General features: G+C 38.8%; 7 protein-coding genes across 23 annotated transcripts; 3 read left to right on the forward strand and 4 right to left on the reverse strand.

The window, feature by feature from the left end:
- Window positions 1-4,487: 4,487 nt before the first annotated feature.
- GPR88 (G protein-coupled receptor 88) lies at window positions 4,488-5,573 on the reverse strand. Its single transcript, XM_075037556.1, has one exon. The coding sequence runs from the start codon at window positions 5,571-5,573 to the stop codon at window positions 4,488-4,490; it is 1,086 nt and encodes a 361-aa protein (XP_074893657.1).
- Window positions 5,574-9,305: 3,732 nt separating this feature from the next.
- On the reverse strand, window positions 9,306-78,044 carry CDC14A (cell division cycle 14A). 5 transcript variants are annotated; one of them, XM_075038775.1, is made up of 16 exons: window positions 77,643-78,040; window positions 77,007-77,097; window positions 65,957-66,032; window positions 58,360-58,452; window positions 50,332-50,411; window positions 41,492-41,558; window positions 39,221-39,283; window positions 35,878-35,965; window positions 33,759-33,989; window positions 30,638-30,776; window positions 27,719-27,875; window positions 25,206-25,321; window positions 24,579-24,626; window positions 23,107-23,235; window positions 21,818-22,140; window positions 9,306-11,124 (listed from the first exon to the last, which is right to left on the reverse strand). In XM_075038775.1, the coding sequence occupies exons 1-16, from the start codon at window positions 77,746-77,748 to the stop codon at window positions 11,111-11,113; spliced, it is 1,821 nt and encodes a 606-aa protein (XP_074894876.1). In that variant the 5' UTR covers window positions 77,749-78,040; the 3' UTR covers window positions 9,306-11,110. The 5 variants fall into 5 exon arrangements, with proteins under 5 accessions (XP_074894876.1, XP_074894881.1, XP_074894879.1 ...); XM_075038780.1 differs by having other exon boundaries at window positions 77,396-77,643; XM_075038778.1 differs by lacking the exon at window positions 77,643-78,040 and adding an exon at window positions 77,370-77,390.
- A 3,243-nt stretch (window positions 78,045-81,287) lies between these two features.
- On the reverse strand, window positions 81,288-90,286 carry EXTL2 (exostosin like glycosyltransferase 2). 4 transcript variants are annotated; one of them, XM_075038786.1, is made up of 5 exons: window positions 90,062-90,286; window positions 88,307-88,377; window positions 86,561-86,988; window positions 85,093-85,163; window positions 81,288-83,933 (listed from the first exon to the last, which is right to left on the reverse strand). In XM_075038786.1, exons 2-5 carry the CDS (start codon window positions 88,309-88,311, stop codon window positions 83,442-83,444), a joined length of 996 nt encoding a protein of 331 aa, XP_074894887.1. In that variant the 5' UTR covers window positions 88,312-88,377; window positions 90,062-90,286; the 3' UTR covers window positions 81,288-83,441. The 4 variants fall into 4 exon arrangements, 1 of the variants encoding a protein (XP_074894887.1); XR_012652019.1 differs by lacking the exon at window positions 90,062-90,286 and adding an exon at window positions 85,912-86,002 and having other exon boundaries at window positions 83,776-83,933; window positions 88,307-90,055; XR_012652018.1 differs by lacking the exon at window positions 90,062-90,286 and adding an exon at window positions 85,912-86,011 and having other exon boundaries at window positions 83,776-83,933; window positions 88,307-90,055.
- A 553-nt stretch (window positions 90,287-90,839) lies between these two features.
- SLC30A7 (solute carrier family 30 member 7) lies at window positions 90,840-133,008 on the forward strand. Of its 5 annotated transcripts, XM_075038781.1 has the most exons (12): window positions 90,840-91,023; window positions 91,223-91,324; window positions 96,943-97,058; window positions 102,927-103,035; window positions 104,527-104,614; window positions 106,292-106,418; window positions 107,354-107,509; window positions 109,097-109,147; window positions 111,306-111,441; window positions 123,252-123,342; window positions 124,386-124,535; window positions 127,913-133,008. In XM_075038781.1, the coding sequence occupies exons 1-12, from the start codon at window positions 90,944-90,946 to the stop codon at window positions 127,958-127,960; spliced, it is 1,254 nt and encodes a 417-aa protein (XP_074894882.1). In that variant the 5' UTR covers window positions 90,840-90,943; the 3' UTR covers window positions 127,961-133,008. The 5 variants fall into 5 exon arrangements, with proteins under 5 accessions (XP_074894882.1, XP_074894883.1, XP_074894884.1 ...); XM_075038782.1 differs by lacking the exon at window positions 96,943-97,058 and having other exon boundaries at window positions 102,922-103,035; XM_075038783.1 differs by lacking the exon at window positions 96,943-97,058.
- DPH5 (diphthamide biosynthesis 5) lies at window positions 132,911-157,349 on the reverse strand. 6 transcript variants are annotated; one of them, XM_075038792.1, is made up of 8 exons: window positions 157,153-157,349; window positions 156,296-156,475; window positions 152,302-152,426; window positions 148,955-149,063; window positions 138,233-138,353; window positions 136,083-136,122; window positions 134,937-135,040; window positions 132,911-134,047 (listed from the first exon to the last, which is right to left on the reverse strand). In XM_075038792.1, exons 2-8 carry the CDS (start codon window positions 156,428-156,430, stop codon window positions 133,824-133,826), a joined length of 858 nt encoding a protein of 285 aa, XP_074894893.1. In that variant the 5' UTR covers window positions 156,431-156,475; window positions 157,153-157,349; the 3' UTR covers window positions 132,911-133,823. The 6 variants fall into 6 exon arrangements, with proteins under 6 accessions (XP_074894893.1, XP_074894888.1, XP_074894889.1 ...); XM_075038787.1 differs by having other exon boundaries at window positions 157,146-157,349; XM_075038788.1 differs by lacking the exon at window positions 157,153-157,349 and adding an exon at window positions 156,681-156,737.
- On the forward strand, window positions 156,785-209,995 carry LOC142035976 (putative oxidoreductase YtbE). Its single transcript, XM_075038794.1, is given in 9 exon segments — window positions 156,785-156,933; window positions 173,247-173,334; window positions 195,425-195,516; window positions 200,711-200,893; window positions 201,432-201,491; window positions 203,528-203,629; window positions 209,046-209,087; window positions 209,704-209,781; window positions 209,784-209,995. Coding segments are annotated over 9 exon segments (753 nt in total). The 5' UTR covers window positions 156,785-156,852; the 3' UTR covers window positions 209,811-209,995.
- A 3,276-nt stretch (window positions 209,996-213,271) lies between these two features.
- Window positions 213,272-217,654, forward strand: S1PR1 (sphingosine-1-phosphate receptor 1). Its single transcript, XM_075038795.1, has 2 exons — window positions 213,272-213,584; window positions 214,832-217,654. Exon 2 carries the CDS (start codon window positions 214,964-214,966, stop codon window positions 216,101-216,103), a length of 1,140 nt encoding a protein of 379 aa, XP_074894896.1. The 5' UTR covers window positions 213,272-213,584; window positions 214,832-214,963; the 3' UTR covers window positions 216,104-217,654.
- The last annotated feature ends 70,704 nt before the right edge of the window (window positions 217,655-288,358 follow it).

Here is a 288,358-nt window from a genome sequence, read left to right on the forward strand (position 1 = left end):
AAGGTAGCTTTCTTAGAAGTTAAACAGTCACGAGAAAAGCTATTTTCACTGCCATTTGGGAAAGGGACTTCTGAATTTAAAGAATAGTGCAATAATCTAGATATGTGATTTAAGATGAAATAGAAAGCTAAAGTATATGTTGTCACTTTTTTCTTTAATGAAATGCTACACTTAAATGTCTTCATTTGAAAATAATCTGTATGTGGGTTTTTTTAAAAATAGCATCAGTTTGGTAGTTAGGAAAAAAAGGTTCACAGTGTGCTTATGGCTGACTGAATCTGGAGGTTAGCTAAGATGTTATTTCTGCTTGTAAGTCCAGTAACGCTGTTGAATGCAGTCTCCATAAGAATGCTGATGCAATTCATACCTTTAGTTTTTTTTGATTCCAGAGGTTAAAGAAAATTTGGTGGTGTATGGAATGCTTTGTTAAAAGAAGAAATTGAGACTACAATTGCATGTTTTTCTTTATTAAGAAAAGCATAGAATTCTGTTTCCTCACATATATAAAGAATCAAATAATTTGAGACAGTTTATTTCATCATAATCCCAGGCCTCTTTTGGCTTTCAGACTTTTCTCTGTCTTGTTTCTCAGGACCACACTGTTAGTGCTCCTGTCATGCTATCCTTATCTCCTCTTGTTGCACCTTCCTAGTTTCACTTTGCTGCCTGTACTTTTTTACGCACTTTTGTTTAGGGCAATGATTGTCCAGTTTTGGTGGAGGCTCATATTATTGTAGCTACCTGATTCCACAAAGCAGCTCTATGGCTTTTTACAACTATCTTAAATTAAGGGTAACTTCAAAAGATTTAATCAAAACTGTAACTTCACTAACACCCTCTGCAAGCAATTTTCACAAATAACCATATCACAATTTTACCTTCAAAAAGCAGGTCCCACATGTATTTCTGCATGGACAAACATAAACTGAGTGGCAGATTTACTTAGGCCATAATACACCAAATGGCTGTTTTCAAGCCACATCAGTACCACCGGCCACAATTTGTCCAGCCTATTACTAACTCCTAGCTGCTCTTGTTTCCAGAAGCCCTGAGAAAATAGCAAAGGAATAGGCACCTATTGCACATGAACAATGTGGCTGATCTGCACAACTGTATAATAAATCCAGTGCTTTAATGAGATCACACACCTCATCTAATATATGTGAACCCAGCTGACCAGCCATTCTAGGAAGGGCAGCTTTAGGCTGTGCTCAGACAACTTGCTTAGCACAACACCAGAGCAAAGCAGCAATTCAATTCAAGCATACCTTGCTTGAATTGCTGACAGGATTTCCCATCATCTTGATTTATACCTCTTGAAAGATTGTTTGGTTGAGACATTTTAAAGGATAATTGGCAACATATATCCCTTGCACCTGTAAATTAGTTGTTTGAGCATGACAGAAATTCATATCGAAGAAAAGTTGCCATTAAACTAGCAGTGGACATATTTGAATCAGCTGTAAAAGTAAAGCATAGATGCCAAAAACTGAGAGTCAGATCAATTTTCTCAACCAAGAAGCAGTACCACGGAGCCAGGAGAAGTTGAGCTAAGCCGAGCTTCCATTGCAATTTACCATGGAGTATTTACAATGTGGAAATACAAAGAATATGGCTGTAGAACAAGGCATACAGGACTTTTCTGAACAGTAATTTCTCAGAGAAACTGATCTTAAATTGAGACAATTACTCTTTCTTAATTACTTTAAATTAAAATTCTTTTCTGCGTAATGCTATTTAGGTCACCTGAGTATATTAAAACAGTCAAAGATTTACAGTCAGATGTAATTACATCAAACTTTCCAAGGGATTTCCAGCTGTTCTCTGGAACTAATGCATAGCATAAGGATAGCTGACTGCAGTTTTGTACATGATAGCATTTTTTTATACATGTTTGCATCTAAAATGTAGTCTATATAAAATACAGGCATTTCAGATTTAACTTGCATGCTACTTTACAAGGGAAGAAGCCCAGAAGTTCCAGTTATCTGATGTTTGGACATTGAATTCTGAAACAGGTTATTGCTTTAATTCCAGACTAACATGTTCCATAGCCAAAAATGGGGGGCGAGGGGGACATGTTGTCTAATTTTTTGTTTTAAAGTTTGTTCCTTTGCTTATGGGCCCAGCACTGAGCTTTACCAAGTGTCTTCAGTTCCTTTAGCCATGGTGGGAAGTGGTGATGTGCATCCTTTTGTGGGTTCCAGCCTAAGGATTACTTTATAGTAGAACAGGGTCTTACCCCTGGATGGCCCTTGGTTTAGCTTTATTTTGGCAGTGATCCAGAGTATTTTCCGGAATTGATATAGGTGTGGTTGGAACAGTTTTCCTTCTCCATTTGCTGCAAAAATCAAGCAAAAGCACAGTCACTGTGATGAGGATCAGAAGTTACAACAAGGATATAGTGGCTCCTCTGGTCTCCAAGATATGTGCACAGTGTTGATAAAAATAAATCTTGCATATCTTGTAAGTTCATGTTTCCTTGCTAGCCCTCCCCATCTTTCTGATGCTGTCACTCAGTGGCACACTTGGTCTCTCACACTGTCTCCAAGATGGAGGAAGAAGCTCTCTGTAAGCCTCAGACTCCAGGAGACTTCTCTTACTTATCCACAGGTCCTTGCAAGTGGCTAAAGCTGTTTTCATGTTGATACATTTTCAGGATGTCAGGATAATTATTTTTTTTTTCCTTTTGAGGCCTTGGTTCCTTGTCTTTGTCAAATCCTGACCTCAAGAAGAATCTTTTCTGTGATGATGGCGAATTTTTTTATTTAGAAAAATAAAATATTGGTATGGATATTTTAGATACATCATTGTATCACTGATGCCTAACAGGTCTTAGACTTGGGAAATAATGAAATTCTTCCCTTCCTTTTAAAGCAATTTCTGTTGAAACTCAAACCCCATCAGGTAAGGCAAGCAAAGTGTGGAGCATTATAAAATATGGCCATAGGGCCTTTTATGTTATACCCGTCATGCTTGTCTCTTCCTTGTTATTGTCCCATCATTCAAACATCCTCATGAGAGCTGCCAAGCTCGTATTAGCATCTGTCACCCAATGCAACAAACTCTTGTGAAGAAATTTCCTATGTTCCCATGTGTCCGTGCTTCTTCTCAAGATGGCATAATTTAGGTGGTACTGCTCACGGATGCCCATGGATTCAGAAAAGAACTACCTTCTTCCAGCCTTTTGTGCCAAAAGGCAAACAGAGCGCTAAGTATCATCACCACAATAACAACAGCAACTGTGTTGGAAAAGAAGGAGGAGGTGGTCAAGCAACAGAGAAGGAAACACAAGGATTTTAGGTCCATTCTTGGGAGGAATGAGGCTGCAGCACTCACCACTGCAGTTTGTTTCCCTTGCCACCCCCAGTGCGAGGAGCTGTCGCCTTTCCAAATGCCACACAGAATCTGTCATTTTATATTTAGCAGAGGCTGTAAAAACGCACTTCAGCAATACCGCATTTAATAGAAACACAACAAACTGGCAACTGAACAGGTGACAAGGTTAGATGGGCGACACTGGCCTCCATAATGCATTGTATTTTATCAAGTGCATTACCATAAGCAGAGGCCTTTGTCAAAACAGGCCTTATATAAAGAGCTTTCAAAATAAAATACCCAAACCAGATCACCACAGAGGTGTATGTGTTTTTCTTTTTAACAGTTTCCACAGACATCACCATCTGGAAGTTTGCCGGGGAAGGCTGAAGGAGGGCCTTGCGTGGAGCACAGAGATTAGGTAACCCGGAGGAAAGGAAGCAGTTCCTGGTGGATTTATTTTTGGCGTGTGCGTGTAACGAGACACTCGCCAGTTCTTCACAAGTGAACCTTGTGTGCAGGGAGCTCACTTCGAAGAATCACTTCAAATGCTGAAAGCATTACAGGGATTTTATAAAACCAAACTTGCAGTAAGTCTCAAAAAAGGCTGTCTTAGGTGCCCGTCTCATACCGAAATCTTTAAAGCATAACAACAGTTACGTACGTTGCCATATTTACCAGTTATCCCAGATTTCCAAATCCACCCCTTTGGGCTGAGTCCTGGCCGACACCTGGGGGCGGGCAGCCGCCGTGGGCCGGAGCGGAGCTGAGGGGGCGACGAGGGCCGCGCTGCGGGCGGGCACCAGCCCCCGCCCTAGCGCCCGTCCCGCTGCCCCGGAAAAGCAGCCGGCGCCTCGGGCTGCCCGTCAGCGCGGCGAAAGAGGGAGCGGGGAAGAAGCGCGCGGCGTCAGAAAGGAGCAACAGGAGAATGTGTAAAGGAAGGAGCGCCAGCAGGGAGGGGGCCGGGGCGGCAGGAGCAAGGGGACCGGGCCTCGCGAGGGAGGGCGCGGGCGGCTCGGACCCCCGACGTGCGGTGACCGCCGGCGGGGAGGGGCCTGAGGGGCCGCGGCTGCTGCCGCCCGGCGCGGGACGGCCCCGCGGGCGCCGCCAGGCGGCGGGGCGGGGGGACCGCGGGCGGCCCGGGGGCCCTCGCCCTCCCCCGCGGCCCCTCAGCGCGGCGCGGCGGCGCCGGAGCTGCCCGCCGTCCCCCGGCGCCGCGGCAGCTGCGGGCAGGGCGGCGCGGCGGCGGCGGGGCCGGCGTCAGCGGCGGGGCGCGGGGCGGCGGCGGGGCCCTCGCCGCGGGGCAGGACGGAGCGGGCCGCCCTGCGGAACTCCTCGCTGCGCCACGTGTAGAGCAGGGGGTTGAGGGCCGAGAGGGAGCAGAGCAGCAGCCAGCTGGCGGCCTGCAGCGCCGGCGGCGCCGGCCGCAGGAAGAAGCCCAGGAGGCTCACCCACACCAGGGGCTGGGTGCCCAGGAGGAAGACGCAGCAGAGCAGCAGGACGGAGACGCTGCTGAGGCGGCGCTGGGCGCGGCGGGGCGGCGGCGGGGCGGCGGGGAAGGGCAGCTGGTGGAGGAGGTGGAAGTTGAGGACGCTGACCCGCTTGGCGCTGCCCCGCACCCGCCGCACGATGCCGAGGTAGCAGTGGAGCAGCAGCGCGGTCTGGCCCAGCACGGCCAAGGCGAGGAGCAGGGCGGTGTAGCGAGGGCTGCCGTCCGTCTGCCGCGGGGGCGGCTGCTGGGCAGAGCCCGGGGTCCAGAGCCCGGGCAGCAGCGGGACCAGGAGCAGGGCGAGGGCCCAGGAGAGCCCTATCATGCAGCCCGTGTGCCTCCGCTGGTAGAGGGCCTGGTACACGCTGGGCAGCTTGGTGATGAGCACGTACCTGTTGAAGGCCACCAGCAGGTGAGAGGCCAGGGAGACGGTGAGGCCGAGGCCGAGGAGCCCCCCTCGGAGCAGCCGGTACTCCGCCGAGCGAAGGGAGGAGGAGTTGAGAGGCAGCAGCCCCAGCACAGCCTCCTGGGGCATCCACAGGGCGCACACGCTTAGGTCTGCCGCACAGCCGTTCACAATGAAGGCATTGCTGGTAGTCTGCAGCTTCTTGAAGGAGAAGACTAAATAGATGACCATCACATTGGATAAAGTCCCTGAGATAGCCAAGACTGCATAGAGCAGTGACAGGAAGATGCGAGTCCCGGAGGAGTCCTCCCAGAGCAGCAGCAAAGGTGAGCTAGCACTCCAGGAAGAGGCGTTGGGCATCTCGCTGAATGCAGCTCAGTTTTTACTTCTCCCTGTAAATCCCATCCTTGTCTGGGTCAGAAGATCCTGCTGCAGGAGTCCCCCACCAAGCATAAGGGAGGATGTGCAGCTGAGGGACTAAGGCAGGTTTCAGTCATACAAGCTGCAAGAAAACACAGTTTGCAGTAACGATCCAGAGAACAGCAGTGTCCAAGGCAGGTAGGTAGCTAGAGATCCCACAGATTGTAGCTAGCGAAGGTGGGTCCATAGGGAGCAGATGGCTGTTAGCAGACCAGAGCACGACTGAGGATTCTGTAGCTGTGAAAATGCCAAAAGCAGCAGCACCTTGCAATCAGCAGCAGAAACGGCAGCAACTGATACAAAGCTTTGCAGTTTCTCCTGTGCCACAGTACGTACACTGTATATCATTCCAGGAACATTCAGCCCTTCCACTCTTCATGAATTATTCAGCAGATTTTCAATTTGTTAAATCAAGAAGAAAAAAAACACCAAACCCTATCATGCTCCAGAAATACTGCAGCTACACAGTCTGACTCTTTTTCTCTTTGCCTTACCAGTTTCCTGGTTCTAACCCATTTACACAACTTTCATTTGCAGTAAGCTTTCAAACCAGTATCAGTCACTTCTGTCTGAAATACAGTCCATTTACTGTAGAAACTGCTCTGCTAGCTACTTAAACTGATTTTTTCTGATCTTATTTTTGTTAAGAGAAAGCACACCATGCTTCTGCAAGCTTAATTCTAGAACTGGTCTATAACAATATACTTTTCAAATTAAATCTTTCAAACACAATAGGTACACAGATCCTTGGTAAGATAGTACTTTTTTGAGAAGCTGGTCCTCAATCTAAATATTCTACATTTCTTCATAAAACTCAGCCTGTCGCAGGCCACAGGAAATCCTGCATCGCTAACCTGCCAGAGGTGAACGCAGGTGTCAGTAAGTACACAGATAAAACAGAATCAGCACAGCATTTGAAACAGTCTCACACCAAAATTCATTCAGAGCACAATTTCCCACAAAGGTGAATGACAGGTTCTTAGGCAGACTAAAAGCTGGTTGAAGAGTAAGGCTTAACAGTCCCTTCCCAACTTGAGGAGAGCAACTGGAGGGATTCTCCCAGTAACTCTATAGTACTTTACTCAAACAGGGACAAAATGTTAACTGTCCTTACCCTGGACAAGATTTAGTAAGAAACTGAGTAAAAGAACTTGCATTTCCTCTCAAAAGCTTTCCGGAAAAGGAAGGCTGATTAATTTTGTGGTGGCTTTAGGAAAAAAGCAGTTTTTGCAGGTGAGTTATATGCAGGCTACAGAAGTAAGCAATCTCAGCTCATAAGGTATGATCTGTATATTGACGAAAGATATCTTTAGGAGGTGTTTTTACATATTGTTAAACTCACAATGCTAACAAGTAACAATACCAAAATAATATATTAGGAGGTAGAGTTACAATTTACATTCTTTAAGATAATGAAGTTAATATGTGGTAAAATGGATTATTTTGTTGCAATACAGCACATCCTTTATTTGACAGAAAGGCTCATGTTTGCAATTGACAGGACTATTGATCCAGATGTGGATTTGTTACAAACACGAATATCTGTGCTCTTTTTTAATTAATTAGATTGCTCATGTGCTTAAAAACATACCTGAGTGATTTACTTGATCAGGCCCTTAATTACCATTTTTTTTTTGCCTGCTGCACTTTACAGTGTAGATCTAATCAAGTGTCAAACCTTTTGAGGCCTTTCATTGTTTAGCTGTCAGTAGAGAATAGTTATTATAGAAACTAAAATCCTCCTCTTTCTGCAGTACTGCAATTGAAAAATATCTCTAAATCTGTAACAAGAAATATCTCCCTAACCAAAAATCTTCATAAAGCATACTTTAAAGAGATGATTAAGAGTTTCATAAGGCATTAGCCACAGAATCATAGCCCCAGTAGAGATCTCTAGATTTATTTAATCCATCCTTACATATTTATCAAACCTCTTTTTAAGGAACTCATGTGCTACAGCTTGTTCTCCCAGAACAAGATATATTTATATATGAAACAACAGAAATGGTAAAGTTCAAGGATAAGCGAACAGAGGATATGAAACAAATTTCAGGGCATTTCTTAAAAGCTACAAGGTTCTAAAGACCTCCCTGACCATTGTCATGGTTTAACCCCAGCTAGGAACTAAGCACCATGCAGCCACTCACTCACTCCCCCCCCCTCCAGTGAGATGGGGGAGAAAGTCGGGAAAAAGAAGTAAAACTCGTGGGTTGAGATAAGAACGGTTTAATAGAACAGAAAAGAAGAAACTAATAATGATAATGATAACACTAATAAAATGACAACAGTAGTAATAAAAAGATTGGAATGTACAAATGATGTGCAGTGCAATTGCCCACCACCCACTAGCCGACACCCAGCTAGTCCCCGAGCAGCGATTCCCCGCCCCCACTTCCCAGTTCCTAAACTAGATGTGATGTCCCATGGTATGGAATACCCCGTTGGCCAGTTTGGGTCAGGTGCCCCGGCTGTGTCCTGTGCCAACTTCTTGTGCCTCTCCAGCTTTCTCACTGGCTGGGCATAAGAAGCTGAAAAATCCTTGACTATAGTCTAAACACTACTGAGCAACAACTGAAAACATCAGTGTTATCAACATCCTTCTCATACTGAACTCAAAACATAGCACCGTACCAGCTACTAGGAAGACAGTTAACTCTATCCCAGCTGAAACCAGGACAACCTTTCACTGTCCCCAGATTTTTTGTTGTTGTTAAGAAGCTGATTGGTACTGAATAGTAGATATATTTATCATTCATTTTTAAGAACAAAAAGTATATTGTATATTAGCTGGCATTTACCTATTTCTTGTAAGAAATCAAAAGAAGTTAAGTCTAGAAAAAGGCTAAGGGAGAGGTTGATTCCTACATACTAGAAACTTTTAAATTAGCTGTTCTTCCTTTATATTTACTCTACACATCCAAATCACCATCCATTAATTGAATGTAATGGCAGAAGCCTTTTATTGTGTTTTTAGATTAGACTGTCACTAGAATTTGGGCAATTTCTAAAGCATCTGCTCTATTGCTGGCTTTGCCATTCCTTTAGAGTGGCTGTATAACAGTTATATACTGTCTGCAACATCTATTGCAGTACAGATTTATCTGACAGGAATATTAAGCACTGTGGATAAATAATCATGCAACACAACAAATTTGCTGAAAATCAGCAGCAGAGTTAAACAATGTTAGAACCATTTGTGACTTGTTTTTAATTGAAGGAAGGATAACAAGCTAAATGAAAGCATGATCTTTTAGGTTCTTACGGACAAAGACCGTGCTGTTAGTGAGACTAAGAAACCTGTTGCACATGCAAGACAAGGTGTATTACACCTTTAACAAGGGTCCTTGTCCAGGAAAAAAAAAAAGTTTCCTCAATTCAGACACAGCTTTTAAATTATGTTGTTTTGAAATACAACCTTTACATCATAATACCAACATGTTGATTAAATACTTGATGTTATAAAAAGCAAATACAAGAAGGTTAGCTAGAAAGATCAGTTATAAGAGATACCTATCATACTAATGTCTTTTTACAACATCATCTTATTTATAAATACACTACATACTTTAGAAGAAAGGTGGTTACTTTGGAGAGCTAGTCTTCAATTAGAGATCTAATCATATTAGTTTACATCAAAAGATCTAAGTTAGAAAAGCCAAGAAACAAGGAAGCTGGCTGATATAGGCATTTTATTATCAATTAGCTGTCTCTATACATTTCAAAATTAAACAATATTTTATTAAGGAAAACTATTTATAACAAAGTACATGACAAAATCCTTTATAAGAGGTAGAATTACCTTACCATTAATCTATAATTCATATACAGTATATTGTATATATATGCACACACATATGCTACTTTGTGTGTGTATATGTTACATATACACAGTTGTGAAAAAAGTACAGTATTTGCATGTAAATTTTATTCAGTGATTTATATAGCTGCTCTCAGTATTGCTTATTAACACTTTCAGTACAACTTTCCATAGCAATTTGTGATCTGATCTTTTTAAAAAAATAATGTGGCACTTAAGATTAACTTCAGTTGTAAAGCAAATGCAGGGCATTCACAGGTCTTCAGGAACAAAGACTGACAATTCAACCAAGTTTTATTTTAAAGTTTCCATAGATATCAGAAAAACTCATAGGTAACAAATCTGTTTTGTTTTTGTCTTCTAAATTAGTAGCAAATCGAGTCGTCAGAGCTGCTTACATTTTTTTTGCTTACTATGCACTTGGAGAGTTCTGAAAATTTTACACGTGATTTCTAGTACTTCACTGTAACACCACTTCATTCTAAGTCTCATTCCTGATCACACCTGATTAAACTATACCTTAAAGAGCATCTTTACTGACAAAAATACTCTGTGATACAGGAGGTTACATTAGCTGTATGTTTTAACAATAGTTTTCAAATTAAAAGGTTTATGAAGCGTCCAGTTGGTAAGTGAAAATTTAATATACTTCCAATATTTGGTGTGCTTTGCTAATGAAACTGTACACATACTGCCAGCTGTAGGTTAAAAACATGTAAGTATGCAGCACTGCCAAATTCATTGTACATGCACATTCTTACCAACTTAAATTTGGTCTGCCTTCATTTTTGCAGTATATATTGCATAGCAAAATGTAACATTCTACATTGAAAATGTAACATTCTACATTGAAAAGAAAAGTTAAAACATTCCTTTAAGACAAACTGAAAGAAAGTGTTAATTGTACAATTGAATCATCAGATAAATTACTTTCTCTTTGCAGTGGAAGATGTAAGTTACATTACATCTCAACAAATATTTTCCCTTTATTTTTCTTTCATAGTGTTTCCTTATGAAACATTAGCAGCTGAAAGTGGAAAGCAGACTACATATCAAGTGCTTTCAGTTGATAGTGTAATAACTAGTTTCTCACTAGTTAGACTTCCATTAAGTTACCAGAAGACCAATTAGTGAGAAAGTAATTACATTGGGCTTTAAGCAATAATGATGGACCCATAAAACAAGAAAAACATCTTGTTCATAAAAAGATTTTCATATCTTTGATAAACATGTAAAAATTCTTTAAAATACACATTTTTGTAGCAAAGTGAACACTAAATTAAAATATATTCTAATTTTTACATAATTTATATATATTGCATACCAAAATATTCTCTCAATACATATTTTAACACTGTACACAAGTTAATAAATGTCTTAATAAAACTCATTAGAAATATATTCAAGTTGTCTCAACATTAAAAATTTAAATCCATATATAACATGGGGTAATAATTTCCATAAATTCAACATCAGTGCATCTGCAGTAGTCATTAACAAGAAATTTCTGCCTGTTAAGAAGTCTCCTGTTGGTGTTAAGGTTTTAATATGTCTTGTATTGAAGATTCCTCCTCTGAATGAGCAGCTTCCTTCCTTAAGTTCTTCAATTTCGAGGTCAACAGGTTTCACCAAAGCAGCAAGACTTTAGTACTGAACATACTCAGACTGAAGGGACTGTGCAGAGAAGAAAAAGTGATTAAAATTCACTGGGGAGGTTATATTTGCATATAATGTGCATTTTGCACTTAAGGAGTAGAGGAGGGACAGGAGGGAGAAAAATAAATAGAGTTGGAGGGGTATCTGAATCTCTGCATAGGTAAACAAAGTAACGTAGAAGAAACTAAAAAGCTACATACAGTAAAGTCCAACCTTCCTGTATCTACACTTACTTTTCCAAACCAAATTCTAGATATTCTTGAAGAAAGTGTTACAAGTCCTTTAAAACACCACCTTAAAACGATACCTTACAAACGTGTTGGGAAAACATACAATTGCAGTTACTATAATTGAATTGTTTCCATTTATCCTGAAGGAGATTCAAAGTGCTACTGTAAAAAATACAGCACACTTTAGATGTTGATTCAGGTAATGACATAGGAAACATATATGGTGTAGCTAATTACTGAGAAAAAAAGCTACAGCAGCACAATTATGCACATGAATAAATTTATGATTACTAAAATCAGATGAAAATGAAGCACTGCAAATGGTTCATCTGGATTAGCAAGCAGTCAGTATAATTAAGAGGAAAGCACAACCTGGTCTACTGTATTTATTTACATTTCTGGTTCTATTGAAGTCTAAGGTTTTATGATAAAGTGATTAATCAATTTAGACAGCATCCAAACATTTTATTACCTCCTATACAGATGTGTTCAGGAAGTCATTCTGATGAATAAAAAGTCTTATCTGAGAGAGCTCTTCACTGTACTAGTATGGTTATAAACAAATACCAAGTAAAAAAAACCAAACCATATTTTAAAACTGCATCAATTCATCAGAATTAGAGAACTACTGTAGAACAACATGAATCCCAAGAAAGCTTAGAACCTTGGAGTCTTCTCTTCCATTTTCCCACTATTCCTAACTAGTCACTATAGAAATGCTCTTTGGCATCCATAGTGAAAACTATTAATAGAAGTGCATAATAGATATGTAAACCTTTAGAGCTCTAACTAATACCACAAGCCCACTTTTTTTCTGTATCTTAAGTCTCAGTGTACACTTCCAAAGTTTTCTTTTAAATGCATTTTCACATCTTGAAAATCTGAGACCATCTGGATATTCTTTCCTAGGTTGAAAAAGAAGGGCTGTCAGCATAGAAAGATTTGAATACCACTGACTAAAAAGGGTCTGTTTTTAGTACTGAATGGATTCAACAAGAAGGGTATAATTTAATAGAAAATACTTCACCATAAAACTAAACATGTAACAGGTATTTTTTCATTATAGGCTCAGAATCACCATGGAATACATAATCGTAGAAGCTTATTTTTACCCACTCTGTTCTCTAATCATCATTCTGGATTATTAGCTTTGGTGAGAGCATTTATTATATGTGTAAGAGTGAAGCAGAAGGAATAGCCCCTCATTAATGAGCACTTGAAACTTCTGCTCTCTTAATGATCCTCAAAGCTTTCTCATTTTCAGATGTGTATTTTAACAGTCAGAAAGATGGTTACACTTAGAGCAGTATTTGAAATGGATCCTTCAAAACTGATTTCTAAGTAAAGTTAATTAACAAACATTAAAAAATGCATGATGTTTAATTATATACTCTCATATGTTGTATAGTAATAGATTACTTTAAGCTTGGACAGATGAAAGATGACCAGAAAGCACTGTACACTTTTGGTGATATTGGGAACAGCTAGCATTAGTTGACAAAGAACTGTAACAGCAGCCCTTTACTTAGCAGACAGTAGTAACCAGGAATTCTACATCATAATTTAAATAAACAAATAAGCAAACCAGAAATTAAAGATTCTGAAGTTGAAACTAAAATTGTTAGGAATACAAGTTACAAAAATATGGAAAAATATTAATAGCAACATATAAAAAAGAAAAAATATCCATGCAGCACAGATTGCTTGGAAACAAGATAGCATGTTTTGTTAATTTTCATTACAGATGGGTAGGCAGGATTTATTTTATTTATTTTCAAATTAAGAAGTATGTTTTTCAGTGTACTGCCACCCTCACCATAGCTCTACTTCACATAGCAATGATTTCTTCCTAATGTTTCAAAGCCTTTTCTGAATACAGGGAAGAATTAAATCTAAGCAGCATGTTTTCCAGATTAAGATTAATTGATGTGACTTCCCATAAAATTATTGCTAAAAACATGGTGATAGCCATGACAACTGAGCTGTTGTAAAATATACAGACTAATTTTTGAGTCTCAAAAATTAAATTATAGCTGGGCAGGGTTGTTTGGTTTGTTTTGGGGGTTTTTTTGCTCTTTTGCAGTTAAGTGATTTGTGATTTTAAATCTCTTCATGTTGACCAAAGAGACTGACTGTAATATTTCAAAGCCTGTAATTCTGATTTATTTTTTTTTTAAATCTTTTGAGGAGTTTTCTATTTTAAAATTTACATCCCTACCTCCTATTTGCAGTGACTCGAAGTATGGCCTGTGATTCTGAAAGCTTTATTGAAAACAAAAAGCCCTAATCCACCTTTACAAGTCATATGCTGGTATTTAACAAAATCTTAATTAAAACAGAGGTAAGAATAGAAGGAAAAAATAAAGAAAAGTGACTGCTGAATTGCAATGATGAGAATATAAAATCAGTTGAGTAGAATTCTCAATGTGTACTCCTGCACTGGTCCCATGCAGTGTAAAGCTTGGCATTTTTTACCTAAGTATCAGACATTTAAACAAAGAATTAAGAATTAGATAGCTTCACTACAGTTAATGATATCTAATAAACTTCATGCTGAAGCAACTGCTTAGATCACTGTCAGCTTTCTTCTTCAACAGGTGGCACGGAAAGCCTCCTGGAAGAGAAAATAAGCCACATATCCATCTGGGCACTAGAACCATATTCGCATGCATTCAACTTCAGGACCAAGTCAGCTCTGAGTTAACTTTTAAGAGGGAACAACCCTATAGCATTTAGGGCTATTTGTTAGGACTTGAACATGCACTTTTCCCAGATAACTGCAAAAAGTAATTTAAGTTTTTGAATTGTGTGTCAGTGCTCCCAAAGCATTGTTGCAGCAGGCAAGAATTACCGTGAATACACAGGTTCTACTAAAATAAATTAGGCTATCTTAATAGAAAATGCATACACACTTGAAGTGATCCTTTGAGTCTGCTAAATTTACAGATCAGTAAGATGCACTAGTGTTTGTCTCTCTTTTTGCAAAGGCTGTCCTATATTCATTAATGATAAGTTCTTATTAAGAAAAACTATTCTACAAGTATAAAGATCACATATATGAATTTTAAAATACTGCTACACTTATCAATTTTTTGAAAATTTTCCATCTTGCCAGTTTCCATGACTAGCTATAGAATCAAAAGGTGACTCATCTTAAGACTACCCAGTTACATACTCCTCAATAAAAATACATGTTACAGAGTGATATTTGGATTTATAACTGAGACAAGGGGAGTCCAGCTCCCTAAGAAAGTAGCAATTATGCATATTAAGGCACACCAGAAAGTGAGCTCAGATTTGGAAAAAGGGAATGAGCTGGCAGACAGAGAGGCAAGACAAGTGGCCAAAACAAAGGTAAAAATAGAAGGGGCTTTAATTCCTGATAGGCAAATCTCCCTAAAAGGTAAGCCAGAATATACCAAGGAAGATCAGAAGCTTATTACAGATTTAGGAGGGTCATATAATGAAGAAGGATGGGCTTATACCCCACAGGGAAAGCTAATCATTCCCTCTTGCTTACTGTGGCATTTGATATGGGAGGAACATAGGAAAAAACATTGGGGAACAGAGGCTCTGTATAATCATTTGATAAGAGAAATTGTGGCTAGAAATTTATACACCACGGTGAGACAGGTGACTCAACAGTGTGGTTTTTGCCTTCAGACTAATCCTAAGAATACCCCCAAACTAGAAATTGGCCACATTGGAAAAGGCAATGGGCCTGGACAACAATGGCAAATTGATTTTACAGAACTTCCAAGAAAAGGGGGCTATCAATATTTATTGGTATTAACTGATACCTTTTCAGGTTGGCCAGAAGCATTCCCAACAAGAACAGCTAAAGCTCGGGAGGTAACTAAAATACTGGTACAAGAGATAATACCACATTTTGGGGTTCCAGCAACCATATCTTCTATGACAGAGGACCACATTTTGTTTCAAAAATAGTACAACAAATAATCTGCCATTTGGGTATAGATTGGCAGCTTCATACTCCATATCACCCCGTCGAGTAGTCAAGTGGAAAAAATGAACCACTTAATCAAACAGCAAATTGTGAAATTAGGACAAGAAGCAAATTTGACACGGCCTCAGTCTCTCCCTTTAGCCCTTCTGCGTATACAAACAAGACCAAGGGCGAAAGAAGGACTGAGCCCCTTTGAAATTCTGTATGGACAACCCTATGGGATACAGAGAGGGGTGTCTGTACAAGCAGGGGATGAAATTATGACTTCTTACATGGTAGCATTAGGTAAGCAACTTAATAAAATCAGGAAGCATGTAGCAGGGACTCAAGGGAGAGGTTTGGATGGGCCCATACATAAGATACAACCAGGAGATTATGTGTATATAAAGTCTCTTACAGAAAAAACTCTGGAGCTGCAGTGGGAAGGACCATTTCAAGTATTACTTACCTCTTTCACTGCGATTAGGATCAAGGAACAGAGCGCCTGGATTCATCACACCAGAGTGAAAAAGACAGCCATAACTCCATGGAAAGTCACCACAAAACCCGATGGACACTTAGTTTTTATGTGGTAATATGGGCAACCATGGGGACAAGGAGCATAGCATGGGATGGGAATGTGTTTATTCAACTCCATGAGAGTATTGCAAAAATAGTGAATCAAACTGATTGCTGGATATGTTCTCATTTTCCTAAGGATCTTGGATGGGGCTACCCCGTAATTGCTACAGTCTTTTCTAACACCTCTGTGATAGCAGCAGCTTTTAATAACATGTCGCTCATAATGAACGCTGCTGCACCTATGTTAACCAAGAGAGACAAATAGAAACAGACCTCTCTCAAATTTGGAAACAAACCCAACTTTTACATTTAATGTCACAAGATGACACTTCATGGGGATTCACTAAGATATGGGAAAAATTAACCTCCTGGTTGCCAAATTTGGCATGGTTGAAGCAATTGTTTGTCACTATAATAATCATCATTCTCTTGTCTGTGGTCCTTTGCATAGTGGTTCGATGTGGCTTTTGGTGCTGTAAGAGTATAGGAGAATCTTACAGTGAATGGAAGAAGAATCAATTACGAGGGAAACTCAAGTCCAACAAATACTTTGAGAGGATGCTAGATAGGGAAACAATGTATTAGAAGTATTAGGATTAGATATAGTAAAAGAATTTACTATTTTCTAGAAAAGGGGGGACTGAGACAAGGGGAGTCAAAAGAATCTCAGTAGATATAATAAAGGGGGATGAAAGATGATGTTTAGTGCTTACATTGTTAAAATTAGCTGAGGCAGAGACAATCCTTGATAAGAAGAGCTGGTCCCAAGAACCAGCCAATGAGGCAGAGACAGTTCCTGATAAGAAGTAGGAGCTGGCCCCAAGAGCCAGCCAAGACTGGTCTTGCGGCTTGGGTGAATACCAAGAAACCACTGAGCCTGTGCAAGAAAAGGGGTTACTAGCGGTGACGAAGAGGAGTCATCTATCTTCATGTCTGCAACGACCAGACGACCACCATAAGGAGGCACTGCGCAAGCACAGTTGAGAGCAGACTATGGAAATGACCTCTCGGAGCTAATTTTAATATGAAGCGGGGATAGGTCATGCATATGTATAGGCGTATTGTGAATATGTAACACTTGATTGTATAAATTTGAAGCGAACTGCCGAGTCAGGTGCGCACAACTTTGGTGCAACTAATCCCCCCGCCCCGTGCTGCCCAGTGCTGAATGAACATACCTACTTTACAATCTCACTGATTGTGGAGTCTGTTTTCTGCACTTCATAACTATTGTAAGAACAAAGTAAAAATCTTATTGTGGTATCTTAAATGTGATTATACTCAGTAAAAATAGTTCTGCAAATTATAATTGCAAGAGATTCTGTTTAATGAAAACATTGATATGTAAAATTTGGAAATAAAATATTTATTCTATTTGGGTAGAATGGCAAGTTGTCTATTCTAAGAAAATCAAGTTTTTCTTCTAGTTCATTAGCATACAACAGCATAAACACAATAAAAAGGAAGTGGATTACAAGCTTACACTGATGAAGGAGAAAAATCATTAGGGAAAAATATATGGCTGACAAAACCAGGAAGTCATAGTCATGGTTATTTTTTGTTTGTTTTAAATGGAATGTGGAACAATAGTATTAATAATTTTTTTTAAATGTTTCATTATGAAACAGGAAAAAAAGAGTACTGAATAACTTGCTCTTCCATACTGGGCAGGGGGAAGATGTACTTGCATTGCATAAATATGAAGTTCCCAATTTCCTCGCTAATGAGATTAAGGAACATTAATTAGAACTGAAAATTTACTGTCCTAACCATTGTAAAATGCTCCTGCACCACTCATGTTGATAGTTAACAAACTTAGAAAGAGAAATAAGATTGATAAGGTGATTTTCTAAACTAGAGTACTTATACAATTACAGATGGTTAGCTTGATATCTAACTCAGGTAAGTAAGATTCTGCTAATAAAAAGAAGAGGAATATAATTCATATCATTCAAGAGTTGTTTGATGAGATAAGTTAAATGAATAAACATAACTACCCATATATGTAATAAACCTCTGTTAGGTACATTATCTGATGTGTTCCAATTAGAAAAGAGTGCAACATAATACAAACACTGCAACAAGACTAAGGTTTGGCTGTCAAGACTTCCAAGCAATTGCAGCATTTAAAGCAGTGAAGTGGAAATCATTAAACAGAATTCTGTTGTTAACAGAATTCTGCCAGAACTGGTATTAAGGCTTGATGCTGCTCTGTATTTTACTCATGAGCTTAAGACCACTGATGAATATCACCAAAAGCAAAATAGCTGGATGGCAGCGGTTGAAGTCTTCCTTGGTTGGTTAATTGGTCCTATTAAGAAGAGGAAAGGGGGAAAGGAAAAAAAAAAAAAGGAAAAAAAAAGGACGATGCTTTTCCACAGAGTTCCACATTAAAAAAACAGGGAATGCAGGACATTGGACTAAAATACAAGTCATTATCTTGGATGGCAAGAACTCTTTTTCTTTTTTTCTCCCCATGAATTCCCAATGCATTACAGTTCAAGAAGGTAACACAAGCTATGGATTTATAGGCAGGACAGCACTGAGTAGCAGCTTCCTGGACCTGAAAGATGAATGTTAGAGTGCTGCATCTATTTCTTGAAAAGGGATTTTCAAAAAATGTAAAGGATTCGAACACTTTCCAAAAGGATCTTTGAGCCAACTTAGCTTATCAAAAGACAATCAGGTTGAGATAACTAGCATGAAATATCTTCATGACAAGAAAATAAGGTAATAAAGGACTATAACAGTGACATAATAAAGATATACAGCAAAATTCAGATTAAAAGTGAAATGATTTTAAGCATGACTGTATTCAACCAGTGGGACTAATTATCAGGAAAAATTATATTGTCTCCAAAATAAACCACTATCAAGATGGATCTGTATTAGCCAGTAAGTCAGAGGCTCACTACCAGACTGAAAGCATTCAGAGATTAAATGATCAGATAACCTACTTGTCTTAAACACTGTGACATCACAGTAACTGCACTCAAGTCAGTCAATTGTACATAAAATGGGTAACAATTTAGCGCACTCGACTGTGATTGTGACAAATGCACAGGGCCATACAGTATACATGCAACATTCAGGACAAGTTTGAAAAACATCTTCCAAGCAGGAAAGCAGTTTAACCATTATTATATTGAAATAAGATTACTTCACAGGTAAGTCAGAAACTTGTATTTTGCCACATAGACTTTGCATGGCATGATTCTTCTTAAGAAACGCTGCTTCTGCCATCACATTACATAAAATCTTTTTTCTCTCACCTCACTCTTCCAGAGAAGACTGGATATAGCATCTCATTTAAAGATCTTGCTATATTTGACTGTGTATAACCTCTACTCCTCATCAGCAAATGATATAAAGCCAAGAATTGTTCAGAGGTTATACCCTTACATCCTTCCATGCATTACTAAGTCATTAAGATAGATAGGAGGAAGATTAAAATGTTCTTAAAGCAGGAGAAATGTGCATTCTAGAAAGCTACTTTTTCTGCAAAAATGTTTCCCATTCAACCTAAAAATTTATACTATGCCTAACATATTTCATTTAAATCACTGTTTTAAGTCACTTAATAGTTTTAGTGCAAGAGAACAAAGGCTCATTTCCCTCTTTACCAATAAGGTATTTCTTCCCCTTAGGGCTCTGCATGTAGGTTTACATACTTATGCATAATATGCAGCTGTAACTAGAATATGGAGCAAAACTCTAAGAATTGCTGCTGGCAGCATATCATTTACAGAAGGTACAATACAAAGGAATGGGAATGAGTTGACCTTCCAATGAATTATTGTTCAAATACATTAAATACGAGACAATATTGAAGGTGAGAAACAAACAAACAAAAAAATCACTTTACCACTTAGTCAGGTGAGTGATTGCTCTCTGCCATTGCTGGTGTATTGACTTTGTTTCCAGTATATTCAACTGGAGTCTCTGTCAGTCCTCCTGAGGACTCAAATTCTGTAAGCATGTTGAATAAAAGACTGGAAACACCTAAAAAGGCTGACTTTCCAGAACAGAATCAGAATTCCTGAACAAATGAAAGACTCCTGGATGTGTCTTAAAACAATTATGCTTAGCTTTTTACCTCTCTCCTCAACTCTACACCTGGAGGAATTAAACCAAATTAGTCAAACTAAAACAGTTCTCTTGTTCTAGAACTGGTTTAATCATAAGAAAACTGGGAAGGTTTCTATATCCAACTCGAAAAAAAATTTCCATTATATATAGTTTACCTCAATCCCACGTAGCAGGTAAAAACACAGCCAAACTAGATGGGTAAAACAACTTCAAAAAACTGAAAGGATGTGGCAATATTCAAGTCCCTTGCAGATAAGTTACTGCAGATGTTTAAAGTAAACTTTAAACTCAAATTTAAACTCAATGCAGAACACTCAGTGATCCTAAGATCATGGAATATTATAATTTATTTCCAGATAAGTTGTAGTGGATAAGAAGCTAAATGTACTTTCAAACAAGGAGTCTGAATACATCAAGTACTTTAAAGAGTTGCTTTAGGTCAAGCACATCCTAGCACAGTAACTCTACTCCTTTTCCAGTGGAAGTATCCATTGAATTTAAGGGAATACAAAATCAAATTTCCTCAACTAATTTAATTTTCAATGTACTTTGTATACTAGTTAGATTTCAGGCACATGTGCCATTTAATTCCACAATGGAATGAGAATTTATTTCCTACTGTCATCCATCCTCAGAAAGTGCAATTCATACTCCCAAGCTATAAACATGTGGCTTCTGAACTGTAAGTGGTGCCACAACCAAGCTATTAACAAGAGGGTTAGATCCCCCACTTTTTCAGGAAAAAGAAAACACAACCCATAAATGATCTTTTCAGCAGACATCCTAGTTACGTGCAACATGTGTATTAGTTCTTTTAAGACAGGGGACTCGCCACACTCAAAAAAAACAGTAGCAGGTATAACACTAAAACTTTATACTGAAACAATTTATCAGTGGTAAGGAAACAGAAAAGAAAGGTGTAATATTCTGAAGTTAATTTTATATGAAGGTAATTTTATTGCCAGCAGCTAAAAAAATAAAAATTGGAAGTAACAGTACTACTAGACAGAGGCTGACAGGTTCAATTAATTGTAGGCAATGTATTCTACTAGAAACACTGCACTAATTTATATAATTAGTAGGATATCAAATCTTTGGAAAGCAGATAGTTTAAATTTTTTTTAGTTTTATACTAGTAAATGTTTGGGGTTTTTCCCCTAAAATAGCTGAAGTTGTTTCTGATTTCATAACTGAAGTTTCTCTGCATTTTGTATAGAATCACTTTTAAGTTGCATTAATTTATCCATGCATCCTCTTTATACAGACTCTTCACACAGAAAAAGGGCACAACATAAGCCCAATGCAGCTAAGCTGTTGAGGAATGAAAGCTAAAATGCTGAGACCATCAGAAATATCTTGCTCTAAAATACTTCTCACATTTGGTGTTAGAAAAGGACTAGGTTGCAAGTCAAGTGGACTCATCTTTCAAATAAGCCCTGTCTTTAAGAATGCTGTACCTTCCATTAAGTATATGTACAAAGGCCTCTTTAAATCTGTTACTGTGTGAAGATTAAGATACATAATAAACTTATAAACTATGCTGTGGATAATTTGAAATAAAAAAAAATCTAAAGCGTAAGAAGGTCCATAAAAAAAGATATCAGAAAAGGTGTTAGCTTAAGTTCAGGAGTGATTTATTTTCATGAAGCCTCCATGATCTAGGTGCTTGAAAGAGATGGAAAAAAAGCAGCTGAAATGATAATTACTTAAAAAGGTAACAGACAAAGGTGCTGTTCAGAAACATTAAAGGAAGGCAGAGAATTATGCTGGGTTAAGGGTTTTTTTGCAACAGCTTTGCTCGCAGAAGCAAGGAAGATAAGCATCAGTCAGATGCCTGAAAGTGCTGTTGTGACTATGAACTTACAGGAATTGATTGAGTCTGGTATCGTGCTGGAGGAGTTGTAAGGCCCATAAAGGAAGGTTGATGCGTACTCATCTGTCACGGTGCTGTGAAAACTGGTTTGGCTGCTCAGGTTGTTGCCACTACTGCTGTTTCTGTTGTATAAGTTGTTGTTCAGTTCATGGTTATTTCTGTGAGACAGCTGCAAGCTGCCATTCAAGTGGCTGGAGATATGGCTTACAGAAAAACCTGTCCTAGAGGACGATGATGTCATTTTGGTCTCATCATCATCTGAAGCAGCATACAGGTTCCCTAGAGAACTGGCTAGCCTGGAGTTTATGGAAACGCTGAATGGAAAAACACATGCAGGGGAAAAAAATACACACAAGGTATGTACAGATATATACAAAAAATAACAGACAATTCAGAAGACATTAGGTGAATAACATAGACCTTTCTGAACTAATTTGTGTTTGCACACAGGTTCATCTTCTAGCTCTTTAATAATGAAAACCAGAATTCTTTGTCAGCAGTTCCCAATGTTTATTCAAGCACTACCATGGCCAGCTTTCACTTCTATCAAACCATATGCATGTGCAGGAGATTGTGTTAAAAGGTTTAGGCAGTGGCTGACCTACACTGAAGTACTTTCTGTATATGTAATAGTTTAAGAACTCCTCTTCTGTTTCTTGAAATTAGTAATGTGATACAAGTCTTCAGGTAACCAAGAAGTAATATGATAAAATTTGAGATTAAAATAGGGTGTCCTGAAATATGTTTTTAAGTTAGTTATTTTCTTCAAGTAAATATTTGTGCCCAGAAGTTATTAAAAATGCATCAATTATTCTAAATTTCATTTAACACACATAATTACTTAGTACAATAGTAATAATGGAATTAAATAGCAATAAATCAAGGGCTCATAAAAATCATACTAATTACCACCCAGTATTTTTCTGAGATTAATAGTATAAAGACTGGTGGGAATACTTGCCAAACTTCTATAAAATCAGATGAGTAAAACAAAAACAAAAAACCCAAAACAAACCCAAAACCTGAGCAACATAATACTGTTTCTGACTTGATATAATGCCACCAAAACCCTCATACCAGTACTATAGGTTTTGGGGTTTTTTTGTTTTTTATATCTGCAGGCAACTAAAGTTTGGCTAGTGGAACAGCAAATCACTTTGTAAGTAAATTTGAGCCTTCTTACACCCAAGAACTGCAAGCGCTTCATAGACTGCATATGTGCTGAAAACCACTGTAGTATATAGTAAGTATTTGTACCAAAATGAGAAGAAGAAAAAAACCTTTTAATGTTAGAGCCTGAGGATGTGGGAATTCTGCTTATTCTTTCTGCAGATGGTGAATTAACTGCCATCACTTTGGAGGCCTTCAGAGGAGACATGGATCCTTCTGTGCTACCTGAAGTATTCAGTCTAAAAGGAGTGCAGAGTTTTAGTGAGAAGCAAGATTTTTATAATTGAAATATACAATCTCAAACACATACAGTCTTTCAATACATAGACTAGTATTTTAAAAAGTGGGAATTCTTGAGTCTGAGTACTGAGAACTCACCAGCAAATGCCTGTTTTCAAATATTTTTTCAAAAAAACTTTTCAAATATCCCACTCCCAAGTTTTTTCCCTGCTGTACCCTATTATACAGTTACAGGCTACTTTTCACCTTGATAATATGTGAAGACTAAGTATCCATTTTGTATCAATTTTATTATAAGTTTGATTGTAAATTTTAAATATTGTAAATTTTAGAAAGAATACTTTTTGTGCTTATAAAGCAAGTACGAGTGGGAAAAAACCCAACACTAGCTTTCATAAGAACATCATTTCCAAATGCCAGCAAGAACATTTTTACAAAGTTGCACAGAACATACAGCTCTTTCTAGGGTGGGACTCTTAATGACCAAATTTTTCATATTTTGATAATGAGCTGTAAGTATGGTACACTGGACTACTCAAAAATGTTAGCATTATAGCTGTCCTTACTAGTTTTTTAAAAACTAATAAACAAATAGCCTCACAGTAGTATGAAATTCTCTCCATCCTTAGACCAGGGGCTATTAATATGATCAGCTTGTAAAGGATGAAAGACCTTGGGTACAAGACTCCAACTAAAAGCACAGAAGGAATGACATTGAGCAGGAATAGTTTTAACTCCACACTAAGAAAGAGTAAACAGACATCTCTCCAAGGTTAGACATCTGGAGTAATCCATCTCAAAAATCCAGGTTGTCACAAGACTGAAGAGAATGTGTTCTTTTCAGCATTAATGCTTTATAATGACAGATCTTTTGTCTTACATGTCTTCTAAAAAAAAAAAAGTACTGATTGTATCCACTAAGTAATACCTCCAGTTCATCTACTAAAACACACAGGACAAAAATTGTGATACACAGACAATATGTAGCCAATTTAGGCTTTTGACACAAGTATTTAATTTTACAGAGATAAAGTGGTTATGAGTTAATTAGTCATCCTTCATTGCATAACAGCACAGATATTAGAAAATGTGACTGAGGAAATTACTTGTATGTGCTAATTATCTATTAAGAAGAATTCAAGGTATCCCCAAAGTAGAGCTGTAGACCTCTGTCCATTAGATTTCCCTGCCTGCCCCCCACAGGTGTTTAAAAAAGTTTGTTACCTGCCACTTCTCAGAAGTCTGAAATTGCTAATCAATTGATGTGGAAGTATAATTCAAAACACTGAAAATTTAAGACCTGAGTGGTATACATTTAGAACTATAATTTTAAAGTTAATACCTGAAAGGTTGCGATAGTGACCTGGTGTGCAGTTTCATGTCTTGCAACCTAAAGAGACAAAAGCAGCAATCTTTACCAAACAATAAAAAGCTTCTCCTCTCCCCCAAAACATACTTGCATGTCTCATACTGGCTTTAAAGTACAAGCCTAACAAGAGTTAATAATTATTGACAATCATTATTTTAATTTAAGGTTAAATAACAGAGAGATACTCCAGGTTTATTTTCAAACTTCACATTTTTACTGGTTCTGAAAAATTCAAAGTTTATATAAGGAGTACAGAAAAGTAATTATAGAAAAATAACTAATTTCATTGAAGAATATTTTGTTTGAGACATAAGTTTTAAAATGCTAGATAGATATAAATTTGAAGGGTTTGAATTTTTTTTTTTTACTTTCTCTTTTACTGCTACATAATAAGTAGATATCCTGAACAGGGAGACGGGGGGCAGGGAGGAATTCATAAACCAAATCTGCAATTAATACATACATACCTAGAGAAGTTTCCACCACAGAAGGTGGTACAACTAGTACCACTGCCTTAAAGAAGGCCATGTACTTGCCATAAAGATCTGATAGCACAGACTGAATTTAAAATTGCAAATTACCTCAGAATAAATTAATTACCTCAGAGCTCCAGTTGTAGCAGAACATGGCCGTCTCCGACTTTTTAAGGCATTAAGCTTATCTCCCTGCGTAATGCCATTCTGAGTTTCCACACCTGCTTTGTCTTCAAAATCATTCTGGGAAACACAAAGTATGCAAGCAAGGAAATATATCAAATCCTTAGGAGTAGTGCAGTTTCAAAGTTATCAAACACCTCCTTCACAAAGATAATAATTTAAAAGGCTAATCTACAGTCTTCTGCATACATGGGGCACTACTCCGTCTTTCCATAGTTCCAGTAAATTAAATGTGTCACTGTAGGCGAATGCACATTCACAAGAGGCTTTTTTCAGAATCTGACCTCAAAGTCAGTTCAGGATGCTTGAGTCTAATGCCAGTATTTATTTAGCTTCAAAGGCGGCTGTTTTTATAGCATGTAAACTCCAACTCCTTCCTCCCTAACTATTTTAAAAGTTATCATCAATGTGGAAGGGAAGCAGTAACACACAACTTTGTGATATGCACAAGATGAGAAAAAAATTTAGATAAAGTTGTGTGTCCTGCAAGAGAAGCTAAAAATCAACTTCCCTAAATTACTAGATTTTTTTAAAAAATAAAAAGTTCTCATGACTTCTAGAAAAATAATTTTGAAAAAAAATTCCCTATGAGAACTTAATAAGGAATATAGGAAGAACAGATTTCAGAGTTTTCTCCTACTGCTAGCTTTAGAAAATATTATAAACTCTAAGAAATATTAAAAGTGTATGCCAACACTGTTTAAATGCCTATTTATAATTTCTGACTGATCTCAAAATAGACTTTTCTAAGTCCCAAGTATTAAGTAGAGACAGTATCTTAAGTACCAGAGGAATATGAAAGTTACACAAAGCAAGAAGAGAACTGTGATTTTTTTTTTTAATTGCCAAATGAAAAAAACTTATACCAACGATGCTTCATTTGACCTCAGATTAAATATTTGTATTACTGCGGTTCCTATTGTGCCTAAGTGACCTCGCTGCTCTGCATAAAACAGAACAAAAGTTTCTGCCATTAACCAAGATAAAAGATTGACAGAAGTAATACAATAGAAGTTAATCAAATTATGTGATGGTCCAAGTGTTGCATTAATTACAGGAAAATATAAATATTTTACCTAGATTTCATTGAACATTATATGCTAGGCCATTTTAACCTATCATTCAACTTCAGTGCTGATAAATTTTGTTTCACTGTCTTCACATGCCCAACAGTTACTGCATGTAGCTGTTCTGTCCTCTGATTCTTAGACCTTACACATTTTTGGGACTGGGAACATTACTTTGTTTTAAACTTCCAGAGAGCCTAGTATAATGAGGTCTTGAAATATAACCAAATAACCAAAGAAATAAAGAGGTAAGTTGAATGTTTTGAAAACTGAATGTTAAACAGCTTTAATATGACATCTGTAAAAAACTGAAATACACATATTACGGACAGGGTCACAGTAGAAAAAGCAGCACTGTGGATTTATATTGTGAATCTGTACATAAGCTGCTACAGTGTACAGGTAGTTGAGTTACCTGCAAGTAAGTTGCTTTAAATACTGGAAGCAGTAAAGCTGTAGTAGTAGCTCAGATTCAAAAACATTACTTTTACCATATAGCTATGTGCCAGCTGTTTTCATTAGGCATACAAGGTCATCTCTACACATTGTTACATTCTCCAGTTAGTAATCTAGATATTTAACTTTACACATTCCAAGCCACAAAATGAACTTCCAGAAAGGAAACAGTACCTTTACAGAAATGCATTCAAGGTGCTCTTCCAGATTATGACAGATCACATGATAGATGGTTATTTTAATTTATAGTAATAACTAACTGAAGAAGGTGCCTACTACATCCCTGGTCTTTTACATCAAGTAAAGGATTCCATCAGCAGCATAAAAGCTCTTTAGTTATTACAGAGCTAAGAGAGGATTAATCAAATGCATAGTTCCTCTAAACTGCTTCTCTCAGATACTGTAGGAAACTACAGTTTAAGATTTTTACTAGCCCAGAAGCAGAAGTATGTTCACTTTAGTTTGCACTTCATGTCTGTGCTTCCAAGAAATAATTGTAAGGTCCTTACCCTAAATCTATACATCACATCAGTAATCCATAACACTGTGATAAAGGGATGGAAATCTACACACTCATGCATTATTAGCTAGAAACTTGGAATAAATAGATTTCCAGGAGGAAAACTGATTTTTTTTCCCCCCGTTCTCTAATAAACAACTGAAAACCCTGAAAGAATGACTTGAAATAATGCAAACCTTTTAAAGTTTGCAAAATGATCTGTAACAGTTTTAAATACAACCTAAGCTTTCTCTTTTCTTTGATTTTTTTAAGAGTGGAGATTTGTTCTAATTATGACCTATAAAAAAAGTTTAGCTGTGAAAAAGCAATCTAGTACTAATAAAAGCCTAAAAAACCCTAAAAATTATCTATAGCTAGTTATTAAATGATCAGCTCTATCTCTGCTTGTTTGAAATTTTTCCTACGAACTCTTACCTCCCTGTATTGATCCAAGTCTTGTACTTTATTCAAGCTGTCACTGATTGAAATGTCATTCAAGCCACAAAGAACTCTGTTAATGTTTCCATCAACTACTCGTTGTTTCTGCTTTGATCGGATGAGATCCCCCTCCAGCCATAACATTGCTTGCTTCCTTTAGGATACAAAAGCAAATCAATTCATATCAACAAATCTGCATACACGTAAAAAACAATATGAAAACACACTACTCTTACAGGTTGCCAACACTTGAATCTTCTGTACATCTTCATCTGGAAAAAAAAAATTGAATGTCTATCATAAAAAAAAAAAAATCATCATTTTCGATGGTTAAAACCAACAACCACCCACTCCCCCCCCCCCCCCCCCCAAATCACCAAACAAGTCTGTAGCCATCACAGAAATGTTACAGGTACTAAAACTTCATTTTACAAAATCCTACTGGGAAAAGAGATTAACTAAACAGGAATTTGCAATGGTATTTTAAAGGCTTTTAAAACACAACTTAAAAATTAATAAAAAATAATGCTTTTATATATGTAATGTGTAGACTAAATGATGATACAGCACTTTCCAACTTATTAGGATGAGTTTTGTGTATACAGATACTGTTTAGTAAAACTACAGCTGACCTGCACAATGGAAGTGGTCATAATCATGTAAAGTTGAACAGGACTCTAGTGTCAATTTTCAGAAAATGAAAGATTATATCCTACAGACAGGTGGTAAAAAAAATTAATTGCTACAACATGCATGGGCTAAGCAGGCTTTTGTTGATGAGATGGCATTGTTCCTCAATAAGAAAAGTTTGCTGGGTAGGTACCAGTCATGATAGTTCCATCCAAGAACCGAGACCCTATTACATATTATTGTAGCAAAATTAAATTCCTATACTGAACAGAGAAAAAAGAACGAGGAATTAAATCAGGATATACTTTCCCTGGAAACTTTTCTTTGTTTGAAAACAAAGTGTTACAGCAAAGCTTAAGAGGCAAGTAGTCTGAGCCAACTGTCTAAACTTGCTCAGTAATAAATGGGAAAGGTAAGCATTTCCAGAAAAATTTCACTACGTTCCAAGAAAACAGCAAGAGAAGGGAAAAGGAGGGGGTGGGGGGAGAGGGAGTGCCACTTTTTCCACCTAACAGAAGTAACCTAGAAAACATGCTTGAATTTAAATACCTTTGAAATCTTTCAAGATTAATTGCATTCATAGTAACAAACTGATTCAATACATACTTGGGTGGGAGAGTCTCTACAAAAAAACCTACTTGCACCTCCCTTATTAAACCTCAAAGAATCTAAGAGATGAAGCTTTGACATCTATGAAGGTTTGGAAGATCAAAGTTGCAAGATTTTACCTTTTTGTCAGATGCAACTTTGCAGCCCTGAGGGCAAGATATTTTATATTAGAATAATGCAACTGATGTTAGCTCCTTCTTTCTCAACCCCATTTTGACACTACTGGTGACATTGCTTGAATTTTGTCTGATTGTCAAAACAGGTATCTATTGCCATTAGGACAATAGAAAATTCTTACTGAACGATACTACAGCTCTTAGCTATGAATAATGTAGGTATGAATGAAAAAAATCTGAAGGATCTTTCCCTATCTATAAAATCAAACCAAGTATTTTTACACAACTGCAGAAAAGACATGGGCCCTGTTTTTCCTATCTTTCAAGCAAACAGCACTTATTAATCACACTATGTACTACCTTTCTCTCTTAACCTTGCTCTGTTGTGAGAGTTATTTTTAAGAGTGCATCATCCAAGCATCAGCAAGGTGTGGAGAAGTTTACTCTGCCTTCAGCAAGCACTTGCGGTTTGTGAAACTTTGTGATTCACAGTATTTTGAATAATGGTGGCCCACCTCTCAAATAAAGGACTGCCCATTCAGTTGCACTGGAAAATAGATTAGAATTCTCATTCATGCTCAGTTTCTCTTACAAATTACAGTAATACTCCTCCTTTCTCTGTGATATCCTATGGATCTTAAGATGCAATGTCAGTGTTTGTTTTTATTGTGTATTTACACAGTATCTAGCAGAGCTGTTGCATTCTCTTTTTTCCAAAAAGACATACATTTGTGGTGGATTTTCTCAAAATGTTTTTTCTCATAACAGTGAAAATGCCTCCAACTAAATATCATCACGGTGTCAACTCAAAAATATCAGCATAACTACTATAATAGTAAATGCACAATGTAGAAACCACTATGAAAGTACATCACTGAAGCCAGTGCAATTTTGTCATTCATTTCCAGTCAGGATCAAACCTTGAATCACCCATTCAAATTATCTGTACATGAAATGTTCTCGACCCAAAGTATACAGTCAATTTTGAGAAGAAGCTGTATTAAAACCATACATTTCTTTTGCTAAAGACTATTGTCTCCAAATTAGAAACGCTTCATACATTATGCTAGGAATCTGACAGAGATCATAAGCTGTCCACCACATACTTATTTAATCTTTAGTTACAAGAAAGAAAAAAACATATCTGTTATACTGTTGTAAGATTCATTTTAAGTGTGATCACAGGCTATATATGAAGTATATAAAGTCTATCCTTTCTATGTTAATATTTTAATAAATCCTTACTGTTGAGTTAATCTTTTGTCCACATCTGGACTTTACACTTCCAACACATTTGTCTTTAACTCCTAAATCCCCTGGAACACAAACATGCAGCCTTGAGACCCTCCGCCCCGTAAGGTGACAAAATGTGTAGCACTCCAGAGAAGACAATTGCTACTAAGTCTGATTTCAATCCCAAATTAACTAACCTTAAATACACTGCAACAGGCAGTAATATACGATGTCAGTAGACAGAAAGTATATTCTATAAATAGTGCAAGATGGGTAATAGGGATGCAGAGAAGCAGTTGATTCTTAGTAGCAAAGAAGGTATACATACTCTTCCAAGAAGTGTTGCTGGGGTCCTATAATAGAGCCTGGTCGACATACTCTTATCCAAGCAATGGCCTCAGCATGTGAGAACTTGTAGTGTTTCATTATGTAACAGGCAATCAGTGTCCCTGTTCTCCCCAGGCCAGCTACAGAAACACAAATATCAACTTTCATATAAGAAGTCACGGGCATTTCATAATTATCAAATTAAAGTATGGGATATGAGAAGACCTCTTTGCAATGTTATTCACCATGTTAATATTTGAAGAAAGAATTTTTGAGTCAGTATCCCGTTTATCACATAATTGGATTTCAATGCTGTAGATATAAGAACAAATATATCACGCTTATAAAGTTCACAGGATTGAAGAACACATGCAACAAGTGATCACTCTTGGCACTGTATTGGGTCTGGCTCAGATGGAGTTAATACTCCCCATAGCAGCCCTCGTAGCACTGTGCTCTGCATCAGTAGCTAGAAAGGTGTTGATAACACACCAGTGTTTTGGCTATTGCTGAGCAGTGCTGGCCCAGCATCAAGGCTGTCTCTCCAACATTTCTGCCCCCCCCCCCCCCCCCAATGGCAGGCTGGGGCAGGGCAAGATCTTGGGAGGGGACACAATCAGGACAGCTGACCTAAACTAACCAAACAGATATTCCATACCATATGACATCAGCTCAGATATAAAAGCTAAGTAAAGGGAGACGGAAGGGGGGCATTTTTGTCTTCCGGAGCAACCACTACGCGTACTGAAGCCCTGCTTCCCAGGAAGCGGCCAGACATCGCCTGCTGATGGGAAGTAGAGAATAACATCATTTGTTTTTCTTTGCTGTCGCCCACAACCTTTGCTTTCACTTTATTAAACTGTCCTTATCTTGACCCACGAGCCTTTTGTTATATTTTCTCCCCCCGTCCAGCTGAGGAGGGGGAGTGATAGAGCGGCTTTGGTGGGCACCTGGCATCCAGCCAGGGCCAACCCACCACAGGCATGTATACAATTCTACTTCAAACAGGGTTTTTTTTGGTGTTTGGGGGTTTTTTTGTTTGTTGTTTTTTTTTTTTTTTTTGAAAAAAAGGCTGTTATTTAAAAAAAAAAAAGTCACGACCAAGCTGGATACAAACTTCATATTTATAAAATCAGTAAAAAATAAAATCAAAGTGCCTTTGAGAGGCCAACACACATACTCTACCAATCACAGTTCAAATGCATGCAAATACATATGCATGCACATCACAATAGATAGCAGCATGTATCCTCTCAGCCAGTGGCTTTTTCTTTTTCAATCAGTTTTGTTGTGAAACCAACCTGCAAAAAACTATGCACTGCTATCTGTATAAACAGCAATGAATGTTGGCCAGCTTATAATTTCATATATCAATAGCTTAAAATAATTTAACCCATTGCCCCCCAAATCATAAACTAATCCTGCTTTTAAGGGGAGAATAGAGACAGAAAAATTAGCTTTTACTATCAGACAAATCTTTAACTATAGAGTAGGAATTAATCTCTTTCTAGCCCTGTGTCTCATCTACTAGTGAAGTGTCTCTTTAAACCTTATTTTCCCACAAATACGATATTTGCAATTTACAGTCTCATAGTGGCCAGCTATTGTTTATGCAACAACAACTATCTAAATGGAAACTCTAAGCAGCCAGACATCCTTGCTGACAATTCTGTACACAACTACAAGCTCTTTACATTTAACTAATAACTAAACCTTGCTGTGACTTTTTGGAAAGATGACTCAACTCAGGTAAAAGGATGAAGGTAAAAGTTCACAAAGAGTAACATTCCATAACTATATATTGGAAGACTAGCTCTGAAGAATCATTTAAAAAGGGGAAGTATTGTTAGAGAGAGAGTTTGGGGCTTGGAGTTTCGGTTTGTTTTTTTTTAACTGCAAAAGGAACGCAACATGCAAATAGATAACCAAGACCTGTACTATGCTAAATGTACATCTGAGTAAGCAAATGGTCTCTGAAAATTGCAGGTCACATCTACCAACTGCATATATTGCTAAGACTTCAGTTCTTTTCTCTAAGTTCCTGATAACATACAAACTTTTCATAGCAACCCTTTGCATTAAACCATTCTATAACTTTTGAGACAAGCAATTTCTGGTGTGGAAGCTGTGCTTGGAATAACTCTGCAATAAAACTACAGACAATACATTAACTCTGACTTAACTGTTGATTTAACTTCATATAGGCTTATTTAGAAGGGTGTAAAAACCCTAAAAAGAATGAGATTGTTGGTTTGCTTATTAAATGGTCAGACGAAAGACCAAAAATACTTCAGTTGAGCAAGCACATATCTAAGTCACTAGAGAAGTATATTGTATTCCTTTAGCAACTAAGCCTGGAGAGTAACAATCTACTCCTGCTAATCGATAGTTTATACTCTCATTTAATCAATTAGCAGATGTCCAGCTTATTAATGCCAGAATTTCTGGGTTCTAGCCACAGTAACAACTTGTTAGTAAATAAACTTATTTATCTTTGACATGCATGTTTATTGTTCATGGAAAAATTATGAATAGCACTATTCTTGTTTCAGATCAGCAAGACTTTTGTCTCCACAATGTCCTTATACAACTCTAAACATAAATCAAGCCGAACCCTTCAAAGCCTTTGTTAATCATTCTTGACTAAGCATGTTTTGTGTATTTTCTGGCTGATTTGCTGAAATAGGCTGGTTTGAAATGCTGGCATCACAATAACTCACATTAACTTGAAATGTGGAAGTCATGCTCCACAGAAAAACATAGAACAGTCCAAAAGCACAAAGAAAACCTTTTAGTCTTTTGCATTTCATAGCCAATTATCATAATGCTGTGAAAGCATAATGCAAAAGAGAAATCTCTGTCAACTAAAACTCAGGCCTTCAAATGATATTAAAAAAAACCCAGAACAATGAACAACAGATTGTCAGTTACAGTAAGTAGTAGTGTAGGATGAAAGAATTTAATATGCATATGAAAATAACAAATATTTGTCATATACTTAGTCAAGTATCATAAAGCAGTATTTCACAACCAGAAAGTGTTATTTTTTAAATGTTTTATTTCTGGAAAAACTCTATGGATTTATACTTATTTTGAATGGAGAAATAAATAAGTGCACATACCTTTACAATGTACAGCAACAGCACCGCCAGCATTTTCACATATGTTCAGGAACCTCTGAACTATACTGTCACTTGGTGTGCTTCCATCTATGAAGAACAGGTCATAATGCTCAAAACCAGCATCAGTAAAGCGTTTTGCCTCATAAATTTTTTTGTTTAGTCTTATGATTGTTGTGACATTATGTTTCTTGAAATAGGGAAAGTAGGCTTCAGGTGCATGAAGAGGATAACCTATAAAAAAATAAAGCTACAATCATTTGATGTCATAGATGAAGTTCAAAGTCCTACTAATCAAAATTGCCCCCAAAACCTTTTTTGAATAACAAACATGCTAATACTGAAAATGCTTTAATATTTTATTCAGAATAAACATGTTAAGTGATATAAAAATTGTCCACAAAGTGCTCATGAAGACCACTATAATTAAAAAAAAGGATCAGAAAAAAAAAGATTGAAGTATAGTATATGTGAAACACTATCCTGTTTAGCCCATTCCTGTCTCCAAGTAGGGTTTTATAGATAAAGCTAGGCACATATATATGAATTCAGCCTTCCAGAACAGCTGTTTATCTATAGTCAGGCTGCAGATCAAAGAATAAGAACATGCTTTAAGAGGAAACACTGTGTTTATGAGGAAAATAGATTGGTGATCTATACTATGGACAAGAGGAACAGTCAAAGGATAAACTGCAGTACCAGAAATACTCTTGATCCACTGTGAAGTAAAAAAGCTTCAGTGCCTTTATTCAGTTGAGAGACAAAAGGATCCTCTAGATGAAGGTGGGGGGGCAGGGATGGAAGTCAAATACCAACCACACAACTGTTTAGGACACTTTCACCAAATAGATGTTCTCTGTCAATGAGGGTGTGACAGAGTGTGTGTACATGCACACATGGTGACAGAGTGTGTGTACATGCACACATGTCTATAGGATGTATGTATGTAAAATGTAGTTTATTCTTTTTCATTAACAATTAAGTCTTATAAACAAAAACACAGGAACAACATAGCTACCACAAAAATCAGTTCTGTCATTGAGCAGACTCACTGGTTTATTTCCATAATTTTTATTCCTGTTCAAATAAAGTCCAAAAGCTTCCTCACAAAGCATGGGTAATTTCCACAAGTCATATATGTATTAGTAAATGCAATTAGAGTCACAACAAATGAGAAAAAAGTAGCTTTGTAATGTGTACTTACACTCACCCAGGTGAGGCTTATTTGTAGCCTCATAACTGGATTTCAAGCATTAGTGTTAATTCAGTAATTTTCAGTTATACACATGTTAAAAATAAAACACAGGTTTTCCAAATTCCATGGAAAAATTTAAGTAATTTTTGAATAAATTCTGCAATAAGGGACTGGAACAGTAATTGCGGGAGAAACCCAAACCAACCTAAATATTTTCTCCTTTGATTTTGTTTAAATCTTCAGTGCACACTATGCAATTAGCAACATTCCAGACATAAAGGAAACCTAGGAGAGCGGGGGGGGGGGGGGGGGGGGAGAAGAAAAAGGGGGTAGATATTCAGAAAACATGCTCCCATAAACAAAGTGACATGCCACAAAGAATAAGATGAAATTCAGCAAATACCTGACAGTAGTTTTTAAATGACTGACTTTCCTTTTAGCTGGTCCGCATCTCTACTTACCCTCCGTCAGTCAAGCTTCTCTTTTTTATTCCATTAGAATCACATAGGTTCTTCCTATTATCCCAAGAATCTTCATTCAGTAGTAAAGGCAAGCTTCTTCTAAAAGTCTTTCCTGGCCTTTTTTACAAAAACTCTTAACACAGTCTCCTTTGCTTTATGCAACTCACTTTAATTCTGCATACTTATATCAGGTGTCAGGTTCCAGGAGAAAAGTAAGGGACTTTAATTTCTCAGGCACTTTGTCACTGAAAGTCCCTGACTGTAAGAATTTAAATTCTTCTAGCAAAAAATTCCAAAACCTTTGGAATTAAGTTCTATGATTGTATATAAAATGTTCACTGTATGATTATTTCTGAAGATGAAAATTAATCTATAAACCTCTATTAACTTCTGCTCATTTGCTATGACTGTTTAACATGCTGGAAAAAAATAAGATGATAGAATAGCATTAAAATATACCCCATACCATTTTCAAGTTTGCTTTTTGGGTGTGGTCCACTAAATGCCAAAAATTTTCCTGGAACAATCCAGTTGAAGTCACCATTTTCCACTCTCTATAAAAATTTCAGAATAGCAAGAGAAAAGCATTTTAATATCTGTACATACAAGTTTTAAAAAAAATTACTCAAGATTTTATTTTACTTTTTACTATGTTCTTGCTACATTAAAACAAAACACTTCAAATGTAATTAGCTAGCTTACCTATATGGGACAAACTAACTAACCATAAGCTGCTTCTCAGAAATCTCTTAATAAAATCAAATGCAAAAAATTTTGCTTCAGCTTTCCAATAAAAGCAGAAAGGTCCCATATCTAAGATATTTCTCCCTTAGAGGGTTCATCATTTTAAGACACCTACTTATAACAACAGTGACAAACACCAACATTCTTGTATGTTTAAATTAAAAAAAAAAAAAACGAAAAAATAAAAAGAAAAATGCTTCCTTGTAAGGCACTGGCTAAAAAACCCAATTCACAGAAAACAAATTAAAAACCAATTAGCCTTCAAAAACAATTATCCTTTCCCTGTAGAAACTGAAATTTACATATTGGCATAAGCTCTGATGAGCCACTAATCACAGAAGCAAAGTACAAGTCAAATAAACTAAATTAAAACCCCCTCAAACTTTCAAACTATGATGTTTTGCATTTCTTACTCACTTTTAAACAAAAACTTCAAAAAGGCTCTGCAAATTCTGTCAGTGCCAAAATTGGAAGCTTCTTTGGAAATACATAACTAAAGTTTAAAACTGCCTTCTTTATTTTTAATTGAAGAGTGCCCATTCCTCATTTGGCAATGCAGTTATTCTCAGCATGACTTTTAAGGACATGGCACTCAGTTCAACTGCATTATTAAGCTTGTGTTTTTAGCTCTCCGCTCATGAAAACATGCTAATGAGTGAAAAGTTCTGATAATGGACATTACTGTAATCAATTCACCAACTGTTTGCTTAGCTAAGCCCATTAGGCTTGCTCCAAATGTCCTCACACAGTGAAAACTCCTGTAAGTTAACAAGGTTGCATGAGGACTAGTGAACCAATCTTACTGCCAAGTCAGGACCCCTTGCCCCCTCAGATTTATATCACAGACTGCAATCTCAACATTGTAGCATCTCTACCCCCTTTAAGGAAGAAGTCCTGTTCAATAAGTTAAAAGTACTTTTGTATTTGTATTACCAGGTTTTTTTGTGAATTAAGTAGTTCTTTATAGTTACATAGATTATTGTGAATAATTTAAATTTTAACCAATCTGAACTACACATATATATGTATATATGCTCAACATGCAAACATTATTATTAAAAAAGAGAACTTGAGTATTTTACATCTAGTCCAACAAAAGGGGAATTAGCTGTCTTGATAAAGTAGTAAGATGAAAGAACTATAAACGTGAAATAGAATTTCCTTTAGCCTGCTCCATTTAAGTCTTATGCAACTTTTCTCCACATAACTACACATTTACAGACCTAACGTAGCAAAAATTTGGAACACTTAAAGATTTAGAAATTTAACACAGGACATATCTAAACACAGAAAACTGACCACAATGTGTAAAATATCAGGAGACATACCAAAAAATGGACAAAAAATTAAAGATGATTCCAAGTTCTTCCTTCTTAAACTCAGACAGTGGGCAGCATACTTTAAACATCATTCACACATACATAATTTTCACAAAATGAAATAATGTTAAGCATTAAAGAAGATAATGGGATAGCTTTAGTAAATTATTTTAATACTTTTTTCAGGCAGATTAATGTCTACTGTATGTAAGAATCCTAAGAACTCCCAACCATAATTTGTTTTTAGAACAAACATTTTCCATTGTACATAGAGTAAGCAAAAAGCAGCAATTTCATACTTTAAATTGTAGATACTGTTCATTTAATTTTGGTAATTCAGCAAAGGCTATATCAATTTGTCAACCTAATCATTATGGAACACTACAGTATACAGAAGTCCTTCTACAAATGCTTTTAAATTTTGTGAATAGCTATATGTTATAGCATGCCTATTGCAGCCAACATCTACTGTACAGATTTGTGTTGTAAATTAAGTTTTTCCACTGTTTATTCCTCTCCTGACTTCACCCTCTTTCTTGAACATTTATGAAGCAGTTCCTATAGCTGTATGTATTTCAGATATGTTCTTGCTTGTAAAACAAAATAGTAATTTATCAAAGGTTACAAAAGTTAAGAAGAGTAATTATCCTTAAAACTTGTTTGATATTAGAGATATTCAACTTACAATATTAAATTTTAAAATGGACACTTTCAGACCTCGCAAATTTATTCTCATTATTTCCAAGTTTTCTGAAAATTGCAATAGCAGGGCTGGGGGGAAGAATACTGGCTACAATAAAGTAACACAACTCTAAAAAGAGAGTTAAATATATATTCAAATATTTAGTATACCTCTAGTTTATATATCTTTCTCCTTAACCAATGTAACTGCAGGAACTTCAGGGAGTTCCAAAGACAAGGTCCAATACAACTACATGGTTGTCACTGACTTCAGTAAAAACCCTTTCCCCTCCTTTAAGTGTGGGAAATGGTAGACCAAGATCATGCAACTATTCTGGACCAGATATATATATAGACACTTTCTGTGCCTGTGATTTCCTCTGTAAACAGCCCAGTTCACAGGTGCAGCATGGGCATATGTTAAAGGTTCTCTGCAGCAATATAGCTTGAGATAATGGTCTACTACTAGCAGGTGAAGGTGTGTGTTTTACAAAGTCCTAAAAGCATCTAGAGTCATCCAGAGTATCTATTCTTGAGTTGTAAGAAGGTTGGCAGAACAATGAATGACATCTGTTTCTGGGAATTCATTAGGGAAATATTTTGGATGTATTTCCATTACTGGAAACCCCATATAATGCAACCTTACTAAAAAAGCTCAAAATACGCTTAATCTATGTGGCTATAAAAAATGATCATATATTTGGGACTAAGCATCTCAAGAAGCAGCTCAACACGTGTTGACAGAAAATACAGATTCTGTGGGTCAGGTGAGAGACCTTGGATTGTATCCTGGGGGAAGGTTGGGAAAGCATGAAAGAGGTCCCAGAAGCCAGAAAGGCTATGAGAAAACAGTAGACTTACGTGATGCACCTAAATTGCAAGGATATTCATCCTGCCTGTTTTTCACATACAGCATACAGGTTTGGATGTACATACCTTACATATGAACACTGGGTTTTACTTGAATTAAAATGTGTTTCCAGTATGTTTTAAGTTGTGGGATAATGTATATTCTAACTTATTTTAACTAACAAATACATTCAACTCACTATTAAATGTACAAACCTCATAGTGTTCATATTCATCCACATCAAATGTCTTAAAGTCAAAAAATCCATGCTGCAAGGCCTAAAAGGCAACAAGGTGTCAGTTTATACTGAAATATGATATATGGTCTCATTTTATAATAGTGCTTTTGAGAATCAAAACTAAATCACTAAATGTTTGTGCTTTTGGCTTATTTAAGCCTCTATGTTAAGACAACATTACCTTTTGCACAGATTAACACCACAGACAACAAAAACTCCAACAATGTCACTAAAGCATGTCAGGCTCATTATTTCCCCTTCAAAGACATTACAATGGAACATAAGGTTGTTGCATATCACTTAAATCCTAAAATTGATTCTCCCCACCCTGCTATGTATGTTTTATTCTGTAAGGCAGATGACAAATTAAAAAGCAATTCCCTTTTTGTCATATAGTCATTCAATGATTTCTACGCTGAATACATTTTCAAGCAGTTGGACATAAAATAGAGAACATTAAGAGTTTACTGATTTTCTATACTTAATATGATACTCTCATTTAATCACCATAATACCCAGGCAAAATGGCATATACAGAATACAGTACTGTGTATAACCTGTATTTTATTATTTGCTTTTAATATACATTCCACTGATAGAAAGAAGTTCACTAGACTACGTTAGACTGTATTCCTTACAGGATTGAAAGAAGTCAAGTTTTGTATTTGATTACTGTACTATTACTATATATGCCAATTTTGTACTAAAGATTTGTGCATAATACCATATTAAAAGCAATTCTATGAATAAGGAATTCATGCCCAAATTTCTTCCAAGGAATAGGTGGAAGACAGTTCTGCAGCATATATTTATACTGAACCTACTGCATTCTCAGAAGTCTAGATATTACATGACATTCTGGGATTAAGGTGTGATAAAAAACACACCACAGATCTATGATTTAAAAAGCAATAATCATCAGTCTGCCATTATTTGCTACACATAGAGCACCTTTTTTAAGACAAAAAAAAAAAAAGCTTTGTTATAGACAACATAGGCTAAATGATTGGACCTGTCATGAAACCTAAGATACCGAGAGGTTTGTCCGAACAGCTAATTTTGAAAAATGTATTTCATTTAAGCATGGTTGCCTGGCTGCACTCCAGAATCTGTAGGCCCCCTGAATTACATGTATATGATATGTGTGCATGCAAACACCAACCTTATCCAGATAGACTAAGATTTTACTTTGGATTAAGGCATACAGTTTCTGCTCAAAGTGGTTTTATCTCTGCAGGTGAACTGGACAAAAATTCAATAATAGATTTTATGGGAACAAAGGAAGAAAAACTGATTCTCAAAGCCCTTTTGACGTGTTTGTTGCAGATAAATTACAGTGACTGCACTGACTGCTTCACAGAGCTTCAGGATCCGTAGAATGCCATGCAAATTAGAGTCTTGCCGTTAACTGACAGCTCCTTTCCCACCCCCACAGAACTAAAAATATTAAGCTTGATCTCTCTTTTTTCATTTTTTAAGAAACACTTGTTTTGCCATACTTACAAACAGAATATAAACAGTCTATAAAGTGTCTGTACAGAACTGTTCACACAGCCTGCTCCCTTCATCAAGTTCAATGGGAAATGATGAACAAAATTTAATCTTTGCTTATAGTATGAAGTATATACTATAACACAACATTGCCAATTAAGACGTGAAGTAACATTTTTAAAAAAGCAATATTGGAGTTTAATATTGCCCAGGATCAGGACTGTTGAAACTGACATATCAAAACACTAGTAAGATACATTAGTTTTCAATTTTTTTCAACAATTCTGAAAAGATTAGTGTCAAACACTGAACCAAGTGTTTTGGGGGTAAGTCAGGGCCAAGTACATGCAAAAACTGCTCAGATTAAATCACAGTATACCTAGGTGTCTGTCTCATTTGACTTTATCAACCTATGTTATTCCCTTTTACCAACGGTTATAAATTATCTATTAGCAGATCTAGTGCACTACCTTGCACTGTTAAGAACTGCCTCCAGACAGGTCTGGTGCATTTACGCATTCTGATTCATAAGGTGAAGTTCAGAAAGCTCTCAAAGGCCAGGCCAGCCACATAGAAGTGTAACCTTCCATTGTCACTACTCAAACACAGACCTCAGTAACTTAGGTTCATGACACCATACTAGTCAGTCACACACATTTTGCTTTGAAACCTTATTTTCTAAGGTATTTTAACAGTATTTTCCTTCACCTTTTAAAAGTCAATTTAAATCAGTTTTGCTCAGGAAAAGTGTTATTACCTTATTTATTCCCTGTAAGCAGTCCAAGATCGTAAGACTGTATGTGCAGTTCCCAAACGAAGCATCCCTATAGATTTAATACAAATTAATTTAATATACACAGAATTATTTTAAGAACTCAGGGAAAGGCAGCATGCAACAGAATATATTGAAGTTATTCAGTCCCCTCTGAGAACTCTGAATTAACGTTCAAAGACATCTTTTTAGAAGCTCGTTCATGCTAAAGGACCCCCCTACCAAAGATGTAGCTCAGTGTAAATGCAGTTAGATACTGCAAATTATTTTAAGTGCATATTTTATATCAGCTAACTACATGCCCTTTACCAAATTATTTCTGGTGTCCTGGAAGAGGAAGCTTTGCATCACTTCTCAATTGTGTAAGGATAGTAGCAAATAAAACAAAACTTGCTTTAACAATTATTCAAATCTTGAGTTACACTGTCTATCAGGGAAAGGCAAACAGACTACTTGTTTGGATTTCGTATACAGGCTCTCATTTTGATGTCTGATTACAGATGTGAGTAAAAATTATCCAGATATAATTAAATTTAAAATTACTTGACCTCAGTTCTGCCACTATGCAAATAACAATTTATCTTTAAAAGATGACTGGATACCCCAAAGCAAACATATTCAAATGATAAGAGACACCAACATGAAAACAAATAACACCACCAAAAAAATAACAGCAACAAATGCATTGTGGAAAAAAAGAAAAAGTACTTTTCAAAGTGTGCTTCAGACCAGTTTGCATTTTAACAAAATTCTGCCTGGACAGATAATTTCCTAATCATTCATTAAAGAAATTTTTTATAGTTTTACTCTAAGCTATGTTATCCAGAGTGCTAAGAACTGTAATTTATTAGAACAGAAAAATTTCAGGTTTCAGCCAGATACATCTTTAATCTGTAACTGATTCAAAATTTCAATCTTTCAATGAAAAACTTCCCTTTTTGATAGTCTACTCACTATAAGCAGTATGATATTTGTTATATTGATATGCTTCTTCAATCCCAAGTACTTCTAAGAGTAGTAGAGCAGTTTTGAGCAAGCAATGTTCATAGACAATATATTTAAGAAAATAAAAGCTACAATTACGGCAGTGTCATATTATAGGCAGCTATAGAAAAGCTTTCAAGCTATTAGATTATTAAAAAATACTTAGCCACAATGTTTTAGAATGGGAACTTTGAAGTGTGAATAAGCCTCAATATCCAAATCCAACAAAGAAGTTTTTCAAAATGAAAAGCCATAAAGTATTTTCATCACATTAGATAAGCAGAATCCAATCATACCAAAGCTGTAAAATATAAGCTTTACAGGCAATATGTTTTTGACAGGGGAAAGTTGGATAACAGATCATTTTAGCACAAAAGCGTTTTAGCAAACAAAAAGGTCTTCTAAGCAAAAAATCTTAAGGCCCCAATGGGAACATGTACATAGCAGAAAATCTTTAAAAGCTGTTACAGTTTTCTGAAGGTGACAGAAACAACAAAACCTAAACCAATGCAAACCACAAAACTAAGGATTTAGAGAAATATGAATGGAAGATAGGATTGTAGCAGACATGTTCTATATTACATGTTATTTTGCTATAGCAAGAATACGACTTTTATTTTATCCATCTGTATATAACTACTTCTTCAACCGATAAGGCATCTGATACTGCAGTACGTGAAAACAATACTGGCAGAAAAAGCCACATAATCTCTAATCCATTAATAAGAAGCAATATGAGAGCAAGAGAGAGAAGGGAGAGGAGAGAGGGAGGGAGGACATAGAACTTGACCTCGATGTACAAGATAAGCCTATCACAATTCCAGGTATACACAGTATTCTTAGCTACAGTTCCCACAGACAGCTATTACCAGTGACTCCACTGGATGCTGGCAGCTAACATCTATTGCCTACATCATCCATGCCTCAAACATCTCATTTTTGTTGCTGTGCACCTAACCATTAAAGTAGGTGTACTCTGACTGGAGAAAACAGCTCTGCTGACACTTGCCATCCACACACAGTGAAATAACAGAAAGACCAAAAGCCAGGAAAATTCCAAATAGGCAAAGTTTTAGAATGAACAAATAAGCTGTTTAAACCTAATCCCAAACTCCCAGAAACTCAAAGAATAGCAGTATTCTAATGTTTTTTTAAAGAAATGCAACACTGAATTAACATCTGAAAAACTCACACCACCATCTATCTTCTGTGGCAGAATGCAATAGTGTAATGAAACCATAAACAAACACTAGATATGAATGACAGTACAGCATGGTAGTGAAATAACACCTGGAAGCGGTTGCGTAATATTACCTAATGCTTCAAGGGAAAGCATGATGTTTGATGAACCATGGCAAATACTGAGCGTAGTATATCAGACCTTGCCATAGTCTCTTTCTCTCCCTCTGCCCCTCAAGTATTTTCTGGTAAGAAAACACAAGCAAATCATAAAAGTTCCTTCTACCGTAATTTGGAAAACAAGAAAATGGAACAAAACCCATACATTTTTTTTTCCCCTTAAAGCCACAGCCATTTTTATTTTAGCACTCCCAATCCTTTTCAGGATAAATCCAGGAATATATTTATTTTTCTTTTCTAGTTTCCAAAAGTACAGCTGGCTCATTAGAATCAATTCCATATGCAAACCCTTTTCTGAAACTTTACTGCTTTATGCTCCAGAATCTTAAACTAAGCTATCTACAGATATTAAATTTCAGGTGTAAGAACAAAGAAATTAATCTGGCAGAAGTTTTATGTATAATCCATGAGGACTCTGCATGCTGGATCCATTGATATAGTAGGGCAATATCTGAAGTACAGGTAAAGCCAGTGCTTGTGGACTCAGTATTAGGAGATGAAACCCAAGTTACTAGTTTCAGAACACACAGCAAGCAACAAAATGCACTTTACAGAGTTGTTTTAAAAATTAAAACAATGTAAAAAAAAAAGTAGTTTATGAAGCAAAGTTGCAGTTTACTTACGAAGTGACATTTTTTATATTCAATCTTCCTATCAAATAGATGTTTTCATATTATTCCAGAGAAGTGTTAGTATTCCTTTAGAGTTCAGAGCATTTTGCAGAAGTATTAGAGAGGACAGATGCTTAATGCCAATCTTACTGCCAACTACACATCTAGAAAGGCCTTGAAATACTCAAAAGGCAAAGATTAAGAGTTTACCGTGACCTGATTTCCTGAATGTTTTAAATAAATTAGTTGAGTAAAATATCTTTCTGTTTAGAGGGAGTTGTCTAAGGTATTTTAAGGCACTGATTATTTTGATTCTTTCTTTGTTAAAAGCAAAACCAAAACAAGTCTTCCCCCTCCCCCCGCCCCCGTCACCTAGATAACTTCCTCCAGGCTGAGTTATCAAGTTCTTTTTCTATCCCAGAGAAATCTGTCAGAAGTCATGTCAAATCATTAAGTAGCTTTGTAAATATTTAAAAACCAAATTTGATCTTATTTTCTGAATCCTCCTGAATTAATGCATTTACTGGAGAAAACTAAATAATTAAAAACTAATGCAGAACAGCTAGTTCAATTTCACCATTCTTTGTGTCAACCCATCTTCCTACTGATTTTGTATGAGTTTCCAGACCACGGATAAAAATATTGGATACTGTCAGAACTAGTACTAATCTTTACAAAAACCCTTTTAGAAATACAGCTATTCCTATACCGCATTGACATGAGAAGTCAATTTTACAGCACGAGGTCCACCAACATGCATTTTCTTTCTACCAATGACAGATATATTGCAAAAGTTTTAGAGCAATAATTAATACTAATTTTAGCTTGCATAAAATGCAATCGATTCTGAATGGGTCACACACACTTTGTACCACAGTAAAAACAAATGCAAGCACTAACAGTTATGAGTAAGAGCACTGTAAAGAAAAAATACCTTTACTAACCTTGAAGGAACATATAATTTTAGATGCAATTAAAATTAATTCCAGACATTCTTCCTATTTAAACTTATTCTTATCCTTTGTTCACTGTACATAGTCGGCATCCTATCCTACAGAAAACTAATGTATGTGCTTACATTTAAGACAGTAGTTGTTTTTAATATACTAGGACTACTTATGTGCATACAAAAAACTTTTAGATGTTTTCACTGGTGGAAGCCAAGCAATTTGGATTTCAAATGTTACACCTTTTTGTTCAACTCGGAAGCCTGTGTTTAAAAAAGCATAGAAGAGAAAGGAAGTCCTTTTTTCATTTCAGAATACTGGAACAGAGCACATATAGAAATCTCCTTCACAGTTTCACAATATAGGTGCTCAGACTTCTGTTGCTGATTGCATTATGGTATTATTACAGTCTTTTAAGGCCAAATACATAACCACCTTGATTTTCAAAGTGTTTTACCAACTATTACCTGATAGTACTCTATTTTCTTTCAGAATGAGAAAAATTCGAATATTTCCATGAGATACAGATGTAGTATAAATCTGAGCCAGCATGAGAGCTATAAATCCCACATCCGATTTCAGTTACTGTAGCTGACCTCAATACTGCATAATGCTTTCCCTTTCACCAAACCTCTAAACACTGTCAATAACAGTTTGTTTCCCCAGCACTTGCCGATAAAGAAATAAAACCCCAAAGCTACAAACTAAAACCTAGCTCTGAAATTCATGTCTTATCTACAGATTGAACACAATAGCACTAAAATATATTTGCTTTTTCTCTTTAATAGAAAGCCAATACAAAGTAGTTTGAAGTAATCTAAAACTTAGTTTCACAATAGGAAACTAGTATTTATGATAATTTTAAATGGTGTTGGCACCATTTTCTTAAATGGAAGTGAGAAGATACAGTACAAGATCTTCAAGAGAATAGATCGTCACAAAGTGACAATGAATCAGCAAAAAATAAGATGCAACTGTCTCAAAGACAGTAGTGCCTTATCCTCCTGCTTTGTCTTTAGTTTTTCCTATTACAAAAACAAGCCAAAAAAACTTCCATGTATCTTTTAAGAGGGGTATTCTGATTTCCTTCCACCCCTGAACAATATTTGCTGAAGCTGTCTTTAAATGAAATACCAGCTGAAGATCTAAGCCGATTAAGGGTTTTTGAGGTCACTGAGCTAGATGAAAGTAGATCAGTTTCCCAGTGATCACTTCATGTAAACATACCTCACTACTCCAGAAAGAATCTGACAATCCTGCAGCTTCTGCCTATTGAAAGTTGTCTATTTTTTTTCCAAATAGAAGACACTTTGGATATCAAAACCCAAAACTTCTTAAATAGTGTAGCTGTTAACACCTAACTGATCATTGCTTACTGATAAACCCTTGCACTTGAAACCAGAGATGAGCTATATATACCATGGAAGTTACATAACATCCAAGTTCCGGGGTCCAAGAATAAATTCAAGTCAGTAAGTACTGAATACCAATGATCAATATCTCAAAGTATTTCCTTCCTAGACTTTAGAATGGGAGAGAGGTAAGACATTTGGGTTATATTTTTCATTGTACGTAAGAGTCATTTTAGTCCTTTTCAAGACATTAAAGATGTGGAAGGAGTGCAAACTTGCTCATAGCACCAACTTGCTTGTTGTATAGCTTGATGCCAAGCAGATAGACTACCTAAGGCAGTGCTACTGCTTCCAACATAGGCTTATTTGCTTGAGCCTCTGTATCATGCTGCATTTTGCACCAGAGATGTCTCAAATGTCTTAGAATGGACAGGGGAAGAAAATCATCCCAAAGGCCTTGGAAAACCAGGGAAGGAGAAATAAATTATTTCTTCCTCATTACCAGCTAATCTAAGATTGTCCCACTGCGGGCCCTCATCAGATCTACTTGCCTTTCTCTCAGCCCCTGTAATTCTTAAGCTCCTCATGCATCTGTTCCAGCCTCTTCCTATGAATTCAACCCCCAAATATCTCCTCCCTAACTATCAGGCTCCCCATTTCTTACCTAGCCTCCTATCTAGTCAGGATCCTTCAGTTTATTTCTTCGGTCCTCTTTGTCTCACTTCCTGTACAGCTAGATTACACAGCCTTCTTTCCCAGCAGGACAAACTATACCACAGGTAACAAAATCTGCTTAGGCTCTAATCCAGTGCCAAGACCTGACAGAGTCCAAAGCAGCTCCAAAAGAAACTTAAGTGCTTTCCAGCCCCACGTCACGTAAGAAAGAATGCTCAAGAAATCAAGATGTTTAATTCTTCTAGCAAAAGCTTGTAAAACTATATTCCTTCTAGAAACAGCAAGACTCTGCTCAAGATTGCTTCCCTCCCATCTTCTAAAATAGCCAAAGCTGTGTGTTAAAAAAAAACCAAAAAACCAGAACCCCCAAAAATGTACCAAAACCCATCCATACCACACAAAACCCCACAACCTCCCAAGGAAGCTTTAGTTTTAGTCAATCATTTATTTCCCAGCAACACAGAGCTTGAAACACACAGACAAAGAATGCAAAGGATTTATGTTTCAGAAGACTGCCTACTCTATCCATTGATTGACCTCTTCTCCTGAAGCTGACAAATGGAATGAAGCGATTATAGTTTTGTAATCATTTTGACAACCCAGACTGCAAAAACTGAGTAGTCCCTTTGCTGGACGTTGCCTTCTTCAATGTTTTCAGTTAGTATTCTCTCCTCTCAGAAACATGAAATACTCTTTGTATAGAATATAAAGTTATCTTTGGAAAATCTTGCCGTTTCTCATATTTTTTGACCCCTCCTTTGCTGATCCCAGAGGAGCCAACTATTCTATTCTGGAATAGAATTTTATGAGTTCAAACTCACAAGGATTTGCTTTGAATAATTACTTAACACTTAAAATAAAATTGTTTTGTGTCATTAAATTTGTTACTGTGGTTCTTATTGGCCTCACAAGAAATCACAGAGCCAATTACTTTCACTGCTCCCTACCAGTCGAGCAGAAACACCATTTTTTATTATTATTACAAATATTATCATCATTATTATAAGGAACTGGTTGCAAGGCAAAGGTCTATAGCCTTTGGTTTGAGCAAACAGGGTCATATGAGACCATTCTGCAAACACATCATTCCTCCCAATTTTTCTGTCTTAGTTTTGGGATATGACAACTAAGGTTCTTTGCTTTGTCAGAACCTCCTTCCTACACACCTTAATCTTTACTTTGGCAGGGGACAAAGGAACCTAAAGATACAGCAATTTACTATAATTCCAAACAGTATATTTCTTTAATCGGTAAACAAGATACAGCTATTCTCAGGTAACACACATCCTCCACTACTAAGAGTTTTGCTTAAGCTTAAGATTCTAAAAAATGTAAGTCACTTTAGTATTAAAAGCTCTTATATGAAAGAAATACTCCTGCCAAAGTTGAACCACTGAGAATCTGCTATGAAAGGGAGAATCATGTTTATTTTTTTTAGACTCCACTGAAATGCTACATAGAATCCCCAGAAGGAAGGGAAAGACTGCAGGGAAATACTTCACTTGTTTCCCCAAAATGATAAAGAGACAGAAGAATGTATTGACACAGTTTCTGTGCTCAGAATAATAGCGTTTGCTTCAAAGAACTTCTTGTAGCAATTTTCCAATAGCTGAACCTTCTGTAAATGGAAAGGACCAATGTAATTATTTCAAACTGGGAGAAGATCAGGAACCAAAGAATCTAAAAGGTGGAGAAAACTATTCATTATGCTTTGTTTAACTTAGATCGTCACTCCTGTTTTTTATATAGGATTTGTAGATGTTAAAAAACCCCACTGACATGTTTAAAATAACTCATTTTTTTAATGCATTGTACCAAGTATCTTTAATTAGCTGAAAAAAATAGGGATATCAATAGCTCAGTAAACTTCTTGGGCTTTGGAGAGCTATTGATGACCAGGTCAATCTATATACTCTCTGCCAAAAAAACCTATCACTGATTTGATACCTTCTTTAAAAATCTGTTCAGTGGTTTAAGATTTCATAGTCAAACTGGTCTTTACATACAAATCTACCATCCCAACAGTTTACACTGTATCCGGCTCCTGTACAAGCTATGAGAAGACGGACCATCTGATACTCCTTTGCTGAGTGGCTGTAGAATCAGATGAATTTGATATAGACAAGGTAGGTCTACATTTACAAACGCATTGGCTGACAGTGAACACTACTTGTAAAATGCTGACTCCCCTAAAAAAGAAGATATTGACCTTCTTGCAGTTGCCTTCTATTGCCATCATTTACATAAAAATAGTGTGAGCTATTATCACTCATAAAGCACAAAGGCATTTCATGGTCCACACCATGAAAAAAACCCTGGAAGTCTCTTGATTAGATAGGCATGATAGCTAAAACTCCTCAGACTCAAGTCTCAGTATGACCTTAGCACAGAGAATAAAGACAGATTGATAGAAATTATCTCTGATTCATTGAAAACAGAAAGGCAAAGCAATTTAATAACTCGAACATCAGTACTTGTTCTGTAAAATAGAAAAAATATAACAGCATAAAATCCCTTTCATTCATTTAAGTCTAGCTGGTTAGGTACTAGGTAATTTAAAAAATCTGAATTATTTCCAAATAGTAAAACATGATACATGATGAAGAAAAGTTTTAATTGCTGAATCACAAATGTGCTAAGAACTGTTTCCAAAACCTGACATTTTGCAAGATTGGGAGTCTTACTTAAGACTTAAATCAATCTAAATGGCTTTATTACTCCAACACAGAGCAAGTAATTCCACCAGAAGTAAAAAATAGTTTTTCTGGAGATCAGTCATTTTTATACAATGTCTGTATCAGACATGAAACCCTTTTTTGGGAAGGCAATCTGAAAAATTTATATTCAGCAAATTCCAAAACACAAAAAAGTTAGGCCCATTTCTCATGTTCACATACCTAAATGGAAGATATGGTGGATTAGATCCAGACAAAAGTGTTCTGTAAGCTTCTTCTGGTGTTTTCTTCAAGTATATTACCTAAAAGAGATGGCAGGAGAGGATAAAAAAAATCAGCCCTGAGCCTGAAAAAGTCATTAACTACATGTAAGCTTCCCCCCAGCCCACTAAACTCCTAAGAATGTATACTATGCTCCTTCATGACCAACTCCTATTACATTTACAGGTCAGAAAAGATGTACCTACACAAAGTGAAAGATTCAGAAATCAACAGAAACTGGTATTTCTGTTTTGTGTCATTCCCCTCCTTCAAAAAAAAAAAATTAATTAAAAAAAATAAATCACATGGTGCTGCAACTGAGAGACTTTAGACAGACTCAACATCATACTAAGATGAAAAATAGGCATCTATACTAGGAGTTCTCTGTCCAACTTCAGATAAGTCAAAATATTATCACAGCAGACGACAAAAACATTTCTCCACCACAGCTCAGTGGAAGATTTTCCAACACAAATATTTTTTGATTCTTAATTGTCAATATCAAACTACAAATTAACAAGTGGAACCTGTTACTATGAGACCAACATATAGTTAGTGTAACACCCTAAGACAAGGCTCATTCTGCTATTGCTGAACACTATCAGCTGCATGGGCCTGAGTAAGAAATTAGAATACAACCACATCTTGTTGCATTTCAGTTTTGATTTGTACAGTAAAACTGGTCCTTAATATAAATCTAATTTGGAATACATATTAAGCAAGTGCATTATTTACATAAAAAGACTTCATCTAGTTTGGAGTGGCATATTTCATGCGCACAAATATGTTTTGCAAACAAATCCACACAATATTCCTAGCCATTTCCCCCCAACTCACCTTACAACCAGCCCCTACATGGCTACTTTTTAGCTCTATGCACATTTAACTCTTGAATATAAAGTATTCTAATAATTATTTTCTTAACCAAGACATAGGTTAGCTCCCGATCTAAAAGCTTTATTCAACTTTTGACTTGAGCACATTAGAATATAAGGAAGTGGTGGTCACTCCCAGAATATTTGCAATTTGCTTTACGTCTAGAGTCATGAATTCTTAGTATTCTGTAAGATGTCAACATAGTAGGTAGATTTTCTTGCATTTCTTCCTCAAGCATGGACAAGGCAGACAGAAAAGACAAGATAAGGATAAATCAAAAAACTGACTCAAGTAAAACAGCCTAAAAACCTCTTTGCCATGACACAATGAAAAGAGAGTCCAGAATCATCTGTTTTCGAACTACCACCTATTTCACTGCTTTGAACAACTCGTCTAATTTTGGACCAAACCCCTCTACACAAACTGATTTGCCTTCAAAAGATAAAATTCCCTGACATGGAGTTGTACTTCAGTCTCATTCTCCAGCATTGCTGCTCCACTCATCATGGTCACACTGATAGCATGGAACAGTATAATCAGTACCCAAAAAGACGAACAAACCTCACTTATCTTCAAATGTTAAATCTCAATACTGCAGCAGTGTCAATATTGCTGTTTCATTTAGCAGAAGTGCCCAACATGTTTCTCAAAATTAATGTCCCTGTATTTGCCAGAACTTCCATATTCCCCCCTCCTTAATCTCTGAAAGCAATGCATCCTTTCCACCAGCAAAACAGACCACAATTTCTATATGAAAACCATTCCATTTATTCTGTGTTATCAGAACAATTGTTTCTAACTCAATTATTGGATTATTTGTTGTTGGGGTCAAACCAGTGATTACTAATATTGGAACAGATTGAGAGATTTACTTAATGGATAAATGTATTTACTTAATGCAAAAAGTAGAGTGGCCCATTTCTTTTTATTTTTAAGCAGTAACAGTCTATCTACAGCAATGATTGCTAACTAATGGTACCAACTTCATGTTTTCAACCCCTGCAGCATAGCAATGCTATTCTGCTTTCACAGTTATTTGTAAAAGACTCTTTTAGTTTGTGACTACTTCTTCACATTTCTTTTATAGTCCCCCTCACCACAAAGGTTTTGCATTTAAGAACAATACATCCTTGCAATTGATTTCTGTGGGGTGTATTTCAGAGAAAAATACTGATTTTATTAATGACAATTAATGTCAATCACATCAATTAGCTTACATTTAAAGCCTAAATTCCTGCTTATAGTGAAAAGATCCTTAGAGGGTAGTTCAGAGGACTTCAGGGAAAGATGAGTTTCCATCTTACACAGTTAGGGTGTCAGAAATCTGAAGTAGGGGCAAATTTGTACTACATGAATGTTTTCCCAATGCTGTAGTTTTTATTTCACAGAAGTTATGGTACTTCAAAGCTGTTTCTGCTCAAGAACCAAACACTGCTAGTTGTCTGTCCACAAAGCTCATAATAAAGACAGCAGGATGGAAACAGGAAAAAGATATTAAGAACACAAAAGGAAGGAGGAGAGGGAAAGAAACACTGAACAGAGCTCCTGAAAAGTCAAAAGTATTGCAGATGTCAAGAATAATGCAATAACTGAAGGAGGAACGATAATGAAATGGAGAAGGAAACACTACAGTGCATGCCTTCAGTACTTAAAAAGTAGTGATATCCATTAAGAAAAACTGAGGAGACCATTTTCTGACTCATCTTTATCAATGAAAACTCAGCAACTGAAACTTAGCTTCATTTTTTAATCTGATGAATCTTCAGAGTGCTTTCATTCTGCAACATATACAAATAAAAAAAAACCCCAAACACAAAAAGCCTGTTTTGACTAGTTTGTATAAATTGAACCTGTATCTAAGAAGTAATGTGAATAAAAGCCTTTAAAAAAAATCACTTTCCAGATAATAACTATAACAACTATTTTCTTACAAGAGTTGTTTTACAAGGGACAAGGTTCTCCTCCCTTTCCCTACTGTCACTACTGCAACTCATATCATGTGGCACTGCTACCTGTAAAAAAAAGACTCAGCAAATACTGAAAATGTTCAAATTTTTCTTTCTCTAACATTTCCATTCTTATGTTCTCAACTTCCTGAATAATGAGGTGGTTGAAAGATAAAGATCTCTACAGTTGGGACACTATGCAGGCACACGACATGTAGCAATACTGGCCACATACACAATGCCAAGAAAATTCATACCATATATCCTAAAAAGTTTACAGAACAAAAAGGGAATTAGTATTTTGCAAGTCCATCTTAACACTCATCCACAATATTTCAACTACAATTTGGATTCATCTTGTTCCCACCCATACCTGCCTTTTTCAAATTAGAAGTATAGGGAACAGAACCACCCCAGAGCTGCTAAGTTATCACAAGAATTCTGTGAAGCCCATCTAAAGCAATCTGAAGGAAAGTGTTGCGTGAAACAGCAGAGGCTGTACACACTGCAGTAACTGAAAAGCCTTTGTACTTGCTGACCCTCCAAGGGAGGGATTATGGATTTGAGTAGTGTGATATGCTTAGATTACAAGAGAACAAACCCTTAAAGCTTCAGGTAGGGCCGAGAAGTCTAATTCATATTTTTAAATTAGGGAAAAACTCTACTGCCAGCAAATGACTGAACATGTCACAGTAGTTCACTATTACCCAGTCATTTGCTGTAATAAAATTACAAACTTAAGAATTCAACAGCTTTTCTCCCTTATTGGCCTTATAGAAGTCTAATAAAAGCTGTTACTACCAACATACACACTTAAAGTAATCGTGAGACAGAAATATGACCCGCCCATCTGCTGTCTACAAGGAAAAGGAAAAAGAGCTCACTGGATCTCTTTTCGGAGTTTGCCACAGTATGAAAGCATTATGTTTCACCAGGAGTGCTCACAAGTCAGATTTTGGTCCACTAATCAAGTTTTGATCTTTGAAGAATTGCACGTGATAACTACTAGGTAGACTACTAGTCTTCTACAAGGGTAGAATTAAAGCTCTAGGTTTACCAGGAGGAGCAAGTGTCATACATATATGTTCTCTCTTCCCCCTGCCCTATTTCTCTAGAAGTACAAGAGCAGTCACTTGTACAAACACCCTAGTATTCCTCCTGCTCTTCTCCCCCAGGGAATTCAAACCTTACTAGGTAGCAGAGTACACAACCAGGTAGGGGTTCCTTGGTTTCCAACCAGAAAAGAAACATAACAAATACCTTAAGAATATGGAAAGAAGGACCCAGCCCCATTCATCCATATGTTATCAGACAGGAGAAAATGCACTCTCCTTCACAATTTCTCCAAGAACGAATTCTTTGATGACAAGTGGGGAGTTCATGTAATCACTTAAGTATAATTCAGTTAAACCTGCTCCCTTTCACCCCCCTAGAAACTACTAGGGACAAACTGAGTCAAACCAGACTACTTTAGTTTTGGTATGCATGAAAGTACTTGTAATACTACTTTAAAACAATTTTTAGACTTTTTTTTTTTTTTTTTTTTTTTTAAATCAACTGTTGTGGAAGACTACATGAAAAATCCTAACAACTAAAATAAGTCTCCAAACAGATGAAGGGAAAAACAAAGCAATGCTACCTTTAAAATATTCTCTGTGGTGCCTGGTAAGATTTTACAAAGCCTAGTAGCACCATGTTTCTGACATCACTGAACAATATGTGTTCTAGTCTTGGCCTTTTAGGAGGAACCCCGAACTTCTCTGTAAGATCAGTGAAGTCCGTGTGTTTGTTCTTCTGTTCTTGTAACACTTTAAATATTTTTTCTTCTTAATCTGAATTTTATGACAGAAGTAATCTTCGCAGAATTCTTAAAAGCAAGGGCAATAATTTAGCAACTGGACACGATTAGCCCAAATGTACTGAAAGTCCATTGTAAAACCTGAAATTTAGAAAACGCATCTTCTTAAAATGTGACTTAAAAACAGGCAAGCTATTGCCAATAAAGTTTTAAGACTTAACTTTCACTTAAATTTATGACCCTCATTAAAGTATTTTAATAGCTATAGGGTATTTCAGTATAACATGTCTAAGAAGCTGTTTAATGGAACAATCTAAGTTGCATAACCCCCACTGGAAACCCATTCCTAGAACCTGATCCACAGTTTTCCACGTTTCATTTTACACTTAATATTTTAACACCAGGACAAATAAAACAAGACTTCACAATTAACTTTCATACATTGGTAGAGTTCATAGCTATAACACTTTCTGGTCTCAAAAAGCTTGTATAATCGAAGAAAAGACATAAAATCTAGAAGGCCTTAAATCAAGGAGTATATCTGTATCTATCACAATTTGTGATATTCAAATTGTGATAGATCAAATTGCCGATTACACACAGTTCTTTTACTGAAGAATACAATTAGATTCCTTCAGGTCAGGAATCACCCTGTCACGTAACCCAAGAGCGTACATCTACTGCATCCGACTGAATGTATCATTTACAGGTAAAACACTCCAAAAATGCAAATATTATTTCTTGAGTGTGAAATGAATATGCCTGGATTACAAAAGCTAAGCTTCTGCATTTAAAAAACAAGAATTAGATTATTAGGTAGATCATAAATAACTTTTTAGAATAAACAAATATTCATTTTATGAGTTTATTGGCATTAATATCAATCATAATAGAACAAGGTGAATGAACTCCCATAACACTTGCAAGTTTAGGAATATACATCTATAGAAATATTTCTGGGATGACATACTTATGTAACATATTGGATATCTTTGTGCAAACTGTTTTCCAACGTTATACTAAGTTGAGATGAATTGGAAAGCGACCGTAAGGTGTTTTCAACAAGAGAACAAATACTTTTTTTGTACTGGTAACACAGTATTAGTAAAAAAAATATTCTTGGTACACAGTATGTTCAATAATCAGAAGATACTTAAAACATCTACTAGTCTGACAGGAGAGTAACAGTATCAAATGCAGATGTAGATCATTTGCATGTGCTAGCAATTAAGAGCTATAAGCAGCTTAAAACAGCCTAGGGTAGGGTTAAATGTGCATGCAGTTGTGGCACACTAATTTACCTTATTGTACACATAAGCTACCAACTCCTTATGTGATGTACCACCCAATACCCATTACAAAGTACACACAGTCACACCACGGTACGCATACTATGTGCTCCCCATCTCGGCTTTCTTTAGAGGGGTTTCTGCTGCCCTCCCCCTGCAGTGCATGCGCTTATCCTAGCTTTACCTGCTGAGCAGCTCCTTCAAATAAGGACTACCAAATATACCAGACTGTTCCCATGTTTAAGTCTTAAATACTGTAAATATGGCATAGTCTTACTTAGCTGATCAGTCCTCTACTTGGAGGTCTGTCTTGCACCTTATGTACCTCCTCACTTTTCTGTTCCTACAACCTGTCTTTGCAAGAAGTTCTCTTTCAGTAGCATACACTCCTTGGTTCTAGCTAATACTGATAAGGGCCTTTTAACCCCTTATCCAGAGAACCGCTACTTAGTTGAGATAGTCATATAACAACAACTTCACAAGGGGAATAAAAAGATAATCTTATCCTCTTCAAAATGCCAGTGTTCTACCCTTTGCAAGGCTTCTAAGATGTATTGGAAGGTGAAGGCAGGATCAGACAAAAGCAATCCAGTGAAGGCAATTAGATGTTGTAATCTACATATGTGCTAGATGAATGTTCTCTAGCTATAGGCTTAATTAGACCAGCTTTAAAACACAAAGTGAATCTTTCTAAATACAGACTGGAGACACAATGATGCGAACAGAAAACAAAAAGCAGTCTGAATGGAATGACTGAAGTTCCTTTACAAACTATAGTATGGGAATCATTACTAAAGATGCTACAATTTAGACAGATTTTGGATCTGAAGGGACTGCAAAGCTTATAAAGATATGCTATCAAATTTGGAGGCTCCTTAAACAGAATATAAAACACGAAACTGGAAATTTATTCCAGCATTATTAAATATAACCTTGTATGGTCAAAAACTTTAACAAACTTAGAATGTTCTAACTCATTTGTTCTTACTATTTGTTTTGCAGAGTTGTTCCATCAGGTCTACTCCCAAGGGTTAAAAATCTAATCCAAAGATTTTTGAAATTTAAACTTATCCCCAATTTTTTTCCAAATTCCAATCCCCAATCGTTAAATTGAAACAGATCTTCTTTCTCAAGAGCATTTACACACTATCCCCATACTTGTACTAAAACATTTGGTTTAATTACAAGAATCTGCAACGTAAATTCTTTCAATATTATCATCTGCGTTTATTTAGCTTTGCTATCAGCATGACCTCAGGCCTGAAAGAAATACACCAGCTTTCACACAGCCTAAAGCCTGACTTGACAGACACTTCCAGAACTCAGCTGACCACGTGGATGTCAGCTCAGGACCAGCAGCTTGTTAGGTTGAATACTTTATCAGTGTAAAACATGCTATCGCAAACACTCTTCGAGTTTTCTACAAGAGTGCTCCGCTTCTGGGCAGTAGAGCATGAACGTGAAATTGAAGTTTGAGCACAGTGCTATGAAGTGGGTGTGCAAGTGTCAGCTTGGGACTATCAAAACTTACATGATATCATAATAAATTAGGCTTGTGTAACGACGACAGCCCTGTGTATTGCATATTATCTGTAATATCAGAAGGCTGAAATCCCTCAATTTTTCCATTATTCTGGGTAGGCTATGAAAATTAACTGAGAAAATAAATCCATCTAATAATCACTATGCCTCTGGTCTAGTAACTTTAAGAAAGGCTGTGCGAAAAAGCTTTCTTCCTCCCAGCATGAATCTCACTACTACCATGAGCAGCAATTGATCCCGAGTGCCAAGCTTAGAGGTAAGTTTGTGGTTTGCATTTTTGACATTCAAGAAAATGGTATCCTATGGGAAACATGCACATGATCTGCCAAAACCATTCCCTGTGTAGTAAAGTAAATGGAGTTAAGTGCCAAAGACAGGGCCTCCCTAAAACTCATACAGCAGAATTTTCAAAGACAGCTTAGAGAAGAATCAAATGATAATCTGCCTACCTCCCTAAAGGACCATCCCTTGAGTTGCTATTTTACACATAACAGATGTCTCTTAGGTTAGAAGTATCTATGTGATAAATAATACTTACAGCATATGCACCTATTAAAAATGCCGCATTTGCTCGTTTCCGCTGGTCAAAACTAGTATAGTACACTATCTTCTTTCTGGATAGACTGAAATACTGTTTAAATAAAAAAAAAAAAAGACAGCATATTTACTGAGAGACTAATACACTTTAAAAATACTTTAAAAAGTCATTTTTTCAAAACTGAAAAATAAGTCAGAAAAAATTCTTATAGAGAGATTCTTAAAATTAAAGGAGACAAAATTACTGATACTATGAACAATCTTCTTACATTATAGATAAGAGTGCAGGGAAACAGCTGCTGTACCAGGACAGATCTCTTAGTTTTCTTTGTGAAAATGTCCTATAAAATGCAGTTGTACCAAAACATTCAATATAAAATACTGGAATTTTTTTTTTCCAAGTTTAAATATTTGAAAAATAGGTATGAACATTGATTAAAGACATTGAAATTTTCAGACTAAAACACCCTCCTATATGTTCAATCTCTTCAGCACATAATTCTGTGGAGAAGAGAAAAACTGAAGCAATCAATCTTATAGGCATTTTACAAGTTAAACACCACTCTTCCATCTATACTACTTAAAAATGGAGTGACACATCTTTATAAAGCTTCAACAGCAAGAATTTATAAAAGAAAATAAATGATTGCAAAAGTGAAAAGCCTGAAAAAAAAAGGTTAGGCAGAGACAAAACTAGTAACACTTGCAATTCTTCTTTAAGAAGAAAAGAAGCCTCTGTCAGAATCCTGTGGACAAAACTCCCATTGAAAACAAGACCAACAAGCACCAGAAAAAGAACAATAATGACAAACTGCAGCAAAACTATTTAAAGCTAGAGAGAGATAAAATTGTCACTTAAAAATGGCAAGTTGGAGAGTTTATTGCCTTTTTTTTTTTTTTTAGCTTAATGAATTACTACACCTTCGTTATATTCTGCAACACTGTCACTCATGTTTTTCCTGACAGTTTCTGCAGTACTACTACAGTTGTGAGGAAGTCATCAACAGACATACTGGATTCTGCTTCTAAATATTTGAAGTGCATTTCTATTTTTAACAGTTGCACATTTTGTAAACTGCTTTTATACCAGTGCTGCTGTTACCCACTTCAGGTTTTTAACTCCAATTTGACAATTCTAATTTACTTTCTTTTCCTACTCTTGGCACTGATGACACTTGGGGGTGGGAGATAAGGTAACTGCTGCAGAATTGTTTTATTTAAGTAGTGCCAACTGTATTTCACTTCCACAAATCTGTAAACATTGACTCTCATCTTAAATCTTGATGCAAATCTTAGGACAGCTTTAACCACAGAATCAAATTTTGCAAAAAAAAACCAAATAGCTTATAAACTCAGGAGAAAACCGATGTATGTAGCACAGCAAGCATCTTACTCCCACCACCCCCCAGGAACAGCACCTTTAATAGCAGTTCTAACTGTACATTCCAGCCTGGTCTTATTACCCACAACTTCCATAGGTGGAACGAGTGAGAGTTTACGCAACTGAGTATATCTAAATAGGACTGTAACTCCTCAGATAGCTGGTTGCTGTTGATTGGAAGAGGTCATCTCTTGAGACCAACAGCAACATCTCCCTCAGTGTATATGCAACATACAAAGCGCAAGTAGTTATTTAATTAGTGAAGGATTCAATTATTAAAACTTGACAAAATTAATGCTGGTATTTTAAGATCCCTCCTTTCTTCTCCCTCCTCAGTTTTTTAATTTTAGTGTTCTCTGACTGCAATTCCACCCATAATGTGTAGGTGGGATAAGACTACAGGAGTTATGCAACTTCAATTATAACTTGTTGACTACTACTTCTTTTAAAGCAAAGTTCTTTCCAACAGTTTACAGTTCACCTGAAATACTATTTTAAACTGCAAAAAGCATATTCTGGTAGCTAGCCAGAAGTAAGTTCTATGTAATAAGACCATATTTCTTGTTTTATTTTATGGAATGGGTTCTTTTATTCATATAGGTATGTCAAGTCATTCCAATTTTGAGACGCTTTTGTACCTGAAGTAGCCAAAAAGTGACAGTTCACCTTAAAAGTTCCCCAAACATTTAAATGAAAGCAATGTATCATTTTCATTGCTTCATTTTCAAAATGTAAGGGTTTAATCCTTATAAGCCATATTGCTATATGAAACATTTAAATGTTTTTTGAATCCTGACTAAAATTTTAACAAAAAATCAAAACCTGACATTAATTAACAGCTTACAGCATAGCAACCAGAGGAAAACTCCATCAGGATTTTACTTTTCAGAAGCCTATAAAACCAACCATTGTTTTTATTTGCACGAGTTACAGAAAATCAAGTTTTACAGTCACTGTTTGCTAAAGTGTCAGTGCAAAGCCTCTTTTAACATTAACACACAAATTCTCAGCTCAGTACACTTTCAATATCAATACTAAGCTATATGATCTATTTTTAAAAATATTGATTTTCTGACCATGTTTAATAAGCTAAGTCTATTCCTTTGGCTAGGTTCAATGATAACAAGTGCTAAAGACAGTTCTTTAAGGTGACTGTTTTTACAGCTCCAGAGCTCCACCTGAATGGATTAGGGCTTTAGTTCCCTTAGATATTGTGCAACTCAGAAGAACAAAAAAATGTTTCAAATAAGAATTCTTCAATACAGGTTGTCTACAGGATAGCTATAGTTAGAGATAATATAGTAACACAGTTACAAATAATCTTTTTTCTAAAACAAAACTAATACATGCACTATTAAGCACTAAAGATACTTGTCCTTACCCGTAAGAAAATTTTAGCAGTTTCAGGCATCATTAAAAGATACAAGGTAACAACATAACAGAACAGTATCTATCAAGATACATCCCCGAAGAATATACTTACGGACAATCTTTTGAACTAAAAGCAGAGGTTACATGAGAAGTGTGGCAGGTTTTGTTTCAGGTGATAAAATTAATAATTCACTGGATACATGAAAGGGTTCCAGAACAAATTATTTTCATTGTGAAATTACTGTGTTTTTTTTTTTATAATATATCGGTTCTTGTTTCTCGAAGACCTCAAGAGAGATTTACTTGCACAGAAATTGATGACAGGCTTAGAAGGTGACATTGTGGACAATTACTAGATTGATATCTGTTTAGAATCACCAGAGTATTTGACAATATTTTATTCAATAGATATGGTTTAATATACTTGCATTGTTCAAGCAAGAAATAACTGCAATATGTTTAATATGCCTGGATCAATGCAAATACTATTTTTATATATATACACACACAGGTATATAGATCTAATGTCTACATATAAATAGCAGTGAATACAAGGCTGGCAAACTGTTGATGGAAAATGATGTATTAAAACATGTACACACAACCCTGCCTCAAAATCTAAGCTGTCCTAAAGGAGATGCATGCAAATACTATAATTCCATGTGTACGCCCAGCAGTTTGTTTATATTAAAACAAAAATAAACCAAACCCCTCTGTGATTCAGCAGCAATGCAGTTAGCATATGTGAAATGTTAACCCCATAGTGCATAAGCCTGCCAAACCTTCCCTCTCCTGCCTTTGATCTTCTGTACTTATATCATTTATCTCAGCAACACTCCCTCTCTGATTACCCATCCTTCTAGATTTATTGAGATTGTGTAAGTCTAGACATACATAAAACACAGCAGGTTTTTTAAAAGCAGTTTTTATGAAATCAGACTTGTTTAAACAGAAGAAAACAATATTTGTTTCATAAATGAATCATGGTTGCTTAGTCAAGCATTTTTTCCCCAAACAGAACTCAAAGAACAAGTAGGAAGATAGCACGGCCAAGCATTTTTTTCTTCCTGTTGACTTGGCTGCTCAGGATCATTTCCATAGCAATCAGCAATCAAAACATTACAAATATAACAAGGTCAGAAAGGTTTTCCTGTAAAACATAACTAGGACTTCAGCTCCAACTTTCTCAGCAAATGGATATCTGAATAAATTTTTTGGCTCTTCAGAACAGAACTACTTACTGTTTTTAAAATCAGTCAGCATAAAGTTACAATAGTTTACTTTAAAATATTGGTCTGCCATTAGTGCATTTCAAACTGGTACCCCTTCTCCTTCCTCACCTGTCCCCCAAGAAAGGAGGGGAAAGCAGAAGGCTGCCTCCATGCCTAATTCCTCTCCCAAAACAGAAATAGATATAGCTGAAAGACTTGGAGGAGAAATTTTGGGGGTTGGTTTGTTTTAATGAGATCTTATACTCTCATTTCTCCTGTTCCTATTCATAGAAGTTTTAAACTTAATAAAAGCCTAAGTCTTAAATTCCTTTTGAGACACCACATACACACAAAACCCATCGTGTTCTGTGAATAACATTTTTGTGCCACACTTTTAAAGACTCTTTTCATAAGAAAAGTACATGAAGTGCATACCCAACCAGGTATACACCAAATCATGGCAGGAGTCATCTGGGCTTAAGGACTGTGATTGCCTCAGGGTCCCAAAAGCGTTGCAGTGTGGCAACAGCAACCATCCTGCAGCAGAAGCTAGATTTCCAGAGAATTATAATCTGCAGTGCCTTTTACTTCCCATGATCAGCCAACTCCTGCTGTTGATGAGGGGCACAGTTACCCTTAATGCAAGGGTATGCAAACAGCAGGTTGCACAACAGGACTCTTTCTCCATGTTATTAGTCCTATCAGCGCTTCCCACCTCTGAAACACTGATCACAGGCTGCCTACATGTCCCCCTGGTACCACATGAGACTTGCCACACTTTTGCTGCTGCAGTTGCTCATTGCATCAATGCCTTGCTGGCAGGTAAGTCACAGGTCATGAACTTGTCTTACACACACTTTCTGCATGAGATTTCTCTGTCCTGTTCCTGACCATCTGTACTCTTCACTTAGCACTGCAATTATGTTTGCTTTCTTCAAAAAATAGAAAAGTTACATTAAAATGACATCACAGTTTGCTAGATCAACCCTGCAAGTGCTAGAGTTACTAATACACTTTCAATTTGGCTCCCTTGTGTATTTTTCCATTATAATATACAATCTTTGTATCACCATGATTACAAGCCATTTATGACAAGCAGCTTGCCTCATTGAATGCAGATGATGGTCTTATAATAAGAATAAAGTCTGTAGAGACGTTCCTGTTTAATACTGAATCGTTTAAAACAAACAAACAAAAAAAAAACCCCAAACAACCAAGTCCTGAGGTATTTATTAGCTGTGTTCTTATTTTCTGGGTGAAACTCTTGGTACTTAGGGTCCAGTTTGAAGGCATTCTAGTTCAGCTATAGAAGTATGAAGGTACACTTCAACAGTAATACACAAGACTGTATTCAGGTCCCAAACTGATCATAGTCTCAGTTTGAATCTAGAAAAAACAGAACTAATCTCACTAGCTCTCATTGGCACAGTGAAAGTTAGAATAGTAGGTTTATCATTGGTTCTTCTCTGGAGTAACCGCTTTACAAAGCAGGCATTCTCCACAGTCTTTAACTCAAATGTAAGGTCAAGAACAGTAGAATTAAGGTTAAAAAAAAAATAATAGATTCTTAGTTGGGTGAGCATCATTGGTCATGTGTTTGAATGGGATAGTGGCACTAGAAAATAGGCTGGTAAGAGAACGTATTTATTTATAAACTCTATTTAGTGTTAACACAGAAATGGCAAATCCAATGTTTTCCCAATATGAACACAGGCATTCAAAATTAGAAATATTAGAGTTTAATTTGTAACTGATTTTCTGTACTAAGCAGCAATGTAAATTTTCACTAGAAGCACTTTTTTACAAAAAGGTTATAGCAATTCTAAAAACCCCTCAATTTGCAGAACCTCCTCTTAAGACTACCTGACTTTAAGTCAGCACACCCCTGGAGGCAGCAGACAGCACGAATCAACTTGCACAATGGTTTCATTTGTGCAGCAAACACTAGTCCCAAAACATAATGTCATTTTTAATACAGGAATCCTCTTAGCAGTGGCCAATGTTATCGCATATGCTGTCCCATTTTCCCCTTCTGTCAGTGACAGCTCTAATATTTTATATTTCTATAGATTTTAAATGTCATATTTAGTAAAGAGTCTCCTTGATATTTGCACACAAGTGATATTAACTAGTACTCTGGAATTAAAACATGTTTCATTTCTTGCAGTTGATAAATTTTCTATATATGCTGCAAACCAACTTTTCCACAGGCATTTGGAGACTAGGTTAAATCTATAGCTATGCGCTCAGTGTACTGAGTCTTGCTGGAATGGAGTTCGGTTTTCTCCATAGCAGCCTGCATAGTGCTCTGTTTTAGATTTGTGACTACAACCGCATTGATAACACACCAATGTTTTAGCTATTGCCAAACAGTACTTGTACAGCATCAAGGCCTTCTGTTTCTCACTCTGCCCCCACAGCAAGTAAGCTGGGGTGGGCAAGATGCTGGGAGGGCACATAGCCAGGACAGCTGACCCAAACTGACCAGAGGGATGTTCCATACCATATATCATCATGCTCAGCAATAAAACTGAGGAGCAGTCTTTCTAAATTAGCAGTTGCTCAGAGACTGACCAGGCATTGGTCTGCTGGTGGGAGGCAGCGAGTGACTGCCTTTGCACCATTTGTTTTGTTCCCTGCCCCGTCTCTCCCCATTTCTTATTCCCCACTTAAATTGCCTTTATTTCAACCCACAAGTTCTACCTGGTTTTGTTCTTTTGATTCTCTCTCCTGTCCCACACTGGGCTTGGGACAGTAGAGAATGAACAGCTGCCACATGTTTAGTTTCTGGCCAGTGTCAACCCACACCAGGCTTGTGGTTTTATGATGGGACAGTGTTGTTAGAACAAAATTCAGTCATGGTGATCTTCAGAATTAACTACTGCGTTTACAGATTCTAGACAACTTTATAATAAAAGGACCAACACTTTGCAGTCAAAAGAAAAACTAATGTGGTATCCAAAGAAGATAGCAAAATTTTCTATCTTTAGTGAAGAGCAACTCAAAATTGCCTTGAATCAGTAATCATTATATGGAAGTAAGAAAGGTTCTACAAATTAATTGATAGGGAGTGACACTTCTCCAAGACAGACAGAAGGAACGATTTTTATATGTGTAAAAACACATTTCCATAACACTTATTAGAAGCAACATTTTATTAAATTGAATGAGATTTAGAAGTTTTAAATTTTCCACTGAGTGAGACTTAGTTCAGATAGTGTGATTTCAGGGCCCATGTTTTGTTCTTCTTCACAGGTGTGAGGTTTTTTTTGTTTGGTTGGTTTGGTTTTTTAATAGCTGTTTTAGTTATTCATACTAGCATACCCATGCTGCAAACCCATGAAATATTCAGTGTGGTTTTTGTTACTATTGTCTTGAAACTGTAAGGTTACAAAAAAAAAAAAAAAAAGATGAACACAGCCTTCAGTGCCTCACCTACTAAGCAACAGTGACAGCATATTCATTTTTTTCCATTCTTCAGAGGGCAAAGAATTCAGAACAAAGAATAACCCTAAAGCTTAGTAGTAACTATCTAGATAATGAGCACCTAACAACCACTTTCAAACTGGATGATACATTTTAGTTGAATTTCAAAACACAAAAATATAGGAACATTGTTTTTAAACAAAGCTTACCTTTAATTTCTTATTTAGTTTACAGCAGTATCTATATAACATTGCCAAATTTAAAGGTCCAAAGTCTCCGTAGAAACTGGGAGAAAAAGAACAACAACAAAAAAAGTGTTATTTATACAAGAGCTAAGCAAATTTCAACATGAATGTTGTTGATAGTTAAAGCTGCAGTAACTTTTGGGGGATACTGAGTAGCCAATATATATGCTACAACAGATAAGCCCTTTACTGATTCATTTAAGAGGAAGATAGTAACAATGAATTTGAAAGCATTGGTAGCTTCAGTTTAAGATGCTCTGGTAACTACCCTTTCTGTTACATACGGACACTAACTACAGAATTTTTTCTTCATCCCATGATATCCAGTCTGGTTTTGGCCAAAACTACAGAGTGAAGAACTTCAAGACATGATCTACTCCCCTTTAAGCCATGTTGATGTCATCCTAGATAAAGGTTCCGCAACTGCTGAATATGAGAATATCTTATTAGATACTATGAAGAATAAGCCAAATAGAATTTCTTATGGGTAGCAAAATTTATTTAACAACAGCTGTCTTGACCTCCGTCTGAAATTCATTTCTTTGTATCCCATCCTCCACTATTACATACACACTTTACATATGTTCCCCCCCCCCCCCCAATCCTCATCTCTAGGCTGTTCTTCCAATTTATTATTTATTTCATGTCTTCTGATTGTTCTTGTTTCTCTCTTCTAGATTCTTCTTAAACATTCATATTACCTTTGAAGCAGCAATCACTGTCCTTACCATAAGAGCTAGCAGCAGTAGTCTGTACAGGAAAATTATTCCACAATAAAATTAAGTTCCTGGTAGGGATTCACAGTGTTCTTCCTAGCTAACCCTTCATATAGACACCTTTACAAGTAAGAGCAGTCTTTATGCAAGTAACTTATTATGAGACCTTCTAGAACTTTCTCCTTCCCCACCCACTGTGCAAGATTGCTCAAAATTTAAATTGCAAGTTTTCTCCAATATTTTTCCTTTTTGTGTAGAGAAGTCTTAATCTTGATGGTCTATGAAAATTTGTTGATGCACACGTTATAAGTTACAGTGAGAATGAACTGTAACTTAAACTGTTTTAATCTGCTCTGCCTTAAGTCTTTAATAAAGGACACAGGACACTTCTTGCTTATTGACAAACAAAACAGGCCATCAGCATCTGAATGTGTATTATTTGGGGAATGACAAAAGAAAAAGGTAACTATGTTCTATGACTTCTGGGCTTTAAAGGAGGGAAAACTTACTAAAATCAGATGATAGAACAGGTGGTAGTACCTTTCAAGCTTTCTTCCCCCATGACAGAGGGTTTATTTTTCAGGAAAATTAATTACGTTCCAGTTAAACACATGAAAACTTTTACTTTGAGGGCAGCCAAACATTGGGAAGAGGTTGTTCAGAGATGCTGTGGAGTCACAACCCAGTTGTACAAGGCTATGAGGAACCTGCTCTTGTTGACCTTGCTTTGAGCCTGGGGGTTGGATTAGATGATCTCCGGAGGTGCCTTCCAGCTTCAGCCATTCTGCTATTCTAAGTGGACACAACAACAAAGTAGGAGTTCCCTATCCTTTTGGTGCTTATAACTTTACTAATATCTTCCTCCCCACATTCTCTCAAACAAAAAAGCCAAGCCCAGTGCAAAAAAAGACAATTACATCCAGGACAAGTAGCCTGCCTGCCACACCAATGCTATTTCAGTATCAGCTTCTTTACAATTTCAAACAACAACATAAATGTTTGTTAAGATTCAGTTCAACCCTTCAGTACAAAATGCTATGACATAATGCTTAATTACAGAAACTCATTAGCTGGGTCAAAGACTAAGCTGTCCAACTATTAGGACTTTATATGTAGGGTACACAGAAGTTAACTCACTCAAGGAAAAATTGCAGCAGCAGTAAAGCAGAGTTTAACTTTAGAATTCCTCATCTTTTCTTAGGTAAGCCTGCCAGATATGGTCAACAGTTATAGCTATTTTTAAAACAAAACCATCCATACAGTTTTAAAAAAAAATTCTAAGGAGGACACGTATGAGTTATGACAAATAAGTTAAAGCTGGAACTCTAACAACACTAGAGTTAACGTAGCTTCTAGAAAAGCTACATAGAAGGCTTACTAACACATCTTCCCATTCTGCTGCACTAACACCTGCTCTAAATCAAAACATGAACCCTATCTTGTTCCATTAACTTTAGAGTATTATTTCACACAAATATATGATGGAAGAGTAGAATTTAGGATTTTAAGATTATTTTGTGAAAAATACTTTTAAAAGTATTGTGAAAAAGTGTGGAATATGATAGCTACTAGAATACAGAACACTTTCTTAAACCAGTGTGAGCAAAGTAGCTTTGATCAGCTCAAAGACAGAACTGAATACATAGTTCATCTAAAGTACTGAAGAACTACAGCCATGCTTTCAATAGTAAGTTATTATTACTATTAATTTCCTAGAAGTACATCAGTACAAAGTCATATATCCACTTCTACTTTTCCATATGATTAAACTCAAACAGAAGTGTAGGAAAAGCACATTAAAATGAATTTACAAATCAATTTATTGACAACAGACAAATTAATTACTATTTTGGTGGGGATAAGGATAAAATACATTTGAGTCTATCCATGAAGTAATTATATTTCTACAAAATAAAGCTATTCAGATTCCCTTGGCCACCAAGCTAAAGATGTAAATCTTAGACCAACTATTTCTCCATCACTTACTACCATTAAGTATGCTGTGCTTCTCTTAACACAGTGGGGGAAGTATCAGCGTTTAAGATTCTGGTACTAACACTGTTTGTCTATGCTGCAGGAACAAGGTATTTCTCAGGATCCAAACACAGTCATAAAGGAAAGGCACTTTTGGTCACTGTTCCACCAGCATTATTACCCATAAACCAAATACTGGCAATTCCCAAGTTATTGACGTAACACTATGTAGGCAGTATAAACCAGCCATTGGTTTCACTGATAAAACACTGTGGTAGATATGTGAGGGAGAAAGGTTGTTATATGTATAATTTCAACTTTCCCCACTTAATGCCTCTAAACTGGAATAAGCTTGAAAGTCCTTTTATTAATGTGTTTAAAAGTGAAACAAGTGCTTTACAAACCTCCAAATCAAAGAGTTTTCTGAAATACAAAGCTCTGTATTGAAGTCAATGAACTCTGATCTACAAAACCCTTTTTCAGTTTATATCCTTAGAACTAAATACACTTTGACATGTTTAAACAGAAGGGTTTAATCTTATGCGCCCTCATTACTTTTAGAGTAACAGGCCATTTTTGTACTTGAATTAGAGACACTTGATCCTGACTTACCCAGAGGATTTTCTTCTTAAGAACAGAATTTTGACAGAGTTAAAAGTAAGTGGAAGATAGGAAATGGGGGCTATGAGGAATAGCGAAGAAACGACATACCACGTTGTCATCTGAACAAAGAATTTTATCTGACAAAATTTGAAGATAAAAAATGTAAAAGTCATTGAATCTTCCTATATGATACTCACTGATAACAATCTACCCAACACTATTTTAATTCCATCTCTTTTACAAGTAACAGGCTTCCTTTGTATCTACATGTTTTAATAAGCATTTATACCCAATAAGAAATCAGGATGCCTCTGATGCTTAAGCCAGTTAAGAGAGACAGTGATTTACAATGGAGGTGGGAACCAGATATGAGGAACAGAAGGCAAGTATAGTATTAATCTACATTTAATTATATTTTGTTTTAAGCAAGTACTTAGATGATAGTTTAAATTATTCTTCCCCCTCATCCCATGGAAACTTGCTATCCTTATGCTTCTCAAACTAAGCAGCAAAACCCCAGAATATACTAGATGAATATTTAAATATTCTACTTCAAAAATACTACCTGGAAGCAGAAGCATAGGTTTCTTGTACCTGTATTCTCCTTAGAATAGGCTCCGAGAACCACTCCTTCCTATCAGTTCTTATAGCTATTCTATAGACATTATATGTCTGAGGTATTTGCTGTACTGTATCATAGGAATGGTCAGCCACCTAGAAAGGCCAGCCCATAAAGAGCTCATTGGTCTACGCTGTCATGCGAGCAGTTACTGTACATTCTTCCAGGAAATTTAATGGTGAAAGAAATGTAGTCCACAACTCTTTAGTACAGCAACTCAAGTTGTTTCTGACTGCAGTTCCATGGGATGCCACGTGAAGGTGCCGTGATTCAGCTCAAGCCTTGGGCACCTCTTCTGAATGCTAAAGTCACTTTTTACTAAGCATTTGAATACCACTGACCCTAGTACAGTAGAAGAACAATAAACGGCTTTTGTATCTTGAGATATTGGATGGAGTCTGGTTATGGTCAATGAAGGAATCCTATAGCCTGGCAGACTTTGAAATGAATTGATAACCTCCACATTAACATCACAGTCAATCTATTTATGGCCAAGGTATCAAGTTATCTTTCAAAGATAAATTGAACTATTTATACTTTACCCCAGAAGCATGATTCTTTTTCCTCAGATGAATACACCAGAGCAGTAGTTTTATACTGCCATTCACTTACAATTTTGTGATATAGCAACAGAGGTACAGATGAAAGGATAGGAGATTCCTATCTGAAAAGCTATTTCAGGATTCTTTTCTTCATGACAGACCAGTGTAAATTCAGTGTTATTGCTATGCTGAACATGAGGGTATGCACGCATTCCTACCAGGGTGTAGGCATTTCCAATGGTCTGAATATGGTCCAAAGCCTAATTACCATATTGGGAGGGGGAAAAAAAAAAAAGGAGAGATCCACCAAGTCAGTTCTAACAATGCAATAGTGCTCAGAGGGGATGATGTTACTTGCACGGCAGCTTACTCAATAATTGGTTTAGTAACTCGAAAACAAGTTTAAAAGTTTAACAACTGCAATAATTTTCTGGAGTATTACCCCAGAATTAGAGTACAACTACTCCTTTAGGTAGGAAGCTTGCCTTCTTGGAGACTAGCAACCATATAAAGTCATTTTTCTGCCAGAAAACGAGCACTCCAAGCTTGCAATTACTCAAACCAAAACGTTAACCACAAGAACTTCAGGAACTAGCAGAAATACAGCTTCCTAACTGCAAAGCTACACTAATTTTTCAGCATTTTACAAAGATCCAGCTTACTATTAAAATAAAGCAATGAGAGTGAATTGAAATAAAAACATTCTCCACTTGCTTTTCTCTCCCCCTTTCCTAGGCTGGATGACTGGAATCTTCAGTTCACTGCATCGTAAGGCCCTTGGTGCATGTGCTCTGAATCTAGTCATTAAGCAGTACAAGAACCAGCTACTGCAAAAGTGGCCAACTGGCTACTATGGATAAATGCTTCAAATCATAAGCTCAACACATCTTACATGCAACAAAGTTTCTGGATGAAAGCCAAGAGGATCAGCCCACACATACATTACAACCTAACTACTGGTCAGGAAGTGTTACCTCTTCAGTATTCTTTCTCCAACTTCTGTTTCCTGGAGTGTGTTTCTCCTTCCTACTTCTCAAGAGCACGAAAAAAGGTGGGATGCTCAACAGCACTGTCTACCTGCTTTAGCCCCATCAATTCCAGTAACACATGAATTGCTAGGAGCTTTCTTATCTGGGCTGAGACACAATCCCTAACACTTATTACTACTTAGAGATTGCACACTTCTGAGTGGACAAAGGATGATACAGCAAATATAACCCTAGAAATGATATATCACCTCACTGCCTGCATCTGAAAGTAGGAATAATGCAGAGGCTCTGGATTATGCAAAATACCAGGTACTCACTCCATTTCTCCTTGAATGTTCCAAATCCTCCTCAAGATCCTGATTCTTCAAAATCCAACAAGAACTCATAGATCCAAATTATAGAAAATTAAATAGCTATTCCAGATATATGCATTTTTGATACAATGCTCTATGACGTCAAGAACAAAGCATCAGTGAAGAGGTTCTCCTATAAAAAAGTTTCCCTATAGAAGAATCTTCAGGTCATGTTAAAAACCCACTCTCTATGGAAAAAAAAGTCATCTTAACAGAGGTCAAGTTTCTCATAAGGCGTTTCCTATATCAAGCTACACTCCTATCCAATATAAAACTGGAGGCCAGAAAACAGATCTGTTTTATCCTGGTACCCTTTTTACTGCAAACAAAAAATCCTCCATACTTTTGGCAACTGCTTTTATCTTTTCCATATGCAGAAGAGAAGACAGATATGGTAAAGCAATGTGCAGGTATAAAATTCATGAAACTGTTGGACTGGAGAAAACAATGCATGTGTTAAGGGATAGCACTTTACAAGTTTCAAATATTATATATGTCAGTAGTTTGTGCCTGAAGGAAAAATTGACACTCGAGTTCTTAGATCTTCTGATTTTCTTGTTTGCAGTGAATTTAAAATCTCTCATTTTAAGATGGAAAACAAAATAAAGCTGGAGTACTACTCTTAATACTCATCTGTAATTTTAGACATACAAAAGCTTGTATTACTATGAGGTTTTTCTGCTCTGTATTTACATTCACACTGATAGAAGTTAGAAGTTGGGAAATTTCCTAATTTATTTTTTTTTGGACTTCAGCTTACTATGTTGTCTTGGTCATTCAATAGTCAGGTTCCAGTCTTCAAAAACTACTGATGTGAACAAGGAACATCCTGTTCTCCGTGTGAAGTGACAGCTCTGTTTGTTGTAACACGGCTAAGTTTAAGTTTTCTTTTTCCTTTCAAAGGATATAAACCACAGAACAATGGAGAAGTTCAGGTTTCCTATGCAAGTACTGTTACTGGATAGCCACAGAAAAGCAGCATTTAACCAAAGTACAAATAAACAACTTAACCCTTACTCTTCTCAAAGGAAGGAGAAACTGCTTCTTTGTATATACACATGCAGTGAAGGAAACAAGTCCTACAAGCCAAAGTCCAAACAGTAGTTATTTAATATTGTTGTAGCTAAGCATGTGAGAGTTTTATTCTACTGCTGCTCAAACTCTAAGAAGCAGCTAACATTCAGACTGCTGTGAAATGGGAAAGTAACATACCATGGCTTGAAACAAAGTTTTAGTGTAAAACATATCAGAGAATATCATATTACTTTTACAGCCGTTCACAAGATGTCAGAGACTAGATCTGCAAAAGCTGTTTATACAAGAGATACAAAGCCAGAACAATTGACTGAATAAAAATATTAGGATTTATGAAAGTTGCCATTGTAATTTATCAGTAACAGATTCCTGGTTTTCATTATCTAAATTTTAATTTTGTTTGAGAAAACTACTCAACAATAAAAAGAATATCAAAAGTCGCTTTGATAAAAATATGTGAAAGCCAAGTTAACCAGTCAAGTGTAGTATTCTCAACCCAGATCTGTTTACTGAAAGGTGAAACATGAAAGACGCTATTCTTGGAGAATAAAAAGCTTCTTACTAGTGCCTAACTCATTAATTGAGGTCTTGCCAAGGCAAGGCTTATCTATTTGCCAAATGACAGTCTTCATCAAGCTGGATTATTTCTCATTAACTCATTTTTCTTGAAGTAATAGCTACCTGCACTACATTACCCTGAAAGACTGTATTCTCTTATAAGCAGTAGTGGAGACTTTTTCAGGAGGGACCTCAGAAAGTTTCAGAAAGAGACTGACAATCTTACAGAAACAACAATCAAAAACAAGAATTCAGAAGTGGATAAATTCATTTAGGTTCCTTGTTCCCTCAACTGAGGAATTTACATACCATTTCCCTAGCATAATAGGTTCAAGGTTAAATTGCAGCACATTTAACTGAAATGGTGACAGTTCTAGTAGCGAGTTCCTAGTCAGCCAGCATTTGAGATGTTGTTAAAAGCATTTAAGCCTATCTTTATTATTTTTAAAAGTGTGAATGTTTAAATAAGACAGTGGTATGAATTCATTAGAACAGCTGACAACTTCAAGTAGAAACTGAAGGCTAAAGTACTCAAGATTACATAACCACACTTCATGTACCATTTAGCGATAAATCACATGATAAGCTGCAAGAGCAAGTCAGGTCAAAACTTCCAAAACCATTAGATCTAGCACTACAGCTGTCTGTTTAATAAATGGAGTGTACTATTAATGTACACTATTACTTCCTTATGTCTCTTTGAGAGACGAGGAAAAAAAAGGGAAGCAAGGCAGTGAGATTTTAAGTACTATGTGATCCAATAGCATACTCTCTGTAATCAGACAACCCCAAATCTGCATATTCATGAGGTCTTCAGATCACATATTGCTTCAGAAAAGCAGATTGACACCTCAGTAAAGTCAGTTAAATAAATTTCTGTAACACTTTATACTTAAGCATTATCACTAAAATTAACAGAATAACAGCCCAAAGAAAAGCATTTACTTCCATGCACAATGAAGTTATATTTGTCTTGTCACTGGAATGATGCATTTAAACATAATTAAGTCAATAAACAGTTGTATTAACAAAATTACTTATATACGTCACAGGTGCTGAGGATTTTGTGCCTGAGTCAACATCTCCTATCCTCCTCCTTGTAACAATCTGAACAATCCATTTGATTAAAAAGCAGAAGTGGCCATGAAATTGTGATCAGCAAGAACAGCACAGGCAGGCCATTTTGATGAAGACTCTGGAAACTACTGCTCTGAGCTACAGCACTTCAAAACTCACTTCCAAATGTTTATTTTGCTATCATGTAACAAATATTTCTAATCACTTTCTCAGAAAGAAGGCTGCATTTTTGAGAAAATGAGCAGAATATCCGATCTGGTGTATTAAAGTTACACTCCACTACTACTTACACACAACCCTTGACGTCAGACCCCTCACTTTGCTGTGCAGCCTGTAAAACGTAACAGACTCATATCTGGCTTGCTGATAAGCATAAGGAAGAGGAAAGCTATAGTAAAATCAGTATTTCCCCAGGAACCAAGAGAGTTGCATTCTATTCCTCATTTTGTCTCTAGCTTTCCAATTTCAGAAAGATATTAAAAGGTAACCCTATTGACACTTGCTTTTACTTCCCTGAGACAACATAAACTTCCTTGGAGATGAGAGGGAAAAGAAAGAGTAAAAAACAAAAATAAAATCAGGCATGGTTTTACTACCAAATATTGCATATATTAATAATGATGGGTGCTGCAATATAAGTATCAGGGGAAAGTTTAATAACCTAACTCTTTTACATATCAGTGCTAAAGAAAATTCATTCATATCACCTGGTGACTGTCACTTAATTTCTACCTCATATTATGCTTTAGTATTTTAATTTGAGAGCACAAAAGGGAAACTACTATTACAGTATCAGATATATGATAATACATTTAAAAAAGGCCACATAGATTAGGAACTATCAATTCAGAAAATACACCATGAGTTACATGCCCAAAATTTTTAGATGCATCCTAGAAGACAAAGGGAAACTTTGCTTCCTTCCATTATCTTGTAGTTATATCTGGTATAAAGTTACACAACCTGATATGTGGTTAAGAGGTGACTGGGTTAAGGAGTATACTTACTGAATTGCCTTTACACATGTTAAAGAAAATTACTCCCCCCCCCCCCCAATTTCTCTTTTTTTTTTTTTTTAAAAATATGATACTATCCTCACACAAAATACCCCAGTTACAGTCCTTGGTTAGTACAATCACCTGTAACTAACAGTACAAAACTGCTCCCCCTTCCCACCCTCAAGATCAAATCCCACATAAGATTCCTTCACCCTTCTTAGAAGCATATTAAGAGTTAAAAACAAAATACCTCAGGTCAAGCATAACACAGAAGTCTTAGAAGAGATACAAGATCAAATTTTTCTTTCATTAAAGAAAGTGGAACATATTCATGTAACACAAATTACTAAGGACCTTCTCCAGTCAAATTCTGCTTTTAATATTAGGTCAACGTTGCCTTAGGGTACTCCTGAGGTCCCTTCCAATCTAAATTAGTCAATTAATTACAGAAACTACTCCCAATCCAAGCAGTTCATTACAAAAGTCAACTTTGGGAATGAATCTCTAGGAACTCCAGCAGAAGACATACAGCTTAAGATAATGAAGACTCAAAAATGTGTGTAGAATAGAAACCCTAAAAACTGTAAGCTGCGCATAGAAAGTAAGCTAGAAACCAAGGAAGATCGGTTTACACCTTCACAGAAGCAGTACTGAAGTCACTGGAGAAGGGAAGGAAGAATGGTTGATGCTCACAAGTTTAATTCATATGGAAAGAAAGTTATATTTAATATAAGACCGTATTTTTTGTTTCACCTGTGCTGCAGCAAATCCCTTGTCAAGTGGCTAGATATATCATCACACACGAAACAGCTGATCTGGAACACAGTGTAGGGCAACTACTTTTTAACCACAGCATAGAGCGATTACTTTGTTTAGTGCATTTTATGTCCTTTAATAGTATTCACAACTATAATCAATTCTACTTTTGGAGGACACTGACAGCACAGAGAAGGTCAAACACATGAAGCTTTTACTTCACAGAAAATACTTTTTCTGCTGTTTTAAAGCTACAAAAGCCGACAGGAAGTGCTGTCTCAAAACCTTCTGCAGACATACAAAAAAAGGTGCAGATGTTCTTCAAAAGCACATTTAAGCTTTGCATTCTCATGGTTCTGTATAAAAGATGATCACTTCATACTCTCTATACAGGAAAATACATATAAAACAAACTATTGTTTCATCTATTCATACCAAGTATGAGTCTTCAATTTAAGACACCACTTAATAAGATGTAATTAGTCTTGAGATCTTCTCCACCTTATAAACAAATCTTACAAAGCTCAGATATATTTCCCCTAGCTCAACCACAATTTAAGCCATTTAACTGGCCTCATAGCTGGTTTTGTGGGGTTTTTTGTTGGTGTTTTTTAATAGCAATCTTGTTAACTAGTTTCAGCTAATGTATAAATGTATTTAGGCTAACTTTATACTTGTGCTTTGTGCAAGTAGCTAGATTGAGCAAAAATACTCCAAACAGTATTAAACTGTGTTGGGAAGAATCTCAGGCAATCACTTCGAGTATGCAAAACACAACAGATCACAACACTTACTTTTCATAGACCAGTTCCTCATCGGTACAAAAGTAGTGGGTATTTACGGTACTTTTCGGTTTATTTCGTAAAGTAGCGAAGTACAACCGATCTGAAAGACAGATTAGGGCAACAGCGTAGGACTGACAAAGCAGACCGCCACTTCCCCCCGCACGGCCGTCACCCCGCCGCGGCCCGGGAGCGGAAGAGGCACCGCTGCTCCTTTTTCTCCTGCGTGAGCGGTGGCGGGAGCGCGAGCGCCCGCTCCGCCCGCGGGCCCTGCCCACCAGGACCCCCCGCCCCGCTCCGACCGGCCGGGCACCCCTCGGGAACGACTTCAGGAGGGCGGGGGAGATTTCTGACCCAGAACACAGCAACACATACCAACAGGTGCCGGCCCCGCTTCTTACCGGAAAAGAGAGAAGGAAGGAACCGCTTAGGCGTGCCCCGCAGCAGCCGAGGGGCAGGCGGCTGGCGAAAACCGCAAGGCAGAGGGGGCCGAAGCCGAGCCAGGCACGCAGCAGAGCCCACGGAGCCGGGGGAGGGAGGAGGAGGGAAGACGGGGAAGAAGCCAATGGGTTTCCTTTTTGAGGGAGGCTCCGGCGAGCGGGACCCCCGCAGCCAGGGGACGGGGAGGGCTCCCCGGCCCGTTCTCACCTTTCACGAACTCCGAGGCTCCCCCCAGCACTTCGGAGGCGGCTGCCGCTGGCTCCATCTTAAACAGGGCGCGGAGCAGCGAGGCGCGGGGCGGCTCCGAACTCATGGCGCTCCCGGGCAGCCCCGGCGTGGCCAGGGCGCGCTCGCTGGAAAGCGACCCGTTGCCCGGAGGGGCCGCCCGCCAGGAGCGCCGCTGCTGGGAGCGCCGCTGCCGCAGCCCGCATAGGAACGGGAGCGGAGACGAAAACTAGCTCCAGGACGCGGCAAGCCGCCGAGCGAACAGGCGGGCGGGCGCCCGCAGGGACTTCAGCTCCGCTCCACCCCGCCCCCAGCCAGGAGACGCCCCCGGATAAAGAGACAGCGGGCGGTTACCAGGCGACCGGCGGCGCTCTAGCAACCGCGTTACCGAGCCTTTGTTTCGCCCGGCCCGGGACCGCGACGTGCGAGTGACTGGCCCCCACCTCCCCCCCTCCCCGGCCCGGCAGCCCCGCCCTCCGCCTCACAGCGCCTAACCACCGGGCAGGCAGCCCGCCAGCGCCCCTGATCCGCCAGGCAGCGGCTTTGCATCCGGCATAGCTCCGCCCTCCGCCTTAGCCTTGCTCTCACGCCCACCTCCCCGTGGGACGCGGCCCTCTCCGCGCCTGGGCAGCGCCTCCGCGCCGCGCTTTTTTTCTCCTCTACCCCCGCACGAGGGCGGCCCGTGGCAAAACGCCCCACGGAGACAGAGGGGGTCTTGAGGTACAGCTCGCAGGCCCTGAGGCAACGGGAAGCAGACCTGAGCCGGAGCTAGTACCTCAGCAGTGCAGGTCCAGTTCAGGATGGAGGTGAGCGAGCCGCGCAGGCTGGGCGGGAGGCCGCCTCAGGGGAGGGGAGAAGAGAAGGTAAGGGAAGAAGAGAAGGGAAGAGAAGCGCTGCGCTGGCACAGTTCTTTCTCCTCCACCTGGGACACTTATTAATACCGGACCCGGCGCGGCTGGGTCTGCACCACCTGGTAGACAAACAGACTCACCAATCAAAAGCTGCTTTCCTACATCTCCAGCCAATGAGCGAGCGGTGCCTGGTGAAGAGAGGGCTGGTGCCGGGCGCACATCTCGAGCGGGGTTCTCCTCAGCCGTGTTGCCTCCCGCCCAACGGCCGCACTCAGGCGCCTTCTTTCCCGCCCGCAGGGGTTGCTGTCACCCGCTGGGCCCTCCTTCCCTCAGACGAGGAGTAGTATATGCCTGGCGGCGGCGTCTGCTGAGGAGAACTGAGGGGGAGCAAGATCTCGGGGAAGCCGCTTGCGAACAGAAGGGGAGGACGCGCACCCCTATCGCAATAGAGTTTCTTAACGCGCTGGTTCGAGCTATGGGCTCTCGCTGTTACTGAGAAGTCATCTAGCAGTGAAGAGTTTCACTGCTGTCGTGAAGCTACACAAAATTACTTGTAGCTTGAGGTTTTAGAAAAGTGAAAGATTGACTTTCTGGTGGTTCATTTACAAAAGCTGAATTAGCTTGTAGTCTGCAATTAACTTACTGCCAAAGAAATAGAAGCATTAAAAGTGTTAGAAATGCCTTTCTTCTACCACCCTCCCCTTTAGAAAGAATTAGTAAGTGCCAAACAGAGCAGATGGTCCATCTCTTTTTTACAACTAAACAAGGAAAAGGTTGCAAAGCAGAGGTACCTTGAGGAGAAAAGGATGCTATTCTCCCCCAAAACAAAAAAACCCACCCTCAAAACATCTTAAAAAATTAATACAAAGCAATATGAAGCCCTGAGGTCCATATTATTATCACCATGTTTTCCTAACACTATAAATAACCTACTATAACTACCAGTTCATATAAAATTCTAGTGTGTCTGCAGATGAGGCTAAACATGACTGTGAAACACTTTTGACTTCAGTTTTTAACCTAGTGTCATAAACACTGGATAATCTCTAAAGCCATACAAATGCAGAAGTAGTACAGAAAACACTTCTTTTGTGCAATTGTTTTGTAGTAGCTTACTTATTTTTGGTATTTCTTATAATTTGTACCCATGTTCTTAACATTGCTCTTTTTTCCTTTTTCTCATAGCTCCAGAACCAATATTCCTGAATACAACTCTCTTTGGGCCTGGTCCTGTAAACTGAGGTAACAAACCTTATTTTCAGTAGCAAGTACTATTCCATAGAAGATGCTTGCAAGACTGAGACCATAGTCTTCTGTAACAGCAAGCTAAATAAAGGTTGTTGGACAGTATTTGCTTTTCATGGAAATCAATGTGTTTATCTTTTCCTGTATTGTTCTACAGGACTTTCACTTGTATTTAACCCTTAATTAAATAAAATATTCCATTTTTTAATTTAAAAGCAAGGGGTAGAATGTCCTGTGTAAGAAAAGCGGTATCAGTGTATTTTTTCCAGAACCATAGTTTTTTAACACCATTTTTTACTCAAACTTTCACTACAGTTCAATGTAACATACATTTCTAAGTCTCTGCTGCACTCTACTTGAAGGGACTTTGTATGAGCATACTCAAATTAGCTTTAACAAAGCTATCTTGAGCAACCAAGCAAAGATAGAGCCGCGTAACAGGCTAGCTATCCAGTATCTAGAACCCCCAGGTACATAGTTTGCGTTAAAGCCTATTATTTGTAAATCCATCTAGCTAGGCTTGTCAATATAGGAGGCAAACAAGACTAGAAACTGAAACTCCACTGTCAAATGTTGTTTGTATACTGCTTATATACCTTTTGCAAAATTACAAATACTGTTTTGGTTGCATGCAAGTTCTCACTTGTGGCAATTAGCTAGAGCCTTTGTAAGAATAGAAAACACTTAAAATAACCTTTCTTTTTCCCTGTAAAAATATGTACAAAATAACCTCCACATTTTTTCAGTGCCAGTATTGTCTCATAGCTATTAGTACGATTATCTAATGAATTTCACCTTGTAAAATGCTAGCTTTAAGAATGTTTTTACCTTATACAGTTTTGTTTTTGTAATCAATTCCAATTACTATTTTTAACATTTGATGATATCAAGGCCACAGTGACATCTTGTGGCATTTCTTTAACTGTAAAGAGCAATTTTCTTATAGTCTTGCTGCATTTTAAGACTATATCCTGATTTTTTAAATATCTTTTAGATACCACTTTTAAAGTTCTGTGTTGCATAAACATTAATTTCTACAGAACATTCAGAGGTGGTGATGAATCTGTTTAGACTCCAAAATATTTCCAAATGACATCCAGATAATCTCTTCGAAGAAATCATCACATGCCTATTATTTTCTTAAAAATATAAATTCTCAGTAATATATTCCATTAAAGGATCTTAAGGCATTGTTATAGCCATCAAGGGATAAAAAGTTACCGCCTTTAAAAAATAAACAAACCAACCCCTTTTGGATCCTATGCACAATGAATTATGGCTAGAGCTCAAGTCTTACCTTTGAATTTTCTTTGCTATCTAAGGCTAACTGCTTAAGGCTGTGTTTTTTAATGGCTTTTTTTTCCTCATGAGTGGGCCCTACCTAAATTCAGTGAATATATGTGCCAACAAATACACTTTTTTTAAAAAATGAAATCTTGGTGCTGCTCACCTGTATGCAAACTGTGAGCTTACTTTAGATATCTAACTGAAAAACTTAGTCAATAATCTGAAAATAAACACATTGCAAATCTGTTTTATGTATTTTATTTGACAATAGTACAAATTAAATTTACCAGTATAATAAAAGCCTGTTCTATTAATTCTTTCACTTATACAGAAGAACAAAAAAAACCCCAAAACCAAAACTCCTTCCCCCATACAAAGAAACCAATACTAAGATTTGGCTAAATTGACAGTTCATTTCACATTTTAAAAGTAAGGTAAACAACATCTTGAGTTTTAAGAATTCTAGTTGATACTGCACAGAACAGAAACTACAGAAGACCAGTACTAAATGAAATGCAGTAAATGACCACTAGGAAAGTTGCATTTCTGGAAAGAGCATAGACCTGTTTGTATAGTACATATCGCTACAGCACAATAATTAAGATCTACTTTTCACTATTACAACAAAATTAAGCAGACTTTGCATTGCCATGTTAAGATCGCTCTTTAAATCTTACAAAAGTACTAGGAAGACTTCACTGAACAGAAAACAAATCTTTAACGCTGATAGTACAAGGCAAAAGAATCCTCCGTTCCCCCAAAGAAACCCAAAGACTCACACCCAGATTCAGCCCTGCTGTAAAGAACTTGTCACATTTTTCAACCCCTCTTTGTTCAGCTTACTACCAAAAAAAAAAGATAAAATTATACACCATTTGTGCAGATGCTATTTGTGTACTAGGCATTAGCTGTTATTGATTGCCCATAGACACCTCTGAACTAAGAATCAATTAAAAGCTGATGCAGATGAAACTAAATCTACTTTGGATGCCAGATTTGATTCCTCTCTTGTGATCCAGGAAAATCGCTGTCTTTTGTTCTTTCCTCCATACCACAAAAAAGTTATGTAACTGCAACAGAAAAGGTTTGTCCTGTCTATGTTAACACATTTCCAGAACTATGGAGTCCCAATCTAACAAAAGCTATTAATAATAGCTCTGTTTCTTGCTATAGGTGAAGCCAGGGAATTCAGAGACTGATAATAGTCCAGCCCTATCAAATACCACTGTACCTTAAAATGCTTTACCCATTCATTGCACATTTTAATTCTGTTGTCATAGCCACCAAAAACAGATGAAAGGAAGCAAAAAGTAAACACTCATTTGAAAGAGTAGTTAAAAAACCAGTAGACCTGTAATATTACAAAATGTACATTCTGTAATAAATGTAGAACAGCTTGCTCTTAATAGGAATTGTAAATAAGACATTTTTTAAAAGTGAGGATTTTCTTGGGCACATTTTTGTAACAATGTACGTGCAAAATAACAAAATAAAATTAAGTACTAAAGAAAGTATTAGTAAGTAACATCCCATCCACTTCTTCTGGCTGCTTATGTAAGTTTTGTATTTCATGTATTCATGTTTCTTACATTTCCAAGTACTAGGTTTTACCTTTTAGCTGCTTGCAGTGTTTCAGCAACTCTAGGCGAATAAATAATAGGATAAAAGCCACATCAGAGATCATTTTCCACTATTTCAGCAGTAGTAGATATTGGAGGCAATGGTTTTAGAACTATCTGCAACTAAGGTGAGGTACTCTCTTTCTGGCTTGCTTTCACAGCAGCTTCAGGAACATCTCAGAATACAGAATAGCTTATATACATACTTCAAAGAGGTTTTATACAGGAGTCTAGAAGCCTGGCCAAGATTTTACTATACTCCTTCTATAGTTTCACTGGGGACTGGGTAGGAGGAGGTGAGGAGAGGAGATGGAAGGCAAGGAAGCATCTCAACATACACCTATCAAAAATATGCCTAGACCTCATTTGACTAGATACATATATTTAAAAAAAAAAACAACAAAAAACCAAAACCAAACACCAACCCCCCAAAACCCCAAACAAAACAAACAAACAACAGAAGCACTAAAGGGTAGGAGTGCATTTTTGTCTGCATGTTTCTGAAGAACTGGCCTAATTAATTGTAATAGCTTTTCAGGTTTTAAGGAAAGAAGATGATTTTATTACAGCTAAATATTAGTATATATTCTTTAAGTTTTCTCAGAACTTACCTTGGAGAATTAGTAAGAAAGGAAAAAAAATACAAAAAGCCATATGGAAAAAATTCAGAGGCTATAAATAAGGACAACCAAGATTCAGTAATTACACCTTCTTCTCTCCTTGAACTCAGTATAATTCACTGAGTATTGTTTAACATCTAACCCCTTCAATTCATTGGCTTACATTTTATTTTTGTGATTGGCATAATTAGGAAAACCAAACTGAGAAATCATGATATTAGAATATTTTAAAGGCATGCCATCATAAATATTAACCAGTTTATTTACACAGTAAGATCTCTGTAACAAATGCTCTGCTCGGTGCCACATTCCAGAATAGCCACTGTTAGTGTCTTTTTCTAAATTTCTTATATCAACAGGCTTCACAAACACTCCTGAAGGCTTACCAGTATGCTTGGCTACGAGAAAATTCATGGCAATATCATCACAATTTTGAGTTTCATCTATTAAGGCATAAACAGCTTCTGGCTGTCTTTGAAAGTCTTCTAAATATCCACTATGAAAAAATGCTGCACCAATAAGAACCATAGAATACTGATCTCCATTTCCAAACCCAGGATTCTGCAATTCGAAGCTGCCATAACTGTATACACCTGAAGGAGTAGAAATGTGCTTTCTAGGAACAAATCCCACTATATGCTCTGGAAATTGCTGAAAGAAAAAAGAAATTTAAAGCATCAAAATTAAGTCCACACTGTGAAATATGTGCTAAGTATTTTCATAAGAGAGATTTTTTTTTAAATGAGAGGAGCACAAGATTATTGCCAGGAAAGAATGAAAATTGCTGGCATATGGTCCTTTGATCTGCATAAATGTTGCAATTAAATACAGTTTTGCAAAACTGACACAATATGCCTCATTCCATATCATGTAGTGCCAAGAAATATCTATCCACAATTTCCAGCTGTGTATTTGGCACTCAAAGTAAGTTTACAGACAATTTCTCTCAGAGATAAAACCCACACAATCTTGTTTTGCAGCCTACTAAAATAAATTCAGCAGTCAGCAACTTCAGTGTTCTTGTACAAGAAGAGTTAAAAATTTGAAAGTTACAGATCACAGGTGTAGCTATTATTGAATATTTTTGTGTCCTGGTTTCAGCTGGGATAGAGTTAACTGTCTTCCTAGTAGCTGGTACAGTGCTATGTTTTGAGTTCAGTATGAGAAGAATGTTGATAACACTGATGTTTTCAGTTGTTGCTCAGTAGTGTTTAGACTATAGTCAAGGATTTTTCAGCTTCTCATGCCCAGCCAGGGCACAAGAAGTTGGCACAGGACACAGCCAGGACACCTGACCCAAACTGGCCAACGGTGTATTCCATACCATGGGATGTCACATCTAGTTTAGGAACTGGGAAGTGGGGGCGGGGAATCACCGCTCGGGGACTGGCTGGGTGTCGATCTGCGGGTGGTGAGCAATTGCCCTGCGCATCATTTGTACATTCCAATCCTTTTATTACTACTGTTGTCATTTTATTAGTGTTATCATTATCATTATTAGTTTCTTCTTTTCTGTTCTATTAAACCGTTCTTATCTCAACCCAGGAGTTTTACTTCTTTTCCCGATTTTCTCCCCCATCCCACTGGATGGGGGGGGAGTGAGTGAGCGGCTGCATGGTGCTTAGTTCCTAGCTGGGGTTAAACCATGACATTTTGCAATTTCTACTACTCAATGCTTCAATCCTTATAAAATCTAACTTTATAGCTAGAAAGTCAATGGTAAAACATTATGATATAGTGTTACTCTAATTAAAACCATTAATCTCAATTGTAACTCACAAATACTGCCTGTCAAGGTGCAAAACATTACCTGCCAAACAGAAAAGGCAAAAGCAAGGTCATGAGCACTGACTAGTGTATCATCATCCATCATTAAAACAGCTGAAGGGAGAAAAAAAAAAAAAAGAAAAATTTTTAACTTATCAAAAGATTAAACACATGAGCACAGTATGTAGCGCAGTATTTGACAAGTTAGCTGTGAAACTTCTATAACTATTAAGCTGAATTGCAGAACTGAATTGTAACTCCTTAAAAGTAGATTGAGAAAACATATTTAGATTTCAAAGCTAAAGCAAGGTTGCAGCTTTGTAGTAACTATAAGCAAACCTAAGTTTTAGATTATTTGCCAGGCTCTAGCAAAGCTCAGCAACCTTAGATCATCTGTAGTACAGCTGGACAGATGTGTGTTGAAAAACTTGGGAGTGTTTGGCAAAGCAACTTAAAATTCTACTAATCTTGTGTAAAAATACAACTAAAGAGTTAGATACCATTCTTTAGTGTATGAGATATATACGGGATTCTTAGTATAAAATTTTACCAATCTCCTCACCACTTGCAAGTTCTAAGTAAGCAAGCTTAATAAATCGCACAGGCAACATTCAATATGATTAACTACAGAAGGAAGAATCAATGCCTTAAATTTTAGGCAAAAGACTATCAGAAAGTGGAAAAGGAAAGATATTCTTAGATCAGAATTCCAGATGCATTAAAACTCTTTAAGTTTACAGTCAGAATAAATCCTATTACAGTAAATAAAACACTTGGCAAGTCGAAGTTTCTAGTGTCTTCCTAGAAGTCATGGGTTTTGAGTAGCAAGGCATGTTAGGAAGGGGGCAATAAATAGAATTACCTTTACTAATCATGAGTAAGGTCAGGTCTGTAATGCAACATATGGGGTTTTTTTCCACTTGAAACAAACAGGACTTATTGTTGTGCTTCTCCTGAAAGAGCTTAGGAAGAATATTTAGATGAATAGCCAAAAGACTGGGGAAAATACTCTTAAAAAGGATGCATAATTTGAGATAGACAGCCAGACAGCTAAGGAGGGAAGTTTCTCTGAAGAGCAGAACATGCTTGAGAACTTAGTCTTAAAATGAATGGATTAAATCAAGTCTTTACCAGATGACTTAAGTCCAGATTAATGCAGAGACTCAACAAATACATGCACTATGAATTTCAGTTTACACTGTAAAGGGAGGAGAGGCTGAACTATGTATGTTTGCCTGACAAAGGAAATGGAGAACAGACACAGTTGCAAAAGCCCATGAAATGCATTTGACATCCCTCTTTTTTTCCTTACTCTTCACTGACAGCCTGGTAGTGGTGGTGTGCATCTGGTATCATAACAGGTTTTCCCTTCTATATTACCCACATTCTATTAAGTGGCCCAACAGATCCATGGATTTATTACACAGTATAACTCAAACTATCTCTCTTTTAGCATTCAGATTTTAAGTGTGAAAATAATCTTGGTAGTAGCAATATGAATGGCTGATTACCTTTTGTTTCCAGCTCAGGGAAATTCTGGAGTCTGTTCCTCATGCGATTTACAGTTTGAACTTTAAAGACAACAGGGACAGGATGAGGCCCCAAGGAATTCCACATTTCCTCTGGTATCTTCTCACCAATGTTGTTCCACACAACAATTACTTTATGAAGGTGGGGGATGGCTTGATAATGATTTAAAAGCTTTAGCAGTAAGTCAGTTCTATTATATGTCTGCATAATAAGAGTAAATGAATCCAAGGCAGACTGACTCTGGCTTTTTGGTTCCCTTCTCAAATTGGGCATTTTGTCATCTTTGATATTGGGAAGCAAAGCTGTTAAAGCACCTGCCACAAGAAGCAAGACAATGATCACCACAGAAGTGAAGTGTAGTAGGCGGATTCCCATAACTCTTCCTGGAAGCTTACAGAAGTGAAAATACCTTTAAAACAAGTAACAGGAAAGGAAAAGTCATTAATCACATGTATAGTTATCTCCCTTACTTGAGCAAAACTCCCACAATATTAAGTAGATTTTTGTTTAAGTAAATAAATAAGGAGCATTTTAGGACTTGAGCCAATTACTTTCAACTATCAAGACAGATACTTCTGGTACTCAGTTTCTATGTTTACTTGCTTTTCACTTTTTTTGATTAACTTTGGATTTCATCGTTTTGTGAAAATGAATCTAGAGTAATTCTTTAACTCTAGATTGTTCATCATCTCTTATTTTCTCAGTGCTGCATTTTCGATTAAACATCTACATACCTCACCAAACCCATCCAGCTAATTTGTAAAATCAGAATTAGATTGTAAAATTAAATTAGAAAGCTAATTTGTACAGAGACTCAGTATTTTCAGCATTGCAGGAGCTCTGCCTTAGCTGGGAAACAAAAGGGAGAGAAGGTGCCTTCTCAAGAGCTCTGGCAGAAAAGGAGGAAGTAAGATGCTCTTTCTTTTTCCATTGCTGAGGCACTGTACACAGAAGGAGTGATCTTTACCACTGATTTGCTGGACATTTTGTCAATAGTTTTTATATCTGCTCGATAACGGTTATTAATGTGGAAAATATGATTCTGATCATACTAAATGAGGCTACAACACAGGTGGAGCAAAAGAAACATGCCAAATGGAATAATATGGGAATGCAACAACATCAGTAACAGCTTGTCTGCTAAACCTAGAACTCAGCAGAAACTGGAAACATCAGATGCTAGGTGCTATATATCAGCTAACTGGGGGAGCAGCCTTAGTATAAAGCAAGGGTTTCTTGATCCTCCTGATTTTGGAACTAAACAGGAGCTCTTAAAAACCAGCTCCTACAAAGGTAGCCCTGACATTCATGCTGCTTAAGTAGCACTCCCAATTCTCCAGACATTTATAAATTGTCAACTCAGCAGGATCCAGCAGCCACTGCATTCCACAGTTTGCCCCTCAAATGTGTCATCCACATCTCTTCTTCCTCCTTTACTTGCAAGATTAGTATTAATTGAATACAAGATGAATATTCTAAGTCTAACTACTAAACAGTTACTCACGTATACATATTACTCATGTTACTCCATTAATAATTTCTAAGCTTTCAGCAGGGAATTCGGATCAAATTAGGTGATCCAGGACAGCCCCATCAATTACAATTTTTGAGAGAGTATCTCCGTGTTTTTTTCACAGAAGTTTTGATCATTTTTTTCCAAAGTGCATATACCATGCTTGAAAATATGAATGTAAATTATTTTAGTCTAAAAAAACCTCTCAACTTACCTCATTGTTGCCAAGTAGGATTGTTTTTGCCCCCCTTGTTTTTACAGGACAGTCGTTGGTGATCTTTGAATCTGTTGGAAAGTAAAGGGACTGTAGAACTGAAGATCAACAGTTACCCCACATGCTACCCAGCATTCTTTTACAAGTAAACTTTCCTCTCAATTAGTGATTAATGTATGCATTCTTGGCAATCATCCAATCCCTCTTCCTATCGCTCAGTTGAGTAATTGTCTCTGCCTTTCAATGAACACTCCAGAAAGAAGTTATTACACCAGTTGGTTAGAAAGAAAAGCACAGCATATTCCCCTGCTTGTAAAATTGTCACTTTTTGCCAATGCAGTGTCTGTGTGTTCCATCCTTAGGGTCAACTACAGAGATACACGTAGGTCTCCAGAACCTCACAGTCTGTTGCTTTGTTCACCAGGCACCACTAAAATACATATTTGGCTACCACAGTCAGGTAAGTAGTCCCAATAAAATTATTTTCTTTTCTGGCTCATCCCCCTCACACTCTCCTTCCACTAAGCTTACCAGTTGTGTTAGAGGTTTAAGACACAGCATTTTGTTCTTCCATCTGGTTGGGCAGCTTGGCAGAAGGGAAAGCAAATATGAGTGTAAGCACAAACAGAAAGGATGAAAAAGATGCAGGACAGCAACTTAAGAAACCTGTGTCTGTTAAGGCTCCTAGGTTGTTAGAGGAATTATTGTTCTTTAAAACTAGTTAAACAAAGAAAGGGAGTTTTTATTTTGGATTTAGGAATGGTACTACGAAAGCTTAGAAAACGGTAATTTGTTGAACTCGTTGAATACTTGAACCTATGTTAAATTTCTTAAGACTGGTTTGTTTAGGTTGTATAAACTTGCTGCTTAAAAATTTGCATGTATACCAATCTGAATATGCCCACACATGCAGGTCTTCCCAAATTTGAGTTCCAGTTTTACCACGGACTTATTTTGTGAGGCTGGAGAGGTCACTGAAACTACTTCCAGAAGATCATCACTTGTTCTGGTTGCTTCATTTTATAGGTGTAAACAATCATGCCTGACTTCTAAAAATGATGGGCAGCAGTGGCTACTCAGCATTTCTGAGGTCCACCATATCTTGGTCACTCGTGCTTTTAAAAAAGGTGAACCTGAGATTCTCTTTCCCCAGTTACAACCTAGATGCAACAATACTTACCAATACTACTGTAATGACTAATTAGTTAAAATTTAAAAGCATACTTAAGATGAAAATATAAATGTTGTTTACTGTGGTTATGAGGCTTCCTGGCTTTCCATACATTCTTGCGTTTACTCACTTGCATACAATTGGCTGTAATGATAAGCAAGGATGATATTATAACATACACTTTTTTTAAAATAAATGCCAATATAAAATCTTTAAAATTAGCATCCTGGCACTTTCCAGTAAGAAAGTGCCCATCAGTTTTGCCAATTAAGTCACGAGACTGCAACGCAAGATTAACCTCTTCAAAGAATTCTTACAATACCCCCTGCAGAGAATACCTCTTCAAAATAAAACTGAAGAAAATAAAAACCCTGTGTCAAAATACAGTACTTTAATCCTCATTCCAAGAGAATGACTTCTTGAAGGGGTTCCCCTCTCTTCGCGGGCAGCACCTCGTACTAGCATTTCATAATAATTACGTGCAGCCAGGCTGCAGAAGGGAACAGCTTCCCCTCCCGGGCAGAGCACGCCGTCCCCCCGCACAGCGCCCAGCCCGGCCGCCCCTCACGCACGGTTTCACTCACGTTCAGGAGGGCGCCGGTATTGTCGCTTGCTTCCCCAGCGGTGCGGCGCTACCAGCGGCTGTGCTGCGCTCCCGAGGCGGCACCAGCAGCAGCGAGCGCGGCGGCAGGCCGCAGGGCAGAGGAGAGGAGAGGAGAGGAGGTGCCGGCCCGGCACCCCGCGGCGCGGCTCGGCTCAGCCCGCCCGCGCAGGCCGCTCGGGTGACTCAGGGGCGGCCCGGGCTCGACCGCCGCAGCGCTACGGCGGCGGCGCCGCCCAACCCCGCTTCCTGTGAGGCGGCCCTCCGCTTCCTCCCGGCAGGCCCCGGTTTGTAGTTCGGGGTCCTGCCGCGGGCGGGGACTTCGCCGCCGCCACCGCTCCCCCCCGCGCCCGGCTCGGGCAGGTCTGGCCGCCACGCAGCTTCCCAGAACGCGGCGTTACGCCGCAGCCTGCGTCCGGCCGCGGGGGGCCGGGCCGCCGCCCCAGACCCGTACCGAGGGCTGCCGCAGCAGCTGTGCCGGGAGCACCGGGCATCGTAAGCAGAACGCGGGCGAGCAGCTGGCGCGGGACGGATGAGAATTCATATTCTGGCGTTTGGTTTGGTTTGGATTTTTAGGCGGCCGCGGCAGCTCGGGCAGCGCGCGCTCAGCTCCGTGTGACCGGTACCCCGAAGCCCAGGCCGGTACCGGGCCGAGCACCGCCCGCCGCCAACGCCAACCCGGGCCCCGCCCCCTGCGCGCGAGCGGGCCCGTGGCGCCACGCCCTCGTCACCCCTCGTGCTGTGGCGGCGCGCAGGCGCGCAGTGGGAGGCCGGAAGTGTGACTGGCGTGTGGGCAGGCGGCTGGGGGAGCGCTCCCGCCCCGTCTGGCTGCCCTGCCGGCCGGGCGCGCCGCGGCCCCGGCAAGATGCTGCCCCTCTCCATCAAGGACGATGAGTACAAGCCGCCCAAGCTCAACCTGCTCAGGAAGGTGTCGGGCTGGTTCAGGTGAGCGGGCCGGGCCGGGCCGGGCGCAGCGGGGGCCGGGGCTGGGGCCGGGGCCGCGGCCGCGGCCGATCCCCCGCGGGAGGGACTGGGGAAGGCTGATGCCGAGGGCGCCTGGGCCGCCCGGCGAGCCGGTCCGGCCTTCCGCCGCTGCCCTCCGCTGTGCCGGCGGCGGGTGACCCGCTGTGTGCTCCGTGCGCAGGTCCATCCTGGCGGACAAGACCTCCCGTAACCTCTTCTTCTTCCTCTGCCTCAATCTCTCCTTCGCCTTCGTGGAGCTGCTTTACGGCATCTGGAGTAACAGGTACCGGGGCGGGGGGAGCGCGGCGCGGGGCGGCCGGCGGGGCGGGAGCGGCTCCCAGCGCGCAGGAAGCGGCGCCTCCCGCCGCGGCCAGTGCCACGTCTGCCTCTCGGCGAGGCCGGCGCCGGGGCCATGCGGCCGGGCCTGGCCTCCTGGCCCGCCGTCCGGAGGGGGCCGCTCGGCAGAGCGTTGGGGGCTGCTGGGGAGCTTCCCCCGAGCGGGAGCGCTCTCGTGGGTAGCGACCGGCTCTGTCACCCCCTCAGCCGGATCTCAGGGGGGAAGCGCTCCTGCGTGGGGGCGCGACTTGGCGCGTGATGGAGGAACGCTGCTTTGAAACTGGTGTCTTGCTGGCCGTGCTGCTCGGCTCTTTGCTGAGGAGGAAGCCTGGCCTTGGAGTGAGTTACGGGACCCGGGGGTTGTAACCGTTTCGTGACTGCCGGTTGCCACAGAGGTCCTTTGTCTGGGGACGTGGCTTCATTTGTAAGTTGGTAGCTGGGTGGCAAAAACTGGCAACACGCCAGGCATCTATGTCCCTGAGTGAGAAACTGGATTTAACACATCCAGGTATAGCTAAGTGGTACTATATAGCACGTAAATTCACAAAGGTGGAAGGAACAGGTGGGTCTTGACTACATTGCTACTGAAAAATCTGTCGTAAAATATAAGCGGGAATGCAAAATAGCTTCAGTACTGATGTATGGTGTACAGGTAGAGAACAGACAATGGTGGTAGTATATCCATCATACTTTATTCTTGATAGCGAAGTTGTTTGATGGTGGTATTTTTGTCTCTATGTCAGTAGTTCAGTTCAAAGTGGATTGGCATGGGAATGTCATTTGTCATGGTTTAACCCTAGCCCGCAACTAAGCACCACACAGCTGCTCGCTCACTCCCCCCCACCCAGTGGGATGGGGGAGAAAATCGTGAAAAGTAGCAAAACCCGTGGGTTAAGATAAGAACGGTTTAATAGAACAGAAAAGAAGAAACTAATAATGATAATAATAACACTGATAAAATGACAACAGCAATAATAAAAGGATTGGAATGTACAAATGATGCGCAGTGCAATTGCTCACCACCCGCCGACTGACACCCAGCTAGTCCCTGAGCAGCGATTCCCTGCCCCCACCTCCCAGTTCCTATACTAAATGGGACATCCCATGGTATGGAATACCCTGTTGGCCAGTTTGGGTCAGCTGCCCTGGCTCTGTCCTGTGCCACCTTCTTGTGCCCCTCCAGCTTTCTCGCTGGCTGGGCATGAGAAGCTGAAAAATCCTTGACTTTAGACTAAACACTACTTAGCAACAACTGAAAACATCAGTGTTATCAACATTCTTCACATACTGAACTCAAAACATAGCACCGTACCAGCTACTAGGAAGACAGTTAACTTTATCCCAGCTGAAACTAGGACAGTATCCACCCCTTACTCTATACCATTGACGTCATGCTCAGTTCCCATACCTTTAGTTACATCCTGGTCAATCATCGTCACCTTTCCATCCCTTTGAGATATGAACAATGAGATATATATATATATGTATACACACACAGAGATATCATTCCTTTAGTTTATGAGTTATGTTCATAAAATGTTCGTTGAGTTCATTTAGTTCCTGACTCTGGGCTCCATCTGTCATACCAATCTTTCTGGGCAGGAGGGATGGTGCAAAGTCCTCTCAGTCGGTAGAGAAGAATTGGGCTTCAGTGTGGTGTGATGAGCCGGTGACATTCGGCACAGCAGGAGGATGGTGTGCACCGTTGGATTGTTGCATGCTGGAGTCAGTGCTGGTTCCATCACTACTGTGCTTTGCTCAGTTTTATCACAGTTCTTTCTTGCTTGATCTAAGTAATTCTTACTATAGTACTATGGATATAGTACATAACAATTATAGTAATGATAACATACAGTAGCAGGGTTATATAGCAACTAATATCATACAGTTTAATTCTGGCTATTCTCACCCAAAATCACATGCCCTTGAGGCACACGTCGGACTTTCCCATCTTTTCACATCACCCACCAAGTGCTCCCAGGCCCTTGAGCAAAAGCAGTCCCACGAATGAGTTTACCTTTACCTGAGGCAGGAGTAACCCAGACTGTCTTCCCTAACATATTTTTTATGTGCACTACAGGGACTTTATCCCCTTCTACAGTACGTAAAAGTTCTGACTGGGCAGGGCCACCCTGATTGGCAGATCCTCTGGTGTTGACTAACCAGGTAGCTTTTGCTAAATGTGTATCCCAGTGTTTGAAAGTTCCACCCCCCATTGCTCTCAATGTAGTCTTTAACAGTCCATTGTATCGCTCAATTTTCCCAGAGGCTGGTGCATGATAGGGGATATGATACACCCACTCAATGCTATGCTCTTTGGCCCAGGTGTCTATGAGGTTGTTTTGGAAATGAGTCCAGGTGTCTGACTCAATTCTTTCTGGGGTGCCATGTTGCCACAAGACCTGCTTTTCAAGGCCCAGGATAGTGTTCCGGGCAGTGGCATGGGGTACAGAATATGTTTCCAGCCATCCAGTGGTTGCTTCCACCATTGTAAACACATAGCGCTTGCCTTGGCGAGTTTGTGGGAGTGTGATACAGTCAATCTGCCAGGCTTCCCCATATTTATATTTCAGCCATCGCCCTCCATACCACAGGGGCTTTAAACACTTGGCTTGCTTAATTGCAGCACGTGTTTCACATTCACGGGTAACCTGTGCGATAGTGCCCATGGTCAAGTCCACCCCTCGATCACGAGCCCATCTATATATTGCACCTCTTCCCTGATGGCCTGAAGTATCATGGGCCCACCGAGCCATAAATAGCTCACCTTTATGTTGCCAGTCCAGGTCCACCTGAGCCACTTCAATCTTGGCAGCTTGATCCACCTGTTGGTTATTTTGATATTCTCCAGTGGCCCAACTCTTGGGTACATGAGCATCTACATGACGTACTTTTACAACCAGATTCTCAAGCCGGGGTGCAATATCTTGCCACAGTGCGGTAGCCTAGATGGGTTTACCTCTGCGCTGCCAGTTGCTCTGCTTCCATTGCTGTAACCACCCCCACAGAGCATTTGCCACCATCCATGAGTCAGCATAGAGATAAAGCACTGGCCTCTTTTCTCTTTCAGCAATATCTAATGCTAGCTGGATGCCTTTCACCTCTGCAAACTGACTCAATTCACCTTCTCCTTCAGCAGTTTCTGCGACTTGCCGTGTAGGACTCCATAGAGCAGCCTTCCACCTCCGATGCTTTCCCATAATGCAACAGGATCCGTCAGTGAACAGAACATATTGCCTCTCATTTTCTGGCACTTTATTATACAGCGGGGCCTCTTCAGCCCATGCCACCTCCTCCTCTGGCGACATTCCAAAATCTTTGCCTTCTGGCCAGTCCGTGATCACTTCTAAAATTCCTGGGCGACTGGGGTTTCCTATGCGAGCCTGTTGTGTGATCAGTGCAATCCACTTACTCCACGTGGCGTCAGTCGCGTGGTGTGTAGAGGAGACCCTCCCTTTGAACATCCAGCCCAGCACTGGCAGTCGGGGTGCTAAGAGGAGCTGTGTTTCGGTACCAACCACTTCTGAGGCAGCTCGAACTCCTTCATATGCTGCCAATATCTCTTTTTCAGTTGGAGTATAGCAAGCCTTGGATCCTCTGTATCCCCAACTCCAAAACCCCAGGGGTCGACCTCGGGTCTCCCTGGGTGCTTTCTGCCAGAGGCTCCAGGTAGGGCCATTCTCCCCAGCTGCAGCATAGAGCACATTTTTAACGTCTTGTCCTGCCCGGACTGGTCCAAGGGCTACTGCATGAACAATCTCCCATTTAATTTGTTCAAAGGCTTCTTGTTGCTCAGGGCCCCATTTAAAATCATTCTTCTTCCGGGTCACTTGAGAGAGAGGGCTTACAATCAGACTGTAATTTGGAATATGCATTCTCCAAAACCCCATGACACCTAAGAAGGCCTGTGTTTCCTTTTTACTAGTTGGTGGACACATAGCTGCTATTTTGTTGATAACATCTGTGGGGATCTGACGATGTCCATCCTGCCATTTTATTCCTAAAAACTGGATCTCCCATGCAGGTCCCTTGACCTTACTTTCTTTTATGGCAAAACCGGCTTTCAGAAGGATTTGGATTATTTTCATCCCCTTCTCAAAGACTTCTTCTGCCATGTTGCCCTATACAATGATGTCATCAATGTATTGCAGGTGTTCCGGAGCTTCACCTTTTTCCAGTGCAGTCTGGATCAGTCCATGGCAAATGGTGGGGCTGTGTTTCCACCCCTGGGGCAATCGATTCCAAGTGTACTGGACGCCCCTCCAAGTAAAGGCAAATTGTGGACGACACTCTGCTGCCAGAGGGATTGAGAAAAACACATTAGCAATGTCAGTTGTAGCATACCACTTGGCTGCCTTTGGCTCTAGTTTGTATTGAAGTTCTAGCATATCTGGAACGGCAGCACTCAGCGGTGGCGTGACTTCATTCAGGCCATGATAGTCAACTGTTAGTCTCCACTCCCCATTAGAATTTCGCACTGGCCATAGGGACTATTAAAGGGTGAGCAAGTTTTGCTGATCACCCCTTGGCTCTCCAGTTGGTAAATCAACCTATGGATGGGAATCAGAGAGTCTCGGCTGGTGCGATATCACTGCTGGTGCACCGTCATGGTAGCAATTGGCACTTGTTGTTCTTCAACCCTCAGCAACCCCACAATCGAAGGATCTTGAGAGAGACCAGGCAGGGTAGACAACTGTTCAGTGCCCTCCATCTCCAAGGCAACTATACCAAATGCCCATCGATACCCCTTCAGGTCCTTAAAATACCCTCTCCTGAGATAGTCTATGCCAAGGATACACAGAACCTCTGGACGAGTCACAATGGGCTGTTTCTGCCATTCATTCCCAGTTAGGCTTACTTCAGCTTCCAATACAGTTAACTCTTGGGATCCCCCTTTCATACCAGAAATACAAATGGGTTCTGCCCCTTTATAACTTGATGGCATTAGAGTGCACTGTGTGCCGATGTCTACTAGAGCCTTATACTCCTGTGGGTCTGATGTGCCAGGCCATCGAGTCCACACAGTCCAATAGACCCGGTTATCCCTTTCCTCCACCTGGCTGGAGGCAGGGCCCCTCTAATTCTGGCCAGAGTATCCAGTATTCACTTCTAAAATTGGCTCAGAAGTCCCTTCAAGAGGATCAGAAATAAGATCAGCCCTTCTACTCTGTTTGGAAACTGGAGCGGCATTTTTTCCTGGTAGAATCCTCTTTTGTGGTGGTTTTTCCTCGCAGCTCACGTACCCGTGCATTTAGGACCGAGGTGGGTTTTCCATCCCATTTCCTCATGTCCTCTCCATGATCACATAGGTAAAACCACGGAGCACCTCATGGTGTGTACCTTCTATATTCTCTCTCTTGGGCAGAGGAGACCTCACACCTAATAGCTGAGACATTGGTCCTTACAGGTGGGGAATAGGACATATCCTCTTTGAATTGCTGGAAATCCTTGGACAGCTTCTCCACAGCCAAAATGCAGGCTTGTAGGGAGGAGGAGAGATTTTCTTCGTATTGACGGAGTTGGCAAGCCACTTCATCCACTGTCGGTGCCTCTTTGTCTTTCCAGGTCATTATTGCCAGTGAGTTGGCGTAGGACGATGGCGCGCTCCGTACAAACTTCCGCCACATGGGTCGTGTGCATTGGACTTCGTCTGGATCTTTGGGTAACCATGGGTTGTCCAGGTCATAATGAATCGTCTCTAGCACGGCTAATTCCCTCAGATATTGGATATGTCTTTCCATGGTGGTCCACTTGGCTAGATTGACATATAACATCTTCCTTAAAGGGGTGTCTTTCCTTCACACTTGACAGGAGTCACCTCCAGAGGCTGATGGCTTGTGTTCCTTTTCCAATTGCATTGTCAATGCCACCTTCCCTGGCAAGCGATCCCAGCTGCTTGGCTTCCCTACCTTCTAATTCCAAGCTATTAGCCCCATTGTCCCAGCATCAGAGGAGCCAGGTGATAATATGCTCACCTATACGGTGGCCAAAATCTTTTCTCATATCCCGCAGCTCACTCAAGGATAGGGACCGGGTTATTACCTCTGGTTCTGCCTCTTCCTCCCGTTCCCGTGATGACCCTGGTTCACCTTCATCCTTTGCTAAGTGAACTGATTTTTTTGTATATTTCTTTTTCTGTGTGGGGGCAACTGATACTGATGCAGGTTGGTCTGCATGTTCAGTTGCAGTATAGCTCACCGGGTTTTGGATAACCGCAGCGTCTGTTGCCAAGGTTTGGGTAGCAGCAGTGCTCATCACTGGGGCTGGAGGGACCACAGTGCCCATTTCCGAGGTCTGGGTAGCTGCTGTGCTTGTTGCCATGGCTGGAGGGGCTGCAGTGCCTGTTGCTGAGGTTTGGGTAGCCACAGTTCTCATCACTGGGGCTGGAGGGGCCGCAGTGCCCATTGCCAAGGTTTGAGTGACCGCAGTGCTCATTGTTTTGTTGTTAGGTCCAGAGACCTTCTCTTCCCCTTGAGGGTACTGTGTGGTGTTGAACAGGGCTCGATAGGCATGGGCCAGGCCCCAGCACGTTGCAGTGATTTGTATCTCTCTGGAGCTGCCGGGGTGACAGCATACCTTTTCCAAATATTTTACTGGTTCTTCTGGATTCTGCACTTGTTCAGGGGTGAACTTCCAAAACACTGGAGGTGCCCACTTTTCTAGGTACTTGCCCATATGACCCCACACACCCTGCCACTCATAATTATCCAGCCTTGGGGCAGATCTCTGGGTAATCTTCTTAAATAGTTGTTTAACCTTAAACAAGAGCTGTACCACATTGATGAGCATGCTAATTCCTAGCAGTAGGGCTAGGACCATGCAAGTCTCAACATCCCAGGAGTATTCAAATTTTTCAAAATTCTCAAACACCGTTGTAACTGGACTGAAGGAGAAAGGAGAAGGGAAGAAATGTACCCCACTCATAGACTGGTTTTCCAAGGAGGAAGGGTAAATGGTGTAATTATTAATAGTTTCCCACAGATGGCTCCCGCAGTATAAAGGTGACAATGCTGAGTGCAAATACCAGATTAATCCCACAACCGATGACTTTATCATACCATAAACCAGTGTTATACAATACATCAAAGTGAAAACCTTAATCCACCTCCCACGGATGATAAGCAGCAGAAGAGGGACTACATGCAGCAAGCGAGGTGATAGACAGAACTTTAAAAACAGAGCAACAACTCTAAGAACACATAAATCAACATAATGACCAGCAACTATTAGACCAATATAATGAATGCTTATAACAAATTTGTTTTAACAAGCTCTGGTCAGGTTTGTTGTTATCTCAACCCTTCGGGCCCCATGTTGGGCACCAAAATGGACTGTCGTGGTTTAACCCCAGCCAGCAACTAAGCACCACGCAAGTGCTCGCTTAGCCCCCTCCCCCCCCCAGTGGGATGGAGGAGAAAATCGTGAAAAGTAGCAAAACCCATGGGTTAAGATAAGAACGGTTTAATACAATAGAAAAGAAGAAACTAATAATGATAATAATAACACTGATAAAATGACAACAGCAATAATAAAAGGATTGGAATGTACAAATGATGCGCAGTGCAATTGCTCACCACCCACCGACCAACACCCAGCTAGTCCCTGAGTGGTGATTCCCCGCCCCCACTCCCCCCAGTTTCTATACTAGATGTGACATCCCATGGTATGGAATACCCTGTTGGCCAATCTGGGTCAGCTGCCCTGGCTCTGTCCTGTGCCACCTTCTTGTGCCCCTCCAGCTTTCTCGCTGGCTGGGCATGAGAAGCTGAAAAATCCTTGACTTTAGACTAAACACTACTTAGCAACAACTGAAAACATCAGTGTTATCAACATTCTTCACATACTGAACTCAAAACATAGCACCGTACCAGCTACTAGGAAGACAGTTAACTATCCCAGCTGAAACCAGGACATCATTTAAGCCCAACAGTGTGTCCTTCCATGTGGAACTTAAAGTAGTCCTTATCAAAAGCTGTAATATGGACACAGATTACTGGGACTCTTCATCACGAGTTTTAAGTCAATGCTGCAATGCAGATTTGGAAACAGTTCCATCCTAATATTTATCACGTTTCTCTGAATCTCCCAAACTGTACTATAAAATCCTTAACCTTGATTACAGTAGTTGCTAGTGTAGTACTAGTGAGAATACAGTGCTATCTTGGGCATAGACTGTATCATGGCAATGTGCTAGACCAGCTCGGGTGTGCTTGGTTTTGACTTGCATGTTGATTCACTTTGATTCACTTTTCAGTTGTGTGAGGATTATTGTACACGTAGCCAGTCTACTCGAATATGGATGTTTTTTGTAATAGCTCAGAGGATACAACAATTTTTCTCAATGGTTCAGTTATAAAGAGCTTTATGTTCATGTGAGTTTGTTCCAATGTCTTTCTTTTAACTATTTTTTTTTTTATAGCGTGACCAGAAATAAAATCTGTACCAGAAAAGTCCTGTATGTGAGATAATGAAATGGAGAAACTGAAGTGACACTTCCGAGAAACATGTCACTGAAAAATTGGGCTTACTGGAATTGACAGACTCTTATTTATTTTTGTTCATTATAGAGATTAAGAATTCAGATTTGTTGGATAATCATTAGTTGGGCCTCTTGTTTCTATTTCAAGTCACTAGTATCAGGTATCTTTACATTAAGCCTAGATTTTGGGCTAGAACAAAACAGTATCTTAGCAAGTATCTCTTTCGTAGACAGGAGTAGCAGAGAATATGATGAGGAATGCCTTCCGTCAAAGCAGATGGTTCATGCCTTGGAAGAACAAACACACAACAAGCAAACAAGGAGCCCTATAAGGAAAACTATTTCATCAGTTTGAAGAGCACAGCTCCTTTGCTCATCACGTGAGAGATGCAGAAACGGAACGTTTGTGAAGGGCATTTCCTGTATCATCTTGGAGCACTTCTTTATTCCACTGTGGCCTGTCTTGGGTATGGCCAGTGCCTGATGCCACAAGTGTTAGAAGCGTCATCTTGAATTCTGTTCTCTTTTGCATCCTTGATGATGTCAGTGAGTGTAAGATAGTAAGGCTAACAGGCTGATATGATTATTCAGATGATTCTTCCCTTGACTTCCACAGACTAAGGAATTTCTTTTTAATTGCGATTCTGAAAAGTACACTTCTATCCGTTTAAATTTAAGCAGATTGCTGTGAGTTCTTTGGCTGGGATATTCTTATCTCAAAATCAAATCTATGATTTCAGCCCCCCAAATTTTTGTCAGCAAGTTCTAAAAGTCTTCAATTTTAATTATTTTTTTTTTTTTAAATTCTTAATTTCTTACATTCTCCTTAGCTTTTGTTTGCCAAGTAGGTTGTTTCCTGAACTCATGTAGCTGTTTTGTCATTTATATGATCCCTTTAGAAATACTGTGGTATGTTGATGTTCCTGAAGCACGGATAACAAAACTGGATATGGTATTTTGTGAGCTGAGAGCTTGTTTAAAGTTGAAATCTGCTACTTGGGCTGTTCTGTTTTAAAATACTATTATGTGCATACTTGTGTAATTTGATTTCAAATTTGTGTTATTAAATCAACTGTGGAAGCATCCTCATTTAGACATAATCTGTTTGAGTACAGGGTTTCTACTAGATTATACTCTGGATGATGTGTTCCAGTTCTAATGGAAGTTCTTCATATATCCCATGTTGCTAGCGGTTGATTGGATCGCTTGTTTACTTTAGTAACTAATCACTTTGCACTCAGGTTTTTTAAGGTGTCGTTAATTTACAGGTCATGTAAAAAAAAAAAACCCAAACTTGGATGAAATCAGATTGGCCTCTTACTAGGCTTCCTGTCGTTTGTGCAGTTGAATCAGTTATAGCTGTACATACAATACAGAGTATGTTAATGCCATGTGGTGAATTGTGCTGCAGACACAGTCTGTACTGACCCCTGTTGATAAATCCACATGCCTCTGGCTACTTGGAGATGTTAGCTTAGGTCTTGAAAGCAGCACAGCCGTTTTGCTGTTGCACCTATGGTAAGTCTTGTCTCTGTGAGATTTGAAGGTGTGAGCGCAGTGCCATGACAACTTGCTGTATGATTTCTGGTTCTAGACCTACTATGGGATTTTGTTTCAGTAACGGTCCTTACACAGTCTTCTCTTTCCCAGCAGACTCTACAAAAAAACAAAAAAAAAACCAACAAAAAAAAACCAAAACAAAAACCCCAACTCAGAAACCACTAGCTATCTCTGTTTAGCCATGCTTATTCCTTCTATTTCATAATCATTACAAATTTAGGGTTAACTGTCACCCTAAATACCTTCTGTCTGAATGTTTGGTGTGTTGTGTGGTTTTTTTCCCCACCAGATCTTCCTTAATGCTCAGAACCAAACCTAAAATGAGCTGTTTCCCTGGGGATGTCACCTGGTTTTGGGGAGGGGGAAGCTGTCGCCTATACCCTTCAAGAATTTGATAGGGAATTCTGTTGTGCTGCTTCATAGGCATACAGCTAAAACCTTTGGTCTTCCTTTAAAGTTTGTTCAGAATGACTTCATCTGTTTCCTGCTTTGGTGGCTAGAGCACCTAAGGACAATTTATCATACCATCACCCTCTGCCTTAAATGTGTTGTAGTTGTATGTATATATACCTCTGTATGCGTCCATAAAGTATATATGTAAATCTATAGAGAGCGCAAGACTTTTGTTCTCTGTCCTCCAGACCCACTCCTTCCACAGTTGAGTGTTTCATCTGAAACGCTTCAGATTAATCTTGAAATTTATTTCAGTCAGGTTGAAATTGTTTGGTTTCTTAATGTGAAGTAGTTCAAACTTTGGTTAATGAAACTTTGTATTTGACTTAAGTGTGAAAAGGTGGCTATCCTCTAGAACTTGTTAATACCAGTAGCTGCTTTTTGTTCTTCAGTTTCTAAGAACTGAGCTGTGTACTTAATTGTTCTTAGACAACCAAAGCATTGGGGAAATGGAACTTTTAGGACACTTGTAATAACAAATGCTCATCATTACCTCAGTATCAAATGTCTCTTCAAATATGAAGCAATTTTTGTGTTTTGATGCACACACTTCCTTGCAGCCTTACAGAACCTGTTTATGATTAGTAGTTTACTAAAACTTGGCAACTGTTGTGCATGGTGTTAAATCCAGTTTACATACAGCCTACAAACTGATACAAGTTCTCCTGACCAGGTAACTTGTGAACTAAGTTAAGTTGCTTTGAACTTTGTAGGGTAAAACATCATGCTAAACTTTTCCTCTGTGTGTTAGTCAAGCCTGTAGTTGTGCATTGGTCATTGAAATAAACCATTTAAGAAGTGGTCTTTCAGCCTTTGCTTCCTTCAGCTTCTAGATCAGAGAGGAGTGTGTCTGCTAGTCAATACCTTGCAGCTGATAAGGCAAAGATTTGAGGAGTGAGGATTTCTCCTCTGTGCTAGCAAAACCACGCCTGAAGCTTAGACACCCAGTGTATTCTGCTATTGTGTAAAAGATTAAATGCAAATGCTGGTTTTTTTCATACTGAACATGTAGCATGTGGAACATAACTTTTTTTTTTTCTGTTCTTTTCCAGTTTAGGTCTAATATCAGATTCTTTTCATATGTTTTTTGACTGTACTGCTTTATTGGCTGGATTAGCAGCTTCGGTTATTTCAAAATGGAGGTCAAATGATGCTTTCTCATATGGGTAAGAAACTTCAGGCCGTTACCTTAATGTATTTTAGTAAATATCTAGGTAGTCATTTTTCACTGTATGAACAAAACCTCTTTTTGCAGAACATGGAAAAGCTATGTTGAAAGTGTGGGTTTTTAAGGTGAGTTATGTAAACCTTTAAGTTAACATCCCCTTAGAAATAGTAAAAATGTGAAGGCATTGCTTTTGGGGGGCAGATTTATCACTTCCAAGATCGCTGTGATCATACTAGTGGAAACAAGTTGCACAGCAGGAAGTTGCCCTGCACTGTCATGTGCTAATGGCACCAGTGAAGTTAGAGCAGCCACATCATGGGGCATCATGAGTTTGTCCTCACAGTGCAGTGAGGTTCATTACAGGGAATTTCAATCTGCTGATGCCCCATGTCTTCTTTGGAACAGAAAGTTAGAACTGAAAGGAGTTCAGTCTCAGTGATGCTGCACTTGAGATTATAAGCTATGCTTCTCAGAACCAGCAGGATTGAACAGCTGTGACTACCATTAACACCGATCCTCAAGGCTGAGGTATATTGTCCCATACCAACCTTCATGGATAGAGCTGCTGCAGCTGGTTCTGTTTCAAGGGCACTTGGTTCCACTGCACATTGCAGTTGTGCCCTGTAAAACAATACTGGTGATACAATATTATTAATTAGTGATACTGATTAATTAACAGCAAATGAACTATAACATGGGTTGTTGCATTCCCCGTAGCATTACTGACCTGAATGTCAGGATTTAGCTTCAGCTGTCTCACCTAAGCATGGATCATGTAGTTTGAAACTTAACAGCACTGTTTAATTAAGGTGGAAACTCCAGTGTGCCTAGAAATCAATTTAGGAAGAATTGATTGTACCATGAACTAATTGCAGTGAAAGCAGGTTCTGTATTAATTACTGCTATGCATTTAAACAGCTGGTGTTCCATTTATTAGAGAATGGCCACAATTTATTAAAGTCTGATGTTTGCTACATTGGAATTACATGTTATTCTAACGTGGCTGATTTTAATTGAAAAAATTTCATAGCTGAAATAATTATTTTCTTCTCAAAACTTTTACTAAAAATCCCCCTACCAGAGGGGGACTGAATTACTGTATGGCTGTTTGATATTCAACAGAACTTTATATCAGCAGACTTCGATTACATCTCATATGCTTATCTTTGTGGCTTCGAAGTATAAGTTTATACCATAACTTCCAGTGCAGAGGATCTTAAATGGGTAGATGTTGACATACTGAAAGTTTTCTTTCATCTAGATCTGGTAATGGCTGATCTGGATTAGGTAATTTCTGTGAAAATACAACATACTGAATTTCAAATACTTATCTGTAGTTTATATACTGCATCTTCCATTTAGCAAGCCCCTGTGTAATACAACTGTTTGAGATCTAGAAGACTGTACTGCAGTCTCCAAGTTCCACTTTTAATTTTCAGCATTTAAATGGAGGTCGTAATACCTGTTATTGCTTTTTTGTGTCTTGCAGGTATGTTCGAGCAGAAGTACTTGCTGGTTTTGTAAATGGTTTATTCCTCATCTTTACAGCATTCTTCATTTTTTCCGAAGGTGTTGAGGTATGTTATGAAGTCAGTTACACTATCAATTGTCACGTTTCTATTTGTAGAGCATATTTAATGGGGAAAAATGGAAAAATTGAAAAATACTGGTTAAAAATCTGTGATTTGAACAGAGAATAAGGCCATGTGAAATAGCTGTTCTGTGACAAAGAAACCCAGCTTTTTCAGTGTATCTATACTAGCTTCTTAAACAGTATATTTTGATTGTGTGTTGTCACCAGGACATGTGTAAAGACTCAGTGAGATTTACCTTGTCCTTTTTTCAACCAGTTAAGTATGTCGTAGGAAGTTCTTTACTTCTCATTGTTAGACAAATGAGTCCAAGAAGGAAAGGCCAAAACTAGTCGTTCAGAGGACAGAAGTTAGTCATAAGTCACATTCTGTGACAAAGTTGGACTAACTCATTAAAGAAAAAGCATTATCTTCCAAATCTTGAAGTCTAATATAAATGGCAACTAGTAATAGCGCTAACATTTACAAGGGCACTTTTCTTGAATTTTTTTTGCAAGATGGTTCAGGTGATTTCAAGATTAAAATTTAGCCATCAAGGGTGTCTGCACTGAAGTGAGGTAGGATTAAGAGTAAAATTGATAACTGATTCTAATCAGCTTGCATTAATGCTTTTACTTTTTAATAGGAGGTACACTATAAATATGTTTAGACTTCTATTTCAGAATACATTCTAGTGTGGTTTTTAATTAAGAGAGAACTGGGAAGAGCTTTCAGGAACATATCCTCTACATAAATAAGACTAAATACTTCAAAATCAGTATAAATTGGGCTGAAATTGCCTAAAAGCTTGGGAAAACTTCACTCCAAATCTAGAAACAGCAACAAAACTTACTAGAAAAATTTAAAAACTATTACTGAAAGGGTCAAGGGTAACGTTGAAACATCATTCTTTTCCTGCTGGTCTTGGCTCCCATGCTTAGTATTCCCTTTGCTTGTGATGGTGACTTCTTTTCTCTCTATCACTTCAAAATTTTACATCTGCTGGAAGTTTCATTGTCTTGCTATAGCCTGTGCCTTTCATTCCTGTGGACAGATGGTGAATGTTCCTCTCCCCTGTCAATAGTAATTTACGCTCTTCAACACAGCTTCAGATGCAAATTGTGTTAGGCCTATAATGTCTCATTGAAAAAAACTTAAAAGAAAGTAGGGTAAAAAAGAATTTAAAAAAAATAATCTAGATTTTATAATTTTTTAAAAAATGCCACAATTTGTTCTCAGTCTTAATTTCATTCCCCTTATCCCCTCACCCTTCTATGGTGAAAGGAAGAAATGGCATTCTAGACTCTTAGAAGTTGTTTGGATGACTTGAGCGATCCACGTACTACAACAAACTTAAGTGTTTTCATATGGTGTTGAGCCACATCCCACAGCATAATGAAATCTTATGATAAAAGTTAGTTAGACTATCAGAATATTCTACTTTCACAGCTTTAATAAATAAAACTTCAACTTCAGATAGTAAGAATTAGTCTGTGTACCATCCCCAAAACTGAAAGTACTGAATAATTTCTAATTATGTCTTTATATATGCTTGTTTGTATGAGAATGCCTCTGTATCTAAGAAGTTTTTTCAGTCCCTTGTAATAAAGTGAAGAGATTGTAAAATTCTACATTTGCTTCTTGGTTTGTTGTTTTGGGGTTTTTTTGTTTGGTTTCTTTTAGAGAGCACTTGAGCCTCCTGACGTGCATCATGAGAGACTTCTTCCTGTTTCTATACTAGGATTCATTGTAAATCTAATAGGAATATTTGTTTTTCAACATGGAGGTCATGGGCATTCACATGGCTCTGGTAGGATGTCTATAATTTTCCGTAGTTTCCTTTCTTGGCACCCTGTGCTCCAGGACCTTATAATCTTCCAATGAGAACCCTAGTGTTAAATTCTAATGTATTTTTAGTGGGAATCCTAGCCAAATGTATTTGTGACTTGTTGCAATATTGACTTTTATTTTTTATCACTAGCTCTAGTACGTCGCTACTGTACTTTTCATGTTAATACCCATTAACTGGAAGACCTAGAACTCCAGAACCTGCTTTCTGAACATGCACTGTTCTGCACCTTATTGGAAGAGATTTGCAGAGTGTCTTTTGGACAAAATTAAGCTGGAGTTAAGCAAGGTCTTGGCTGGAAAATTTACAAAACAGTGTCTGAACCAAATTTTAAGTATGGAATGATTCAGCTTCAGGTGCTACTCAACTAAATGTCTTGAATTTAAATGCAGAATTTATTTGCCTAAATATATATGGTAAACATTTTGGGTTTGTTTTTTTTCTGCAAAGCTAATTGATATCTCTTTCAGCTTAACACATAAACTGATACAGACTAGTGGAAGAAAATAGTCTTTGGTCTTTAAGCAGCAATTTAAGCTTGAATTTTTAATGTGTGAATGACAGCCAATTCCTGGTTTCTTAAAACAGCTATTTTTAATGTGCTTGTATCTAATTATGTGTACATTTTTCAAATTGTACTAGAAGTGTAACACAACTTGTCTCAGAAGTGGGAATGTATAAAAGCACTTGACTTCTCAAACCAGGTGTATGTTTTATACAGCTGCACAGCATAGATTTGGATGACAAACAGCTTGTGTTAATTGTCCTGGCTTATTTAAAGCCATACCTTAAGATGACCTAAAAGATGAATAGGTTTTGAGTAGCTTAGAAACAAATGTAAGCATAGTTTTATTCAACACTTAAATTTATACTCTGACTGTGATATTTGTTTATAGGGCATGAACACAGCCATTCTCTATTTAATGGTGGTCTTAGCCATGGACACAGTCATGGAGGTCATGGTCACGGCCATGAACATAAACATGCCCATGGACACACTCATGGTCATGGCCATAGCCATGGACACTCTCAAGGTCAGGATTATTGTCATGGTAAGTACTTAGCTAATGTCATAGACGGTCTTGACTCAATTTAAATTTGCTATTAATAATTTACTGAAAAAAAAAAAGAGAGGATACTGGCAGCTTGTTACGAGCGTACATGGAAGTAGTTTCACTAAATGTGGTGTGCTATGCCACTGCCATGTTTTGTGGCTCATTTTGGTAAATGCTGTTTCACTTGCAGTAAGTTCAGTGTTAGTTTTTAAATGTTTTGCTTTACATACGTTTTTTGAATGTTCACTGTAATGTTATGTGTTGGTGAAAGATAAAACAGATGTATGGTATAACAATATAATGAAATTAGTTGAGTGCTCTGTTTCAATTTTTCATTAAAAACAATAGACAAAATTAAGCTGCTTTGCTAGTGTTCTCCGTTTGAATAATTTTACAGATCAAGATATTAGGAAAGATGAACAAGCAATTTTGCTTTGGATAGTGAGGGATTGATATGTTGTACTTGGTTTGTGATCTGGGATACAAGATTTTCCCTGTCTTGTGTAGTTGTAATCTGTTTTAAAGCTGGTTATGAAAAAGGTACTTGGAATCTTAGCTATGCTTAGATCTTTTCTATAAAGGCAAACAATCTGTGAAGAGACATCCATGCAAAATATGATCAGTAACCTTCACTATAGGAGAAGAGACAGTATGGTTACTACCTATTTGAAACAATGCAAATGAAAGCCTTATTGTAATGCAGGGTTGTCAATCCTTCCTGCCTAAGCCATAAACTAGAATCTGATGTGACTGAAAATGTGCACATTCAGAGCAGGGAATAGTGTGGTAACTTGCAGACAGGAAGTGACAAAGAGTATAAAAATATTTACTTGTCCCTTCTATTTTTAGTAAAAAATTGGTGCTTGTTTTCCAAGTGTTCTCCTGGAGTTTGGTTGGAAAGAAGGAACTGCCCCCTTCTGCCTCTTCCTTGCTCTCCCCATGTCCCCCACCCCAGTGGAACAGCGAATGTAGCGATCTGTTTTGTGCAATTTGATATTCAAATCAGCTTTTGCTTAAATTAGTATATATCTTCACTAGGAGTCATTTGCTATCCTTTAACAAGTTTTTCTTAAAATACTTTTCTGACATGTTCCACAAAGGCATTAATCTGCTTCAATGAGAGGATTTTTTTACTTGATTCTACCTTCTCCAAGTGTTATCCTTGTTGTTTTACATTAGGTATAAAATGCTTGCTTAAGTGAAATATTTCTGGTTAGCAAATTTATTTGACCTTACTCTTCTTGCTTGTGTGTATTGCTTGTATTCTTGAGGGGGCCTTACTTTGCTAAATACTAGAAAGGTCTTATTTCTCAGTTTGTTTCCATTAAGAAACAGATATTGAACTTTTAATTTTTCTAAATACATATATAAAATCTGTTGTGTAAAGTGGTATTTTCTTTTTTAAAAAATATGTGTTTTAAGACTTCTAACTTAATTGCTGCGTTAAAAAACAGTAGCTAGAGTAAAGGCCAGTCATTGTGAGCACCTCGTCTGTTCAAGAAATTTAGAAAGGAAGACTATAACAGAATATAACACTAGAGATAGCCTTTGTGTACATTAATATGCCAATAATTGTCTTCACAGATGACCATTCTCTTGAAGGCATGGGTGGATCCAGTAAACAGATTTTACAAGGTATGATGAGAATAAGTATAGTGGTTTATTAGTTTTATCATGGTCTGCCTGCCTGTGACTGTTTGTCACACATCTGTTTTAGAGGTTGCCTCTGGGTAAACGCTACATTTTTCTTAGAGGAGCTATTTTATGAAGTCCCCTTCTGCTGTAAACAGAACAGTGCCATACACTGTGCATGGCTAGGCGTTGCGACTTTCACTGAAATCCAAATGTAGCGCAGTGTCAACACAGTTTGAAAGGGAGATCCTAAAAGCAGGGATTCAGCTTCTGTTCCTGATGCTGAAAGATCAAATAATAAAAACATAGGAAAGAGTGGTTAAAAGCAGAAACCTAAGGAGCCTAATTGCAGTGTAGGCTCTGGAAAGTGAAAAACAGTATTATTAATATAGAATGTATTTGAAAAATGCAGATTGATATAATTGTTAAAATATACCTGAGCTTAAAACTTGCATTTCATCAAGCTATTGCAGTTGGTTTAGACAAGATGATAATTCACTCTAAATTGCTTGAAGGAGTATTGGAGTCCATGACCTCCTGAGCATTAGTGTAAATAAATTACTGATAATTTAGATGTCAGTTTTGAGCTTTGATTAATTTTTTTTGAAGTGTTCAGAAGTTAGAGGGGAGAAATTATGTAACGTAAGAGATAGTAATTATTTGGCATACCCAAGTGTACATACTGTTTTATCTTATTGGATGAATTTCTGGCTTGTTTGTAGTCCTTGAAAATGAACATTTTCAACCTCTTCCAGAATTTATAGTATACTGTATTACGTATATGTATACTCAGTACTTCACTAGAAGATATTTGAAAGTCAGTCTTTTCATGAAAGGCACATTTTAATTGAAGCACATTAAAAAGACTCAGTTTTATATAATTTTATTTTAATTTTTCAGTACTGTGGTGGGTTAGCTCTGGCTAGCAACTAAGTACCCAGCAGCTGCTCTCCCACTCCTGCAGTGGGACAGGGAAGAGAATTAGAAGAGTAAGAGCGAGAACTAGTCTTGGATTGAGATAAAGTTTAATAAGTGAAGGGGAAAAAAAAAACCCCTGAGGCAAAGACAATTGCTCACCACCTCCCACCAGTATATCAATGTCCAGGAAGTCTCCGAGCAACAACTATTTTGGAAAGACAACACCCCAGTTTTATTGCTGAGCACGATGATATATGGTATGGAACATCCCTCTGGTCAGTTTGGGTCAGCTGTCCTGGCTATGTGCCCTCCCAGCATCTTGCCCACCCCAGCTTACTTGCTGTGGGGGCAGAGTGAGAAACAGAAGGCCTTGATGCTGTACAAGTACTGTTTGGCAATAGCTAAAACATTGGTGTGTTATCAATGCAGATTTAGTCACAAATCTAAAACAGAGCACTATGCAGGCTGCTATGGAGAAAACTGAACTCCATTCCAGCAAGACCCAGTACAAATGTAGACTTGGAAAAATCACTACAGAGCTGATTGATAGTTGTGTGTTGTTTTTGTGAGGAAGGTTTATGTGAGTCTGGACAATTGTATTCAAAAAGCTGTTTCTGAATGACTGTACCCATCATTGCCAGCAGAGAGCTCCAAAGGCTAAATTTTAGCTAGCTGCAAAGTGCTTGTTTCATTGTCTTTTAAGTTAGTGTGTTATTCTTCAAAGGAAGAGTGAAGTTGTTCATGTCTGCAGTATTGTTTGATTCTCAAAATCATTTGTCTTGGATTTCTTTGCCAAATAACTTCTGCAAGATATTGTCAATGAAACATAAGCATCTTTCAAAGCTTTACAGAGCTTTCTCTTAACAGTCTTTCCATCTTATACAGTACTTATCATTGTCTGTAGGCATCAGGGAACATGAGTTTCTTTAATGTGGGTGGGTATTGAAAGAAAAAAATTGAGCTACATCTGTTAATCACTGCTTAAGTTGATAGCCATGCCATGAAATAGCCCTTACTGCTAAGTGCACAAAATAATGTAAATCCTTCAAATGCTCTATATTCTCCAAATACGTTGAAATCCTGTGATCATTTTGTGTGTGTTTGACCAAAAATTGACCACAAATTTAACAAGCATAAATCATGTTGTCTAGTTCTTGCAACTCTTCTTCGTAAACTGTCTTTGAAATACTCCCATTAGCTTTCAGAATACCAAGTTGTACTGATATCAATTAATCTCTTACAGGTGTATTTCTACACATTGTTGCAGACACGCTCGGAAGTGTTGGTGTAATCATATCTGCTATATTGATGCAGAACTATGGTCTAATGATAGCAGATCCTATTTGTTCAATGCTGATAGCACTACTTATAGGTGTAAGGTAAGTGTTGCTATCACTGGCATTTGGTAGTATTTTTTATGCTAGTTACAGCACAAATTACAGCTCAGAAGAAAAGGTTTGTCTGTTATGCTAATGACTTACAACATTTGCTTTTCTTCCAAAAGTGATGCGTTACCTCTGTTCCATACAGCTGTTCTGGTGTGCTCTTACATGAGCTATCTTTCTTTTCCTTTTCTACAGCTACAGCTTTTGCTCCTAAATCTGCATATTTTACCCCTGTTTGCATAATACTACAAAAATGTCTTTCAGGTTCAAACTGTAGAAAGCTTCCTCTCTGTTTTTAGTGCATGCTTATATAAACCAGTGTACTCCAGTAAATGGAGCAGAATGGCTTCAGGGCAGTAGAGTTGAGCCTGCTGGCACAGGATGTGCCCTTGTCCTTGACAAATCAAGGCTGGTAATTTTTTTATTTTATTTTTTTTCCCCAGCGAGAACCGTTTTTTCCTTTGTATTCTGAGACATCCTTATTCCTTTTAAGATCTGATAAAAATGCTTCAAGTAGTTCTGGGCTTTCCCAGTTGTTACTTACCAAGATCACTGTAAATGTGAAGCTATTTGAATTAGACTGGACAAGCAAACATTTAATTCAGTGATGCTGTTACTGAGGTTTTTCTGGCAGCAGTTTCAATGGTGGCATAGGGCAGAGTGCCACAACTACAGTTACAACCTAATAACTGAACACCTTTGTCTCTTCAGCAGTAGTGAGTGTCATCTGATTAACTGCAGCTACTTGTGTTTATACCATATATGGCATCTTTATACTCTATGCATGGCAGCGTTCACAGAATTATTGATGTGAATCTCCCTATTTATCAGAGTAGGGCAATATGCATCAGACACTAAATGCCCACAGAGATCTGTGTGCTAGAGATCACTATTAAATTACCACTTTATATTAAACTTAATATTTTTACTTAAACCTCTTGTAATTTCATAAAGGACAAATTATTACAAACTAATTCTATTACTGAAATCTCGAAAAATGGGAAATAAAATTTGCAGGTTACCAAGGGGAAAGAAACTATTGCTGAGGCAATAGATGAGTAAAATACAGATTTCCATACACTTTGTATTTTAAGGGTCTAGCTTTGTGTACAGCAAAGCACATGTGGAGTACTGATCCGAAAATACCATGTGAATGAGAGTTTTTTTCGTCCATTTGTACAGAGGTTGGATGAAGACTACCTTCCATAATAGAGGTTTCATAATAAAGCTGTTTATAGGTCTTCTAGCACAGTTAGGAGGAACGTCTGAGGTCCATGTTCTGTGCTGAAAATGCTGGAGAAACTCACTGTTTGATGTGTCTTTTGACCTGATACCAGACCTCAGCCTGTAACATTATTGTGTTGGTCCACAACACTATTAATGATCTCTAGAATCATTATGCTAACTGAATGCAGTCAGCTGCATCATAGTCAGTAGAAGCAAGCCTGCATTTCTTGCAGACTGACACATCCTGGCACAGCAGTGGAGCAAACACTAATTGCGTGGCGGGGTGGTGGTGGGGGAGTGTGTGTTATTTTTTGTTTTAAGCAGTCCTACAGACAACTACTGATGTTTTTGCTTGAAATGCACTTAAATGAGATCATAAACAAGATGACTGGCAGTTTCAGGTGGATGTTCTTTGAGAGCTTGAGTCCCCTTTTGTGGTGTTTTGCTTTAGTAATCCTCATTTACACCTCTGGACATAAAACCTTTGTTTATTCTGCCTTATTCTTCACTATGCTTTGTGTGTGAAGTGCTCTTCTAGAATTAATGCAAGAGGTTTTTCAGATTTTCCCGTAAGGTGATCTTTTGTAACAATAATATGGGGGCCAAACTGACAATTGCCAGGATAGATAATAGTTTTGTCCTTAATCTTTTCAGGTCACCTAAATCTAACCTAGAGAAAAGATTATACTGAAATTTTGTGAAATTTAATTTGAGGTGGAAAACATTGTTTGCAGAAAGACTTTAAACTCCTAGTAGCAAGAGCTGTGCCTAGTCTTTTTTAAATTGTCTATTTGCTGATGGGGTGCGTGTGGGTTTGAGGTGGTGAGGAGGGTGATGTTCAGTATCTAGTACAGGGATTCCTGGCCACTTCTGTGGGCCTATTTGCAGCCTTGGTAAGTAACTTTTGTGGGGGATTTGGCTTTAGATTAAATAACTGACTGCCGTTTCAGAGGAATATTTGTCAATTTTACTTGTGCGAAGTAGCCCACTCACATCCCTTTTACTAGTTAAACCAACTTTGATAAGGTGGAGTGGGATAAGAATATATGTGTGCCCCAACAAGCAGACCCATGCATGTGTGTTTAAAAATCAGGATCTGTTCTTTGTGGCTGTAGAAAAGCAAGCATAGTTTTGAGGCAGAGATGCAAAAGCCAGTCTGATGAAGTTGTCCAAAAGTTTTAATGCTGTCTGGGGACTTTCCCCTAGTTGGGACTGTAAAGCTTTGCTGCTTTCAAATAGGGTTGTGTAAAAGCTCCAAGGTGCTGTCTCTTTGTACAGGACTACATTAGCTGTTTGGTTTAAATCTAAATAGTAGTGTATTTTCATGCTGGTCTTCCCAAGCTCTTTTGCCTGACTCCACATTTTAAGTATATGAAATTGTCCATTTCTGTTTTAATTAGCTGCTTAGACCTCTGGTTCTACATTAAACGTATTAGTTATAAACTGATGAACTAGAGCAAGCAATACTCTTCTTTACTGCTGTTAATGTTAACCAACAGCTCTCAGTGAAAGTGAAACCTTGAGCATGGATCTTCTTCTATGTCTTTGAGTACTCTGAAGCTTTAAAGTAAAGCATTGAAATGTCAAAATCTATATGGAAATGCTTTTGCTCTTGGCTGTCAACTGTTATTTGGGAGGGAGACTTCTTTCGTAGGAGAATGTCTTTTTATGTATGTGTGTATCTTTGAGCTCTTGTTGTGCTGACCTTCTGTCACTTGTTCTCAAATGCCACATTACCATATTGGATTACGACTTGCCTGTAGTACAGGTGTTCTTCTGTCATCACGAAGGTATCTTAGGAAACAGTTGTGAATATTGCAGATGGCTCCATGAGTGTAAATCTAAAGTCATGGTGGGAGAGTTAATTAACAGAATTAAATCCTGTTAATTTTTAGATAATGAGGATGCACTATTGTGAATGTTACAGTCTAGAAACCCTGCTGGTTGTATATGAAAATAAAGTTAACATAGAGCAAATTATTTTGATAAAGTTGGAAATTCCCAATAAAATACAAACTGATAAATTAATTTTTACTCATGTTAGTTGGCGGCTTTCTTCTCTAAGGGAAGAATCCTCAGACCAGTCTAGATTTCACTATCAGTTTGCATCTGTGTTTAGTCTAAGTAGTTAGTAGGCTTTCCAGCTGGAACAAGCTTGCATAGAGATGAATTAGGACAGAATTGTAGATGTAAATTTAAGGCAGGAGTCTTCTATGGGATAAACACCCATCTTGTAAACAGTATAATAAGGTACCTGTCGTGGTTTAACCCCAGCCAGCAACTAAGCACCATGCAGCCGCTCACTCACTCCCCCCCCATCCAGTGGGATGGGGGAGAAAATCGGGAAAAGAAGTAAAACTCCTGGGTTGAGATAAGAACGGTTTAATAGAACAGAAAAGAAGAAACTAATAATGATAATGGTAACACTAATAAAATGACAACAGTAATAATAAAAGGATTGAAATGTACAAATGATGCGCAGGGCAATTGCTCACCACCCGCCAACTGACACCCAGCTAGTCCCCGAGCGGCGATTCCCCGCCCCCACTTCCCAGTTCCTAAACTAGATGTGACGTCACATGGTATGGAATACACCGTTGGCCAGTTTGGGTCAGGTGCCCTGGCTGGGCATGAGAAGCTGAAAAATCCTTGACTATAGTCTAAACACTACTGAGCAACAACTGAAAACATCAGTGTGTTGTCAACATTCTTCTCATACTGAACTCAAAACATAGCACTGGACCAGCTACTAGGAAGACAGTTAACTCTATCCCAGCTGAAACCAGGACATACCTTGAAAGAAGTTTTTGGATTCCTAAGTTTAAAGAGTAGTTTTCTTAATCAGCTGGACAATCTGGGGCACTATCACTATTGGGATTTGGGAAAGATTATATTCTTGCGGTATGATGGGTATTATTGGAAGTGTGTATTCAGAAACATGTTTGAATTATTTTCAACAAAACCAGGTTTATTTTCTGATGCTGAGCTTTAGGTATATCTATTTAAAAGAGGAATTCTTGTGGTAAAAGTTGCAGGAGGAGCAAAGATAATGGCGTGACAGTAGTTAGGTATGTGGGTTTGAGACTACAGAGAATCCATTTTGTCTTTAACAAATTAAAGACATGCCAAACATTGGCATGTTTTTTGGCCTGATGAGAGATTGTCATAGGAAGATCTAAGTAATGCATTAATGTGGTACCATGGTATAACTAACTCGCAGCTTTTATATCCTGTAAAGATACTATGATGCAAATAGTACAAAGTAATCTAGAAAAGTAATTAGATTAAAATGGAAGAATAACAGATGTTGAATGTGGTATCCATTACCAAGAACTTTCAGGTTCCCAACTCTAGCTGCTTCGTTACCTGAGTATGTATTGAAATTTTCTTCAAATGGAAAATAATTATCTCACTGAATTTTGTCTCAAATTGTACAAAAATAAATACTTTGCAATTCAATTTCATAATTTTCCTGAAACCGATGATTAAACATAGTTTAATTTAAAAATATATATCAGTAAATATACATTAGTATGTTACACTTTGCATGTCCAAGCAAATATTTAATCAAAATGTGGATATCATAGTGCACTTACATTTTTAGTGTACTTTAAGGTCATGAAGTAGCTGTTGCAATTTATTTATGCCATTGCAGTAAGCTGTGTTTTGTTGAAAGTCTGATGATACTGTGTTCATACAGGCCATTAGATTTTAAATACAAAATGCATACATTTTAGGAATGTGTATAGACACTTTGTGTGGTCCAAATGTATCAGGCAAAGGCATAAGCTGTATAGAGTTTGTTTTAATTTACTTAAACTGTAAAAGTAATGTTTTTGATTCTTCATGTACAGTTAATGTTTGATATAAAAAGCTGAATGAGGTGATGGTGATAAGATGCCTTTAGAGGTTCATGAGACCCTTTGAGAAGCATTTTAATAGCTTGCATTTTAGCAAGGAAATTTTAAAGAAAAAACTACATGAAAAATGAAAGACAAACTAAAATTAAGAAATTACTGTCTAATTGGTGAATTTAGTGTTTAATACTTGGTACATTTTTAGTTGTTTGAGGGTTTAATGAGTTTATATTTTGTGCTTTTTTTCTGAATAAAATGTGCATATACCACTTAGCCTGATAGTGGTTTGGCTTCAATCATGTATCCTCCAAGTTAGTTGCTTAATGGTCTGAGTTTGACTTACAGAGTGTGCAGGGCATGGGTAGGCGGTAGATTTGATCCAGGGCTCTTTCTTTTTTTTTCTTTTTTTTTTTTTTTTTTTAATCTGTATTCTTTCTAGGATACTATATATCCAAAGAGGGAATAAAGGCAGAGCACAAATCCTTATTCCCTTCCGTGGAACTATGTATAATAAACCAATAGAATATCAAAGCAGTTGCATGTGAGTGCAGAGGGGAATCGTTGCTCTTTATCCAAGATTGCTTGTGTCTAGATGAAATAACTGTTCTTTCATTTTATCTTGAGTGTTTGCTAGCTTCAGTGTTGGGCATCTCTCTCTGATTTACTTGAGTCTTGCCTGTTCCTATTAGTGGGTCTTCTGTATTCAGTTTTCTGAAATGATGGCAACACTTGCCAAAAGAAATCACAAAAATATTTGTATAGGATGACTAAAGAACTTATTGTTGCCATATAAAGCTGTACAGCCTCTAATTTGAAACCTATTTTGTCTTGTGCAGATGCATGAAGGATTGAGCAACACCTCTTCAGAGAAGTCAAGCAGTGCTTTTAATTCAAATGGTTGAGACTTCCTGTAGACATGTCTAATTAGTGCAAATTGTCAGCTACTGACATGGTCGCTCTGTGTTGCTCCTGTGGTCCTTCACTAAAACTGCTCTAAGATGACACATTCTCTGCCTAACTCCTTGTGAGTTAGTGCAGAACATTCTGGTTGGACAGTGAAAATCCAGTATGGGATTCTTCTGAGGTTGTTTCCACTGACAAATAAATACACTTCTAAGCTTAGTGGAAGCAGAAATCGGGTAGTCCTTGCTAGAGTATAGAGAGGTAAGATTAGTTACTTCCCTTCAGTAGACTGTGACTGTCTACATCCCAGTAAAAGCCTGTCTTTAGTACAATTGTATAGAAATATCGTTCATACCTATTACACCTCATGCTTTGAAATTTTACCTTTTTGAAGGAGGAAAAATTGCCTATATATTACTGTTCTGATATAGAGAGGCAAAGACATGAAGTCAGATACTTTCCACTTTGCAAATTTTATTGTGCTTTTACTTGCTGTAGAAAGTTGTGTTTTCTCCATTTATTTATTCATCTGTTGAACCTTGACAAACAGAGGGTTTGGTAGTTTGTGGTTTCTCAATTGGAGGGCTATAGCCTGTAATCTTTTAAAATCTCTGCATCATAAATCTATGGCCAATTCTGAAGGATGAAGGCGGGGGGGGGAAGGGGTTGTAGCTCTTGAGTATTCCTGGAGGCTACCGCTAATATCTGATGAACCTTTCTTTGATTACTTTCTGTACTATCTCATGCAAGTGTCCATTAATTATAAAGCATAAATAGGACATGCCTAAAAGATGAGTCTGGTTTATAGCATTTTGTTTGAAGTGTTTTTTTAAAAAAAGACTTGACTATTCATGGTTGTTCAGGTCGACACAAGTTTTTTTTCCAAGGTGTTTTCCTCATAATTTAATGTGCCTGAATCAATAAAGAATTTCTCAAGTCTCTGAACTGCTTTTAATATTTAAAGCTAAATGTTCCTTTATTTTTTTAGTCTTAGGATTCAATGCCTTATTCTGAAATGTTGAAGCAATTTTAGTATTTCAATCAGCTATGTGAAATTAGTCATCAAGCAAAAGCCACAACTCCAGTATAAAGCAAGAAGTTGTCCAAAACCACTATTAGAGCCACATGTTTCTAGAAAGGCACCATAGACTAAATATGATACTAGATTGGATAGAGCATGCAGACTACATATTACGTGGTCAAAGAAATGAGGCAATTTACTTCAGTCATTTAGTGAAGTTGTTTCCATGGATTACATCATTTTTACATAAAGTCTAGAACTGCTTGAGCATGATATAAAAGAGCTTTGGGGGAGGACATGCCTGTAACGTTTGGGGTATATACCTATAATGTTTGGGTCATAACAGTATAAAAAATTACTTTTTTAAATGAAGTGCTGAATTCACTAAGAGTCAGAAAGAATGTTCTGTAGGAAAACTCCCCCAAACTAGCATGCTTGTCATTGGTGGTGTTTTGAGCCATCATTGCTAAATGGCATGCCTTTTATTTACAGGGTAATGGTACCTGCCAGCCTTGTGTGAGAATCAAAGTACTATGTTACTATGAGAACAGTCAATTTAAAATTGGAAAAGTAAATGTTGAACCTGTGATCCTTGTCTTGAGCAAAGCCTGCAGTCTGATTAAAATTGCCATTGCCTAATAGAAAAATTTTATTAAAGTTCTGAAATAGACTGACAGTCTTGGCACTGCAGATGTGGATGGTGGCTGGAAAAAAAAAAAAGATTTTGAAATCTGGCTGTAGATTTTCAGCTATGGTATTTGAAGAGCCATCGCTGGTCCTGAGTCTTAGCAGTGTTTGTTTACCTTCCACAACATCTGTCAGAAGTATCCTCTATTTTCTATAGTGCTGAGAGCACGAAATGAATTTCCAGCTGTGCTCTGACTACAATGACTGTGTAAAGGGTTCTTCACTGCGGAGTTGTTTTCAGCCTTTCTGTCCAAGATCATGACAATGCCAGAGTCTTGCTAGTTATGACTACAGAAACAGTGGCATAAACAGGATGGGACTGGCATGGGTATGAGTGTTATCTGAATGTGATGCAAGTTGATTAAGAGTCTGATGCTTTCGCTCTTCATTGTTAATCAGGCCATGTGTAGTAGTGGTAGGCTGGATATATGAGACTTATGTCAATGGCTTTTATCTTTTTGAACACCTTTTGCTTCCTCTTAAACAGTGTATGTGAAAGTGTGATGTGCTGCTGACTCATTTTGCACACATTAGCTGCTTTTGATATTATGGCTTTTGTAGAAGATATGTTTATGTCCCAAGTCTTGTTGTGGGTTAGCACCTCGTTCAAATTCCATTGTCTTGTAAAAGTGTGATGTTTTAGATTCAAGGCTTGGTAATCAGAGACCATTGGAAAATTGCATCTGCTTTTAGCAGCGAAGCTTACAGACTGCTTATGCATGAAAAAACTCTCCACTTGCTGAGCATTCAGCATTATTTATTTTCCTCAGTAGTCTTTCTATAGACCAAAAAAAGGAGGGGAAATACCAGTGCAATAGTTGTTGCAGAGACAACCACGTGTATTTTGCAGTAATGACTAATCCAAAAACAGGAAAGCTTGGTCAAATTCTCTAACCACATTTTCAGCCTGCTTGGTATCATCATCTTTCCTAGTGTTTTCTTCAGTCACATGAGATGGAACTAATCTTTCTAGTGCCTCGTGCTGATTAAGTAATACTGGTTTTTAGTTAGTTTTTGAGAAAAGAGCATACTGTGTGGCATTTAGGGTTTTAATTAAAGGTTTTTTACTTCAGTAGTATGCATGAAACAATGCAAAACCTGAGACATCGGAGAACTGGATTCTGTAGTTTGTCTTGTTAGTTTGTCATGTTAATTTGTCTTACCGTAAAGGACAAACTTGTAAGATAGTGTCCCTTTGGATGCAGAGATGAGTGCGTAGGCTTCTGTGCTCTAACTGCATTTGTGAGGGCATACTGCATCGCTGCTGCTCTCTTTTGGCCTTTTCAGCTTTGCAAGAGATAAATTTGTAGCTGAACAGTATGTCTAAGTTAGAGGAGGCAGATGTGAACTGGGGTATGCTTCAACTGGCACCTGTAGTATCAAGCCACATCCTGATTTACTTTTATTCTTTGGACCTTTAAGATGTTGCTGTTTCAGTTAAACACCATGGCTTTAGCATTTTTGTGAAGTCTGGATAAAAGCATAACTTGTGCAGCTTTACTGCTAAAAACTTGCACAGGAGGTTTCCCTCTTACAGCTTTAGCATAGAGCCATTACAAAAACATGACTGGGTGAAATCTTGCCAGCAGGGAGACTATCTTTTAAGCTGTACCACCTATCCTAGGAGTGGAGTGTCTTCCCCATTCACCTTTTTGTATATTAGTTGATTTTGAGGTAATGGTTCCAATATGTGCTCCTTTAAACTGCACCCCATGGCCTGGCAAGGAGAGACAACCTTTGGTACTTGTACACACCTTGCTGATTGCATAGACTTAACCTTGGAAGATAAGTTTCTTAGGCAACAAGGTTTTCAGAATGAAGCAGATCTTAATTTTAAATGCATCTTTAGCTGAAGAGCTCTCTAACAGGATTTTAACTTCCTCTTTTCAATATGCATCCTGTTCCAGAATGAATTAACCAGTTTCACTGACCAAAACTGTCTTTGGAATGGGTTAACATGCCTCAACCTGCTAGTCTTAAATCTCCATAGGCTGTCTCTCCAAATCTCCTACTTGCCAATTCATTGCCATTCTATCAGATAATGTACATCTGTTTTATCAAATAATGTACATAAGTTGTGCAAATCGGACATATTTTGGTTAGATTTCTTTCATGGATTTTTTTCACTCTAGTGGTATGTTCCAATAAAAAGGCAAGCTCCTACATTCTCCATTCCTTTAGTCCTTTCCCTGGGAAAAATATGCAGCCTGTACACGTGTGGTTTTTGAAGCCTTTGGATGCATATGTTAGAGGGGCCTTGTTAAATTTATGGGCATGGAGTCAGTGTTCAAAAATCTTGTATTCAGTTTGCATCCTGGACCTGTATATTGGTCTTTCAAGGTTTTTATTAAGAAGAAAACCTCCATTTTAAATAGTGAGTTAAACTGAAATTAATTCAGCAATGGAGTATTTTGGCAGCTCCAGCTCCCTTTGTAATGCTTGTGACATGGACGTTATTTAGTGAGATGGGTCCGTTGATAAGAGAACCTTTTTCCCTAAACTTTTGTAATCCACTATATGTAGAATGTGAGGCTCCAGTTAAGCTTCCTTTAGACAGATTGACAGTTATTGCATTGCTAAATGTTTAATCGTCTTGGTGACAGGTCCAGTTTAGGCAACTCCTGCCCGCTCCTAATTGCTTCTTCCTGTTTCTGAACCAACTCCTCAGTAGCAGTGCAACTGTGTGAGGCCACATGATGGAGTGCATCAGGCACTGAATTTGGCTGGAATAACCAGTGTGCCTGCAAGTAGACTTAATTTTAGGGTGGTGGTTTTTCCAGGGGTTCATTAGACAAGGCATGCAGCTTCTAACTCTCTCCCACCCCTGGCTAAGCATTAGCCAAGGAGTGAGCTGAGCAGTCAATCAGCCAGCACTGCTTCCATGTACAAATGGAATCATCTCTTTAAAAATGGAAAGGAATGGTTAGGTCATGTTGTTCAACATCTGCAAATATACAGCTGGTCTATGCAGTGCATTCTACATCACTTCATGAGATTTTAAACAAAGCTGCTGTGGTTTCCTTTAACAGACGGCACAACTAATGTCCAACAAATATTTTCTGGATGCTTTTTATCCCATCACTATATACTCCAGCTGTGATGGCAGTGCTGAACATTGAAATTCAGCTTATAATTTCTGAAATATATCATCACTTTTGGTCTAGAGTGTGAGGTGACTTACATGCTCTTGAAATTAGATTGCTATTTAAGTTTTAGTGTTGGGCTATAGATATTTGTCATCTGCTTGAAAATTTTAGGATGCTCTGAGCCAGATGTGATGTGCTAGTCAAAAAAAAAAAAAAAACCACACACACAAAAAAAAGAAAAAAAAAACAAAACAACCCAAAACTTAATAAGAGTATAAATTTTTAGTGGTACCTTCAGGGTATGGGCTTACTGGTCTCCTGGTGTTATTAAAAGAAGAAGAAAAAAAAAAGAAAAGGAAAAATAATAAAAAAGGGTATTAGTGTGATCTTAGTTTGCTGATTAAACAAGACCATTTGGCCAGGAGGGAACCTCTAATTGCTTCCAAATGTTTAATCCTTGAGCTTGGATGAGACCCTACACTTAGTTCACTTCAAGAATATGCTAAGTTGTCTGTTTCTGACAAATAACTTTGTTATAGCTGGACTGGTCCATACTAATTTTGTTTTATCAACTCGCTATTATTGTCTTAGTTCATAAGAAAAATATGCCTTAAGCCAAACACAAAAGCAAAAACCATTTCAGTTGCATATTTTTATCACTGGTTGTGAGTGATTGCCATTGAAGTGGGTTTTGGTTTTGAGCAATACTTATCAGCTGCTTTGTCAGATAACTTTTAAGACACTAAGAAATTTCATCTCAAATCCCATGATTAAACTATTAAGTCTTTTGTGACTGTCCACCAGTTGTCTCTGTGGAAAATCTGTGGGAAAAGTAATCTTGCCTTTAGTAAGATACCATAGCAATTTTGTCAATCCTTTTATTTTCTATATCAGGCAACTTTCTTAGCTTCTGGTGGAACAACTAAAGAAAAATTATTCAAGAGTATTAAGGAGTATTATGTTGCTCTTTGTTCTGCATCTTTTGAAAACATAATAGTAGCTAACTTCCTTTTTTCTTTCCAGTATTGTTCCACTTTTAAAAGAATCCATTGGAATTCTGATGCAGCGAACTCCTCCTTCCTTGGAAAACGCCCTGCCTCAGTGCTACCAGAGGGTGAGCTCTTAGGCCGTTTTTGCTTCAGATCAAGCTGCTGACTGAATGAGCTTCAGCTGTGTGTATGAGGGTATTTTGTGATGTTTTTCCAGTAACGCTTGTGAAATGTTCCTTAGATTATACAAATGGAGGTACCAGTTTGATTCTTATCTTTCTGAAGTCCTAAATTGTGTATAGCTTCAACTCAGTTTGTGTTTTAAAATGTGCTATGTTGGTTTAGAAAAAAAAAATCCTGGAGCTTTTCCTCTCAAGGTACTTTGTGCTGATATAAAGTGCATGTTTTTCTGTTTCGTTCAGCTTTTGTCCCCCTCAAAATCTAGTTCTTAGTAAAGTGGGGTGGAGTAACATTGGAAGTGTATTTATAAGAATGTAGATTACTCTGGATTTGACCTCTCCTGGTACTCTCGTTTAACTTAGATAAGTTAAATAAATAGGTATTACTGTGTCATGACCTGAGCATTGAAGCACCTTTGCTTCAGTTAATAGAAGAAATAGAAGTTAATAGAAAGCACTTGTAGGAGTACCATCTTTCCTCGGGAAGTTACAGGATTGTAATCGTCATGTGGAGGGTTTGCTAAAATTGGACAGAGGAAGAAGAAGAGTTTTGACAGGACAAATCTAAGCCCTCACAAAATATTTGCAGAAATATTAATATATTACTGTTAGTAGTTAGAATCTCTCACAAATTGTTTAGTGGGAAAACTCCTGCATTGCAAAAATTGCTGTTTTAATTGAATGCCCTCTCAAATTTAATAACTGTGACTTTTCTCCTTGGATACCACTGTTTTCAGAAATGTTTTCAGTTAGATATATGTAGAATGTAAATGCAGCAAGATATAAAATCATGACATGTACGTACAATCTGTATGTTTTCACCTTCCTTACTATTACTGAGATAGTATTAAGGAATTTAAGTGAAATATCGCAAATTGCGCAGTTAGCTAGAATTAGAAGAATGCATTGGCTTTTATAATATTTTCTGTAAAACAGTACAGACAATCATTTTCTGAAATATATTTTTAAAAATTTGACTGTATTTTCAGGTGCAGCAGTTGCAAGGAGTTTACAGTTTACATGATCCACATTTCTGGACCCTCTGTACTGATGTTTACATAGGGACTTTGAAACTATTAGTAGCTCCTGATGCTGATGGAAGGTGGATTCTAAGCCAGACTCACAATATTTTTACTCAGGTATGTCTCATCAGCAGAAATCACATCTCAAAGCGTAAATTGCCTGTCACGTGATGTGACGACGTAATTCTTATCAAGAAAAATTAAATGTTTCTGGTTTTGGTATCAGTATGTTTTGAAAAGCTTCGCTGCTCCAGCTGTATAGAACAATTTCAAAATACTCAGTAATGTAGATGGAATTACTGTACCTCTCTGCATTATTTTTTTGATGCCACTTAATGGAAATAACAGCTGTAATTGTCTGAGGTGTATCAAATTAAGTTGAAACCCTATATTGACCTATGAGGAACCAAGAAAATAGATGAGGCTTACCTCAAGATACAGCTTCCGACCACAGACTGGACCTACTTAAGTTTTTCATTGTGCTGATGCTGTATTTGTCATTCATTTCTATCCCTCTAAGAATCCATGGTCTTTGCATATTTTGTCTTTTAGTAATATCCATGCTGTGGTGATGTCGTGGTTTAACCCCAGCTGGTAACTAAGCACCACACAGCCTCTCACTCACTGCCCCCCCGCTCAGTGGGGTGGGGGAGAGAATTAAAAAAAAAGTAAAACTTGTGGGTTGAGATAAGAACAGTTTAATAGAACAGAAGGGAAGAAACTAACAATGATAACAATAATAATAAATGGCTTGGAATATACAAAACAAGTGATGCACAATGCAATTGCTCACCACTTGCCAACCAATGCCCAGTTAGTCCCTGAGCAGCGATTCCCACCCAGGCCAACTCCCCCAGCTTACATACTAGACGTGGCATCAGATGGTATGGAATACCCCGTTGGCCAGTCTGGGTCAGCTGTCCTGGCTGTGTCCCCTCCCAAATTCTTGTGCCCCTCCAGCCTTCTTGATGGCTGGGCATGAGAAGCTGAAAAATCCTTGACTTAGTCTAAACACTATTCAGCAATAACTGAAAACATCAATGTGTTATCAACATTCTTCTCATACTGAACCCGAAACATAGCACTCGCTACACCAGCTACTAGAAAGAAAATTAACTCTATCCCAGCTGAAACCAGGACAGGTGATCACTAGTTAAAACGTAACCATCAATTGTCATGTTGTATATGACCAGTATGTTCCCATTTATTTCCTTACAGTTATATTTTTTTATATAGATAGTGATGTATTTGATAGCACTTGTAGCTGATATGAAATGCTGGAATTCTTGTGAACAACAGAAACTTTATTAGAAGTTGATAGTTCTTGCCTTAAGATTAAAAACTTATAAATTTCAGAAAGACTTTTCTGTTGCTTCCTTATACTTTTAACCATGAAACATGAAATTCAGTTTGGCTGCCTATCCGGTATAGCTACTGGATGTGAATGGTTTACAAGTAGAACTTAGAGTCTATTAAGATAAAATAGAAAATTTCTCTCCAAGCAAGAGAACTTTGTGAAGAATAAAGCTGGAAACTTTCTCATACCATGCAGAGCCAAACATCCTGGTTTTATCCTTGACGTTGGAGGACTGTATTTGAAAAAACTATTACATTTTTCCATAATGTCCTTTCTGTGCTTTTGAGTAATGGAGAGTTTTGTAGTTGAAAAGGAGACAAATATTCCTGTTTATAACCAGTGTTTTAGGTAACAGAATATTATTAGCTAAAGGGTAATATTTTGGAGATATGTAAATTACTGACTTCTCTAAGTGAGCTGGACAGTGAAGAAAGGGAGCTTCTGATCAGGTATATTTGATACTGTAAATAAAGACTGCTTCTGTCAACAGGTTAATTGGTGCTTGCATAAATGTTCTTTTCAAAGCTTTCTACAGTGGGGAAAGTCTGTGTGTGCTCACATGCACATTCTTTTCCTTGTTCTATATGTTGTCTTGGCCCACTGCATTGGCAGGTTGCGTATGTGATGGCTTAGTGAATTTTTTATGCATCTGATAAGTGCCCCTTTTACTAACTGTTTTACAACATCTATTAAAAATTCCAGACTGGATGGGGGGGGGGGGGGTGTGGTGTTATGCATCTTGCCTACTAAGTTTCTGGACTTTCAGGAGAGACACCACTGATGCCAACCCTACAATGTGCTGCCTGAATTCTTTTGAACTCCTTAAAGTTTAAGGAATTTTAAAGTAGTCAGTTATGGGGAACCCAATAAAAATAAACACAGGTAATTGTTTTTATGTTAGAGACTTAGGAAAGGAGGATTTGTTGTTACAAATATTCTAAAATCAAACTTTATGAATAAAATTTGGTCCTTTTTGAGATGTTCCATCACATACAGCTTTAGATTATTGAGTAGGTAGAAATCAGTCCGTTTGGCTTATTCTGCAGACTGAGTAGTTTGAAATTAAGGGATATTTTTGGGGCAGGACTATACAGAACATCCTATTACATTAAAACTAATTTTACATCTCAAGTCTCCAAAGGATTGCATTTTCCAAGGGAGTCATTAGCTCTTCAGCTGTTTTGTAGCTGTGCAGGTATCAAGAGTCATGTGTCTAGAAAGGGAATTGGGAGAACAAGGTCTCTCATTTTTCTTACCTGACCTATGGTAATAAGCGGAGGAACAGTTGAAACAAGTAGAGGTTTTTCTCCTTAGTAATATTGGCCTTCATTAATCTTAATATAATTGATAGTTGTTTTTGCCACTCAACTGAGCAAGTTGATGATAGTTGAAGACAATATGATCTTTAGCGGTGTTCAGCCTAATGCTTCAAGATCACGTTGCATAACCAGTGACCATCACAACATTGTTGCTGGCCTGCCGCTGAGGTTAAAATTAATGACTAAATGATGTTTTTAATGCTGTTTTATACTGAGTGATGATAAAACTAAGCAAGTCCATCTAAGCCTAGTTTAATAGGATTTCTGAGGAGACAAATACTTTCGTACAATTCACATACGTTTACCAAAAGTTATTTTAGTGTGTCATGATGTCATGTAAATTCACTGTAGTCGTTGTTTCTTGCTAAAATCTTAAGCATAGAACTGGTTCGAATAACAGATCCCATGTTACGCTCTTGTGCTTAGCTCCATTTTAAACTGACAGTTTTTCAAGCAGCTTGCTTTTCAGGAAGTTAAACTTGTACAAAATAAAGAATTACTTTTGTGCAGTTTCACGTACGACAGTTATTTAGGATGAACCAGACAAGGTAATGTAGCAAAGCTAATGTTGATATATAATTAACATATGTGCACTTGACTGTGTGAAGAACTATGTATTCATACAGCACTCTCAAAGTTTGTAGGTTTCCAGATTGCCAGTATCTCAGTGAATTATGTGTTAAATGTGGAAGATGAATTACAGAAAAATAAGATGCTGAGGTTTTTGCTAGGTTACTTACTGACATGGGCTGGTGTTCAGGTCAGTTAAATTGCTTTGGCCTTACAGGTTTTTTTCACTCTCCTTCTCTTTTCCATAGGCAGGAGTAAGACAGCTTTACATACAGATTGATGTCGCAGCCATGTAGTGAATTTCTGAAATCGTGCTGTTGGACCAAAGTTTTCTGTACTGTAATGGTATAACAACATACTTCTCAAGACAGAGCCTGCTACCACCACTGTTCTGGAATTGACTGAATAGATTTTTGCCCTCAGGCTATGGATGGAGTTCACTTCTAAGGAGCGGATATTGAATGAAGGTTATGGATTTTGGGTCTTGTCTTTTTGTGGCCCCTAAACTTGTACGTTTTTGAGGGTTTTTTACTTACTAAGATTGTGGTACTGGAAACCCTGTCATGTCTTCAGTAAAGCTGCTGAAACCACTGCTTATTCCCATAAAACCAGTGTTATCAACAATTGGAAACTTGTTTTGTAGATAATGTCACAACGGCTGACATGCTTCAATATAATTCTATGTTTGTACAATTGTTTGTACTTTGCAAACTTAATGAACCAAACCATATTGGGTTTTCAAGTGCCTTCTATATCAGGAGAGGTATTTGCCAGCATAAATATGGAGCATCAAAGGGTTTTATTACTTTTACAAATATCTTGTATGCAGTCTGATTATTTACTAGTGGTGTATGTGGGGAGGTTGTGTACTTGCCTAACTGTAGATGTTAGACTTCCCTTATACTTGCATCTTACCAAACAGACAGAAAAATTCTAAATGTAAAAGGCAAAGCTGTTGTGAAGAGACTTGCTTCCAAAACAAGCTGGATATTTTGTTCCACATATCTTGTGGAAATTATTTCAGTCAAAATACTAGGTTTAACTCTAATTCTTAGTCTCTTCATATTGTTGGGAGTAATCAGACATTACATGATGCTACTCATGTTCACAGTCACTGAAACAACAGGCAGCTGAGGGAAGATGCTGGTGATGGAAGCAATGCTTGAAGTTTATCTTCCAAGTTATGTGGCAGGAAAAATTAAATCCCTAAATTGTTTGTGAAAGCTTAAATCTCCTTGATTTTAATAGGTTGTAATAATTTTTATTAAAGTGATTGCCGAGATAACTTTTGCCTTTCCAAATACTGAAAATAATTGTTCCTGGTGGTAATACCTGAAATGAAAATAAGGACCATGGTTCATGCTGTTTAAGGTCATGCTTTTTCCAGGTTGACAAGTCTGGTATTTTTTACTATCTTACTATCTGTAGCCTTGTGTGTTTTCATGGGGGGGAAAAAAAATTCTTAGTGCAGTAAGTAGGTTTTTTCCCAGAAACATTAGTCTGTCATATTTTTCTAGCATTTATAATCATAGTACGCTTCAGATCAGAGCATTGTTTTCAAAGACAATCTGCTATACTTGGTATTACAGATGATAATTCCACTATGCTGTAGTAGTTAACTTAGTAATGGAAGATTTTATAAGAGGACATTCTACAAACAGAACATTGTGGTATAAAAAACAAACCAGGCCTTCTTCTGATAAATCATAGCCGCTGCTGACTGGTATGGATTTTAAGTCTGGTACCCAATATGTGCTAATACTGAAATCAATGCCCTCTGAAGCTGACAATGTCTGTGTAGTAAGTGCTAGGCACTATGAAAGTACCGAAGATTCATTTGCAGAAATGGTTTGTTTGCTACTGATGTTGCTGAATTCATGATCGAGATGAAGGGTTTCTTGCATTCATTCTGTCGTTCCTATACAGCACCTGAATTTTGATCTCTCTTCATGTGAAAACAATGGTTGCCAAATTGATAGGTGGTTCCTGAATTTTCCAGATGAGATAATGAAACATGAATGTTGATTTTGTACAAAGCTTGGGGGGTCTACTCTTGTGCTTGGAACTGAAAACTGGGTGTAAAGAAAAATAGCAGTAAAAAGCCTCATACATGTTGCTTCTGAGCTTTACAGTCTCTTCTAGTCTTCAGATCCCTCCTTCTCCCTACTGCTGGTTTCTGATCCTGCTTGCTTCTCCTGGGGATGCAGGTGCAGAGTGCCCTTTCAGCTGGCTGCACTGTTCCACATCTCTCTCTTCTGGCCTCCTGCCTTGGCACCCTGTAGGCTCCCTCCCTGTCTCACCTTGCAGATGCTCTGCCAGGCCTGGAGTTCCTGACTGGAGGATGGGATCTGAAAGTTACATGGCACAGGGTAGGGTGCAAGAATCTGTCAAGCAGATTTGAGTATTGCAGTTTAAGATACCGTTTGCTTATATGTTCACAGAAAAGGTAATTAAAATATGGTTGTGACTACAGGGCGGAGATCCCTCATTGTTTTGTAGTATGTCGTGTATAGACTGCTGCTTGTTGGTTGACAGCATGATTGCTTGATTTTTTATTTTTTTAATAGTTAATATTACTGCTATTTGAGGCTAGAGAAGATCAACTGATACCACTTTAAAGGCAAGCATCAGCCAACTTCATTGCAATTATGTCATGATCCAAGAGCAGGCTTTGGTTTCAATCATTTTTATACCAGCACGTTTCAGGACCAAGTATTCCTGGACTTGCTGAAATACTGTAGTGCTGCCCAAATTGCTGAGCTTGGCTACTATTTTAGTTTTCTTAATGAAAACACAACTGCTACAATTTGTTTCCAAGTGAGAATCTGCCTGAGTGGCAATCAGGTTTGGTGGTGGTGTGGTTTTTTGAAGATGTACATCTACAAACTTTTTAAATATGGGAAATTGAGTGAAAAAGCCTATAAGCTGGTTATAATTATGCAATATTGGTTTTAATAACTTCTGACATCTTTTTGTTGCTCATTATGATTTATCTGACTGTTGGAAGCATATGTACAAGTGGGAGTTTTCTAACCAAGATAGCACTTTCTTCATTATTTTTAAGGACAACTTGATTTTTTTATAGTAAGTGTATCATTTGTTAAATATAATTGAGGATAGTGTAGGGAAGTCAGACTCAAAGTAGACTTTAAGCCTTTTTAGGCTTTCTGAAAAAGGGTAAGCATCACAAAATTCTACAAAACACAGCAGATGACATGTCCAGTAGGTAACTACAATCACATCTAATATATTGGTAAACAGTGTGACATCTGATTTATTTTTTTCACCTACTAAAGGGAATACTTGCTCAGCTTTTAGGAGAGTACAAATCATGCAGTTACAGGTGCAGCTTTTCTTATCCTGAGAGTCAAAGCTCCATTATTTTGTGTTTTGCTAATTACCTAACACTTGCCTGCTTATGTAACACTTTGCTTTTACCACTTCATTGGCGCTGCATCGCATCATTTAAACTGACTGATATCCAGAGATGGATGAATATCTACAGATTATCTGCTAAAACTCAGCTTCCTGGTATCCAGTATGGAATTTTGAACCAAGTTTTCCAAGTATGATTTTCTCATGTTTTCATGTAGCTGGTCTATCTTTGTGGGGTTTTTCTGTGACTGAAAACAGTAACGTACAACCATATCGTCCCAAAGAGCAAGCCTGCAAACTGCATTATTTTTACAGAACCTACAGCAAAATAAGAAGATACAACAAGAGCTACAGAGTGTCTGTATTAAAATGCCCCAAATGTTTGTCATGGTAAAAAATAGTGGAAGAAAACTACTCTTAAGAGAATGCACAGTGAAGACTGGTCCTTTGTAGGCTAATCCTGTTAAGTCTATACATATGGGTAGACTTGTTCCTTACATCAGTAGGGCCCCTACAGAGAGCTAGATTACTTGTGCGATTTGCTTAACTAAGGCAAAAAGCGCTAGTCCAAATAAATGACTCTGCTTTTTATGTAATACTGCTTACTAAAACGGAAGTTTAATTGTATCATTAGTAAGAGCTGCTGACACTATTTTTACGTAAAAATTGAAACTGCTGCTACTAATAAAATGGACCTTAGTGACTCTTAACATTCTGAATTTTTTTTCTGAAGAAGTAAAGCTGGGTTTAAAGGTGAAGGAAAGAAGGGTATCTCTTTTTAACTGTTGTAAGTGAACCTGTGAATGTAAACAAGATACAAGAGGGGAGAGAAGCTGCTGCTGAACTGCAGTTTTCCACCCTTTGCACCCGCTGTGCAATCAAATTGTAAAGTTCATAGCTTTTCTCTCACCGTGCAGACTTCAGTTGCAGAAACCTTCATGCTTCTATAAAATGCAAATCCTAATCACTACTTGTTAAACAAGATCTTTAAGTACCAGTTCAGAGCAACAGCTTTACTTACTAACTAAGCCCTGTCCTGTTTTCCCCAGTACTTGCCACTTGCTATGATTATTGATTCTCCCACCCCTTTTAAGCGTGTTTGGGAATGAATATAGAGGGATTTTCTTTTTTTTTTTTTTTTCCTCTAATCCATTTCTCTGATCCCTAACACTGACTCAGTGGTTAATTCCTCCTTTACACTTCTGTGAAAATCCCTATCTGCAACTTGCCAGGATTCCCTTTTGGATTTCTCACCCATTCAGGCTTTGTTGCAATGACCATCCCTTTTGGGACTTCACTGGCCAGAGACTGCTATAATGTGAAAAGATGCCAGTTATGCTTCTGCTGTGCCTGGCATGTGAAGACTACATGTCTCACTGTGTGCAAATACTGGCTAATCTACTTGTCTGTTTCAGTGAGCCACAAAAGGTTCTTGCCTATGTGGTGATTGGCGGAAATAATGTATAAAAGCAGTTGTGTATTTCACTTCCCATGTGCGTTGAAGTCTTTCATGTGTATGCTGGGATCTTGTACAAGAGTTAAATGAATCACTACAGTATTTTAGCTGAAGTGTGAAATATTGTGAATGAAGAAATTGCCCAAATCATTCCTGGTAGCATACAGCATATTGCTTGCATTCAGCATACTGCTTGCCTTTACCTTTAAATTACAGGAATTATTCTTAGCAGTGAGCTTAAGTTGAATAGTACAGTATATCAAAATACCTGTAAAAAAATCTTAATGATAACACAAGGCAGCTCACTCAGATTCTGAAGACTATGTATGATTTTGTTTTGGAATGCTAATGTTAGTAGCTTAGCCATGACTTGTCCCAAGTGCAATATTAGAAATTTTTAATGTAATCTTTTCTACTTGAATACAGTCTATATAAAATGTTAAATATCCTATATTGCTGAAAAGATATGGGATCAAATTTCTTTCCAATAAATCTTCAGTTTAAAAAAAAAAATGCATACAGGTCTGCTTTGTTGTCATACATACTGTGAAGACTAGTTGAAATAGCAACCACCATCATCCATTAGCTGATTTTAAAAAGAATTTTTGCAGTCTGTTTTCTGAGAGTTGGCTTGAGGTTCATTGTGGTTGCTGCAGTTTGAGTCCAGCACTTCATAAATGCTAGCATTAACATATGAAGAAATCCAGTTCTATTTTAAGTTGCAACCTTCTGAAATAATAAATTCTGTGCAGCTTCTCCATTTCACCAACTGTCCAGAGGGTGAGTTCTTGTTTTTCTTGGTTTAGACATAAAGAACATTCTCACCTGTCTGTATTCACTCTCCCAAGTGTAAAGATGGATACAGACATAACAGGTTTTGCACACTAATGGCTTCTGTTGGTGAGAGAACTACAAAATTTAACATCTAAAATGCACTTGTAACAATGTGTGCAGTAGGCTTGGTTAATGTGCTACAGCAAAAGTGATGCCAGGCAGGTATCTGGTACACTGCTTCAGTTCCCTACTTGCACTTCTTATCCTAGTCATCAGGCTAAGGCTGATGTAGATGTCAATGGACTGAGTCAGACAAAGGGGTTTTTCAAGGTTTGAAGGTTTCTGGAGGCTTCTACATGTTAGAAGCTGATACCAGCAGGTACAGCTTGCAGTTTGTAGCCTCAGGTAAAAGCATGTCCGTGTTCCTACAGTGTTGTCTTTTGAAGCAACATACAATCTAATTGCACTTACACAAGCTCTAAATATTCACAGGAATAACTTTATGATGTCATGAAATTAAAGATGGAATAAAAATCTAAATGCCTCATTTTTATTTAAGCGGTCCTTTGAAATGCATTATTTTCAAAACTGGAACTATCTACAGTAAAAAGCTTAAGCATTTCTAATTCCAGAGGATGCATAGTGCCTGTAACAATCAAAGAATGTAGTGGACCACCTAATTCCACTGTGGACATCTGATGTAGTGTCCCTGAAGCAATCTTCTGATCCGGAGCACCCACACGTGCAAGGCCAACACAAATTGTGTTTTCAGTAACTTCTGTAAGAAAGAAGATTAAATGCTTAATTTATTGACTAATGGTCCTATCAGAAAGGAAAAAGTACTCAAAACGCTTAAACCCTAACACTGCTTTCTTAAACCTCTAATTAATAAATCATTGGGCTGGCCTAGAAAGAAAATAAAGCTGTATCTTAGGGATGTTTAAAAGCAAGAATGGGAAGGCAGCAGAAGTAGAATATGAAATGCATTCAGGAATTGTATTCACTTTGAGGAAATTGCTGCTTCTGATTCATTCTATATAAAGGATAAAATGAAAGGATTTTCATTTTAACAGTATTTAAGGAATAAAGTTTTTAAAGGAGGAATATAGCTAGATTAATTTCTGTTAGAAAGAATTTTTTCTGTGACACAACTGAGTCATCTTTATAGCTGCTATGATTTCACCCTTGGTCTCTAAACATCTTTCATTTTGCTCTTGACTACTGTTAAGAATTCAAGGCCAACAGTTGTGCATTGTTGGGTTAACCTAGATTCATGCTGGTATTCATGTAGAGCACAGTGTGACCAGTCTAAATAAAACATAGCAGAGATTTTTGAAGCTTGACTGATCAGAATCCTTCTGTCTCTTGCAACTCTAATGGATCAAAGAGCTCATAGTTAAAGATGGATAGAAACAGCACAGGGTTACCAAACTGAGGCTTTGACTGAACCTCCAGGAGCCACTAGTGCTCGTTCATCTGTGCTCACTGAACTACACTATGTTCAAGCTCTGCCAGGTCCATCTTGTGACTAGGATTTAAGGCAGCCCAATTCCACTGCAGAGCAAGAGAATGCTAAGATTAAGAGGAAGAGAGTAGAGTTCAGAGGCTCATCAATAAGTGTGACTTGAGAGGGGTAGTAGCAGATAGAAACACTGCAGTAATAGTACCTGGTTCTTCTCCTTGGAGCCTCCTGTTTTGAATAATGGCAAGAAGCTGTTCTGCAGCTTGATTCACACTCATGTAGCGTGGTGGCTCATAAATCTTTCTTCCTCTGCAGGGAAAGAAAAGTAGAGAAATTTCACATATAACCCATTTCATTATCCCTAGCATTCTTACAGTTTATTTCAAGAAACATCTAGACCAGCAAATTGAACTTAAACAGACAAGAGTGCAATTTTTAAGGAAGACAGAAGTCTCTTGTGCTTTCACCACACCTGTGAAACAGCAGGGCCTCCAGCTGGCAGATCATTTGAGTCTTAAAAGCAAATTCAGCTGCTGGAAGCAATATGCAGGTTTTGCAGCTACTCCTGAAAGATGCATTAGATTTAAATTCAAGGGCAAACTACTGTTTTTCTGTCAAATGCCCTGTAGACAGATGATTACAGACCAGAAATATATTCTTAAATTAAATGCTGCTTTCTTTGCCAACTGTGGAGTCAAGCAGATTTTATTTTGAAACTCCAGAATAAACAAACCTCAACGATACTGTGAGACTTTACAAATGTTAATTTAGACCAGAGTTGCAGCATGCATATAAAGTAACCATCTATAATCGCCACTGTCAAAACATACAGATTGCAGAGAGATGATTAAGATGTGGCAAGAGCCTTTATGAATACAGTTAAATGAACTTAAGAGCATTTTCCATATATTGCTTATTTAGCTTTTAAAAGAGTGGTGTGTATTCAGTACTTCACACTGTTTCTAGCCAGTGTAAGGAAGAATGAATTCAGAACACTGTTTCAGCTCTTAATCTATTCCAGGACGGGACAGAACAGTAGTAAAATAACACTTCATTTGCCAAGCGGAAAGCTTACCCCATTCTGACTTAATGCTTCTCACAGCAACAAAGAAAAGATTATGCTCTGCTGCAACTTCATTCAGTTACTGTAAATAAAGCCAGGTCCTATTGTAATGAACAAAAAAAGTTCCACTCCTTGTAAGAAACAAAAGACTGTGGCTACTGAGAAGTACAAGAGGAGAAGGCAGGTAAGTTCAGTATTAGACTATGGGCAAAGCACCTTTGTTCCTTGTACAAAAAAAACCTTTGTAAATACACTGTGTTTCTATATATTTTCAAAATGGTGACTCACTTCATTAGATTCTCCAGAGACTGCTCCTTCACTTTAATATCTGTAGAATAAAACAGATATTAAAACACAGGTTCCCTACAAACTTCCCACTTAGTTTTCTATGTAGGTAAAGCTTAATTTAATTAGCAGATTCTATAAACTTTATAACAGCATTTTAGCTATTACAGGAAAAAGGAATATGGATTACATACTACTGTTTCATGTTAGTTAATCACAAAGTATTGTGATTTATGCATGTGATTTTACCCAAAGATAGGGCAAGTTTCACAGATTTCAGAGCAACACAGACAAATAAAAATGCTGCTAAGTGTAAAAATCGCAGGCATATTACCACAGGATAGCTAAATGACAGCATGTTTAAGCACACCAGGGCATTGGGACTACTCTTAAATTATGAGTACATTGTGGTCACATAAGGTAAAACAGTGTGACTGATCGACAGTGATTGCATCACTGCCGTGCAGGAACCTGACTTTCGTTAGCACTTCCTTTCTGTCCCAATCAAAATTTAGAACAATCTTCTTTCATGGGGGGAAAAAAAGGATTTGGACGAAAATAAAATACAGAAGGGGTCAGGTAAGACTCTGCACATCTGCAATTTTATGAAACTAATTGACCACAATTTCTCTAAGAGGCATTCGAACATTATATCTGTATTCAAATGCCCTCAAAATATTATTATAGTGAAAGCTGGATACATTTTTAATCTTGATTTTAAAAAAAAGTATTGCTTAAGTTATACAATCAACTCAGTTTAAAATGCAAGCCTGCAAGGTTATTAGTGCACAGTTTACCAAATTGCTTATCTGTCCATGAAGTCACTTTGAATTCAGAAGTTCATCAGCACTAACCTTTTTATTTCACATTTGTTTATCTGATAATCTAGACTAGTTGGATAAACAATCAATACATACCAGACTGACCAAGTAGTATTAAGGGAAGAATTAATTTGGAAATTGGTAGTTTTCAGCTGTGAGCTACAATTAGATTCAGGTACCACAACTGTCCCCAAAACATGAGATTTATAATGCTATTTTAAGGTTTCAAAATGTATACACTCTTGCTACTGTATAAAAAAAATTTAAAAGGGAGACTGTAGAAATGATTATACAAAATACCTAAAAAATACTTTGTTTTAACATATAGTTGTAATAACCCTTGTTTAAAACACCTGTGAAGTCATCTTTCTTTAAAACAAATTATCAGAATTCTGATTTTCAGTGAATTTTGAAAACAAGTTTCAAGGCATTGGAAAGTCTGATGTGCAGTGATGCTTAACATTTAAATTGTTTCCTGCTCAGGATCCTCCAGTTACCACAGACTTTGTTTTTACTCAAAATACTAATTTATTCAGCACTGAGAGATCCCAGCTGCATCTAAAAGATGATACAGAAAGGTGTGTGTGTATATATATATATATATACACAAATATGCAAGCGCCTTATAGTTTATATGCAGGCAGTTCCATAATCTTTAAGGAGTTACCTAGACTAGTAGAGTTACTCAAAAAGTGGCTTTCAGCTGAGGATTGTTGGGTAGGATAAAGATCAGATGGCACCATGGGAGAGCCTGGGGACAGCGGTCAGGTGGGAGCAGTATTCCGTTCCAGCTCCATGATCAGCAAGGATTTTTTACACCACTGAAGCTTCTCACATGACAATCACCTTTTGCCAAAACATCCTTAGATAACATAATTTAGAAAAATACCGTCACGTTACAAAATAGAAATGTGGTTAAATGTATGATTTAGCTCCCCGGAAAGTCAAATGTGTTGAGCTCTAACCTAATTCAGTCTTAAGATAGCTGCTAGTCACTGCAATCTGATTGGATCCCAAGCTAGATCTAGCTTAAAATCACAGTGATCTTTAGAGCAAATATGGGCCTCCTGCTCTTACTTGACTTCTACAATGGCATCATTTCTTACGGATTTTCTGAAGAGGAATTAAAAAATTCCTGGCTGCTGTAGCATGAACAGTGGCTGAACTGACTCTAGGTACATGTATACTAACGTTCCAATTTTTGGTATATTTTCAAAGATACATGTTAGGTAAGAATATTTGTTTAATCACAGACTTCATCTAATGCTACCACTATTGTCTCTGGATGCTGCGGAAGATGGTAGCTAAGGAACCGGGGTAGCTGCTGCTTACCAAGTAAGCACAGTGTGTGCATTCCATTCTGCCTGTTCTTCTTGATCTTGTCAAAAAAGCTTTCTGGCTTCCACGTATCTGTCCAGAAAACTATAGAAACTGTCTCTCCAAAACTGTACAACTGTAAAACAAAGCATATGCAGTAACATGTATACACAATAAGAAAAAGTAGAGCATGCAATAAAATGCTATGAAAACCATGAACAATTGGCAGCACTGAAAAGTCCTCAGCCTAGTTAAGAAAGAAGTTTCATACCACAGGGAGAGTAGTCTCCTATAAGATGCTTAAGTTTGCTCTTTCATAGATCCGCAACAAAACATCGCATTAATAATAATGCTTCCTTCTAAAAAGGCTGCCCTGTGCTGCTCTCTCTCTTGCCCGGTTTTAGTGCATTCCGTTGCGTTCCCTCCTTTCTTTTTAACAAAATCCATAGTGAACTGTTTTTTCTTCTTCATAATAGAGATGTGCTGTTCTTTTACTCTCCAAACAGTAAAGCATGTCAAAGAACAACAAATGAACTACCTGTAAAGTTTTTACCTATCTCTGCATTCACCTTTCCAATGGATATTAACTAACTTTCAATCTACCTTCTATTCTTTGTTATTTAATTCTGAAGTCCTTTTAAAGGCAAAAATTTTGTAAGATTAGCACCAAAATTATTACTTATTATTTCTTATTTTGGTTAAGGCTAGGCAACTTCTAATAATGCCATAATACTTACAATGTTTTGATTCTACTGATACAGTAGTATTTGTATTAAAACAGCACTTTCCTGCAAATGAAAGCTGTATTATGCAAAAGAAGTTACAGTCTAAAGAGACAGTGGATATGAAGATCTGAAGACAGGGACAGATGGTGCATGAAGCAGAGATATGCAACATTTTTTATGCACATATGGTAAGAATAATATTGCTAGCAGATTCTAGGTCAAACATCCTCACTGATTTTATTCTCAATCTTAACACTGTTACTGTAAATCCCTAATCTCGGTGAAGACATTTGAAGCAATAGTCTTGCCAATCATTTCCAGTGATGCAAAAGCAAAAGTCGTGTGTAACGTAAGGCAGCATTTGGCTTGGAAGCTTTTGTAACCAACTTGAAAAAGGGCAAAACCATGCATCAATTTTGGTCATTTCAGCTCTGGAATGGGGCCATCCCAGATAGATTTTACAGCTTGCCAATATTCTGTCTGCTCAAGCCTACCAGAGAAGCCACAGCTATATGGACTAACCTCCCCACTTTCTCTGTTAACCTGGAAGGAAAAACTGCTTTTCCAAGCCCACTACAGAAGGCACTGTGTGTGCTGTTAGCAGAGAAGGGGACCCTACATAAAAGCAGCTCTGTGCCATCTGGGGATTTCCCTATACCTACTTATTTTACTGTGCCATTAGGTTGCGGTTTTAACTCCTTTACGCTGGCAGAGTAGAGTTTGAATCAAAGCAGAAACATGTTTGTTTTCAAGGGACCAAAAGCTCAAATTTTAACCATTCATGCTGACAGGAACAGCATTTATTCAAAGGTTCCTGGAATATTACTGAAAAAGTTTCCTCTTTTGAATATTTCATTCTAGCACAAGGACAAGAACACACAGTGTACATTTCACAACCTAAAGGTTCTTCCAGTATGCTAAATATAGGTTAAACCAAATGAATTGCTCCTGATGTAACTTGTTAACTGTTTCAAGGCTGTGTTCTAGAGAGAGAAAAAAAAACAAGCTATGTTTTGCCTATTTTTCATGTGGCTAGCTAGAACTCTTTCCATTTTGTACCAAATCTGAAGAAAAACTATTAGAACAAGGAGTTTCTCTTTCTCCCCTTCACTGTTAGAGCATCTGGGAGCAAGTTAACCTTTAATCTCATTGGTAGTATACCTTCAGTCATCAACAACTGCTGAAATGTCCAGTACCAACCTAACTAGCTAGCTTACCATCTGCCACCTGAAGGCCACTGCAGTCATTTCCCAAAAGCAGCAGCCCTCCTTCAGTACAGAAAGTGGCCTCAATTAACCTCAAATCTCATCTGAGTCTCTTTGGCATTTTGATAACCTGAAGGAGAGAAGCTTCCACCTCTGCCTTTTAGCAAAGAAATGGATGTGCAGAAGTGGGCAAAATGTTACTATCTAGTAAGTATTTTGTTGGGAATCAGATCTTTTAAACCACTCTGCCACATATTAAAAACAAGTTGGGCATTCAACTTTATACCCTACAGCACTTGTTCTGATTGTTATTTTTCTCTTTTCCATTGATCATTACAAAGATTCTCCATCATCTTTGCCAACAAGAAGTTAAGCAAGTTATCCTTTTTGTGCAAGCACTGCCAGTCAGATTCACTGAATCTGTCCTTTGTGTACCAGGTTTTGCATTAAAACTGAAGTCTGAATGTCCAAAAAGAATAAAACATTTTTGTCAGAAATGGCCTGTCTATTCAGTAGAAATAACTTCAGAATATCTTCATGAAGTATTGATATCACAGAAAACTGTAATTACAGTCTCAAAGACCCACACTTGTTATCTCAGCACCTGGACAGCACAGAAGTAGCTTCTACACCAACAAGATGGAATGGGGCATATTTTACTAACCTCCTAGAAATGCCTTTGAAACTTATACCCCTCTACTAACTAAACTTCTAAAGAATAGATTTCCTAGAATTAATATGCACATATTTTTACTTTAAATTAAAGAGGGGAAAATACTGCTCTGGAAACTTTCTGGTACACCAACAATCTATGAATGCTGGGAAACTGAAGCAATAAATGGATACTCCTATTGAGCTTGACTACTTGTAATCAATTACCTTACAAGCACTTCTACAGACATAAACAAGTATTTCTTTCTCATTCAGCATTTGATCTCTGCAGACATTTGACATTTATGCAAACATAGCCACTGCTCTTCCACCACAGCAAGCCTGCATTAAAGCAGCAGCACATAACTGCATCAGATTACATTTTTAACTCTCTCCCTGTACCTCATGCAGATTCAGTTTGTTCCTAATACAGTTTCCTGTGCTATGTTCTAATTTTTACCTCTTGAAATCTAGCATGAAGTATCAGACTTTCAAGAAAAGCCTTGCTGCAGAGAGAGCAGTAAACACCGAAAGTTCCATTACTATCCTAAGGATTCAGCAGTTACAGTGGACAGCAGGTCCACTGGAGCCAGAACCCACTGAAATTAAAAAAAATTCTTTCCATCAACCATGAAGGACTGAATAGGGCCCCAAAATTCCAGAAATCATGCTTGTTGTTGGAATAAAACTGACACGTTTGTTAACCAAGGTGTATTACAACACAACTAAGGATTAATGTCATGGTTTGAGATTGTTAAAAAGTTTAGTAAGACAATGAAGAGCTCTGTATATTTTCAGTGAAACGATCATGCTCTACAGTTGCTGGCACAGCTTTAATGAGAGGCAACAGCAAATGAGGTTTCACAGCAGTCTTCTGTGTGCTGCACTCCACATTAAGCAGCTGGGGTCTAGGAGCGGGCAAGATCTGTTCTGTACAAGCTAAAACATCTCAAGCATCACACTTGCACTAATCATCAGATTTGTTAGAGTGCCTACATTCTGCTCAGGCACAAAAGTGCCAGAATTTCAATAGAGCTCAGTGAAATGGTTGGACAGACATTTCGTGCTCTCAGCTTGGAAACTAACCTTCTTACCTTCTCCCTAATGCTCAAAAACTTCATAGAAAAATTTCAAAAGGTCATTTTGAAAGACCTCTGTCTTTGGAAATCCCCCTCCCCCCACCCAAGTAGTAATTGGCTTAAGCAAAGCTTTGTTCACTTAAATTTTGCAATGCAATAGCTGAAGTCAGGAAACGAAGCCAGAACTCTACTCTGAGGCTCTGTCTGCTCGAGTTTTCTGCCTCTCACAAAACACTGCAGAAAGCTGTTCTTCAACTCACATTTTCATCGCCTCAGAACAAGCTGTAACCTCCTATTTTATTTACACACATAATATGAAAGAATGTCTGACAACTTTTGGTACTGAGGTGCCTGTTTTCAGTTAGTATTTTTAACCCTTCTGTTAATGATACTTCTTATTTGTTGTTTATATAAGCAGAATCGATTACTAACTGAGAGGCCAGAATAAACAATGAAAGAAAAAGTGCTGTACCATGATCTCAGCTTGGAAAGCCTGCACGCAAGCGAAATTTCAATGAAACTACTGAACAACTCTGTTAATGGCCAGCCTGAATGACATCAGACACCTGAAGCTGTCCAGATCAACAGTCCTCACATAAAATACTGGTGTGGCTAATCACCACAAAAATATAGGGCATAAAAAGAAGGAACAAGCTGAGACTAAATAGGGAAATTAAAAAAGGAAGATCCCCCAACCCCTCTAAAAAGTACTAAAGCAAGCAGGAGAGAAGATGCAAGATAATATTAAAGGTCAGTAGGGCAACAGCTGCAGAGAAACCAAGAAGTAAAAATTTCAAAATGCAGACATTTATTTTTACAGCATCTTTCCCAGAATTACTGCTGTATCAGCTGCAACGGTGACAAAGCAATTCTTCACTTACGAGCCTACCTTCTCTCCTAAAATTTCAAACAGCTTCAGAACTGGATATGCGTCAGGGGAAGAAGGTAAAAAGGAGTCTAATCATTACATTTTTCAGACTTGGCACCTGTATACACATGCAAATGCCTGTAAACCCTGTAGGACTAAACGCTACTCAGCAATGTTCTGTGTTGAGATGGTCACAGGTTACACTGCAGATGATAGTCCTCACAGGACAAGTATGTTCTGCAAATGAAGATACTGCACAGCCTGATCACATCCCACTGACAGACACTAAGAGGCTTTTTCTCCTAAGGGTGTTCCTCAATGGAATTTGGAGACCACAGAGCACCTTGCATTATCCCAGGTTGCTCTTGATAAATCCCAATGAACATACAAAGAAAAGCTAAGACATGTTTTTTTTATCCTTGTCATAAGTGTTTTGATGTGATGCTATGCAACATTCATCCTCAAAACAAGAAACCTAACAAGTCAGATTTTTTCCCCTTACCCTCTGTAACCAGTTAACAACCCTCCAGACCATATACATCAGATTAAAGGGCTCCTGCTGTTCTTTATATTATATATTACTGCCAGAGAACAGCTTAGGAAGTAGGACAATCATCAACAAAGAGGTAGCAAGAATCAGTCAAACTTCATTTTTACTTGTAATTCATCACATGAAACAACCACAAGCCTAGCTCTAGCCCTTCACACTATCTTATTTAGTACCACAGACCTTTAGCAACTTTGAATGCCTGTCATGAGAGCCTTCACATAAAATTGAAAGTTTTTACCATCCACACACACAGGGCTATGATTCCTTTTTGTACTGCAAGCCAAAAGATTAGCTCAACTGTCCCCAAAACCTCCAGCCGCCTTTAGTACATGCCAGAGAGAAAGGAACTGCGAAGAAAAGGATGCTTGGCTGCGGGAAGCCCACTCCACATGATTGCAGTCTTCAGGAGGCAGCTGAGACAAATCACATAAAAGCAGCTGAAGGAGAGAACACATTTTTCTCTTAGCTGCCTCTTGTATCAGCACTTAGGAAATAGCCACCCCACAAGCAGAGCAAAATTCAGCTATCAAAAGACTCAAACTCCAAGCAAACTTGAACAGGACAGGATTTTCCCTCCAAGATAATATCACCTTATCTTTAATAACCTCACAAGACTCTTCCCAGCAATATCAAACAATCATTCCTTCCCACCCTGGTCAGTTGGGTTACTAATCTGAAATGAAGATATATAAATTGAGAAAAAAATCTATTTTGATTAAATTGATGTTTCTGGGTCATGTTTGCTGGTGACAAATGGCACTAAGTTGAACAGCAATTGTGAGTAATGAGGTAGTGTCACTAGCACTGATTTAACCTTTAATTGGTTTGAGAAACAAATGCCAACATCTAAAAGGCTCAGAAGCTGGTAGTAAAGGAGAAAACCAACCAGTAATGGAAAACAGTTTGTTTTAACTGTCAGTGAAAAAAAACATTTTGCGAAGAACCCCTCCTATTAGAAAAAAGAGCATTTTTGAAGATTAGGGCACAGAGAGAGAGTGGAACTCAGAGGTTCTGCTTCTGCAGCTACTACAGGTTTTCTATTTGACTATGAGCACAGCAAGTAACGATAGCATCTTTCAGCTTCCTTATCTATAAGTAATATTCTTCTGCTTGACACTGAAAATGTACTCACCTGTTCAGTAAAGACTCAAAAATAACATAGTAAGCACTGCTTTTGCATTTAAGTGAACAGCTAGTAGTGAAAAGACAAAACTATTTTATAACCATAATTGTCTTACAAGAATTAACTGGACTGCAAACAAAAAAAAAATCGAGATGAGTCACTGAAAGAAACAAGGGGACATGCAGATGTTTGTTCTGAAGCTATTCAGGTGGAAAGTGGGTATGTCTCAAAAGAAAGGCACGTCTGCCACGACATGTTTTTTACCTAGCTACCCTACCAAAATATAAAGTAAATGCTTCTCATCCCATGGCTTGCCTCCAGCTTTGCACTTTAGTCCTCAATCCTCCTTTTTTACAGTAATACCATTATCTCAAGCCATTTCAAGTTGCATCTTTCCTTCACATGCACAACAGGTCAGTATGATGCAGAGTCTTCCTCACGTGTTTGACCATCCATACTGCTGCCTCAAAGATACGTTAACAGAACTGGGTCAGAGAGGATTCTGGCCTGAGAGCACCACTCTGGCCAGTGACCTTCCTAAACTAACCCAGATGTCATGCAGATTAGGAAGGAAGGAAAAAGGTGTAAATTAGAGGTCCTGAGTTTTCTGCCTATTTATTCTAAGGCTAAAAGCCTTAGCGATCAGCCCTATTCTGAAAAACTGAGTGTGGGTGCAGATAAAGCCATGGAAGTCAGTCTAGGTTCTCCCTTTGTTCTCAGCCTGCAATGGAGCCAAGGCAATGTCTTGCTCACAGGGTAGCTGAGCAGTGGTAAAACAGAGGTAAGCCTGTTACCTAAAATACTCAGCTTTCCAAAGCTACGGAACTAAGAGCAGCTGCTGATGAGGAAAGCTGAACTGTCTCACTGGTTACCACCCACTAAAAGTGCTCTCTGAGAATTCTGGCCTTCCCCTGGGGACTTCTGTCCCCTCTTCCTGACTTCCCTGGCAGTGTGCCCAGATACCAAACTGATGACTTTCTTCACCAGTGGTTGTTCCCCACTACAACAAGAGTCTCGGTGATCAACATACCTACATGTCAGATTCCAGCCAAGAGAGGTGAACCTGCAAAGAATGTGCTAAGAGGCACTCACACACAGGTACTTTTCCTGGCTTCTCCCCCTTGGCAGTGTTCATTTGGTTTTGAGGGAAGAGATGTTCCTCAGCCTTGAAAATAAAAATCCGACACAGTGAAGTACAGCAAGAACAGTGTAAAAGAGGGAGCCACAGCAAGTCATAGAGTCTTACGCCCAGTCAGACTAATGCTTTGCTAAGTTATACTATCCCCTGCTTTCAATAGCTATAGCTCATTGCATCAATCTGTGAGAGCTTCCTAGAAGTTCAAAAAGTTTAATTTTCAAAACTAAAAAAAACCCTGTTCTTTGTACAAATACAATCTTCACCTGTGCAGCTTTCAGAACAGCTGCACTTATTCTGTTAAATGAGCAAGACAGTAAAAAATAAAGTATTTGAAAATATATATTCACCCTTCTTTACAATTTGGCAAGAAATATATCTATGAATTGAAGGTGACAAACCATCACTACTGCTCTACTGACTTCAGTAACTCACTGCTGTACAGGAAAAATGCACTACCAGAATGTTGTTGACTGCACAGAAATATTGCTCTGATGACAAGCAACACATTTGTTTGTGAACAGACTGGGCCGTAGCTGCATTTTACTAATCAGAATTTACAGCTCACTATGCATATGGCTTTCAGAACAGTGTATAAAGGTGTTTCCTGTTTTTCTCTAGTAAGAAAGAAAGAGGTTTTGTATCACAATCAGATTAAAACAAGAAAAAAAGCCAAGCCTTTTTTGTAGTGAAGCAAAAGAGGAATCCCTACTATACTTGACAGCAACTTTGCAGTCTGAAACACAGTAACTCCAAAGCTAGATTGATGGCAGGAGACAGCCATGAATGTAAAGACTGTTGAAAGAAATTACAAACTTCCACCACAACTCTAATTAAATCACAGGCTACTTTTTTGTAAGACACCCCTCACTCGCTGTTATGCCTACAAGGAGCAATGAAGAGTTAAACACACAGCTGGTTATAGTCTGTCCAGTAATACAATATGATCACTATTTCCTAAAATGCTTTATACAACAACAGGAATGTTGAATTATGAGAAGGCAGCCCCTCCCAAGCCAGAATGGAAAAGGGGACTAATGCCAGAGTGAATAACATCATATTTCCTTCACGGTCTGTTCCCTTCAGCATGGGATAAGGAAATAGTAAACTAATCTCCAAAACTCTGTGTATGTGAAAAACCTTATGGACTGTTTGCAATATATTCCCAGTTAGTTTTCTGCTCTTGTTTTCCATTAACCTAGAGGCTCTATATTCCTCCTTCCTATGCCTAGCTGGCGTTGTGGGGGAAGCAAACTTCCAGAAAACTTAGTCACCTGGTCTCTTTGGGAATGTAAGCCTTGCATCTTCCTTCCTAATGAACGTTCAAGAACAGTAAAAAGATAGCAGGTAGCAGAAACTACTTCTCAACAGCTTGACAGCAGAAGCAAACTTTGTACCACCATGAAGCAAAACGGGGAAAGAGTGAGCCCCGGCCTCAACTCTTGTGTTACCCACCCCAGTAAGTGCAGTCATGCAACAGCTGCCATCTGTCTGCTGTACATGTAGATTTTAGACACCAAGGAGCCTACTTCCTTCCTAAAAGATAATTTTGCCAAAGTCTTACAGCAATAGGCAGGTATCACTAAGGAAGAGGTCACAGGAAGAATTATAAAGAATGTGAATCCTGTCCTGCATTCCCTTTAGCATTAGCATTCATATCTCAGAACAGGTGTCAATGCAGTGCTGCTGAACTGCCACATGAGACAGGGCGGTCTCATTTCTAAACCATTCAGATGTGATCAAAGCCAGAGATAATACCCAACTTATTGCAACAGTTTTTCTGCTGCTGGGCAGCATTGAAATAAGGCTACCAGAGTTTGTCAGTGTAAATTTGAAGGTGTCAATTGTTCGCTGAAATTAAAAAAAAGGTGTTCTTTCATGTTAAGCTAGGGAGGAATGCTTCCTCCTTCAGTGATGAAAACTTATTGTTCACACCCTTAACTCTTGTCTGTAGTACACTTACATTCCTGTGCTTGCTTTTGGTTTTGGTAATGTGAGAGCTTGATTTAGGGGTTCCCATACACAGGGAACCATTCTGAACCTTAAGAGGGCAGGTTCTATGTTAAAGTAATGAATGAAAAGAAGAGGGGGAAACTTCAACTAATTTATATGTGATTAGCTATGATACATACACTGCTGTAACGTTTTTCATGCAGTAAAAGTAATAATGGACCTATACATGTGTAAAAGGAAGTAGTGAAGTATTTTCTTGGGGGACACTAGACCTTTTCTACTTTAGCCGTTCAAGAAGCACAAAACCTGTCATTTCTTCTTCTAGTTCTTGGCTCAGCAAATCCCTCCTCTCTCAGCAGGTGGGTAGAAAGTGAAGACAGGTCAATCTCAGAGAGAAAGAATGCATCATATACAAGATTTTAGAATTAGTTATGATCTGAGTTGGGCATATAGACAGGCTTGTGCATGTATCCCTTTGATGACAAGACCAGCACATTTTTCAACAGGAAAACAACCTAATTTAAGAATAAACTTAATTTATAAATTTATAAATTTTTTAAAATTAAAAAAAAATCAGGTGACCATCAGTAGTAGAAGGAAGCCAACACAAGCAAAGTTTTATCTGTAAAATAACTGTCGTGGTTTAACCCCAGCCAGCAACTAAGCACCACGCAGCCGCTCACTCCCTCCCCCCCCACACCCAGTGGGATGGGGGAGAAAATCAGGAAAAGAAGTAAAACTCCTGGGTTGAGATAAGAACGGTTTAATAGAAAAGAAAAGAAGAAACTAATAATGATAATGATAACACTAATAAAATGACAGCAGTAGTAATAAAAGGATTGGAATGTACAAATGATGCGCAGGGCAATTGCTCACCACCCGCCAACTGACACCCAGCCAGTCCCCCAGCGGCGAGTCCCTGCCCCCCCCTTCCCAGTTCCTAAACTAGATGGGACGTCACATGGTATGGAATACACTGTTGGCCAGTTTGGGTCAGGTGCCCTGGCTGGGCATGAGAAGCTGAAAAATCCTTGACTATAGTCTAAACACTACTGAGCAACAACTGAAAACATCAGTGTGTTATCAACATTCTTCACATACTGAACACAAAGCATAGCACTGCACCAGCTACTAGGAAGACAGTTAACTCTATCCCAGCTGAAACCAGGACAATAACTTAAATATCAAAGTCTCCTGGGGCAGAGGGAGGTTAGAGGGCAGAGAAGAATAGAAGTGCTACTATTCATTTTCACATGCGCTCATCGAAAGGAACTTTTGCTGACATGTAGCACGCTGAAAAGGAAGTGTTAACAAATTCTGACAACAGAAGTGTACGGTTGCTACAGATCTTCAAACTTCAGATTGCAAGGTGCACTGCTACAGCAGTAGAAGAGCTCACCAATTCTGAGTTTAGCAGTTGTGGAATGGCATATATACAAAAATGTTACCTGTAAGCCACAGCAGCCCACTGCATTCATTATTGAAGCATTATGAATGACCTTGTACGGAACCCCCAATTTTACTGCACGTAGTACTAAATCACTGTGCGTTGTGGCCCTGTGTTAAGAAAAGAAAGGAATTAAAGATTGAAAAGATAAAGTGACCAAGTGTTACTAGCATTATAGTTTGTTTTGAAAGTCAAGTTAAACTCTTCACAACTAGGGCAATGCAGAGGTGCCAAAAGGGCAACAATAACTTGACTAATTGTTATGGGAAAGTAAAAACTCCAATAAGGCTTCCATATGTCATCTTCCCTAGCTGAAAATACAGGCACCCTCAGTATGTTACAGTTCTTTGAAGCTTTCTGGCATCATTAAAACGGTAACACCAACACAATTGTTGCTTTTTAATGTAGCTTTGGCAAGTACTTGAAAAGGAAAGTTCCATTTATCCTTTGTCTTCTGCAGGTGTCTGTTGGACATCTGTTGAACTGTAAAGTTCAACTCTATTTGGCAACTTCAACAAAACTCAAACATTTCCTTACTCGCTACACAGCCAGGCCTTCTCCTATCTGCACCAGTGCATGCCAGGAAAGCAACACACTCAGACAAGAACTTTGAACAGACTAAGGTAAACTGCATGCAGTACTTAGAAAAAACATCCTTAGACTAAATCAACTTCAATAATATTTAAGCCAAATTACTCAAACTAACAATGCCTAAGTTTGAGTGATCAAGTTTATTATGAAATAATTAAGAAAATTCTAGTTAAGCTTAGAACTGAGCTAAATTTGGCTCCAGGTCTAATGGTCAATAAACACCTTGCAGTGACTGGTACAAGAATCACTGGGCTTGTAAACACAGTTGGGATTAGGGTCCTTCTAAGATGCTAAGTATATACAGATCCAGCAAATCTTTGAACTGCAACAAAGTTTACATATGTATCTTGCTTGCATGTATGCTTACATACATGCTAGGCACTCCATTTTCCATGTGAAGTATGAAAATGCATCTGCCTGTTGCCTAAATTTACCAAACCTCAATAATGACCTTAGCCATCTCGTTCCCACACATTTCTGTGTGGCCATTCCAAAGAATGAAGCAAAGAAAGAAATAGCATATGCCGATCAGAATAATTAAATAGGAGGACTGCTTTCACCCTGGCCTGGTTCAGAATTACTTTAACAGAATTCCCCTGATTTTTAGTCTGATAATCTTGACACTGCACGTCTGACTAGCACCAATCAGAAGATTAGGTGCTTCAGACTAGAACACAAATGTGGCAGCAGCGGGCAAGGATCAATCATTTAAAAAAGAAATCAGTTTCACTGGAGGAAAAAAAAAACAGAGGAATCTGAATTTGGGAAATCAGAGACCCTGATACAAACAAGCTCCCAGACCTAGCAGAATGCAGTAAAGTGATGTAAAACACCACTATGGTTAGTAAACAAACTATGCTCCTGACTTCCGTAAGCAAAGGTGATTTAAGAATGCCTGCTCTAAGAGAAGGAGGGACTAGTTTTACAGCCTTGTATTATTCCCTTCATATACACAGGACAAGAAGCACTGGAGGATTTTGTGGTTATGATAATATTGACCAAGGGATCAGCTGGCTTTATTCACTGAAATTTGCTCCAGCCAGTATCTTCTCCCAATAGATCTGTCCATAATGACTGTAGCTAAAAGCAGAAGTGCCCTCATGAACACTCAGCTAATACCAGCAAAGGCTTCATAGAGTCAGCCCTCTGCACCCAGAGCTATACTAGTATTTTCTGTCACTGATAGAGATTTTAAGTTTTATGGGTAGTAGTAATATGAATGTTAGCACCAGGCTAGATCAAGGTGGGCTTTCCAGTATACTACTGAGACTGTCAGGTTCCTGCTAGCACATCCATAGCTGTTACCATACATGCAGATAAAAGCTTGCAGTGAACAACAGCAAGAAGGACAGGGACACGGCTTGTCTTATCACTTTAACCACTAACCACCAACACCTGAGATCTCCTAGGGTTGCCAAGTACACTTCTTACCTGCAAATATACTTGAAACTCTATGATCAGCTGCAGTCACATGATTTCTATCCTCCTCCCATATGGCTCCTCTTAGGACAGAAACATTCAGTACTCTTTCCTAGTAACCTTATGAACTCCTAAATCCTTAGGGCTCTATGTGGGCATAGGAGCAGGTCTAGCTGCAATATTAAGAGCTAAGAACATAAACATTTAGAGAGAAGCAACTACAATGATGTAGTATGTTAATCAGAGTTGAAGTATTTTGACACTGAAACTAATGGTAACTGAGGCAGATCAAGATACTGCTTACAAGTAGCAATTACATTTCAATACATGTAGGTTGGTTTTTTTCATCTTGTGTACAGATAACACGGCTCTACACTCTACATGAATCCTAATTTTAATGTTGACATGCATTGAAAGTATAATTTATATTTCTGAAATACAGCATCATCTGCCCACAAGTACTAGTTTAATATAATATTCTCTTACCAATTCCCTTCAACATGTATTTACATAAATTATCCGCTTTTGACAGATGTGCACACTGCTCCTCTTTTTCCATACACTCTGTTTTTTCACTCACAACTAGGGTGCTCAGTGATTTGATTTTTCCTGTGCCCCTTAATGCTGTGGTATAAATCTCGAATCACCAGCTGGAGACTAAAAGCTCTTCTGTATGGCTTGACATTACAGATTGATGATGCCTGAATGAAAAGACAGAAGGAGATCCTTCTGGTGATAGAAAAAGACTATACTTTTCAGCAGGAATAAAAAGTGGAAACAAAAGCCTCAATAAACTAAAATGAGAAGACATTTATAGCAACCTAAGTGATTTTAAAAACTAGCATATATCAAAGCAGAAGCACTGTACAACCAACAATTAGTATTCATTCTAAAACAACTCAACATAAAAGCTGTTTATAAGTACAAATAGCAACTAAAAGAATACTCTCTCAAAACATAGCACACTTCTTAATTATGCGATATCCTAGAATTTCTTCTGTTAGCAGATAAAACCTGGAACAAAATATTCTCTATAAAAGTTAGCATGGAGAATGAAACGATAAGTGACTGCTAAAGGAATGATTTATACATCCTGGAGGGTCCACATTCCTATCTATAAGTGATATCTGGGCAAGGAAACTCCAAAGCAAAATAAAGTGTAGACAACTGCGTGTACCTTTTTAACGCAAGAAAAAATATACAAAGACATAAAACGTGCTTCTGGCCTGAAAATCAGCTTCTTCATAAAGAATTACAGTTATGAGTATGGCTCCTTCCTATTGAAAAAAAAGAGAGTGATCAAGCTACAGCAATCATTAAAATGTTGCTTTGTCTTACCCAAAAGGATCGCCAACTACAAGAAATGCGACATCACAAACATCAGCTTCTTTTAAAATGCCATCTGCTTCTTGTTCCACCGTTTCTCGGTCAGCCAAAATCAATTCTTTTCCATAAAACTCTTCCTAGAAATTGAAATTAATAAGAAACACCAAAATAAGACACATAGGAATGTTTTCATATCTCTCTGGGCGCTCACTGAGGAACGCAGACAATGGACGCTGGAAAGGCCAACTTTATTATTCTCCCCAGCAGTCGGACTCACGTCATATAGAACCCTGCCTCCCCTTGCAAGAACACCTAAGCTTCCCATAAAGCAGTTCCCAAGCTGACAAAAATTAGTCAAGCACATTATGCTGATACTGACTTGGTTTTTTACGCTTTCTCTGTCAGTTGAGGAGCTGCTCCAAAGGTAGCTCAATTACACCTGCATACTGAAGGTACCTGGGTGGACTCTAGGTATCGTTAATTTAACTGGTCATCCTACTGTAAGGCATCCTGTCTCACAAGTCTGAGCCTAACTGCTTAGATTAGTTATAATACTGAATTCAAAGCAGAAACAAATATGACACTAGCTATACCACAACCTCGTGTTTTAGATTCTTCCGTAGTACATTGTAACTAACCACATCTAAGGAATGACTTCATATTAATCCTTCATCTTCAGTTCTCTGTAAGAAATACTTTACTATGGATACAGGTAAACATGTATTTGATCACGTCCTTCGCTTTTCTTCAGCAGCTCAGTAATCATTGTGTCTCTTTGTACGTTTTAAATGCCTTTGTTTCTAGAATCAACCTCACGTGTAATAAAACTTCAGTTAGTACTAGAACATGTTGTCTGACCATCCTGAACATATCTGTCATGTACCACCATACATTTCACATGCTCTTTACATGATTAGATAAAGGTTTTTTTCCAGGGCATAGACCAAAAAAGGTGGTTTTGCTCTAAACAGTATTCAGAAAATGTAGGTGGTATTACAAATATTGACAAATTGATAAAACTATTAAGTCAGTTATGGTCCAGAAAGATTTTCCTCTGACTTCTCCTGTGACTTCAGCGATAGCTTCATCTTTGCCCACAAATACTAGTAAATAGACAAGAGAACCATCATACTTGTACAGAAGCAGAGCAGTGCTTCCATAAAAAAAAAATCCACCCCATAGCTAGAGTACTACATATGGGATCTCTGTTACTGGGTTCGGTTCCCTTTTCTAGATGACTTCCTCACCATTTTTAGTTAACTTTCTCTACCTTTGTAAAATGAGGATATTATTTTCCTTGTGAAACAGACTGCAACCTGTACAGATTCGATAGAAAGGGGACCAAATAAATGTATAAGCAGCTCTTGTATCTGTGATTCAGAACAGCTGACGGCCACCCTGGAGTACTGCTGAGGTCTATACTAAACAAACTACAACAAATTTTGACATGCCATTTGTTTTTATTGGGTATCTTACACTAGATGTACGTTAGCAAGTAGTACAGCACAAGAGGAGCTGATCTATAAAGCAAAGCACTTGGTGCTGAGAATTCAATAACAATGCTACATACATTTTGGTGGGCTTATCATTGGACCACACTAACTTTAGTCCAATACTGTAAATGAATGCACACTATAAAGCACAATAGGTGCATTCCCAGAAGCACACCTTCCAGTTTGTTTTCATCTAATGGAATCTATTTGCATGCTTTGAGACTGCTCCACAATGCAAATCAAAGCACATTAATTAGAGAATATATAATAAGCAGTCTCCTGACAAAAACTAAAATGTAGACTCAGTGGGACGTCACTGGGTCCAAACCGTTCTTTCACCAAATTGAGGGCTGATTTAGACAGTCAACATCAAATAGCTTTTAATATACGTTTTAGGCCAACAAGATAAACTAAGCAAGTCATGTAATTTCGAGATCTGATTTTAGAAGCATCAGCACAGGAAGATTTCTAGAAAATCCCTGCAGGAAAGAATCTGTTCTTTATCTCTTCAGAGCTTTCCCATAACTTCTCATGTTGCTTAGGAGAAACTGACCTTCAGGGGCTGTATTATCAACACTTGGTGATTAATTCCTATATTCTCTCTTAGGCAGTTTCAGGTAAGGCAGCAACTCTTACTTTGTTTTTATTGATCACTTTTCCCAATTACCTCATCTTTGAGACTTCAAGGTTTCCAAAAGACTTAAAAACAATGAAAAACAAAATAAAGACACCCCCCCCCCGCCAAATAACCACGCCAAAAATATTCAGCATTTTTCTATTATTCAATATTTTACTTTCAGCTGGCTAGGAATCCATCAATTTTTTTCATAGCAAATGCAGATTCTGCAAAGTAAATATCCAAGTAATCACTTCTATTTTGCAATTTTCCAACTATCCAACAACAACAAAAAAGTAACATTTTGTTCTGAATGGGTTAATTTCAATTCAGATTGCTTCAGTGTACTGAAAAAACCAGAAAAACATGGATGTCCTGGTTTCAGCTGGGATAGAGTTAATTTTCTTCTTAGTAGCTGGTACAGTGTGTTTTGGATTTAGTGTGAGAATAATGTTGATAACACACTGACATTTTAGTTGTTGCTAAGTAGCACTTCACTTAAGGATTTTTCAGTTTCCCATGCTCTGCCAGCAAGCAGGTGTACAAGAAGCTGGGAGGGAGCATAGCAAGGACAGCTGACCTCAGCTAGCCAAAGGGATCTTCCATACCATAGAATGTCATGCTCAGTATATAAACTAGGGGGGAGTTGGCCAGGAGGGGTGGATCGCTGCTTGGGCATCGGTCAGCGGGTAGTGAGCAACTGCATTGTGCATCACTTGTCTTTTCTTGGGGTTTATTTTTTAATTATTATTACTTTAAAATTTTATTATATTCCTTTTCATTACAATTATTGTTATTGTATTTTTTTAATTATTGTTAGTATTACAGTTTATTTTACTTTAGTTATTAAACCGTTCTTATCTCAACCTATAAATTTTACTTTTTTTTTCCGATTCTCCTCCCCATCCCACTGGCGGGGGAGGGGGGGGGGAATAAGCGAGCGGCTGTGTGGTGCCTAGCTGCTGTCTGGGCTTAAACCACGACAATGGAGTATATCTTAATTTCAAAACACACCAGATATACCAGAAATGGCCCCAAATATTCTAGCCTAGTTTGTATCTGGAAACCACATAATGCTGACTACAAGCTAAAAGTCTCACGTGCTGTATGTACGTACAGGTATGCATACAAGTACATTATGGCTATACAGCATCCAAGACCCAGAGAGCATCTCTGGATAGTACTACACAGCTTATTCAGAGGCAAGATCCCTGTTCTGTCGGTAGGTAAGCTCTTTTTCTGGTATTGCTTCAACATTAAACTTTACCTTTCTATGACCAGTGAAGCCATCAGAGTTATAATCTGTATGCTTTTACTACTGTCTTCCTCCATAAGGTTTGTTTATTAACAAAAAACTTATCTCTATGTTATTCAACAACTCATCTCTGACTGAACTGTATACGTTCTAGAAGTCTCAACGCGGTGAGACAGCTTGGCCCACAAGGGAACATGGAAATGTGAGACAGGCAAATTATTATTCCCAGCAGGCACACCATAATAGCTCAGGCTGATACAGAGGTTCAAAGCACCAAACCATGTATTTTTCTGTTACGCCTTTTGATTTTTTTTGTTTGTTTGTTTTTAAACAGATCAGACATTTTTCTAACCCAGTTCTCCAGTATTTCAGGATCTCCATACATGGTTAGAATGTGAGATGAAAACTAGTGTCCATACTTGTAGGAAGAAAAATTTTATTTTCATTCCAGTCTTCTGACTAGGTAGCGAAACGATTTCTCCTATAAAATACAGTACGTGAAGGTCACGTATGCACTTTTTCCGAGAAGGTGCACCTTCAGTTTCTCCTGTTGGCCTTACTGACCGACCAACCCCAGCACCCCCCTCACTCCCGGGTACGAGAGGCGTCGGGCCTCTGGGCGACAGCAGCGGCCAGACCTACCAGCGCTTCCTTGCCCACCGTGAGGACGGACGTGTAGGCCTCCAGGTACACCCTGCGGCACCGCCTCACCGCCTCCAGCCCCTTCACTGTGATGTCCTTGGCATCCCCCAAGCCCAGACCGACCAGGTACAGCATACTTGGGGAGGCCGTCAGAGCCGCCAGGCCCGGTGCCGCCGCCACCTATCACGGGAAGGAAACGGGCATCAGCCGGGCTGCCCCACGCGCCACCACGCCGCCGAGACCTCACCCCACGTCTCCCCGCTCCTGTCACCCGCCTCTTCACGCCAGGGCGCACGCCTTCCCCGCCGCCCCCGCTCCTCACACGCCCCCGCGCGCGCCCACCGGCCGCCAGCGGCCCAGCGGCCCAGCTCCCATCACCTCCCACCTGCCTCCCGCCGGCCGCGCCACCGCCAGCGGCCACACCCCTTCCGCGGCCCCCGGCGGCCGCAGGGGCTGCCGGGAGGTGTAGTCCCGTCCCGTCCCGTCCCGTCCCGTCCCGTCCCGTCCCGTCCCCCCCCCACCTCGGTCGGGAAGCGCGCGGGCCGCAGCCGTTAAGTATGGCGGCGGGGGGGGCGGGGTGCACGGTTGTCCCGCTCTGCCGCTCGCCAACGGCCGGAGCATCCCGGTGCTGGGGTTCGGTAAGTGCCGCGCCTGGCGGCTGAGCCGCCTCCCTCCGAGAGACGTTGTGAGGCGGCGGGGGCCGCCGCAAGGCCGAGCCTGGGCGGCTCGTCAGGGTTCGGCTCTACCGTTGGCCCACAGCTGGGCTCGCCGCGGGGGCTTTGGGCTTGAGCCTCCTCCTGAGGCTGCCTGCGCAGAGCTAGGCAGTCCCTGCTCCCCTCCAGAGCCTTGCCTGTTACCGGGTGAATCTTCGTGGTCCTGTGAAACGGCACCTTCTGGGGCTCCTCCTGGGGCTCCCTCTGCTACCCTGCAGATCTCTCCTTCCGCTTTCCCCACGGTATTATTCAGTGGCTTGGTGGGGTTTTGCTTGCTTGTTTTTTCTTATGAGGCCTGGGAGCAGGCTTTTCTTTAAAGCAGACTTTCGAGCTTGAATTAATCTTACTGAAAGTTTTGTCAGTTGCAGCTGTTGCAGTCGAAAGCCTGTGTAGGAATCTCAGCGTCGTGAGAGTCGGAAGGCCTGTGCCTTGTGGTTGCAGGAACACGTGGCCTGCGTGTATGTTGATAGAATTCAAACCCTGGCAGTGTATCAGAATCTGGTGTGTGATATTTTTTTATTACTATTATTATTATTACTGTTACTCTTATTGAAAACCAAAGTTTGGCGACGTTATATTGAAGTTTACCAAACACATGGTTTTGGCTGTTGCTCATACAAATATGTATGATATTTTTAATATGTTTTTTGTGAGAAAAAAAGTGTGCCTGCAAATATGAAAATGCAAAGGGAAATTGACTTTTATAAGTTACATTTAATTTTATTATCAATTGTGCAGTGAGAAGTTCTGCAATATAATTCGTTAAACTCTTAAAAGAATTTGTTTTCTAAAATGTGAACATGGGGAAAATTAGAAGTCCTTACAAGACCGTGTTAGTTGTCCGAGTTATTGCTAGTGATAGTTCAGGAACGCTACTGCATTCAGTCCTAGCAAAACAAGACTACAGGCTAACCGGAATACACTTCAGCAATGAGAACTTCAGCATGAAAGTGTCTGTGAAATTTGAAAGGTGTTTGGGGTTTTTTTTTCCTCTCTTTTTTTTCACAAGGCAAGCAAAGCATTTATTTTCCCTCAGCTCTTTGGGAAAAGGATTTTCTTTTTTATGGAACTGTAGATGGTATAAACCCAAGATTGGCTTGCTGTAGTATACTCCTTTTAGTTGTACATAGGAATGTTGGGTTTATACTATTCCGAATTCCAAATCCATCTAATTGGTGGTGCTAATGGTTCAAAAGAGTCAAACTATTAAATGATTAAAGGCCATTTTTCCAAGACAGCATAGGACCATGTGAGCAGAGGAGGGTTAATGGCAGTAATTCTGTGGTGTCAGAGCACTGTCCATTCTGTACAACTAACAGAAACCATTAACTCTTCCAAAATGGGAGTTGTAGCAGAGTGCCTGGAAGGTATGCCACAGAGGCAAACAGGTACCATATGCATACCAATGACCGTTGCATACTTGACCAGATGTTTCTGGGGTGTTTTGAATAATTGTCTTTTTATATAGTTGACATTAGTTTTCATTTCTTGTAAAAGTAAGGAGTTAATCTCTCTCTTGATTAAAGCCTCACGTTCATTTGGCACAGTATTTGAGCATCTCTTTCTGCTTCTTCTTAAGAGTCTTTCCAGAAGCCTCTTTCATTCATGACATATTCTAAAACGTGAATACCCTTCCCAATCAGTCTTTCATGATGCAATTTTATCATGGGTCAATTTGATATCCCAGATTTTCTATTATTTTATATAAACATACAAATCAAAGGCACTTATTTATGTTCTTTGTCTGTGACACTGGAATTAATCAGTCACACAAGTATCAAACTAAGCTATAAAGTAAAATGACCCTTGTGCTCTTTTTTCATCTTTATCCTATGGATGTGTACTGACTTAAGAGCAATTATTTAGGATTTTCATTAGTATAAAGGAGAGCAAAATTGGAGCTGTGGATTTTAGAGCATATTAAGCCACTTAAGTCAGTAGGAGTTGGCCTTTGATTTTAATAGGGTTGTTCTTTCATCCAGAAACACTAAGTGAATAGATAGAGCTTGTAATGCTTGTTTCGAAGTACCCAAAGTCATTTGAGCTGCACTTAGTTAAAAAGTCTTAGCAACTCAGCATCATCAGCCAAAAGATTTAAAAAATGTTGATAACTGCTTTTACCATGTGTTTATGTGTATACATTGTTCATAAACATGTGGGGTGTGTATGCCCAATGTATGAATTTGTTACTTTAGTATCTGTTAACCTTAAGAATACTTGATGCAGCTGTCACTTTAGACAGTCCTTATAGAATGAGCAAAAAGGCCTATGTTGTTCAAAATTACTGGTTTTTTTTTTCTTTTGCTGTTTTTTGGGGAGAGTGGATTGATTGGTTGTTTTAACCTGCAACACTTTTGTCACTGTAGTTCACCTGGAGATTTTTTTATAAACATTTAAAAAAAGTAAATAGTCTTTTTTAGAGAGTGGACTCAGTTGTCTTATGTCCATTGTTTGAGTATATGCTGAACTGTATTTCAGACTATCTACAGAACCACTTTTTTTTTATTGTAGATTGCAATACATTTCTTAAGTTATTGGAAGAATAAGCTGACTGGAAAGTAGACAGGCAGAAAGACTCCTTTGTGCTCTCTACCAAATAACAGGCTGCTTGCTGTCCTTTCATTGTACATACCAAGTAGTTCATTGTCAAGCCTGAACTCAAACCACAGTAAATTGATAGTAACGTATAAGACCAAGAGAATTAAGTCTGATATTTTCCGGCCCAATAACTTCTGTCAGGTATGGCTTTCAAGGAGCGTCTCGTGACTTACAGTGGTGTCATGAACAGTAGGATTTGGTTCTTTGACTTCACTTACCTATTTTTGTCTTGCTAGAGTAACACTTGACATACTGCTTTTATGTTCTGCAGCTTTTTGAGGATCTTGTAATAGATAGGGACTAGTCAGGTAATTTTAAGAAATCCTTGACATATGTCAGAAAACATTGTGGATTTAAGAAAAGGGGGAAAAAAGAAAAGGGAAAAAAAAAAAAGCTCAAGACTCACCACACTTGCTTTTGTGCTTAAGCTATAAATACCATAATATGCAGCCTAACACAATGGGATCTTTATCTATGGTAGGTGTTCCCACTTAACTACTCTTTCACGAATTAATGGCTTATTTTTGTTAGAGCCGTACTGCATTAACTAATGTTTGCACTGCAAAAAATTTACTCAGCTATAAAGTAGAGGAGAACTTTCTTCAATGAGGATGCATTTTCTGCAAGGCCGTTTTCTGCAGGATTTAATATTTGGTTGTTTCTTTGTCATTTCTTATCCCTCTAAACATGCAGACATAATTGTTATCTATGAAAAGTCTTCTTTGAGGACTTGTATGTTGTGTCTGTTGTTAGATAATCTTTGCAAAAGCTTCAGAGAGATAAATATGCTGTGTTAAGATGATTGCAACTATCCAGTCATGTCAATTGGAAGTCAGCTCAGATAGGTATGCAAGTTATTTCCAAGTGATGACACCTCTTTTGTAGCAACTGAGAGCTGGAGTAGGAGACATGTAAAGTGTTTCTTGGCCAGATGATGTTACTCAAGAGTGCAATAGAGCCTAGGGTAGCATTCTGTCAAAAATACCCTTTCTTTCTGTTCAAGCTTCAGTTGTCAAAAGGTGTTGTGGTGCTGTTTTTTTTAACTGGGTGTTGTGGTTTAACCCCAGCTGGCAACGAAGCACCACGCAGCCACTCACTCGCCTCCCTCACAGTGGGATGGGGGAAAGAATCAGAAGGGTAAAAGCAAGAAAACTTGTGGGTTGAGACAAAGACAGTTTAATAAGTAAAGCAAAAGCTGTGTGCATGAGCCAAGCAAAACAAGGAGTTCATTCACTACTTCCCATCGGCAGGCAGGTGTTCAGCCATCTCCAGGAAAACAGGGCTCCATCATACATAACAGTTACTTGGGAAGATGAATGCCATAACTCCAAACGTCCTCCTGCCTCCTTCTCCCCTGCAAGCGGTATGTGCTGAGCGTGACATCATATAGTCTGGAATATCCCTTTGGTCAGTTGGGGTCAGCTGTCCCAGCTGCGTCCCCTCCCAACTTCTTGTGCACCCCCAGCCTGCTCACTGGTGGAGTGGGGTGAGAAGCAGAAAAGGCCCTGACTCCATGTAAGCACTGCTTAGCAGTAATGAAAACATCTTGGCGTTATCAACACTGTTTTCAGCACAAATCCAGAATGTAGTCCCATATTAGCTAGTATGAAAAAGATTAACTCTATCCCAGCCAAAACCAGCATGCTGGGGTGACTTTTTTTAATGGGCTTTCATGTCACAGCTGCTTTCGCTTCCAAATTTTTGTAGGAGAATTTCAATAAGTTGGTCAAGGTTTAATGCAAAAGAGGAGATGGGAAGGAAGGAGGTTAAGTGGTCTTTTATTAGGCCATTCTCTTTCTGAAGCTCTGTGCTTGCTTACACAAACTATTCTTGGTGAGGAGACTCCGTCTCCATTAAAATATCTAGTGAGAAGGATGAATTTGTACATCAGAGAAGGCGATGTAGTGTGCAAAATTTATGATCAGCCTGAAAGGTTACTTGGAATAGCATTCAAAATTCTGTATTTACTTAGATGCATATTCATATTGTGTTATATCTGTCTTGTGTCCAGCAGAAAGACAAGTCTACTAGAAATGGTAAAACAAGCTGACTTTCCTGAGACACCTACTGATTATTATAAGGCAGCCCACCTTTATGTTAGAAATATGCTGTATAGCTAAAGTTTTAATCAACAAACAAAAATAATCTGCATCTTGTTTATTGTATGATTATAAAAGCAGTTGACAGCTTTATATTTCTTACAGTTTGATTCTAACAATTGTGTTAGCCAATATTATTTATATGTAGAGGGTCAGGCATGTTTATGGTCAACAATAATTTTCATTACAAAGGCTGCTTTCAACTAGAGTAGGCTTAAGTCTAAAATGAGTTGGCATTTTGGCCCTAATACTTGATACAAATGTAAAGCTGTGCCCCAGAGAGTACATTACTTCATAATGGCTTTAGATTGCTTTAGAAAATGGATATATTCACTATCTTGGTAATAAAATAGCTGTAATCTCTTTCCATATTTGCAAGAGACAGAGAGAGAGAGAGAGAGAGACATTATATATATTATAGACATCTCTTACTTTATTAGTGTTTTAGAAATACAGGGCAAATACCTGATATAAAATGACACTGTTTTGAAGTTGGTGTAGTTACACTTTTTCATGGGAGCTACATGTATCTGAGAATCGCATACTTCGTGAGTCTTTGTACTATAGTAGAGAATTACATATTCTTACATTGTCTTAAATTAACTACAGGATACTTGGTGTTTACCTAAAGCAACATCCTCAAAAATGGATCACTTGTGAAAACGGTACACACAATATCATCCTTTTCAAGCTTTGAAAGAAAAATACATAGTTTGTCCTGTTCATGCTTACTCCTGTTAAGTAGGAAGCCCCCACTTCAAGTTGTCACTTTTTTTTTTTTAAAGTCTGAGGGCTAAAAATGCAACCCTCTAAAGCACTTGGATATAATTTGGTAGTACAAGGGCTTTTCTTCTAGTAACTGAAACATTAGGAAGCTTCTTCAAGGTCATGTGCTGAATGGTTAAATTCAGCATGGCATCGCTCTTTGTTGAAAGGCTTTGTGATATGAGGGAAACTTGATAGTCTCTTAGTGGTAAAAAGTATTTGATTTGTTCATGAACGTTACCAACACACTTCTCTTGGTTTTATAAAAAACCCCAAAAATTGCCCTATTGCAAAAGGTCCACAAAACACTAATTATAGACATCTCTTAAGGCTTGTTCTGTGTCTCTCTAGTGAGACTGTCTTCATCCCCTTGATATGGTAGTTATATTCCCATTAGAAGAGGGGTTTTTTATGGTTTTGGTTGGTTGGGTGGGTTTTTGTTGTTGTTGTTGGATTGGGCTTTTTTGGACAGTAATAATAAATTTCAGGGGGGGTTGGTCAAGTAGCATGTGATTTCCTGACATGATGTGCTGGTGATACCAAAAATTCATAGAATCTTTTCATGTAAAGTTGCTTTCTGTGTAGTCCTTGGGGTAGCTAGAATTAATAACAACTTGATGAGATAAAAAGTTCTCTAATGATCCCCCTCCTATTAAAGTATAAAATTAATTGCATGCTTGTTTGGGAAGGGGCTTCAGGACAGGCAATTACTAAACAAAATAATCAGGTCTTCGTACTCATTGTGTCTTACCCATGTCAAACACTGAGTATTTTATTAATAGTAATGATGTTCTTTATGGAAGATCATTCAAGAATGGACAGTGCCATTATGCTAGGCACTGTAACTGGGAAAGCAGTCAGGTACTGCTCTGAGCAGCTTCTAGTCAAATAGCCAAAGCCTGGGAGGAATAAAAAAATCAATCACAATAAATAATATGATGTCAGTTAACTTATAGCACTACTATCTTGTTTAAATTGCATTTTTACTGCATTTGTCAGTATGTTGCACTACTAACATAGTAAAATAATGCACACAAACACACACAGAATTCCTCCATGCTCAAGGGAAACCATTTAAAATCTCTCTGTCCTCGTTTCAGGGTGTTCCATAGATAAGATTCCTGATATTCAGCTGTAGCTTTATCTAAGTAAATAAATCATAAAAGTAAGTTTTTACTGACTTCGCTGATTGCATTGTTTAAGACATTGCAACATTTGCATTGCAACCATACAAGACTTCTTGTGAAAAGAATTGGGAACAATACAAGTGGGATTTTTCTGGAGAAAATCATAGAATCAGATTACTCCACTTTCATTACATGAGGTTGTGTTGGGGTTTTTTTTCATCAAAATGCTACATATAACTTGAATCTTAATGCTGAGTGGAAGTATTTTAACATTCATTTATATATTACTAATCCAGTTACCTGCTTCTTAATAATTAATCCCAGAGTTGCTCATATTTATTCTTCAATTTAGCTGTGGTCAAAAAAAGACCCAGTCCTGTTGGGATTGGAATCAAATGAGATTTTGCTTTTCAATTCAATGGCAGCAGCATCAAGCCTTCACTTTTTTGTTGTTCTCCACTGTTACTGCCTTTTTTTTTATTCATGGCTCTTGTTTCTTCATGGCTTCAGTTCTTAAGGAAATTTATGGAACAGTGGTCCTGATACCAGGACCTATGGCACTCCCCCCTATTAATCTTATCCTGTAATAAGAATCGGCTGTTTATTTCTTCCCTTTGTTTTATGTCTCAACCATTTTTTTTTATTCTGTTGGGACTTTGCTTCTCACCCATGGTTACCAAGTTGCCTTAATAGCCTCTTGTGATGAACAAAATGCCACATCTATAAATCTTTCTGTCTCAATTCATCCACCGTTTCAGTAGATCTGACCTTGAGAAGTTCTACTTGAGCTTTGAGGGCCTCCAGATATTTAACTTCTCTCATGTACAAAATGTGGCCATATCCCAGGCAGCTGTGCATTTGTAGACAGTGGAACAAAGCAGTATCCTCTCCTAACCTGACTAAACCTGCTGAGTTCCTACCTTCCTTGCTTTTTTCTAACTTCACCTACTTCCAGTCTGGTGGTGTTTTATTCCTTAAAAAAGACTGAATGCTGTACAAATGTTTTTTTAAAGGGTACTAGTAAATGCATCTGGGGCAAAATGTTGGGCGAATTTTTGCTTATATCAGAGTGTACCCAGTACAGAAATAATTTTTTTTTCTGGGGGAAAGTGCTGCTTTGTCTCTGCTGCCTTTGTACACCTACAAATCTATGAGGTCAGCTTTTTATATTTTTGCTGGGGGTTTTACCTTATTTATATTTTGACATATGAACATCATTTAATAGCAGAAAGATAAATTCCTTTCTCATGCTGGATTCTTTTTGGTAATGACCTTGTTGCCAATGTGATACAGATGAATTTTAAATGTCCATCTCTAAGTAATAAAAAACAAATTTAGGTTTCTATCCCTTTTTAATAATTAAAGCCTTTATCAGTATAAGCAGAGGTACTTTATGTTTATGCTTTTAAATTTCCTGTTGCCATTAATACTTTTAAATGTTACTAGCTTAATTGCCCACTAGATGAACAAATTATTTGGAACCAGTTTGAAATGAACAGGGCAGCAAACGCCAGTGTATTTAACTTTTGTCTTTCACCATGTTTCTGTAATGTAGAAAAATGATACCAAACTTGGGGGGGGGGGGGGAAGGGGGGAAGAAAGCTGACTTTTACCTTTCAACCTTCATGTAGCAGATTTTAGTCATCATACCTTTTTTCCTTGCCAGAGCTTCCTAGCATAGTTTTGCCAGCATTGAATGGTGATGTCACATGCTTTAACCTAAATTGCAGTAGTTCCTCTTGCCTCTGAGTGGGGAGGAGGGAGGTGCTGATTCCTAAACTTTCTTCAGTTCTTCTAATGTTTATGCCAAGAACCTCCAGCACAGAGTGATACGAAATCCTCATTATGGGGGGAGGCAGGAGAGAAAGGGTAAAGCCATCTTTGTGGCTTTACATCAGTTTCATAACTTTAAGGTCTGTTCCCCAGGCTTAAAGCCTGAATGGAAGTGCTTTGCATTTTAATACATACTATTCTAAGGTTGAATGTGCTGTGTGAGAGGAGGGGCTACAAGAAATGTTGTTTGTCTTAGAAACCTTGAGAAAATATATTTTAAATTCTTAGATGATGGGGGGGGGGAAGTATTTGATCAGAAACATTCTTTATTTTGTTCAGGTTTAGTTTGCACTACGGATAGCTGTATTGCTGCTGTCCTTCGAACTCATGAACACAATTAGTTAGCAGCGGGACACTGCAATTCTCAGACCTTGCAGTGTCTTTTAGTATTGCAGGACTAGGATCTTGCCATGATTCACAATTGCACTTTGTGAGTGGTCTGGTAGGTATAAAGGGCACTGTTATGATGCCAAAAATTAGCCATCAGCTTGAATGTCATCTTGAATTAGGATCTTATAATCATGAGTTATTGTACATACATTTTCATCTTGAAATCTATAAGTCACTATAAATTGCAGTTCTCTTATAATTTTTTCTATAATATTATCTTTATCATATTCAAAGTGGTTTTGAATTATTGGTTTCATGGTCAACTACTTAAAATTGCTCTCCCTTTACTTAATTATGTTGATTTTGCTTAATCAAATTATTTACATAATTTATTTTTAAGCCAAACTTTCACAGCAGGAATTATTATGATAATGTCCTACCTAAGTACGGAGTATGGGCTTAATTTTTTTTTTTTTCTTCTTTTGATCTTTTTTGTGGAAGTTGGAGAAGGAAAAAATTGTCATGGGTCTGTCTCATTTATTGTGAAGCACTTCCAAATGTCTAATGTTGTTAATCAATTAATGTAATCTTTATCAGATAGAGTAGTTAAAGGGGGTGTATTAAAGGGCAGGAAAATAAAATTAATATTTTTATTCAGTCTATTTGTTTGCTGTACATAGTGCATATCCTTATTAGTTACATAGTTGAAAGTTCTGTCCAGGTATGATAAGTACTGGAAGTAATTTCAATTGAGTTAACAAAGGGAATAGAATGAAAATCATTTAAAACTGGTTCACACCAGCAATTCTTCGTGCACTATTAACTGCTAAGATCTAGTCACAAAACATTATTCTGAGGAGAAAAGGTTTAGTGAACCCTAGAAATTGGATTTGATTTATGCCAGAAAATCTGCCTTTTCACTGCTTGAGATTTCTATGGAAGGAAGCCACAGTCTTTTACCAAATGGTTTCTAAGGTAACATCTTATAGCAGAGCATCTGAAACCAATTTGGTTGTTAATGAGAAATAGTTCTCACGGTGGTGGGAAAGTGTGGAGTGAAAGAAAAGGCTTCAAGATTTGGCAGTCTGTCTGTGAAGGCATTTAAATAAATGTGTGCTGCTGCTCTGCTTATGAAATTTCTACATGGTTTGCACGTTCATAATTGCCTTTCAAATGTATAGGTCACTTTCCAGAGTTATCCTTCCCTATAAATTTCAGAAGTTCTGCACGGTAAAAATATTTGTATACAACAGCTGAATAATTTAAATAGCTGGCACTTTCTAGTGGAAATCTCTTTACTCCTACAGAAAAATATTTGTATTTTGGGGGTGATAGTGTATTTTTGCTGCCAGAAATACATTAGTGAATTGGTGCCATATCAGAGCCATAGCGTCCCAGTGATGATAGGTGCTACTTGCAGACTTTCTGGGCTTGTTGTGACACACGTTCTGAGAAGTTGCTTTTATACCTCCCTTTCTGAAGTTCTGACTAGATAAATGATAGGTCAGTGATCAGAGATATGTGGTCATTTTACAGTAGATGATCTGAATATGCTTTTCAGTCAGAGCCTCCTTCGGGTGGAGGGAATAGAGTGCTTCTGTCAACGGTGGCTCATTGCCATTTCTTCCTTCCTCTCAGGAAGAGACAAAACTAGCAATTCTGGCTTCCCTTTCCCTGGATACATAATAAACATGTAATGTCTCTCTCCTACCATTTTGCATTGGAGCAAGGCTGTATTCCTGCACTCTGTTCTTTGGTGCCTGTGTAGAGTTGCCTGAGTAGAATTGCAGAGCTTAAAATCATGCTTGCCTACTTTTCTTCCTCATGTTATTGAATTCTATAAGCTTATTCTGAGTCACACAGGAGAAAAACAGTCCCAGAGTGACCCCTTTGTACTAAGCAATGGATCATATTTAGTGCAAAAAAAGGAGAAATGTTACCAAAGTAAAACATATATATATATATAAAGTAATATCCATAATCCAGACAGCTTTTACAGAGGCAAGAGAAACTTCATGGTGTAATCTCTAGACTTTACATAGGCCAGGTGTATTAACAGTATTTCACTAGCATAGTGATATTATTTAGGAACATGAAAATACCACATTCATACAGTACAGCTGTAATGCCATGAAATGTGTGTAAATGCAGCAAAGACCTCTATTGGGAATTCTCTGGTGAATCTTGTTACCAGTATGTTGTTACAGTATGGAAGTAACTGCCTTACTGCGGTGCTGGCAGAGTGGTCCTCGCTGTCCTTTGAAGTTTGCAGAACAAAATTCATGCCCATGCTTCAACTACTCTAGCTCATGTTGCACCATGCTTGTACACAGCAACCTCTATCGGCACCTGTTTATTGGAGTTACACCACTGCATTGGCATTTTTGTGTTGTAGCCTCATAAAATGCAATTACTCCTGCAACTTTTATACAGCCTTGGTGGTCTTAAGTGACTAAGTTTTAGTTAAACATGTGTGCTGCTTTAGTTCTGACCAAAGCACTGGTTATATAATACAAGTCTGCTCAGTGCCTTTCTGTTATTGTTGGCATTGTCCTACCAGTCCTTCTAGAAGCCCATCTTCTCTATAGGTTCCGTTCCTGCAAGGTCAGCTGCTCCATTTATATTTACATTAGGTGCCACTCTTGGACTCTTGAGTGAAATGTCCAAGTTATTTTATAAAAGTGATTGTGATTAAATTTGGGTCCCGTAACTTGAAATACTCTGTAGTTGCATTATGAAAATTGTAGAGTATAATAGCTTCATAATGAGCTTGACTTTAATTTCACCTGCTGCAGAAGAAAGTCCTACACTCTAAAAAAGAAAAGAGAATGCTATGAATACTTCTGTCATGTGATACTAAATATGATTTTCAGAGTAACTGACCCTGTTAGGTAAAAACTATGCCAAAATATAGCAGTAAGAACACTTGGGTTCTAGTGCTGTGGTTATAGAAAGTCAGTGTGACATTATGTGGTTTTCTGAGCGCAGCTCTAGGGATGGTGTTGGGGAACATAATGGAAAGAAATGCCCCAGGAGACAAGTTTGTAGAGAAGGTCTTTCTGATCATTTGGTGGTTGACTTGAACACAACTGTGATTTTTTTTATTATTATTTTTATTTTAATAAAAACACTGACTATATTAAATTATTTAACTGCTGTTGCTAAAGGGAGAACTTTGCTTGCCCCATCCCTTGCCCAAAATTCAATGGTTTTCCCCCTGTGGGGAGTTTTTCAGGTTCATGAATAATTCTAAATCTATATGCTTTTTTTGGCCATTTAACAATCTGAATCAGCTTGTCAGAAGATCAGATGAATACAGAAGTAGGTAGAGGAAGTAAGACAGTAAGCAAGGACAGCAAGTAAGGATTGTCCTTGAGCCATTCCATAGAAGAGGCATGTGGTTTTGTAAATGGATTAGCAATAAACCTTGAAATGTCTAATATGTTCATTTGCTCTATGTATAGGCAACATTTTATGTTTTATCATCAAATGTGCTCATAAGGTAATCAGTGAAATCAAACTGTTTTGGCACGAAAAACTTTAATATATTCATAAGATGCATTGTGGCCCTAATGTTGATGTAATGTTGAAATAATAGAAATAAAACTAATAGAATAAGGTATTTCAAGCCTGTTATGGTATACAATACCATAACTATACACAATGAGTATGTAAGCGTTGAAACAAGGATTGAGCTTTTGCTTTTGAGAGTTCTTTTCTCAATTACTTGGAGATAAAAAAAATCAGCAAAGGAATGAGCATTTTTGTACTGATGTCAAAAGATCGTTAATCTCTGATAGGATCACTAAATATCCTGGCTGCAGTTTCACTAACAGGAACTCTTCTAATCTAAGTGATTCCATTGATTTCAAGTAGCCAAAGGTATTCATGTCACAGATCATTTTTATATATTCAGACAAATAATACTTTCACAGAGAACATGAAGACACACTTCTCCACAAAAGGAGGGGGAAAGAAGAGAGAGAAAGTAGGTCCTGATTCTTGTTTGAAAAATTGTTGGTGCTTTGGATCTCTAACTGTAGTTCTACAGCTTCTGTGAAGGAGAACAGAAAGTTTAATGAGGCTGAGAGTCAGCTGAGATGGTGCGTAAAACTGGGAGAGGGGGAGTAGCGTTTTGGTTTGTTAGTTGTTTTACATTTTGGCGAAGGGGAGGGGTGGTGGTGATTTTGTCTTTTGGGGGGAGGTTGCTGACTGGGATTCCCCCCCCCGCCCCCTGGTCCCTGTAGCAACTGCATTGTGAACAGGATTCTGCCTTCCTAATAATCTTTGGAACTTTTTATGGATTGCCAGAGCATGTTTCTCATCCCAGTTTTGATAGTAGTGTTCAGAATATAAAAAAAAGTGATGAGTAATCATGACAAAATAATAACATAACAAATTAAGCCTAGTTTTCAATGGATTTGTGTCCTTTGATCTATCCATATTTCCACTGCAGTATCCTTGTCCCTCCCAACCACCAATTTTCACAAAATCTGTAGGAATGTAATTATCTCAGATATTTTCAGATCTGTCAGATTTGTTAGTTCCATCAGTGAGAGAACAGTGCTATTCATCTAGGAAAACAAGTTAAAATACTAGCTAAAAAATAGGGAGCTTTTCTAGACTTACTTATATTTTACTTCATTTATTAAAAGGAATTCCTTTTTTTTATCAGAGAATTCTAGATAAAAATATATTAATTCAGTATTTTTAGAAACAGTAAGGGGATGGCAAGGGTGCTAGTTCATATTAGTTTTAAATGCGAGATTGGATTTTGTCTTTAAATATACATGTACAGTGTGAATTACATCTCTGTGAACAAAGGGTAGTCCCAAACATGTAAGAATGTTAATGTGTTCAAATAATGTTAAGTCTGGATTTAAAATATATTAAAAAAAAAAGAAATTTAAGTTACTCTACCTTCTTTTGTCACCCTTCTGCATCTATGAATAGTAACATATTTAATCGCATGAGTAAACACAAGAAAACTGTGATTTCTAAAGTCTAGAAGCTGTTATGGTAGTAGCATAATTAACTTAGAAACCTGTTGTTTATGATTAAGTTGGCTTGCAAAGCGGTAATATTAAATAATTGTTAAGCTTACTTTTTAATTACTGTTTAGTGCATCAGGACTGTTGTAGTTCATTTTTAGGCGTAGAAATTGAGATAATTCACTCCAGACTGATCTTGGTCTCTTTATTTCCTGTGAAACAAGCGTGCATGCCATCACTGAATGGGGAACAGTAACAAAATCATTCTGAATTTTCCTTCTTTCCCACTCTCCCTTTAACTTAAAAGGGTTAAGTTAAAAAGTTGTTTGTCCTAAATGTTCTTACTGAAATCCATTATGCATGAAAAGAGTCCGAGTCCATTTGCAAGACCTCTAAATGAACTCCATTCATTCTGTGCTTAGAAATGTCCATTCAGCCAGAAACAGACACAATAGTTACAACCTCATTTATTTGGCACCAATACCAGCTTATTAAAAGTGAAGGGATTGTTATGAAAAAGTATAGTAATTTTTCTATGCTAGTTATATAATTCTTTAATAAAATTCCTTTAGGATCTGAATAATGTAATAATTGCATCTATATTCTTTGCCCATAGTTGCAATGTAGTAGCATTGCATTCATTTAAAGTTCTTAAACGTTCATGAGGATTTTGAAATAGCTATTTTGAAAACATAAGTTGATCTATTTTAACTTATTTTGATGTAAAACAAGTTATAGGGACATCTATTTCTAAATTACTCAGAAATTAAGCCAATTATTAATCATAATTAGTGGCTGTGGAGGAAAAAGTTTTAAAGTTTTGTCTTTTGAAACATTGGAACTGTTTACATTTGGAAGGTAAAATACTTACAATATGCATGTCAAAATTGTAGGAATATAGTATTATAATTTCATCACTTTAAAATCCATGAAGATACATCAAGAATTCAATACTCCACATTTTGTAGGTCATAAACATAAAGAGGGGATTGTCCCATTGTGATCAGCAGAATGTCATGATCCTCAGGTGTATGTGCGTGATATCAGACCACATTGTATCTTATTTTAAATGACTTGGAGTATTGAGCAAGATTACAGAGGTGTCGCTGGCTTTCCTCCTGAGATTAGGAATGAACAAAAATTATAAACATTTAGGAGAACCTGGCTTGCCTTACATGCAAGTAAGACTTTTGTAAGCTCTCCTCATTCTTGCATGTGTTCTTACGACATGTGTGAGAAAGTCGTGCAGACTCCTGTGGGGGTTCTCCCTCCAGTTCAGGTATGGGAGGTTCTGAGGATGAGTCTAAGGCAACTGTTTGTGTTTTCATTTGTTTGCTTTTTCTGACAGTCTGGGTGGCTATATACATTTGTTAATTTCATAATTATGTATGCAATGTAGAAATAAATATAATGTTTGGAGGGAAAGAGAAAGTTAACAGCAGATACATATTTTTATGTAATATTAGTCTTCTTTGACCTGGAGTCCTTTATTTATTTAGATTCAGCAGTGGCTGAAGACCCTGTTGCTGTCAACTGTCACAACTGTACAGGGCCCTTCTGAAGTCAGTGACGTAGCCATTTGCATGCCGACTACTGTTGCACTAGGGCCTTTAAGTACTAATCATCATCTTGGACAGTGGCTTTGGTAGCTGACTGGAACTGACTGAGCATTTCCTCCAACAAACTGTAGAAAATACTGTTTGTGGGAAGTGTGTGACTGAGCTTGAATGGGTGAGGGGCTCATGGCAGGAGAAACAACTAACAGGAAAGGGTAAGTAGAAACATCATCCTCCTTGCTCTCAACCAGTTCTTTATCTGACAGTCCTCCTGCTGGTTGCTTTTCCTGCAGAGTCTCCTCCTCCTTCCGTCCCCTTGACAGGCAAAATACACATCTAGTGAATACCTACACAATGAAAGTTACAGTACTTTGTTACTGAAACTCCCTGTATGCCTGTTGTGTAACTCTTGTGTAGGATTCCATTGTTTTGGTTACTGCTGAGCTTGACAATATGTCAATTGCACCTGTGGTATGGCCCTGTCTGGGGTTGTACAATGCAATAATAACCTGAAGCTACCAGGAGTTCAACAGAGTAAAGGTTTCAGGATATGCTTTCTGCAAAGTAAATTGCTTTTTAAGTTATATTTTATTTCTTATTGTTAATATTTTCATCTGTAAATGTTGTGCTCCTATAAAGGATGTATTTTGTCTTTGATGTTCTTCAGCCTGACTTCTGAAATCAGTCCTTTACAGTTAAATGCTGTTGATGTTTGATTTTGGTGGAGTTATTTCTGATCAGTATCAACATTCTAGCACTTTATGTATTTTCCCAGCCTAGAGATCTGTCAGTTCCCGTTTCTTTACTATTAGGAAATTAAAATTGAATAAGAAGGTTCTGTGACAATATACAAAAAAAGGAAAACAAAAATTAAAAAGAATTAAAAAATGTCCCCCATAATTCACTGCTGACAATTCATATCTGATTTTGTTTATTTAGGTACTTCCCATCAAGGTGGCTATTCCCATGATGCTGTGGTCCATGCATTACAAAAATGTGGCATTCGTCATATTGACACAGCAAAAAGGTACAGCTGTGAATCTCTCCTCCAAAAGGCCATCAAAGAGAGTGATGTGAAGCGAGAGGACCTCTGGATAACTACCAAACTGTGGCATAGTGGTTATGGCTATGAAAGCACAAAAAAAAGCCTGCTTAGAATCATGTGAAAGACTTGGTGTTGAATATCTTGGTATGAATCTTTACATATAGCTCATTTATTGTGCCTTCTGTGTGAGTATTTGCAAAGATGAATGAATTCCTGAAAAAAACTATGTAGTACAGATAGATCACAGATACCAAATTCTGCCTTTATTTATACATTTGCAGATTTCTTGTAGTGTTTCTTCTCTAGGAAGTTCACATGCATATAATTGAGACCACAGATTTTTTCCTTATTGCAAATGTTTTAAATCAGATCAAGGTATGTTTTGTAAAGGTTCATTTCATTGTTAAATCAATTTGAGGAACCACTACATGAGTTGTATATTTTGCTAAAAACACCCAAAACCTATGAAACAAGAATTCATAAACTTTACAATAATTTATTGGTAACTGGGTGACAAAACTGCCACATTTCTTCTGCAGCCTGTTAAATCTCAGGAATGGGAGTCCTTTCTAAAACTTATTTTGTAGGTATATGTCGTGGTTTAACCCCAGCCAGCAACTAAGCACCATGCAGCTGCTCACTCACTTCCTCCCCCACCCAGTGGGATGGAGGAGAAAATCGGGAAAAGAAGTAAAACTCGTGGGTTGAGATAAGAACGGTTTAATAGAACAGAAAAGAAGAAACTAATAATGATAATGATAACACTAATAAAATGAAAACAGTAATAATAAAAGGATTGAAATATACAAATGATGCACAGTGCAGTTGCTCACAACCCACCTATTGATGCCCAGCTAGTCCCCAAGCAGCGATCCCCCTCACCCCCACTCCCCCCAGTTCCTATACTAGATGTGACACCACATGGTATGGAATACCCCTTTGGCCAGTTTGGGTCAGCTGTCCTGGCTGTGTCCCCTCCCAACTTCTTATGCCCCTCCAGCCTTCTTGCTGGCTGGGCATCAGAAGCTGAAAAATCCTTGACTTAGTCTAAATGCTACTTAGCAACAACTGAAAACATCAGTGTTATCAACATTCTTCTTGTACCTAGCTCAAAAACATAGCACTGTACCAGCTGCTAGGAAGACAATTAACTCTATCCCAGCTGAAACCAGGACAGTCTATTAATTTTAAAAAAATTCTGAATAACTGCCTTTGGTTTGGTCTGTCTCATGCAATATACTTTGAGGAAAATGTTAAATGTACCTACAAGACTTTAGAAGACTAAATCTAATTAACACTGAATTAGTCTTATGCACTTTTAAACTTACCCTGATCATAAACTTCTTGTAGTCAAAGATGTCATTGTTACTGTCTTACTAGACAGGCAAAGAGCTGCAATAATGACTCCAATTAATTCTTTGCAACAAGTCATAGGAGAGGAGGTACCTGATAAAAATAAACATGATATTTTTTTAAAATGCTTTTGCTGCTTGTTCCCTAGCTGGAGCAATGAAAAGAAAGTGGATGTAGAGGAAGATGAATTTAAAGTAATAATCTAAAATAATGACACTGGCGGAGATAGTGTTTATGCTGGTAATCAAGGAATAATCGACCTAACCATCAGACATTATCTGTCAGTGCCTGAAAAGCCTCATTTTACTTCTCTTTCCTCACCCTGTCTATCTGTTACTAATAAATAAACTTTTAAACAGCTTTTGTGAAGTACAGATTTTGCAGAATTAATGGCATATAATATTAATGGCAGCTGTGTGCTGTATGCACTGGCTTTTTTTGCTTGATGAAGGCGGGGGGGGAACCTATCTCTGTTAAAGACAGATTTTTGTATGCACTTCTTTGGCTTCATTCTTTCTGGAAATGTATCCCTTAACTTCCTGCACCGGTACAGAATAATGCAAAATGAATTAAAATCTGTTTTTTGTCTGTCCCATGCAAATACAGGTCACTACAAGGAGACTTTCATAAACAAAGTTTCAAGCCCTGACTTTCTTCTCTAAATTAAGAAATATCATGTTTCCTCCTCTCTGCTTTCTGCTTGTTATGTCTTGTGTTTGCTTTCTTTTTTCTTCCGCTTGCTATGACACTGGTGCTGAATGTTGATGAGAGAAAAACTTGACTGGCTTCCAGGAAATCATTTTCAGTGATTCCTTTTAGTACTGCAATTTGCTTTTATTTTCTCAGGTAGTAGACTGATTAAAGTAGGTGGTCACACAAATACTCAGTTTACATATTGCTGCTAAGCAGAAATATGTGAAACAAGGAAAAAATATCTGAGAGCAAGAAATGCACAAATACTGTCACAATGTGAGTGAATTCTTAGACTGGCATAAACAGAACTTGAGTTTGTCAGATATGTTCAGCTCTTGAGACTTCTTTTGCTCATATTACTAAGACAAATTAAGGAATATTACAACTGCCTGTGCAATCTGCCTCCATACTAGATTTTTTTCCTCTTTGTTTTTTTTTAATACTCTCACCCATCTTCCCTCCTTCTTCACCTTTCTTCCACTGATGTGGAGATGTCTGAAAAATTTATAAAGCTCTTCCTGAACCACCACTTAGTCTTGACATAGTGACCTAAATCAATGCTGGCTTCATCTTGCTTTAACTTGATTTGTGAACTGTAATGGCTTAGAAAATATTTCACATGCAATTCACTTACCTGTCAATGAGGATGGTGACCTCCACAAGAAGGATGGGGTGGCAAGTGGAGTAACGGTTTTGGCTGCTTGAGCTTAATCTCTGTTGGATCAGCTCCACAGACCGTATTTAACACAGTATGATCTGCGCTTGTGTGAAAGAGATAAGGTTGAGTTCTATGTTTAGTGCTTATGCTGGTGAAGTAGACCCTTAGAGGAGGTACAATACATGGTGTATTTCATGGAGTTCATAGAAAGCATCATGCTTTAAGGAGTCCCGTACCTCCTGTCTGAAAGCACTCAGCTGGAAGGTGCTATTGGAAGGATTTTTCAAGCAAAAAGTGGCAATATCTTGAGACGTGAACTTTTCAAGTGTTTCAGGAATGCTTAGAATAAGAGCTTTTTGTTGGAAACTGAGGCTTATCACAAGTCTAACAAAAGTAACCGGAATGCAGAAGATTTGTTTGAAAATATGGTCATAGCCTTGTAGAACTAAGCTTAGATATCCTAGCTGTTTTCATTCATACCTGCATTTTGTGTCCCTTTTCTGCTGGCCAGTCTATACCATAGAGAGGACATGAAATCCATGACAAGAAGAGATCTGGCAATAACAGAACAATTTGTGTCGAAGCTTATTTAGGAAAGGAAAGTAAATTCTTTAGTTACAAACATGTGTTAAAGCTGGCAGTTTTTCTGTGGAATAGGAATGTGAAATAAATGTATGTGAAAGGTACCTAAATCGGAATTTCTTGATTTCATTATATGATATTAACCAAATATGTGGGGGTTTGTAGCGTTTCCATAAAGATACATGGTTCATATAGAAAATTAAAAGATTCTAAATAATATATCTGTGATGGTAGACCTTTATGTTGGAGGGAAAGTTAGCCATTCAGAAGACTGCAAAAAGAAAAAGCTGTAGGAGCCCTGGCAGCTAAATGTGCAGCTAAGCTCTTTGTTCCAGGGAAGGTCCTGTTAATTTTGTTGAGGATCCTTATGGACTACACAGTCCTTCCATGCAGAGTGAATTAGAGACTTGGGAAATAATCTAACAGGAATTGAAAAATCTGTGCATTAGCAGTATATAGAATGGCTGTTGAAACATTAACTGTTGAAAGCAGTCGCAGCTTTTTAAGAGAAAAAGTGTTCCATGTAAAATACTGTTATGAAAGCTTTTTGATAAACGTTTTTTGGGCAAATGGTATTAGGAGAGCAGTGTTCCAGGATTTTTATTTGAATCAGTAAATTATATATCCATGAGAAGCTGGAAATTTGTATTATATGTGGGTAGTGGTTGTAGCAGATATTCTGCTCCTTGCATTTTCTAAATGTGGTCCTTAACAAGCAGTGACAGTAAACCAGTATGAAATGGCAGCAAATCTTACAGGTTTGGCAGTAGCAGAATACATTCCTTGGGGTTTGGATCAAACCTCTAAAGTAACTTCTTGAATGTGATTTGTGGGTTACTGAATTCATATACAATTTTATTTTCCTTTTGACTGTTCTGAGTCTATCACATTCAGGGAAATCTAACCTATCACAAATACCCAACTGGAGTTGGACAAATGTTCTATCAGCATATTTAGTGTCATAGATGAATCACATGAATTATGATAATACACCCAGTTCAGACTGTGTATTAATTCAGAACATTTTAGAGGTTGCTTCACGTTGATCTGTGTTCCAATCTTTCTTCCAAAAAGATTGGGTGGAAGCAAAAAATATATCATGTACATACTAAGTGCAGTGATGATTCAGAAAAGCAGGGAAAATACAATCATTGCATTATGATAACTGTGCAAAACATTGAAAAATATACTTTTGCTTCTAGGTTTGATATGAGCCAGGGCTTGTTCTGCAAAACTAGGTTTGTTTTAGTGGATTTTGACTTTTTTTTTAATATTGTATTAGGAATTTGAATAGAATTGCAAACTTTTATTTCCATGCCAACATGCTGTTGGCTTTTAAATGTTTAAAATGTCCCTGTACTTTTAAGTTAAGAGGAACTGTGTTGATTGTAGGTGCCGCAACCACTAAGAAGTAATAAGACACTCTATTTTAAATGTATGTGTGAAAGTAGTTCATGTGTTAATTTTAGTTTTCCTGCAGCACTGTGTTTTGACATTTGAACTTCAGTTTCAGGCTTTCACTTACCACTGCAAGACTACAGTTTGATTGTGTGTAAAGGATGCTTTAAAAAGCTGGTAAATACAAAATTTGATTGTGAATGTTTGGAGGTTTTTTTTCTTCTTTCTCAAGTGCATCCTCATACTGTGAATCATTGGGGGTATTTTGTTTTGAGTTAGGATTATTTTTAAAAAATACATGGTTGGAAAACATCAAGGTATTGATTAATCGATTCCACACTACAAGGCACAACCCCATTGTTCTCAACAGATGAAAATGTAGTCTGTTCTTAAAAACCTCCAGTGATGAAGTTGCATGTTTCTTGATTACCAGAACCGTAAGCTATTTTGATGAATAATTTAAAACTAATTTCTTGCCTCCAAAATGAAAACAAGAGTGTTTGTGTTCTTGTAATCTCCCAGGAGGGGAAATACTTTAAGCAAAAGAAAGTGTGTAGGTGTGAACGTGTGTACAAATGAAGATGAAATTGTAGACCTTGGTTTGTGAGTTGCTTACTGTTTTTATTGGCCTAAGTTTTCTGACAGATACAGGAGAAGTAAGCAGATCCTAATTTAAAATTAAATATGCTTAGTTTATTTAAATAGAGTGGCAGCTTTGTTTCTTATTGCAAGGTACATTGTATTTCTTCTGCTTCTAGCTGTGTTGGGGTGGTTTGTGCATGACTGGCAGAAAGACGATTCTACTCTTTATCTCTGAGATAAGGTACCTTTGCCCCACATCTTTCATGAATGCTTCTTGCAGTCCAGAGTGTTTCTAACTGTGAAGTAACTTTTATTTCAACAAAAAGCCTAAATTAAAATAAACAATAGGATGATATGGACATCACATAACTGATAACATCACCTTTCTAAAATAAAGGACGAACAGCTAATCATGTTTGCATTGAAGAGGTCTCAGCCACTAATACAGGGAAGGGTGATATACTGCATTTTTTTTAAATATCCAAGGCCAGAGATCTTTCAGTTATCAAATCTGTTAAAAGTCGTTCTTCCGAGAGTACTTCAATTTCTTGGGCTGAGTACAAAGCATCTTTGTACGCGGAAGGCCGTTATAAGGGTATTTCTGTGAACGTTTGCAAACTGTTATGTCTAACTGATTATTCAGGCTTTTGGAAAAGTAGCTTTTGGTGAAATTCTGCTGAAGTTAATGATTATTTATTGGTGGTGCTATACAACATTTTTGCATAGTTAAGCAGTTCTTATTAGTCTAATTTGGAGAACATAACAAACAGCAATTAAAGATATGCAATTATTCCATTTTTACATGAGGTAGTCATCAGATACCACTAACTTACACCTACCTACCTATGACATTAGCTTTGTCCAAGCAAAAAAGCTTAAATTAAAACATGGCAGTCTCTATGCAGTAAGTACTGACAATGGCATATATAATTTTGGTTTAAAAGGAACACTTGATATTAGCAATTCCTAATGCTAATCCTTGGGATTGCATCTAATATCAGTCAGTGGAAATTTTAAAAGAGAGTTTATTGGCAACAGAATTAGAGTAGTCCTGAGCTTTGAACATAACCTTACCAAATGCTCTAATCAATATCCTACTATTAGTTTTCACTTAAATGTCCTAGAAATTGGTATTTATTCCAATACCTTATGTTGGTATTTATTCTTAATAAATACAACTTCTTTTTTCAGAGCAATTAGGGAAGAAGTAATTATTCGCAGATCAGTGATGAGCAAGACTGCATCTGGTTTTTTACTCTTCTAAATTGGGAGTGGATTTTATGTATATAAGGGCAAAGAATGAGCAACTCTCTCTTTAAACATGACATAAATCCAGATGCTGCAAATCATTATATATGAATGATATTTGCTTGTCTGAGCAGTTGTATTTAAAAGTCTGATGGGTTATTGATACAAGAAAGTAAAAATTTAGCTCATGATTTTTGTGATACACCCAAAATAATTTTTTCCTTGATACATCTGTAATGTATCTTACTGTACAAAATTCTGTGTTGTTCTAATTAGATTCTTAATCTAAGCAAATACTCTCTTTAACAGTGTTGCAATGATGTATCCAAATGGGGACTGGTGTATTATAGTGAATTTCATGTTACATTTCTCTCTTAAATCAAGGTTGAATTTGTATTTATAGAGGTAGAAAGCTAATATACCAGCCCAGTGGTATAGTAGTCATTAGTGCAGTCCTTAAATGTGAATGAAAAAAGGTATAGTAGAGGATCTGTGTTTTCACAAAGAGGTGCTGTAAATGAATGGTGCAATGCATTCAAAGAACAAATAACTCTGCTCATTGCAAATGAGTCTATCTTTTTATTCCTTAACTCAATATTTGAACTGCCAAAAAAAAAAAGGAATATTATAAAGCACTTAAAATTATGCACATCTCAGTCATGCATTTATTTTCTTTTCCTGTTTTGTGTCAGACTAGTGATGCGGCAAAGACCAACACCTCTTTGACTGGGATGCCTGCGGTTACCTGTTTAATCCGCAGTTAGAATTTAAATAGAAATGTAGTTGTTTTCAAAGTATCTCCTAAATTTCTCCTTCAGAATGTCTAGCAGTATCTACAAACTTACAATGGCATTAGATCCTATAATTTTTGAAATTTAGGTAACCTGATTTGGAACTCTGAGTCCAATACATATGAATTTCTCATTTTTAATTTATGTTGGAAATGCTTCCTTTTTCAGTAGAAGGACAGTCTTGTGTGGAGACAACACCAAAAAAAAGCTTTCCTGAGACAGCCAGTTTCAATAGCTGCTTGGATAATTTCATCACTAAATCTTAATTGTGTTTGAAATTGTGCTAACATTTCATAAAATGTAGTAAAGCATGATTCTGTTCCCTTAAAAATAATATTAAAAAAAAAATTTAAAAAAAATCACAAATGCTGGCACAAAATTTTAGCAAAAAGACCTGCATGACAGAATGTGCTGTAATTTCCAACAGAAATTCATTAATGGAAGTATTCTTTAGAAAGGAAAAGACAGACCCACTGCTGAGGTTGTATAAAATATCTATAGAACTGCCAAACATATTTATCTTCTGTAAACTTAAGACTTGTAGCACTTCAGCAGTAGTCCAGTCTGAATTCCAGTGACCAAAATTGCTTTGATTTAAATGGGGCTTGTTATGTGTTGAAAGTTTAAGTGCATATGTGACCATGGAATTCTGATTACAGTGACCTAAACCTGTGGCACATGTTGCAACTTCTGCTACCTTTAGTTGTTAAATGAAATCTACAACATCACATTATTAAAACTAAATGGATGTATACAGTGATGTTCATGGAGTAGTAATTGTAACTATTTTGATGATAATATGTTAGGGGGTATTATGGAGGGAAAATGCTGTTTCACATGGTTTGATTTTGGGGGTTTTTTTGCACACTTTGAGTAGTCTGGTTCTGTTTCTTTTTTATTTAATACGCTGGCCTGATAAACATATTCCAGGTAATAGCAATCGAGAGGTCCAAGCTGAAACCTGGAGAGTGATGGAGGAGCTCTGTGAGAAAGGTGATATAATGATGAAAACCTATCTTGGCAGAAGAGGTTACAGTACATTTTGGGATTTGGGGAATTTGTAGTGAGAGATGTTCGAAAACTTAATTTGAACTGGATGCTCATATTTCAGTGGGATTTGGGTGTGTAAGTTATGTGAATCTCTTTGGAAATTGCAGCATTAGCATTTTGGTAAGTTAAATAAGAGAGCTTTGGGTTGCTTGTAAATAATACATTGCCACATTCTGCCCGTGAGATTAATGATGGTGTGCATACTTTCTTCAGGAAATTTACAAATTGCATTGAAATCTGTATGCTACTATGGCACATCTTTGTAGTAGCCTCCTCTGTTTTAAGTATAAATCATGCTAAGTCTTGCTTCCTTTAGATTTTTTTTTTAATTGTATGATGCCATTTTCTAATTTAGCATATATTGTGGTATTTCATAGATCCTTTTCTGTTTTAGAAAAGGTCAACAAAACAAAATGGCTAGATGAGGAACAAATACTCAACTGCAGATTCTTTGATACTAACTTTTGGGAAAAAAAAAATCAAAGAAGGGAGCGATTCTCTCAAATTCTGATAACTGTCAATTTGATTTTTCATGCACTGCAAGCTTCAGTTTACATTCATAGCAATAGGAAGAGTAGACTGCCCCAATCAAAATTTATCATATAGATTTAAGAGGAGGATTTTGCTCCTGAAGTATGTAGTATTATTAGAAACAGTGTCGTAAGAGAAGATCCTGTCATGCAGTTCTTGGGCAATGTGGACCACCCTCTTTACAGCTTCAGAGAAGTTCCACTGACAGGGAGAAGACTTCCTGGATTAAGTAGTCTATCTGCTAACCCACAGTTACTGAAATAGCGATTGTCGCAGGAGAGTTGTACAAAGGCAATTACAGGCTGTGTGCCACTACCAGTTTCATCAGAGCAATAAATAAGCCTGTTCTCTTACACTTCAACCCTTCAGTTACTTCTGGTCTGCCTCTGGAAACACAGAAGTAAATTATCTTTGATACATCTTTTATTCTTGCTTTTAATATTAAGCATAAGGGAAGTTGCAAAAAGTGTTTTCTGCCATGTAAGGGATTACAACATTCAGTTGTAATCATTACACCAACCTAATATTTCAAAGCGTCAATGACTTTTAAGTCCGAAGATGGACTATTTGACAAGGTACTTCATCTTTCCATTGAGAAATTTTTTTCTGATGAGTATTTAAGTTAGTGCATGTAATTTGTGCCTAGATATGCCATCCTAATTTGCTGCAAACAGGTTGTATTTTCACCTTCTATTATTATTCCTATCCTGTTGGCTTTATTCTGCTTTTGCATGTGTGTTTGTGATCTTTCCTGTCTTACACAACTATTTCTGTCTATATCTTCCTAATGGGAAAGACTGTGAGCCATTCAGTGGTCTTCCAGTAAGACACTGGAAAAACTATCACTGGCCTCATAGGCAGAGGAAAAATTACTTTTATTTTTTGTTCCTGTACGTGATACCTCTTTACAGACATGCCATGTTATATTTATTTTTCCTGCAATTGCATTTCTTCAGCAGTTTTGTCAATCTGCATGTTGCTACCCACAGTCTTTTCTGTAAGCATACTGTAGACTCATGATTCCTTTAGCTGAATGTAAGCTTTCCAGCTCTGGTTGTCTAAATTACCTCAGTTAGATCATCTACAGGGCAAGGAAAATTTATTAGTCTGGTTGAATCAAGTGCCTTAGAACATCAGCCTCCACATTTTTGCTCTAGGGGATACAGACTGTGGATGTCCTGACCATAACTATGTGTTACTGAAATGACACACAGATGTTAACCACTCTGGAGATAGAAATGCAATGATTCCTGAGGAAAATGTTAAATAATTTGTTTGCATGGTTAACCACTAGACTTTCCACTGAAGATTAAACACTTACTGCATATCTTTACGTGACTTGCTATGTGTTATGTGGAAACATGTTAGCCTTGGTCTGAATTGAATATAATATCTGGTCAAAATTCTTACTTGAGGGGAAAAAAAAAAGTCATCTTCATTTATTGGAGGAAAAATTGTAAGTTCTATACTAAACAGGTGAGTTCTTTGTCTTCTCTGAAGCTGACATTGCTTCAGGTAGTCATTGGTTCCTGTTTGCAATCCTATTACTTTTGGGTTTTAGGAAATGTTTATTCTAGGAAAAAAAAAAATCAGTAGAAACTAAAAGCTTCACATTTAAGGTTGACCATTTAAAAGAATGATATGCTTCTGCAGTCAATTCACAAAGGAAATATTGAAATTATTCAACTTGCTAGTGGGCTTAGCAACTAGCTATGTCCACACTGAAGAGCGCCTGAAAGTGCAGTGACAATAAACACTGTTCTCTGTAGAAAAAAGAAATTGGTTTCTGTTACGGGACTGATGATGCATATGTATCTGCAAGATACCTACAAGATAGTTAAAAGATCTCGATGTTGACCTAATTCTTTGGTCTGGCTGAATGTAACAAGATTTTCTTTAATCACTTCTCGGTATTCGCAGATTATTTGAGTGCAGATATTTGAAAATCTCACTCTTTCAACTTCAATTTAAATCCAGGTTAATATTTATTCTGAAAAATTCCACTTACCTGGGGCAAGCAACATTTTAAAATAATGTAAATTATTAATAGTCTTTTTTGTTATTATCAGTTGCCCTAGGAGGAGGGAAATAAACTGTTAGTACCCAAGACTGTAAAAGTCTTTAATGCGGGGGGGGGGTGGTGGTGTTCAGATTGTGTTAAATTTTAGAGTGGTCACAATGGTCAGAAGCTGACACAAGAAAAATTCCAACTACATCTACATTCATAGCTTTAAGAGTTTTTCTTAGGTCATGTGTACAAAGATAGATTCGACCAGGTTTATCTGAGAGCCAGCACATAGCAGCTGAGACACAGGGCTGCACAACTTGCAGGGCTTCTGGCCTGAAGTATCTTCTCACCCAGCTAACTAAGGAGAGACCAGAGGTTCTGGGTCTGTGCCCCTGTCCAGGTCAGCATGTACTAATTTATAAGACTCTGCCCCCAGATAATAAAAATTGTCTGACAGATTAAAAAAAAAAAAAAAAACAACAAAAAAAACCCTGAATTATTTGTCAAAATTATTAAAATAAATATTTTAGGGAGCAAAAGGCTTGCATAAAAAGTTAAACAAAACTCCTTGGATTATAATGAGTCCAATTTTAGTAAACTCCTAAGTACCTCTGGCTGTAGAGAAAATAGCAGGTTTATTGTTATTTGAATGCAGCATGTGCCAATGAAATTGGTGTGTAAACTGGTAGATGTGCATTCATTGAGATGTGTGGGCATTTGTAAGTTTACTGTTTCTTAATCCTTGACTGCTTAGTAGTGCTTCCTGTATATGCTCTTAATGAAGCTTTGGAATTGAGCTGTAACATCAAAATATTCTCATAAATAGAAAATAGATTCAGGTGACGAGAGAAGTCCTTTTGCTATCACTGAAAAATCCCCACTGTGGCTTACCACTATACTGTTTTTGTATTTCATCAAAAGGAATTCGAGGTTAATATTTTTCAAAAGAACCTTTTATCCTGATACGATTTGAACTGGAAATACGAACAATTTAAAATGAGAATCTGAATAGTATTTATTAGAGACCTGGTTACCCTTTCCAGTTGATTACTTACCATACTGAAGTTTTGAGCTGTACTCCTTGGATCCAATGTGCTTTGTATCTTTGGATATTAAACAGAATCTGGTTACTGCCCCAAGGCTCAGGTCTCAGGAACACACTTGAAAGAGTTTCATATTTTGGCACTCTCACCCTTGTGCTTGAATCCACTGTTCAGCTGCCTAATGTAACTGAGCAGCTATTGCAAGATCTCACTTAAGGTTACAAACAATTTCCCAGAATCCTGGGCGTTTTTCTCGAGATTTTCCATGAGGGAGACCATGACAGATATGAGAGCATGCCCAAAAACACTTGTAGGAATTCTGAAGCCACTGTTGTCCTTTACTGTAACAGTATGAAATAATACATTTATTATCTATGTTAAAATAACAGACCCCAAAAGTTTTACCCACTTCAGGTGTTTTAATCCCTCTGGGTTGTGTCTGGAACATGGTCCTTCTGGTTTGCCCTTGAGCTACAGAGTCTTTGGCTAAACACGCTTATCTTTTATTTTCTCCTGGCTAAATTCTTCAGTATGTGTCTTACAGTCCATTAAAAGTCCTACCAGCGTCTTTCCCTCTTTAACCTGAAATTTGTATATTTTTACCCTCTATCTTCTCTTCCCTACAAACAGGCCAGCTTATACTTTTAGTTTGACTTTTTTTTTTAGTACTCCTGTTGTATAGCCAAAGCCCGGTCACTAAATTTGCTGGTTTCCCTTAACATCTTTCCAGGGAAAAATGTCATACAATCCTGGTCAACAAAGGTAGATACGTATTTACAGTGGTATACAAATCTATAGCAATTGTATCATTCCGTAACATGAACCAAAACTTATAAATTGTATGTACATTTCCCCAAATTGTACAGAAAGTGTATTGCAACACTTATTCCTCATATTAATGAATTATAACACTGCTTGGTTCATGAGGCATTCACATGCTGGTTAAGAAAGGATTCGGTGCAGACACTTTTATTTTGTCTTCCAGTCTGTTGTCTTCCATAGTCTTCAGACCCCAGGATTTGCACGCATTTAGGCCCAGCCTTGCTTCCAGAGGGAGTTGTGCCATCTCTTGTGGTAGCTTGAGGATCAGAATTTGGCACCTGATCTGTGTAGTCAGCCCAAGTGATCGGAAGATTTTCTAATTGAAAAGCTCCTGAGGGACTGCAGCAATTTCCACTGCTCAGTCATTGCAGCTTCTTTATGTTGAGAATTATGAACCAGTGAATGAGGAAGGATAATTACTATTTTATTTACTGTTTTTAGAATTGTAGCATGTACTTGACAATATAGGATAAAGGCACTACCTACACTAAAAACTCCCATTTAAAAATGCTGGGTGACTTCTGATAGACCAAGCTGATAACTCTCTATTTATAGCAGGAATGATCTTACTGTTAAACTGATTTCTACTAGCTGAGGCAACCTTACAGTTTCAAGAATTAGTTTCTTTAAATGCTGTTATGTCTGAGAATGTAGTTTTGGGGTTTTTTGGTTTGGGGTTTTGTTTTTTTTTTTAATCTTCTCTGTCTTAAGGTTGCAGTCAGAGTAAAGAAGTCTCTATCTGCACTGCAGTGCTGAGAGGCAGAGAACTCTAGACGTGAATCTTTGTTCAACAGCCTGCATACATGTTTTGCTTTAAAGAGTTACAGGATAAACAGTGCTGAGGGAAAAGGGAGAAAAAAATTCTTAATGTTGGTCAGTGAGATGTTCATGTATAATAACTGGTTCTTTGTTGTAACAGCTGACATCAACTAGGATTCTTTTAATATCAAGGCTATAGTTTGAATTTTTGTGGTCTCGTACATTGTCATTTTGTGGAATTATCCTCTCCAATACCTCAGGACAGAGGCCAGACTGCCTACAGAACCCATTCCAAGATACATATATTGAGTCAAATATTCCCTTGACAGCTGCAACATTCTTGTATAGGCATTTGTCTGCTGGCAGATGAAAGCAGTGTGGCAAGCTGCTTTGACATCATGAATAGTCATTATATATGCTCACTGGTAATTGGTCTGTTTGTAGCAAAATGACCCTTTCCATATGCAGTGTCTCTAATGACCTTGATTTTGGCATTGTGGCTAGCCCATCATCTTGGCAAGCTTTTCATACACACATGCACATGATTACTTGTCCCTCTATCTAAAAATGCTGGGAAGAATGAGGGCCTCCAGCCAGCTTTTGCCTGAAGTTGGCAAGAGTAGTAACGTGGTGGTGGTTCTGCATTCAGATCCCACTGGGACTCGGTGCTGTTTTACTAAGAGTAAAATTTCTCACTAATCTTGTTAGTGTAAGCAGTGCAGCTTGTGCTTACATGAAATATTCATATGTGCCTCAGAAATTCCTTAATATGTTAACATGATTTTTTTAAACATGGAGAAATGCTTTTCAGAATAAATACAATTATTCCCTTTATATGTTAGTATAGTAGTCTTCATGTATGATTTGAAGGGAGTCCCACAAAGTAACAGAAATTGTTTAGCCCAGTAACTTGATTCAAAGAAACTAACTCAATAGTTTGATTAACTATTAAGTAGGTATTCTTTATTGGCAGTGCTGGATGCACGGGGGATCGTTCCACCTATCGTGCACACCGTCGGGTCTAATTGTGCAGGTTAAGTACATGTTCTACATACATATTCACTAGATTTCTGAGAAATGTTATACATATTCATTAGTTTTCCAGAAAACTATTAGCATATGCAAATGTCCCTTATGGAGGCGCATTGAAGGTCTCTGGTGGTCTTCAGGAGTCCTCTGGTGGTCTTCCATAGTCTTCCTCACTTGTCCGCTATTTGACCCTCCTCAGGTGATTTTGCGCAGTATGGTCTTTTACATGTTTTGATACATCAGTGCTTGTTAGTGCTCTTATTATCTAAGTTTTCATTAGTGGTGTAGAACCATATGGTTAGTTTAAGCTAAATTATCTACAAGGACGAGAACAAAGGCAGGAGTTCTTATCTTTTCTGGCCCTATCTATTCAAGCAAGGCCTCTATTTGTGCCTTCTCAACAAGATCGTAAATTCATCAAACAATTAAGTTTTGTGATCGCTCATGGTTCCTTCTTGCTCATCACTCCCAAGTACCAGTCTCTGACAGGCTTAATCCTTGACAAACACCAGTCTTTGGTATGTAAAGTTACAGAGAGACAATCATTAAGCAATTAGCGGTTTGTTCTCTATATCAAACTGAAGCGATGCCACTATGTTCTTTGAAAAAAGTTATGTTTGGACTAATTCCAAGTGAGAGAAGAAATCTCATAAACCTTAACAATATTCTTGTCCTTTTCAACTTTGGGCATAGGTCAGTTCAATCATCATCTTTTCTTACTCCATTTTCTATCAGTTCTTAAAAATGAGTGAGGGTTCAGTAAAACAAATACAGTTTTTGTGTAGGTGGCATGAATTTCGAGTATGTCCTTTCCTAGATGACATCTTCTGTTTATTCTACTGAAGAATTACTTTAAATCTATGCTTATATTGTCAAATGATGAACAGCTAACAATTCACAAACATTTGTGTTAGAGTTCCACAAAATGTTTGTCTCAAGAGTGTTTTTTCTGGTAGAAGTCATATGTGAATGTGTTTACATAAGTTGCAGTAAAGTTTTAATAAGTAAAAGCAAGTAACTAATTTTCCTAGCAACACATCTTTTTCACATTGTCTGTAATAATCTGTACAGAAGAAGATGTCTCATGGGCTTGTTATTATCAGGAGTACAGTTCAGAGATGTGTTTTCATGGGTTGAAGGTGGTTGCAGTTGGTGAGGATGTTGGTTGCACCACACCCTGTTGATCAGATAAAACAGCAATTAAAGATGTATGGAAAAAAAAAAAAGACTACGCATATTTATGTTAAAGATCATAAAGAAGTCTTTATAATGTGCAGTATCTTATTTAAGAATAAGAAATTGCCATAGAATAAGTCATTTTGGTGCAGATGTGAAAGTGGGAACCAATCTAAACTTGCGTGAATGTCTATCCTCATTTGTTATGTTTTGCTGTTTTTTCTCTTTTTTTTTTTTTATTTTAAGGACTTAGTGGGTAATTTTAAGTGTAAAAATAAGCCCTCAGACTTCTTTGTTTCATGATTTATTGCAGTATATGGTTTGTGCTTTTTCTACTAGCAAGTGAATCCTTTTTGTCCAAAATTTAGATAAATCCTTTTGCTTAGCTAATGTAAAGCAAATGTACACATTTATGTACCAACATAGAAGTGCCTAGAGGTCCCAGCGTGAACACAAGAACTCTTGGGAAGAAGGCAATGCTGAAATCCATTTCAAAGGAAAGTCTTTGTCTGATTTTTTTTTTTTGTCTCAAAAAATAATGTACATGATTTGGGGAAAAGGCATCATTTATCTGTTTTGCATATGTTGAGTTCAAGCTCTAGATTCTTAGCTATTGTAAATCATTATTGCTTTATTGACATCAGTTAGGTTGCTGTCATTCATACCAGCTGGGAATCATTATCCCCTCTGATATGTAAGTCCAAAAAGTTTCCCAGTTCAGGAAACTGTGCCATCATAGTTACAGGGAGGACAAACTATTTAGAATCTAACTATGCACTCTGCATAATACTTTCAAAGTGCGAGTTTTAAGGGTACAGCTGAGTTGCTGATAATTTTGATCATATTTTTACCACATGGAATGTGGTGGCAATACTGACTTAAGGTATAGTGGGATTGATTCTGTACCATGTTGCGTTTGCAGTTTTGATTGCCCAACTGTTTTTAGCAGCTGCAGAATGTTCTAGATAAAAAAGGCTGAAAATACATTTTTATAAACCTGTGTTCTGTTCACAGTGTGAATTTTACATGCTTAAAACTGTCATAAGAGAAGGGTAAATCTGTAAAAGGGAATTGATTCAGTTTTGAAAACAACTAAACAGCCTTTTTAGTGGATGTTTTTAAATCTGATCTGGTTTGTAATGTCAACTCAAGAAAAAAATATGTAAACATAACTAAGGTGGTGCTGCATTGCAGCAGTGAGAATGAGCAGCCAGGGTCAAAGAGACAGAATACATTAAGCTAGTATTGCTGCCTTATGATATTTAGTTAGCCATTTAACAGTGGTGTAAACTGAATGTTTATAATGAGTTTTCAGTCACAGAAGTTGACACTTTGATTTCTACTCATGCCTCCTCTCCTGTTGTCCTTACAGTTTATCATGGTTCACAGGTGATCTGTAGCAGGAGTAATGATCATGGAATTGTAGTAGCAGGAAAGTCATTTTAAGGGAGATAAGCACGTATACTGTGGTAATGAATAGGATAAAAAGAAATTCTTTTGGGGAGGAAGCATGATTTTTGTGTTTTCAATTTTGCCACAGTCTTCCTGTGTGTCTTTGGACACTTAGCCTTTTGGTGACTATGTTTTTTGAGTCTGTGAAATGGGAACAAGTGTTAATTCATAGATTTAGAAACTAATTCCTTATTGGTTCTGTCTAAGAGTCATCTGCTTTATTTATCAAGGCTTTGGCTTGCAATCTGGATGTGGGGCACAGTCAGCCTACAGCTTTGATTTAGCAAGCTGTGTTAAAACCAAATCTTGGATGGTTTCTATGAGTAATACCATTTACCCACAGAGAAGTTCTTAGTGTGCATATCAGAGAGAATGTGGACCTTTCCAACCCGTGTAACCTCCTTTAATAAAGATACAGTTACTGCAAATGACCTCTAGTGAAAAGTGGATCCATTTGTGTTTTTATTCTGTGGCCTGAATAGAAGATACAACAGAATGGGCACTGTTCACTGGACATGGGAATTCTCACTTGCTCTGACTCATGTAGAACAACAGGGAGGGGGAGGAAAATGGGCTCCACAAACCCAGTATCCAGTTTTGTCATTTAAAAAACCTTTTTGATCTGAACTTTGTACATTTAATATTCCAGAAGTATTTAGAAGTTTGATAAAAGTCCACAGTAGTGCTAGAGAAAGATAAGGCTCACTACTGTACTGAAACAATGTTGTGGTGCCAAGACAGTCTGTCTATGCTTTTTTTTTTGTTGCAAGACTAACAGTGCCCATCAAACTTTGTATAATTTGGTATTATACTAAGTAAAGGAAAAAATACCCAATCATTCTCTAGGTTGCCATAAAAAATGCTTTAAGCTTGATACACCTCTACATTGCAAAGCAGTCTATTAGCATGATGTATTGCTTCACAGCAGCTGGGAGTAATACAGTGTGGTGAAATTACTGATGTGGTGGAGGCCAAGATTTTTTTTGTGTAGAATAGAAAGGATACTAATTTTTTTTCCCATTATAATCAACCGTTATTTTGCCAATGTGTATTCTAATGTGTCTTGCAGAGTTTCATGATAGTTTTTCAAAGCTGGATGAAAATTTCTGTGCTACCATTGTGGTCAGTCAATTTTTAGTATGCATAAAAGAAGCACTGTTGCCAAGTTTTCCTTCAAGCCTGTGAAGTCAGAGTAGCAAGGAGTAGGACAAAGCCTCAGTAAGCTTTGGGAGCTAATGGGGAATTGCAAACTTGTTTATTGCACCAGCCACTTTCTCAAAATCTGCTTCATAGAGGCCAAACCACTCGTTTCCTCAGGCAGATAAGGAGGATGCTTTCTCTCCCTGAGTCAAAGCTCTGTGACTTTGTAAATAAGGCAGTATAAATGTATATTTTAAAAGTGTACTTCTAGAGGGATTGCAGCTAGCACATTGCAAACTTTTATCTCAGAAGACCTGAACTTCAGGACTAGTTAAACTGGTTAAGTTAAGAAGTATAGACTTTAAAACCACCTGCTGTCAAAACAGCTAAGACATAAGTTATGCCTCAATTATCTGAAATGGAATTTTTAAGCACACTACACAGGTATTAAATTGAAAATAAATGCTCCTCCACTCCCCCACCCCCCACCCCTTAAGAGCATTCTGGTGGGTTTGAGACCTGTGGCACAAATTCTGGGGAACTTGCCTCTGTTGGAGCTCTGTGAGAGAGGAAATATAAGGAAATGTGCTCCCCCAGTTGTTTCAAGGCAATGAGTCAGGACCCTTTTACACAAGTTTCTCAATATGTAATTTTTTTTTCTACTGCTGATGTAATTATTTCATGGATCTTGTTTGATATACATAGTCACAAGCGTTGATCTGTCGGATAAGGCCCAGGATCTAATTAGACTTTCATTGTCTTGTATATCATTTTCCAATTCTTCATTCTTAAGAATTAATCCAGCAGATGTAAATGTGGAAATAATTCTGTATGATCTCCTGCTTTAAGGCAGTCTTTCCCAGATTTGGACAATGCAGAGCAAGTGTGTTAATCTTCCATCAAGCAGATGGAAGCAATGCTCTAGAGTAGAATCCATTGATTGTTCATTGAAATTTAAACTCTCTATTTTTCAGGAAATTCCAGTGTTTTGAATTCATGTTTCCACCATGTATTGCAATATTTTTAATACAGTCAGGATGTGCAATTGTTTTCATATTTATTGTATTTTATATTGTAATGTAATACAAAAGTCAAAACACTTTGACTTTCATGTATTAGACTGTAACTAAAAACAAAGCAATGGAGTCAAAACAAAGGGTCCTAACTTCACCAAAACTAAATCTGTGGATTTAATGAAATGAAATGTTTTAATTGTATTCTCTTAAAAAAAAAATAAATAAATTAAGAAAATGCTGGTTCTCACAAAGACATTGGAATTCTAATTGCTGTTTCTCTGTTGTGTGGGAAAACGTTTGCTTTCTTGCCAATTTTGAATTTAGTTTTCTTGGTGTGGCATCACTCTAAACACAGGAATGTCATAATACTGATTTTAGTAGGAGCAACTCAGATTCCTTTTAAGACAAAACATAACTGACCTGAAATTTCTTGATGGGAAATCTAACAAAAAAACTTATCAGTGAATGCAATGAGACTATGGAACAGACTTCAAAGTCTCCTAGGAGAAGTATGCGAGAAGCAAAACATCTTAGAGTATGCTGCAGGGGGGGGAATGGAAGCTTTCTGTGGAAATGGACAAGTTTAATAAGCCATTTCATATTTCATGTCTGAGTTTTGTTTTATTTCGGCCTGAAATAAAAGCTTTATTCTTCAAGGGCAATAGCAGCATGTTTTTTGTAACTCCTTAGCTTTCAACAATAGAGTATATTTTGGTTCACCATTGTGTTAAAACTGCAAGTGGTTTTTTTTCTGACTTCTTTGGCATAATGATTTATTAGTGTTGACACTCCAGGGTTGTTTCTCAGTAGAAGCTCAGGTTTTGCTCCTTCTGGCAGATTACATACAAATGATGCAAATTGCTATAGTGCAGGTTATACCTTAATTGTTATACATTTTGAACAATGATAATTTCTGTAAGGAAAGCTGTCTAGCATTTTAGTTGCTAATGTATTTTTTTTTTCTCCTTTTTGTATTCTACAAAAGAAACCACATTAAAAAGTGATAGTATGTGTGCAGGTTTTGCTGCTGTGCAGCTTATCTGGTTGTGCTGCTAAAATATGTGAAAACAACACAGCAGTCATTGCTCATATTTATATGGTTAGTGGCTTTCCTAATGCAAAACTGGTTTGTGGGGGGTTTTTTCAGGGCTTTAATAATCTGTTTATAATAATTAGCAATGAACTGTAACTTCATTTATGGAATTTCATAGAAGCCTAGAAAAATTTAATTTCTTTGTTTTGTCCAGGTAAATCTAACTTGCAAATTCAAGATACTTTGTAACCTTATAGCTCATATTTTTATATCCCAATTTATAGTCTACTTGTGAGGGGGGGGCTTTATACATAAAACATAGGCATTTTAGGAATAAGTACAGTTAGTACATTTTTCTCCAACATTTTCGTTAGCTTTTGCTTCAAGTGAAATTCTTCCTTTTAATGTAATCATGCCTCTCAGTTGCATTAATAAGAGGGGTTTATGTGTCTGTATTGCAGCTTCAAATTAAGGCAGCTCCACATAGTTCCCTGCTGACCTCAAGAAAGTGGTGATTCTAACTGTGGAATGAGGGTAGTTTCGGTCCGGAAATCATTCCTTTGACATCAAATGGCTGAAATTGCCCAATGCTGCCTTTTCTTCTGAAAAAATAACAGTATAACTTTTGGCTTAATTCCCTTATTTTTTGCTATAGATACCTGTATTCATTTATATAGATAAGCATATGCATATGCATTATACAGAACTGGCCAGCATAAATACTGAATTAGCAACAGCGCTTGAATTTCCATGTTCGCATACCTTGAGACAGACTTGCCACCTGCAGTGTTACAGGTTAAAAGTCAGTCAAGATAAAGTTCACATACTGAAGAAATGAGTCTGATTCATAGTCCACAGAATCCACAACCTAAGGAGACCCCTACTAGCCTGGCCACAGTTGGTTTCCCTATTAACTGTGTTTAGCACAGAATAAGGGCCAAACTGCCTAAGATGAGTCAGGGTTGAGGTGCGGTGGCAGGCCAATACTGGGAGTTGTGCTTTATTGTACCTGAGGTTTGAAGGAAGACATCTGATTTCAGGACTGTCAGCACTTAGTTTATGCACATGCATGCACACTTAAGGCTTATTTTAAAAAATAACCTTTGTATCAGCTATGTACCATTTAACTTTATTTGCATGTCAACAGGAGCTGAGAAATCTAGCTACTTTTTTAAGCTTCTTGGTTCTTGTTAGATACTGCTCACTTAATTGAAGCTTTTATACTGAGATTTACATAACATCTCATAATGATCTAATAAAAATATAACCAGTGCTACATAGTTATTTGGGCTGCGTGTTCCTGTGTTGTATTGCTCACACCTTATTAGTCTTCAGCAAACGTTCCACTTTTCTTTAGTTTTGGCAAGCTGCTCGGAACACCATTTCCTTCTTTTCATTCTGGTGGAGTCCAATTGTTCTTTGCTTATACTACATTAGCCTTTCCCAGAATTTAGCCTGGAGTTTTTATACACTGGGGAGTTTCCAGTGTGTTTAGATTATAAAATGATTTCCTAGTGTAACTGTGACGAACATGCTTTCAGATAATACTGTCAAACTAGATTTTGGTGCTGGTTTTCTGTGTTTCTTTGCAATATTTTGCTATACAGAAATGATGAGTACAATCATTTTGTCTCTTGAAAGTGGTATTTTTCAAATCATGCTCCCAAATAGTTAGGATTGTCCCAAAACTGTTTCTATTTCCCATCAGGTTTGTGTAGTTCAATTGGTGTAAGCAACTTCCTTATCAGTCACCTTGAGCAACTAAAGGAAGACTCTGTGATTACTCCACATGTTAATCGGGTGAGTGGATAAATATATTTAAAGTATCTGGGTTTGGGTTTTTTATTTGTTTGGTTGGTTTTTTTTTTTGGTTAAAAATCACCACCCCTATGCCTGAAAGACTACACCCAAACTAGCCTTAGTCATACAGTTTCTTCTTTTTCATTTCTATATATGCCTTGAAAACCATTCAGGAAGATGACACGAAGTGAGGGGAAGTCCTTCCTCCTTTCTTTTCCCCCAGTTTCTCCCAGGCTACTTGTTTGTGTCTGGTTTTAAGGCACAAACAAATGGTCCATGTGCCAGTTTTTGGTGATAAAACAGTTTAGAAATAAAATTCAAGGAGCACTGAACATTTAGCATCTCCAGAGTGAACGAGGTTCTGGAGAGCCTTTATTCAAATACTATATATAATTCCTCTAAGCAACACTGAAAGCCTCAGGTGATTACATATCCATGCAAGGGTGCTGTTTCCCTTGCTCCCCCTTTATTTCATTCATATTTCAAGTTCATATTAAATTCAGTGAACTTCTCATTTAGGAGGATGCTGCGAGAGCCCTAGCAGAATTTTTTTGCTGTCCTAGGCAGATAAAAAATGGCCACCTACATACCAGCAGACTTCCAGGACACTTACAGCTATTCCCTTGTTGCAGTTTTCTGCCTACAGCTGTGCTGGAACTTCATGCTCCCATTCCTACCACCTCCTGCCAGTGAAAGTGTGCTTATGCTGATGTAGAACTGGGAACGGGAATGGTTGAAGTGCAGGTGCATGCTTTTTCCCTTTGTACAGGTGGTGAGGATTTCTGGCAGCTGTTTGTGGTTTAATGTCATTAAACAGCTGTAAAAAGGTTGCTCAGAATGTGACTGTCAGAACCTGACATCTCTGATTTTTTTGCTGTCCACTAGACTAAAGGTTACTAAAGGACAATTATGAGTAATGTTAAATTAATGTAAAATCATATAAGGTATTTAAATTCAGTGATTCAAAATAAGCCATTGAAATATGTCTTAAGATGGGCAGGTGGATGACTGTTTAAGAATCAGTGAGTTTGCCAAGGTTCAATTGTGTCTCCTTTTCACAAATACACATCTTCAAAGTCTTACTGGAGTTTGGCATAAGTTGTTACTGTCCGTTAAATGAGAACGGCCTACTAAATCACTGCAAGGAAAAAAGTTATCTTGGATTTGTTTTGAAAATTCCTGTTACCCACAATGTCAAAATGTTACCAGTCTTACTGTGTCAGTAGTGTTAATGGAGAAAAGTTGTTTCTTGATACTATTTGATGGCATCTCTTTTTTCTGTTGCTGAAAAAGAGGAGACAAAAAGTTGAGACAGTAGTGATACTGGGGGCTGGGAGCGTGACCCTGCTGTATTCAAATAGTCATTTCTTTAAGGTGATGCACAGCATTGTTCCAAATGAAAAATGAAAAAAACAGCAATGAAATAAATATCCATGCCACTGCAAACTGCTCCACTTTGAACAGTTTTGTTATAGCATTAATTTACACTTTTTAGAGTTACAAGAATGTTATAAGCCGTAGTTCAGGTTATCCTCAAAAGACTGTTCTGTTTCTTGCTTAGTGTTGGAGACTTACTGAGTCTGATGGTGAGATTACTTAAGCATTATCAAATAACTAATGAATTCCTAAATTTAAATTAGGAATGGAAGTGCTATACTGAATTCTTATTTCACTGTCCAGAATTTAAAATACAAAAGATCTTTGCTATATTTATGCATAAAGTAGCATACTCTTTCAATGAACTTATTTCTAAATACAAAACATTTGCAAACAATCATTGTATACAAAGTCTAAATATTTAAGAAACAAGTGAAGGAAAATCACTTCCCTCTTAGCTGTGTTAAATTTGTATAGAGAATTTAGGGTGTTCTTACAATTCCAACAGTTCTTGTGATGTAAAAATTTAAAGTTTTTTTTTTTGTTTTCTGTGAAGAGGAAGAAGTAGGAAGGCAGGAGAAAGGAGGTTATTTATTAGACTTTTATGATCTTTGCAAAGCAGGTAGTAAGCAATGCTTCTATTTTACAGACCAAGTTCTAAGTACTGCCTCTCTTCTTGGTTCCTGAAAAAACAGTATCATCATGGCTTTTAAAGAAGTAGGGAGGGCCTGTCTTTTCAAGAGTACAGTATTGTTAAGGTATTTAGTAGTAAGTAAGCACCTTTTAAAATTACAATCTACTGTTAAAAATACTGTTAAACACTGTAAAATGATGATAAGTATTTTATCACGTAGAATGAAACTTACAACCTAGAAGTTAAAGGTTTGTATTCCAGAGTTTGTAACTGACTTTGCAGTAGTAAGCTTGGAGTTACGCTCAAGGAAGTCTTTTAAGTCTCTTTCAAGGCTCCTATGCCTGTTGCTCATTAGGGAAAAAAGATTACATTTTATAAGAATTTAATTAATATATGTTTCATTTAATAAAGTGATACACTGAAACCAAGTATAAACTGTTTGTCCCTGAATTCCATGTAGGAATGCTCATCAAAATTTTTTCTGCTTTTAAAGAAGTGCAAGCTACTGTGTAATGACCTCAGAGAGGTTTAGTGATGTTGTTAATATTGCCTTTAATATTGAGGTCTATTATGTAAATTTGTTAAAGGTAGAAATGTATTTTAGTGTAGTGAGGCATTAGGAAACAAACCCTTTGTACATAAGCTCACCTGAACTGTTTCTCTATAGAGAAAACATTTCTAGCCTTATATTTCAGGTTTATAAAGAGAAATAATTGTAAGACTCTGCATTCCCATTGAGAAACTGACTGAAGTCCAAATGCAGGGGAAGTTTACCAGGTGAAAAGAACCCATAGCAGGGTGGAAAGAGTAAGGCTCTTGTATACCATCATCCAGGTTATGACCTTTCTAGGTCTGTGTGTCAGGATTTTTATTAAGCTCAACTTTTCCCAATTGCGCTATGACTGTCGTAAAAAACAGTGCTTATTTAGAGTTCCCCTGTGGCTGACCAAGTAGCAGCTGTGAAGAGTTCTGTAATGTGAACTGCAAACTGTTTTATTAAATAACTGCCAGTTGTTACACACAAATCACTCAGGGTAGAGTGCCAGAAAAGATCGAGATCTTCCTCTACCACCATATGACGGACAGCCCTCGCCTGAGAAAAGTTTGGGGACTAAAATAGCAAGGGTGGGGCAAGCCAGGAAGTAGGAATTATTATTTTGAGGGGAAGCACATGCTGGCCACTCACCCTCTGCCTCTCCTAGCTGAGGATGCTAGTCCCTTGCATTCAGATGCTGCTAGAACCTTCCAGAAAGTTTTCACAAGAAAAATAAATTCGGAAGTGCTTATTTTATTTTAGGCAGATGATTATTTTAGCAATATATTTAAGAAGAAAAATACTTGCTGCTACCAATACACAACTGCATGTGCCAAAATTCAGTTCACAAAATTTGGGAGTCTCTTGATGCAGTGAAAGGCACGAAGTATAATCTTCCCAGGTGGGCAGTAGTTGTTGCTGTGTGTTCTGCTTGTGGAGCAGGCAGGTGACATCTCAGCATGCTCTTCTTGCTTGAAGTATTTCTGGTGTACCTGGAACTGTGCTGCCTAGAAATCTTATTAGACCAGCAGGTAAATTCTGCTTGCAGTTATATTAGTAGTAAATGCTGAATAAGTCACCTGATGCCATAGGAGTACTGCAGATTTTTCAGCATTTGATCCTAAATACCTCATTCTTTGATATTTTCTAGGCTATGTTATTTGTTACACTTAGCATAAAGAACGTCTACTAAAATTGCTTATTACTATTGTAATAATTGAGTAATACACCTTGCTTGCTCTTTCTTTCTCCCCCTCCCCCTCATAGTTTTGCACAAAAACAATGAGAATATTTTCTAGTCAGCTCAGGTGCCAACACATGAATAACTGTATGACCTAAACACTGGTCTTACACATACAAACATGAAATACAAAGGCTACTCAAAGGTCAAGTAACATCAAAGGTTGAAGACATGGATGTCTGCTGCTTGAACTGTGTTCCCAAGTCCACCTAGTAATTTAGATCATAGCAGCTTTAGGCTGACTCAGCCCAGCCTTCGAGGGGCACAGTTTTTTCTTAGCACTTATTGAACGACTGCCAGCTTATTGTTCGCGACTATTGTTGTCTGAAAAGACAACATGTACTAAAGATGAGAAACAGGAAATGTTCATTTGTCCTCTCTGTGGCAGAAGAAACTTTCCAGATTCCATGTGTTGAGGTAATTGTTCAGAAGAGTATTTTTCTTCAAAATGCGCAACAGTTAGATCACTGGAACAATGGTGACGGCCAGTCACAAAAATATATCACATAATTATTTTGTAAAAGAAAACACTACTCATTTTCATCTGAATGCAGAGGAAGGTATGCTTCTTACAATGTATAAACTGTGAAATCCTTTATTTAAATGACATATTAAGGAATATTACAGAGTTTCTCTTTTGGCTTTTGCTACATGCCAGAATACATGGCTCTTCTGAGATCCTTACTTTCCAGTAACTTCTGTTTCCTTTTGCTTCCAACAACTATGTCTTTGTAGCTTGTTACTTTTCCTCTCTTAACTGGTTCTTGGCAATCTATGATCTTCCTTCCTACAAAGGGTCTCCTTCACACTTCGTTCTGCAGCATGGTTGCTTCCCTGCATAAGCTGTTGGTGACACCACACACAGAATACAGGATTTTCCATGTACAATCCATGCCAATAGGCTTTGCTTCTGAGGTCAGGTCCTCATCCTAAGCAAATTGTTCTGGTTGGTCTCTTGTAAACCCAGTCCCTGCGCAGCCCTCTCCTCTTGCCTGTGCAACTCAAAGATCATTAGTAAAGAAACAGGAAAGGAAGTAGATTTGTGAAAGAGAAGGTAGTCTCAAATCACCAATAAAAATGACCTGATGCTGACTTCCACTATGCATTTTCATATATTTCTGCAAGTCCAACTGCAGGTAGGGCAGACAACTGCTCCATGCACCCTACTTCTTGGGGAAACATAAAATACATAGTAAACTATTGTGCCAATTAATGGCAAAATGCTTGTGGATTAATATCTTTCACATGTCTTGTAAAACTGGTAACTTACATCTGTCTCCCAGAAGCAGTGATTTTGCTCATCTTGTATTTTTAAAACAAGAGAAAAAGTATTTTCATTTATCAGTTATGTTTTCTAATATATGTACTCTCAAGGTTTTTACTAAAAGTTTATTTCTATTTATCTAAGGTTGAATACCACCCTTTCCAAAGACCCCAGGAACTGGTCGGTTATTGTAGGAGCAGAGATATTGTTTTTGAAGGCTACTGTCCTTTAGCCAAAGGTGAAGTACTCACTCATCCTAGTATCATTCAGCTGGCAAAGAAATATGGCAGAACCCCAGCACAGATTTGCATACACTGGAATACACAGGTAATGGAGGGTGGTAATAAAAATGTGTCTCCTCTCTCAGGGAAAAAAAAAATGCAAATAGTTTGGGGTTTGTGCATCAAACCAGAATTTATACAGAACATATTTTTGCCTTCAGTATGTTGATATCGTGTGAACTAACTGTGTACTAGAAATTTGGAATGTTGTACGCAAAGCACAGTAGTATTTTAAATATGCAAATAATCTGATTGTAGAGAATAAAAAGCACCACCAATAAAAGAGATGTTTTCAAACTACATGTTACAAGCAGTATGGTGCATCTTTCCATTTCTGTCACTCAACACAAAGTACTAAGCAGTGAAATAGTGTATTAAGTTGACATAAACAACATAATCTGTGTTGGAATTTAATGCAATGTATATAACTGCAATTGAAAATAGCATATAGAAATGTCAGTGTCCTCTGAAAAATGAAATTAAAACCTCAGAAGACATGAGAAGTGTCTTGAAATGTTTTGGAGAGAGATCATTTTCTTTGAAACTATGTAAATTTCAATGACGAGAAGTATTATGTTTTTCAGAATGGGATTGTCACTATTCCAAAGTCCACAGAAGCAGAAAGGATAGAGGAAAACTGCAAGGTAAGATTTGGTTATGCACTCAAGTCTGACGAACGTTCACATTACTGTTTTTAATACTTGGTTTGCCTTCCCATTTTCCTATACCAATTTTATATTGGGGCAACTCAGTTAAACCTGCAAATTAGAGTACCATAAAATTACTACAATATATAGTAGAAAACCATAATTTACAAACGTCAGAAATCACCTGGAGAGCTAATCCCTGTGTATAAAAAAGGTATCCATAGAAAGACCTTTCATAGTTGATTTTTATTATTAATATTTTTATTTTTTACTTGGTTGATTGCAGAGCATCCTAATCTGGTTATGGTTAGGTCCTTCTTGTGATAGGCATACAGGTCAAACACAAGGAGTTTGCATGCTATGGATAACACTGTATGAAAGCTGTAAAACTCCCTTGGGGATATCCCAGATAGAGACCTTCTAAGGAAATCACAGTCCTGCCAGAGCTGACTCTTCCCCTACCTTTTTCATTCTACTCGACTTGCAGAGAAGGTCCCAGCATGAAGGGGATGAACAAGGAAAAGTAGGGAACGAATGAGGATTAGCAGCATGATTCCCCCCACCCTTTTTTAATTTCCTTTTCATACCTAATGTTTTTAATTCATTACTACTTCATTACTACTCTTCATGCTTTCTTTGGGGGAGGGGAAACCACAACAACTTTATTGTTACTTCCAAAATATTGTAGGGGTATGAAGTGTTTTGGCAAATGAGGAAGAAAGTTTGCACCTGCTAGTTAAATCTGTGTGTGTGCGGTGTATTGTGAACCAGATCAGAGAACAAAACCAGGTTAAAAATCCTTCCTTATTATTTTTATTTTATTGTCCTTAATGATATTTTTAAATCCAGATTAATTCTGGTTTTTACAGAGTTCATTCTATGGCCCCACAAATACATTTTGCACAACTGAGGGAATGCATTGTAGCAAAACTTAAAACACTTAGGCAGGAGAGGAGGAGGGGAGAACTGGCACAGTTACTGAGTGTTGTTTATCACATCTCCCTTGTTTTTTCTTTCCCCTGTGCCAGTGTGTTGGCCTGAGTCTCTACTACCTCTAGTCAAGTTGGTGAAAGCATGGGTCTCACTAAGCCCTCAGTATCTAATATAATATATAGTATTTCTAGTTCTGTGACTGGTCCCTGGTTTAGGTTTAAAAAGCTTGAGCACTGAGGTTTGACTACAAGGGTCATTCCAGCAGACAGTGATTGCTGGATAATGCAGGATGGGAGGAGCTCATTTGGCACAAGTTCAGGCTCCACAGGATCTTTTTATTGAGTATGGAGGAGCTCTGACAAAGACAACAGACCAGCTTAAAGCAACTTCGGTTCTGAAGTGATGATGTCTGAATAAGACACCTGCTAAGAAAACACTGACGCTGTCATTCATGTTGCAGGTCTCGCAACAGGAGAAGTCGGTGGCTGTAAGGACCTATGCATAAAGACAGGTGGTTGCTTTCAAGTTAGTATTGAGGCACTATAGCACTGTATCTGTTTCTGTATTAGCTGATGCATGAGTGTTTTGTCTAAGTACACATGGAAAAGATAGATATAACCTTTGGTTTGCTAGCTTTATGAATGTCCTGATACGTTCTAGTAATTCTCTTTGGCTAAAGTTCTGAGGAAAAGAACTCTTAACACTCAGAACATTGGGATGTAAGTGAAATACTGAGCTCAGGTTTCCAGAGGGATTGCAGTCAGGGTATTCATATATCTCTGGCAGTGACCATATAGAGTGCTGTCAAAAACAGCTTTGATGCTACCATTTTCTTGGACCCTTGCCTGAGGCCAGAGTGGTACAAAACCATCTTAACAAAGTCTACCAAAAAAAATTAGTCATAAAAGGAGCAAAGGACCCAGTGGAGCCCATCAGCTTAATGGAATTATTTGTCTATGCCAAAATAGAAGAATTTCCAGAAGGAAAAACACAGAAAAAGTTCTGCCTCGCATTTAAATGAATCTTGGTCAGTTTAAATAACAGAAACACTCCTGATTCTGTCTGTGTTCATGATGTTAACTATATATGCATTCCCATAGGTGTTTGATTTTACAATAGCAGAAGACGATGTTGAAATTCTGAATGGAATGCATGATGGGAGACATGTTTCCTGGGACCCAAGCCTTATCATGCAAATGAAGGTTTGAGCTCTTTCCTTTGTCAGTGATCAGTGAGTCACACCACGTAATTTAAAATCAGGGAAGGTTACAATAAGAATATAATCATAAGATTAATGGCTGCTATTAATCATAACTGATTTGAAATCCTTAAAATTGATAACAGACAAAAGGTATTTTTGAGGGTAGCACTTTTGTACAGACATCTTGCATTTCCATCTCAAATCCTCATCCATAGTTCATTGAAGCCCATGTAAAGCCTCCTATTTATGCCATTGACCCTGGATCAGGCCATTTAATCAAAGAGCATGAGGAGATCTCCCTTCTTTAAAAATGTAAGAAGAAATGATACCTACTAGTGTACAACACAGGTGTTAAGGATGAAATAATTTTTCAAGTACTTTGTTAGTGGGATACAATGTACAAAGAAGAAAAAGCTGGGTGAAAAAATGTTAATATTATTATTACAGTATTTATACTGTACAGTATACTGCAAATCCCCATCAAAAATACAATCTCCCTGTAATAAGTAGTATCTGAGCATCACCAAAAAAAAGTATTATGCATATTATTGCATAATAATAGCATTGACCCAGAGAGTTCTATGCATATTATTTACTAGCCTGTAGATATAACAAAGTAGAAATGTCTCCAGAGAAGTCCATGTACAAATAAACTACCTGCATGGCTAAGAGTTGAGCAGCAAGTTCTAAGAGCCAAAGAGGCATCTTTGTTATTACTGATCTTTATCTCTTACTGGAAATTCTGGTGAGTTTTGTGTAGCTTTTAGTGAGAATTAGTTTAGCTTTCATTTTGGATTTGTCCAGGAAATCTCATTAAGAGACCATACTGTTCCTCAGATTTCCTTATAAAATATGTATGTATATAGAGAGATAGATATAGATATATGTAGTTTACAGATCTGTTTTGAGAAATATGTCTGCAGAGTCTTTTATCGGCTGGGTATTCAACTTCTAGTCACATTGGTTTGATATTTTAGGAGTTCCTGTGTCTAGAAAGGTATGGAAAATCTGACTATGATTTATATTGTGTGTGGACTTCCTGAGGCAGTTTTCCCAGTGCTGTTCTGCTTTACTCACATTGTGAAACAGAGCTCCTTAGTTTTTTATCAAGAAGTGATTTACAGCAATCATATATTCTAGCCTGCATTGTTTATCCTCAAAGTAGAGCTTCTATACAGCTTGGCTAAAATACAGACAAACTTACCTTTTTGATAACAGCTCCTCAAAATAATTGACTGTTTTTTTCCTGGTAAACACTTTGGCTAAAATTTGTCTAGATTTGCCTCTGGAATAATTAATGTGTTATTATTTAAAATACAAGATATTGTATGAAATGCTGCGCTCACTAATACCTGTACAATGTACTGTTCCAAGAAAGAGACACAATCTCCACATTAAGGTTATTTTCTAGAGTTTCAAGTGTGGCCTGCAGTTTGGGGTGCTTCAGTATCCAGTAATGCCACTTTAGTATTCTAAAAACAACTACATACCTGGCTTCACTGTTGTGATGAGGGGTCCAATAGTTCCAAAAAGTAAGGCTTACTTATAAAATCAAGGTAACTTTTAGACTTTTTTTAGCTTTTGCAGAAAATGGTGGCAATGACTAAGTGAAAATTGGAAAGATTGCACAGAAATAAACCTTTCTACCAGTGGTATTAGCTAATCCTGCTTTTGAAAAGTCACTTTATAGAGCAATACCTTAGTAATATGAAAAAAACCTGTTACTGTGCTGTTGAAGGACTTCTTGCTACACAGCATTTCTGAATTCATAAAATGAGGACTAGAAGCGAATCATGTGCCTAGTATTCACTCAGTGTGGCTTTTTGGCAGTGAAGACTTCCTCGAAACTACAAGAGAAGTTGGAGTTTTACCTCTAGTTCTCCCTAAAGAAACAGACATCACATCAATGTACTGTTTCCAACGCAAAAGATGTATACAAAGTGAACCAAATCTTTACATATGCTAGCAAATTCTAGCTTCAGTATTACCAGAACAGTATCACTTAGGACTAGCTACATGGCTAGAAGTCCCGTGTTGGTTAGAACAGCTGTTTTTTCTGCACTTATTTCTGACTGATTACCTCCCTGTTCTGAGCTAAATACAACTAAACCAGATTTTCTTGCTAATCCCCCACATAGATGACTTTAGCCTACAGTGAGGATGGCTTCCTAATTCATTGATATATTTCATTGTTTCCTCTGTCAAAGAGATTATACGGTGGTTTTTGTATCTGCATCTGCTTTTGCTAGGAAGTCGAGCCACCATTTTCTCTGATCTAAATCATGGTATCTAAGCAGTACAATGAGTAATGAAAGGAATAATCAGATAAAAATAGTATTACTAAAAAAGTATTCTTCTTAAGGAGCAGTTGTGGCAAGTTACAGTTTTAATCTAATACTGACCTAACTACCTTCAGACTTAGTAATTGTTGTTTCAGGACTTTTTCTGGGGTTTGGGTTGGGTTTGGCTTTTCTAGCAATACCTTTGCTACCAGGTAGTGGCTTTAGAACTGAAGAGTTTAATTTAACTATGTACAAAGTCAAGTGTAATTTCAGGCAGTATAGCTTTTTAAGTGCCAGAACTCAGCTGACCCATCCTATGGTGTAGCATGCAGTGTTGCACATTGTGCCATCACTAATAGCCATTGCTTTCTGCTAGAAGCTGTAATTGCCCCAAGAGACTGGAACCCTGTTATCTCCTGGGAGCTTGGTATATGTCACTGGAGTCTCTTCCTTTGAATACAGTGTTCACAAGTTTTATGCTACGTTAGTTAACTTAGAATCATTGAGCAAATCCTTTTTTGCTTTTGATCAGGTTGCAGAAGGAAAAGCAGACTCAGATTCATATTTTATGCTCTTCTCTGCGACTCAATTGACATTACAGATGTGGTAGATAGTTTTCTTTTTAAGCAAAGGCGCTGAAGAATAAGTCACATCACCTCATCTAAATGAACATTTCTGAAGTACTGACAACTTTGATCATAATATAAAGAAATAAGACAACTAATAAGAAATTAGAAAGTGAACAGTTGTGAGATTTAGGGGTAGCAGTAAGGAGCGATGTTCTGTAATAAGAGCAGAACTTGAAGACCAAAAGGATATAAAAGTGCTGAACATACAAAATCAGGAAGTTTAACTCCTTTTTTTCTTTATTCTTTGGTCAGTTAGCCTGCAGGTGCTCATTTTTTTTAAGACTTTTTTTTTTTTTTTTTTAAACTCAAAATTCATCCCTCAAGTGAATTCTTGGAATTATATGCATATTCTTCCCCAGGGCTGAAATTGTTCCCCTTGTCCATTTTTCTGTAAGACAAGCTTTCTCTAGAGAGAAAACTTTTTTCCCTTTCTACAGTGACCATTTTTAAGATACAGCAATGCATCCATTTTATCAGTGTAACCCATCATCTTGCCAATAGGAACAGGGTATACATCTGAAAATTGAAGGCACTTTTTCTTCCATATTATGTAGGTCATTTATGGTAGTGCCTGATTGGGGCACTCCTTTCTAGTCGAGATAAACCATTATTTAAAATAAGATACAATTTATCAGTGTTATCTAGCTAAGTGCAATCAGCTGCCTTTGCAGGAGCACTGTGACTCTTAATTGAAGGGAGCTCTCTTGAAACAAGAAAAGGAAAAAAATAAACTGAAAGTCAGTGGAAAGGGTGAGGCCATTTTCTATGCAGCTAAGTAGCTTCCTGTCTGAGTGGCTCCCTCTCTACTTTTTCTTGCCTATTTCTGAATTTAATCTTTTATGTTACTGGAGATGAAGGCACCTGAGAATGCTTAATTGAAAAATAATGGGAATAGTTTTGTAAAGTGCATACTTGAGAAAAATTTTTTTTTTAATCAGGCTGCAGAAGTGCTTCTACCACACCTGACCTGCAACATAACTTTCAAGACATTATTCTTCTGACTAGCACATGTAATAAACTGCAATACTAGTAAGTTCACAAATCCACTAAGCCCAGCAGACTGCATAATATTCACCCTTCTTTTTGCACTGTGGTTAACACTAGCTGATTTTTCTTTTTAAAATAGCTATGCTGAACTGTTCTGACAGGAAAGCTGACGTTAACCCTATGTTTTTGAAAATGGGGACAAAGATGGAGTGGGTCTTGCTGACACTGATTGAATCCAAGCAGTTAACTCTTTCTATGTTGCCACACCCCTTCCAAAGCTTTGAAGCTCATCTCTGACTATGGTGCATTGGGTAAAAACAACAGATATGCCAACCTTCTGGCAATCTTTCATGTTGCTGTGCTGGGAGTCTTTCTGTGTACTAAATCTTTTGGCACATTTTGCAGCCTCCATTAAGATGTCTGCACTTTTGAAAGAAAATGTTGAGTATTTACACTGCCTTGTAGTAAGCCTATGTTATATTTATGATATAAATGATACAGCCTTACTATTTGTCTTTATGAATGGCTGCTTATCCATCTGCAGCATCACATAGGACTAACTGTAACTGCCAGGACATTACAGAATAGTAATGACTTCTAAGGGACCAGAGCATGAGTACTATCTCCAAAACTGGCCACTACTCATTGGGGGGGGGGGGGGAAGAACACAAAGCCTGAAATTAATTTAAATCAATGACGCTGATGCTACTTCCCAGTGATACAACATGTATCACTGTGTAAACCATTGTAGGCATGACCAACATTATGGGATGTGCTTCTCTAAGGAGCTTTGCACAGATGCATTTTACCAATCTCAATCACTGTGCCCAAGAGGAATATTTAATAGTGGCTTTGCTAGCCGGTGCCCTTTGAGAACCATTCTGTAGCTGAACTACTAATAGGAGATTCAGGAGTATGTTAGCAGCATTATCATCCTATTAATGATTGTTCTATTTTTTTTTTTCTCCAGCAAAATAGATTTCCAGGACTTTCTAGATGATGCTTCAAAATTCCAGTATAATGAACTAGTGCCGAGTTCATAACTTGGCTGTGAAATTTGGAGGGGGTGGGGAGTGTACCATTAGTTTCACAATTTTCTGGTAACAAGGAGAGCAGAGATTGTTGGGTTGTTTTGTTCTGGTTTGTTTTTCTTTTTTCTATGAATTCATTTTTTCCTAATGGTTCTTCATGACCTGGATTCATCCCATTGAATATCCATAAGTATAATGTTGCCAAGGTGAATTTACAGTAAATCACTTGCTTTGGGTGCAGTATAAAGGTGGTGGAAGATTAATCTGAAGCATAGCTGTCAAGGTTATACATATATTTTGGTATAAATTCACTTTCCTGTTGTTGAAATATATATATTTGGTGGAGTCTTTATATTCATGAAAAGGCAAGCAGCTATTTTATATCACATGGTTTGTGAGATTTTTTGCATGATTATCATAAACCAGATAGAAATGCCTTTGATTAATCTGAAAAATTATCACAGGTGGCTTTGTTTATTTTTTTCCAGGAAATGATTATTTTACTACTTCCCACTTTCCCCATGTTACTGGTAAGTAATATCTATAATCTGCCAAATAATTGCAGATTTTCCATCTAAGACTTCTGTTTCTTCAGAATAGCACGTTAAGTTCAGTTTTGTCCATTAATGTCTTTACGTTTTCTTCTAGGGTGAACTAGAGTAGGACTTTAGTTGACTGATGCATATCACTGGAATAAAAAAATTAACCTTCAAAAAGTTTTCTAATGCTGCGTTATGCAGTTTCATTACTGTAGAACTTCTGCTATATTTTAATATATATGAAAAAAACATGTATCACGATTAGATATACTAAAGTGTGTTATGGTTTAGGTGCAGTGATACCCAGTAAACCTATTGCATGTCACTTTCTCAACTACTTCAATTCTTTCCACTTGGACTTAAGCTTTTCCTAATGTTATGTTCAGCTTAGTGATCTAAAAAAAGTACAAATTCTCACAAAAATTAATATAGCAACCTTTTTACAATAGCCTTTTAAAACAGAATAGGCCATTTAATATTAATTCATTATCAATAACTTAAAATAAAAACAGACCACCTGAATTACAGAATGCTAATACTAAACAAATATGTGTGCTTTAGTCTTTGCAGTGTTCTCATCAGTTGTTTTTTTTTCTTTCCAACCCAGGTTTTTGATTTTAATCTGAGGGAAGAAGATATGAAATTTTTGAACACTATGAATATAAACAGAAAATTAATTCATCTAACCTATCCACTGTGGAAAGGGTAACTTAAAACCAGATTGTTCTATACATCTAGTGATGCAACTGAAACATTTATTAATTTTAAACAGAACAACAAATCTAAATTGTTTTCTTGGGTACTCAGAGTACCTAATAAATATCAATCAAAAAAATCAGTATCAATGGCTTATATATACTGTTATGTTAACAAATTAATAAAATCATTCATTTACTCTTTTCTTTGTTGATTTCGTACAGATACAGAAATGCTTACTTCCAGTATTTTCTCTGCTTTCTTGGAACTTTCTGGCATATTTTCCCAGTACGGGTTGAGCTATCTCACAGTATTATCATTAAGTTTCTTTTGCCTGCATGTACTTCATTTAAGGTGTCATTTTAACCCATTTGAACAGATTGGGGGGGGGGGGGGGAGGGTGTCCGTGTTACAGATTTTGAAAAGTATTTGTTACATTTGCACATATAAGAGCATGCTACAATGCATGTAAATCTTGAAAAATTATTCAAAATATGGAATATTTGTTCTGGGATTGCAGTAGAAATCTGAATCTGACTTTTTACACTGTGTTTTACATTTCATGTAGTCATGAGAATTTTGGGGAATTCTGCAGGCCACTCTTGGTACTTTCTTGGTGAGCAAACCTGTTCTGTTGGTACTGTTTCAACAATCTCCTGTCTTGACCTAGCACATCCGGGAGGAATGGCTCTAGTTTGTGGCCTAAATTGTGTCAGAATGAATAAAAGCACTTTTTGCTTATATAGATAAAGATTTTTGAAGGTGCAGAAAAGTAATGTGTTGGAGAAAAATCCTTTGCTAATATGTCTTGCAGGGATTTTTTTGTGTCTTTTCAAGATGGATAATGTTCAGACACTCCTCTGATGCAATCATGAGTTGTCCAGCAGTGCCAGCACTCAGAGAGTAGGGTCTTCTGGTGGTGTCAGAGTCCACTGATCCATTAGTATCCAGGCTTTGGGAGTACCCCAGCTTGCAACTTCTTTTCTGACAAGATCAAAGCATTTTCCTGCAAGGAAATTGCCCTGTGACTAGCCAGTTTTCTGAAATTCCCACTGCACTTAAGTTCTGATAGGAGGTTCCACAAGAACTTTGGTTGTCACAGGCAGTCAATTTTTTTTTTATGTTGCCATGCCCCAAAACGTGAGTTTCTGCTCATCCTAAAAACTCAAGTATCTAAGAGCACATACATATAAGATCCCTGTGAACAAAAGTGTCTGCTTCTTTATGCTTGTGGACATGTTGCGGAAACTTCGAGGGTTTTTAACCGGTTTACCCAGGTCAAGTTTGTTATGTATCAGTTTGGTGTCCTGATCTGTGCAGCCCTCCTGCTGGCATTCAACAGAGACCTGCATTCTGGTTATTTCTGAAATGGTGTGTGAATAACATCGTGTTGTCCTGTCTCCGTATTCTGACTGTAGGTAATTCCAGAGTCGATTTTTCAAAGGAGCTATATATACCTTGGATTTCTGTAGTGTATTTCACAGAAGTACAAGCTTCCTTAACGCTGGACCTGGCAGTTGGGGAGGTACTGAGAAAAGAGTTTTTGTTCTGTTGGTAGGGATGAAGTGTAACGCTGATGTAAATCACCTTACCGAGACACCAGCATACTTTTGGTAGAGTTGGCTGGACCAACCTGACTTTACCTCTGTTTGTGTTTCAGCCCTTGTAAGCAGGCTACAACCTGTGCAGTTGAGCCACGTTAACCTATCATCTCTGAGGTTTTGGACAGCCTTCAGTGCAAATCCAGCTGATCTGGCTTCATTTGCCTGAGAAGAATGAAGCTATATTTCAGTTTCCTCTCTGTTGAGATGTCAAGAGGGCTATAAATGTCTGTGGTCCTCTAATTTTAATGATGCTTTTTGTGATACAAATACCCAAATATTTGGAGTGGAACTGAAATTGCCCAGGTATTTTACACAGCCTCAGACAAATAATTTGTTGGATGTCACATCTCTGAGTTGGAGCCCTCTCAGTTGGTTAACCAATAACCTAAACATGAAAGCCTGTACATCTGACTGCTGAAACCCTGAGTCATTCTATCCTTTAATTAAAGCATGTTCCTTTAATATGTTCCTCTTGCTTAAAATTATGTGAGAATTGTTTCCTAGAGGAAAATGCCTAATGAATGCACTTTTATTTAGTATTTTCTGTAAATTAGCTAAATAAGGGGGAAAGCTTGAAATATCTAGGGTATGTCAGGCAGTTGCAGGGGATGCATATGTCAACCTCAAGCGTGATTTATCTTACATGCCTTTTCTGACAGTTGTAATTTAACGGCTGTATTTTCCTCCAGGCTCTCAGGAGGCTAAACATCTTTTCAAGTTTCTAGCTTTGTGGTAGAAGAGTAAATGTCTGTTTGCCAGTGTAATTCATCTGAGTCATTCTGGGAGAGGCGTGGAACAATTCAAGCATGACTATTGTAAGAGGGACTCTCTTCCTGAGGGTAGAGTTACTCTTGCTGTCTTTCAGAGGAAAGTTCCCCATAACAACTGCTACTGCTAATTGACTGGTGCGATGCTATGAACTGAAACACCTAATATATTGAGCTCTGGTCTATTATGATATTCTTTTGCATTTCAATTTGACATGGAGTTAAAGAGAACAGAGCAAGGAAGGAAGAAGAAAAATTACCACCAGAGTTAGCATTTCACATACACTGAGGTGGTTTTTCTTTAAAAGTTTGAAGAGAGAAGGAATTATAAAACCTAAACTCACTTCTTTCTCAGTCTCCCTGTAATAGTACTGTTCTTGTAAGTAGTCATCATTGCCAGTTTTGTTTTAAAAAATGAATTCAAAACTTTTTTCATATTGTCAAATGCACAGGTTATCTTACAGCCCCCGCTGAAGATTTAAAGACTTTTTGGCATGTGGAAACACCAGCGCAGGGTCGCGTTTGACAAGGGCCCGACTTGGGTCCCCCATCCGCCCCGGGCTGGTGCTGACTTCTGCCCTCCCCCCGTGCGGGCTGGCGCCCAGCCTTGCCCCACGGGGCTGGTGCCTGCTCTGGGGCAGCCGCGAGTGCGGGTGACACCCTGCACGATCGCTCCCGCAGACACCGGGCCTGCCCTGCCAGGACAGCAGCACGCCTCTGCACGGCCCCACCTTGGTACAGAGGGAGAAGGGAAGAGCCTCTTCCACGTATTCCCTTAAACGTTCCTTATCGCGTCCCCTAACAGCAAGGACTGCGGTGGCACCGCTCGGAGGGGGAAGACAGACGGGGGGCGGGGGGGGGAAGGTGCCCAGCAGCCCCCCCCGAGGCGCGGGGGCCGCGCTCGAGGCCAGCGGCGCGCCGGCCGTGGGAGGAGGCAGCGGCGTCCGGGGCAGGGACCCGGGCCGGGGCGGGGACCCGGGCCGGGGCGTCCCCCTCCCCGCCTCCCGCGGCCGGGCAGGGCCAAGCGGGTCCCGCGGGGGAGCTCCCCGCCTCGCGCCTTCCTGGCCCCTCTTTCTTCCCCAGGCCCGCGGGGTCCATAAAAGCCCCCGCACGGCAGCGCCCGCGGCCGCTCCCTTGCCGGCGGGCGGCGGGCAGGGCCGCGGAGGGCCGGGGCGGGGCGGCGGGGATGCCCCGGCCGCCGGCGGGGCGCTGCCAGCTCTCCCCTGTGCAGGTCCTTCGACCCGAGCGGCCCCGTGGCGGCAAGCAGGGAGGAGTTAGAAGGGAATAATCGGAAACGGGGTGGAGAGCAGCAGCTGCAGAAACATTAAAACCACCGAGCCCCCGGCCAGGCCGCTGGAGTCGCTCCGCGGGCACGCAAGATGCGCAGGGCCGACGGGGGCTCCGCGCCGCGCTTGAGCGAGGTAAGGCTGGGGCAGCCGCGGCCGCGCACCGCACCGCGCCGCACCGCAGCCCGCGCACCGCCGCGGCGCGGGGCCGACCCGGCCGGAGCCCGGGGCCGCCGCGAAGTACCAGCGCCGCGGGCCGCCTCTCGGCGCGACCCCCGGAGCTCCCGAAAGAGAAGAGGCGAGGGGGCTGTACCCGGCCCCGCCGGGCCCGGCTTGAGGCTGCGTCCGGCGGAGGCGGTGCGGGACGGGAGCGGTGCGCGGTAGGGACCGAAGCGGAGCAGGAGCGGGCCGGGCGCGGTGCGGGACAGGAGCCCGGGAGCAGCGCGGGGAGCCGAGCCCACTGGCCTCGCACCTCCTGCTTTGCTCCGCTTAGGCTGTAATTTAACGACTCTGCCTGTTCTTTCCCGGTGTGATTTCATGTCTTTACTTTAAATGTCCATTGGGAAATGTTTATACGTAAAGAGGGTTTCCTCTATATCTGTATTCTTTAGTCACGCCCGTTTCAAAAGCTTGCAATGCTAATTATTCAAATGCGAGGTATTTTTTTGCCATCCTTTGTTTCAGACCCACGGAATGGGCTTGCTGTCTAGCTTATCTACATATTTTTCTTGATTTTCTAAACTTTTTACTGCTCCGGGTTTTGTAAAGCACGTTCTTTCTTTTATTTAGCAAGGGCACCCCTTTCCTGTTTACAGCTTTGAGGTGATCTCTTGCTTATATATACATCAGTGAATTCACCACTCTTCGAGATGGCCTCAGTAAACTGCGTAACTGCCCCCTTCCAAAGCTTATTCCAACTTTATTAATGGAGGAGAATACAGGTCTTCTGCCAAGTCATTTCTGTGCAGGCTTTCATGCATTTGCAGTTAAATCAAATGAAGCCCTTTCCCTTTCTAAATCTTTGCCATTATATTACAAGGTGTGTTTCCTATTGAAGAAAAAGATACACTAGAACTTATTGCTGGGGAGCTTTGAGATCTTTCGCCTTGGAAGAAGTCCAGTAACGCAGCCCTTGCTGACTCCAATTTATCTGTTCAGCTCTGCATGACAGAACTTTTTTTGTCTTATTAGCTTTACTGATTGAATATGCCTAACCATCTTTTAAATATATTTTAGCAGCTGAACGAAACCGATTCCTGTGTGAATACATGGGTGACTCTTGACATACAATTAAACTAGCAGACTATTATAAACCGTTTATCATTTGTTACATTGTTTGCTTGCCTTCTTTTAACTGTGGGCTTTATGCCTCTTGTTCTCAGGGCTGTGGTTTCTGAGGCTGTGCAGCAGCGCCAGGCAGGCTGCGGGGCCAAGGAGCTGCGGGACAGCCACCGGGTTTGCGCTCAGCATCACCGACCGGTGGCCGCTGGGGAGGCGGCACCCAGCCGGGCACCATGAGCTCCGGCACCACCGCCCCGCTGAAGGTCGTCGGCAAGCTCGCCAGCACCGATGTCAACTATGTCATCAAAGAGCATTATAATTACACAGGAAAGCTAAATGAGAACACGGACAGTGGAATAAAAGTGACGTCGGTGGTTTTTATCATCATTTGCTGCTTTATAATCTTAGAGAACATTTTTGTCTTGCTCACCATCTGGAAAACCAAGAAGTTTCACAGACCCATGTACTATTTCATTGGGAACTTGGCTCTTTCAGACTTGCTGGCTGGTGTGGCTTACACTGCCAACCTCCTGCTATCTGGACACAAAACCTATAGCCTCACCCCCTCCCAGTGGTTTGTAAGAGAAGGCAGCATGTTTGTTGCCTTGTCAGCTTCTGTGTTCAGTCTGTTGGCCATTGCCATTGAGAGATACATCACCATGTTGAAGATGAAACTCCACAATGGCAGCAACAGCTTCCGCTCCTTCTTGCTGATCAGTGCTTGCTGGGTTATCTCCGTGATACTCGGGGGACTCCCAATCATGGGCTGGAACTGCATCAGCCTCTTGTCCAACTGCTCCACCGTGCTGCCTCTCTACCACAAGCACTATATTCTCTTTTGCACCACTGTTTTCACTGGCCTCTTGCTATCTATTGTCGTCCTCTATTGTAGGATCTACTCCATGGTGAGGACTAGGAGCCGCAGGCTGACATTTCGGAAAAACATTACCAAAGCTACTAGGAGCTCAGAAAAGTCACTAGCGTTGCTCAAGACAGTGATCATAGTCCTGAGTGCCTTCATCGCCTGCTGGGCTCCCTTGTTCATCCTGCTTTTACTGGATGTGGGGTGTAAAGTGAAGACCTGCCCAATCCTCTATAAAGCAGAGTATTTCTTAGTACTGGCCGTGCTCAATTCAGCCACGAACCCTATCATCTACACCTTGACAAACAAAGAGATGCGGAGGGCTTTCATCAAGATTCTGTGCTGCTGCAAATGTCCCCCAGCAGATTCTGGGACCAAATTCAAGAGGCCGATCATTGGAGGGATGGAGTTCAGCCGGAGTAAGTCTGACAACTCCTCCCACCCGCAGAAGGAAGAAGGCGACCGTCCTGAAACCATCATGTCTTCGGGCAATGTTACCTCATCTTCTTAGGAGTAACCATGGGGGTGTATTTCAGAGCTTTCCTCTGAAATCAGGGAGCTGAGACGCCTCCTGCTCACGGCAGTAGCGCTGGGCTAAGTGAGCAAGTAGCATTAGTTCTAATGAGGCAAACGGTGCACTTGTGAGGCTGGAGTTCAAGAAATGGGACAGACTGTTCTGGCTCGAAAATCTTTTTCCCTGGAACATGTTTTGTCTTTGCACTGAGGCAGCTCAGGATTGTCAGGCGCATTCATATCCTGAAATCTCCTTAGTAACTCTGAAAGACTGATGCCTTGGTGAAATGATGCCTGGTGTGTGTGAGAGAAAGAGAGAGGGGGAGGAGGGAGAATGAAGCTTTTTTTTTTTTTTTTTTTTTTTTTTCCCATGTGAGAAGAATGTGAAGTTATTTCTCCTTTACTTGCAGCAAACCACTGACACAAAGATCTTTCTGTACTGAATTTAGTGGTGGCTCTTGTATAGTTGGTCAGAAGTGTTCATTTAGCATGTAACAAGGAAAGAGATCACACAAATATAACTTACACCATGTACAACCATAATTTGGCATCACTTTCCAGAGTTTTAAGTGATAAGGTTTTATTTGCAGAGTCCAAAGCTGTTGGGTTTTATTTAGCAAGATCATAGTTATGAATTTTTGCTGTCAGTCCATATTACATTTTAAGACCATGAGCCAGACTCTGCAGTAACTTTCACCTGTACAATTCTATTGACTGCATCAAATTTTATGGAGTAGCTCAGAGCAGCATTTAGCCCCATACGTTGATTGCCTTGTTATTCTATAGCATTAAATAAACTGCATTATCATGACAAATGCAAGGTAGAACTAAAGGTCATTTCTCTTTAAGATGACAGAAAGTAAATCTAATGGTATAAGATACTATTGACAACAGCAGGATTTTTGCCTAAGTAGGAAGAGTTAAACACTGAAGGGGCATTTCAGTGTCAGGTTCATAGTCTTTCCAAAGGTAAAGATCAGTTGGAAAATCTGAAGAGAGTCCCTTGAGTTTCAGAAAAATAAAAGGAAAGTTGAAGTGAAATGACTATAGATAAATGCACTTCCATAACAAAATGCAATACATTTTGGCACATTTTCTTAATGTTTATAATTTCAGCAAAGATGTCTGTATTTTATCAGTTCATGGAGAAAGTACCTGTCATTAAATTGAATGTATTTGTTTTACAGCATCATTTTTACTCCTCTATTTTTCTAACCTGTGCTAATGGGGTTGAATGTGTACAATGTAAATAAGTTAATAAGATGCAGGAGTCTTCATGTGCCTAGAGTATTACTATAACAAAAGTGGTATATCTGGGATAGCTGAGAGCAATTGATTGATTTACAGTTATTGGCAATTCCTAGAAGTGGTATTTTGTAAAGAAAATTTATTGCCTTTGTAGTAAAATTTCCAGTGCAATTAAACTGTTTTGTTTTGGGTTTTTTCTGGTTTAAAAAATAGTATTTAAAATGTTTCTGACTTTTATTGTTCAATTTGCACATAGCTTTATTGACTTCTAAACATTAATAAACTGATTTTTTTTTAAAGATTCTGTTATCAAATTACTAGTAGTTTTGCAGTATTGTGGGGGTTTCATGCCAGGTGTGGTTTCTTGTTGACAGAAGCCAGCGAAAGAATTCCTTGATTTCAGTACATGCTGGGATTAAGCCAATTCTGTGGGGACATAAGATGCATAATGCCACTTATAGGATCATGTAAAATACAAAATGAATGCTAGAATATAATTTTTCATCAGCACATGCTGTATCGATGAAGTGCCATTAAAAGAATCTCTACAGTAGCAGTTCTTCTCCAAGAGCTAATGAAGTACAGAGGAAAAGACAGATGCCTGCCAGTTTTACCATGACTGTCTAGAGTAGAATAGGTGAAATAATTAATTTATATCACTAACATAATTTGTAAGTTTAATTCTTAGCTTATTGCAAACATCAGGGAAGTTTATGAAACGTAGAATGGCAGCCTCAGCTACGTAACTGCTGCAGCTCTGTTGGGTCCACCAGTGAAGACTGTGGCAGCATAGTTGAATACGTACTGCATTACTTCTTCCAAAGGCTTGACTTCCATTTCCTCTCTTGCGGCCATTCCCTCTCAGCATTACTTTTAAGTTCCATGGAGCTTGTACAGGATGCAGTTGGAGTGTGAAGATAAACCTCACCTTCTTGTGCTGTATGTCATCGCCGTGCAAGGTTTACTGTGGGAAACAAGAGCCTACTCACTGAGGAAGGCTCTGGGTCATAACCTCACTTCCTGAAGGAAATACCAAAAATGCCCCAAAGACAAAAGAGTGGAAACAGGCTGGAATTTCTCTCCATCTGTCTGCCTATACGGAAGGAATGATTTCATGTGTGCTCACTTCCTAAGCTTTTAATTAGTGACCTGAGCAGGGCTGGAAAAAATGTCAAATCTGTATTTACGCAAAAGATAAAGTCTCTCTTGGCTCAGGCCTTCATTTGGCCAGGGATGGTTTATGCTGGGTGCTGACAGTCATGAGGGAAAGCACTGCTTTGTCCCAGGGATAAAGTCACTTCTGTGCAGAGCACCAAAAGTATATAAACCATGAAAGTCCAAGTTAAGCCCTCAATGTGCTACCAGTGAGTAAATAAAGGCGATGTAGGGGGACAAGGCAATGTACAGGGATGTCTGAATTTGTAAGGGTGTTTTTTATCCAAAGGACGAGGGCCCTTCCACTCTTGAAGCCTTACGGGCATTAAGGTTGTTTGTCCCACATGGGTCTGTGGCAAGGGACGAGCTGTCTCACAGCATGGCTGTCTCACTGGCCCCTCATGACTACCACCAGCCTTTCTGTATTTGTAGCTGATAGACCACAGGTGAGTCACTTCCCTTCCCTTTGCCTTTGTTTCTGTATCCCTCACTTATCTATCTCATATAATTGCACTGCGGGCCTTTGCGGAAAATGACTGTTTCCCCTATGGAGGTGACTGTGTGATGGGAGCCCAGTTTTGGTAGGGGAATCAAAGCCCTATGTAATTCACGCAATAAAAGAAATGCAAATGCCAGAGTGTGGCACTGGGCCATGGGAAGCATTTCCTATGCTCTTGATCATGATGACTGAAATCTGTTTCCTCCACAGACAGGCCACATGTATGCATGCAGACAAGATTCAGACAGAGAACAATAACTGTAATAAATAATAACAATAATAAAAGCAAAGGTTCCTGCTGAGAAAAAAATAAAAGGCCATTTGTACTGCTTTTCACTTCCTATGGGGGAACTCCACAGCTCCTTGACCACGGACATGCATTACCATACACTAGCAGGTTAGGCCAGATGTGTAGTGCACAGTTTTGCAGTGTGCGATGTAGAAAGCATCCTTCCCAGGCCCTGGACTGCCTTCTGTACACCCCAAAAGGGAGTGCGGCTTTGTTCTGTTGTTGGACATGTGACAAACGGGCAGAGAAAATGAACTGAGAACTGAAAAGTTGCATTATACCAAATGTCTATGTGAAATAAAATAGCCTGAATTATCTGGAGTAACCTGGCCCTTTGATTCTTTTTCCTAGCTGTTCTTCCAGTGTAAGGAATAGAACAGGGATTGAAAATGATCATAAAATCTGTCTGTTGCTTCCCTGGCAACTTCCTGACCAGGTATGCCTGTGTGAGACCCAGGTATAGAGGGACGTATATTGGGCAACAGAGGGGCTGCAGCCAGAATGCCCTACAGACAGCTCAGAAGGAACAAACCTTGGGCTTGCTGTACAATGCAGGCAGACAGGACCAAAACTAGGGGACATAAAAATGTAAAAATACTGTTATCGATCCTTTTCTTACTCTGACAACTAAGAAATATAGGGATTGCCCATCTGTAACATTTCCTAATTCCTAATTTGGCCTGGAAGATCTCAATACTGACTGCATTTTGTATGGGCTGAGGCATTATCAGATGTTGTAAAAAGGGTCACATTGACAAAGCATCCAAAAATGTGGATATGTAGATCAGAGCTATGTAACCTACTCAGCTCTGAAATGCTGGAAATTCCTCAAGGACAGGCTTCGTCATTTATGGGGTTCTGAAATTCCCCAGGAAAACTTCTATTGTATTTCAATAATTCCCCATACCCTTTTTCTTAGAAAAGGAAATTAATCCAACTGTAACTGAACCTTCAAGGATTTAAGAAACAAACAAACAAAATCCATCTAAATTCAATTTCCACAATCAGCTTTCACAAACTTTTCTAATCCCATCTTTGCATTTACAGATGGAAAGAGTTCGCTCATTCACTATCATCTAATTTATTCTGATAGAACCTTATTTCTTTTTACACAGTCTGCAAGAATCACATTTGGTCAAGAAATCTCCCTTCAATTATTACTGTATGCACAGGATTTTCTATGATAATTAACAGTAATCAAATTCACCCTGCACACAGGAGCTAGATTTAAGAACATGTGGTACAGCTAACTTGTTCCAGTACAAGTTTTCTCCTGAAATAAGAAGTGCCTAGAGAGATCTGAAACTCAAGCATCTAATATAAGTTATTAACAAAAAAAATTGTGGATTTTTTTAAGTTGAGAACATAATTAGTGTACACTTATGTGATCCACTGAAGAGAACTGCAATGTTAAGGACCCTCTCCCCTACAGGAACAGGGTGACACATTCCTTGTGTCCCCCCTGCTCCCCCAGGAATTCAGAGAGACATTGTATCAAACCAGCAGTTTCCAAACACACGCGCGCACACACACACACACACACACCCAGCACAGAACGCTCTGCACAGCCACATCTCTTACCCTACCAAAAAATCTTACGTGGGAGTGAAGCGGGAACCATTTCCTTGCACTTGGACCTTCTGTGCTACCTTCACAGGACAAAAAGGCAGGAAATCCCAGCAGCCACACCCAGGAATGCTCCGGCATGGAAAAGTCCTAATAAAGCAGTGCTGACAAAGTTCCGTCAACCATCTGTGAACCTTCCACCAAGCCTGGTTTAGTAGTTGCATAATGGAAACCTGATACAAAGGCCAATATTTATTTTGAGCTTTTGTGAATGATTGTTTGGAGAAGATCCATTGTTAAATACATGGTACAATAACTATACATCAAAACGGCTCATCAGAAACACGCGTGACCAAAGCCACATTAAATATTAACATGTGTATGTAGCATTTGCAGTGTTTATTTGGACTCACTCTTCTCAGCTGGAAGCAGGCTCATACAGACCACATAATTTTTGATGACTAATGAACATTTGGAAAACACAGGCTACAGGGAAATCACTGTATAAATACTGGGTTAAAATTATCTGCTAGGCTCCACGAAATCATCGATGAAACCTGTATCACTACCTGGGAAAAATCTGTGGTTTGAATCATAGCTGACAGCTGACACTTTTTGGTGCTGACCTGACCTGTCTGCTAAAGGTAGTTTTGCTCTCTTAAGCATAGGTATGCTTGACATAAGCCAAGACTTCTTGGCTTAGCAGGACACTGGTATAAACTGCTGGAATACTGTCTCAGACAAATTCTTACCTATATTGAGCACCTATGGTTGTATAATGTGAAGGTGGGGGCATGAATTGCTATAAGCAATAGAAATAGAATTTATATGGTTACAGAGAAAGTACAACAACAATTTTCACAACATGAAAATTGAATTTGGCATGAGATTGTGATTGAGAGTGCACAGGAGAACAGGCTTCAGGGACAATTTGGGATTGGTGGGGGGCTGGACTACAGTCTGATATTTTCCACTTGAAGGCAAGGAATCCTCTCTGGTAATATAGACAGAAAGCTGAGGATTTTCACTTGTGAACTCTATCCTTAGATCTGCAATTCTTTCCTGAGCAACTCTGGGCAAGGTCTCATGAATTCTCACCTTCCCACAAAGATATATATCTAATATATACACAAGGATGTTTACAAATGAATATTTTGAATTTTGTGGTACTATTCAAAGAGCTGGTATCTGTGGCATTTTGAATATGGTATATGGTCTGCCAGGTCATTTATTGCCCAGCTACTTGCAATATTTCCTTGTGCTTTGATGAGTTGAATGCTGGTGTATCACAATTACTGTAAGGTGAGGGGAAAAAAATAATTTCTAGCAATATGTGCAACTCTATCCTTATGGTTGGAAGAAGGAATTGAGATCTTGGCTGAAAAACACATTCTGAAGAGGTGCTATTATAGAAAAACAACTCACCAAAGCCTGCATTATTATCTTTCTGGCTTTCAGGGAAGACACAACTATGGTCTAACGATTTCTTCTAATCTGGTGACCATTCAGATGCCTGTTGCACAAGGAATACATGTGAGCCGTTTCCCAAACACCAGGCACTTTTAGATGCTTTTTATTTCTATCACAACTCCCACTTCTACTGCTGGTTTAGGCACAAGATAAGAAATTGCTTGCAGCTGGTGTATAGTTTCTCTGCACCTTTTGAACAAATCCTTAAGGTTGGCACAGACATTCCTTCAAAGCAGCCTACACCTCTGTTCCAAAAAGTGTTAACAACTTTCCCCCCCCCCGGTCTTAGAAATTCAATACATTTTGCATTTTATCAGCTCTCTTACTGTTTTTATACGTCATATTGCAAAAGTTTCTTGAGCAAATCTTTAAGATTAACTTTCATCTCAGAGGCTGTCCATTTCCCATGCAAAAGTGGTTGCATTTTATTTTTCTAATAAATAACACAGGTGTGAGAGAGAACTTGTCTGCACAATGGAGGTGATAGTGAAGGAATATCGAATCTTTTAACTTGAAATGGTTCATCAGTGGAAGCGGCTCTAGTCAGGACTCTTCAATGATACAGGCTGAAGTTTCTCTTTCCACTAAACTTGCTGAAAAATGCAGAGGCATTAAAGAGGGTTCAGAGGACAACAAAGCAAGGCGCTTTAATAGGATGAACTAACATAAAAGGCTCAGTGAGCAAAGCCTTTTCCCACCAGCGATGAGAATGGGGAAACACAATACTCAGCCTAGCAGCTACGCTATGGAAGTGTGCTGGGAGATACAGAAAGAAAACTTTTTAAAGCTCCAGACAAAAAGCAGACTCTGCCTATAGAGACCAGAACCAGCTGAAACAAGTAAAGTATTTCAGATTAGGATTTACCTGAATTTTGATGTTTGAAGACTCAAAGTACCTTACTATTTCAGAATATAATTAAGGGCGGGAAGGTGGGGTTTTTGTTAGTTTTTTTTTTTCCTTTTGTTTCTTTTAGGAAGCACGACTCCCGTATTTGAACGTGAGGTCTTCCCTACTGCACCCGCAGTCACACACCACCACCTCCCACCCCGAGACAAAATGTCGGCGGGCGGCCGTTTGCCCACCGCGGCGGAGAGCGGGGGCTCCCGGCGCCCCTCACCCGCGCCACACCACCTTCGGGGAACGACAGCTCTCAGCCGTCGGAAAGATCAGGACTGGCTCCGAGTTGCTTATCCGGAGGCAAAACCCACCCTCTTTTCCTCCCCACGCCCTTTTCGAGGCCACTGAAACCGCGGCCCTCCCCCGGCCCCTTCCTGTGTGCCGTTCCTGCGCTGCCCCAGGTTTTCGGGCTCTTCCCGCGCCGCGTTTCCCGTCCTTTCCGCCCCCCGCCCGCCGTGGTCTGTCTGGGTTTGCCGTCGGTCCCGCGGGGAGGCGGCGGGAGCCCCGAGCTTTCCCCTTCCCAGCAGGGGAACAGCAACAACAAAAAACCACAACCAACAACAAAAAAAAGAACCGAAAGACACTTTTATCTTGGTAATAAGTAAGTGAATAAAAAGCGTGTGCTGTAACGGGGAGGGTAAGTAAGTTTAAAGGGTCCTGCAGTAAAGTGGGTGCGGGTGCCGCTGCCTGCCCGCTGGCGGGCCGCCAGAGGCAGAGCCACCACCCCCGCCTCACGGCCCCCACCCGCCAGCGTTCGCAGCCTCAGAAAGCGTGAAATGCCGCTCGGCCTCCATGAATGCCGGGTTAATGGGTGTTAAGCCTGAACCTTAAAGGTGAGAATTTTAAGTGCAGCAGCTGTAGAGCAGGCCAGGCCTTCACCGAGTCAGTGTTTCTGTTGGGAAGCACTTAAACGCTTCTATTTACTGCTGATTATTTCACTAGGAGCATTGAATCCACCCACCTTGAAGCAGATACAGCCTTTAAAGCGTGGTGAGGAAACCGGTGGCCTGAGGGGACAGGTGTGTCCTCAGGAGAAGCTGAGGCCCAGCCACAGCTCCCTGTGGGCCCGACAGACCCCGCTGCTCCTCAGGTGGTAGCAAGCTGTGTCCCCTGCCGCCCCTGGACACCTCCAGCTCCACCTGACAGCTTCTCTTTGTACAAACAAGCCACCCTGGGTGAGCTTTTGGGGCAATGTGAAAGCAACCAGAAGTAAGGGTTAGTTTTTATTTTGGCAGAAGTGCCTTGCAGGTCTCGGATGGTTTATGAAAGGATTTTTCTTGAAATCCCGACTTTTATTTTTATTTTCACTTAGCTGAAGCAGCACTGACTCTGCAGCCAGCTGTACGAGGTAGTATGGCTGAGGGCCTGCCAGAGAGAGCCCCCAAACCTGCCACAGTCTGGGCATAGCTCAGCATGGGTGCTGCAGGGAGGAAGATGGGAGCCGAGAAAGCCTCTGCCTGAGGTGCAGGGCAGTCAGCGGGGAAAGCTGCGCCCCTGGGGTGGTAAGGAGGGAGAGCAGGTAGGGCTGAGGCCCAGCACAGGGAAGGTGGTGAGGAGGGGCAGTGTCCCTTGGGTGTTGTGCCCAAGAGGAAGGAGGACCTTGGGTCTGCTTGATTTCTCCCCCCACACTATGGGGGGCTGTGATGTTTGTGTGGGAACAGTGTAGACCTACAGTAGTTGTGGTGTGTTTGTGTGCTCGTGTAAGTATGTGTGGCTGCAAGATACTTCCCCCGCTGAAGTGCGATAAGAATAGATGATGCTATGTGAAATTACAGCCCAAACTAAGAAAGCCTTGGTTGCTGGAGTTTAATTACAAAATCCACTGAGCACAGGTGCAAAAGCTGTGGCACAGATCATAGACAAAGTCCTTATTTCAGTTTTTTTCTTTACTGTAGTCCTCTAAACTTACCTGAGTACTGTCTGTGATCCACCTGTGGGCAGCCTTTTGGGAACAGGTTATTAAAGACACAAGGCACAGAACAGGTTGGTACCACCCCAGCTTGACACCTTGGGAATTATCATACAAATTAATGCTTATTCAGGCAGAGGACGCACCTTTCTCACACAGGTTATCAAGCAGCCTTCACACTGGCATCTGTTGGTCTTGTATGTGTTTATGCAGGTACTTTGTTGATAAAATAACCTGAGTTTTGATCTTTCTTCCTGAAGAAGCTTCCTTGGGACTTGTTCATTTCATCAAAACGTTTATTTGCAGGGATAGAAGGGACTGCAAACAAACAAATCTGCTTAGGTACACTGGAGAAAGCATAAGTATTCCTAGAGGTTATGCTTTTCATCCTGTTTGACTGTGTCCCTGCACAAAATGAGGCTAGTATGGCTCTGAACCACACTTGTCTTCAGAGCAAAGTGGCACAAATAGCAAAGCATTTTTAGCTGTGTTTAAAGGCATTTTGATATGTGTCATTTGCAGCCTTAGCCTGCAAATGTGTGTGGCCTCTCTTTCTGTTATGGGAAATCAACCTAATAAAACTTCTCCTTCCCTTCTAAATGAATGTCATTGTTACAATACAGTGAGTCAGAAAATAAACAGTATTAACCACAAACAATGGCAGTCTAACCACCAGCATGAGTTCTCGCTGTCCATCAATCAACTGCAATGCCTTAGCTGTGTTTCCTCATTGTGATCATAATTTGGCAATAATTTAATGAAACTGAAAGTGGAGGAGTTCCCACAAATCAGAAGTAGGATTTTCACTGATACAATCATGTGCATGAGACCTCCTATTCAGAGCCAGGGAACTGAAAAAAGCTTGTCATCTATGAGCATTGCCTGTATACATCAAGCAGGTCCATGTCTGCCTGGGTTTTGGAGGTAGTACAATGACAGCTTTAACATGTTCAGAGTTTTGATGACAATGAATTAAACTGTATTAAGTTTGTGTGGCAAGGTTTGGGGGGGGGCCTTACAGGGGTGGCTTCTGTGAGAAGCTGCTAGAAGCTTCCCATATGTCCGGCAGAGCCAATGCCAGCCAGCTCTAAGATGGACCCACTGCCGGCCAAGGCCGAGCCAATCAGCGATAGTGGTAGCGCCTTTGTGATAATGTATTTCAGAAGGAAAAAAAGTTGAAGTGGACACAGAAACAGCAGCCAGAGAGGGGAGTGAGAACATGTAACAGGAACAACCCTGCAGACACCAAGGTCAGTGAAGAAGGAGGGGGAGGAGGTGCTCCAGTGATTCCCCTGCAGCCTCTGGTGAAGACCATGGTGAGGCAGGCTGTCCCCCTGCAGCCCATGGAGGTCCACGGTGGAGCAGATATCCACCTGCAGCCCATGGAGGACCCCATGCCAGAGCAGGTGGATGCCCAAAGGATTCTGTGACCCCATGGGAAGCCCACGCTGGAGCAGGCTCCTGGCAGGACCTGCAGACCTGTGGAAAGAGGATCCCACGCTGGAGCAGGTTTGTTGGCAGGACTTGTGACCCACAGGGGACCCACGCTGGAGCAGTGTGTGCCTGAAGGACTGCAGCCCGTGGAAGGGACCCACGCTGGAGCAGTTTGTGAAGAACTGCAGCCCGTGGGAAGGACCCACGTTGCAGAAGTTCATGGAGGACTGTCTCCTGTGGGAGGGACCCTGTGCTGGAGCAGGGGAAGAGTGTGAGGGGTCCTGCCCCTGAGGAGGAAGGAGCAGCAGAGACAATGTGTGATGAACTGATCATAACCCCCATTCCCCATTCCCCTGCGCCGCTTGGGAGGGCTAGGTAGAGAATCCGTGAGTGAAGCTGTGCCCGGGAAGAAGGGAGAGGTGGAGGGAAGGTGTTTTAAGATTTGGTTTCATTTCTCATTACCCTACTCTGGTTTATTGGCAATAAATTAAGTTAATTTTCCCTAAGTTGAATCTGTTTAGCCTGTGATGGTAATTCATTGAGTGATCTCTCCCTGTCCTTATCTCAACCCACAAGCCCTTTGTTATATTTTCTCTCCCCTGTCCAGCTGAGGGGGGGGTGTGTGTGTGTGATAGAATGGACTTTGGTGGGCACCTGGCATCCAGCCAGGGTCAACCCACCATGTAAGCCTATGACATTTTATGTCTGATACATAGTTTGCATTGAATTTAGAAAGCTTGCAAAACTTGCAGATTCAGGTAACACTGTAATCCCTACAATTTGTTGTGCTCTAGGAGACAAAGATTGTCAAAATATGAACTTCTTACATGAACGCAGAAACAAATATGTCTTAGCTTTCCTCTTGGTTCTATCCCAGGGCAGCTGGCTGCTGAGCTGGCTTTGGTCTGTGACTGTGACCCTCTTTGGCGCATGGCATGCTGGCCTGGAAATACTCTGTTTAAAATGACAGCCCTTAAAGGTTGGCAATACTCTGCTCTTAGCCCTGCTGTTAGACTTGGAATTTTAGACAAACGTGGAGGTAGTGGAGGACTCAGACAAGCCCTGCAATTTAAATAAAGTTTTGGTCTAACAATGATCAGCACAAGCATAATTCATAAGGGGTTCATGAACAGATTGCCCATGTTGTCAGAATGATATTCAGGGGTTCAGTCACACTCCTGCAGGTTGTATGTTACTGCTGTGTCCATTACAAAGAAATGTCTGGCCTGTTTGTCTAGTTGTGGTTGAGATACAGCAGTTTCTGTCACTGATGATACATGAGAGGAGAATGTAAGCAGTCAGTCGTTTGCCTTTGACTCCTCCTTCTGAATGGCTGTGTGTGCGTTTGCATTTGAGTTAAATGAGTGTGACCTGGAGAGTGGTTTAGGGAAAAGGCTTGGCCTTGCATCTGCCTTGACCCTAGCAATCTTTAAAATGCTGCCACAGTATCATGTGAATTTATTAGAGTTCGCAAAGGTGAAGTTTGTTAAGAGTAAGTGAGATGACAAGCAAAAGGAGACCAGAAGAACAGGCTGCCCTACTTGTTTCCATTTGTAGCTACACGTTTCTGGAGGTTTGTGTCTGATTTTAATTTACTTTTCACATGGAAGGTATGTCAAGTACTGACACATCTCTATGCTTTGACCTGGTCATCTGAGCCTGAAAGCTGTATAGCTGGGTAACCACAAGGCAGCCTAAGCTAATGTACCATATTTTGTGTGGCTTGCTGGTTTCAGCAGTGCTAACATGGCTAGCTGGTGGCTGGACTTGATCTGTCTTGCATCCTGCCAGCCCTAGATACTCTAATTTATCTGCCCCCGGGCATGCAGATGTACCCAGAACTGTTTTGATTGCAGAGACATTACTACAGTTCCGTTTGTGGTTGCTGTTATGTATTTCAAAAGAGACCTTTTATTTAAAGTGCTGGGGAAGCTGAAATTACACTGTTTACTTGTCTTCTCTGGAGAATGATGAAAATTAATGCTTTTTGTCTTGCTTAAGTGTTTTGTTGTTTTGTTTTGGCTTGTTTTTTTAAGCAGGTCAGGCATCATTCTGCATTACTCCTTGTTCAGTGGTCTGTCACAGGATCCTGCTGATTGGTCTCTAAAAGGCACGTTGGCTTAGTCTTTGTTATTATACAACAGTTAATTAGCAATGGGTCTATGAATGGAAAGCATTGTAAAGCAGAAAGGAGACTGCAAGAATTGTACAGGGACTATACTCTTTTAATGCAGGTCTGTGCTCAGATCAAATTTGTTCTTGGCAAAAAGGTGGTGCAAATTCTATCAAAGTTGTTAAAAGTTCATCCCACTTATACCAGACCTGCATCTGACCCTCTCAGTGGTCACAGCCTAATACATTGATGCTGCCTCTGAGTCAGACCTTGAACTCTTGCTGTCAATGAAAGATTTATCATCAGTTTGCATGGGAGTGGTGTTGGAACTGTGGTGGAAAATGAATGATTTTTGCACTTCTTAATTTTTCCTGTGCTGCTCCTTGCATGCTGGCTCAGTCATTGCTCCCAGCATGAAAGGGAAATCCTGCAAAGTTGATCACGCCTGTAAGTTTCAGAATGACAATATGAGATGTTTAGAAAAACCAAACTGCAGCTCCACCCTGCCAGGCACGGTTGAATGTTTATTTGAGCAAACCCAGAACGTCTGTATCAGCAGAAAATAAACTGTTTTGTTCACCTTTTCTTGAGAATCCAGAATAGTGCAAAACGAGTGAATGGCAGCTGTGTGAGTGTTTATTTCTGTCCATGAAATGGAATTAATGTCATAGTCATAACGGTATTTTGTGAAATAGCATTTGCCCCAATTTATGGTTCAGAACATGCACTGCAAATGGTGTGCTTCTTTCTCTGAAAGTACGAGTATTTAACAATTAAGTCCTGAGCTAACTCAGTCTCTGCTAACTCAGTTAACTTGCACAAAATCATAACCTGAAGAATGGGTTGATTGAGAGGGCAGGGGGGCTGCTGGGGAGCTGAAAGATACAGAAGATCAGAAGAGAGAGCTGCTTGGTCAGGACAGGCTTGGAGGTAAACTTCCCATGTTATCCACACAACTAGAGTGCACTTCTCTGCAGAATTACAAGATGTTTTTTAAATAGACAAATTACTGTATTTTGCATATGAAGCCATGGTTTCTAATAATGTCTGGGTAATCAGTGCTATGATATGCTGCTTCGTCCATGTACCTTAAAAAAAACATAAAAAAAGGTGAGTCCAGGGTGCTCACAACTCGCACCTTGTGGGAGAATAAACGCTTAACCTAATAGCAGTTTAGGAGGTGCAGTTGAAGGTTTTCCTGTGCGTCAAGGGCATCTGCACCCTCTTTCTGTGCCAGATAGAATTTTTCTGTCTCAAGTCTTCACATATCATGTGAATAATGGGAATATCCACTCAAATACGTTTTAGTTTTCTTTAATCTCCAAGAATGTGCTAGCATCTTTGTTTGAAGCTCAGGTTTTGGGGAAGATGATCTACTGAGTCTGAGTTTTTGCTCATTCTTAAACATAGGTGATTCCTGGAACTTGGCTACTGTTTTTCTTTCATTTTTTTGGAACCCGCCTCTGCCTTTCTTGATTCTGCCAGGTGTGGAAGGAGAAATGGCAAAAGTCCATGAGAAATGAATGTTCCCATGGGCTTATAGCATGACTGGACATAGGGGAAACACTGCTTTGTGTTCCATTAGGGATCAGTCAACATGACCTACAAAACTTGTATGTTATGAAACTTGCAATATCACAAAAATCTTAGTGTTGCATAGAATCATGTAACAGAAAAGATGACAGAAAAGTTGTCTAATATATTGTTGTACCTTCAATCATAATGAGTATGCAAGGTCATCCTAGAAACATTTTTAACTTGTTTCTAAAGATCTTTCTGGGTGAAGACTTGCAAGTTCTTCAGGCCATCCATCCTAGCACTTCACTATCCTTACCACTAAACCCCCTAAAATTCTCTTTTTGCAATTTAAGTCCATCACTTCTTATTCTATCTACTCTGCGTACAGAGCTTAGTCTTCCATTTGCACTTGCAGAAAATTTTTATGTATTCAAAATCTGGCAGACTGCCACCTCACTCTCTTAGTCTTTAGACCAACTGTTCCCAATTAATGTAGTCGTTCCTCAAAGATTTTTTTTTCTAGACCTGCAGTGATTTTATTTTTTCCCTCTGGACTCTCTTTAATTGGATAATATTTGTATGTGAGCATGCATATACATGTTTTAAGAATAAAATGAAAGGTCTTACAGCTTTGAACAGATAGCATCATGCACACCAACTAACAATGTCTATGTGAAGACAGTATGTTACTAGTTTTAGAACTGTCTTTAAAAATTAATGAGTATGACCCCTTGCAACAAACAGTAATGATCAGAGTATACGGGATTGTTCCAAATGTTGCAGATTTTTCATCAGCTTATCAAAAGCTGTTATAATTGTCCATTCAGGTGAATGAGAAATACTGGTTACTTAATGGGGACAGTTTTGTAATAAAAGCAGAAGAAATGTTCCAGACTGCATGTGGATTTGTGTACAGATGCTCTCTTAAAGGTTTGTCTGGTTCTTCTCTGTACTTGCAAGTGAAAACTTAGGAAATTCTTTGCTAGTCTGAGCGAATCTTCTCTCTTCTTTGGTACTTTGCTTGCAGCCTGTCACCTGTAAAGACTGCAGAGAATTTGTTCAATCCACTCAGCTTATGGCAATTTAGCAAACAGGAACTTTTCCTGTCTCCATTGTTTTATGCCCCAAAATCTAATTTAAAACCACATTCCTCTGTGACTGCTGAGGGCAATGGAATGTGTTTTCCTATGGATGCATGCTCTGTGCCTACCTAATGCGATCGTTTCAGCTACCCTCATCTTTGTTATGGTCTCCCTGACATCTCAGTGTTCCCATGGCAACCAGGTTAGGGAAGGGCTCCTCCAGGATTGAGCAATAGTGAGAGCCCTGGAAAACCCCACTGCTTCAGGATCATCCTGTTCCTCCCACCTTCACCACCAGCCTGCACTCACCTCTCTACTTCGTCTAGTCTGTTCTGCTTCTCATTTTCCATTAAAAAGTGCTTGTTTTGTATGGTAGAAGGGAGCTGTCAGGAAGGGATGCTTACAGAATTGATTTGGGGGTGTGGGGGGTGTGGGGGAATAGAAGGGAAGTGCATTGCCATCCTGGAGAGGGGAAAATAAACGGTCCTACCTGTCACGACCCAGACTGGACAGACCAGGGAGTTGTGTTTAATTCGAAATTCCCTCGGGCTAAATTAAGGTGAAAGGACACCAAACGATCAGTTAAAGATTTTATTCATGACAGAAGCAAACTGAACTGGGGAGCCGTGGTAGTAGGTGGCAGGGTTTCTCACAACAGGAGTTGGCATAAGACTGCTTCTGTAAACTGTGTAACCATATACATCGATTCAGGGAATAAGGAGATCCCTCCCCTTGAGTCAGGAGGTTCAGAGCAGACCCCCTTGCTTTCCAGACTCCTCCTCAGAGAAGGGTCTAGGGGCAGCTGGATCCACTCTTAGTCCCAGACTTGGTCAACGGTTTATATCTTGAAACGGACGAGGTGTAGGGATTGTGGAAAAAGAAAAGGAAAGAGAGAAGAAGACAGAGAGAGAAAGATTTCACCGGTCCTGGGTCCAGCGTTGGTTCAGTCAGCCGAGGGCTCCAGTCCCGGTGGGCTTGTGCACCCGGGGCTTTGGTTTGTGTCCTTTTATCATCCTTGCCCCTCCTTCGGGCAGACACCCGAACTCCTCAGGTTAATGAACAGTTTGTGAGCCTTTGGGCTTGGGGGTCGTTTGTGGAGTAACTTCTCCTTCCCTGCAGACGTGGCCATTGTTTGATCTTTGTATCAGAACAGCTCATCAGAACAGGGAGCTGCGCACCCTCCAGCACGCCCTCCCCCTCCTGTTGCTGATGTCTGAGCTGATGGGCTTTTCACCTTGGTTCCTTGCTGTGCAGGGTCTGTCTTTAAGCAGAACTTGCCCCACCACAATGTTTGAGACATTAACTCTTTCAGTCTCTCAGACTACCCTAGAAGTTCATTTTCCCATGAGCCTGAAACCGTTGCTGGTGGTCCTTGTCCCATTTCTATTGTATCGCTGGTTTATCCTCCCACACCTCCTGAGTTCTGTCTAGAAGTAGTGTTGAGTTTGACCTTGCTTGGATACCAACCTGCCAATTTATACAGCCAGCCAAAGAGAAGAGTTAATTACCGAGCCTGTGATTAGGTAATGTGTAATCAGGTAACAAGCGACTACTGGATGAATTAGTTCACTTCCAAGTTAGTATCCCTTGGAGGTCTCAGGTGCTGAGGGAGAGGGAGAGGAGAGGAAGCCGAACTTGTGGCCGCGCATCGGAGCGGCCCCGCAGGCCGGGGCAGAGGCCCCGCCGCGCGGTCGGACCGACCGGTCGGATGCTGGAGTCAGGGGAGCCGTGCGGGAGCAGAAGTGTTTCGGGATATTTCCCAGCACACCTTCCAGCTCTAACGAGAGACAGCGGTGCTCCCTTTGTCGCGAAACGAACTCGCGGGCTGTCGCAAAGGAGCGGAGGGCGGTTCAGCCTGCGGCCGCCCGGGCCGGGGCCGGGGCCGGGGCCGGCGGGGGCTGCCCGGCCGGCGGGGCGCGAGCGCCACCTAGCGGCTGCCTGCCCGGCCGCCAGCGGGGAGCGGCGGGAGCGGCCGCGGGCCCAGCCCGTCCGCTCCCGCCGCGGGCGCTTGCTGAACTCGTCACGGAATAGAACCATGTCGGTTGGAAATGACCTTCAAGATCACCGAGTCCGTCGCCGGGCACGGGCGTTTTAAACTTTTCCTTCTCCTGGCTCGCGTAGTCGAGTACCGTTAATGCTGCGGGCAAGGAATCGTGTGGCGCAATGAATTCTGGTCAAGAAAGCGGTGCGGTACAAAATGGAATGTATACGGTGAAAGGAGTTGAAATAGTCGATGGGTCACAAACTGTCGTTGTTTACAGGGGAAGCTTTCAGGCTTCTGTTCTTGGACTTATGGTATTTAGTGTTTCTGTTATTCTGGCTATTGTGAACTAGTCAGGAAAAGAGGGAGATGGGAACAGCAGAGAGGATTCTGTTACCGGATTTTTGTTTGTAAAGGCAATAGAAAAGTTGAGACAATAGTTTTGATAAATGACCTCTGGGGTTGTGTCTGCAGATCTATTTCTAGATTAGCCAGAACGTGCCACTGAATCTTATGGAATCTCATTGGAGATAATAACTGTCCCAGATTCCTAGCTTTTTATGGAGACTCTGTATATGGTACCTAGATGCAGTAGTAAACTGTTAAAAATATACACAACAGCTTTATGCCTCTGCTAATGATGTTTCTCAGTATTGCTACGGACCACTGTCTTTCTTAAAACAAGTAATGTTCTCACTGGAAACAGCAAGAAATAGTGAAAGCGGCAATCTGTAGTGAAATTGCCTGAAATTAAATTTGGCGGCTTCATCTGCTGGAAAAAAAACCAAACAAACAAAACCACAAAAAACCCCAACCTTAAGCTATGTAGAAAATTGATCAATTATGAACAAGTTGCTTCTGAATGTTACCTAGATACACAAGTTCAATGACATGTAAATACATAGAAGGGTTCTTCAACTCTTATTAAAACCCGGGCAAAAATAGACATTGAATTTTATAATGGATTAACTTCAATTAACATAATCTCCAAATTAGTAAGGGTATAGGAAGCTGATTAAGTGAAAATAAACCCACCTTATTGTTAACCTAATTGCAGAACAAACAGTCTTTTACACTGGAGAACAACCTATGCATAAAGAAAGATGCTAAAGGCAAACAATGAAGGAAAGCATTAAAGATGTCAGATCTTAACCAGTTTTGAGGAGAGCAAAATGTAGTCAGTGCAGATATACAGCAGTACAAAATCCTGTACACAGTATCCTTCTACCAGCACACCAAATTCAGGGAATATTGATATGTAACAATTGAAAACAGAAAGGGTACACTAAAATGCTAGCCTGAGAATTTCACACAGACTAGCAATTATGCTAGGCTTGCTGTGTGATTCTGAACCTGTCTGAGCGTCAGGTGCAAGGTGTGACACTGGGTCACTTTTTAGCCTGCGCTTAGTCAAGGTTGGCTGATGACTGGGGAGACTGCATCCAGCTCTACTCTGTCTCTACAGCCTCTCCGGCTCCGTTGTCCACAGAGGAGAACTGGAGGTATGTTGCCTACTGTGCCTCTGCAGAGCTTCTGGCCTAGAAGCAAGTTGCTGCTGCTGCTTTCATGTGCCTGAAAGAAACAGTTGGTGTCCTGAAACTGTTGTCTGTCCCCTCCTACTAGAAATTTTGGATAACACCGCAGTAATTATAGCCTGTACCTGAGAAACATAAGACTTCACTGTCCTGACATTCTCTAGAAGAGTAGATGCTATTTTCTCTGAGACCCTCTGTGTATGCACTCTTTACTCTTTTAAAACCTATGTACATTAACAGTCCTTGATGTGTACAGCTTCTCTTCTCCATGTGCTGATACATGGAAACTTGCACATACACAAATAAAGGACGATGAAGGTCACAGGATGAAATTAAAAAGGGGAAGTTTAAGCTGAACACCAGGAAAAATACCTTGCCAGTGAAATGTATTCTGTAGTGAGTCCAACCTCCCCATGGGAACAGTGGAAGCTCCATCCACTGGAGTATTTAAAACTAATGTAAAAGTCAAATAAATATGCAGTAGGAACAGTTTTGCCTTGGCAATGAAATAGAACAGATGGCTTAGCAGATATCATCCATCCCTAACATCTATGGTTTTGTCTGTAAGATGTTAAGTCTCTAGAATTATCCTGCACAGGGCTTGTGTCAACTGAAGCTGTATAAGCCATTACAAAAATCTATATCCTTCTGGGTTTTATTTAATTTTCCTTTTAGAACAACAATAACGGTTAAAGTGCAGGGCATACACTGGAGATAAGTAACTGGCTGGGATTAATGATGCTTGCTTGTATGCTGTGCCATCAGTTTTCATCAGCTGATCACGAATTGAAAGGGTATGACTTCTGCCTCAGTCACTATTACTTAAAAAAATTTTCCTTCCTTCACCTCCTGGACGCAATCAGCCTGTAAACCTCATATGCTCACTTTGGTCCAAAACTGTCAAGTCATACGTTGGACACCTGTTGCCATTTATTTATGTAATTTGATTGGCCCAGACATGCTTGGCAATAGCTTAGAAACGTAGTGCTATAATAAACAGTCTTATCAAGTATTTCGCAGCATTGTCCTAATGGAATAAATCCTCACTAGACCCCCAATCTTCTGCTGAGCCTCACCCATCAGTCATATCCTGCCTGGCTGCAGAGAAAAAGACAGGGTTTGCATTGCATCCCGATGGCTAATGCATTTACACTGTTACAGACTAAAATGGGGGGAAAAGCTCCTCAAAGGTGAGGAGCTGTGCTCCAGGATGTGTCACTTGTGTGCATTGTTCCTTCTGTGAGGAATTTGTGTGTGTGTCTGTAGCATTAACGTGTGCAGACAGACATGTACAGTCTGCAGTATCAAAGATTCAGTAGAGGGGTTTGCTGCTCTGAAACAGTTGTTAACCTGAAATGTTTAATTTTGTTATGGCAAGGTTTTAAAGCTTTACACTGGAAGCGACCTCATAGTGAAAGTAGTGATAATATGAAATGTTTTCGCAAAATGCATGTATGTTTTCATGCGACCTATATTGCTGTCATGTATTGTGCAATTACATAATAAAGGCTACCTGGATGTAAAGTTGTAAAGCCAAACACTCAAGAAGTCAGAAAGCCCAGAGTACCCCTTGCACCACAGGGGACCCTTGACTTTGACAAGTGACTCCTGGGAAGTCCCACCCCGGGGGTGTTGCAGCCTTGTCTGTAGGTGGGTGTTTTTATGGTTTCTTTACCTGGTATGAAGTGCTGGAACGTGCTCAGTGGGAGACACTCCTCAGATAATTCAGATCCCAAAGTCCATTAAATTTTTACTGAACTAGCACTGGTTAAGATTCTGGGAGGATTTAGGCAGATTTTGGTGGTGACAAAGCATAACAAAAGTATACTACTCAGCTGGACCCACTTCAGAGGTAGACATGTTAGAACTTCCCAGTAAATGTGATAAATTTGCAGTGATGAGAAACGTGATTTTGAGTGTTTTTGTTTGGGTGTTTTCTCCCCCACTTTTTCTTCTTTTTTTCCCTCCAAAAAACCTTAGTCTCATGCAGACAGCCCTGTGGTGAATGAAGGCAGAATGCTTAAAGTTTGGCAAATGAGAAATAACAGGAGAGTTTACAATGAAAAGACAACTGCTAAGCAGTGTTGGCTTTATATTTTGTCATTTTTCATTTATGTATTATGAATCATGGACCTTATCCTCTCCTTTTTTGTAACAGAAATCTTCATTCATACAGAACAGGATCAAACTATATAGCAGCATAGCTAGCTGTTTTTTCTTTTTTATACTTGTATGTTTTAAAACAAATAAAATGTTAGGAGGAACTTTCTAAAATACATCTGGTAGACGGATTCCTAACTGTTCTTTGCAGCTTTGAAAGCTTCTTGTTTAATACAGAATCCCTTTCAGCAAGCCCAGAAGGCAGAAATGGATTGTAATCCAAAGTGCAGCTCAACTACACATCTAGGAGCTTGTAAAAAGGAAGATCATTGTGGTTGAGGCTGATACCAGAGATAAATGTGAATTAGAGGGCTTCTAAGGAGCAGCTTTGGCACTGTGTTTAAATTGCCCTTTTAGAAATGCTTTTAACAGTACATGATAAGTGTATGTTTAAAGGAGGAATGTATCTGGGGTAGGAACTGATTAAAAATTAATTTACAATAACAGCATGAAAGGTAGAAGAGGACAGGCTAATGTTTTATTTAAATGGCGTTACCATCTTATGTTTCTCTAGTTTGAGTTTTGGTATGAAGGAGAAGCCCATAGGATGCAATTTAGTCAGAGCCTCCACAGGGCATGAAATGTTTCTTTGAGGAAAGCAATTTAAAAAAAATAAATTCTTTTATAGATATAAGACTAGCAGGATCAAAGCATCATGTAAAGCAATAAAATCAAAAGACAGTTGTGTTAGTTTTGAATATGATGTCATTTTCCATCAGTAAGAAAAAACCACAAACAGTGAAGGCTTTCACTAGGTGAAGCCAAGCTAAGCCCAGAAAAAGTGCTGCATGATGGCCAGTACAGTATTTTTGCATTTTTCATTATGATAATATACACCCTCTGAATGCTGAAGATCTGCTACCACATATGGACTAACCAAATTAATGTAAAAAGCATATATAGTGAAGCACAAAGAGCAATGCTGCATATATGCCTTATAATCCTAAAGGTTGTCTTTGGAAAAACATCTGGGCTCTTTGAGGTTTGACTGGTCTGAATCAACTTGGAGGAGAAGATGGGATAAATGCAGAGCAGGCAAAAGATGCAGTGTGATTTTTAGAATATAATCTGCATGCTAATTAGTGGGTTGTTTCTGTCAGTTTTAACTAACCATGCTTTTTCCTATTTGTTAGCTAGAATTCTAGGTTAGGATGATGGTCTAACAGATAACATAGCTGCACTTAGGTTAAAAAAACCCTGGTAATACTGCAAGAATATCTTCTGTCTTGTGACTCCCATCACTAATAAGTTATTGCAGAACTGCTGGAAAAATGCATGTTTCACTCAGATGCTTCAATCCCTCTATGAGTCTTCCCTGAAGAAAAAAAAAAAAAAGAAAAAGAAAAAAAAAAGAAAGCTAAAGCAACTGATGGAAGTCAAGAAAATAGAAGCAAATGCTTAAGGAAAAATAACATTTTCTGATAATGTTGATTATGGGGAGGAATGACTTCAGAAGAATGGTAAATGTGGTAATGGGGCTGGACGTGTTTAGTGGTTTTGGGAGGTCCTTGCTTCCTCGCTGTCCTAGGGGTAGCTGGTATAGCACAGGCCTGTCTACTCCTGGTTTTGATTAGTAGTGTCAGTTCCTTTCTGAATGTGGTGTTGTTGAGCCCTCACTCTTCTTGTGATCTTTACTTCGTCTTTAAATCAATCAGTCATTCCTAATGGTCCTGTAAAGTGTACGTGGCAAGCTCTTGTGAACAAGCTGGTTAGGCTCAGACACACACAGTGTCTGCAGATGGTTTTTAAAAAAATTCTGCTGAATAATAATCAGATTTCTGGCAACTTTTTTTTTTCTAAATTTCAGGTGACTTAGGATTTCATCCACTTGGATCAGTACTGTATTCCCACAGACATGGACTTAGTATATGTAAAGTGCCTCTATCTGTGAATGTGGCAGTCCATATTTTACCGGGTACATTTCTAACAGTATGATTCAGCTTTCATTTAGACAGTTTTGTAATAGTATAATTCCCTTGATTTCCACAGAGATACTTTTTATTTACTCCAGTTTAAGTGGGATTAGGTTGGACCCCAGCAATTGGACTATATATACTACTTATATAGTAGAGTGAAGTCAATACTGGACAAATAAGACAAAGTTTATTTTGACTAGGTACATTAAACAAAACCCAACCCGCGTGTAACTGCTGAATTCACGATAAAGTTGGTCTTCTGTATGTGGAGGGGGAACCATTTTTGCACTGTGCAGGTAAGACAGTGCTGACAGTGCTGTATTTTTGCTGTGTGTTTCCAGCAGAGGGCAGATAAATACGCCTTTTCCAACCTCTGTAATATTTGTAAAGGAAAGTTCCACTGTAAAAACATGAGCAGCAAGTTTTATATATTGCAGCAATAAGTGATGAATCTGTACAAAGAAGAAGAAATAAAATCAAACCAAGCTTTTCATGTAAAAGCAAAGACAAACAAGAGCCAAAATTTGCAACATCAGCTTTTCAGTTGATGCTTTAGCATCATCCTTTTTTTAACCTTACTCCCATGATATATTTAACCTTACTCTCATGACATCAGCTGTTTTCTTTCCAGTTTTTCCCTCTTGGGTTAGTACTATAATTTTCTAGGATTATATAAATGATATATAAGGAGGGGTAAATTATATCTACTGTCAGTGTTGTCTAGTATGCAAGGTCTACTCTTTATTTTTCTTAGCTGCAGATCCTGGTTATCCACAAGTTTGTTGCCAGATTTCTTCCAGCTGGTACTGTGGTACTTATCGTGTGACCCAGGCACAGCATATGCTTCTCCCTTGGACTCCCATTACTTCTTTCCTGAAGCAAAATCTGAGTAATCTCTGGATCTGAGAACTTCAGTTTGGTTAGTTATAAGCAATTTATCTGACCTGCTTTTTCAATATCTCACCAGACTGACTGCAGGCCGTGGTATCTTCCAAAATAGAATCTGTGGCTTCTGGGAGAGTGGGAGGATGTCACTCGCAATGAAATTAATTTGCTTCCTTCAGAAAACTGATTCCCCAGCCAGGGAAAGCCCCTCTTCAGGACATGACAGAAGAAAAATTTGTAGCTACAGGAATTTCACAAGCCTGTAACTGTCATGCAGAGAAATTTCAGACGTTCACTTCAGCCCAGTGATACCTGCTGCTTATGTCTCAGTCTGACTCCTTGTCTTTTGTATACAGACCACTTTCATTTTCCTGTCATCTAAGGAGAAGACTATGCAACCTTCAAGAATTTGCTTTTAGCTCTGAGAAAATATTCTGATGAAGTGTTCAACTGAGTAAATTTGCTTTTTTCTCTTATTCAGGTGTGGCACAAATGCATACAATGTGAGCACTATGATTTTTACTATGTCATTGTAGTTTGCTTCATATGTCCTGAAGTGGACATGTCCTATAATTTCTGGGACCTAAGTCAGTATAAGAATGCCTATGTGATTATTTTGTGTATTTGAAATAGACCTGAATTTCCTGTTGGTTTTTAGCTAACAAAGTTCATAAAAAAGAAGAAAGATACTTGACTTACAGCTCTTTAAATGTCTAGATGCAATATAGTTGTATTTTCACTGCATTCCACATCTCCAAGTGGTGTCCAGGGACCCCAGATCGAACTATATTTTATCACATTAAAGTAATTCTGTGACTTTCTGCAAAGTGTGTCACATCAGTTAATAGGTGTTGTTATAATATTGATAAATGGGGGATAATTCCAAAACCAACTGGGCTTTGCCGTGTTTGTCTGCATGATGATGTCACTATTTATTTATACCATTATAAGGTCTACAAATTCCAGTGACAGACATCTCTGTCTAGGTGCAGTCCAGTGAAGAACTACAGTCTAAATCAATGAATAACTACAGATGCAGCAGAGCATCCAATGCTACTCTGCTTGGATAATCAGAGGCTTTGACAACAAGTGGATTATTTTCCTGATCAAGTATATAGTCCAAACTCATGGGCTTTGAAAGTCATGACTTCTCTCTTGGAAAAAAGTGGCATATCTAATCAAACTCCCTTTGTCTTTGCCTTTAAGAGGTACTTATTCAGCATATGGAGGGAAAGGAAAAGGGCTTGGGCTGCATTTTCCACAGCTGGTGGTCACACAGGATTGCTGTTGAAGGGGAGTGTAGGCTAAAAGTCACTGTGTGATTGTACTCTATGGTTAGGTCAGAAATAGTATCACTGCAGGCTTCTCAGTTCCCCTCTTTTGTTAAGCTCTAAGGGCATAGTCAATGAAGTGAGGAGAATCTAAAAAATGGCAGTTTTTTCTTTTCATTTACCCTGCTGTTCTGTTTCATGTAATTATACACATAATACAAAAACAATTACAGCATAAATTACTAGCCCTTTACTGACGATTTTGTCTTTCACATGCTATTCTTTTCCCAAAGGCTGATGCCCTCCTGCATCACATTGGATTGCTCCTGGAGCTGGCAATTAGGTTGAATATGAAGGGTCTAAACCCACAAAAGGAAGTTGGAATAGAGGATGGATGCTGGATCTGGCATAGGAGGAGGCTGTATGGCTGGCTGCAGTCCTAGGCTGTTGTCCAAGGAGAAATTAGACATTAAATGTTAAGAAAAGCACTCCCACCCAAATTGCTCCTACAGCAGTTTTGCTTTGCTTTCCTCACGGCTCAGTTTAGTGTCACGTCTGTCCAGTTTCATAGCCTGAGAGAGCTGAAACTTGAATAATTGCATGTTTACAATTCCTAAGGCATTCTGACTGTTTCTGTGGAGATGGGAGAAGAGCAAGATGTATTCCGTAATAGAAGCAAACTCCTTCAGTAAGAAAAACAGAGAATATTTTTATGGGGCAATAGAACAGTTGGACATTAACTCATAGATGTCAAGTGATGTCATGCCTGTATGACAGAGACAGGCTGTTTGCAAGCCACAGTGCTGGTTCTTTTTTTCACATGGGACGTGTAAGGCCGTTTGGATCATTTTGTCTGGCTTCCAGCAAGGGAACGGTGATTTCTATGCTAAATGGGACAGGGTTTTGAACTATTTGGAACAGATGGAGAGAAAATTGGACTGTTGTGATAAGAATGGCAAGTTTCAATGCAGATGGATTAAGAGGTCACCTTTATATTCTAAACTGCTTCCCCCTCCTCCTCCAACCCCTGTGCCCATACAGCTAAAATTCTGCATAATCTATCCTAGTCATACTCATTGTTTTGCCAAACCAAATAGTTAAAAAAACCCACCTTTTCTATGAACTAATAACACCTTCAACATTATCTTTCCACTCCGTCATAACTAAGAAATACTGCTCTGCAATGGAGGATGAAGATATTTTAGGAAAGATTATAAGGAAAAAAAAAGATGTTCCAGTAAAAGAAAACTTCTTTTGTCTAAAGCAAATAAGATGATCTAAAACACTTCTAATTGCCCTATATTTCTGTGGCCTATGAATTGTAACTTGGGTGTAAACCTGTCTTCCTCTGGAGCTATTAGGGGAACACAGCTGCTTACCTGGAGTGTTAGGAGGTTTGGTCACTGTTATGCATTCTGTTTAATGATTTACTGACGCTGTTATTCTCCAGTTACAAAGAACATAAAGTAAAGGAAAAGCCATAAACACCTAACCTTCCTCTCAGTTAGCAGTGCTCTTTGGCAGCTGTTAAGCCCTCGGGATATCTGCTTTTGTGGTATTAACATTAATTACTGCACTATCTATAGGCTTTTAAAATATTAGCCTCAGCTAAGTGGTGGGAACTGAAGAAAATTTGCTGTTGTTTTAATTGCCTCTTCATAACTGATTATAGATTTCTGGACATTTCCTGTAGCCTTACAAGATGTCCCTTGCTTGTTTGGTTTTTGGGGTCAAGATTATATTTTTTTCAACAGTGTTTCCCATTCCCGAGGCTTTTCAAATTTATCCACAACAACTGGTAAATATTTGCATGTGTTTGTGGAAATTGTAGATTTGATTGTTTGGAAAAATTTCAGGGGCTTTTTTAAAAGCTTTTTAGTGTTTCTCAATCTGGTTGCCTGGGAAAAGGCCAAACAATAATATCTTCACATATCAGCCTTCGCAGTAGCACAAAGTCCTACTGTTTCTATGACAACAAATAGCTTTTTTCATCTCCCCCAAATCAGTTCTATGAAGTAGAGTAGCCTATACAACAGATCAGTTGGAAGATAGAAAGCCTTCTGGATTTGAAGGTGTACAGGTACCTATAAAGGCTCATATTTCTCAGACTTTGGTTATGCTAATGCTATAGTAACAAACTGACTGCAGTGCAGCATGGAGATGCCAGAATAAGCTTCAGGTTAGGTAGCTCAGGTACAGACAGAAATCTACCCAGTGCGTAAAGAATAGAGAGTTCATTTGCTCTGCTGAGAAGTGGCTTATGTGTGTTGGTTTGTTTTGTTCAAATGCTTCCCACTGAGTTGCAAGGAAGCTGTAGTACAGAAGGAAGTTTTTCTTAAATAAAAAACCTGTTTGATTAGCTCCTTCCTGTCAGCATTCAACAAGCTCACATATCACACTAAAAGAAATTACTTCAGACTAGGAACAAATTTTCACATTTTTCTCATGTCTTCTCATGGTTTTGCTTCCCCATTTCCCAGAATGCTTTATACAGCCTATTCCTCTGTTCTTCCTGAATCTCCACTGAACATGTCTTTTGCAGTCTCACTTCACCAAATTTGCACTTCACTGCTTTTAACGATTGTTTTTAAATGGTCAAATTCCAGGTTGTCTTATCCTTCCAATGCCTTCTCTGCTACCCTTGATCCTCACTTTTTCTTTCTCACTCACCTTTCAAAACTCAGCATTTTTGGTTATCCCTCAAGCCTGTTTCTCAGCATTTTCACTGGCTGTGTCTGCTCTCATTGCCAAAGCTGTGACAGCAGCTTGTGGGGAATTCCTGGCTGTCTTTTGCACCGCCTGGCAGGGGGACAGGCAGCAGTGCTGCTGTGTGCTGATAGCATGGGCTTGCTGCCCTTCAGGTGCCTCCTCTAAATCTAGTTCATGGAGCTGCCAGAGTGGTAGCCCTTTGTGGCCTCTTTCTAGATGCCAGGCTCCTTGTAACTGTTTAGAGGAGAAAAGACTTGCAGCTTGCCTTCTCTGGTGGCAACAGCAGCAGTCAGTGAACATGGCTACATTTACCTTCATTTTTTATTCTGCATCCAGGACAAATGCACTTCTCACCCACCTGTTGTTACAGCTTTAGAAAAATCTTCCTTTGCTGCCTGACTAGGCCGAAATACTAATAGTTGGCAGCAGGAGACAGTCTTTTCTTCTGCATTGTCTATTGAGATTTTAAGTTTCAAAGGGAACAAATTGTATTAAAGATGATGCTGAACAAGCTGTTGTCCTTACCCAGTTGTTAGTACTGTGTACTGTGGACATATATCTGTAAATGTCATTCTGTGTTTTATGAAAAGAAGGCCTCTTTTTCAATCTATTTTGCTTCAGCACTTCATGTACTGTATTTACTGAAGACCTTCCAAATTGTAAACTAAATGAAGAAAACAGCTTCCCTTCACTGTCTTTTAAACAAGCACTCTCTTTTATTAAAATATGATTACTTTACTGACGTAAGTCATGGAGGGACAAAATGAACCAATAGCAGAAGCCTTTTCATGGAGGAAAAGCTGTTAAAATTCCAGCAGGGTGTGAGTTTGACTCTAGTATATATGATATTTTCTTAAGGGCAAATGTGCCAACTGTACTCTGCATTATGTCCTGGATTTTGCACCTCATAATGGTGGATATACTTATCAAATGGTCTGGAATACACACAGCAAAAAATATGAGTATCCCAGAAGTAGTGATGGGCCAGGGTTAAAATGCCCCATTGTTCCTCAGGGAGCCCCAAAGTCATGTTAGCATTCTACTGAAATTCAGGTCAGTTATTTAGAGCTAGAATATGAAATGAAGACAAAAAATGAAGGAGAAGGATGGGGATTTCAGTATTCTTAATCAAAGTAGATGAATCTTCTCCTAGATGAAGCTGGGTATGCAGTTTCTGAGGAAGAAAAATAGTGTTACAGGCTCCTGTAGCAGACTTGATGTTTGAAAAACCTTTGCCCAGACAAAATTGAACTACCTGGAAATGAGATGAGAGAAACTGAATCACAGTATAAGGAGGAAAACTTTCAAAATCTCCAATGTTGTTTGCTGTTTTCCTGATGAAAGGCCTGGAGAGGAGTGTGTGGTCATAGGCTGGGGATGTGGAGGGCAGGTGAGGTAGGGGTGTGACACAGACATAAGGTGCAGCGAGTAAAGCACCAGTCAGTGAGACTGGAGTTTGCTTTTTTATCTCCGCCTCTCAGCTAATTTTCAGAGAAGGGGACAAACAGCATTTATGCATGCTGGGGATGCTGGTGGTTGGTTGCACTCTTGAAGACCGGTCCAGATCCATTGGTAGGACTGGAAGTATTTCCACAGACTTCAATCATGCTCAAACTTCAGGAGCAAACCAGCAATGTTACAGACCTTATGTATACTCTCTAATCGCTCTGGAATGGGATGGACGCTTGGAGGAATTCCATGGCCTGTTTGAATGCCCTAACCGCTGAGCTATTTGTGGCTTATTTTTTAGGCCATATTTTCTTCTATGTTTTTGTGGAAATAGATCCACAATGCACACTCCATGAAGCTCTACTGTATTGATGTGAGTGGAGGACTGTATTGTTTGTCAATAACAATGCATTTGGTCAGTTCCTACTTGCCCGATGACTGTGAGATGAGAGCTGGGCTCAATACTTGGACTTTAAGGTTACAGTTACATAAACCTACCCATTAAGTTGTAAAATAATGATGTGTTGAAGATGAAGACCATTTATTCATGTTGTTTGTTTTTCTCTGACCCAGAAATGAAGTCCATTTGCTTTTAGGTACAAGAGAAGAAATAAAAGTTCTTTAGTAGAATTAATTTTAAAAGATGTCAACCAGAAGATGTCCTTTGCTGCCATGTCAGCAAATTTCAGGGAAATATTCCAGGACAGGAGGATTAATGGAAAAGGAATTGTCAGGGGAAATGTAGCAGGAGTTTAAAGAACTGTGTGTGGTAGTAAGCATATTATATTTTTTTATTTGCCTTCTGCTCAGAGACTTACAAAAAATCAAAGCAATTTTCCTGGCTGCAAGCTAGAACTGTAAACCTCATGAATACAAAGTATGTAGATAATCCGAACACATTTGCAGTCATGGTTTGTACAAGCAGATAGGCCATTTCTGTGAGCCTCTTGAGGAAATCTGCAAGTGCTGTGGCAGGGTTTGACCTTGCCAATATTTTATACCAAAACAAGGAAAGTTGTAATTAGAAGGTGCAGACTTGAGAGGGGAAGGTCAGATAATTCACTAAAACCACTATTTAACGTACAGTTCTCTGAGCACAAATGCTGATGTATGAGAAGTACTGTTGATTAAATCTGGTGTGTTAAATCTCTGGTAATACCATAACACTTAATGGATTACAATGGAAAATCATAAGCAAGAAAAACCACAGGAAGAACAGCGTGATTCTTTAATTACTCAAGCAGTAAAATGGTCGGCTGTTTTTTCCTAATCAAAACTACTAGCAGCTAGAGAAAATGTGAGTTGTTGTTGTTTTATATGAAAGTAATTCACCTTTCCTTTAAAAAATATTTCCTGCTAGTGACCAGTACATGACACTTAAATATTCAGCAAGCCAGTGTTTGTGGGGATAGGGCAAATGCTGCTACCTAGCAGCACCTGCCTGAGACTTGGTTAGTGGATCTTGTTGGATTTTCTGCCACAGATAGTGTTAATAAGTAATAGCATGATATGGATGCCAGCTTCAGCCTCCACTAACACTTTTGACGTACTTTTTGTTACTTAATAAATTAATAATGACCAGTCAGATCTGAACTGACAGGTTAGGATTTGAGCCAGTCTGTTAAAGTCACTGCCATATTCCGGGAATCCCTTTGGATTTTGCTGCTCAACTTGTCATCAGAGAGTTGAGGAAGGGCACAGAGAAGTCTGCAGCCCACTCATTCAGTCTGTCTGTGCTTGAATGGTATGTGATCCCTTGGAGCCAGCTGTGATATGACATAGATTAAAGCAAGCTTTAGCTGCACTGTAAGCCTGATGGAGAGTCATTGAGCTGTACATCCTCAGTATATGCCCCATGGTATAGTTAGTCCTGTGCTTATAAGTAACTTTGAGACAAAAGCTTTGCTTGAAATGTAAGGCTCTCCCTCAGGGGCCTCTAGTGAACCCCCAGTGCTGCAGGAGGTGGTGTGACTTTCCTTGTTGTGGAGTTTGTGGCATTTGGCTAAACATAAACCAGACAAAAAGCATGTTTTTATGAGGAGCAGTAGCCATTACCTCCTCTACATTAGCCCCAGGTGGAGATCAGCCATCGGTCTGGAGGCAGGCTAGAAACACCGTAAGCATCTGTTTCCCAAAGCACTTACCCAGGAAAAAAGCTGTGATTTCATTATGATAGGCATCTCAGTCCCTGTCTCATGTCTCATTCCTGTCTCCAGGAATTTTATTCTTAGAATACTATTCCCCAGCTCTGCAGCAAAATTATTAGATGAATTCTGAAACTTTTTCCATCTTGCCTTACTATTGCATGAATATTATTTTGCAAGTAAACATGTCAACTTGCCCTAGTTCTTTCACAGTTCATGGCAAGTGGGTTTTGCAACCTGAGGACTTCCTATACTCGGATCTCATCGTGGCTTAGCAGATCCTGTCATTAGGTATAAAGCTCTTCAGCTGCATCATACAGATGGTAAGGTCTTTATAACAAAGTCCTTGTTTTCCTGTTTGTATGAGTCTTTTGAGGTAGAATTGCATCAACAGCAAGAATAGATCATGGGGGCCTTGTGTCCAATGGTAAAGGCCTATAAAGTGTGCAGTGATACAAACAGAGCACTGATTCTTTAGACATATGGATGAAGAATACTCAACAAAGTGAAAATTTCAGTGGTTGTGTAAACCACTGCTTTCTCTTTTGGTTGACGGGTTGGTCTCTTTCTGACCTCATCACAGTGTCAATCTGAGTTATTCTTTGGAAACAGAATAATTTTGGATTTGCACTGGCTACATAAAGAACAAAAGACTTGTATGTAGTTTTAGGTGCTCTTTTACTCTGTGGAGCTTTGGAGCAAAGTCTTCTTTCCTCCTGCTTTGCTTTTAAGTTTTGGTGAGAATAGAAAGACATGTAGCACAGTTTCTCCATCAATTGCTTTTAGAAGTATTGTTTAGGACTGATGTAAACTTCAGGGGTTCTGAAAGCAAGCTAAACTTTAACTGGAATTGAATTTTAAGCTTCTCTCTCCATGAGATTGCATCCTGTCCAAAATCTATTCTGTTATGCTTACACACTAGCACAGCAACCCTTTCTACAAACAGGAAAAAGTGATGAAGACAAATGACCCAAAGCTACTGTTCTCTTCCATGTTGCCAACCCTCACTTTTTATGACACTGGCAGCAGCAAAGAGGCAAATAGCAGAAGGAATGCCCAGTTTGTAAGGGCATCGTTTTATAAGGTGAGGAGTTATACACAGCTAGTTTGTTCCATATGACTGAAGTAACAGTCCATTGGAATGGACCCTTCAATCTCTTGAAAAATTTGTGAACCCTAGACAGTATCCCAGGGAAATCCTCCACACTTGGGATTTGTAGGGAAACTTGAAACCAAGTAAATTACATGTGGGATTTCTTTGTTCATAATACTTGTAGGGCCTTGCCTATTAGCACATCTTTTCCTTATTACTTTTCTTCACTAACTCTGTTATGTTAGACTGGAGACACAAGCCTAAGGGGCAAAGGATCCCATTTTTATCCATGGCCCTCAAATATATATATATTTTTTAACTTGCATTGCATCATTTAACAGTTGATTTTTAGCCTTTTCCTATTTCCATTACATCTATTTTCTTCACATCTATTTTATTCTACTTGGCATGCTAGAAGGTCACACAAAGAGCTCTGACAATCTTGGCTCCTCTACTCCAACATGCAAGTGTTCCAGTAGAACTTGCCTTAGGGAATGGAAAGGGGATATGGCCACAACTCCTTTCTGAATCTTGTATCAGCTAGTAGTTTAAGGCTGAGCAGCATGCACTAAGCATCTCAATCCTTGCTGCCTCCCAAGCACCACCACTCCATTTTTCAACATCTCAGAGGCTTTCTCTTGATGTTACTCAGCATTTCACAGCCAAATGTTGTGTAACTGCTGCTGCAGGGTGATTTTAATCCCTGCAACAGATGTGGCTGTTTAAGCCATATCACAGGACGGCATTGTTGAGGAACCCATCTCAACATCTCTTCATGTGTGCATATTAAACAGGATCACCACTTTGCAGGGAATGCTCTAGAAGAAACAGACATAGTCTTTGTGGGCCCTTTGTCCATGTAAACAAGCACTGTTGACTGCTACTAGAAGATATTTGTAAACTCCAGAAGTGAGAATTTGAGCATACAGTTGTTTTGAACATAAACTGACAAGAAAAAAATAGTCCTAGCGTGGTTTTGGAGAAATGCCTGCTATTGTCTTAACACTTTTAATTCTGACATTGACAAAAGAGTCATATAGTAATTATCCAATTTTAATTTTTGAATCAAATTATAGGGGAATGGGGAAGTAATGGCTTTGTTCATGCACTAGCAGTTATCTTCTGTTTACCACCACTCAGAATATCCCTGAGTAATTTGTAATATCTGTCCTCCAACTGTGTTAAAACTAGGACAACATTGCACTGAACTTTGCATGCAGACAATTTGGTTGCTTTGTGCTAACTCAAGATATGAGTATGGTCAGACTAAAATATAACTGGCCAATAATATGTGTGAAATTAAAAAAGAAATAAATGCTAGTTTCAATCAAAAGTGTGCTGGTAATAAATACTGTCTATTAAAAAGGGCTATGCAGAATTTAAAAATATGTTCACCAAATACTATAAATTTGCAGAAAATAAACTGATTTAAACATCCAACCAAAATGAATTTTCTTCCATTTGTAACACATCACTTTCAGACACAACAGTATTTTGCAGATAAATAAAAATCTGCCTTCAGTAATAAGCCAAAAGCATTAAAGAAATAAGAACTGTTGGAAATGTGTTAGAGCTTTTAAATTTACTACCGGTTTCCTAACTGGGAATTAAAAATATCTTTTAAATGATTATTTCATCATTTGACTTCATTAGAAAATCATACATGAGTTAGATCATAATTGATCTTAAATTACAAGCACTTGTTTATAAAATGTTCTAAAACTGATGAGCTGTGAAACTGTCTGCACACTGTGTCATTTCCAAAACACTGTGAAATAAACTGTTACTCTGAGTTAATTGCTCCAGACTCTACAGCTTTAAAAAGCTGAGTGGTGCTAATGCTTGTATAGGTTAGACTAGTCCCTCCTAATGTTCACAAAGTTTGTCTGCTGTGGAGATTAAAAAGTCGGAAACAGGAAGAAAATTGATTTTAAAAGGTATTTGAAAGTCTAGACTACATTATGCTCAAATCGAATCAAATCAAATTATGCAAGGGATTAAAGATAGGCTTTTTGTGCTAAGAGAGTTTTGGACTAGGTTTTGAAATTATTCCTCCTTTCTTTGCTGTGGTAGCTCACCATTTGCAGTCTCTCCAAATGGCTCCAACAGCAGGGTTCAGAAAACACACAAGACTTAATAAGGTGACCTTTATCTCTGGCCCCAGTGGGATAGCTTGGGTCACTGTTACAAATGTGTGCTTTGCTAGAAACAGGGCAGGAATCACTATGTATTGAATGGTGGCCATGTTACATTTGCTCCATTGGCTCCAAGAGCCAATTCATTTTACTTTTACTTTTTACTGAGAGCTGTGCTGTCCTTTGAGCAAAATTCTTTCCACACAAATACTGTGGGCAAAGAAAAAAAATCCTAAAATATTAACAGAGCTACTAAATTGTCATGGAGAAAGGATTTAAACAGACTGAGAGATACAAGAAACTTCATTTGCTCCATTTTCACTGAAGATTAATTTTCTGATTTCCTTTAATGATACAATGATGAATGGGAGCACTAAAACCAGATTAAGATTTATTCCTCACTAGCTGTAGTTCTTTGGGGTGAATGATGTGCTTCTTCAGACAGTGAGCTTCAACAAAGCAGCATCCCGCTAATTTTGAGGAACCACCTGTCAAGTGCCCTGAAGCACTGATAGGCGTTAATGGCCCTGATGAGCCTCACCTGGGGCCTGCCAGCCCCACCCATGGGCCCAGGAGCACTATTTAATCTCAGCCCTGGGCCACTAGTCTCTGTGAGCAGCGTTGTAGGGGTGTTGGTCTCTAGCTTAGCCGCAGCTATGTTTGTCCCTGTCTGTGGACCCTGGCCCATGCATGGGCTTCCTGGCTTGGTGGCAGAGCTGTCCTGCCACTATGGGTCTGTCTGGCAATCTCTGGAATGCGTCCGATCCTGGTGGATTGACCATCAAGCTTGGCCTTAGACCTGCCCATCACCGCAAACTTACCTGAAGGATAGAGATTGTGGTTAAAGCTGGCTGCTGTCTCTGGACCTGCCCTGCTGTTGTTGTCGGGTACTGTGGGATGGGCCCTGCTGTAATCCCCAGTTTCCCTCTCCAGCTAGTTTGGGCTCACACCTTTATGTCTGTAGACTTAGCATCTCCCACTACTTAGCTAGTTCACATGCATATAAAACCACATTTATTAGAAATCAAGACCTCAGGAAAGTAGTTCTTAATTCCTTTTTAATTTAGGAGGAAAAAGAAGAGTTTAGTATGCACAAATAGCAAAAGAGACCTGCAGGATATCGATGAGAATTTTTTCTGCTCTGCCTCCATTTTAAAACTGTAAAAATTTTAGCAGTAAAAAAGTTCTATAAATCCAATTGTTTTAAAGCTTATGCCAGTTTGGTAGCTGTGTTGGATTTAGGGTATTTTATTTCTCATATTGGAGCAAAAAGTTTCTTCCAGTTTCTCCTAAACCTAGTATCTGTTTCTAATTTGATCTTCAGAATACTTAACTCATGACTCTGTATGGCTAAAAATAATAATGTGTCCAAATATAAATCAAATCACTAGAGGCTGAAATATGCCTTTATCCATCTAGTTTCCTTGGTTTAATACTGAGAGAAGCATAAGAAAAAAATACCACTGCACGACTTCATAACTGTACCACAAACTAAATTTAAGATAACTTTGCCTAAGCAAAGCATCCACAACAGAAATATGATTTGGCTATAAAATCAGAATGTATTTTGGTGCAGGGCTTTAATTTGGTTTATTATAAAGATGTTGAAAGATGTGTTAATTTAGTCAGGAAAGACCTATCACTTGTGACTGAAGAATGAGAGTGAGTTGTGTAAGTATTTAATTTTTTTTAGCAATTGTACTTATGCTTACCCATGTGACTTCCTGTCAGAATTCAGGTTATACTGGACAGGGCTGGAACTAAAAACTAACTAGAGCTGGAAGAGCGGCTATGAGAAGATACACTCCAGAAAATGCCAAGGGTTCTTGAGGACAATGAAGCAATGAAAAAACTAGTGATTTATTTTTGTAGCTTCTGCTAGTCTGGTGAGGTTTAGTTGTCCTAGACTTGCAGTTAAGATCAAAGGATACCTTTAAAATGTTGGCATAGGGAAGAGGAAACATTGAGCAATTTGCCAGGGGCTGCCCCATGAGCCTCTCACAGGGCTGATGGGAATGCAAAGATAAATGAGAATGACATCAAGTGAAGCAAGCAAGCTGTCTTTGCCCGTGGCTGAGGTGGCTATAACTGGGTTCAATAAGACTTAGTAGTACTTTCAAGGAAATATTAAAGTTTAGGAAAGGGTCAGTGTGCAGAATATGAATAAATACCACAGGAACAAGTGCAAGTATAATTTGAGTTCAAGGCTTAGTTGAACTGACTAGTAAAGCATGTTTGTGTCAGGATAATTCCCTCCTGTGTGAGGGCTTTTCAGTGACCGCTCTCTTATAATTGCCCATCTTTATTTATACAATGAGTATTTACATGTGTTCACTGTCTGTCTTTCTTTACCATTTTTTAATTGGCTCCGACTTCTGTCTAGAGGACCATTTTTCTCCAAACAGAGAGGAAACCACCCATGAAAAGGTGGTGGAGCTTCTTTTCTGAAGGTTTATTTTTAGACTAGATTAGACAGGTATTTGTCAGGAATGATGTACATATAGTTGATTATTTCTTGAGATCCACTTCCAACACTGTGATTCTAGATACATTTGAAGTTAGAGCTACAGACACATTTTTAAATTCAAGTTTTAATTTTTTAAGAATCCTTGCTTTGTTGGCTTAAATAACATTCTAAGTTAGAATTGATAAGTTGTTTCAGCCAGACCTGCCCCCTGACATGCTAGACTTGGCTCAGCACCATAAGTGCAGCTCTATGCGTTGTCCATGCATGAGGAAAGAGAAGTGTGGGCTTCCAAAGCTGCTGGAACTTGGCAGCCTATTTCATACTGAATTCTTGTGGCTTGTACAGACAGATAAGAATACACGTGGCCAGAAAAAAACAAACCCCAGCCCTACTACAGTCAGTATTTCTTTTCAGATAGTAGGCCTTCCTGTATTAAGTGCTTGATATTCTTAACAGGTGTCTTATCCTTCTCCTGATCTTTGTGGGTTATGCTATTCCCCCCCATATCCAGTAGAAGCCACCTGCAAGCTGTTGGTTTTGCACATGCAGGAATCTCAAATTCCTATGATTCTTCCTTTGTTATCCCCTGAGCACTAGCTTTGTCTTTTTGATTGACTCACTGGTACTGCTTTCAGCATGACTGAAACAGTGCGATGGAAGACTAGCTGAGGCAAATACAGACGCTTGCGGATATGTACTTGAAATTCCACTGAGATGGCTATGGCTTGCAAGGCAATCCCTTTGCAAGCACTACACAACAATTTTTGCAGCAGCCCTGGCAGTTGCCCCACCACAACAACAGGACGTTGAGATGGGGGAGAGACCGTGTTATTCAGCCGTCTTCCTCATCATGGTATTGTATCTGGATTCATGAAACAAGCATCACATAGCATTGGAGGATTTGTCAGCAAATGTTTAACTCTGCAGAACTAATGCAAACCAGTAGTGGTTGTGGGATGTCATATCATCGAGACAGTTTGGTAGAGATGTGTGGTGGGTTGACCTTGTACTGCAGCCAAATGCCCACCCAGCTGCTCACTTATTCCCCGTCAACAGGACAAAGTGAGAAAGCAGCATAAAAAAACTTGTAGGTTGAGATAAAGACCAGATCATTTACCAATTATCATCATGGGAAAAACAGATTCGATTTGGGGAAAATTTATTGCCAGTTAAAGTAGATTTGGATGGTGAGAAATTACAGGAAGTTAAAGCAACACAATGATGGAGGGGGAGGGATAGGGGGTTACAGTCAGTCCATAACAGTTCCTCTCTGCTGCTCCTTCCTACTCATTCTTCTCCCTGCTCCTGTGTGGGCTCTCTATGGGCTGCAGTTTCGTTCAGGGCATCTCTACCTGTTCCAGTGTGGGGTGCCCCGTGGGCTGCAGGGGAATACCTGCTCCAGTGCCTGGAGCACCTTCTCCTCCTCTCCTCTGACACTGGTAGTTGCAGGGCTTTTTCTCTCACTTTTTGCCTCACTGCCAGGCAGTGTTTTGCCCTTTCTTAAATGTTTTTCACAGAGGCACCACCAGCTTGGCCGAGAGGCACAGCTGTGCTCTGCGGTGAGGCTGTTGTGGAACCGGCTGGAACCGGCTGTGCCCAGTGCGGGGCAGCCCCTGCCCCTCCTCACAGAGGCCGCCCCTCCCGCCCCACTGCCAGCACCTCGCCACAGACACTTGGCACCAGATGTCTGACAACTCGCCCCAGAGGGGCATTGACCTGAGGCTGCCCAGACGTGTTTGGAGTGGGGGAATGTCACCACCCCGAGACCTGCCTCTGCCCGTGGCTGCCATGGCTGGCTGACTCACGTGGTTAGTGTCATGCGGGGGCTCTGCCGCTCATGTGGGTTGTTGCCTTGTAAATGTTGGGAGCTATTTGGAGTTTAGCAAGCTATTCCCTGTTGCATTGTGACAGTCAGCGAAGCTCCAGCTTTTAGCACTGAAAGGAAAGTCCTCCTTGATGAAAGCCCTGCTTCTTTGTCAAGGAAGGCTTGTGATGTTGGGGTCCAGCACGGTCTTGTTTATGGGTTTGTTGCCCTGGTCACCACAGGTATGAATGTTGGTTGTGGCCCGTATTATTCTGGGAGACTGATCATCTACTCCACCACTAGTCTTAATTGCTTCCTGCTGACTTCGGTCATAGAAAGAAAACGTGTGAGTATCTAAGCTGCTGCAGAATAAAAATGTGTGTTGGGGGCTTGGGGAAGGATGGTTTTGGCCTGTGACAAGAATTAGGGGACTAAGGTCTGGAGAGGCCAGGGCTCTATAAGCAGGTACTGAGACAACCTTGTCAAAACTATAGTGACCAAGGACACTTGCCATGAGCACAGGAGCCAATTTTTGTAACTTCTGGAGTTGTGGCTATGGTATGTATTTTTTTAATGCTGTAAGAAGTTATTTAATGAAAACAGGAATGTTTCATGAAAGCATTTTGGAATAATATGTCTTGACTATTCTTATGAAACCATAAATGTTTTTGTTACATATGAAAATTATATTTTCATGTTTGTGAGCTCTTTCTGTGTGAAAAGTTTGTGTGTGTGTTTTTATTAGACTTTTGACTTCAATTTTTTTTTACTCCATTTATATTGTAATAAAATATTATTAAAGTTGCAAAGATAATGGGGATGTAATCTGGTGAGTTCTTAATGGACATTTTTCATGAACTTCATGAAATATTTCAGGAAAAACAGTTAGCTTATGGTTTCGTGTTGTCTTAAATATAATTTTGATAAATATTAATTTGAGTATTTTTCCTCTTTAATGTTTCCACAGAATATCAGAAATAGTTAATGAAATGTCAAGGATGATGTTATGGAATGATCTGTTAATATCTTTTAATAAATTTCCATGTTTTGTTTTGTGTTTGATAACTCCAGCCCTGTTTTGGGAAGTCTGATTTTTGTTGAACTTGAATCAAACATTTACACATTTTCACAAGTATGAGATGTGTGTATATATACGTATAGGCATCTACACAAATACACTGAAGTTTTAGTATTCTTTAGTTTTACTGAATGGAATTATTACAACTTTTGTGAAAGCTTTGAGATAAAAGTGCAAATGTTTGAGTCCAATCAACAACAGTCAAAATCATGGAAGCTGGAAATAAATAGTATGAGGGCTCACACTTAGTTGCATAGTTCAGGAATGTGCTGGTGCTTGGAAAAAAAAAAAGATGCATTTACATTTGGTCTTGAAGTTGCCACTGTGTAATTGGCTTTCAGCTTGGCCTTCTGCAGAGAATATAGGACAGCTGTGGCAGTAAGCACCAACATGTGGCTTGAGGCACCAGAGGTGCTTTGGGCAGTGCCAGGGGCTCAGGCTTGCAGGAGGCACCAACTCGCTGGGGCTGGCTGTTTCCAGTGCCGGGGGGCTGCAGCATGCTGCTCTTGGAGAAGCAGAGTCCCTCTGCCTGGAGCGTGGTCTCAAGCCAAGCGGTCTTTATGTTCATGAGCTCCTTGCTGTTATTTTTCACTGAGCCTTGGCTTGCAGTAAGCCTCTCTGCAGTGAGCTGTTGAGTAGTCAGGCTGATTGCTGTGTGGTTGTAGTTGGGGTCCTGCTGAGTCACTTCACTACTTTCTTGGCAGGTCCAAGGACTCTCCCTTGCTGAGCTGTTTGGCCCTCGGGGCCAACTTCAGTCTCATTTCTTCCCTCCCCCTCTCAGCTTCCCCTACAGATCCCTGCATACTTTTTGAAGCTCTGGAAGGCAAAACATTGCATCATTCAATACAGAGTTCACAAGAGAACTGAAAGGAGCAGATGGTTGTTATTCTTTCCAATTTCTATCACAGATTAAAAAAAAATTATTTGAACCACCATCCTTATGGATTTTTCCCAGTGTTCAGACTGGAGTTTTCTTTTAATATCCCTTCTCTTGCAACTTGTATTTGAAATAAAATTTACCCCTTGTGTCTTCATATGGTGTTGTCATGGTTTAACCCCAGCCAGCAACGAGGCACCATGCAGCCACTCACTCACTTCCCCCTGCCCCCCACCGAGTGGGATGGGGAGGAGAATTGAAAAAAAAACCAAACAAAAAAAAACCCCAAAACTTGTGAGTTGAGATAAGAACAGTTTAATAGGACAGAAAGGAAGAAACTAATAACAATAATAAAATGACAATAATAATAAAAGAATTGGAATATACAAGTGATGTACAATGCAGTTGCTCACCACTTGCTGACCAATGCCCAGTTAGTTCCTGAGCAGTGATTCCCCCCAGGCCAACTCCCCCCCAGCTTATATACTGGACATGACATCGCATGGTATGGAATACCCCTTTGGCCAGTTTGGGTCAGCTGTCCTGGCTGTGTCCCCTCCCAACTTCTTGTGCCCTTCCAGCCTTCTTGCTGGCTGGGCATGAGAAGCTGAAAAATCCTTGATTTAGTCTAAACAACACTTAGCAGCAACTGGAAACATCAGTGTGTAATCAAGATTCTTCTCATACTAAATACAGAACATAACACCATACCAGCTACTAGAAAGAAAATTAACCCCATCCTAGCTGAAGCCAGGACAGGTTTGTATGTATATGCTTGTGTGTGGCTGTTAGGGGAGTTTGGCATTGAGATGGGTAGCAGGGCTGCGGGGGGCTTGTTAAGTGGGAGAACAAGCGTGGGAAGGACTCAGTAGTTTGAATTAACAGAGCTGATAATAGAGTAGGTACCTATTTTGAAGAATATATTACCTTTTTTTTGTGCCCAGGAAGCTGGAAGGATGTTTGCTTAGATGTCAACAAAGAGCACAAAAAGATATACAAGGAAATAATTTGCCAGACTAGTTCCCCTGAGGTACAGAAAAAGCATAGCTGTCTAGTCTAAGCCAAACGGCAGGGCAGTTCTGCTTTGTAATGTTACCACCATTATAAAACACCATTTGCCAAAGACATAAAATGGAATTTTAAGAAACATGGTAAAATACAGTTCTGCAAGAAATGCTTTGAACAGGAGGAGGTAAGTGTTCTTGGCCTCTTATTCCTGCCACACTGATACCTCTCTGCTTTTGTGAATTCTCAGGTAAATGCAAATCACTGCTGTATTATGTTATCCCGAAAGAATCTCTCTTGCCTGTTAATATGTTATGCAACCTGAAATATTCTGTTAAAATGCTATGAAATACACTTGTTAAAATGCTGAGATGAAGTGCTGTGGCCTGTGCTTCATACTATGGTAGGGTGCAGTGCTATGAAATGCTCCCCCCCTGCCCCAATGTGCAGTAGAACCTGTCTCAAAATGCACTCAACAAAATGTTTCCTAGAGTTTAGACTGCCTCTGCCTCTTGCGTTCACTCCAGAACTGAAGTAGCAGTTGAGATCTTCCTCCCCACCCCTCATCAGTTTGGGAGTCTCTGTGTCCTCATTGACCTATGTACTGTGCCTCTCAGCTGGGAGAGGTTTTCATCCCTGCCCTGTAATATTGACAAGTAGCTTCGTTGTTGCCAGAAGTCTGTCTTGTTTTGATTTGTTCTTGGCTGTGTTGCAAGTGTCCTTAAGTTCTTTGATCTGCAGGATCTCCTTTCTGTGACCCCTTCCAGCTCCTCCGTTAGCAGTAGCTTGGTATGTGTCCTTGTGTTGGTATTTTTCTGAAACGCTTCTCTTTTTAATCCCACAGGGTAAGGAAGACCATTGTTTCAGCCTGGCTCCAGTTGAGCAGGAGAATGTTGCAGTGTTGTGATGATGACCCTGGGTACAACCAATTGCAAATTTGTTTCTCCTGCCTGTGTCAACATGACTATGGAGCAACAGCCAGCCTAGAGATACATAGATACTGAAGTTAGTTGCTGTAGGATGTGGGGTACTACGTGGTGGCAGGTGTGGGTCTAAACCATCATAGCTGATAGTCTGTGGTAATTTTATAAGCAGAGAATTTAGTCTACTTGGAGAGGAGTTTGAGTGACAATATTGTGGCAGATAATCTGCCTGAAGAATTGCGTTCACACATAATTCAGTGGAATTACATTGAGATGTATGCAAACTCTCTTCCCCCCCCCCTTGACCTCAGTAAACTTTTTGAATCGTAGCTAAATCAGCTGTGATGCTAGAAAGTGACCCTTGTTTTATGTGTTTCTACGATTGTGTTCTACATTGTTCATAGGACAGATGTATTTTGTCTTTTTGATGTGGCTTCTACGTATGCTGTTGTCATTGAAGTAGTTTCAAGAGGGATTATGTTGGTGCTTGCATATGTTGTAAAGGAGGAAGGGCATGCAGGTTTTTTTCTTTTATTTTCCTCTCAGAGAGGATATTATGCTTGTTTTGATTGTTTGCACAAGGAGAAGGAAGCATTTTGTAGGGAGACACTGCTGTGAAATATTTAAAAAAAAATAAATTATTCTACAGAAAGGTTCCATAGGAGACTGATATCTGTGGAAAGTTGTGGAGAAACAAGTCTCTTGTATAGAGTTGTCTTTCTAAACAAACAAAAAAAAATTAGCAGTGCCTCAGGTAAGTTCAGATAAAACACAGTAACAATAGCTTATCCATTTGTTTATTGCAGAGTCAGTGGGTAGCTGCTCTCAGCTGTGGGTTGGCTGTTGTCAAGGCCATAGTAATACCATAAGCCAGAGGATTTGTTCTGCTTTGTCAGTGTGACTATTGGCTTCTCAGCTGTTCATTTTCAACAACAGAGAATTTTTGTCACTAAAATAATTTTGTGAAAAAAAACCCCAAACCCAACCAAACAAAACCCACAAACAACTTTCCTGTTTCCAGCACCCATTATGTGATGTTCACAATGCTCATTCAGTGTTTTTGCTGACATTTCCCATAACCTGCAGGCATGTTTGCTAGGCTGGTTGTTTCTGTGACCCCAAGGATAACCTCTTCTTGTGCTGTAAAGCCATACCTTTTAATTAAAGGATACAAATACCTGAATAAAATCATATTCTATTCTATATAATTCTAAATCCTTGAACAACTTGGGAACTCTTATTGGAAGTTTTAGGGTGTTTTCACAAATACTGAATAGATCTAAAAGAAATGGGAAGCAAATGGGAAGCCAAAGAGTGTGGCTGTATTCATAGTTACTGATGTCAAGAGGTCTCTCAACAGTTTGTCTGCTAATAGACTTTCTCTGAATGTGAAAGTGTATGTCATCTATTCAGTGTAGTAGCAATGACTGCCTAATGAGACCAGCACTGAAATACCATATCTCATTTTGCTGTGAATAAGGGGAAAAAAGCTTTTAATTATGAGGGTTGTTATTTAATAGAGAATAGAGCTATTCAAATTATTTAATGAATATTAATTAAGAAACCATTTTTAGTTAGTGTACCATTTGCCAACCAGTCCCAGCTTCTATAAATCTTGTAACATAGTGGTTACTACTGAATAGATGTTTTAACAGGTAACTTTTAGACTTCTGTTTGTGCAGGAACTCAGAGTGCCTGACTCAGTTGTTTTTTTATTAAGTATGATTGGTCAGCTAAGTAGTGTAGGACTGGACTTTTAAATGTGGTTACTAGTTTTCAGTGCCACAGTATTTGAAACTTCTTTTTTTCACAGTGGTGTTGCGTGTTGTCCTGTCCTCCCCCACCCCAAAACCCCCATGCTACCTAAGTAGTTCTGATAGGTGAATATCCACCATTTTGATGAAATGTATTAAAAGTTTATTGTTTGGCAATAGAAATTTATTTTGCAATGTCATAATTTGAAAATATGGCATAATTTCCTCTGAATTAATGGAACATGAGGAACAGAAATTGTATTCCTAAAAGCATCTTCATTTTATGTCATATCTCAAATTTGGTTCACATTGTCCTGGAAGTACTCATGCATGCTTGAAAGCTCTGTAAAATTCAGGGAGTGTTCCTGTTTTCACAAGTGGCATGATCCAGCATGTGCCTGTTGTGCTTTACTGTACCAAATGAAAATTAAGAATACACTAATCTTTAAAGAGATCTGGATATTGCTTTTGTGCTACTTTTCATTGAAATCTACACTATTACATGATTTGTGAGAAGGGCAATTTTGGGGTCTGGGGAAGGTGATGTTTAGAGCTGGTTATTCTTATGGTAGTTTGGTAGCTTAATACGCTAGCAGGCTAAATTGCTTTGCAAATCACGTGGGGCCTGTGAGCTGTAAATTAAGAAATCCTAGTCTAGATGATCTCTGATATTTGTTCATCGAAGATGCTCTTAGAATTGCCCATGTAAAGGCATTCTATCACCTCCGTAAATCCAATTTTCCAATGTTTTACTGTTCCTGCAAGGATAAATATTTTTCTTTCTTAAAATGGAATTAACAATCCCCCCCCACCCCGGCCCCAGTAAATGAAGTCACTTGTTACCTGTTTGGTGTTTTCTAATTCCAAAACAGTTGTCGCTAATGTGGTCAGCAGGCTTGGACAATCACAGTTTTCTTCCTTCAGCTGTGGGGAGTGTGTGTGTATGTACACATACAGCTGTTTCCAGCTGTCCTGGGGAAGGCTGCAAGGCCCCTTGGTAGTGACCAGGTCCTGGGCTCAGGATGTGTGCACTTGTGGGGCAATTGTCATTGCTGTAGCGTCATCTGATAAACCAGAGCCCTGAAAGAACAAAAGAAGGTCTAAAGGTTTGAAGGTAAAGGCTTTAAAAGGCTTAGATGGGATATCTGCAGTGGGATTGCTTGCTTGCAGTTAAGGAAGTTGTAGAAAACCTGACTGGCTTCATGGCTTACTCTTTGTCAGTGGATAGCTGTTGCTTACAATAGCTGCATGTGTGAAGTAATTTGAGGGTGGCTGATGCCTACAGTGTGTTGGCTTTTAAAAGCAAACCATTACATTCTTTGGGTATCACAGGCAGGAGCACCAGGAAAGAAATGCTTGATTATGTTTTAAACACAGCAATCACCTGTTTGAGTACTGTATATTTAAGTCTTAATGAGAAAATGGCTGCATGTTAAATCACATAAATCCAGTAAGTAAGAAAATTATAAATTGAGGATTATCTTTGAAATGGATGTCTATTTGTGAATTACAGAGATGCTACCTGAAGTTAAATATACTTTATCAGACAACCATTCTTTTACTGTGGTATTTTAACTAGTTGAGTTACTGTTTCCTTGATTGTGACAGCTGGCAGATATTTCATCGTCATTAGGAGTTGCAGGATATGGAGACCCATATATTTCTTAACAAGAATTTAACCTACAGAATCCTTAAAATTCTTGTATCTGTGCTTCAGGTTTGACTGTAGTTCAGTTTTCACCACAGCTTAGATCAAAGTCTCAGATAAGGCAGGTTAGATCTGACAATGGGGTAGGTCTTTCCAGTGAAATCTGAAGTGGATTGTAGAAGTGATTATTACACATTTGGTAATGGCAGCTTTCTGCATGGTTCAGAGTCCTTTCATTTATTTATAGCTTTGTACTAAAAAACAAAAAAATAGTGATAAATTTTATTTATCAGAGACTCTGCCCTGAGTTCCAGGGCATGCTGCACTGAGTGGGTAGTATAATGTACTATGCAAAAATAATTGTATGTGTTTGAGATGACTTTGTCCAAAGTGGTGCTACATGCCTGTATTTAGACAACTGAATCCTGTTTTCAGTGTCTGAAGTCAGGAAAGCTTCTTAGTAGATGGAAGGATTGCTAATTTGAGTGTTGTAGAATGGAGCCCTATAAATAAATAGGGAGCAGTAGTTGGTGGACACTAGGATGATAAGCTAGATAGGCTTAAATATATTGCCTGTGGTAATATTCTTTAAAACTGTGACAAATAGTGTCAGAAAAAGATTCCCCCATTGTTTAATGAACATTGTGATTTCTGCATTGAGAAAATTTTTATTCTGTTTTCTTCTGCTTTCCTAAGACCTCTTGAAAACTTTCCTTGTCATAGAGAATCTGTTAGTAACAGGTATTCAAATAAATAGTTGACACAAGCAGTCCCTAAACTACAATTTATGCTATTTCAGAAAGTTGTTTAGAAACAAAACCTGTTGATGCAGTCTGCAGTTCTGTTCGGGTACAGTACATATTTCCATTACTTTCCACTGGTGTGAAAGTGAGCAGTTTAACAGAACTGCTAAGCCTTTCTGCATTAATAATGGGATAAAGCTGAGTTATACAACGGTTAGCTGTACAATTGTTAGTATTATGATGCTGTAGGAGTTGACTAACACTTTAGTCAGCATTTTGGAAATAGGATGGCAATAGGATCCTTCATCATAAAATCATAGTTTTTCATTGTTTGCTACATATTAAATAGATCTAAACACCAGCTGCACACTTAAGTGAGAAGGCTGCATTTTGAGTTCTCTTTATTCTTGTGTAGGTAACAAAGTAGAGTTTATGGATCCAGCCCTGTGGAATATAGGTTATTTCTACTTGCCTCATAAGGTTGCTAAAACCTTTTTATGAAGCAGGCCTGACTTTGTAGCTTTTTATTCTTTTTTTTTTTTTCTTCTTTCTTTCATAACATAACAGTAGGACATTTGATAAAACTGTTTCTGCCTTAGGATAGATCAAAAGTCCTATGAAAAGATTCTTAGTCATTCTCCATCTCTAGGGGTTTGTAGATGAATTTCTGTAGAAGTCTATGCCTAATTCCTACGAAATTTCACAGAATTTGTCTGTTTGTGTCCAAGTTGCATTTAGATCTTCAGCCAGAGAAAAATCAGTGTACTTGTGTTGAGTTCAGTGAAGCTATATGGATTTCTACCAAGTAAGGTTTAAATTTAGGCAGCCTAATCTTTTCAATAGCTTTAGTGGTTTTTTTAAGAAAATCCCTACTGGATATTAGTTCTTGTAATCGCTCGGCATTCTGAATGTTTTTCTTGGGCTGGAACTTGCTCTCTCTCATGCTTATCAGAAGCTTCAGAATTTTTCTCACTGCCTTCCTGGATTTGTGACAGATGTAGTCTTTCTAAAAGACAAAAAGGAGCAAGCTTCACTTCTGAGCCTTCTATGCTGCACCTTAAGCAGCTTGCTGGGTTGGTGATACCTCTTTGTTCCTGAGGGTGTGGACTCTTGCTGTGCCCAGCAGTGCAAGTCAGAGAGTAGTGCTCGTGTTGAACATTGTGTAGCTGCAAGTTGTATGCTCCTGTATTGTTTTAATACCATGAGATTTAAGCTTAACAGATCATAGGAAACATCCCTTTGGCAACTGCTAATATGGAAACATAATCTAGTAATGCTTTTTCATTTAACTTAGGCCTGTCATACACCTGCGTTCTCCTGCATTCAACTGTTTTTTCTACCTTGGTAGACTTTATAGATGGCATAGCCTTGCTTAGAGTCTCTAGGTGTCTGGGACCCTAATGGTTTGGATGCTACCAGCATACACACAGCGGTAACATTGGGATTTTCAAACCAGTAGCAGTCCTCAAGTGCTACTGCACTTGATGTGGTGTGGTGTGCTGTGCTTGATAGCCATGTGCAGAAGGCCAGATGCAGGTTTCCTATAAAAGCACCTTACTTAAGATCTGTCCAAGGCAGAATGCCTGTCAGATATTTGGGAGCAGGAATTTACTGCAGAGAGCAAAAGCAGAGGAATTGACTCCATGAGTCTGAGCAGCTCTCCATAGACCACTGCCAGTTTGGAAACTTCTGACATTTCCTTGCAGTTTCAGGTATGCAAATTTCTAACCCAAACAATTATCTTTCCTTGGCCTTTAGCCATTCCTAATCTATTTTGTTAGAAATGTATCCTTTAAATGCTTCTTATTTTTTCAGCATTTCTTGTGATCACTTTCATTGTGCTTTCCTAATGCTAAACGATGTAATTGTATATTAAAAATACAAGTGATGTTTTCAAGTTGGCAACCTAGAAAAGGGACTGAAAGGGTGGAAGAGTTGACTTTTTAGAGTTGCTTCTTGAATGGGTTTTGGTGTCTGATCAAATGTAGTTTTTTGTGTGTAACTGTAAGCTTCTTATTATGGTCTAATGTCCCAGAACTAGGTCTTAAAGCTTGACATCCTTGGTGTTTTTAATATAGCTGAAACATCTGTTAAAGGGTCATGACAACCTTTTTCTACAGTGTTTTATTATGGAAATAGATCTGTCTTTCAGGAAGAAATTAATGGTACTATCTCTGGAATCAAAGTATTTATTTTCTTGATTTAGATCCTCTTTTTTATATAAAGTCTGGTCTCTACTTTTCCATCACATATGTCTTTAAACTGTTAATTACATTGACCTTTTGCTGGGCAGATGGCTAAATGGATTGCAGCAATTGTAAACCCTTCTGCTATGTGGTGTTTTCATTATGTTCATAAAGCCATCAGATTATATGGTGCTTTTTTCTACGCAGTCCACATTTGGTCATTTCAGCAGAGCACTGTTATCATTCCTATTAAAACATTATTAAATCTTGAAGTGCTACTGATCTAGTCGGAAATGCCTGCCTGTGTGTCAGTTACTCCTCATTTATAGCATCCTTACAGGTGCTTTTGCCACTGAGTGGTTAGTTACAAGAACAGCCATTTTCCCTGTCACATGAAAGTAACTAAGGATAGTGACTGTCAGTCCTTGTGTATAAGCTAAAGTTCATGAGAAAGTACCTCATGTCTCTATTTCATATCCTCCTAAATTAATATTGCCATTGATAGCTCTCAAAGCTTTGTCCACCTTACACCTGCTTTAGAAGTTTATTTACTGTGCACTAGCTTAATGATTACTTTTCCTCCTCCTGAACTTACTTTGTTCAGAGTATGAGTTTAAAGTATTTCAGAGTTTTATGACACTTCTCAAAGGGTTTACTTGCTTGCTACAAATCCTGGTAAGAGGTGTGTCCGATAGACTTCTTTTTATGGAAGAGTTTTGAAGTACAGGCTCACAACTAATTACTGTGAGGGCACAGAATACAGTGGAACAGCTCAAACCTTTCATTTTGCCATGAAGTTATTCCTTTTGCAATGGATTTCTTAAAATCAATTGGGAGACAAAATTTCATTGCTGTAAAAGACACTTTAAATTTCATTTGGGAATTGGAACAAAATGGAAACCACCTTATCTTTGAAAGAACGGAATTTCTGGAATCACTTGTTTTGGAATAATGAAGATGTATGATCAGGTTATAGGTGCCAGGCACTAAGTTCAGTTTGCACTCCCTTGTAGCAGACTGAGGTTTTGACTTTAGATGTGTTTAACCTTGATAAGCATCATTGCTATCTGAGGTAGGAAAGCTTTCCTGAATTGTGGCATAATGTCAACAAGACTCAGATCTGCAGAAGGTGCAAAATTCTGCAGGCTATGCTCAAGTGGCTGCTAGAGCTCTGCTGGGATGCCCTGGGGCTAGAAGGTGGAAGAGGAACCTGGCCTCAGCTGTAACACACAGAGCAGACAGCACAGCAGGACTGTATCAAGTGTTCAGCATCAGTGAAGGAATATAGCCTTTGTCCATACCCATAGACCAGGGCTGCTCTATAACTGTGCTGGCAGTGGTCATGTACTACTTGTGCCTGCCAGAACACAGCTTTAGAGTGATGGCCTTGACGAAGCTCACAATCTGATGGATCAGACGTCTTGGAGTCTCTAGACTCCTGCATAAGAACAGCTTTCCATACACCACCCTGGGCTTCATGTTTACATGGTGCCTGAACTCATGTGTTGTAACTGGATATGCTGAGGTCCCCTTCTGGGTGTCAGGCAGACTGAGGAAGGCCAGCACTTCATTTGCTAAAAACTGAAGTGTGTTGCACTGGTGGTCATGTAGGGGTTGTGGTACCTTGTATTTTGAACTTTATACTTCAACAAGCCCATTCAAAGAGTGTCAGTGATTTATCTCCCTGTGAGAGCATGGTATGGAGTGAAGAACTTGGTGTCCATCTCCTTGTCATGATCTAGGCTGCAGAGTCAATAACTCTGGCACCTGGAGGAGGCTGGTTGTGCCTGTGGTTCCCATTTTACTCAGTTCCTCCTTAGTATTATTTTCCTTTTGTCATTTTGGATAGTATTGTGTCTAATTCCTTCAGAGGCATGTTCATATAGATGTGCAGAAAAACTGTCTCTTCACCTTCTAATTTCTTGAGTAAATAGTATTAAGTACACATAATTTCTGAACCTAGGACAGTTTCCAGGATGTGACACACTTGTTGCAGTGGTCTTGTGGTGCTCTGTTACACAGTGCATAAAACCAGCTTAACCTTGCAATTTCAGCAATACCGATGCTTGGGGAGATATAGAAAATAAGGTCTCCTAGACTTGTCAAGGCACTTCAAAGATAATTTAATGTCCTTTTATATCTTCTTTTGTCTTCCTTATTTGAATTATATACATAAACCTGTACTGGGTTTGTATTCCATTATGCTATTCTATATTAAAATACACCTGTATAGGTTTACAACAGTATTTTCTACAAGTAGCAGTCTCTGATATTTAAAAAGATACTTGAATTTGAACATACAGCTTATGTTAAAGTTAACTGGATGCTATTACAGAATCAGATTATGCCAACATTGCCCAACACTGGCTGAAGATGATGGGACATAAGCAGTGATACAATAAGTTATGGGTTTTGTAAGTTCTGTTTACAGTGATGATCAAAAAATCTGCTTTTAAAATGAACCGGTACTTTTTTTCAGAAAATGTCGTCCTTGTTGGCTATCAAGTTAAACTGGAGCTGAAAGGAAGCCATTAGGTTTGTGGTCCCAGCTTCCCATCTAGTTTCTTTTAATAGAGGAAATAAACAGCACAGGGGATAACAATCTTTGTAGGAATTGTTTACTATGAACACATGTAATTCATTGGGAATCAAAGATGGGAGGGGGGGGAATCTAAGTCACAATAGCTCTGACTGTTGTTTTAGAGCAAAAAAAGAAAAGAGGGGAAAAATGAAGGTCCTATGGAGATAATTGAAGCTGAAACATTTCTTGTGCTCTTGAGAAGAGAGAAAACAGAATTGTATGCAAAGAACAAAGGGGGGAAATGTCATGTGTCAGCCCTCCCCATTTTCTTCTTGGCTGCATGCCCAGTCTCTAAACTCATATTAAGCTTTGCCATAGCAACGATATCAGTGAGGTGTTTTCCAGTCCAGAGTGTACCTCTTGCTGCAGGTTTAGGGAGTAGAGATCTTGAAACTGTTTGTCTGTAATCTTATACTTCACTAAACATGACCCTTTGGAATAAGTGGGTGACCAGAAAGGTTAAAAAGAAAAAAAAGTATCCACTTTCAAAAAAGGAAATAGACACAACTCTGCAATAAAATGGCTTTACACTTTTTTCTCTCAGAAAAACTAAGGTGATGCCATGCTTGGAAGGGCATGGAAACAAGACTAAGCTGTGAGCTGATATTCCCTACTGAAGAGAAACGCAGCAAAGCACTCTTGAGAGCAACAGATTGAGGATCACAAGGGTAACACAAATTCAGTAAGAATACAGGTGGTACCAAAGAACTTAAAGCTATTTAGACACATGAATTTTTGATGGACAGGGCATTGTATAATCTTAAACCTGGATTCTTGCTTTGAATCACTCTATAAAACCTGGGAAGTCAAACTTTGAAGAGGCAAGGATATAGCTCAATACCTAGAAATGAATTCATGCTGAGATCATGATCCTGTAGAATTACTCCTTTTTGCTGGCATGTCAATTAATTGAGACAAAGCATTAGAAACCAATGATTTCAGCATCAGATGTTCTGGAATTTTGTAGAAACAAATACAAGATTCATTAAAGTTTTCAATTTGTACAACATTGTTTTGGTCACAAATCCAAAACATATCACCATACCAGCTACTCTGAGGAAAATTAACTGTATCCCAGGCAAGATCGGTACAGTCCTCTTCCCCCCCGCCCTCCCCCCTTACCAGTTGCATCATTTTAATTATTCAAGGAAATATTTAGTGAATTGAGTTAGGCAACTAAATGATGTTAAAAAAAAAAAAAAAAGCCTTTTTTACCTCATGAGCCATCTCCTTGTGCGGTTTGCAATATACTGTCATGAACAATTGTACCTCCATAAATGAGGCAGGACTGGGGTGGAAATAAGTGATAAGATGTAAGGGGTTGTTTATGCTGATGCTGCCACTGGAAAAACAATATTCAAATTATTCCTCACAATTTTAGGTCTAATATGAATGAATCCTGTCTTGAAGGGGAGTGCAGGAGGATAAGTTGTGGATGGAAACGATAGGATTTTTTTGGGGGAGAAAATGTATTCAGTGTTTGCAGTGGAATATGAATGCATATTTTATTGAGCTAGTACATATTGACATAAAATAGCAATTTTATATTAATTTTGAAGTACACCGTCTTGGTAAGAGGAAATTGATTTTCAAGCTTTCAATACACATTTAGAAATCCTAACTGTAGTTTAGAAGTTGCCATCCTACACATCTAGAACATATATAATAGGATGCAGCTGAGTACAGATACATTGTTTTTACATCTGTGTAGTGTTATTTAATTGAATATTCAGGGATTTTAATTGTTAGCAATCAAGATTTCATGCTGAGATATATATCAGTTCTAGCTTACTAATGTCAAGAGCAAGCTGCTCTATTTAGGGCTAACTGTATTTTAGGGGGCAAGAGAGTGAGTGTGCCCCTCCCACAGATCTTTTGTGTCTAGTTTGGTTGCCAGAGAGAATAGGTGGCTGCTTGAATAATGTTTGTTCACAAGACTGCCTCTGAAGAGCCCAGAACAGCAGAAAAGGCTCACAGGATGGCTGCAGGTCTCTCTTCCCTATCATCCCATCAGTTGTGCCGTATAAGTGCTTGTACAACTTGGTGGTGAACTAGAACAGATGATTTGCTTTGAGTGATGTCAATATTTTAGTATGCCTGAGGCAGTACGTAGGTACTGCACAGTCTGGATCAGGTGGTGATGACTGCTTTCAGTTGCTTCTATTTGGATTAAGGAAGGTTCTTGTCATCTCATGAGTTGGAGCCCTTGTATGGCTGCTTGGCAGCAGCAGTAAGGTTTGAATATGAAGCATATGATATTTTATACACTAAGCATCCTGTTGTATCAACCCAAAATCTTCTGGCATTATCCATACCCTTGGTTTCCAGCAGTGAAAGAGTAGATGTGCAAGGGGCTTAAAGCTTTTTACCATATTGTGTGGAGGCTATGTGTAGTGCTTGACCTTTCCTGTAACCACAACCTCCTCCTCAGAACTGCATCAGGCTGTGTATTCCAGGAACAAGCTTTACCTGGCATAAATGGTACTTGTTCAGTGTGGCTTGTCTTGCGGATGACCTCAGTCTAATTTTTGGTTAATGCTAATTTGGGAAAAGACTGTTCACATTTTATAGTTTGACAGAAGTTCCAAAACCAAGTGAATTAATAAATTGTTCTTCCACTTTTATAGGGTGCTTTTAAAACATAAAAATATGAGTTATTCCTCAGTACTTACCATGTATGGCTAAGACAGATTGAGGAGTTCTAGGACACTGGTAGACTGCTCTTTGGAAGAATCCCACCCCTCATTACCTCTGTAAAAATCCATCTTCTCTGTAAATTAAGCCTCAAAGTGTTTTTAAATTTCTCTCCTTGCATTTGCAAGCTATGCTTTTTTTTGTTTGTGTTTTTTTTTTCTTTCTTTATATTTAGGATTAACACTTAAACTTGTTTTCTTGCATCTGAACTCAGAATGCTGTGCTGTGTTGCCGAGTATTCCCACTTCTGACATGAAAATAGAAGTTTTTTAATATTTAACATCTAGAAGGGAATATTCCTGTTAATGATACTTATTCACCAAAAGAGCAGACCTGTTTTAAGAGCTCTGGATATGGACATGGGAAATCTGGTTCTTATTTTGAGCTCTGTCATGTGCTTGCAGTGTTTCCAAAGGTAATAATGCATTATGCTTGTTTGAGACTCAGTGTTCTGAAGTGTAAAACAAACAATAATATTTTTCCACTTGTTAATCACTTTGTGATCTACTGGTAAATGATGCTATTTAAAAGCTAGGTATACTGGCATGACTCATTACATTAAAAAATTATTCAAGCATAAAGCTATTTTGTTCTATAATATGCTCTTTCTAAGAACCCATGAGTGACTAAAGTTACTTTGAGTTAAAATGAATACCTATTGACATTATCAAAACTTCTTTAAAATACTCTTCTGCATCTTTATCTTGATCCACATCGGTATTGATCTCATCTCTTGACTGAAATCTGCCAGCTGGGAGAGATTTTGAATTATACACAGCCAAGTAATAGAATAGCTGTATCTGTGTTGGAGGGCAGATGCACTCTCCTGTGCCTTGTTCTGTCTCGTTTCTGATGTCACATCCTAACCCATGTCAGACAGTTTCACATCTCCCAGCCAACACTCCTTTCCTTTGGAAAGGAACCCAAGCATTTGAGCTGAAAGATGATGGGAAATGAGGGATGTACCTCAGCTTGCTGGTTTGTATCATAGAGACAGCTTATCATATGAGACCATTTAAATGCATTTTATTAAGCTCATAGAGTCACAAACATCTTTGTCACCCTATCAACTGTTTCTGTTGAGGCAGCTTGTAGAGGTGTTGGTGGGTATTAGGGCTTCATATGTTTAGCAAATAGAATTAAAAAGGTGCTATATATAGCCAGTAGTTCAGGCTCGGACCTTTCCAGGTAGCAAGCTCCAAATAGAGCTCAAGCTTCTTCAAAATTGTAGTGGCATTTAAAACAAACAAAAAAACCCCCACCCCAAACCAAACCAAACCCCACACTTTTTACTTGTGTGTGGTTGCGTGCACATAAAAGGCATAGTACTGCACAAAAACAGTAAGAACAATACTTCACTGTATGTTTAAAACTATTATATTTTCTGGTATTTAAAGTTTCATTCTTACTGTACTAGTTTCTTTGCAAACCTGAGCTAATTCCCTCCAGGACAATCAAAGATGTGTTCATGGCAACAAAGCATAATATAATCAGTGTGGCCATAACAGAATGAGACAGTACCAAAGCCAGTAAACCTGAATTGATGGCAGAGCTTAGCGTGGGTGCAGTAGAGTAGTATAAGGCTTTATGATGCTTCACTGCACAATATATATGTCCCAGCTAGTGCTTCTGCTAGTTTAGATCTCTGCATTGCCCTTCATTTTGAGATACAGACATGCCTGGAAACATATGATAGTCTGAGGTGTTATTTTAGTTGCATGTATTTCAGTCCATGATGCAGATAGTTCTAGCAAGGAGTACTTTAAAATTTCATATTTTGGTGCTGCTTCCTGCCTGGAGGAAAAAACCTTTTATTATTACGGTAGTTTTAACATGTAAACTTTTATTGATATTTTAGAATTAGAGGAAAAAAAATGAACAGTTGAGATTTTATAGTTACTCCAGGGCTGAATGAAGGACATGGAGAAGGCCAAATGGTGAATGGAAGCAATATTTTCTTTAGATGAGATCATTCCACTCTAGAGATTATTATTTTTTTTTTTAAACTTCTAGTGTTAAAAGTTAGCCAATCAGGTCTGTGCCAAAGCATCTAATTAAACAGTTTATTTTTCAAAACTACTGAGGCCAATAAGAGCAGATGGTACTCAGCACTTCAGAAACTCAGGCTGTTTATTTCAAGTCCTCAGTGCAAATGGAGATGCGTAGCTTTACAGCCTACATTTGAAAATATTGATCTTGCCTATTAAGTATAAATACTTTTTTAGTCTTCTACTGGGTATTTATAGATAAGGCTGTAGTTTCAGAGTACGGGCCACAAAACTTCTAATGCACCTTTCTGCATGAAGAGACTCAGTGGCACTGAAGAACCTTCTAAGACCTCTGTGCTGTTTCTTTGTGGCACTGGTTCTTGACAAGGTGGGTATGTGGCTCAGGCAGCACTTGGTAATGATGGCCCTCAGCTGCTCTGACAGCCCGGTGGAGTTGGTTTCCACAATTGCACAAAGTAAACTGTAGTGTGTTCTAAGTGGCTCTCAGACTATGTGTGTGGAGCCAATTCTAGGTCTGTAAACTGCAAAGGTGGTATAAAGAAAAGCAAGGCAAAAGCAGCAGAAAGGAGTCCTTACCTCTAGGATCTGTGCTTATTTCCGCCTCCCCTAATCAGTAAATTAATTTACTCTTTTTGACAGACTTACTTCTGTTAGATCCAGCCTTCCTGCGCAAGCAGAACACTGCGTTGAAGTTACCAGACAGAGTAAATGCCGCTGTAGCAGAATGAGTATCAAATTTAACCCTAAGGCCAAGGATGTGGTAATTTATTTCTAGCTTCACGTGTCCTTATTGTTGGGTGAGTACTCAACAGAGAGTATTCCCTTGAGTGGTCTGGTGGGGTCACTTGTATGACAAATCATCAGTTAGTGCAGTTGAGTAAGAGCAGGGTGTTCAATGAGACTGTCTGAAGCTGGCATCTCAGAGAGAACAGCAAGAGGCTGAGAAAAGAATTGAGCAAAACGGATTTCAGGGTGCTGTAATGAGCAGTGAGGGAAACAGTTGGGGCCTGTGAAGAGAAGGCTTAGGAAACTGCCAACAGGCAGAAAATGATTAAAATTTGTGGGCTGAGCAAGTGACTTGTTCACAAGAATATAAAAAGAAGTAGTAGTTGCAATCAATTTCAAAGCAATGTGGAAAGAAACAGGGCTGGAAATTGGCTCCTAACTTGGTGACGTTGCTGTGTATAACCAACTCCTGTTGTTGAATCCTTTTGAGTTCCACATTTACAAACTGTATTGATGTTGTTTGTATGCTGTATGCACTCTGAATGTGTGGTGATACGAAATCTGTGCACCATTAACATGTCACAACAAATGCAAGTGTTTAAAGACCATTCTTAAGATTGCTTGGAAGTAATTATAGTGCTTTTGTAGATCTTCATAGATGTAGATCTCCAAGTTACTATTGGTCTTTGCAGCTGTGTTTTCAGATATGCAAGCACATTGGCCACAAAAGTGTCATATTAAAAATAAAGTTGCTTGTATGAATTTGTTAGAAGACCTAACGTGATACTGAACATCTGTATTAACGTGTTGACTCATCCCATAACACACTTTTTAGACAGAACATTTAAAAATGTCCCTCTAGTGAAGAAAATATAACAGATAATTTTAGTTTAAAATATCAGTAATCATTTGTCACTAGTATTCATCTGTATCATTTCTGGCAACAATGTAGTAGAACTTTCTTTTACTGCAGCTTTTAGAGATGCAGCTAGTGATTGCAAATTGTAGTTATTTCACTCTAGTGTGTTCCTCAGTTATAAATGGTATCTCTTCTCCAAATACACTGATAAAGCATTGAGAGTCACAGTGCATCAGATAGATTATTTAGATAATTTTTTCTGCCAGAAAAGAAGAAAAAAAATTCATCAAATGCTGCGGATAATGTTCTATGATTCTACCCTTGGCGCTGATGCATTTCCTGATTATAGTTAACATCACTTCAGTGATGACCCCAGTTTTGGCTTGGAAGATTGCTCTCTATCTCTGTACTGCTGCAGTCTTTTTATATATACACTGACCCCAGTGATTCAGGTGTGCTGATGCAGGGAGGAGCAGGGTACAAAAATTGTAGTCTTGCATTGCTACTGATGAAAAAAAGTTCTGTATTGCATCAGAACTTGAAATAATATTTTTAAATTAAGCAAGAGGCAACTGAATTTGTAGTATGCATACCTTTGAATGTAGGGTATCCTGAAGACAGAAGATTATATTTTTTTCTAATATTTCCTTGATATCTTGGTAATACCTTGATAGCCAAAGATATTGTCCACTGTTTAGGTCACACATAAGGAATCACAAACTTGGCATTGCTGGATCTGGTCTATATCAAGTGAGAGAGAACTTCAGGTTTTATTGACTTTTTTTTTTCTTCTTTTGTGTAACTTGTGCTGTTACTTGAGTACTTTTCTTTGGTTTTATTGCAACAAACCAGAGAGAATTGTGACAAAAACCTCCCAGCATCTTAACATTTACAATCCTTTCTGCAGTTTTTGTAACAGGATTAATAGAAATCTATAGCAAAGTGCCAGGAATACATAGTAAGTCCCAGGACTGTCTATAGAGGCAGATCACTTCATAAATGCTTGTCATTGTATACAACGCATTTTAATAAGCTATCTGGTTTGCACAAAGTAGCCTAACAACTGTGAATTGCAGTTGTTCATTGCTTGTTAGTAAAGGAGGCCCCTTGCTTCTAGTCATTCTTTATTATATCCCTAAATAGGCTGCATTCGTTTCACTTTCTTAGTAACTTTTTAATGCCTTTTAAATAATAAAAGGTCTGCTACTTGGCTGGTGATGTCAGGAGGAGTACTTCAGTCTGTTTTGGAAAAGGACAAGAGAGCCTAGGGAGTGGGGTGGAGAGCAAATCACTAGTACGCTTACTCATTTAGTGTGAAAAATAGTCTCAGAAAAGTTCATCTTTATTTACATTATGTGCCTATTGTGCTTTGCAGCTTGCAGGAAAATGTATTAATTTCGTCCTAGTTCTATTTCCTCTTTCCACCCCAAGAAAGAAGACAAAATTAGGTTTTGAGCCTGGATGGCTCCTTAACTCTCATCTCTCAAACGTTTGCTGTTAACAAACATGCACTGGTTAGAATGGATCTCTAGTACTACTGTGAATGGCACACATTATCTGGGCTATGATGGCTTCTTTTGCATCAGCTTTGGCTTTTACTCCGTAGCTGCATTCTATCATTTCATACATGCTGCATATTCCATCAAGCTAATAAAGCAGCTCTTTGCTATGCATGACCTGCTCTGTAGTGTGACTGAATGATAACTGCAGTGTTTTAAACCTAGCACTATATTATTAGACCTGCTGCCAGGCCCTTGGTTGTATGTCAGAAATATTTCTTGCCACTGAAACTTTAGACAGATGGAAAGTAATTTTACAGATGCAAACTTGTAGGATGTGAAGTGCTGGGATCCATCACAGCTAAGGCATTAGCTACCAAACTTATGGGTGTGGAGATGTGTGTTAATACCAACCCCCCCAGGAAAACATATCCCCCATGGTATTGTGTCATTCTGTCTGTATTGGGTAGGGAATCACTTCAGCTTTGCTCTTTGCTATAAAGAAATGCATCTAGCTATAGAGTGACTTATTTTTATTTTTTAAAATATAGATATACCTTAATGTAAGGCAGGTAAGATGCAGTTTGGGGAATATAGGATGGCTATATTCCCAGACTGTGACAAAAGTGTACGATTGCTTAGGAACTTTCAGTGGGAACTCAGTCCATTTGGCGCCTTCTGAAGGAATAAGCCTCTTCAAAGGTAATCTTATGAGTCTTTATGATAAAGACTGGACTTTGTAGGTCTGATTTAGTAGTGCCTGTTAGAAGATGTAAACAATGTTGAAAATGCATTGTTGCTGTACCAGGGCACCTTAAGCTAAAAAGGTATGGTCTCTTCCTACTGAAGAAATCACCTTTTTCCTCTGACATACTACCTCAGCTGAGATCCCCAGAGTCTGGGTTCCCTGAAATACAAAAGAAAGCGAATGTCTGGTAATATATTCTACATAGGGAAATACGTCTGTCTCTTCCAGTCTGAAGCAGCCAGTCTGATACTCAGGGCACACTTGTTTAGAAGGGCTTGTGAAGTTAAATGTAGTAGTTACTGGTGCATGAAGGAAGACAACGGTGAAGGAAAAAACATTTCTTATGGGAAGTATATAAAAATGTGTGTTTATCTCTTTCTAAGCTGTTTATTTTCTGGTATATGCAAGTATTTTAAGAAATATTTATGGTAGTTTCCTTGGAAGAATGGAACCACTAACTCGGACTTCACCAAGGATGACATTTTGGAGTATGATGACCTTTTTGGGTATGATTGCTAAGGCACGCATGTTGAGGACAACACAATGTTTTAGTAACTTCTTTCACTTTCTTCATTGTCTCAACGTATGCAGAAAATCAATAAAACAAGAAAAGATAGACTAAAAACAATGTGAAAAGCTTACATTGATGATCTGTGGTTAGTGGTAAGAGGTTTTAAGTAAAATTTTTTAGTTTTATATAACTGAAGAAAAGGACCTGAGTATGTGTCACATGAAACACATAACACTAATTGAAGCAATGAAAGTTACCATGTTTCACCATTTGTTTTATAGTCAGTGTACTGCTTTCCTAATAATCCTACATCAGCCTAAGCAGGCCCCATCTCCACCAAAAGGTAATTTTTTGTAAGGTCAAACAATGTATCAGAAAAACTTCTCTAGAAATAAAGTGGAGAAAGGAACATGGTACAAAGCTATTATGGCACTGAGAGATCTGTGGGGAAAATCAGCAATATGCTGAAGCAGGGATGCAGAGGTGACTCTCACTTGATTTCTGTATTGTGACTTTTTCTAGTCCTTCACTCACTATGTTATAATGTAAAATAACAAGTTTTGAAAGGCAAACTTGAAAAATGGCACATTGTTGAGGGAAGGTGCCAATAAGTAAATAGCAGAGTAGATTATACAGAAATAGAAGCTATATTTGTACATGAAGAATCTACTTATAGGCATGCAGCCTAAACCTCAATCAGATTTGACCTGCTTGTTCTGGATGGCATGTACTTGAATAGGATGGAGAATAACACACTGACAATAAAATAATTCAATCCTATGTTCCCTGTAAATACAGGTAATATTATAAGCAGTGCGTGTCAAATACTGCAATTCAGAAGTGGTTTGGTTGCTTTGATTTCTGAGCATCCAGTATCACATACTTGAAGTCTGTTTTATTTTCAGGAGTGCCCAGTGCAGAGATACATCTTTTTAGTTTTTTTTTTTTCTAATTTGTGATGCATGATGAATTTTGAAGTTCCAGCCAATATTCATCTCACTTTGCTGCAGGAACCATTTTCATGTTAAAATGGTACTCCAGTTCATGCTATTTTTCATTACAAGCTCTTTGAATTCTAAGATTTGCAGTGCAAAATAATTATAGTAATTTGAGGAGTCCTATTTCTTAGCACGTGGAACAATGGCCTTCTCAACTGCTTCATGGTAGCTGGGAAAATGAACTAATTAATGAATCTACTTGAAAAATATTTTTATAGAATGTGTCTGACCATGAAAGAAAAAGTAGGAAACAAATCTCACTTCTCTTTATTTAGACAATAATGTGTCTACATATTTTTTTTTTCTTCAATGAGAAGTTAGTTTGTAGTCAGTTACTAGGTGGCAGATGTTGTACAAATATAGAACAAAGACATGATCCCTGTCCCAAAGACTTTATAATCTCTGTATAAACAGGCAGCAGGTGGGCACAGCAGATGTGGGAAAACGGAACAATGAGATGAGAGGGGTCAGCATTGGGACGATCAGAGCACAACAGCTGCCTGTGCGTTGTTCAGGTTTTAGATGGGTATCATGGCAAATGGCTGTTTGGGGAGATTTGGAAGAGTATAAAGAGTTGTTTTGGAGAATCATTATTTACTGTGTTACTTATGCTGCAAAAACATTATTAACAATTCAAAGCTGAATTCAAATACAGGTTTAACATTCTGTTTAATCAGAAAAAACTATTTGTCTCGCTTATGTCTTTGGTGGTTTGAGGTAGAGCTTTGTGGAATGACCTACAAGATTAACCATCAGTCTTTCAATTCTAGCAATTATATAGATAGGATTGGAGTATGTTTCTAATATAATAATGTAATTTGCAATTCTTACCTGCAGCTGTTCAGAGTTTATCTTTCTGAACCGTGGGGTCATATCTTATTATGATCGGTCATGCAAAGTTTGTGTTTCTGAATTAATATACAATAATCTAGTCAATATATAATGGAATTAAAGAATATCACATGATGTTTAGTTATTCAGTTATCATGGCCAAAAATTATGCTTAATCACTTATTATTGCATGCTGTCTTTTTATGCTGATATTCCATGACTCATTCTTGGAGGTTTCATCCTCTTGTCTGTCTTGTCACACTTCCTCCTTTCTTTTGCCATTAGACCTCTCTTCCATTCCTTGCTGTCTTGAACTTCAGTTTCCCTGTAAACACTACCCATACCTTGCATTTCTACTTAGCTAGTAGTGTACTCACAACATTTATTTTCATTTACATTTATAGCTAGAAAGCTGTCTATTCCCTATACTAAATATTTGTGACACATCTTTAATAGTTTATAAACATACACTTTCCAAAGCAGCTGCACAACTTGGTGGTAATGCCTTTCAGTATTAATAGGGCCTTTTAGCTTTGGATTTCCATACTAATATATAGAATATACATGTAAAAATCAAGCTATGCAAGGCAAAAAAGAAATACTCTGCTACTGCCTCAGAGTTGGATTGATGTCTTTTTAAAGTTGCAATGAGTTTACAGTCTTATTTTTCCATGTCACATAATCAGTGTCACCACTCAACACAGTTAAAGCTGCCTATTGCAAGATACTCTGCATTAAAGTCCCAGAACCACAGAGTGTTGGAAGTTGAGAGAGTATTCGGGGGAAGTACCACTGCACATTTACTCCATTTTAATGCTTTTTCTGGATATGTGTTGTTGGCTACTGTTGCAGAGGAGATAAGACTAAATATGATCCACAGAGGCCGTTCTTCTATTCTTAATCTGTTCAAGCTGACAGGAGCAGAAGTGCATTTTACAGCTCTGTGGGAATACAGAGATAGAAACTTTCCTGCACTATTTTAATTTGAGAGTATTAGGGTTACCCTCTCACTTTACTAAGCAGTAAGGTTTTTTGCCAAAACAATTACAAATGAATAAGCAAATTTATTAAATGAGAGAAAACAGGGGAAACTAAAGATTTCTTTGGGTTTAAAGCCTTGCTCTAAGGCTCGAGGGATCTGATGTTAGTGGTGAGCTCTACAGTACACTTGGGGAGTTCTAATTATTCCATGCTTCAGTTTCTCATCTGTAAAATATGCATAATATTATTTCCTTCCTCACTTCCTTTGTTTATTGAAAATTTATCACATACAAAGCTTATTTTATTAGCTATGATTTCAGCTGGTGCCTGGAAGCTCAAGTTTAGTATAAGCAGTTATCATGAAAGCAAAGTACTTCAGCTGTTGTTTAGGGCATACAGCATAATCTATGTAAAGCAAAGGAGTCTAAGTGCATGTTTTCAGTCCCATCCTTAATTTAAACGTCAGGTATTTTTACAAATATTGAACCATATGCTATAATTCTAATGCTAAGGAATGCTCTTTTCCTATGAGAAAATCCAGGTATTCAGGTCAGGTCAGCTCAATGGGAGCTTTATCTGAATAAAGACTTCAGCACTAAATCCGAGGGGACATTTCCCAAGATTACTGCTGTAAACAAAGGTTGCAGGACCAGGACTATTAAGTGTGACCTGCAGGTAAAGGTAGTCAGACTTTGTAGTTGAAATGGAACAATAGTTTTAATTCTGTCTTTCTGCACTTTTGCTACTGATTCTAAAATTTAATATTTCCTCAGTGTAAGCTTTTGGTGTTGTTTATTAAACATGCTCACAGTCACTGCACAATCTATTCTTTTTGGCCAGACTGCAAATGCTCACAGACAGCAAGCAGTAAAGAATGAGTGACTGCTTTTTACAAGTCTAACAGCTGTAAGAAAGAAATAAAAGGTGGTAAACCTCTTTAAGCACTCATTTACACGCACTTTTAGCCTGTGTGGGAGAGGTTTTTGTATTCTCTCTTTCCTTACCTGTGTACTTTTGTATTTGCACTTAGAAAAATGAATTCCCACTGAACCCAGTGCCAGGGTTTTAAATGTATTTGCAGTTTTGCACACAATCGGATATATCAGTATCTGATGTGACATTAAATTATTTTTAGTGAGAGGAACAGCTGAAGCAGATTGCTACCATGCTGTGATTACTGAGAGGTTTTTAGTTTTTGTTTTATAATAGTCAATACTTAAAGAGCATGCCAGGGTCTGTAGCAGCCCCTTGTCTATAAAATAAGATAGAAATCATATAATACCTTTAAAGATTTTTTTTTTCAGGGTTTCATTAAATATTCTTGTCACCTTTATTCTGGGTGGGCGCATCTTATAATGCGTTTACAGTGGTAATGGCACATGATATTTGTATTCCAGTCAGTACCTACAATACACAGTTGTTCTGGTGCAGCTGGGGATACTGCAGAGGAATTATTTGGGCAGCAGGCTGTCAGAAAACCTGGCTGGGGACGTGGCAGGAGAAAAAGCTGCAGTCTACTAGGGATTTTTGGTTTTGTGGTGTTGTTGGAGAGAGCAGTGAACAGGTCTTAAGAGAGCTGGGCTTTTGATGTGCAAAATAAATAGGCAAAACAACTGGGAGAATGAAAGCGAGGATCTCAGCTGGGAGACATTTCTTCTTTCAGTTTCCCCAGCTACCTCCCCCAGCAGCAGTGCTACTTAAAGGAAGTGGGATGTTCCAAGGTTGGGAGGAGAAGTGTGTAATGTGAAGACAGAGGCCGCTTACTAATGTGGAAGAAGCTGTCAAGCTTCGTAGATTTAAATACCTCTTCCCAGTTCTGGTTAACCTTCTACACACATACATTTATAATAGTCATGCAGCGTATGCAAACAATGACTTTGTGAATCTCATGTTCTATTCATACATAAACATAATATCTTCTAGAAGAACTGTTTTCTTGTGGAAAACATCACTCATTTGATCTTTATGCTTGATGTTATTCAAATTGAATGTAATGCTACAGTTTCTTCAGAGGGCATAAACCTGTAACGCTTAAAGAGTGAGGGAGGTATTCTCTGCTTGAGACAAACATACAACTGTCATTGATAGCAGCATGTCCACACATCAAGGGTGAAGAAGAATAGATCCTGGAAATGCTGGATTATATTTGTATGATCCACAGAATGCCTCATTTGTTTTACAAAATGGAATAAATTACAAGCTGTACTTATTTGGAAGGGAAAAAAACCCTGAAAGCAGTGCTATTAATTGAACAGGGGAACAAGAATCAGGGTTCAAAAAGAAGTTCGTTCAACAAAAATTGATTTACCAACTTTGCCATTTATAGTTTGAAATTCCACAGTGAAAGTCTTCAGTACTGTGTGTGTAGTCCTTTAGTTTATTAGGCCAGCAAGCATTCCTGCCTTCTCTGAAAATACTGAAGAAAAAAAAAAAAATCCATCAAGTTTTGTTTATGCTTTTAAGACATTCACTGGGATGGAAGTTAGATCTTTAACTGGGGTCCATGGCATGGGAAAAAGGTCATTAACCTTGACATGAGATCTTCTGCATTTCAGTGGGAAGAGCTGTAGTGTGATGCTAGGTGTTCCTTCTCAATGTTTTCAGAAGGAAAGTGAGTTTTTGTGAGAACTGTATCCCTTGCCATTCTTAAGCAGCCAAGGAAGAGCTTTTATTTTGCAATGCTGGTAGCTTTGTCAACTACTTTACTCTCAGGGAAAGTGTTGGTTTTTTTTTTTGTTTTTGTTTTGTTTTGTTTTGTTTGTTTTGTTTTTTTGTTTTTTTTAAACTGAGATCCCAGTTTTTAAAGGTATTTGGGTATTGAAGCTTCTATAGGACTGGTTTATTTCTTTCAGTAGGGCTTGTGCACCCAAATACCTTTTACAAACTTGGATCCAGGAGGCACTTTTATCCTTCAAGTGTCTGAATGCCTTTACAACTAGGGTTTAAAATGCCTAGCTAGTTTTGTTCTGTTCCCATCTTTAAGGGTGGAAGCACAAGAAGCTACTGGAGTGCATGCTCAGGGAGACTGTTGTGGCTGTCTCATCACAGATACCCTAGAGCCCAGCTGAAAACTTATTGAAGTCAATGGAACAAATCTCTTTAACCTTGTAAGCTTTTTATTTAGGCCATGAGCTTGTCAGGCCTGTAGCTGTCACTTTATTTTACGTTTGTACAGTTCTGGGCACCACAAGACTATTCTCCATTCATGTCTGAGCACTGTCACAGCAATATACAGTTATCTTAAAAATATATTTATTAACTTTTTTATTCATTATTTATCCCTCAGTTGTGTTGCTGTCACTTTGCTGTACTTGTGTGCTAACAATTTAGAGGGACAGGCAGCAGAGAGGTTCAGCTTTGCATTTCCACTTACTCTGGTGATTTTTAGGTTCTAGAAAGCATTTTTGACATCACAAGGTCGCACCAAGGTTTTGGAATGAAACCATGGTATCTCCTTTTACTATATGCTGGAATAAAAGCAGACTTTGTAATGTGTCTGCTGCCTTGCAGTGGAATGGTAGTTAGCTCTAAGAAATAGATGTATGTTGTGGGAATCTCCTGGAGGCAGACATAGGTCAGTCTCCTGGTCTGTGCAGCAACATCTAGAGCAATGGGTGTTTGGTCATGGCTCCTGGACACTGCTATCAGATGTGTATTATTCTAAAGAAGTATTATCTTTGTTGGTGACAGTGTCCTGCTGTGGAAATGACTGATATTTAGAAAGCTGTTGTCCTGCTGCTGCCCTGCTCTATAACAGGAGCAAAATACTTCACCTCATGGTACCTCAGTTTCTCTGTTACAGTAAGGACAAATGCTGCTTTCCCCACAGACAGCAGGAAAAGAGCACTAGAGCTGGGTGCTGTTGAATGATTAGTAGAAAATTCTGAACTCCCTCATGTTTCAGTGAGCACTCTGCAGTGGTGAATGCTGGTTAGGGTATTTGAGGGAATGAAACAAAACAACGATGGGGGAAAGCCAAGTTTTGTACCCATGCTGCTGTCAGCTTTGGCAGCTTGCAGAGGAGATACATGTCTGTTATACTGTGTAGTAAGATAGGGAGAGAAGAATGAAAAGCTAAGAAAGTGAAGAGGATAAGTTTAATATGCATAAACTCTCAGACAGCTCTGGAAGCAAATGTTTTGGGGCCAGCTAAATGCTTAGTGTATTCCTGGGCTACTTGCTAAAATAGCTGTACATCAAGCTGATTTGACATGCAAGACTGTGACTGAGGTTTTGACATGCTGGCAGATAGTAAAGGCCCTTTCATTGGCTCAGCTGCATCCTGACAATGTGATAAGGCTGTAAAGTCAATAAGCATACATACCTGGACAATCCAATCCTTTGGAGTATTGAGGCCTAGGCCTTCCTTGTAAGCTGGTAAGACTTTCTGCACGGATGAATTTTTGGCCGTCACATCTTATCCATCTTATTTAGGCTACTGTGAGCATCCACAGTGTTGAAAACATCCATGTACCGAACCATACATGACTAAGCAGGTAATACAAAAGGCTTGCACTTCACTGCTGCAGTAACTTTACAGTGCCCAGCATCTATTTGTAATTTGTTTCTGGAACAATCCCTTATGCATAATAAGAATGTTTCTGTAACACCTTAAAAAAAAAAATGCTCAAAGTACTGGAAAACTTTAACACGTACCTCCAAATAACACTGTTCAGCAAGCGAAAAGAAGGGGAAACTGAAACAGTTCCTCAAATCTTCCAAGAAGGCTGTGATACAGTTCCAAATAGTTGGAGTTTCATGACCCTTGGGGTCTGCTAGCAGTGGTTTTTGGATACCAGAGTTGGCAAGAGGGTTAAACAGCCTAGACAGAATGCCACACTGAGGTAGTTATACTGCTTCTAAGATGTGGACTGTCTTTACCTGGTCTAATGTACCTTCCTACTTGTGGGAGGATTTCTATGGCTAGTAATGTGTGTTGATCATTAAATTTCTAGCTATCTTTCTCTTTGCAGGTGCCACATTAATTAAACACTTCTGTAAATCAGTTTAAGCTCAGGGACTGAGCTTGTTACATACTGAATTGTCTACACTGTGCTTCAACAGACACAATAGTAAAAAGCAGCTGTCCTTAATTCCCTAAATTCACAGCTATATTAAAAGTAGTGTTAGATTTTGCTGCTTATCTCGGAAAATGGAAGTTAATTTACTTTTTGTTATTTTTGCCTCTCCCTTTATATTTATGAATACCTGGTCACAACTAAAGGACAGTTAAAACTACCACATTCTGCCTTCTATTACCTTCATCCATCTTCTGCAGGTAATGATATTCTTGGGGCAAGAGAGGTGAAAGCTTTTACATAAAAGTGAATGGTAAAACACGCCTGAAGATAGTTCTACTTTCGGAACGGTAACAAGACATAATGTTGGTGGATCTGATAAATAAAAGCATGCACAAAACCCCACTGCAATGCCCACTGTCGCTTCTTTTTTCCACTATAAAATTCCCCAAACTCCAGCAGGTGGCAGTGAGCAACAGTCTGAAATTCGAACGCTGCAGAAGTGAAGAATAATCTCCATCGCTGAAACTGAAAGGATACTGGACTCGTTTAGGAACTAAATGACACAGATATGGCAGGTACATGAAGGCATCTAAACAAATGAAACGCATTTTTCATAGGCTGGTAGCTTCTAAGTCAGCCTTAGAAGGGGACATCTTGATCCCTACGTTGCTGCTTTGTACCTTCTCACTGGGCAAGCGCTATAGCTTTATGCTGTGATGCAGTGCTGTGCAGACAAGGGTTGTTAGCTTTCCAGTGTAGAAAACAGTTCACTCTGTTAGATAAATAGAAATGCAGAATGTGTTTTTGAATAGCTCATTTTACATCTAAGCCTTTTTTCATGGAAGTCAAGGTGAATTGAAGTGGGATAGGCAATTTAATTTATTACAACTGTCAACCAGTAAGCACTGCTGCACTTGATTTGTTTCGGTGCCTCTTGCAGGTTGCTGCCGAGGTGCTAGTCATTACACTTCATTTTATGAACTACTCAGGTGGTGAAAACATATAAAGGAAAAGGTTACTGGGCAGAATGGGAGCAGAGCTTCCTTTTCCATAGATGTGAGGAAAGCACTGGTAAAAAAAGCAAAGTTATATGCTAGCCAAGCCCTTGTGCACTGAGGTAAACATTAAGCCTTTGTTTAATTATATGACATTGGTGGTTAAAACAAAACCTAAAGGCATCCTGTTGTCCCCTGGTATAGTTTACCTTGCTCTGAAGGGAGGAAGTAAATGCTTTCTGAAATGAGCAAAATAGAACCTGAAAACCTAGGTTTACTAACAGCATTTGTTATTCCTTTACCTACCAGCTCAAATATAAAAATCTATGTCTTGGGTGCTACTGACAAAAACTGATCTGTGAGTGTACAGGATCATTTTCTGTTTCTGCCTTTCTCTACCTAGGGCATCTGGTCTTCCACTGAAGTGAAAGGGACTTTTGTGTTTGAGGTGTTCTGCAATGTCACTAATTTTTAAGGATCTGCACAAACTCCTTGTGTCTTAAATGGAAAGAAACTGCAAGGTGAGACAAACTGCCTTGCAGATGCAGAGGGTTGAGAAGGTCCCTCTTGCCAAATTGCAGTTGGACTAATCTGTCCTTCAGAAAAAGGAGGTGTGATTATTGTCCCTTTTGTCTGGAGCTTTCCTCAAAGTCTCATCATTGTGTCTGTCAGTGTGAATGTGCTGGTTAGCTCATGTCATAAAATGAGCCTACCCCTGTAGGCTAGAGTTCAAGTGTGTTTGAACCACACCTGTCCTGGAAGAACCATGAGTAGCTTCAGGATTTAAAGGTGAGGTCTAAAAGATAAAGGAACGTGCTTCCTTTCTTGCATCAAATTTAGGGGGGAAATGGTGGACAAGATGTGGATAAGACATGTTTAGCATCAGCTGTATGTCACATGGTAAAGGAAATGCTGCTGCATAATGATGCTGTTAGGAGAAAAGTGATGTCCAGGAAACCATATCAACAGAAGGTGGCAACCATGGCTGGAGCTCCTTTGAAGGCATGGTATGGTGTGTGACTGAAATACATGAGCTTAGCCTAAAACTTCCTGAAGTGAAGAGGATAATAATATGTACTTTGCTTCTTGAAAAACCTTATTCCTCTGGGTTTTTTGTTCCCTCCCCCTCCCCCCTCTCTTTTAGCAAATACATCACTTCAAGAATACGCATTTCAGACTGCTTGCAGTGATTTGTTGTAGCTTCTGGTCTCCTGTGCTTGGTGGAAAAGCTCCGCATCCTGTGATGAAAAGAACAACCAAATGTTATGTTAGAAGAAATTTTTGTAGTGACAGGTGTAGTCCTTCACCTAAAGAAAGAAGATTTGAGATGTGATTTGAGGTGATTATTGTGAATTAAATAGAAGTAAAAAAAATTTTTTGGCTGGAAAAAAGAGAAGAGGGGAATTAAAGTAAGCCTTTTCACTTTGGTGTGCTTGAAGCATTTTTGATATTCAAGTTTTACTCATTTTTTCACTTGTGTGCAAAAATGACAGAAGGTGCAAAGGGTAAATCACTCTTAAAATGAAACAAAAAAACTTATGGCTTTATTTGAACAAAACCTTTCAGATTAAACCAGTTCTGTTTTTTTTTTTTTTTTTTGTGTTTTTTTTTTTTTTTTTTTTTTTTTTTTTTTATACTTAAGAAGAAGTGTTGAAAAGTCTTGGTTCAATTTAAGATAGTGTGCTTTGGGTCTGTTACCTAACTATTATCATGAAAGGGAATAAACATAAAATACAACAAATACCTAACCAAACAGTCTAACTTACTACTTAGCAGTGGATTTGTTTTAATCAGGTTAATTTATTTATTTATTTTTGAGAAAGATATCATTACTGTGCAGAGTATTTAAAAACATAGATAGTATATTTAGTGGCACCCTAAGGAGATGGTTATGAATGTTAGAGGAGGGCAATCCTGCTGCTTCCAAGTGTACATCAAGCAGTTGGTCCTAAGGACGTAACCAGGGTGGGCAAGTATCAGAGAATTTAAGGTACTAGTAGTACCAGAAGTTCTTACAGCCTTTCTGTAGATATACACACCTTTCCTACCATGATTGATTGCCAGTGCCTTGAAGGAAAATAAAATCCTCCCTTTTCAACTCCTCTTAAAAGTCTAATTATACACTGGGAACCCTTTCTTCTGCAGTTAACCAGCAGGATCCCTGCCTTTGAGGTGGATTAAGTAGAAATAAAGTGCAAGTAAATGGTCACTTAATTTCTATACAGTCCCACCTAGATATCCTGACACTCTGGATATCATAGAATCATAGAGTCATTTAGGTTGGAAAAGACCTTCAAGATCATCGAGTCCAACCATCAACAATTCTCACTAAACCATGTCCTGAAGTGCCTTGTCTACACGCTTTTTGAATACCTCCAGTGATGGTGACTCAACCACTTCCCTGCGCAGCCTGTTCCAATAACTGACAACCCTTTCAGTAAAGAAATTTTTCCTAATATCCAACCTAAACCTCCCCTGCCACAACTTGAGGCCATTTCCTCTCGTCCTATCTCCAGCCACCTGACAGAAGAGACCAGCACCCGCCTCACTACAACCCCCCTTCAAGTAGTTGTAGAGAGCGATAAGGTCTCCCCTCAGCCTCCTCTTCTCCAGACTAAACAGCCCCAGCTCCCTCAGCCGCTCCTCACAGGACTTGTGCCCCAGGCCCCTCACTAGCTTGGTTGCCCTTCTCTGGACACGCACCAGCACCTCAATGTCTTTCCTGTAGTGAGGGGCCCAAAACTGAACACAGCACTCGAGGTGCGGCCTCACCAGTGCCGAGTACAGGGGAACAATCACCTCCCTGCTCCTGCTGGCCAATAAGAATAAACTTACTTAGACAGAGCCAAGCTCCTC

This window comes from Buteo buteo, chromosome 10 (assembly GCF_964188355.1).
Source record: "Buteo buteo chromosome 10, bButBut1.hap1.1, whole genome shotgun sequence".
In the NCBI taxonomy this organism is placed as follows: Eukaryota; Metazoa; Chordata; class Aves; order Accipitriformes; family Accipitridae; genus Buteo; species Buteo buteo.

Excerpts from the sequence above, each read along its gene's own strand:
- GPR88 (XM_075037556.1), bottom strand. The coding sequence starts at position 5,573 with ATGCCCAACGCCTCTTCCTGGAGTGCTAGCTCACCTTTGCTGCTGCTC.
- CDC14A (XM_075038775.1), bottom strand. The coding sequence starts at position 77,748 with ATGAGTTCGGAGCCGCCCCGCGCCTCGCTGCTCCGCGCCCTGTTTAAG. Across the intron at positions 58,453-65,956 it reads AACTAAATAAGAAATTAAAG|TATTTCAGTCTATCCAGAAA; the intron begins GTAAGCTTTGTT and ends TTATTTAAACAG. Across the intron at positions 27,876-30,637 it reads CAGCAACACTTCTTGGAAGA|GAAGCAAGCAATGTTATGGC; the intron begins GTATGTATACCT and ends TGTATCCTAAAG.
- EXTL2 (XM_075038786.1), bottom strand. Across the intron at positions 85,164-86,560 it reads CCCTGAGCTGGAAACAAAAG|CTGTTTTAATGATGGATGAT; the intron begins GTAATCAGCCAT and ends TTCTCCCTTCAG. Across the intron at positions 83,934-85,092 it reads TTGCCTTTTCTGTTTGGCAG|CAATTTCCAGAGCATATAGT; the intron begins GTAATGTTTTGC and ends TTTTTCTTTCAG.
- SLC30A7 (XM_075038781.1), top strand. The coding sequence starts at position 90,944 with ATGCTGCCCCTCTCCATCAAGGACGATGAGTACAAGCCGCCCAAGCTC. Across the intron at positions 104,615-106,291 it reads TTTTTTCCGAAGGTGTTGAG|AGAGCACTTGAGCCTCCTGA; the intron begins GTATGTTATGAA and ends GGTTTCTTTTAG. Across the intron at positions 106,419-107,353 it reads TGGGCATTCACATGGCTCTG|GGCATGAACACAGCCATTCT; the intron begins GTAGGATGTCTA and ends ATTTGTTTATAG.
- DPH5 (XM_075038792.1), bottom strand. The coding sequence starts at position 156,430 with ATGCTGTACCTGGTCGGTCTGGGCTTGGGGGATGCCAAGGACATCACA. Across the intron at positions 152,427-156,295 it reads CGGTGGGCAAGGAAGCGCTG|GAAGAGTTTTATGGAAAAGA; the intron begins GTAGGTCTGGCC and ends TTCAATTTCTAG. Across the intron at positions 135,041-136,082 it reads TCTCTGGAGAATCTAATGAA|AGGAAGAAAGATTTATGAGC; the intron begins GTGAGTCACCAT and ends CTTTCCCTGCAG.
- S1PR1 (XM_075038795.1), top strand. The coding sequence starts at position 214,964 with ATGAGCTCCGGCACCACCGCCCCGCTGAAGGTCGTCGGCAAGCTCGCC.